The sequence below is a fragment of the Geotrypetes seraphini genome, chromosome 13 (assembly GCF_902459505.1).
Source record: "Geotrypetes seraphini chromosome 13, aGeoSer1.1, whole genome shotgun sequence".
Lineage (NCBI taxonomy): Eukaryota > Metazoa > Chordata > Amphibia > Gymnophiona > Dermophiidae > Geotrypetes > Geotrypetes seraphini.
The window spans coordinates 73538324-73826681 of record NC_047096.1 but is presented as its reverse complement, the minus strand read 5'-3'; the positions used below and the strand labels follow the sequence as shown (position 1 = coordinate 73826681).

The following is a 288358-nucleotide window of genomic DNA, read 5'->3' as shown; positions in this document are numbered from 1 at the left end:
CATGCAATCTAGGAGGGACAGCATGTCCTCTTGGGACCAGCGGCCTAAACAATATGAAAAAGAAAAAGGGTGGGTCAGGACAAGAAGGAGACATCTACGGATGCTTTCACCGTAGTCTCACGCCCATAAACCAAGAACCAGGTTATTGGATGAATGATCGCTGGGCCTCCTGAATTAAACCGAAGGCATTCCAAATTAACGCATTTTATTCATCAAAGTATCTATAATCATAAAGAACAGGATTGTGCATCTTAGGCTACCTCGCTGAAAATCTTTTTCTACTTTAATTCGCTACCCTGGGCAGCCTAGAAATCAAAACAATAAAACATTTCTGACCATCCTCCATCCCACCTGTAGCACCAGCTTGTTGGAAATTCTAACCTGATGTGATTATATATAGCCAGACAAAAAAAAAGGCAAAATCTCTTTTGTTTATGTTTAGAATGGCAATAAATTTCTCTGGGCATTGATAGTTGCTTAATGCCCTGTCAGGGTTTAAGCTACATCTCCACCAAATCAAGTATTAGCTGTCGTTGTCCTATTCAGAGAAAGGCAGACAGTCAGAGAACAGGAATAAGCAAATACAATACAGATATCTCTAGTGGTGTAGCGAGCATGAGTGGCACACCCCTCTCCTGCCCTATGATCCACCCCCCACTCTTTCCCAAAACCCACCCCTGCCGTGTGTGTGCTTCTTTCCCTGAACCCCTTTAATTTTCCTGGTGCAAGCAGCATCACGAACTTGCGGCCCGCGTTGTGTCGGCTCTCTGAAGTGACATCACTTCCTAGGTGCAGGACCCGGAAGTGATGTCAGAGAGAGCCGACACTGACATGAGCAACAAGTTTGAGATGCTGCTCGCACCGGGAGAAAATTAAAGAGGTATGAGGGAAGGGGCACACGTGTGTGGCAGGGGGGGTTGGGAAGGAGTGGGACAGAGAGGACAGGTGCCAGTGCCCACCCCTTACTAGGCTATTGGATATCTCAGAGGTAGTAAAGGAGGTGGGACTTGATGTACCACTTTTTCTGAGTGGTTACAATCACGGTGGTTTACATATTTTAGAAAGGTCCTTATTTTGTACCTGGGGCAATGAAGTGTTAAGTGACGTGCCCAGGGTCACAAGGAGCTGCAGTGGGAATTGAACTCCCAACCTCAGAGTACTGAAGCAGTTGCTCCAACCACTGAGCCATTCCCAGTGACCTATGTTGCTAATTTCCCCCCTTAATGTGAAGAGTTTCAGTCTCTGCTAACCAGAGCTGAGGTTGTGATGTCATAATGCCTCATTCCACCAATAAGAGTCAACCTCATCCATGATGTCACAATAGCTTGATTCTAAAGGGTAAAGGACCTGATATACTGCTTTTTCTGTGTGGTTACAATCAAAGGAGTTTACATAATTTTAGACAGGTCCTTAGTTTGTACCTGGGACAATGAAGTGTTAAGTGACTTGCCCAGGGTCACAAGGAGCTGCAGTGGGAATTGAACTCCCAACCTCAGAGTACTGAAGCAGTTGCTCCAACCACTGAGCCATTCCTCCACTCCCAGTGACCTATGTTGCTAATTTCCCCCCTTAATGTGAAGAGTTTCAGTCTCTGCTAACCAGAGCTGAGGTTGTGATGTCATAATGCCTCATTCCACCAATAAGAGTCAACCTCATCCATGATGTCACAATAGCTTGATTCTAAAGGGTAAAGGACCTGATATACTGCTTTTTCTGTGTGGTTACAATCAAAGGAGTTTACATAATTTTAGACAGGTCCTTAAGTTTGTACCTGGGACAATGAAGTGTTAAGTGACGTGCCCAGGGTCACAAGGAGCTGCAGTGGGAATTGAACTCGCAACCTCAGGGGGTTGAGGCAGCTGCTCTAGCCACTAGGCTACTCCACCACTCCGCTTTCTAAGCAAGGAAGGTCATTGGTAATGTTGGGTAAAGGGATCACTGCCTAGAATGGAACCCAGAAGTCCTTTAAGGGTAGCCGTTTCTGCCCCAAAACTCTACGGGTTAAGATCTCAACATGTCCGCCCCCAGTATGACAAAGTACTGGAGTTTGACTAAGGGAACTGAGCGCGTGCCACTTCAAGAGGACAGCACATGCAGGGTGTGCTGAGGGAAAGGGACCAAATACTATGGGATGGCCCGTTTGTCCTAGTTTTCTGGAGAGGGGAGGGCTGGTTGTTCTTACCTTGATTTTTAGGGGCTGTCATTTCCAAATCTGTCTCTCCGTTCATTCTCTACCTGGTTGCCCCGGCTTGATGAAACTGGCCTCTTGCTGCGAGTCACTTTAACTCTGAAAACGCAAACCAAAAAATATGAGACACTAATCGGGATCTGTGAGATCAGGACCGGTGGAGAGAATCCTTGGGATTCTGGCAGACACGGAGCAGATGAGCCATTGCCTCTTTGACCAGCAAGAGAGACCTTTGTTTGTCCCAACATCAAGTCAACCTTTATTGTACTAATGCATAAGAATTGCCTTACTGGGTCAGAACAAAGGTCCTGTTTCCAACAGTGGTCAATCCAGGTCCCAAGGGTGTCAGGTCAAAAGCGCGCCCAGACAATTGAGCGCAGCGCGGAGGCGCGCGCCGCTCAAAATTACTGTTTTTAGGACTCCGACGGGGGGGGGGCATGGGGGGGAACCCCCTACTTTACTTAATAGACATCGCGCCGCGTTGTGGGGGGTTGTAACCCCCACATTTTAATGAAAACTTCACTTTTTCCCTGTTTTTAGGGAAAAAGTTAAGTTTACAGTAAAATGTGGAGGGTTACAACCCCCCATAACGCCGGCGCGATGTCTATTAAGTAAAGTGGGGGGGGGGGGGTTTTCCCCAACAAACCCCCCCCCCGTCGGAGCCCCTAAAAACTGTAATTTTCTTCGGCGCGCGCCTTTGTCTTTCGCGCCGTTGTCTATGAACCGGTCCCAAGTACCTGGCAGAAACCCAAATAGTAGCAACATTCCAGAGCTGAGATTGTGATGTCATAATGCCTCATTCCACTAGTGCCTAAGAGCCCAACTCATCAGTGATGTCACAATGGCTTGATTGTCCTATGTTTGGCTCACATAAGAGTTGCCAGACTGAAGGTCCGTCAAGCCCAATATCCCATTTCCAACAGTGGCCAATTCAGTCCCAAGTGCCTAGCAAGATTCCAAGTAGTAAAACTGCAGGGACACATATAAAACTTAGTGCTCTGCAAGATACACATGTTCATGGCAGCCGTGCCCTTTTGCATTGCCCCCTCCCCTTGCATGTACACAATAAGCCACTTACGTGTGCTCTTATAGAACAGCATTTTGGCGCCTTGCTAGCTTTTTTTTGTGGGTTAAGGGTACACCACATCTCAAAAAAGATATAGCAAAATTAGAAAAGGTGCAGAGAAAAGGATGAAATGACTTCCGTATGAGGAAAGGTTAAAGTGCTAGGATGTTCAACCTGGAGAAGAGACAGCTCAGGGGAGACATGATAGAGGTCTATAAAATACTAAGTGGAGTGGAACAGGTAGATGTAAATCACTTGTCTACCCTTTCCAAAAATACTAGGACTAGGGAGCATGCAATGAAGGTACTAAGTAGTAAATTGAAAACAAATTGGAGAATATTGCACTGAATGTGCAATTAAAACTCTGGAATTCGTTGCCAGAAAATATGGTGAAAGCAGTTAGCTTAGCAGGGTTTAAAAAAAAAAATAATTTGGGTAACTTACTAAAAGAACGTTCCTAAGCCATTATTAAAATGGACTAGGGGAAATCCATTGCTTATTCTTAGGGTAAGCAACACATAAATCTGTTTTACTTTGAGATCTTGTCAGGTACCTGTGACCTGGGCTGGCCACTGCTGGAAACGGTGGCAAGTCAAATGCGCGCAAGACAAAAGCGCGACTGGGCTTGATGAACCTTTGGTTTGTCCCAATATGGCAACTCTCATGTTCTGTCATTTTGCACACACATGGGGCATGCAAGTGTGGTTGCCCAGACATAAAATTGCCCTTCAGAGTCCAAATATCACTCTTCCAAATAGGTTAGGAGGTCCCAACACACATTACAACATCTTAAACAGGGGTAGGGAACTCCGGTCCTCGAGAGCCATATTCCAGTCGGGTTTTCAGGATTTCCCCAATGAATATGCATTGAAAGCAGTATGGTATATTCATTGGGGAAATCCTGAAAACCCGACTGGAATACGGCTCTCGAGGACTGGAGTTCCCTACCCCTGTTTTAAGAGATGACCAAAGGGTGTGAACAGAGGTGGAACATATAGACCAGGGGTAGGGAACTCCGGTCCTCGAGAGCCGTATTCCAGTCGGGTTTCCAGGATTTCCCCAATGAATATGCATGAGATCTATTTGCATGCACTGCTTTCAATGCATATTCATTGAGGAAATCCTGAAAACCCGACTGGAATACGGCTCTCGAGGACCGGAGTTCCCTACCCCTGATACAGACTGATAAGTGGGTGGGGAGAAAAAGAGACTGGCTAATTAGCTGCTTCTTCCGTTAAAGCAGTGGGAGACAAGAGCTAAGACAGGGGTGTCCAATGTCGGTCCTCAAGGGCCGCAGTCCAGTCGGATTTTCAGGATTTCCCCAATGAATATACATGAGGTCTATTTGCATGCACTGCTTTCATTGTACGCTAATAGATCTCATGCATATTCATTGGGGAAATCCTGAAAACCCGACTGGATTGCGGCCCTCGAGGACCGACATTGGACACCCCTGAGCTAAGACAAGCTTTCACCTACAATCCCTACAGATAAAAAAGCATGAAATTTAGCTGTGAAATTTGGCAATGCAGTCCCAAGGTAATGGCTTTTCTCTCCAAAAATTAAAAAAGACAAATGTGAAACGAAAACAGGATTAGAAATCATGAAAAGTTGAATAGAAATGACTCGAAAATACCACAAGGGGGAGCGCTACTGAGACCTGCGGCCCCTTTAAAAAAGTCCCGGAGAAACGTGGGTTGAGGGAGGGGGGAGGAGGAGGAGGAGGTGGTCCCGCCGTTAACCCCTTCCTATCCCGTTACCATATAAGGCTTTGCAGGGGTGACATGAAAAATATCTGGGGATATCAGAGACGATGACGCCCCCACCCCAGTATAAACCCCAGGGAAGCTTAATTCACCCCCCCCCCCGGTACCCTGCAGGATTTAACCCCCGAGAGAGGAAAGGCAGGTCACCTCCTCCTCCTCCACCCACCACCCCGACTCAGCAAGATTTTTCCCGGGGGGGGGGGAAGGGACGGGTGTCGCCTCCACCTCCCCCCTCGATAGGATGTTACCCCCGGACCAATACCGGAGCAGTAGCGTCAGCCGCCACTGGTCGGGAGCTGGGTAGATGCCCGGGGGCTGCCCCGGGAGAGGCTCCACGTGCACGCTACGGAAAAACCCGCATATCCCTTCCCGATCGGGCTCTCCGTAGTGGCCGCCACCGGACCGTAGAGATCGGGGCAGCGCCCCGTTCGCCAACCTAAAAATATTTGAATCCCTTCCCCCCCCCCCAAATGAAGACTCCACAACCCCAAAAATATACCCCCTCCGAAAAAGGCGTTTTAAAAAAAACAAAAAAACCGGAAGCGGATCGACACCGGGAGCCGACCGACTTTTCCGCGCGACGGCGTCCGGCCAAGAGCGAGGCAGACGCGGCTTGAGACTCCGGATCTGTCCGGCTTAAGGCAGGGTGGGGGTGGGGGGGGTGAAAAAAAATCTATCAAAAGGCACCCCGGGGAGGCACCGATTCGCCCCCTACCGACCCGGAGATCCGGCACCCACCGAGCGACGCCAGCGGCACCGGACGGGGAGCCCAGCCGGAGCGACAGAGCTGTGAGCCGGGGAGGGGCGAGCTCAGCAGCCCGGGCGCGGAAGGGAGGGCGGGGGAGGCGAAAAAAAAACACCCCAACGCAGGGAGGGAGGAAAAAAAAAAAAACCACCATCCGAAACGAAACAATAGGAGAAATCTGAAAATAAACGATTGCAACTAAAATAGATCAAAATGATCCCCCCCCCCCCCCCCGGGATACACAGTAGATAAAATAAATGAGGTTACGGGAAAGTCTGGTCCGGAGGCGACGGCTACCCGCTGGCGGCTCCTTCCCCTTCCTACGCCTGACGGCGGCCGCACGGACCGAGCAGCCCGGGCCCGGACCGTCCGCTTCCCCTCCCCCTCCCCCGCTGGAAATCACCTTCAGAGGCGTCCTCCGAGCCCCGGCGGCGGTAGAAGGGGCCGATCGGAGCCCGAAAAGCCGAGCCCAAGCGTCCGCCGCTCCCCCCCCTCCCTCCCCGGCCTCGCTCCGCCATCCGTGCCCTGCAAACCGGGCTTCCCCCCCCCCTCTTCCCCTCCCCCGTCGGAATGCACGGCACCGCGCGATCGTTTACCGTGCGAAAAGCCCGATCCCGCATCCAGGAGCGCGCTGGCCGGGAAGGAACGCGACAAAAAGCCGCCGCCGAGATGACGATCCAGGGCGGCCGGGTAATGGCGTACGCCACATGCGCCTCTTCCCCTCCTCCTGCCAGCGCCCGGGCCAGCTCCAGGGCTCTCTCCAGCGCGTCCTCCCCCTCCCCCTCCCCCTTCAAAGAAATCACCACGAGCCCCTGCTCGCGGCTCCCTTACCTCGCGCACGCTGCTCGCCGCGAGCCCAGGGCTTCGCTCTAGATCTAAACAGGTTCCTGCGATTGGGCTCCTCTACGCCGGATTCGCCCCCACCCCCCCTCCCCCAGCACGAGCTGCTGCTGCTGCTGCTCCGTCTCGCGCGTGTCCCGCTGCCCCTTTTCCTCTCGCTCGTGGCTCCTCTTCGGAGCGCGAGAGGGCTGGCGCTCTTTTTTTTTTTTTTTTTCTCTTCCCCTCTCGCTCTCGCGCTTCGGCGTTGAACGCTGGCCAGCTCTGCGGCGCTGGCCCCGGGCGTGGACTCGCTCCAGTCCCTGCAGAGAGCTCGCGCTTCCCCCCGCCTCCATCTCGCTGCTTTTGCTCTTCCAATCAGCCGGGCTCTTGGCGCCTCCTGGATCCTCCGCCACCAGCGGCCTCCCCTCGCCCATCTGCTCTCTCTTTGGAGCGGAGCTGTCAGGGATCCCCCCTCGCCTCCTTTAACAACCCTTCTCGCTTTTCGCAGCTTGCAGAGAGTTTTTTTTTTTTTTTGCAGAGGGGCGGATTTTACACGTGTGTTTATGTCTCTATATATTTATATAATTTTTTTTTTTCTTTCTGCATTTCGTTTTGCAACAGTGTGGCCGAAGAAAGAATGGCCAAATACCGCTTGGACAAAAAAAAAAAAAATGGTAGCACATTTCCCAACCTGATTTAAAAAAAAAAAATATTTTTTTGGGTTGTTGATCATTTATTCTGTTGGTCGCCGTCGCAAAATCAGGGCTGATGGTTACTATTGAAGCCGTGTTGCTTCCTCCCCCCCCTCCCCCCCAGCAGTTTTGCAAAAGTTCCTGTTTACTTTTCTTGTCCTGCTCCCCCAGAGTCCTCTTATTTTGCAAATTATCCCCCCCCCAAAAAAAAACAAAAAAATCCCCAACAACAACCCAGCCGCAGCAGCCCCACAGGTTTGCTTTTGGAGAGAGCCATGAAATGAATAAATAAGACTTGTTTTCTTTCTGCCTAGTGCAGCAGAGGAGGCTAATGATACCGCTGAACCAGACGCTCATAGAGATTTCACATAAGGGAGGGGGGGTTGGGGATTTTTTTTCCCTTCCCTGTTTATGTATTTTAAAAATATAATTTTCCAGCTCCACCTTTATTGCTATGGGCGTCATCTTTTGCCGGCCAATCGGCCTGTTGCAATCTGTCTGTCAGATTAATGGAAAGTCGTAATAAAAGCTACTGGGGAGTGGAAAGGAGAAAGGAGGGAGGATGGATGAGGGAGGGAGGGAGAGAGACGGTACTTCTGTAACTCAACAGCCAGCATTAGTTCCACCTGCCTGAGCTAAACTGAGCAGCCCTACTTCTTGCTACTGCATTTCAGCCTTTGGTTGTTGTTTTTTTTTTTTTTTGTAATAGCTACAAGCTCTTCAGTTGGAGAGGCAAGGAGCTAAATCCTGATCTGCATAGCAGCTTCCTCTGTAATGGAAGGAGTGGCTGCGCCCCTGTGGCCTACTGGTGGAGAAGAGAAACACAAGGCCTGATTGCTTCCTTCAGTCTGCTTTTGCCCATAACCGTTTCCGATGGCCATTTTGCTGAAATAGTTTTCTCCTGAGCTGGGGGGGGGGGGGTTGTTTGCCTGCACTGCAGTGGAGCTCTGGGTGGCAGTGCGAGCTTTGGGAGTTGGATGTTTATTTCAGGATAAATTATTGGAATACTGAGATCCTAAGAGGTTGATACCAGGAAGACGGGGGAAGAAAGGTTGTGCGCACAACAGGGGAAGTCTGCTTTCTCAAGAGCAGGGTCTATGAATGGATTTTGTTCATACCATGACAAGAATACATCTCACTTGGCAGCCACAGTATATTGGATATGATTTACAGTATTTTGCTTTTTTTTAGCCCATCCGCCCAAAGGAGCTTAGAAGGGTTTACAATTCAGGTACTCAAGCATTTTCTCTGTCTGTCCTGGCAGGCTCACAGCCTATCTAATGTACCTGGGGCACTGGATGATTAAGTGACTTGCCCATGGGGCAAGCATGGGGTTTGAACCCACAACCTCAGGGTGCTGAGGCTCTAGCTCTAACCACTGCATCATGCTCTCCTCCAATATAATATCAGAAGTGAGCCAAGTATAGAATAATGAAGCCTTTGTGACATCACCAATGAGGTTGGCTCTTAAGCATTGGTGAAATGAGGCATTATGACATCAGGGAAAGGGGTTGGGACTTGTATACCACCTTTTTGTTGTTTTGCAACCACACTCAAAGCAGTTTACATACAGGTGCCTCAAGCATTTTCTCTATCTGTCCTGGTGGGCTCAAAGTCTATCTAATGTACTTGTTCTGCAATATCGTTTATAAAAATGTTAAAAAGAACAGGCCTAAGAACAGAACCTTGAGACACACCACGGGTAACATCCCTTTCCTCAGAGTGATCTCCATTGATCATTACCCTCTGTCGCCTTCCACTCAACCAGTTCTTGACTCAGCCTGTCACTTTGGGACCCATCCCCAGGGCACTCAGTTTATTTATTAGATGTCTGTGTGGAACACTGTCAAACGCTTTGCTAAAATCTAAATACACCACATCTAGTGCACATCCTCTATCCAATTCTCTGGTCAAAGAAATTGATCAGATTTGTCTGACAAGACCTACCTCTAGTGAATCCATATTCCCTCCGATCCTGTAATCCACAGAATTCCAGAAACTTGACCATTCTCTGTTTTAAAAGCGTTTCCATTAATTTGCTTACCACAGAAGTCAGACTTACTGGCCTCTAATTCCCTTCTTCTTCCTTACTTCCACTTTTGTGGAGAGGGACCACATCTGCTCTTCTCCAGTCCTTCGGTACCACTCCCAACTCTAGAGATTGTTGAAAAGGTCAGTCTGCGGAGCTACCAGATCTTCCTAAATTCCTTCAGCATCCTCGCATGTACACCATCCGGCCCCATCGCTTTGTCTACCTTTATTTTAGCTAGCTCATAAACACGACCCTCTGAAAATAGATCAGGGTCTATTACTCTTCCATCCCTTTTCACGTTTGTCTTCAGCCATAAACACAGAACAGAAATATTTGTTAAGCAATTCGGCCTTTTATCAGCTTCTACATATTCCTCCCCTTCACCTTTGAGTCTCACAATGCCACTTTTGTACTTCTTCCTATCACTAATATATCTAAAAAATGTCTTGTCTCCCCCGTTTTATCATGTCAGCTATTTTTTGTTCCATTTGCATCTTTGCTTTCCTGAATACACAACCAGCCTCTCTTAACTTTTCCAGATATTTTTGCCTGTCTTCCTCTTTCTGCGATCTTTTGTAGTTTATGAAAGCCAACTTCTTATTCCTTACTTTTTACATGGGTGATATGGTGTTGGATAACTTTTTTCTTGAAATGAATGATAGTAACATAGATGACAGCAGATAAAGACCCGAATGGTCCATCCAGTCTGCCCAACCTGATTCAATTTAAATTTTTTCTTCTTAGCTATTTCTGGGCAAGAATCCAAAGCTCTACCTAGTTCTGTGCTTAGGTTCCAACTACCAAAGTCTCTGTCAAATCTCACTCCAGTCCATCTACACCCTCCCAGCCATTGAAGCCCTCCCCAGTCCATCCTCAACCAAAACGCCATATACAGACACATACTCAGTACTGGCCTTAGTTCAATATTTACTATTATTTTCTGATTCTAGATCCTCTGTGTTCATCCCACACTTCTTTGAACTCTGTCACCATTTTCCTCTCCACCACCTCTCTCGGGAGCACATTCTAGGTATCTACCACCCTCTCCATAAAATAGAATTTCCTAACATTGCTCTTGAATCTACCACCCCTCAACCTTAAATTATGTCCTCTGGTTTTACCATTTTCCTTTCTCTGGAAAAGATTTTGTTCTACGTTAATACCCTTCAAGTATTTGAATATCTTAATCATAGCTTCCCTGTCCATCCTTTCCTCTAGGGTATACATATTCAGGGCTTACAGTCTCTCCTCATACGTCTTCTTGCGCAAACCTCCTATCATTTTCGTCACCCTCCTCTGGACCGCTTCAAGTCTTCTTACATCCGTTGCCAGATACGGTCTCCAAAACTGAACACAATACTCCAAGTGGGGCCTTACCAATGACTTGTACAGGGGCATCAACACCTTCTTCTACTGACTACGCCTCTCTTTATACAGCCCAGCATCCTTCTGGCAGCAGCCACTGCCTTGTTACACTGTTTTTTTCACCTTTAGATCTTCGGACACTATCACCCCAAGGTCCCTCTCCCCGTCCGTGCATATCAACCTCTCTCCTCCCAGCATTTAAGGTTCCTTCTGATCCCTCTGGCATCTGTCCGACAGCCAGTTTCTAACCCAGTTCACCACTTTGGGTCCTGACTTCAGCCCTTCAAGTTTGTTCAAGAGCCTCCTATGAGGAACTGTATCAAAGTCTTTGCTGAAATCTAAGTAAATTACATCTAGCATATGTCCTCTATCCAGCTTTCTGGTCACCCAGTCAAAAAATTAAATCAGGTTTGTTTGACAAGATTTATCTTTAGTAAAGCCATGTTGCCTCGGATCCTGAAATTGATTAGATTCTAGGAAGTACACTATCCTTTCTTTCAGCAACACTTCCATTATTTTTCCAACATCCAAAGTGAGGCTTACTGGCCTGTAGTTTCCTGCTTCATCCCTGTGACCACTTTTGTGAATAGGGACCACATCCGCTCTCTCCAATCCCCCGGAGCCACTTCCGTCTCCAGAGATTTGTTGAACAAGTTTTTAATAGGACTCGCCAGAACCTCTCTGAGCTCCCTCAGTATCCTGGGATGGATCTTGTCCGGCCCCATCGCTTTGTCCACCTTCAGTTTTTCAAGTTGCTCATAAACACTTTCCTCTGTGAACAGTGCAGAATCTATTCCATTTTCTTGTGTTACTTTGCCAGATAACCTCAGTCCTCCAGGATTTTCTTCCGTGAATACAGAACAGAAGTATTTGTTTAGCACATTTGCTTTTTCCTCATTATGTAATAGTTTATAACTTATTTATACTTTCTTTACTACCTTGTGGGCCAAGGTGGTGTACAGACTAATCAAAGAAAAGATGGAATCCATAAAGAGTCACAATCCATCTCTAAAAAAGAACATATTACAGACATTTCTAAATAATCAAGTCATTCTAGTGCGATGGACACTCCATTCCTTAATGTGTGGGTAGTCAATCCCTTCTCATGAGAATTTTTGTAGGGAGCTTCATTAGCATTCTTTTGCTCCGCCTCCCATCTTTCTGGGCTGGCCTCCAATTCCTCAGTTGTCTCCTACAAATGAGATGGTAGGAGCCAATTTTTTTTCTTGTGTTTATAGTTCAGATTATATTCAGTTTTTTGGACTGTTTGCAAGGCTTTTCAGTGCTGCAAATGATCCCACTCTTGGGACAGCTCAGGCTGCAGGAGAGCACAAGTTTCAAGTTTTTATTAGTATTTGATGGATCGCTTATTTAGTTTACTAAGCGATGGACAACTTATTAAAATAGGGTGTGAAAACAAACAAAGTGACTTCAGACTTGTTGGGTAAAACTTACATGAGTCGTGGAGGAAAGGGAGGAAAAGTTACAATTCTTTGTTAGAGAGAAAGACACAAAATAGGGAATGGACAAGAGGAAGGGTAAAATAATTTCAAGACTTGAAACTTCTGATCTTTAGACAGAAGATGAAAGGTTGAATGCGTCTTTAAAAAGGTAAGTTTTTTAAATTTTTTAAAGGATAAAAAGTCTTTTTCTTCTCTAATATACTGTGGTAATGAGTTCCACAGTTGAGGGGCCATAACCGAGAACATGTCTTCTGGTGCCTATAATTTTTAGGGATTGAACAGTAAGGAGGTTCTGAGTAGTTGAACGGAGAGACCAAGAGGAGTTATAAGGGATAAGCATCCAAGGGGCAGACTGCTTTTCAGTGCACCCACTTGGACAGCCTGAACTACCAGTTCAGGGACTCAGGGACTGTTCCCTTGGTAGCGAGGCTTGCCCCAAGTTTGTCTGCGTTGGCTTGAGTGCAGGGCAGGCTGAGTGACTGTGTGGTGGTTTTTCCAGGATCGGGGCTGACTGCTTTCTTCCCCCTGTTTGCATGCATGTAATCCAGTGGGGATTGAGGTCTCCAGCTGGTTTGTTGGGCCGAGAGGCAGTCAAAAGGCACAAGCTGTCTGGATTTCACGCTTGTTGAGATAGAGGTTCTCCCTGTAAGCTCTTTGCAGCTTCCACATATGCAGCTCCCAGCACACAGCATGGCACAGTGAGTAACAGGCTGATAGCCTGACAAACAAAATTGGGGGGAGGGGGGGAGGCCTTTAAATTCAATGTTTTTGGTTTTGAGGTTAAAGTTAGTTTCCCCCACCTCTAAAATCCTAATTTTTATTCGCTAGTGCAGCTCCCCCAGGCCATTTTTGATGCTGAAATTGCTGCTGTGGCAGCCATCTTGGACTTCACAGTTTGAAAGTAAAAGCCTCTATCTGCCTCAAAACACCTCAATTTTGCTTAAAAACAGGTGTTATGGGCTCCTCAGGCTAGGATACCTTGAATTCATACCAAGTTTGCAGTGGATGGCTATCTGAGGATTGTCCATATTCCACGTACCACACACCATATGAAAGGGGGGGGGGACCTTTGGCTTAGCCTTCTCTGGTCCCTTGGGGGGTGTTAGTGCTCAGTTGGTCGAAGGGCCCGGCAAATAGTCCAGATTTAAACCAGGGAGCAGCGCAAATGCAGCTGTGACACAGCTGCAAAATCCCAGCCAGGAGCTCATGAGCATCCACAGGGACCATCTGAATGTCCTGGTCAGGGGTTTCTCCTTGAATTCATCAATATCTAATCTAATCTAATTTTTGGTTTATATACCTGGTCATCTCCCAGTGGAGCTCGACTCAGTTCACATATAATTAAGACTAGAGTTCATAGCAGAAAATATAGGAAAAGGAAGTACTAATTAAAAACTAAAGTACATAAGAAAAATAACTATAATATTATAATTTCGTTGAGGCTGTAGTTAAACCATTTAAAAATTGCAAAACAAAGTTTCCAGGAATTTACGAAATAATTGTAACTGGCCTAAAAGCCTAAATGGAGTCGGGAAGTTCATTCCAGATCTCTACAAACTTGAAAACAAAAGATAGACTGAGCTTCCCAGCAATTTAATTCCCTTAAAGGAAGGGAAGGCTAACGTATATCTTTGTGTGTTTCTCAAATGGCAAAGTCTAAGGGGATTCCAACATAAGGGGACAAAAGGATCAAATATTCCGTAGAGAAGCTTGAAGATTATGCATGCGCATTTAAACTGGATCCTAAAGCGAACTGGGAGCCAGTGAAGCTTTATCAATAAAGGGGAAACATGATCATACTTTCGTTTCCCAAAAAGGAGCTTAGCTGCAGTATTCTGTATTAACTGAAGTCGTTTTAGACTGCTCTGCTTAATGCCCAGACAAACTGAGTTACAATAATCTAGCTGAGAAAGCACAGTGGATTGTACCAACACTGAGAAATGTTCTTGATGGAACAGTGATCTGACCTTCTTCAACATGCGCAGACTAAAAAAAAAAACACTTTTTTGTCAAGGAATTTATCTGTTCATGAAATGTAAGTGATGAGTCCAAGATGACACCCAGGACTCTAGATGAAAAATCTATATGTAATGCGATACATGTTTTTAATGTAACAGAGGAAAGGAGGTTTTCTAATTTTGGCCCAATCCAAAGCAATTTGGTTTTGGCAGCGTTCAGTTTCATTTGAATAGACAAAGCCCACAGCTGAAGTTTAGAAATACAGCAGTCTATACTAGGAACCTGGTTATTAAGATCAGGATCAACTTCTAATGAAATGAATATATCGTCTGCATAGGTATATATAGTCTGTGCTGATGAAAAGCAAAAAATTTTCAGAGAAGTCATATATACATTAAACAAGATTGTCGACAGTGGAGAGCCCTGTGGCTCCACACAGCTGGATTTCTAATGAGTGTAATTTTACTATTAAAAAAATCTTGCAAACTCCTCTGCAGTTGGAATACAGTTTTGTTTTGAATTTGTGCTCACTAAGGTTAATGAACGCCAGAGCTTAAAAAGGGTTATACTTTGATTATCTGAACTAGCTATCCTAATCCCCTAGTAATTTTTTCTTGCAATTCTAATTTCTAAATTATATTTCTTGATGTTAACTCTCCAAATTTTCTTGTCAGATTCTGAATTAGTTTTTTTCCACTTCCATTCCAATCTTCTACATTCCGGTTTTAACTCTCGATGATAAGATGAAAACCAGGGCGCCTTCCATGCATAACTCACTGATTTGGTTGCTAAAGGGGAGAGAGCTTGAAAGGTCCTTTCTGATAATCCCTTCCAGTCTTTCCATAGATTTTCTGACAGCCTATCAGAAGATATGCAAGGTAGTACTTTTAGTAGATTGGACCTGAAAAACTCTGAGCTGATCTTTTTCCTAATACTTATAGTTCGTTTCTGCTGTACATAAGTATTAATAAGGGGCATAAAAATTGGGAGACAGAATTCCCCAACAAAATGATCCGACCAAGGAACTCTCCGCCAGTGAACCTCATCTAACCTAGTTTGTTGGTGCGTAAAATCTAACATAGGCCTTTTTCATGTGTAGTAGCTTTTGTAGGTAGAGATAGACTAAGTGAATTCAAAAAGGAGATGAAATGTAAAGTGTCTTTGTTTGTGATGTCACCTAAATGTAAGTTAACATCACCAATTATCAACAGCCTTGAGTACTTTAATAGAGCATCAGAAATGATATGATGTTTGAAGCTCAGGTGATTAACAAGGACAGCATGGAACACTCGGGGATTGTGGCCCTGCTGGCACCAGGGGTTCCCCACCCCCCAAGAGCACAATTCCCCCGCAACAGTGCCATGTGCAAGACGGAGAAGATCAGTCTGAGGACGATTGGGACGAAACGGGCTCTATTTCAGTGCCTTTGCTCTCCCAGTCCCAGTCCTCTGTAGCAGGAGATGCTGCTTTATCTTTAGGGGAATGACCTGGATCTGGCGGAGGCCCTTGATCTCGGGGGAAACCTGACTGTGTGCAGGCTATTTAAGCCTTCGGTGTTTTTAGGGTACACCGTCAGCGCGCAGGATTTTGGCGTGCCAACAATTCGGCTCCGTCAAATGCAGCAGCGACAAGTGTGCGCATGAAAGGAGCGGGATTTTCAGGGCTCCATTGTAAGTATATTAGGGGGGATGGGTTGCGGCAATCGAGCGTGTCGGCATCCGCCTGAAGGAAAGCGGAATTGTGGGTGTTCCTCCCCACACACCCCCCTCAGAGCGGAAATGGGAAGATTTTTTGGAGGAGAGCACGAGTTTTAAGTGTGTTGGGGGTTCCCCCCCCCCCTCAACGGGAGCATGAGCGCACACAGGAAGGCATAGGGAAGCTAAAGGGGATGGCACACACTTGTCGGTGCACACAAATGCTGGAGCGGCATTGTCAGCACGCCAATGTCCTGTGCGCTGGTGACGGGTCACCGTTTTTAGAGGTGATCACAGATTAAGAGTGCTCGCTTATGAACAGCACAAAGGCACAGACCTCGTGTTTTCCCTCTCACCAAGACATTACCACGTGACATGGGATCGTCACGTGGGATCTCTTTACAGAGAAAGGTAGGGGAGGGTTATTGGGGTGGGCAGACTTGATGGCCCTTATCTGCCGTCTGTTTCTATTGGGAGATCCCAGAGGGGCTTCTTCAGGTGCCAAAGCCATGGCAAAGCTCTGTCCAATGGATGCGGAATTTAACCAACTCTTTGTTCTTCCGAAAGTGGATTCACTAGTGATGCAGGTTATGAAACGTACCTCCCTTTCCAGTGAAGGTGGAGCGGTATTAATGATGCCCAGGACCGCAGGCTGCAGTTTGTTCATAAGAAGTTCTTTGAGGCCGCAGCCTCAGTTTTGAAAGAAGCTGCAGTGGTGTCTTTTGCTCAAGTAAACAAGTGACTACCATAATACTTTTTGAGTAAAAAAGTACCACGACTACAATGTTTGTTCATCAAGAATTGCTACCAGATTTTTACTGAGGAATTGTCATTTACATCTCCCTCCTACTTTTACTTTTAACTTCAAGCATCATTTGTAACCAGGTAAAGGTAGTAAAAATTGGCAAAATTATTACTTCAGTAAAAGTAACAAATGTTATCCTGTTATTTTTTCCAAGTAAAAGTATCAAAATCTTTAAGTACAGTGATTAGTTACATTTTCTCAGTTACTATACAACACTGCAGTTAAGTGGGGTATTGACCTCTAGCAGCCACCTCACCCTTCAGTTGAGATTCCAGGTGACGGTGTCTTGTCTGCATTCGCAGGGAGCAGATCCTAGAGCAGATACAGGGGCAAATGCTGGCCACGGACCAGGCTGGAGATCAGGAAATCAAAAAAAAACAAGCAGTCCCAGCATAAAATGTTTTTTAACCTGGGCACTGGGAGTGGTAGAGAGTAGGTTTAAGTTGAACGCTGCCACTATCGGTGCCTGCAGGCCATTTGGGAGGCTTCAGTCCTGGAAAATGACACGGGGACTCATTTTCCTGTCCTGTCCCTGCAAGTTCTTTAGCTGTCCCATTCTTGCAAGCTCCGTCCTCATCCTCGTCTGCACAAGCCTCAAATACTTTACTATCATAATTGTTCAAGGCTTGTGCGGTTAAGGTAAAGCTTACAGGAATGGGACAGCGACAGGGACAAATTTGTACCCGTATCATTCTCTATTCAGTACCCTGCGATTGGCTCCTCAGCAAAGAGGCAAAAACACCCAAGCAGCTGACAATCTCTGGGTTCTGGGGCTGTGAGAGATGAGGCCATATGATTTTGAGTAGCAGGCCAGTGGACTCTTCGCTGTCAAGGGCTCCTCTATGGCAGGCTCTTCACTGTACATCTGAATAGCCTTACTGGGTCAGACTAATGGTCCATCAAGCCCCAGTAGCCCGTTCTCACGGTGGCCAATCCAGGTCAATATATATTTGATTGATCGCTTTATCGGTTGCAAAGCGATTTACATATGATTAAAATTACAATATAAAAGAAGTTTTAAGAATAATTAAAAACAGACAAGACATGGACAATTACGAGATAAACTGGAAACATTAGGATAAGTAGGGGGAGAAATTACAATATATTTGAGCAGAGGGGGAAACAAATAAAGGAAAACACATATGGATGGGATAAGAGAAGGGATATTTGAAAAAAAAAATGTTAAAGAAAGGAGAATAGAAATTGGTTCCAAGACTTATAAAAAATATATTACATGAGACCGAATAGTATTAAATAACAAAGGCGTCGTTAAATAAAAAAGTTTTTAGTTTACTTTTAAATTTTTCTAAGTTAAGTCACTAAAACCCAAGAAGTAGCAACATTCCATGCAAGCAGTGGCTTCCCCCATGTCTTTCTCAATAACAGTCTATGGACTTTTCTTCCAGGAACTTGTCCAAACCTTTCTTAAAACCAGCTTCGCTATCCGCTCATACCACATCCTCTGGCAACGTGTTCCAGAGCTTAACTATTCTCTGAGTGAAAAAAAAAATTCCTCCTATTGGTTTTAAAAGTATTTCCCTGTAACTTCGAGTGTCCCCTAGTCTTTGTAATTTTTGACGGAGTGAAAAATCGATCTATTTGTACCCATTCTACTCTACTTAGGATTTTGTAGACTTCAATCATATCTCCCCCTCATCCATCTCTTTTCCAAGCTGAAGAGCCCTAACCTTTTTAGTCTTTCCTCATACGAGAGGAGTTCCATCCCTTTACCATCTTGGTCGCTCTTCTTTGAACCTTTTCATAGCGCCACTATAATCTTTCTTGAGATAAGGAGACCAGGCTTTTCGTGGCAGATGCAGCTCCATAGTCCTGGGAGTCATATGGTAGGAGCCAGTGTACACCATGCACAGGTCACAGGGGCAGCCACCACTGCTGGCCTTGTAGCTAAGTAAAATCTTACAGAAATCCCTTAGAAACATACTGTTGAAAGTTATGTTGCCATTGATGTCTGAACTGGAAACTAGACAGGAAGGAGCAGCCACTTTACACAATGGACGGGGGTAGGGACTCTCTGAAACTAAATGTGAAATGGAACCTGCTGGTTGATTCTGGAATCTCCACTAGTGTTAGGAAAGTTCCAGAACATGACAGAATGATTGTTCCCCAGGGGATTCTCAGTCTTACAAAAGAAAACACACAATAAACTTGGGAAGCACAAAATGTGTTAAAAGCAATTTATTTTGTATATAATTGTTACAAAAAATAATGCATTATCAAACCAACATACTTTTAAGATATTTGCAAACTTCACAGATGCACAGGAATGGATATGAGACATTGGTGATGCCGAAGCCCAGAAGGGGGTAGTGGTTAAGGGCAGCGCTGGACTTCAGCGTCACTATGCGCTGCTGGCTGACCCTAGGTTGCTGAAAATGTCCGACCTGTGAAACCCGGCCAACATTTTCGGCACCTAGGGTTCAGTGAAGCCACGATTCTGGAAGCGGTAACCTGTCAGTGATTGACCCAGGGGCAGCTGCCCTGTTCCGTAAGCGCCCGCCACGGCAAACGCCGCTTCCAAAATCAGCCCCCTTAGTTACAAAGCCAAGATGAACTCCATTGAAACCCCTGTTAGCTTCATCTGCTCTCCAGCTGCGTTACTAAGAGAAGCAGAATTTTTCCCATTATTATAGCAAACAGGATTCAAGAGAAGATTATACATACTAGATTTTACACATGAATACATGACACTACTACTGTGGGTAAGTTCATTCTTTAAAAAACAAATATATTATCCCCTCCCCCTTTTATAAAACCATAGCATGTTTTTTAGCGCTGGCTGAGGCGCTAACAGCTCCGATGTTTATAGAATTCCTATGAGCGTCAGAGTAGAGGTCTGTATGGTAACGGGGATCGTGGGAATCCCCCCTAACCCAAGGGACTCCCACAGGGACCCCCCTCTGGCCCATGGGACTCCCACGGGGATGGAAGGCTTTGGAAGCAGGGTTCGTCCATATAATATAATGGACACGTCAGCCTTAGTAAAAGAGGGGGGTTTATAAGTTAATTACCTGAACAGAAACAAAAAAAGGGTTCCACCAAAGAGATTCCACAAGGAAAACAGCAAAAGAAACTGTGGAATTGATGATCCTGTCAGAAGTAATTGCTGCTTTTTATGGGGACGGGCGGGGATGGAGGTAATTCCTTGCGGGGATGGGTGGGGACGGAGAGGATCCTGGCGGGGATGGGTGGGGAAGGAGAGGATCCTGACAGGGAAGGGTGGGGAAGGAGAGGATCCTGACAGGGAAGGGTGGGGACGTAGAGGATCCTGATGGGAACGGGCGGGGATGGAGGTAATTCCCTTGCGGGGACGGGTGGGGATGGAGAGGAACCTGGGCGGGGATGGGTGGGATTTCTGTCCCCGCGCAGCTCTCTACATTGGAGCTGTTACTGCCGCGGCTGGCGCTAAAAACCGCGCTACAGTTTTGTAAAAGGGGAGGGGTTGGGGCTGCCAAAAATTCAGATCTCGGGGTTCTCATGGGGAAACATTCGGCTTTGTGTCTCACTGAGATTTACTTCTGTGCAGAATTATGTGCGCAAATCTATGAATTTTGCCAAAAGGAAAGGTCATGGGGGGAATGAGGCACTTGGAGATTGATTGATTGATTGACTAAATTTTCTATACCGTTCTCCCAGGGGAGCTTAGAACGGTTTACATGACATTATTCAGGTACTCAAGCATTTTTCCCTGTCTGTGGCAGCTGAAACACCTGAAACTTGAGACTCCAACGAATCCTATCGCACACCCATCCCTGTTACCCTCACTGTGTGATCTTGATTGACCTCAATTAACCACATAGGGGCTAGATTCACTAACCTGCATTAGGGTTTCCGATCCATGGCTGATCCGTGCAGGCCGATGAAATTTACAAAACAAAAAATTTAAATGAGGGTGATCGGAGGAACACCCCCCTCCGACCGCACGGATCGCTAGTGTGCGATCCCGACACATGCGCAGATCATCTACGAGCCATCTAGAGCTGCATACTGTTACATTTTTAAAAATTTTACTAGCCCAGTGAGCCTGTGGTTTTAACCCGCTTTAAATCTAGAAGTTTCAAGATTGTTTGGCGGTATAGAAAAATAAAGTTATTAATTATTATTAAACCCGTGGGTTAAAATCCATGGGCTCGTAGTGCAGCAGGCAGGAGAGATTTGGGCAGAAGCACGAGATCGGGGCAGGCAGGAGGCAGCAGGAGATCAGGGCTGAGACAGGGCAGCAGATCGGGGCAGAGAAGCAGGGCAGTTGGAAAGGACCTCAGCGACCGGTCCCTCGGCAGTCGCTTCTCGTGTTGATCGGCCAGCCCAGTTGGTTTGCAAGATTTCTGTAGCGAATCGCGTCCTTGACTACTTTGCATGCCGTTCTCCTTATTTGCATGCACCGATTAGAATTGATCGGAGGAGAGGTAAGTGAATCGGGCCGGAGTAAAATCGGGTCCCAAAGGGGTCACAAACTGGTTTTGCTTAGTGAATCTAGCCCATAATATGTAGACATGCATGCACAAACCTGTAAAAACTAAAACCCAGGCCATCCTTTCTCCACCTGTTTCCCATGTTTGAAATCCCCTGTTAAACACTCATGACGTGACCTTGACCAACATCCTATAAATGTTGGCAGTGGCAATGAAAGAATATCTGGCTATAATATACTCCAGGGTCTGTCCCACAATTTGACCTACAGATGGGGGGAATGTGTAGTAGCTGTAAATGAGAAGTACGCACATATAATCTATTTCTTCAGGTAAATAAAGCATTTTATTTAAAACAACAACAACAATAAAGCTTTGGGTTTTTTCAAGTATTGTTTCAGCATTTGAGCATTGCAATAGATTCACCTTTATCCTCACATAAATTAAAAGCTTATTCTTGCTTCTCTTAACAAGCTAAAGCCTTGTTCTTGGGTTACCATTGCTGGCCTATGGTGATGATGATTTAATTTTGGTTTGTTATCAACTAATACAATCTGGTACAGATTAGTGTGGAATAAAAAGACAAGGAAAACCTCTTTAAACAAATCAGCTCGCATTAAATTCATATAAAAATACAATATTTTGATAAAACCTCTTAAAAATAAATTAGAAAAGTTTCTTAAAATTATCTTCAGATTTTACACCATCATATTCTATCCAGGTTTTTGGTATAATTCCTAGCTTCTGATAACAAATTCTGCTCTCATCTCACTGGGAATCCTAGCCTTCCTGGTCTAGGATCATACGAAGCGATCAAGGTCAAATGACAGAAGGTACAGGGGTCCATATTTGAAAGCACTGATGCAGGAATAACAACTAAATAAACACTTTTTTTTTGTCTGATAATTTTGGAATTCACACGTTGTTTGATACATGTTCAAAGTTATGCAAACCAAAAAAAGATGTGGGAATTTACTGTAAGATGCTCTAGGGGCCAGTGGCCTCAAAACTCGCGGCCCGGGGGGGCCACATGCGGCCCGCCAGGTACTATTTTGAGGCCCTCGTTATGTTTAATCATAATCACAAAAGTAAAAATAAAACAGTTTCCTTGATCATATATCTCTTTAGCTATAAATTGCAATATTATTATTAAGACTTAGCCAAAAGGGAAAGATTTATATAAACTATAAAGAGTTTTACCTCATCCAAAATTGTCATTTCTTTAATAAGACATTAACTATTTTTTTCTGAGGCCCTCCAAGTACCTACAAATCCCAAATGTGGCCCTGCAAAGGGTTTGAGTTGGAGACCACTGCTCTAGGGCAGTGCTACTAGACCTACTGGAATTTAGCTGCTAAATATATGTTATATATCTAAGTGGCCCACACAAATAGCAGGGATAACCTGCAATATTTAGCATAGTTTCAAATTATTTTGCTATCTAGATGAATGGCATAGCTGAATATACATAGGATTTGACATTTCAAATTATATGCTCACCCTAAAGGTCGTATGTTGACCTATGTTGTAGGGTTACCATATGGCTCCAGAAAAAGGAGGACGGATTGAGACATCCAGGTTTTACTTCTATTGAAAACAATGGAAGGAGGACAGATTGAGACATCTACGTGTTACTTCCAGTGAAAGCAATGGAAGTAAAACCCAGATGTCTCAATCCATCCTCTTTTTTCTGGCGTTCAAGTTCAATTTATTTGATATACTATAAATATAAAGCCAGGGTTAAAAATCTCAGCGGTTTACAATATAAAAAAAGGGGAGGGAACGAGCACAAACGAGTTAACAAAATTCCGACTGAATAAACATATCAAAAAACACGAAGGGAAGAAAATATGGGTTAGTTACAATTAACCTGGGGGATAGGGGAAGGGATAAAGACATGTAAGGTAAAGGGTGAAAGTCTAATATTCTATTGTTGCCCACGCCTATTAAACTATGAGCAAAATGCCAGAGAAAAATCATATGCCTTTAATTGAGTCTTGAATGTCAACAATGAACTTTCTGAGCGGAGACAGACATGTAAAGAATTCTGGAGAGTAAGAGCCATAACGGAAAATGAAGAGTTCCTTTGAACATCGAGAAACAGTTGTCAGAATGAGGGAACGACCAATAACTGTTGTTGAGATGATCGGAGAGTTCTTTGCGAGAATACTGAACCAGGAAACTGAATTAAGAAAGAGGGAAAACCACTTGGTAATATTTGATAGGAAAGAATATTATACTTGAAGGGAATGTGATGAGACAGGAAGAATATGCTCAGCTTTTAAGAGAGGTGTAACGTGATCAACTCTGCCTATACTCACAACTAGGCTGCAAATCTGTGCACATCTCCCTGAATCAGGGGTCTCAAAGTCCCTCCTTGAGGGCCGCAATCCAGTCGGGTTTTCAGGATTTCCCCAATGAATATGCACGAGATCTACGTGCATGCACTGCTTTCAATGCATATTCATTGGGGAAATCCTGAAAACCCGACTGGATTGCGGCCCTCAAGGAGGGACTTTGGAGATCCCTGCAAATGTTACCTCTCTTCTACTGCAAGAGACCCATGAGGATTGCTGAGCACAGGGGGAGGCGAATGGGAGAGGCACCCAAAGGAAGGGACATTTCTGACTCAACGACACCAGCCTCAGGCACAACAGCCTCAGGCCTAAGACACAACAGCTCCTCAGAAGTTATTCTGGATCACAAGTTCCTATAAGAGAATTATCAAAAGATTAAGATCACTCAGAATTCGGCTGTTCGTCTTATTTTTGGCTTGAAAAAAACTGATCATGTTAGCCCTTATTGCAAAAAAATTGCATTGGTTACTGGTGGAAGCCAGAATTATTTTCAAGTTTGCTTTATCTGTTTCAAAACTTTAGCTGGCTTGGTTCCAAATGATCTCTCTTATCATCTTGAGTTGGCTCGTACCATCAGATGCACTCGTAGTAGAGAATGACACAGTGACAAAATTCATCACCGTTCCCGTCCCCGCGGATAACCGCGGGAAACCATCTTCATATCATTCTGTAAGGAGAGAGGAAAGAATCAGAGTATGAATGGCCACAACCACTGACCCACAAGCTTTGCTTTGAAGAATGCTGGTGTAGAAGGACCGAGGTTGAAATAGACACTAGAAAATGACATGGGATTATTTCCCGCGGTTATCCGCGGGGACGGGAACGGTAATTAATTTTGTCACCGTGTGATTCTTCTTAGATCTCACTTGTTTTCCTGTCCTACATTGAAAGGCTATATTTACAAGAGATTTCTGGATAGGGCCCTTTCATTTCAAACTGGTAAAATGAATGATTGGTTAGTTAGGGTTGAAAGATTTTCCTTTTGATAAATCCGGAGCCCTAGCCCCGCCCCTGGCCCGCCTAGTTACGCCACCCCGCTGCTTGCTCTTCTCAGGCAGGAAGAGTAGTTCGCGCATGCGCGGATGCTGCGTGTGGCATCACATGACATCATCGTGTGACGGCCACTCCCTGCCCGACACAGTTTTCAAAACCCAAAGTGCCAAGTTTTGAAAAGTCATCTGGACCCCAGGACATGTCCTCAAAAGGAGGACATGTCAGGGAAATCCAGACGTCTGGTATCCTTAGGTTAAGTGAAACTATTTTGAAAGCTTCTTCTTATGAATCCTTCTGAAAAGTTAGTAAAGACCTATCTTTTTTGATAAATTTGTAACTCATAATTACATTTCTGTATCTACCTTGCCGTTTGTAACTTCACTGCTTGTCAGGTGTCTTTTTTATTGGAACCGCCTACAACTGTTATGGTATTGGGGTATACAAAAATAAAGTTATTATTATTCTTCCCACCCATCCACTGAACACCATCTGAGTTATCGAGAAATGCCGGTAATAAACAACAGTGCCTGCCCTGTCTGAGCAGGTCCCATCTTTAGACATTTCAGGACTATTAGGTCTCCTGGACCATTGGTCTGACCCAGCACAGCATGAAATACATTCTCAAGTTCTTTGCTTAAAAAACAAAACAAAACAAAACATACGACCCCCTAAATGCTCTGAGAAGCAGAGCTATCAAGCGAGCCATTTTAAGATGGGAGACTCTTGCCTCATTCTGGATGTTGAACTTATACCCCAGTACATTGTGGTATTTGCAGTTTCTGTGTCTCCCCAAACTACTGACAATCAGCATAGCAGGTACTGGCGTGCAATGGAGGGAGGACTGGCCTAAAATCTCTCTCCATGAACTGGGTCTTATACTAATTTCAGAAAAAGGAGTTTGAAAGAACTGACCAAAATTGTTCCTCGTATCAATCAAATGTAAGTGCCACATTTCCCATTGCCTGTAGTACCAGCTAGCTTCTGATTTTAGTCCCTCAAATCTCAAGATTTATTCAGAGAGCAACTGGGACCCTTGTTTAGACAAGAAATTTAGTGAAATGGAATGGCATGTCCATAGAGTCAATAAGGTCAAAAGCAAGGCCTAGCCTGTTCTAGAGCTATCAGTGGACCCCTCAGCCCCTGCCAGTCTCCTCCTGTCTCAGAAGCAGCTGATCAGACCAGGTAATTCATGTTGGTTTTAAATTAAACTAAACTCAGAAGCATATGTTTGCTCTGTGCAAGTGGCTGTTGTCAGCCATAGAAAATTAAGGAATCTTTTCCATCTATTTATATATTTACATCTTCCATTGGCAATAAATCTGATTAATATTAGCAAATCCCCAGGCTTCTAGTCTAACCTGCAAATAACTATACGTATGTCTACATAATATATAAATGAAACAAACAAAAACACTATTATAAGGAAGAATGAATCCTTTATCACTAAACCATAAGCAGACAAGTTACTGTGGCTATAGGACCGCCAGTCTCTCCATGACACTCTATAATGACAGATTTTTAAAAATGACTGCAAATCAATTTCACCGTGATTGCTTTTGGCAGTCCATCACGTGTACTGCTGGGGTGTCCTTGTGGTAAAGCCAGCAGCAGTAGCAAGGCTCCAAACAGCTGGAAAAGGTTTTATGCTCCACTGCTAACACAAAATGAGCTGCTCCTTCCCCCAACACAAAATGGCTGCTCCCCCAGCTTGCAGTGGTGAAAACAAGATGATACTATGGCAGGTTTTAATTCTCTTTTAGAGGTAGACAGGTAAAGCATGGCCCCTTTCCCACCCCCTAGAAAGAAATACCCAAATCAGCCTCAGTTCAAAAGAACCCTCATCTCTTTGATACCTTAAGAGCCAGTAGTGTGATGCTTTAAGGTGGGGAAAAGAGATAGTCATAGGAGCTGTCAGATTACTCAATTTCTATGGGTGAGATTTTTAGACTAGTCCTGGATTTCGTAGGTTACCATATGGCTCAGAAAAAAGGAGGATGGATTGAGGCATCCAAATATTGCTCCCATTGCCTTTCTATGGTAGTAAATATCCAGATGTCTCTATTTGTCCTCCTTACTTCCATTGCTTTCAGTAAACACCCGGATGTCTCAGTCCGTCCTCCTTTTTCTGGAGCCATATGGTAGACCCTAATTATGAGAGATATAGCACTGATTTACAGTAGGAAGAAGCAGGGACTATAAATACCATATTGCTTTGGGAAGTAAGCTCAAAACCAGGACTGCCATAAAATCTCCTTCCCAGAAACTGGATACCTTACTGCTAAAGGTTAGTAATCTGGTTTACCTGATAATTTCAATACTGCCTACTGCCAGGTAGCTGTAAATGTAGGCTCATGCCATCATAACTCTTAGTAAAACCTGTTTCTCAATGAACTGGAAGCCTAAGAAAACTACTGTACCTGGTCAAAGAAAGCTGTAGAATGCACTCCTTTGTGTGTACAGATTTACATGGTACATATCTCACATGAACACGTGCGCACACAGATGAGATTGTAATCGTCACATGCATACGTTGTGCGCATGGAACACTACCTTCATGTTCTTGTCTTCCTTACAGTGCTTTTTCTCATTAGGCGGTGCTCTATCTACGGCGCAGAAAGCTTTTCTACCTGCAAAGATCAAGCTATTCTCACCACCTATTGTCAGAAATTGCAACACTTAGGCCACATTCACCACATGGAAAAAGCAAGCTGATTTCTTTCAAACATGACTGGGTCCAGTCAATATAATCTGATTTGGTTTTGGTCCTGATGAACTTCATTACCTGTCTTCCTACAAGGCAGAAGAGAGAATCTCCTGGAATTCACCAACACTTCTGCTCTTGCTTTGTGAAGGCACTTTGGAAAGGATTTGTCAAGATATTTTGCTCCAATTTTATGGGCATGGGAAAAACCATCAATAAATCAGACCCTTGATCTTGAAGGAGAAAAGAAAACTGCTGTGGCGGCTCACACTGGCATCGGGACCTCATCATATACATCTTGACCCTCCGTTTCATCAAAGGTCACCTGTACATCATCTGCATCAAGCTACAAGGAATGAAGTGTAAGGTTACCAGCAGTATCAAACACATCAAACAGATGCAACTCAGCTCTGTATATGGAGAATGTGAAGAAAGCAGTTAGCCTAGTAGGGTTTAAAAAAGGTTTGGATAATGTTCTAAAAGAAAAATGGACTTGGGGAAATCCACTGCTTATTCCTAGGATAAAGGAAGGATTAGGTTCTTACCTCGATAATCCTCTTTCCTGTAGAACAGCATATGATTCCTTATGGATGAGTTGTGTACCCCTACTCGCAAGCTGGATTGTAGAAGGCATCAATCATTTTTCTCAGCTCCGCCTCCTTCTCCTTCTCTCTTCAGTCTGTACCAAAGCAAACGATAACCCCTAAAAGAAGAAATTATAACAAGAAGGGGTTCAGGGGACTCCCCGATAACATAAACTTTGCTGTGCTCTGCAATAGAATAAAAAAAAACAGTACACAAACATTGCAATTGCAAAACTAAAGGTGGAACCAACTCACTACCTGTGCAACCAGCACTAACACTTGTGTAGCTCTGTGAAAGCAGCGTGCAGTGGAACTCTAAGCCACTGCCTTACAATAATTCCTTTTTCTTCTATTTTGGCTGCTACAAGCCAAGCCACTAGAAATTCATCCCAGACTATTATTCAACGCAGGCTGTATACATCTCTGATAGGGCATGGCGTAAAGAATCATATGCTGTTCTACAGGAAAGAAGATGATCAAATTAAGAACCTAATCCTTCATTCCTGTGCAAACAGCACATGATTCCTTATGTATGAGATGTACCTGAGCAGTCCCTTGAGTCAAGGGTGGGACAGATGAGCCTGTAACAAGTACCGAGGACCCAAAGGCCATGTCCTCTTGTGCTGTAAAACTTTGTAAAAATATAATAATAATAATAACTTTATTCTTTTATACTGCCATAACCACTGACAGCTTCTTACAGATAGGAATGGATAGTAAGGTGGGATGACAGCGGTATTGTGTGGTCCCTGACGAAACTTCGGTGAAACATGTCAGGTCCCTACCGCTTGATACACTGTGAGAAGTGAATATATCGCCATTACCAAGATAAGTGATATTAATTACAAATCAATAATTAATGAGCAATAGAGTTAAGTACCAACTAAATTATAATAAAGAAGACCGGTGAGGAGTTCACCACTTGAATCTTCCCGTTGAAACACCTAGGGTGGGACGGAGGAGTGGTGGTTCTGAGGTCTTAAGGAGAACATATATATCAAACATCAGAATGAGAATGGGAAGTTGAAGTATAATATATCTATTACCTTAGAAATTTGGATATAAGTGGATAACCAAAAGTGGACCATGTGGCTGCCCTGCAAATTTCATCAGGCGGCACTGCCCTAGACTCTGCCCAAGAAGAAGTCCCACTTCTAGCTTTCAAGTTGACTGGCGGTTATTTACCACAGCCAATATACGCCAAGGAGATCGACATGTGAATCCATCAGGAGATGGAAGCCTTAGAGGCTGGTTTTCTCTGACGATTAGAGCTGGATAAGACAAACAGATGGTCTGAGAGCCTAAAATCATTAATCACCTCAAGATAGCAGAGAAGCACCCTTCGCACATCTAGCAACTTCAAAACCATGTCCTGTTTCTTTTTGCCAATGGGCCGAAACTCAGGTAACCTTCCTTCCTGATTAACATGGAATGCCAAAACCACCTTTGGCAGAAAGGAAGGCACAGTGTGCAAAAACAATCCTGCTTCCATGAATCTGAGAAAAAGCCCGCTGCATAATAATGTCTGCAGTTTGGACACCCTCCTAGCCAATGTGATTGCAACCAAAAACACCGTCTTCACAGTCAGATCCATGATAGATGCTTCTGATAAAGGTTCATTCGGCGCCTTATTGAGGGCCTGTAATACGATATTAAGATTCCACATTGGGAACGGCTGCCTTACCGGAGGGTAGTGCTTTAGTGCTCCCTTTAGGAACCTGGAAACATCTGGATGAGAGGCTAGAGACACTCGATCTACTCTGGCCCAGAAGCATGAAAGATTAGCTACTTGAACTTTAAGAGATCCAATTGCCAAACCCTTCTCCAATCTTTCCTACAGGAATGAGAGAACCTCAGGAATGGAAGCCCAGAAAGGATCCAACTCTGGGAACCTCTGCTGGTCTGAAATTTGCCTCTTCTCAGGGTCAGGTGCTTCTACACAACAGCGCTTCGCAGGTGACATGTAGTCATGGTTTAGGGTTTCTAACAGTGATTTGAGACCCAGTTCTCACACTTTCTATGACTCATGGCCCGTCAAGGGACCAGAGGGGACTAAACCCACAGCTCCTACCTCCCCACCTCCTCGTGCACCCGTAGTACATGGACTCGCCTCAGGTGCCCATCCAGCACAAATATGGCACGATATAGGGGTAAAACCACCTGAGGAATCCATTATAATCAATTTAACCCAAAATCAGGGTGTTTTGGAGACAGATAGAGACTTTTTAAATAAAATTGGGAAATCCAAGATGGCTACCATGGCAGCATTTTGGTGCTAAAAATGGCCCATAGGAGCAAAACTAAAAGTTCAAAAATGCTGAAAATAGGATTTTAGAGGTGGGAGGCCCTTGGGAGAACACCAGAAAACCTTAGCTTTGTCAATTTCTGACCTACCCTGATTTCCCGCCCTAGACAGTAATGACCTTGTACTCACAGAACTGCCATGTGCTGAGTCTACATCAGCTTCTCACTGCAGCTGGAAATGGAGAAGGAATTTCTGCCTCAGACAAGCAAGGATGGCTTCTGTGGCTAGTCTCTTCGGGCTGCTTTTTTATTCAGGTTCCAAACCCTTGACCCATCATGCTCCCAAGCAATTCTTCGGGGGGCAAGGTTGCAGCTGACATCCACAAAGACTCCTAGTCAGTCATGGGATCTAATCAGCCTGCGTTCAAGCATCTGACTCCACAGGGGCGAGCACCACTCCAAGGGATCTATTCCAGAGCTCCCAAGTGTTAGAGCAGGCCGGCCAGGCAGGTGCTCTTTTAAAAGGTGGTCCTCCTGGCTACAGAGCCCAATGTCTGACCCTTCTTCCAGGCAGAGCTGTCCCAGGACTACCAGGAACCTCTTAGCACAGGGAAGCCTAGACAAAGATCGGATTAATGCCTGAAAATAACAAATCTAGGGCAGAGCAGAGAAAAAGACACCTTCTCATCTCGCTTGTAGAAGTTACAACTGAAGACAGAGGGCATTGCCCAGGAAGACAAGGAGGCGGAGCTGAGAAAGAGGATTGATGCCTTCTACAATCCAACTCGTGAGTTAGGGTATACAACCTATCCATAAAAAATCATATACTGTTTGCACAGGAAATTTGTTTTACACTTTGGGACCTGGGTTGGCCACTGTTGGAAACAAGATACTGGGCTTGACAGATCTTCAGTCTGTCCCAGTACAACAATTCTTATGTGAGCCAAGTATAGGACAATGAAGTCATTATGACATCACTGATGAGTTTGGCTCCTAGGCACTAGTGGAAGGAGGCATTATGACATCACAATCTCAGCTCTGGAATGTTGCTGCTATTTGGGTTTCTGCCAGTTTCTTGTGACCTGGGTTGGCCACTTGAATACTGGGTTTAGAGGACCTTCGGTTTGTCCCAGTATGATAACTCTTATGCTCTTATGACTGCCTACACCCAGTCTGTCTGTTAGGGACTAGATCCATCTGGGGTTACTGTGCATATGTGTTACATTCTTCGAGTTGACATCCATTCCATGTATGCCAAGATGTAAACTGTACAAGAAGGTAGATCTGTGACCTCAGAATATGGCATTATTTATGAATGACTCAGATGAATATTATACCAGAGGACATGTAATGCTAAAATATATTGATTCAGAACCCAGAGCCAACATTTGACCTCCCAAGCACCAGTGATCATAAGGGACTATATATTTAATATATGCTAAGCCCCATCTGTGTATTGCTTTCTTTTAATTTTGTAAATTAGGTATAAGGAAATGTGGGGAAGTACTTCTTTGCTGGATGAGGGGGGGAAGGACTATCAGAGGAGAAGGTACCTATTGTTCTACAGGTATATGGCCGTTTGGTTGAGGATGGGCTGGGGAGGGCTTCGATGGCTGGGATAGTGTAGATGGGTCGGAGTGAGCTTTGACAGAGACTTCAGTAGTTGGAACCTAAGAACAGTACTAGGAAGAGTTTTGGATTCTTGCCTAGAAATAGCTAAGAAAAAAAAAAAATTTTAAATTGAACCAGGTTGGACAGACTGGATGGACCATTCGGGTCTTTATCTGCCGTCATCTACTATGTTACTATGTTTTGGATATTCTGAAGACAAATGTACAGATCAATATTCCAAAAGCATCTGTGATCTGGATAAGCAAAGCTGACCAGTGTCATAGTGAGGGGTGCCCCCCCTGCCCCCCCCCCCTGTTCCTTCCCCGCACCTCCCTGGTGCGTACAGGCCCCCCTCCCCCCTTACCGCTAGTTGTTCACTGCTGCGAGTAACACCTCTGACATCACTTCCTATGCACAGCACCCAGAAGTGACATCAGCGGGAGAGCTGATGCATTCGTGAGGAACAAATTGAAGTTGTTGCTCATGGTGGTGAACTATTACAGGTAAGGGGGAAGGGAAGGGGGGGTGCGTGCATGGCGAGGGGAGGAGTGGGACGAGGAGGAGGGGTACTGCTCTCTCCCAGCTTTACTAGGCCACTGCTTCTGACCAAAGACACTGTCTGGATAGTGCTTCTGAATAGTCTTACCAAGTTTCCAGGTTTATTTAACGTTTGATCTACCGCATTGGCAAAAAAAATCTCTGCGGTTTGCATTTCATTAAAATTGTGTAATAATTTGAGAGAGAAAGATAAAATTAGATTAAAATAGAAAATATAATAGAAATGGAACTACGTAATTGATAGTAAAGACCATTTGGCATTATCCAGATAGTGGCAGGGCAGAGCAGTCCTGGAACATACCCAGAACGTGGACTGAATATTCCCACTATCTGGATGAATTCTGATACTGATCACATTATGCAGATATTTAGTTCCAGTCTTCAAGGCTTAATGTTCCGATAAAAAGGACGAGGAACTGTGGAGACAGGAAAGGCTTGGGTGGGTCAGAAGCAGAAGCGACAGGAGAAGAGTGAATGGATTAGGGATTATAGTCAGTAGGTGTTGTAAGGGTGGGGGGAGGAGGCGAACCGCACTGGGCGCTGTCATGGTGAGGGCGCTGGCACCTCTCCGCCCCTCCCATGCCCTCCCTTTCCCAACCCCCCTTCCTCTTTAAATCTTCACCAATGCAAGCAACTACTCTGGCCTGCTGCTTGCGCTGGCCTGGTTCTCTCTGAAATCATTTCTGGGCCGCGGGGCCAGGAAGTGGCATCAGAGGGAAAGCCAACGCCGGCGTGAGCAGCAGGTCAGAGAAGCTGCTCGTGCTGGTGAAGATTTAAAGAAGTATGGGGGGGTGGGAAGAGAGGGCGCGAGTGTGGCATGGGGGGGTAGTGCGGAAGAAGCAGAGGGGCAGAGAGGAGGGCGCCACTCCTCAAGCGCCTCCTACCCTCGCTACTCCACTGATTATAGTAACTGTTCTCTGCTCTGTTCCAGGCTCGCAACCTACCCTCTTCTTCCCCGCAGGCAACTTGGAAGGGATGGACTAGAGCAGAATGCCCTTGCTTCTCTGGAGTCTGAAAATAAGTGCTAGAACTGTGTTCCGGGTCATTCCCCCAGAAATTAAGCCCTGCTAAGTATTGAATATTCAGATATTATATGCTCACCCACACAAGTGATAGGGAACTAGATGGGAAGACAAGTGGGATGACTGGAGGAGCCAGTTGGTCCTAATCTGCATTTATCTATTATTATACCATGTTCTCATTTACAGTTAAGAAGAGGTCTGCTGCACTCATGGACAGAATTACCAGATGTCCAGGAACACACAAACATGTCTTCTTTTTCGATGACTGTCTGGGTGCCCGGACAGTTTTGAAAAATGGGGGCGTCTGTTCGGGTTTAGCCGGCTCTCCCAACTCCCCCATCTACCTCCTCCCCGGACTCGGACACTGTAATTTAACCTTTGGACATTCGGCAGCACTGCAGCAATGAGCTGCTGGCCTGCCCCGGAAGCTGCCTCTCTGCAAGTCCCAACTATGCGGGAAAAGGAAGTTGCTGCAGAGAAACAGCTTCCGGGGCAGGCTGGTGGTAGCAGGCTCACCCCGTTGCTGCTGTCGCCAACTGCCCAAAGATTAAATTGCAGCGCCCAGCTCGGAGGAAGTAGGACAGGGAGTCAGGTGATAGAGAGTTCATGAGGGGAAACAGCATTGGAGGTCAGAGGACGGAGGAGAAACAGCATGGAGGGAGGAAGGGATGACTGGAGAAGCATTATGGAAAGGAGAGAGTGCAGGAGAAAAAAGCATGGAGTAGGGTAGTGCTGGGTAGGAGGGGAGAGACAAAACCAGCATAAGAGGAGGTTGGAAGGAGAGAGAGGGGCACCCATGGGTGGGGAGAGGTTTGGGAGTTGGAAGGAGAGAGAGAAAAAAGAAAGAAGTACCCACAGGAGAGGGGGGTTGGAAGGAGAGAGCGAGAGAGAGAGAGAGATAGAGAAGTCCCCTGTGGGGGAGGAGGGTTGGAGGAAGGGAGAGAGAGAGAGAGAGAGAACACTTAAAGGGTATAGAGGATAGGAAGGGGGACCATGGAAATGGGTGGAGTGTGAGTGGGGTATAGGTGGAGTTGTGGGTGGAGAGTGAGCGGGGTCATGTGTCTTCTTTTTTTTGTCTTCACAAATATGGTAACTCAACTCACGGAACATGAGGGAGGTAATATATACAGAGGGTAGAGCAACAGACTTACACATTTCAATTCCAGGTTTCGGAAGATCTTGGGAAGCAGGAAGATACGCAGGGGCACAGTCATGATCAGGATGAAGGGCAATGCCAGGGAAGCTGGGGTAGACTTCACCACCCACAAGACCACCAGACACAAGATCTGGATGAGCGTGAAGATGTGCATTCGCCAGGTCTTCACCTAAAGGCAAAAAGAGTGGTCAGAGACAAAAAGTCAACATCCTTTGGCACCACAGGACCCTACTCTTTGCTGCATGTATCTTAGAGAAGGACACGGTGACAAAATTCATCACTGTTCCTATCCCTGAGGATAACCGTGGGAAACAATCCCGTGTCATTCTTTAGTGTCTCTCTCAACCACAGTTCTTCTACACCAGCATTCTTCAGTGCAAGGCTTGAGGGTCAGTGGCTGAGCCGATTCATACTCTGATTCTTATGTGAGCCAAGTATAGGATAATGAACCCATTATGACATCACTGATGTGATTGGCTCTTAGGCATTGGTGGAATGAGGCATTATGACATCACAATATCTGCTCTGGATACCAGAGACTGTCAGTGACTGTGCCCATTCATACTCTGATTCTTCCCTCTCTCCTTGAAGAATGACATAGAGATGGTTTCCCGCATTATTCGCGAGGACATAAACGGCGGTAATTAATTTTGTCACCATGTCATTTTCTAAAGCAGTGTTCTTCAACCTTTTTACACCTATGGACCGGCAGAAATAAAATAATTATTTTGTGGACCGGCAAATTACTAAGACTGAAATTTTAAAAAAACAAAACATTTCCGCCCCATCTCCGCGAGCTCAGTCCCCGCAAACCATCTGATCCCATCCGCATAAGCCTCAGTTATGATTTTATATTGAACATATTTTATTAAAGTATAAAAAGAAGCAATATTCTGTACAATTGTCATTTTATAAATACAAATATACAGAGCAAGGACCAACAAAACCCCTGTTTCCCCTCCCCTCCCCTTCACATATATCCCCTCTACTATCAAGAAAACTGAACTAGCCAAATTATTACAAAATGCTACACAGAAATATCATGCTAACAGAATACTGCAGTCACACATGACAGGAATAGTGTTAGGGGAGTACCCCCTGGTCAGAGAGATCCCTAAGCCAGCTGGAAGCTAAAGAAGCACTGCCTGGGCTTTGCAGTCCCCAGTTATGTCTCTAGCAGGATATATAGTTCAAATCTGATATATTCTAATGACAAAATAGAAATAAAATTATTTTTTCTACCTTTATTGTCTGCCCATTTTGTTCTACTTTCTTCTGTCTTTTCTTAATTTTCTTTCCAAAGTCTTCAATCTATCTGCCACCTCTGTCCCTTCCTGTCTTCTACCTATTACTCTAATATCCAGAACCTCCTTTTTCTTCTTACTGCATCCACCCCGTGTCCAGCATCTCCCACCTACTCAGTCAAGTCTGCTTTTTTCCTTCACCCTACAACCTCCATGCCCAACATCTTCCTGTGTTCTTTTTTACTTCCTGTTGCTGAGCCAGCCAGCCAACCCACCATCTTTCCCCATCCCATTCCAGTACCTCCCCTCTTTGCCCCATCTTAATCCAGCAGATACCTTACATCACCCTACTCCCTCCATTCCTTATTCAGCATCTTCTCCTTGTCTCCCTATTCCCCCTTCACCATGTCCAGCATATCCCCTCTGTCTCCCTACTCCCTTTACCCATGTCCAACATCTGACTTCTGTCTTCATACTCCACCCTCGTGTTCAGCATTTTCCATGTCTCTCTGCCCCCTGCAAGGTCCAGCATCTGTCTTTGTGTCCCTATTCTTCCAACTCCCACCTAGTTCCAATAACTATCCTCCCCCAAGGGGATCCATCATCTCCCTTCTGTCACACGAATCTCCCCCCTCCTGGGTCTACCATCCCCTTCCCACAACACCTATATCACATTTTTCCCTCTCTTCATAATCCAGCATCTCTTATTTCCTCTCTTGGCTGTTGGCCCCGATCCACTCTTCCAGTACTCGATTGCTATCAGCCCTGCCTTCGACCCTGGTCCTGCTAAATTTGGCAGCAATAACAAAGACAAAACCTACCCTACATTCATTTGTGGTCCCGCTTAATCAGATGGCTAGAATGAAGACAGAAGTTGCGGGACCTTTCCTCTTGCCTGTATTGTTATTCGCTACAAGTTCTGCCGGTCTCAATCCTGCCCCTCAAAAACAGGAAGTCACTTCAGAGGGGGGCGGGATCAAGATGGGCAGAGCCTATAGCGATGCAGGCAAGAGGAAAAGTCCCGCGGCTTCTGTCTTTCTTTTCGCCGTCCGTTTGTAGCAGTACCGCAGCCGATCCTAACGCAGGCCCTGGAAGGGAAAGGGGAAGAGATGCCCGACAGGAAATTTAATTCGTAGATCTCGCCGGCCCTGCGCGGACCGGTAGAAATTTTCTGCGGACCGACACCAGTCCGCGGACCGGCGATTGAAGAACAGTGCTCTAAAGTATCTTAAACAGAGGTTGCAGGATACACAGCCCACACTGCCTGAGGCTTCCCTCTGGGAGGAGCAGATGTCTTAAGAGCCGCTTCAGAACTGAACAATTTTGGTGCTGTTTCATGAAGAAACCTTTCTTTGTCTCATACTTATGAGGAGTTCAAAGAGCTACATCAATTTCTGCCAAGCTCCGAATCCTAACCCTTGCGGTCTCTCAAGCCCACTGAAAGACCTGGATGTACTGGTGAAGTGCCCATTTGGTAACTTCTGGAGATTCTAGTCCAGTTCTTATCTCCTATCCTAATATACTTTGGTACCTGTTAGCCCTGCTCTTTGCAATTTGTAGAAGGTGGGGAGTGTTATGAGCTTGTGTTCCACACTTTTACCCAGATTAATAGAGTCAATGAACACATATCATAATCCACAGGCAGTCAATGAGTCAACAGTGAAGAAATAGCCCTTTGCACTAAAGGGAGCAACTCTATAACTGAGTGCCTCCATGTAGGTTCCCCCAAGGATGCAAAGTGTGAGCTGATTCTATAATGGAATGTGGACATGCAGATTCCATTATAGAATATTAATGTAAGCAGGTATCAACAAACTTAACATTTATGTGCCCCCAGTTATACCAGCCATAGATCTTGCATAAGTGCAGATAGAGGCGTAGTAAGGGAGGGGTGGGGAGGCGGAACACCCTGGGTGCCGTCTTTGCAGGAGGCGCCAGTGCTTCTTCTCCCTCCATGGGGGGGGTGTACCTTTTAAAATGTTTTCCGGCACGAGCAGCATCTTCCATTTGCTGCTCGCACTGGCCTTGGCGCCGTTCTGACATGACTTCCTGGGGACCAGGATGTGACATCAGAAGAGAGCCGAGGCTGGTGTGAGCAGCGGGTGGAAGATGCTGCTCACACCAGTGAACATTTCAAGAGGCATGTGGCGGGGGGGGGAGGGCACTTAAGTGGCAGGAAAGAGTAGGGGGTCACCCAATAAGCAAGGAAGAGGAGGGGGGTACTTGGCACGATCCTGGGCGCCAACCTCTCTCACTATGCTACTGAGTGCAGGTACCTATATGAGGCAGGGACATGTGATGTCAAGATGTATACTTTGAAGGAAAGGTGAGTGAGGGGAGATATATATTTATTCATTTAAAAATTTTTATTCTGCCTATAATCTAAGGGGAGCACCACACAATAGCATACATAATAAATTAAAACAAAAAACACAACACAATAACATTTATTTCTCATACCAGTTCCCACAAATTTCTCCATTATTATCATGCAATCAAAAATGCTGGAACAAAAAAATGTGTTAACAACTTCCTAAACTGTCCCACATTATGACACAGTCTCAGGGTTCCTGGTAAGGAGTTCCACAACTGCGGACCAGCCATAGAAATGACTATTACTACTACTTTTTATCGTTTATATAGTGCTGAAAGGCGTACGCAGCGATGTACATTTTGATATTTAGTAGCTGGTCCCTGCTCAGAAGAGCTTACAATCTAACTTGGACAGACAGACATGACATATAGGGTTGGGGATGCAGAACCCGAGGTGAGAGGAGTTAGGAGTTGAAAGCACTCTCGATGAGGTGGGCTTTTAACTTGGACATGAACAATGCCAGCGATGGAGCATGCCATAGGGATTCGGGCAGTTTGTTCCAGGCATACGGTGCATAATAACTGTCACAACTCATCTCACCCCTATCCCTATCTCACTCATTCCTACAGTATGTAGCATAAATGCGCATGAGGCAAGTCTCTTTCAATTGAAAGGAAAGTCTAGAATAAGGGGACAGAGGGTGAAGGTGAAAAGGGATAGACTCGGAACTAACTTCAAAATATACCTTTTCACGGAACATAAGAACATAAGAAGTGCCACTGCTGGATCAGACCAGTGGTCCATCATGCCCAGCAGTCCGCTCACACGGCGGCCCTCCGGTCAAAGACCAGCACCCTAACTGAGACTAGCCCTATCAGCGTACGTCCTTGTTCATCAGGAACTTGTCTAACTTTGTCTTGAATCCCTGGAGGGTGTTTTCCCCTGTGACAGACTCCGGAAAAGTGTTCCAGTTTTCAACCACTCTCTGGGTGAAGAAGAACTTCCTTATGTTTGTATGGAATCTATCCCCTTTCAACTTTAGAGAGTGCTTTCTCGTTCTCCCTACCTTGGAGAGGGTGAACAACCTGTCCTTATCTACTAAGTCTATCCCCTTAGATACCTTGAATGTTTCGATCATGTCCCCTCTCAATCTCCTCTGTTCGAGGGAGAAGAGGCCCAGTTTCTCTAATCTCTCACTGTACAGCAATTCCTCCAGCCCCTTTACCATATTAGTCGCTCTTCTCTGGACCCTTTCAACTAGTACCTTGTCCTTCTTCATGTATGGCGACAAGTGCTGTACGCAGTACTCCAGGTGAGGGCGCACCATGGCCCGGTACAGCAGCATGATAACCTTCTCAGATCTGTTCGTGATCCCCTTCTTTATCATTCTTAGCATTCTGTTCGCCCTTTTTGCCGCTGCCGCACATTGCGTGAACGGATTCATCGATTTGTCGATCAGAACTCCCAAGTCCCTTTCCTGGGAGGCCTCTCCAAGTACGGAAAGAGTGGTGAACGCATGAAACAGCTTCCCGGTGGAGGTGGTGAAGGTAAATGCTGTTTTTTTCCTCTCTTGACTTTGATTGAAATGACCATCTTCCCGTACCTATAGTTAGTAAACTGCTTTGATGCGATTCCACAAGCTTAATAAAATAAATATCTGAAAGCTGGGGATAAGTACATAGGATCCCTAAGAAAGAGGAAGGGCTATTAGATGGTATGGATAGACAGACTATATAGGGCATATGGTCTTTATCTGCACATGAGTTGAGTCTCTTTAATTTGAATGGAAACTCTACAATGAAAGGGTATAGAATGAAGTTAAGAGGTAATAGGTTCCAGAGTAATCTAAAGAAATACATTTTTATAGAAAGGGTGGTAAATGCAAGGAACAGTCTCCCAGAAGAGGTAGTAGAAACAGAGACTGTGTCTGAATTCAAAAGGGCCAGGGATAGGTACCTGGGATCTCTCAGAGAGAGAAAGAGATAATGGTTACTGCAGATGGGCAGATAGATGGGCCATTTGGCCTTTATCTGCAATCATGTTTCTGTGTTGGCCACTGTTGGAAACAGGATACTGGGCTTGAAGGACCTTCAATCTGTCCTAGTAGGGCAATTTTGATGTGAGCCAAACATAGGACAATCAAGCCATTGTGACATCACTGATGAGTTTGGCTCTTAGGCATTGGTGGAATGAGGCCTTATGACATCACAATCTCAGCTCTGGAATGTTGCTACTCTTTGGGTTTCTGCCAGGTACTTGGGATCTGGATTGGCCACTGTTGGAAAAAGGATATTGGGCTTGATGGACCTTTGGTCTGTCCCAGTATAGCAATTCTTATGTTCTTATGTGAGCCAAGAATAGGATAATGAAGCCATTATGACATCACTGATGAGTTTGGCTCTTAGGCGCTGGTGGAATGAGGCCTTATGACATCACAATCTCAGCTCTGTCTGTTCCAGTATGGCAACTCTTTTGTTCTTTCTTACATATTACCATCCCCTGGACTAAAAGGCAAGTTTCCCCCACAATAGTCTGAAGACATACAGTAAGACCGTGATTAAAAAGACAACTTATATTTACAGTATACAAGTATATTTAAATGTCTTGAAAATGTACATTTGTATATGATTATTGGGCCATTTCTGTGCTCATATTGTTTGAAGATGCTTCAGCAGAGATTATAGTGAAATCCACTAAAAAAAAAAAAAGTATTTTCTTACCCTCTTCACATATGGCACATCAGGATGGTACTTGGGTGGCTTAAGCAGGAGTAGCATTCGATCGTACAGCTGGATTCCATTCAGAGAGGTCACACCCATGTAAAGGAAGATTCCAAAGAGCACTGCCAGAGGAATGAGCTTCAGAATAGGTTCCATCAGGATGGAGAGACCTGGGGGGGGGGAGGTTTAGAGATCTGAGTCATTCACTCTAAAAGCTGTTCCTGATCAAGGTGGGCCTTTTCAAAACAGCCCATCCATGCTTACTTTCCCTTTGAAAACGCCTACACCTACACTTTGCTGGGAAATAGCATATGTACATTTGAAAATTTAATCCGCACACATGCTGTTTCTTCATATTGTCCAAACACCTCCCCTTAATCCAACTAAAAGTACCTGTATGGTGGAATTGCATGCCCTGCCAGATTGAGTGGGCAATGTTCAGACAGCCCTCTTCCTTGGGTAAATTAATGTTCTCCCAGGTAACTAGCTTTTCACAAACTGACCTCCATTTAGGACCATATTATCTGCCACAGTGCCAACATTACCTCTGGCTATTTCCACAATCATTTAAGATTGATTAAGTAAATATTTCTTTTTAAAGACTTACCTACAAGGATGCCCACCAGAAGCCCGCTAATCCTCTGCTCTATGACATGTTGAATCTGGACTTTTTCCCCTGGGCTACTGGGTTTACTCATCACAGTCAGGGCGTTGACATGGGTGACTGTCCTTACTGTGGTGGCACTGAGCCAGGGCATCCCAAAGAGGGCGCATATACCCCCCATGCCAACAATCAACAAGAGGTCCAGGTGGAAACCAGAGCCCTTTACAAGCTTTCTTTCTGGCTTGCTCACAATCAGTCTAGAAAAGAGAGAGCGATGAAAAGTTAGCCGAAATCTGGAGCTGGTATAAGTCATCCTTCTCAGTATCTTCAGCTCCTTATCAGCAGAACCCACCAGCTTAGGAAGCAAGTTTTGATTCTTGTGTTGATTCTTTCTCTATTTAAAAGTCTTCTCTACTGCTTCCCTTTGCAAACCATTTAAACTAATGTACAGCTAGCAGAAAAATACAATATTGCAAACCAAGCCAATCCATAAAATATATACGGTAACACATAAAACAAGCTGAGATAATACACTTAGGGCTAGATGCACTAAAGATACCCACTCAATAGCTGTTGGCTGATTCTCCAGCAGCAATCAATGCGCTATCAAATTTGCATGCAAATGATTTGCTCCTCCGTGCAAATCATTTGCATGCACATGCAACCAATCAATCGCTTATGCGCAGAGCCCTAACAGCAGTGACAGGGGAAGCATGCACAATCTGTCCCATAAAAAAAAGAAAAAAGCCCCCCCACCGTCGCCAGGCACCCCCCAACCACTGTCTCCCCCAAACCATCCAAAATGGCAGGAGGGATGCCCAATCCCTCCTGCCATGCAGAACACCCCCGTGCCATGACCCCGCCTGCACCAGGCACCCTGGAGCTACTGCACCCCCAAGCCCCCCACAATAGCAGGAGGGATGTCCACTTCCTCCTGCCACTGGATGGCCCCCCCACACTGAAACTCCCCAGTACCTTAAAACGTTGGAAGTAGGAAGCCTGCTCTCTGGCTTCTGCTTCAGACCCGCCTGTCTAAATGACAGGTCTTCCCCTCCCCAGTGCATCATGTGATGCACAGGGAGGGGCCAAAGGCTCTGATTGGTGCAGATGCCTAAGGCCCCTCCCAAGGGGTTGGACCTTAGGCGTCTGAGTCAATCAGGCCTTAGGTATCTCCCTCTGTATCCAGGATTGAATTGATCAATCAGGGCTTTAGGCTCCTCCCTCAGGATCCTGGATACAGAGGGAGGTGCCTAAGGCTTGACTGACTCAGATGCCTAAGACCCCACCCTTTGGGAGGTGCCTTAGGTGTATGAACCAGTCAGGGCCTTTGGCTTCTCCCCATACATCACATGACAGACCGGGAAGGCAATTAGACAGGTGGGCCCACAGCAGGAGCCTGAGAGCAGGTTTCCCTCTTCCAATGTTTTAAAAAGATATGGGGGAGGTTCGGGGGGGGGGGCATCCCCTCCTGCCATTTTTTTTTTGTTTGGGGGGAGCGGTACGGAGGTGCCTGGCTGGAGGGGGGCTGCGTTTATTAGCAGTCATTGGGGAGGGCCATCATCGGCAGTGGAGGACTTTTTTCCATTTTTTAATGGGACAGATATTTTGCATGTACAATTGATAATTTACCAACGTTGGCACTGGCAAAGAGCCACTAAGATAAGTGTTGCTGTTCTTTTTCAATGACTTTTGGAAATAAGTACAATAAGAGCTGTTAGTTTTTGTCAGTTATAATCAGTCTATGTGTAGTTGTGGCCTGGTTATTTGATTTTAGTTTTTAATACAACAATAAAATTAAATAATTTATTAAAGTACATAAAAAAAATATTATAAAGATTTAACCTTAATTTAGATAAAAACACAAATAAAGTGTAGTTTAAAGGGTGGGAAGGAGGTTTGAAGTAAATGATTACATCGCACTTATCCAGGTTGAGGATTGAAATAACATACATGTTATAAGAGATCCCATGTACTGAGAACTACAGCATCTCTATGATACTTCAACCTCCTAGGTTATTTCTCATGTGGAAGAATTTGGTATTATAGTGGGGCACCATATTAATGGTGTTAATTTAAATAAGAATACAAACAACACAATTAGTTATAAATAAAATTGTGACACGAATGTGCAAGGAATTTTTATAGAAATACTGTTTGAATTATCTGAAATACCCCTTATTTTTTGATTGATGACTATTTGTTGTGGGTTGGATAGCTTATGAGGTGATCAGCGCTTGGTTTTCTGGGTAACCCAGTTATCGACAGGTCTAGACAAATTGGTTTTTGCGATCACTAAAACCCCTTATGAAGTTAGTGCATCAATCGCTTGGCTATTTTGCATGGGGTTTTAGCTTATTTACACGGCTGGATCGGAAAATGGGCGATCGAGGGGAAAAACACACGGTGGGCCGTTTTGTGCTTCGGGTTGGCAACAGTGATCGTCGCTACAGCTGTGAAAACAGATTTAGCAACTTTCGCTGACTTTAGTGCTTCTAACCCTTAGGCAAAAAATACACCAACTATGGAAAATGCCGATCACAAAATGTGGACAAGCCAAGCACCAAGATCCAGCTGTCTATAGCCATTTGTGAGTCTGATAAGCCTATTAAGCATGCCAGACTTGCTCCATTTATTCTTACTGCTTCCTTTCTGCTCCCTAGGGTTTGTTCACAGATCCTGCTAGGCAGGAAGTCATTGCACCATGCAATGGTGACACCTAGTGGTTAGAATTTTGGTTTGTGATTGAAGGTTCCAGAAGCGGTTTGAGCACATAGGCCCAGTCAGACAACTGTTGATTGCAATGAATGGACTCAAGTAACTAAAACTACACCGGGGGGGGGGGGGGGGGATATAACAACTGAGAAAAAAATTCCTGGGTCGCTGTGACTGAAGGCTCATGGCACCAGATTCCTGCTTTGGTTCTAATATACTCAGGACAGTGGATTAACTTAATTGATTAATATGATAAATTGGTGCTGATAATTGAAAATTAGCAACTCATAATTGACTTAATTGGATGGTACATGCCTAGTCTAAGGCACCTACCTCAAAGTCTAAGTTGTCTACATCAAGTTATAGGCGTGGTTGAGGCAGATCATAGGTGTGTTTTCCCTGTTCATGCCTGTTTTGGACTTGGGCACCATTAGATACTTTATGTAGGCACTGGTATTTAGGCTAAGAAAACTCTGGCTTAAATAGGGAGCATCTAACTAATGTTAGGATGCCTAGCAAAGCCTAAGCTCACTTAGGCATCACTGAGCGTGATTCTATAAAGCGTGCCTAACTTTTAATATAATCATGCTTAGCGCAATACTCCTTGACGCCTCCCTGGGTACCTTGGTGGGGGAGTGCTGGCACCTCTCCGCTCCCCCACGCTCATTCCCCCCCTTTCCCCACCACACATAACTCTTTAAAATCTTCGCCAGCGCAAGGAACTATTCTATCTTGCTGCTCGCACCAGCCTGGCTGCCTTTGAAATCACTTCTGTGTCTTGGGGCCCAGCGTGAGCAGCAGGCCAGAGTAGTTGGTATGGTATGGGATGGAAAGGGAGGGTGCGAGTGTGGCATGGGGGTACGGAAGGAGTGGGGAGAGTGGAGAGGAGGACACAGGGGGGATTGGCACGGAAGGAGGGCACCTCCTACCCTCGCTATGCCACTGGCAGCATTTATAGAATCAGGGCCTAAGTCCCATCATTCAGGAGCACCTGATTCTATTTTCTCTCTTCCTCCCTCTCTCGTTCCCCCTTTGGTGAGGGACCCACCAGCAAGACAAAGAGAAGATCCTTTCTTACGTTGTGATCTGTGACTCCATGAAGATGAGGATGAAGACAAGCAATGCAGGGACAACCGTGGCAAACATCATCCAGATGGGAAAATCAGTAGCAACCCCGAAGGGAGGGATAAACCAGCCCCGGAGACTGGAGTTGGACACATCCAAGCCTTTAGGAACGCTCAGTTTCTGGGAAAGAGTGAAGAAGTTAATTGTGCGGCCTTCCACCTCGGTCCGGCTCTTCTACCTCAGCCAGAATTCCCACTAGCTTCCTTTCCCTGCTCTACCGTTAGCCTTCTCCATTCCAGTTTCCTGGTGGCAATTTGCAAAGGCATCCAAACCCACTTGTCATATCAATCAGTTTTGGGAAGGAAGTCAAGCTCTCTATTCTACCACTTGTAGCAGTTTGAAGTTATGATGCACTCAGCAAACCTTTTATATGCTTTTAAGCAGTTCCCACAGAGGAATTGCTCAGTGGCAACACACAATGATAGGATAAAGCAGGGATCGCAAAGTCCCTCCTTGAGGGCCACAATCCAGTCGGGTTTTCAGGATTTCCCCAATGAATATGCATTGAAAGCAGTGCATGCAAATAGATCTCATGCAGATTCATTGGGGAAATCCTGAAAACCCGACTGGATTGCGGCCCTCAAGGAGGGACTTTGAGATCCCTGGGATAAAGGTACTAATCTTCAAGCGGAAAGTGCTTCCTAAGGGACTCACCTGGGTGTAGGTATCGGTGATAAAGAAATCGGATATAACCATAATAAAAATGGCTATTGGAACACCAAAGTCCCCAATCACACGGCGAATCTGCAGGTGAAGAACAGCAATGTCACACAGCAATATGGAAGTCATTGGCAGATCAGGACCCTTTGGCTTACCCAGTCTTCCTCATGCCCCAGCACAATCTTTGGTCCCTTCCTTGCCTCGCCTTTACCATCACCTCTCTGTACCTATCGGAAGTGCGCTTAAATTCTACTGTCCTCATGGTGCTAAATGATTCCAATCATCAATCATCTACCTTCCACTCTGTCATTTAAGGAGAATATTCTAATATTCAGTGCATACGTAACAGTATCATTGCTACAGTTCATTCTAGGGTGTATGTGAAGGATCTAGGGTTACCATACATTTGGGTAACCCGGACACGTTCTTTTTAAAATTGTGGAGTCTGTCTGGGTTTGGAAGGGCCAGCTTACAAAGGATCCAGTGGCTCTCCCCCTTCTTACCTCCTCGGCGCTGCAATTCTATTTTCTTTGGGTTGCCGGCAGCTCAGCGACGTGGGTCTCCTGCCGTTGGCCTGCCCCAGAAGTAGAGAATGGCACGGGAACAAATTTTTCCCCATCCCTGTGGGAACACATTTTCTTGTCCCGTCCCTGCAAGATCTTTTGCTGTCCCTGCCCCATTCCTGCAAGCTCTGTCCTCATCTGCACAAGCCTCAAACAATTTAAAATCACAAGTGTTCAAGGTCTGTGCGGTCAAGGCAGAGTTTACAAGAATAGGGCAGGGGCAGGGACAGCGACAAAACTCATGGGGACGGGATGGGGAAATTGAGTTCCTGTGGGGACGGGGACAAATTTGTCCCCCCCGTCATTCTCTACCCCGAAGCCACCTCTTTGCAGTGACTTCCTGTTCCTACAGAGGTGGGACCTGCAGAGAGGCGACTTCCAGGGCAGGCTATGGCCAGCAGTCTCACGTCGCTGAGCTGCCGGCAGCCCACAGAAAACACAATTGCAGTGCGAGGTGGTATGAGGGGGAGAACCACTGGACTCCTTGTAAGCTGGCTCTGCCAAACTAGCATCTGGGGGCTGGGTCAGGGGCAGGGCAACGGCAGAGCTGGGGTGGGGTAGGGGATGGGGCCATGTGTCTTCTTTTTTTTAGGTTAAAAATATGGTAACCCTGGTAGAATCCCAGTGTGTATACGTGTTATACTCACTGCAGGCCTACCCAATGGATCACATGCATTGCCATGGGGAAGTTGAGGCCTTCCGCTCCCTGGGCTGGACTGATGCTGGAAATGATGTCAGCACAATATTCAAAGTCTCTGGGAGGAGGGAGTCATATTATTGCTTGAAAGTGACACCAAGTAAATAGATTGCAGGGCTCAGGATTCCAGAAGGAGCCCTGGCACCCCAATGACCAGCCTACGTTTGTTGAAGGTAGATATAAAATGGAGAGGTGGGGATCCTGGAGTAGTTGTGAAGGACGCCTCATAGCTAGGGTTACCATATTTGTTTGGCTCCGCCCCCCAGCCCCACCCTGTTCAGCCCCGCCCTCCCACAAACCTCTTCTCCTCTCCTTCCGTGAGCTCGTGGCCGTGTCTGGAGGCATCTCTGAGCCTGCGCGGATGCAACATGATGGCGTCTCAAGTGTGAACGCATGAGTGGATGCCCTCCAGTTGCTCCTAAACCCGAACAAAAACCGCCTGGACACCTGGACAGTCCTCTTAAAAAGAGGATATGCCTGGGGAAATCCAGACATATGGTAACCCTACTATAGCACCCGATCTCAACTCCGGTTCCAACTCAACTGGCACACAAGAGATCAGGAGGAAACGCTGAGGTCCAGCTCCCCACCACCGCCACAACCACCACTCCAGAATCACTGTCAGGACAGCAATGGATATGCATAACTCTCTCAGTAACATGTGCATACCTATAAAAGACTCTGTGCACGTCTCTCCTCTTTGAAACCTCTAGGAGTTCTTATATAGCCATAACATTCTTTGTCAGAACAGAAGGAGATGGAATTTATTTATTTATACCAAAGCGGGAGTCAACAATGGAGGCTATATATGGTTAGCACAACAAACAGACTATATCAGAAGGAAAAAAATCACACTTGGAGGGAGAGGCGGAGAAGGCCTCAGAAAGAAGAAGAGTCAGATCCAAATTTGGTTTCTAGATTGTCTTTTAAGAGAAGGAGGGAGGGAGGGAGAGAGAGAGAGAATGACTTAGGTTGCCACCATACTGACCTTCCCCGGGAAAAAGCTGCTGTTTTTGAACTTGCGCAAGAAGAAAGCAATGAAGAACGTCCCGGCCATCAGGACGAGCGAAAGCAGCGCCGTGTTCGGCTGCGGGGCCTGCGTGGCTGTCACGTTGTATTGTTTCTGAAGTGGATGTTGCTGGAAGATCTGTATCAGGAAATGACAAAAGACTGATGAAAATAGATAGACAAACTCAGGGAGAGAGGAAGAGCAAAAGATCAACGAAGCACGCTGAGGGAACCAATGGGCAGGACCAGCGCAAGAGTGTCAGGCACCCTTAGCCCATTCAAGTAACCTTCAGACTTGAAGTGTCCCTCCTCCCTGATATTTTCATAAATAAACTTAACGATGGTCATCCCAGTCACTCTGCCCAGCATGAACTTGTAAAAATACAGAATTGACATCCTTTAAATATAGGGTTACCATATGGCGCCAGAAAAAGGAGTACAGTACCCCCTCCGAATCCGTGGTTTCAGAACCCACGGATTCAGTTATTCGCAATTTTTTTTTTTTTAGAAAAGCTGCATCCCGGACCTTCCCCAGACCTTACCTGGTGGTCTACCGGCGACGTGGGGCAGAATCGATCGTTCTACACTCCTGCCCCTTACAGGAGACTACAACTCCTGCCCCATCTCAAGACTACAACGGGAACTCGTGGCAGCCATTTTGATGACGGCTCTGCACAGGGCAGGAGTGTAGGACGATCGATCCTGCCGGCGTCGCTGCTAGACCACCAGGTAATGTCTGGGGAAGGTACGGGACGCATGGGCGGGTCAGAGACGGCCCTGAAAGTTATCCGCGATATTTCAATATTCGCGGGCCGGCTCTGCCCCTAATCCCCGCAAATATTGAGGGTCTGCTGTATATTCCACAACACAGAAGAAACAGAACCCCATGGGCAAAAATGTAAAGCAAAAAAGGAGTGGGGAAGGGAGACAGTCAACCAACTTTAGGGACAATCAATTTATTAAAAATATATATAAAAAACTAATACAGATACAACATATACACAAAAATATGCAGGTCTAACAAACGAGTCTTTCAATCACAAAACGGATTATAAGCTCTAATTATATTCATAACCTTTTTCAGTTGTTTATTATCATTCCTTAAGGTTATGTATGTATACAATTTCTTTGGCTTTATCTGTGAAAATGGTATATGTATTTTTTAGATTCACATCTACACCCCTGAAGCAGGCTTCCCTTTTTGAAGCTGAAACACAGACCGTGTTGGGTCTGGAAGGATATGAAAAATGAACTGATTATCTTTTATGCATTTAATAAACTTCCCGACTTTTTCTTTGCTGTATTGTGACACGAACAAGAAGTCATGGACTGAAACTGAGGGGCGGCAGGTCCAGGACAAATGTCAGGAAGTTCTGTTTCGCACATCGAGTGGTGGACGCTTGGAATGCTGTCCCGGAGGAGGTTGTGAGGGAGACCACCATTCTGGGATTCAAGCGCAAGTTGGATGCACACCTTCTTGCAAATCACATTGAGGGATACGGGTAATCAAGGTCTCCATCAGGGAGCACCTAGCTTGGCCTCCGCTTGTGCGGGTCGCAGGACTAGATGGACCTAAGGTCTGATCCGGTGAAGGCGTTTCTTATGTTCTTATATAATTGTCGTGGGGTTATTTGCCTTGTTGTTGTTTTTTTTTTGGACTGTATGTATTTTGTGCATGCACACATACGTAAGGAGGGCACAGTCCAAAAGCCATTTACCAGAGGACGGGAGGTTTTGTTTCTTGGCATTTGTGGAGCTGCCTAGTTTGCCTAATGGTTTAACCAGCCCTGCCTTGAAATTGACAATGCGCTCTGCCTTCATGTTCAAACTGGTCATCTTTATTAGTGGGCTGATGCCAGTAAAATGCTGTTTCTGATGCAGCCGGATAGCGTGTTAATGGCATCCATCAACTATTAAAGTAAATCCCGAATGTAGGTAAGAAATGTATGAGGGTATTAGCACTGGTGTAGTAAGAGGGGGTGAGGGGAGGGGTGGTCCTCCTCTCCACCCTCTCCTTCCCAACCGCTCCCCCCCCCCGTGCACCCCTTTCCTTCCCTTCCCTCGTACCTCTTTCATTTTTCCTGCACGACCAGCATTACGAACTTGCCGCCTGCGACGGTGTCGCCTCTTTCTGACATCACGTCTGGGCCCTGCGCTCAGGGCAAGATTAATTTTTCGAGGACCCCTAGGCACACACTGGGCGCCCTAGCCCTGCCCCCAATCCTGTCCCGTTCATTTACCTGTTTTCTTATTTACTTCTTTATGTCCATTTGTATTTCTTTTTTCTTTCATTATAAAATTCAAAACAAACAACAAAGATTACCATGCCAGTGCCAGTGTAGTTTTAGTTCTATGCGAGCCCCAAACATCTCTGAACAAATCCCCCCATCCTTCCCTTCCCACCTACTTACCCAGGACTTTAACTCTGAGCCCTTTCCATACGTAAAGCAGTAATACTATCCGAAACATAAGTCTATATTAATAACCAAGTTTGCAACTCCTCTCAACTGCCTCACTCTGTCATCCAACTTTAACCCATATGTATGTATAAAGAACCAAATCTGCAACTCCTCTAGTACGTTCCACTCCATGTATGTTCATTTGCAACAAAACAACAAGACAAGTGGTTAAACCCCCTAGAGATCTTGAGCTGCTTTACCACAGGGAAGGGAGGTGCACTGGAGCCGATGAGGTAGAAACAGGAAACAGAAAAAGGCGAAAACTTTGCACTGATCCAAGCAATACACACCTATGATGTGGATTGCAAAACTCCCAGCCCATTGAGGCAGAGCTGAGCCGCGAAGTTTGCAATGTTACTGGCCAGACTTTACGGTAGATATCCTGCAAACAAACGGGATGGTTGGAAAGGCTGGAGTGAGCGTGGGCAGCAACTTCAGCATTTGGAACCTAGGACAATACCAGACTTTATAGTCTACGGCCCAGAAATATCAAAGAAGAGACAAGTTAATCTAATCGTGTATTTATTAATGGGTATAACTTATGGGCAGAGTGGATGGACCGTTCAGGTCTTTATCTGCCATCATTTACTATGTTGCTAAGTTAAACATGACGTCACCGTCCACCACCCCATCTGCAGCCAGCGTTCCCCAAACAGGATCTACCTCCTTTCTTTCCCTTCAACCCAATTCCATCCAGTATTTTTCCCCCAGTATTTCTCTCCCCTTTTCTTGCATACCAATTCCATCAGCATCTGCCCCCTTTCTCTCCCTCCACCACCCTTCCATACCATGCTGCCTCATCAGCTTTCCATACCACCTTGCCCCCTTTCTCTCCCTCCACCACCCTTCCATACCATGCTGCCTCATCAGCTTTCCATACCACCCTGCCCCCTTTCTCTCCCTCCACCACCCTTCCATACCATGCTGCCTCATCAGCTTTCCATACCACCCTGCCCCCTTTCTCTCCCTCCACCACCCTTCCATACCATGCTGCCTCATCAGCTTTCCATACCACCCTGCCCCCTTTCTCTCCCTCCACCACCCTTCCATACCATGCTGCCTCATCAGCTTTCCATACCACCCTGCCCCCTTTCTCTCTCTCCACCACCATTCCATGCTTCTTTCTCTCTCCCTCCAAACAAATGCTATGCAAGGTCCCGCGATGACTGCAGCTGCCAACTCTGCCTCCGGAAGAAGTAAGTAACGTCGGAGGGGATGGACCGGTAATTGCTGCAAGGTCCCGCGATGACTGCGTCTACTGGTCCATCCCCCTCTGACATCACTTACTTCTTCCGGAGGCAGAGTCGGAAGCTGCAATTATCGCAGGACCTTCCTGGAGCAGAGCCGGCTGCGTTGCCATTGATGTTGGGGGGGGGGGGGAGGCGTGTTGCCGTTGATGGGGGGATATTATATCTATGTTATTTGATTGTTCTATCTATAATGGGATCATTTGTATTGTACTGATATTTTTCACATGTCTGTTATGTAATTGTTCTACTGTTCTACCGATACTGTTTTATGTGGCTAGGATTCAATCTACCATTTCTACATCTATCTTATTGATTTTATTTATGTTTATGGTCATTATACTATGGTTATGCTATTAACAAAATTGTCAGTTTTATGTACCTGCTGTACACTGCCTTGGGTGAAACTCTTCATAAAGGCGGTTAATTAATTCAAGTAAACTAGTTGTTTAGCCCGTTACATTAACGGGTGCTAGAAGGTAGCTAGCTCTCCCCTTTCTCCCATCCCCCCACGGTAGCCAACATCTCCTTTTCCATCCCCCCATTCAGCATCTACCCTTTCTTACCCTCAGGTAGTCAGTGTGCCCTCTTCCTCTCTATACCCTATTTTGAAATGCCGTCCGTGTTCGGCCGCCGTGGCCTGCAGCCACCGACAGCCGCGGCGGCCGACATCCACCTCGGGCTGCCGACAGCCACCGCGGCCTACATCTGCCTCGGAGGGGGGGGGAGAGAGTGTTTCGCGCGCATGCGCACTCCTATCTGCGGTGCCCTACACTGCACGGAAAACGGAACACGCGATGGGAGTGCGCATGCGCGGCTTAGGCTTTTATTATATTAAGATAAACAAATGGGATAATTTCTAAGCTCTAACAGATAACCAAGGAATGGATTGGAGTCTCTAATAAACTGTACAATGCCTTTCAGTGAACCATGTACTAGGCCAGGGGTAGGCAATTCCGGTCCTCGAGAGCCGGAGCCAGGTCAGGTTTTCAGGATCTCCACCATGAATATGTATGAGATGGATTTGCATGCACTGCCTCCTTGAGATGCAAATCTATCTCATGCATATTTATTGTGGATATCCTGAAAACCTGACCTGGCTCTGGCTCTCGAGGATCGGAATTGCCTACCCCTCTCCTAGGCCACACCACCACCAACAATAGCTCAGCTTTGCAAACTTGTTTGAAAGTAGAGAATGACAAGGGGACACATTTTTTCCCCCCCCATCCCCGCAGAAACTCTATTTCCTCGTCCCGTTCCCATGAGTTTTGTCCCTGCCCCATCCCTGTAGGCTCTGCCTTAACCACACAAATCTCGAACACTTATGATTTTAAAGTGTTTGAGGCTTGTGCAGATGAGGACGGAACTTGCAGGAATGGGGCAGGGACAGGAATAGAACTCGCTGGGACGGGATGAGAAAATGAGTTCCCGTGGGGAAGGGGCAAAATTTGTCCCCGTGACATTATGTATTTGAAAGCTTAAATGTATGGCGATGATCAAAAAGGCATTGGGGGGAGGGGGGGTGGCAAAAGATGAAGAAGAGTTAAAGAACCACATGGAAATCACAACTTTTGTAATTTTCCCATATTAGGCCCATAGTGAGGGGGGAGGAGGTAGCCTAGTAGTTAGAGCTGCTGCCTCAGCGCCTTGCGGTTGTGAGTTCAATCCCAGCCTGCTCCCTGTGACTCTGGGCAAGTCACTTAACCCTCCATGTTCCAGGTACCACAGTTTTATTGTGAGCCTGAACAGGACAGATAGGGAAAATGTTTAAGAGTACTTAATACTATTCAATGTATTGTAAACTGCCTTGGGTGAATCTCTTCATGAAATGGAGAACCGCTTTTAGGAAGCGATACCCCCTTTTTTCCTCCTGTTTTAACCTCTCTCTCGTCCCTTCCTTTTATCTTTATTTTCTCAATGTAGTTTCAAGTTCATTCAAAATTTGATATACCACCTTATTTATTTCAAGGTGGTTATACATTTTAAAATAGGGTAAAAACAGATAATACATTTTAACATAACTTTAACAAAATAAGCATACACGATTAGACAAAACAATAACATACACGACTGGACAAACGGGTACGAGTGGGAAAAAGAGGAGAACTAAAATGATTAAACAAATAAAGGTATAAACAAAAGGGTGGGGTTAAAAACAAGTAAGTCCAATACAAGTGGACTCATAAAAGATTAAAAAAAACAAAAAAATTAAATCCTTAAAAGGACATTTACACTTGAAAGGCATCTTTAAAAAGGAATGTCTTAAGAAAAGATTTAAATTTCTCAAGATTAGTTCTCTCTCTTAGTGCATTTGGTGCCGAGTTCCAGATGGTTGGGGCAACTACTGAAAAGATAGTGTTTCTTCTAGTGTTAATATGGTTGGGATTGCTAATAAATTTTCCTCGGGGAATGAAGAAAACGCAATGTAATTAAAATCTCCCTCCTCCCCCTTCGCCTCTCATATCCAACTTGTCTTAATTTTGTCCTTGGCCTGGCCTCAATCTCCCCCATTTTTATGCGTATTTTATTTTTTTTTAACCATTTTAAATTCTTAACATTGTAAACCGGCCAGATTCCTTATGTGTAAGTTTTGTTTATGGCTAAATGTGGTATATTTGCCCCCCCAAAAGCTATGTACATTGCTTTGAAGTTTGATTAAGCGATTCATCAAATCTTAGATAAACTTGGAACGTTCCAGAACAATGCTAACCTACCGAAGGCCTCAAAATAGTACCTGGCAGGCTCCATGTGGTCCCCCGAGTTTGAGACCACTGATCTAAAACAATAAAAAAGGCAACACACACACATATCAAGGGCTGGATTCTGTAAACAACATCTAAATCAACAAAAAAGGCGCCAGTCGCAAGGCAATCACACTTAGGTGCCATTTACAGAATCGCAGCTAATGGGGCCTATCACAAAATTTAGGCGTCTGCAATGTAGGCCTGGGTTTTATTGACCTACACTGGAGATGCATAGTTTCTTTAGAGAATCACACCTAACGGCAGCTAAGGTCATCGGTGCCCCTAATCATGCTTACTTTGACCTTAGGTGCCATTGGTTCATAGTTATTCGCACGCGGGACTTCGGCGCGCTGACATTGCAGCACAGACAAATTGGCGCAAGACCCCAGCGTGCCGCCTATAAAGTTACTTTTAAAGAGCTCTGATGCGGGGTGTAAGTGGGGAACCCCCCCAGTTTACTTCATACTCTTCGCATTGCCATTGGGGGGGGGGGGTTGGGGAGTTGGAACCCTCCATTATAGAGGAAACATAACTTTTTCCCGATTTTTTAGGAAAAAGTTAAGTTTTCTCTATAATGGGGGGGGGGTTTGCACCCCCCCCAAGGCAGCGCGAAGAGTATGAAGTAAAGTGGGGGGGTTCCCCTCCAAGCCCCCCGTCAGAGCTGTTTAAAAGTAACTTTTTAGGCAGCGTGCTAGGATCTTGCGCTGAATTGTCTGCCCTGCAATGTCGGCGCGCCGAAGTCCCACGCGATTTTGTCCCATCACCGGTGGCATTAGGTGGCTTCCTGAAGATGCAATCCCAACGCCTACCTTGGTAGGTGCCTTCTGGTACCTACTTTTTCAACAAGTTTTTTTTATTGGTTTTTAATGGCGCAATCAATTACCACACTGATTAAAGCTAATTAAACCAATTAAGTTAGGCGGCATTTAAAGAACACGGCCCTAAATGTACATACACAAAGCACATTTCAACTCCCTCTTACACCAGCTCACCTTGATTAGCTTGGAGAAGGTTTCATAAATGAAGATAAGAGAGATGAGGAAAGCAAAGATTTCCTGGGTGAATCGAGAGATGTATCGCACGAGGAAGCTGCCTTCAACGGCCACGATGATCAAGACGATCAAGAGGAGCCAAAAACCAATCCAAACCCTTCCCACAATGTACTCCATCCCATTGCTTTCACAAAACTGAGCCGGGAAGAAAAGACAGCAGTTAAGAATGAGAATCTCGAATAATCATCAGCCAATGAGGAAAGGCAGTTTCTAATAATCAGTATCCCAATGGGGGATCGAGAATGTCCAAAATTAAGCAGCCAATACAGAAAGACTGTCTCTAAGAATCAGCATTCTTAGGAGCCAACTCTGTTGGTGCTGTGGGTGCTTGAGCACCCCTGATATTGAACAAACTCATTGACTGTGTCGAGGGAGGCGTACTTAAGCTTAAGCACCCCCAATAATTTTGAAAGTTCTCCTCTAGTGGATCAGCATCCACTAGAGAAGGAGAACTTCCCTAAGCAGTCAATAAGCATAAACATTCTATAACAATCATGGAGAAATGACAATTTTTCTTTTTTACATTTTATTTATTCATTTTTGAATTCTTACAACAAGTGAATTAAATTTGAACATTTTGACTCCTGAGAGTCGTAGTCATGTTTTGAATAGACTTCACCTCTGATTCAATGCTTTCATGTGTTCTTGCTGTTCCCTGCCTAAGCATTTGTTGTTTGTATCTGGGGGGGGATGGGGAGGGGAGGGCGGGGGGTTGGGGATTCTTTGCTATGGGGTGGGGTGAGGTGGTCCGGGGAGGGCATAAGAGTCCAGTCCTCCGCGGGTGTTTGATGTAAATGCATATCTTGGTTGTCATTGATTTTGTATTTACTATTGCTTAATAAAATAGATTTAAAAATAAATTCTAAAAAAAAAAACATAATACAAACAATTTTCATATATCACTTGTATTTACAATCAAATATTCTTGTAATATAAAATAAATACCCCCCTTTTTATCAATATTCCTATTCCATATGATATACATTTCCCTACCCATCCCCACCTGTCTACTACCCATGTGCTAAGATATCTGATCATTAGAGTAATTAGTCAATGGTTCCCATATTCCCATACAATTAGCTGCCAGCAAGGAAAGGCAGACCCCAACAATAAACTCCCAGTGTAGAATCAGAGCCAATCCATGAAACCAGTATATAGTGACCCTTCAGTTATCAGCCAACTTCTTTTATTTAATAAATTCTTAGGATGAATCTTTGGGATGATTTTATTCTCTGTTGATCCAATTTGTCTAACTTTAACATTAGATCTGGATTAGTGGTTTAAAATTGCTGTATTATATAGTATAATGTACTTTTCTATTAAAATTTGATTTGCAATCTGCTTTGGGCTTCTTGAAAAGAGTTGGCAGAATATAAATAAAGGAAATGAATGGAATGAGTATCTGCAAGGATGCACTTTTCTAGAGAGGTTGGACTTTTTCTTCAAGTTCCTAGGAGATAAATTGCTCCACAAAGTGTTGCTGGTATGATTCAAAAGAGCAACAATGATGAACATACTAGGACAAACTGAAAGTCCATCAAGCCCAGAATCCTGTTTCCAACAGTGGCCAACCCAGGTCACAAGTACCTGGCAAGATCCCAAGGAGAATGCTCTTGCCTGGCTTTTAAGATTATTCACGGCATCCTTCCTTCCCTAATCCCACTTTCCTTCAACTCCTCGTGCCCTGACTCCACCAGGACTGCCCATAAATTAAAACTATCCTTCCCCCATGGTATTCTCCACGCAGGTAAACTGGGAAAATCACTTCTTTTCAAAATCACAGGTCTCTGGAATGACCTTACTATCCCGCTGCGGAACCTGAGCTCCCTCCATTTATTCCGCAAGCAACTAAAAAACCTGGCTCTTCTCTAACATGTAATTTCTTTTCCCTTACTTTTCCACTCGATTTATAAACTTATGTAAACCTTTTCCTACCCTTTCTCATTTTTAAGTTCTTGTAAGCCGTGCCGAGCTCTACTTCCGTGGAGATGATGCGGTATAGAAACTTAAGGTTTAGTTTAGTTTAGTTCAGATTTTATGCTGCTTATCCTAGGAATAAGCAGTGGATTTCCCCAAGCCACATTAACAATGGCTTATGGACTAATGGGCAAGTCCTATTTGTATACTGTAGAGCAGAAAAATGTTTCATTTCCTCTTGCAGAGATGCAAGCTTACATGTGGAACATCATTTTACAACATTTTAAGGAGTGTAAGATGTGGCGTGCTTTGAGAGCAGAAACATACCGCGTAAAAGGATTCTTCAAAGACCAACAAAGGACCCGAGAACCCAACGACGAGCAGAGGCTGAGCACCTAGGAGGCAAAAGACCACACTCTGGACAGCTGTAGAGACAAGTAGCTCCGAAACTCCCATCCAATTATGTGTCTTCTCACCTGGAAGCCAAACAAAGCGGAACCCCGTTAGGAAAAAAATGATACAGCACTATTCTAAGAACATTCTGAGAGATACGAAAGACCTCTCATCTAATGGTCTGAACATATACATTAGTAACATAGCAGATAGGGCAGATAAAGACCTGTGTGGTCCATCCAAAATAACCAACAACAAAAATTTCTAGCAACTGATATGATCAGTGGTATAGTAAAGGTTGGGGGGGACATTTGTCCCAGGAGCCATATTGGTGGGGGCGCTGGCACTCCTCCTCCTCTCTGCCCCCACTTCTTCCCTCTCGTGTGCACTCCCTTCCCTTCCCCTCCCCGTCCCTCTAGTTGTTCACCGCCATGAGCAACAACTTTAATGTGCTCATTGCGACTGTGTCGTCTCTCCCACTAACATCACTTCTGGGTGCTGTGCACAGGAAGTGACATCAGCAGGAGAGACAACGGGGTCACGAGGAGCAGGCTGAAGTTCTTGTTGCTTGTGTTTGTGAACAACTAGAGGTGCGGGGGAAGGGAAAGGGGGGGCATGCAAGTGGGAAAGGAGCAGGGGGGGGCAGAGAGAAGGGCGGGAAGGAGCAACCCCGCCCCAGGCGCCTCTCACCCTCGTTACACCACTAGATATCATATCAGGCAGCATTATGGGGCAAAGATCGAGAACAATTGCTTCTGCTTACTGATACTTATGGGGAATTTAGGAGACATTTAAAAACATATCTGTTCTTGAAGGACTTAGGTAGCTGATCTGTATAAATTTTATTATGTAATAATCAGATCTTTCTAGGGTTTTTAGTTATTGGCTTTTAACTTTTTTATTTTTATTCAATATGTTGTATTTTTAATTACACTTTCCCCTCCCCATTCGTGGTTTCGACACTCGCGATTTCACATATTTGCAATTTTTTTGGGGGGAGGGGGGTAACCCCCACTCATAGTATAGCACGTCCCCGCCTCTCTCCAGCCTTCCCCCTCCCCCCCCCCCCCCGGCATCCTGGCCTTACCTGGTGGTCTAGCGGGCATTCAGGGCAGGAGCGATCTTCCTACGCTCCTGCCCCGTGTAGATCGCCAATAGGAAATGGCTGCCGTGAGCTCCCGTCGTAGTCTCGAGAGACTACGGGAACTCATGACAGTCATTTCCTATTGGCGATCTGCACGGGGCAGGAGCATAGGAAGATTGCTCCTGCCCCGAAAGCCTGCTAGACCACCAGGTAAGGCCAGGATGCCGGAGGGGGGAAGGCGGAAGAGAGGCAGGGGTGGGTCAGAGCTGGACGGGAAGATATTCACGATTTTTCCCTATTCGCGGTCCGGCTCTGCCCCTATCCCCCGTGAATACCAAGGGAGAAGTGTATTGTAAACCGCATAGAACTTTATGGCCTTGCGGTATATAAACTGTTATTATTATTATATGTGTACTTGATCTTGAGCTGTCCTTGCTATTTTCTGGGCACAGACCATAAAGGTGGCTTAATTTTCAACTACTGGAGTTTCTATTGAAGCCCACTTCTGCCCAATCAGATCTTTATAGGCATAATCGGGACACAGACTAAAAAAGTCTGCCAGCACTAGCCTTTGTTTCCAACTAGTGGATCTGACGCATGGCTAAGATATTTTGATAAACAGACGAGCACACTGGAGATGTTCAAAGACACAAGTGTACTTGTTTGTTTCAAAAACTTTGTATCATTTTGTGCGATGCCTCAGGAGCCTAGAAATTATTGACACACAAAAACATAAAAAATAAAAAACTTAAAAAAAAAAAAAATTAAAAATGGTAATTTATATACATATCTATAAAAACATGCCAATTAAAACACATCAATACATAACCATACAAATATTCTATTTGTTAAAAAATGAAATTTAAATTTAAAAAGAAAATCAAACCCTGGACCAACAAAAGATAGAAAACGATGTATGTGTACATCAGGGGTCTCAAAGTCCCTCCTTGAGGGCCGCAATCCAGTCGGGTTTTCAGGATTTCCCCAGTGAATATGCATGAGATCTATGTGCATGCACTGCTTTCAATGCATATTCATTGGGGAAATCCTGAAAACCTGACTGGATTGCGGCCCTCAAGGAGGGACTTTGAGATCCCTGGTGTACATTGATTGGAACATCAATCATATTAACAAAAGGCTTAAACAACATAGAATGTAAATAGGCAAGTAATCAACTGAGTATGAACATGTTGAGTATGCATTAATATTAATAAGAAATATATATATATATGTGTGTGTGTGTGTGTAATACACATAGATGTTACCATATTTTGATTGCATTTTCTTTCCATATAGAATCCTTTGGGTTTATCCCACACATTCTTGAATTCCATGACCATTTTTCTCTCTATCATTCCCCATGGGGAGGGTGTTACAAGTAACCACCACCCTCTCTGTGAACTAGTACTTCCTGACATTATTCCTATGTTGCCTCTCAAGTTGTCTTCTAGTTGTACTGCGTACCCTTTTCTGGAAAAGGTTTGTTTTCATATTAATATTTTTCAGATATTTGTATGAGCGGAGGCTTGATCCATTAAGGTCTTTTCAAAAGGCACAGAATGGGCTAATAGCTTTAATAAATCATAGATATTGTTAAAATGCCCCTTATTGCATCCTCTGAGTGACAGCAGTTCTCTACCAGCTACAACAGTTCTTGAATAATTTGTGAAAATGGACTCCTCCTGAGCTCCATGTTCTCTGAAATAAGTTGAGATTTATTTGTCTACTGATTCTCTCTTATTAACGCCTAGGACTTTGGTAGATGCTAAAACTGATTGTGCAGTCTCACAGTCCTATGGTTTCTTCTAAATTGCCCTCTTTCATTTTTGTCCTCCCACATTTTCAATGCACCTGTCCTGCTAGTGAGTTTCTTTATATATCCCCTCCAAGCTTGCACCCATACACACACCCAGGTAGAAAGTCAAACTATTTTCATTTATGTACATATAAGGAGAATAATGAGCCCTGTTTCCTCCAAAAGTCTCACAAACACAGTCCTAATTCCAGAAGCCTGCCCCTAGCTTGGCTATACTCTTCAAAGTGTAAGAACTGTCTTTATCATAACCGTAGTTCCAATAACCAAGAGATAATTAGCCTACCATGGCAGTCATCAGTTACCTCACTTGTGATGACATAACCGTCGAAACCCTGGATGCACAGATTTCTTACCACAAGGGTCTGAGCTAGGGCTGCTCCTCTTCCCTGGAACTCCCCTCAAGCCGGAACTCCTTGAAAGGTTCCTTGCTCAGGTTCCCCCTGGAGACTTCTCTCAGGGCCTCCTCAGGGCATTTAACCATCTCCCTGCCTCAGTCCCACCTCTCTGGCTCATTTAGGCTAGTGCCACCTACCGTTAAGTGGCTTAATTGCACCATCAGTGAGGGAGTATTGTTAGGGACACCTGCCGCATGCCACTTACTCCCTCACAGAGGGAAAAGTTGGAGATCGTGCATATGGTATGCAATACTGCATTAAATAAGAAATAGCAGGCTCTTGCCATCTTTATCTGTCACCCCAAAGCTATACAATGACAGTTATCCTATCAAACAAGAAGAATCAGCAGCTTACCCAATAGCCCCCCAAAGGTGATGGCGGGGGACAGAGCGGCAAAGTAAATGAAGATGACGGCAGCCAGGCATTGAGCATTTAAGGCATCCTTGATATCACTCAGGTATTTCGGATAGCGGCGTCTGATATCCCGAATCAATCCACCAAATGGTCGTCTGGTTCTGCTCAAGGGGTCATCATCCTCTTTTGGCTTCTGCTCTATTGGGGCCAAAAAAACACAGGTGGCAAATAGCTGAGGGGAGGAAGAGGAAGCTACAAGCAGCTTAGGTGCTTTGTACAACATAGTAACATAACATTGTAGATGACGGCAGATAAAGACCCGAATGGTCCATCTAGTCTGCCCAACCTGATTCAATCTAAAAATTTGTTGGGGTTTTTTTTTTTTTTTCTTCTTCTCCTTAGCTATTTCTGGGCTAGTTACACTGAGACATTTGGATATAGAAAGGCTCAAATGTATATCCCGAAATCATTCACCTAACGAACTGGTGAAGCCAAGACCACAGATATTTAGCCGTTTCACCTACTGAAGAACTAACACGTGTCAGAGACTTAAGTTTATTTTCCTAGTATAATAATCATCTGGCTGGATCCAGCTTTCATAATGGAATAGGATTGGCTGCCCCAAATAAATAATGTCAAACTTACCCCTATATTATGCTAGTTGGATCACCGCCTCCAAAGGTGGATGGGGAACTTATTTTCTGTGTTCATCTAATTTGCATTCTCTTGTGTTTTGGCAGTGGGAATAGGAAACCAGAGATCAGTGAACCAATGGACTACTTTGGAGAAACCAACCTTTCCTGAGGTTCAAGATAATACTTTAGGGTGCTTATGTTTGAAGATCAATTCTTGTTTTGGATGTCCAAAAACTGGCGTTTAGACATCCATATTGCATGGTTGTCCAAATCCCAATTTTAGAAAGGCAAGATAAAGGCATCTAAAACTTCAGCTCGTCTATATAGCAAGGGAGTGTGGTCTGGGCATGTTTTAAGAGGGGTTACAGAGGGTCCAAAATAAGGATGTCCAACCACGATGTCCATGTCTAAAAGGAAGGACTTAGACCTGGTACAAGCACATCTACAGTAGGTTACAGAAAGCTGTTCTGATGAAGCAGCTGTAGGCTACCCCATGAACATCTGTGTGGCCATTTTTTAGGATGGATGTTCCCCTGCTGTCACACAGACATCCATGTTCCTTGTTTTGCCCCAATCACAGTTTGGCCACTTTGGCTTGTAAAGCTAATTTCTAGCACATGGACATCTACCTCACATAGGGGTCCTTTTACTAAAGCGTGGTAGCCAATTTAGCGTGTGGTAAATCAGCTAGCACACCTTAGTAAAAGATGGGGATTCTCTTTACTTTCGGTTGTTTGTTTTTCGTTCATGGTGTTGTGTTTTGTTGACTTTGGGGGTTTTTTTTTGGGGGGGGACGGGGGGGGGGTGCTGTGGGGGGGAGACCTTGCCTTTTATTTCTCAGGGCTCATCAGAGTACAGGGCTCTGTTTGCAAGGTATTTTAGACTATGCTGTCTGGGCCTCCCCAGTGGCGCAGGGTTGAACTTTTGCCTGTTGCTGATCTTTATATTGTTGTTCCTTACTTTTGATTGCTGGCTTTGGTGGGGGAGGGGAATGGGAAGGGGGTTGGGAGTGGGGAGGGGAGTTGGAGGAATTGTTGTGTATTCTTTGCAAGACATGTACCTTCTTTGATATGTTTTCATTTCTCTGTTCAATAAAAATTGATTTCACTAGAAGATGGGGATATTTTCAAACATCCTGTTTGAAAATACATGTGAGTTGGACATCTAATTGTGATGTTCTGAAGTGGACGTCTCTAGTTTGAGTTGGATGTCCTTTCGAAAATGCTGTTCTATATAAACATTTGGTCTAGTAGGACCAGAGACATCCTGTTGTGAAAGGGTCAATGCTTTTGTTTTTACGAGCTTCCCTCACCCCTGATTTATTCATTTAAGTATTTCCATATTGGCCTTTCCAGTTATCAGATGCCTGTGGGCTTTTCCTTTCAGATCCCTTCTACTGTCAGAAGAGCACCGTTTACAGAACTGAAACATAGAATCAGGAAGGGGTTTACAGATGACATAGACCTATGAGACAAGCAACATTACTGTGCCCTCCCCATACCTGTCATCTTGCTCCCTGGGACCACTTTGATCTCCTCAGGTGCATGGTACCTTTTCCGAAGGAGGGCCTGCTGTACTGGCACTAATTCCTTCAGAAGCTGTTCATTTTGGATCTCAAAAGGGGGGATAACGATGCTGCAGTCTAGAAACTCCTCCACTCCCTTGATCAAGTCCTGGCGTTCTTCTGCCAGGTAAGCTTCCATGCGGAACACCTGCAAGTCCAGAAGAAAGAGGAAATTAAGGAGAATGCCACAAAGAGTAATGGACGTTCAAGGCCTAGTTTGAATCGGGATGGAAATAAAAAAAACCAGAAGGACACTCAAATCTCAATAACACATGGAATTAAGCCAGTATACGGTAACTACCTCAAAGATTCTGAAAAACTGAATCCAGTTGTCTGACTCTTCAGAAAGCCCCCTTCTCCTGGAGGTTTTATCCAGTTCTGTATCAACGTACCCTTTCTGACATCATGGTGGAGACAGCTCGACCAATCTCATGGTAACTTGTATTTGGGGAATCGGGCCCCAAGAGCACAAAGAGGAACTTTACGGGGCAGGGCACCTCCAACACTGATTCCAGCTCCGCAGCTTCCTTCAGACGCACAAAAGCCAAGGTAGGTTGTTCCAGGAAAGCTGCACATCCTGGGGAGGGAGGCACCAGAAAGAAGTTATTAACCGTGGAAGGTTTGTGATAACTATGCATGGTATATTAGAAGTAATGAATAAAAGAGAAAAGAGAGGGGGAAAAGAGAGAAAGGCAGAGAAGTTAAGAAAGAGAAAAAGAGACTGTGAGGGATTAGAAAAGGAGGCTGAGAACCAAGGAAGCCAATGTTTCTTGTGATCTTGAGCAAATCATTTAACCTTTCATTGCCATAAATTTACGTAGACTGTAAACCCTCTGAGAACAGGAAAATACTTATTGTACCTGAATGTAACCCACCTTGAGCTACTATTAAAATCCAAATAATTATGTAATTAAATTACACTATGAATAGGCTAGAAGGAGTAGAAGTCACTCAGAGGGATACTGCATCTATCAATAGGTGGCCCAGCGAATCATTCAATATAGTCTGGAAATTCTAGTAAAAATGTGAAGAATTAAAAGGTAAAAGCCGGGGGGTCACCAAACAGTTCCAGGTCATCCAGGTTTGGTTCAGTTGGGCCTTTCTGTTTTTGATGCATATTGTGAACTAGATCTTGAGATAAACAGGACCAGGAGTCCATAAATACCATAACTTGGCCTGTTCTTGATGCCACAGGGCCTTGGCTGAAGGACAGGAAGGTGGTGATTGTTAAAGAGTAGAGTTCTGACAGAAAAAGTCTACACTCACCTACTAGAACCAACGTCGCTTCAGTGTTTTCTGGCATTCTCTCTGATAACTGCTTCTTCTCACCAGGTTTGCTGGGTGCCCCAAGCTCTCCCTGAAGAGAAGAGAAAAGAAAGGAAAGAAATGGGTCTGCTCACTATCTGATATCCTTTTCTTTTTGTCTCCCAAGAGTCTGATCTTCTCTTAAACCAAACTTGTCCTGCTTTCATTCCTTTGCTCATTCTCATCCTCATCTTCTTTATTGAATTCTGTCCAACAGTTTTCCCCATTTCCTCACTTAACCTTCTTTATTTTCTCTTCGTCTTCTTTTAACCCACAGCCCACAGTCTAACCTTGCTCAGAGCTCTTTTCGTTCTTCAACTAAGCCCTTCCCGTCTGGAAATGCATTGGAATCTGTAGTGTTGCATTCTGTGGTGTGTCGAGTAGGAATATAACTCTGTGAAGGGTCAGTGATAAGAATTAAATGTCCCACAATGCTCCAAGAAAAAGTGTAAAGATAAAAGGGCCTTTTTAACCAAATGTGGAATTGCCCCTTTGAATGCAGGACATATGCTCATACTAGATGCCAAGGCTTACCTGTTCCATGACAGCATAGGTCTTCATCTCAATCTGATGCTTTTCCTGCATTAATGTCCGTGAGGCACTTGGATCCTCTGTTCCCTTCTGTTGCTCATCAGGGTGGCTGTTGGGCATTAGACAACACAAAACGTTAAACTTACGGATTGTTCAACACTTTCAGAAATGGCATATTCTACACTCTGGTGTCAGTCGGCACTCTGGCTGCATGTAGGTTCTCATGACCATTACCTGTGCTGGAGAAGGAGGGCTCTTAAAAGTTCCTCTCGGTCTTGTGGCCTCAAGTGGCCTTCATAGATCATTTGGTCAATCAGCTGGCAGAAAATTCCAGCCAAGTTCTTCTCTTGCAAGTCAAGGAGGACCGTACCTGGGTACATGAAAAGTCCCTTAATTTTACATAAGAACATAAACATTGCCATAATGGATCAGACCAAGGTCCATCAAACCCAATATCTTTCCAACAGTGGCCAATCCAGATCAAGTACTTGGCAAGATCCCAAAAGAGTACAACAGATTTTATGCTGCTTATTCCAGAAATGAGTGGATTATCCTAAGTCCATCTTAATAATGGTTTGTGGACTTTTCTTTTAGGAATGTGTTGAAACCTTTTTTAAACCCTGCCACGCTAACCGATTTTTCCACATTCTCTGGCAGCAAATTTCAGAATTTAATTATATGTCGAATAAAATTTTTTTCCCCAATTTTTTAAAAATTTACTGCAACATAGTAGCTTCATTGCATTTCCCACAGTCCTTGTATATTTTGGAAAGAGTAAATAAGCGATTCACATCTATACATACCATTCTACTCAGTATTATATTGACATTTATCATATCTCCTTTCAACCTTCTTTTCTCCAATTGAAAAGCCCTATCCTCTTTAGCTTTTCCTCATAGGGCAGTTGTCCCACTCCCTGTATCATTTTTATCACCCTACTCTGTATCTATTCTAGTTTCGCTACACCATTTTTGAGATGCGATAATTAGAATTGTACATAATATTTGAGGTGTAGTTGCACCATGGAGTGATACAAAAGCATTATTATATTCTCAGTTTTGTTTATTTATTTATTTAGATGTAGAGCATACTCTGCTTTTCTGAAAAAGTTCAGAGCTACTGGTGAACAGTTAGTACTGTCCCTTCCCTCTAATGATCACCAGAACTTTCCTGATCTTTGTTCCAATGGATGTCAGCTGGAAGCTCTGAACCCATTGGATCATTACTTATACTTCCAGTGACTCTCCAGTTGTCTCCACTGTCCCTTTCTAAAAGACCCATCATTGGTATCATTACAAAGCACTCGTTTGTTCTCTTGTTTCCTCTTTCCTCACCTTTTGTGAAGGCTCTGCGCAACTGAAGAAGGCTCCGGAAGGTCAGGTAGGAGATATGTGGCTTCCCCCACTGCTTGGTATCCTCTTCATAACCCTCTTCCATCTTGACCCAACGAGAGGCCTCCATCCAGCGCAGTTCGTTGTTATGATCCACGGTTAGTTCTTGCAGCTCTACGTAGCCCTGCAAGCAACCAAACCCCACCCCCAGTTTAAAAAAAAAATACAAAAATGAAAACCAAGACACTTCTAACTTGGCAGAGCCACATAATATGGAGGCAAGGATGCTCTGTGTACCATGGATTATGCAACATTTCCACTCACTTCAGAATGAAAAAGTTTGATTGCAAATTGATATCAGTCAAGTTCTTTGATTGACAAACAGATGTTTTGAGGTCATAAAGGCAACTTTATTAATAGGATTTAAAATGTTAATAATCATTGTCTTTCCCTCGATTATCATTACGGAGCATCAGAGAGGTGACAAAAAAGGTTAAAAATGATTGGTGTTGAGTCTTGATTCACACCCTTCACCTCCTGTGTGCTTATTATACAGTATTTACTATTAAATTTGCACTTTTTTTCTTGGTAAACTTTAATGGATTTTTGTCACATTGTTTTGATTCTGTGAAATTCATACTCTCTCTTTTTTTTTAAGGGGGGATGGGAGGGAAAATCCATTTTGACATGGTCTGGAGGGGATCAAGGAGTGGGTTGCCTTCTCACCCAGGTGAATCCGCACAGGTTCTCCCACCCATCAGTGCCCAGCAAGGGCAATTCTGAGGAGTAGCCTAACAGTTAGAGTACTGGGCTGGTAACCAGGAAGCCCACGTCAAATCCCACTGCCGTTCCTTGTGATCGTGGGCAAATCACTTAGGCTGCATTCTGAGGGGGCCGCTGAAAAGGTCTCAGCCCAACCAACAAAGTTGGGGCAGTCTCCATCAATTTTCCACTTTTTTTCTTTCTGCATTTTTTCCGACAGAATGAAAAAAGTGAAAACTGTAGCACGCTTTTTAGCGCCAACCACGGTGGTAACAGCTCTGACACTCATAGGAATTCTATGTTACTGCCGCAGCCAGCGCTAATAACCACGCTATGGTTCTTTAAAAGGAAGGGGGGTTAAGTGTATAGCCCTCAATGGGTTGTAGGAGTAAGAAATTTCTTAATCATTCTTTGGCATCTCAGGCAGCTTTTCATGACAAAGAATTTCGAACATTACTGCTCACAACCCGTTCATATAGACATTTTAGAAGACAATTGAAGACCTATCTGTTTTTCTAAGCACTTAACTGACTAACTAATGTCTTATTTTATGTAATATGCTTACTTTTATAATCTTTTGTAAACCACGTTGAACTTCTGGTTACGTGGTTATGTTATGGAGATTACCTCAACTGTGTTGGTTGGATTGAGAACTTTTCAGCGCTCCCCTCGTAGATGCTAATATGCACCTAAAATACTTTTCTTTTTTTGAAAAGATATGCTAGGGGAAGAGAGTACACTCCTCCCTCCTTATAAGCGGTTTTGGTACCCACAGTTTCAACTATTCAGGTTTTTTTTTAGTGTGCTGGCTCCGCCCCCCTAATTACATCATCCATGCCACCAACACCTATTCCAAATCAAGTAAAGGGGTGCATACCTGCCATTGCAAAGGGGTTGGCTAAAGCCTCATTTCCACCTGGCCAAGTGCAACCGGGCTCATTTCCGCCGGGACTCTTGCACGCCAGGCGGCGGCCGCCACCGCCCCCCCCCCCCCCTCGAGCTCCTGTTCCCATGGCCTGGACTGGAGCGCCACCCAGCCATTGGCCGAGACTGTCACATGAGCGGCACTGGAATTTGGGTCCGTGGCTCTGAGGAGAGGAGATGGGCTGGGCGCGACGGGGACCCGGAGGTAAAAGTGGCGGCTTGGTGGGGTGGGAGGGGTTGGAGCAACGCGACAGGAGTTGGTAGTGGGCTTCTCTCTCTCCCCTGCTCTGTAGATGGGGCCAGGATTAAGGAGAGACCCGGGCAGGCAGGGGGAGGAAGCAAATAACTTTCTCATATGTTATGTGCGGTTTTATCATATTCTTGAGGGTTTTTAACAGAAAACCGCACATAACATATGAGAAAGTTATTCACAATTTTTCCTTATTTGCGGCTATGTTCCACCCGTAACCACCACGAATATGGAGGGAGGAGTGTAGGCACATCTATATTACTATGTGGCAGCTGCTTAAAACAAAGATCCCCCCCTCACACACACACACTTTTTTACAAAACTGCAGAAGCGGTTTTTAGTGCAGGCCGGCGCACTGAATGCTCTGAGCTGCTCCCGAATGTCAGGAGCAGCGCAGAGAATTCAGCATGTCGGCCTGCGCTAAAAACCGCTTCCGCAGTTTTGTAAAAAGGGGGGGGGGGATAATGTAGGAACCCTTACTACCTACAAAATTATTAGTGCTAAGTGTTTACTTGGTAAAATTTTTTAAATGGCCACTTGCTAATGGCAACATGAATGCATAGAACCAGAGTGTCTGATTGGAGATCTGATATCTATATTATGTTGGATTATTGCGCATAGTCTTTTCTCCACTCTGTGACGTTTTCTACTGTCCTGTTTTTTCCCCTACACAGTTAAAACGAGCCTATGATATTACTGTAAGCCTCCGGCTGCCAGATAATAGAAAGGAGACTTGTATTAGCAATATGAGGTTCTGGATTATTGAAAAGTAGTTAAAGCAAACGGTCTATTAGTAATTTAGTAACATGAATGCATAGCCATTAATACAAAAAATTGAAAATCCAGGTTTGTATAGCTGTGGTAAAAATGGCCTTAGCACATGGGAAAGACTCGAGTAGAAGGCATGCTAAGGCCTGTTTTTACTGCATCTTAGTAAAAGGAGCCTTTAATCTCCTGTGGGCTCAAGTATAAATTTAGGCTGAAAGCCTTCTGGGGACAGGGAAAATATCTCCTGAATGTAACTCACCTTGACTTAGTAATGAAAAGCAAGAGGATAAAAACCAAGACTGGGTTTGGGTGATGTAGAATTTCACCCACATGGGAAGAATGCTCCTTTGAAATGCAGGAAAAGGCCATCATACGTCATGATGGGTAGGTCAGAAATCCAGCACTCTCCCAAAATCTCTAGCCTGGAACTGGGGGTAATGGCATCTCTGGTACCAACAGATAGGAGAAAGTTACCCAGTTCCAGGAGGAAAACTTTTGCCATTTGCACCCCAAAGCAATGTGGAATTTGTACTCCCTGGTTCTACCCATTGAAATCAGTGCTACAGCTCCCATAATGCATTCCGATAAGATTGTCATAAATCCAAGACTGGCCCAAAAGCTTCGCCTTGGAACTGAATATAAGAACATAAGAAGTTGCCACCACTGGGTCAGACCAGAGGTCCATCATGCCCAGCGGTCCGCTCCCGCGGCGGCCCATCAGGTCTGTGACTTGTGAAGTGGTTCCTGACCATTTCTGTAACCTACCTCTACATCTATCTGTAACCCTCAATCCCCTCATCCTTTAGGAACCTATCTAAACCTTCCTTGAAACCCTGTAGTGTGCTCTGGCCTATCACAACCTCCGGAAGCGCGTTCCATGTGTCCACCACCCTCTGGGTAAAAAAGAACTTCCTCTCATTTGTTCTAAACATGTCCCCTCTCAATATCTTGGAAGCTCTCAGAGTCTATGGCTTGCATCGGTTTTGTATCTTTCTCTTTCCTCACACACAGTCCACCTTTACCTGCCATTTGCTCAGAGTGAGCAAAGCAGATCAGACCAGTTCTTAATCGCTGGGATATCCAGTAAATGGATGAGTACACACACTTGAAGCTCTTTGCTCAGGTCATAGAAACACTTCTCCCTGTCTCCCCCTCCCAACGCTTACTGTGTTTATACATCAAACATGCACTCCTTCTCACTCAGCCTCTTCCCTACCTCCTAGATCATGTGACCTGTTATCTTTAGACTTAAATGAACTGTGTAAAGGGTCATGGATTTGATATACCACCTTTATGCGGCACAACTAAAGTGGTTTACGCTTATTGTTATTATGTACAGAGTTCTTAGGTCCCTTCATGCTCTAGGACCTCCAAGTTTAGTCAGAGTAATGTGTTATTGGACTCTCTTCCTCCTTGTCATGGCTCGTGGATTCAGGGTTCTTCTTCCCTAAAATTTTCTCCCATTCCTACATCTTTCCGCACTGAAATCATTATTTAATATGGTCAAGTGGCCTCTTCTTCTCACCTGGTGATTCCCCTGCTGGAATCTGGAAGAACTGGGGACCTGTAGAGCTGGCTTGGTCACCAAAGATCCAAAGCCTGCAAAGGGAAAGAAACAGAGTTCAAAGAGAGAGTTCACTGTGAAACACATGGCGTCTTCCTTTTGTTGATAAGGCTGGCCTGGCTCTACAGTATCAGTAGCGTCCACGTTTCTCTTGCAGTAACTACAGTACCTGAGTACCCCCATCAACAGAAGCGGTGTCAACCTTCAACAAGGTCTATAGCAGTCAGGAACTCCCTCAGGCATAGACCCAGTGCCGCAATTTCATTAACCTAATGGGCAGCACCCAGGTGCCCTCTGCAATTAAGAAATGGTGCTTGGCTATTGGCATAGTACCTGAGCACAATGCCTAGTTGGTTGATTGCCTCAGTAAGATGCCTAGAGGTTGGTGCCCCCAGCAGTGGCTTCTACCTTCCGCATCATACTTAGTTCTCACCATTCAGAACAGGCCTTCTGTACCTCAGCTTAGCAGGTATATCCAAACCTACCCTTCTTAGGGAAATTAGGCCAAACCATGCTGACAGCCTAGAGCTGGGCCCTCTCCTTTGCTGAAAAGCTGGGGTGTGAATTTAGGAAAGGGAGAGAGATAGAAACATAGAAAAAAGCAGCAGAAAAGGGCTATAGCCCACCAAGTCTGCCCATTCCAAGTATCCCCTCCCCTGAATTTACTCCCTTAAAGATCCCACGTGAGTATCCCATTTTCTCTTAAAATCCATCACACTGCTGGCCTTTATCACCTGGAGTGGGAGTCTGTTCCAATGATCCACTACTCTTTCGGTGAAGAAGTACTTCCTGGAGTCGCCATGAAACTTCCCTATGCGTTGGGAAAAGGTGATGCGTTGGGAAAAGGTGATGTGGGCTGCAACCATGCAAGTGACTAGGTACGGGACATGTTTTGTTAACAGAGCACCAGTCAGATTGGCTGTGTCATTCCAGTGCTTTAACAGTGTTTCCTAAACAAAGTCACCGAGGCTGGAATGGGGACTCTGAGATCTGAATGTGATACCCTAAGCTAACCATCTCACAGCCAAACACAGTAACAGAGCAGTAACAAAGAAACAAAGAGCACGACAACAGACAAAGACCATAGGCCTATCCAGTCTACCTGTCCACATCAACTACTAAACTCTATAATCCCTTCCTACTACTACTCATTCCTATAGCACTACTGGATACGTAGGAGACAACTTTTCAAAATGATTGGGGGTGCTAGACCCAACAGAAATGGACATAGTGAAGGGATTTGTTTAATATTAAGAATATAAGAATAGCCTTTACTGGATCAGACCAATGGTCCATCTAGCCCAGTATCCCGTCTTTACGGAGGTCAATCCAAATCACAAGTACCTGGCAAAAACCCAAACAGTAGCAGCATTCCGGAACCCCAAAGAGTATCAAGATTCCATGCAGAATCTCAAAGAGTAGCAAGATTCCGGAACCCCAGATAGTAGCAACATTCCATGCCACCCATCCAGGGCAAGCAGTGGCTTCTCCCACGTCTGTCTCAACAGCACTTTATGGACTTTTCCTCCAGGAACCTGTCCAAACCTTTTTTAAAACCAGCTACATCAACCGCTCTTACCACATCCTCTGGCAACGCATTCCAGAGCTTAACTATTCTCTGAGTGAAAAAATATTTCCTCCTATTGGTTTTAAAAGTATCACCCTTTAACTTCATCGAGCTGGCTGGCTTCTATGACTGGCTCTACACTTTACATACAAGTATTTTTTCTGTTCCCAGTGGGCTCATAATCTGAGCTTTTGTACCTCGGGCAATGGAGGGATAAGTGACTTGCCTTGGGAACTGAACCCACTTCCCCAGGATTATAGGCCACTGCAATAACCATTAGGCTACTCCTCCACTCAGGCTTTTCCCTCTCCTTCAGAGATCCTCTATGCTTGTCCCATGACACGGGGACAGAATTTGTCTCCATCCCCGGGAGTTAACCACGGGAAACCATCCCCATGTAGAAGAATCAGAGTATGAATCAGAGAAGAATCAGAGTATGAATGGGCACAGCCACTGACCTTCAAGCCTTAATTTGAAGAAGGACTGAGGTTGAAAGAGACACTAAAGAATGACACTGGATGATTTCCCATGGTTATCTGTAGGGACAGGGACAAATTTTGTCCCTGTGTCATTCTCTAACAATTCTCATCTTCACCGTACCGTGCATCCACTATCCTTTCCATAAAGAAATATTTCCTTAGCTTTCTCTGAAATCTACCCTCTCCTCCTCCTCATCATCTCAGGGTCCTTCATTCCATTCAAAGAGGCACAATTACAGGCAGTCCCCGGGTTAAGAACGAGTTACATTTTTAAAGCTGCTCTTAAGTTGGATTTGTATGTAACTCAGAACTTGTAGATTTTAAGATTCTTGCTGCTCACCTCTGCTCCCAGCTGACAAAAGGGCCAACTATCCCTACCAGTGTTCCCTATAAGGTACAGCATGCACAACCACACAAGGTTCTTAATGTGGCCATGCATCATTCCTAAATCTGCTATAGGAGACGTGTAGGGGTCTAAATTACTGGAAATACTGCTCAGTGAAATCAAATAAAGCCACAACCGCGTTCTTAAGAACATAAGACTATAAGAAAAGTCATACTGGGTCAGACCAATGGTTCATCAAGCCCAGAAGCACATTCTCTTGGTGGCTAATCCAGGTCACTAGTATCTGGCCAAAACCCAAAGAGTAGTAACATTTTATGCTACCATTCCAGGACAAGCAGTGGCTTTCCCCATGTCTTTCTCAATAACGGACTATGGACCAGGAAATTGTCCAAACCGCTCTTACCACAACCTCTGGCAACTCATTCTTAAGTCGGGCGTCTGTAATTCGGGGACTGCCTGTATACCTTGCAGGTATTTTAAATGTCTCTGTTACAACTCTATTGGGTCTTTTTTCCAGGGTTTATATGTTGTCATCTTTAGGTCTGTCTCCATAATAGTCAGAACCAAAGGATCCCTTGGCCCACTCACCTTGCCAACTGCTCACTGCCTGTTCAAGCACCACAGATCTTAACTCCTTCCCGGTTGTCGCCTTTCCTTCCTTTTACTGCTCCCATTTGAAGGCTTACTAACACCACTATTGGTTGCGATCCCAAGCGTCCATCTCTCTCGTTAACATAACACTATTCAAGACAAAGAAGGAAGGCAGACAGAGAGAGGCTTGACCGCATGTGGTCAGTTTTAGTGATATTTAGTAACAGAAGACTTAGCTACAAGAAAGTCTGTAGTCAAAATAGAAACTCAAAGTTTCTCCGCACTAGAAGAGCATCTGAATTCAAGCTATCGCTATAGGAAAGGACAGTTTAAACTGTAAAGGAACACAGACTGACCTTCCCTATACTTTAACCCCCACACAAGGTCACCCTGGGTATAAGGACATCAATGGAACTATTTACACAGCACTTAGAAGAAGCGTTGGTTCTTGGAACATGGAAGATGATAGTAATATATAGTCCTCCAAGAATCCTGGAGGAAGCACCGATAATGCCCAAGAACTAGAGCTCTCATCTCAGGCCTTTGCACAATTCTCATATTTTTGGCTCAAGATGAGGCCCTTGTGAGAGCAGCTTCTTGGTCCCCTGTACACATCCTTTCTCCCAGCAAAGTATTCAAGAACATAAGAATCGCCTTACTAGGTCCATCAAGCCCAGTAGCCCATTCTCACAGTGGCCAATCCAGGTCCCTAGTACCTGGCCAAAACCCAAGAAGTAGCAATATTCTATGTTACCGATCCAGGGCAAGCAGAGGCTTCCCCCATGTCTTAATAACAGACTATGGACTTTTCCTCCAGGAATTTGTCCAAACCTTTCTTAAAACCAGCTACACTATCCGCTTTTACCACAACCTCTGGCAATGCTTTCCAGAGCTTAAGTGTTCTGTGAGTGAAAAAATGGCTGGTCCGGTTCTGTAGAACGGTATTCCTGGAACTTTACGTTTTTGTGAGAATGCGTTGAGGTTTGGGGAGCTGCGAAAAACTCTTTTTTTTTTTTGTTCTGGCATTTCACTGAAATGAAGACTTTCTGTATTATATTGATCTTAAAGATGTTTTGTCATTTTTACTGATGTAATTGATGAGTTTTTTTATTTAAATGTTTGTTTAATGATTTGGGGTGTTTTTATTGTAAGCCGTCTAGGTTTTAGGCAGATAATAAATATTTTAAATAAATAAATAAATGGATTATGCTCTTTTTTTTTTTTCAAGCCACCCTGCCTTCCCACCCTACACTACAAGGCTGGTGACCTGCTATTCCAAAACACTCCATAAGGCACTGTTCACAGTGTAGTGAATAGCCTGCTAGAACTAAGCTTATATACAGAATCTCCGATCTATAGTCTTAAAACAGTCCTTATAAATATCATGTTCTTCCCCTCTTCATTACCAGTCTTTACAGAAACGGAAAAAATGGTGGCCGATAAAGACCATATGTCCCATTCAATTTGCTCTACAGTCCCTCCCTCTCCCTCTGTGCTTGTCCTATACTTTCTGGAATTCAGATACAGTCTCCCGCTCTACCACCTCAACTGGGAGGTTGCTCTACACATCCATCACCCTTTCTATAAAGAAGAATTCCCTTAGATCACTCTTGAGTCTATCCCCTTTCACTCTCATCCTATGCCCTATGGTACATTTAATCAATGTCCTATGTGAATCTGTATGTTCCTGTTGTTATTGTAACCACTATGAATTGACTACTTATAGTCATTTAAACGGTATAGAAATGTGTTTTTTTTTTTAATCTTTATTCATTTTTAAACTTATAATAAGTGTGATAACATATCCATACAAATAACCATAAATATATCACTTAATAATCAACAATGATACATATAATATTCTCTTATCTCCCCCCCTCCCCACCCTTATCTATCATATAATCAATACTTCTACAACATGTAACAATAAAAATACCCTCCCTCCCACCCCATAATTGAACTTGTAAATTTAAGGGAAACAAGATTTTTCTACTCATTACAATACTTTGTTAATGGCTCCCAAATAACTTGAAACAACCCTGTTGTATTGCAATAAGTCTCTCCATTTTATAAATATGACATAAGGAGTTCCACCAAAAATTATAATTTAATCTATTCCAATTTTTCCAATTCTATGTAATTTGTTGAATGGCAACCCCAGTCATTATAAGTAATAATTTGTTATTATTTGTAGATATCTGACTTTTTGCTCTCATTGCCATACCAAACAGCACAGTATCATATGATAATGCCACAGGGTTATCTAATAAACAGTTAATTTGGTCCCAAATTGATTTCCAAAAATTCATAATGAATGGACAATAGAATAATAAATGATCTAAAGTCCCTGCTTCGAGATGACAGTGCCAACATTCATTAGACTTAGAGCTATCCAATTTTTGTAAACGAACAGGGGTCCATAAATGCTAATAAAGATAAAGACATCCCTTGTTCCAGAGCTTACTTTCAGTTGAAACAGGCACATCTCCTGGTCATTTATTCCATGAAGATATTTAAAGGTCCCTATGAGATCTCCCCTCTCCTACCTTTCTTCCAAAACACATTACACCTAGCGATCTGAGACTCCAGACCTGACTCAATATTTTCAAGAAAGATTTGAAGACTTTTCTATTCTCTTAGGCAATTGAACCTTTCAAACACAATATGAAATACTTATGGAGAGCAACTAGACTGCTCCCCACCCCATATGTGTCTCCCTCCCTTTTCTATCATAAATTGAAGTTCTTCCCTTGTCCCTCTTCTATTGTATGTTATTATTATTTTTATTAAATGATGTTCATTTTATTACATGCTGATACCAATTGTATTCTAAGCCGCTTAGTTACTCTGTGATTTGCGGGATATCGACAAATTAATGAAGTCTGACCGCCTAGATGCTTTGAAACCTATGAAATATGAGTCATCACCACCTACCACCACCACCATTATCACCACCATGGGTGTGTATGCCACCCACTTACCTTAGCACATGCAGTCCCACCCACCACAATCCAATGACTACAGATGGAACACGTCTGCAGTGATACTTAGAAATATTGCCTTATATAGACCCAGTTGTCTCTGCCTGCGGACCCAGGGACTGCGGGGACCAATCCCATCCTGAGATTCGGAGAGCCACCTCCAATCCTGTATTGATGATCCCTGGCACTCGGCCCAGGGCACAGCTCCTGCCTTGAGCGGTTTGTGTGCACAGTAAATTGAGTGGCACTTGTCATCCGTTGACAGTAAACATGGGAGCTGGCAGTCCACACGGTGTGGCCTCACTCTCCACATCAGCAAGGGGTAATTATACAATTGTAAGGATTGCTTTGAAGATTACACAGATAGACACCCGGTCTAATCTACATTTCCCGTTGTGCTTCTTGACCTTACATAGTTGACCTCTGCTGCCATTGCTTAGACAGGCCTGGGGGAAATGGGAGAAGCCTCTAACAGGGAGTGGGAAGCTGTTTCGTTATCTTGTAGTATAGTTAGAAATCCAAGAGCAGGAGGATTTTCTAGGGGGCATTGAAAGGTACAGGCACCCTAGAAAACTGTCCCCGCTCTCCCCCATCCTTCAGATCCACCTATGTCAGCCTAACACTGTTATTTTTCACCCTTTTGCTGTTTCCCACCAGTTCAAGAAAGGGTCCCCGAATCTCTGATAGTCAGAGAGCATATGGCTTCTATATTGTGCTCCATGAGGAAAATGTCCAGCAATTCTTGTACCACCTCTGTTCTGGTAAGAGCCGCTGATGGTGACAAAATTGTTATTATAAATATTATGCATGTGGGATCTTGTGCCATGGCTGACAATGTTATGGCAGATGGATCTCCTCATGTTGCCTGATGGGTTGAGGAAGAGGGTCACCAAAGTCCCTCCTCGAGGGCCGAATCCAGTCAGGTTTTCCCCAATGAATATGCATTGAAAGCAGTACATGCACATAGATCTCATGCATATTCACTGGGGAAATCCTGAAAACCTGACTGGATTCGGCCCTCGAGGAGGGACTTTGGAGACCTCTGGATTGAGGTGTCTCTGTAGCTTTAGGGCAGGGGTAGGCAATTCCGGTCCTCGAGAGTCGGAGCCAGATCAGGTTTTCAGGATATCCACAATAAATAAGGAGACAGTGCATGCAAATCCATCTCATACATATTCATTGTGGATATCCTGAAAACCTGACCTGGCTCCGGCTCTCAAGGACCGGAATTTCCTACCCCTGCTCTAGGGGAAGGAGGAAGGGGGGAGGGAATTATATGCAGTGTTAGGATGGAGATTAAGCCAATGTCTAAAAAACTGTGCATTATTCATATTTTATCTATCAGCTGAATGTGATTTGATGGTTGTGTTCAAAAATTTAAAAAATAATAACAAGTTGGGATTTTTAAAGTGCTTTGTATCCAAGAAAAGGCCCTATCAGCTGTATGGCTGTAGTGCTATCCTTTAGAGCAGTGTATCTCAAACTGTGGGCCTCCTGAGACTCCAAGAGTTTCTGCGACACACTGAGGAGGAAGAGAGGCGCCTGCCAGCTGACTTCCCTACACGGTACAGCGCCAGCGCTGCCCGATTTGCCAAAGGCCTGCATGTTTCCCCCTTCTCTCTAGCGTCCTCCGGCTTCCCCCCCTGGCCTCCCAGTCTTACCTTTAAAGCTAATTACAGCAGCCTGCAGAGGATCGCTGGTAGGTAAAATGATTTTATTTTCAATATAGTGATTGAAATGTGTCAGTTCTGAGAATTTATATCTGCTGTGTATATTGTGTGTTTATGAAAAACGAATGGAAAAAATTGCATTACAATTAGTAAAGGGGGATGGGATCTGGGGCAGAGCTTGGGTGGGCCTAGGGAGGTCTGTGGTTGGGGTACTCAGTTGATATTTGTTAGACTTAGGGGGTACTTAGCTTGAAGTAGTTGAGAAAACCTGCTGTAAGCAATCAGCTAGCGCCAGTGCCTCTCCTTCTCTTCGGCCCTCTTCCCTGCTGGCACCCCCTACTGGCGTCTCAGGGCCCATCTGGAGAGCCTCTGTACATGTGTGGATGTCGAGTGATGATGTCACACCAATGCGTGATGTCATCACGGCAACGTCTGCGCACTTCTGGGTGCCTCAAGCCGAGGCCACTTCCTTTGTTCTAAACCATAGTGCTTCTTAACCCACTCATCCCGGCAAACCTAAGTAGAGAATGACACGGGGACAAATTTTCCCCCATCCCCGTGGAAACTCATTTTTCCATCCCATCCCCATGAGATCTCTTCCTGTCCCTGCCCCATTCCTGTAAGCTCTGTATCAGCTTGCAGGAATGGGACAGGGTCAGGGACAGAACTCGCGGGGACAGGACAGAAAATTGATTTCCTGCGGGGACAGGGACATATTAGTCCCAGTGTCATTCTCTACACCTAACCAGTCAGGTTTCTAGAATAGCTAGATCGTGAGCCTTCGGGATAGCTAGGGAAATCCAAAGTACCATTTTTATTTATTTTATTTTAATGTATCTTTAATCTATCTTCATTGGAAACCGCTTTGAACCTCACGGTATAGCGGTATATAAGAAATCAAATCAAAAATCAAATCTACAATGAATATGTATGATATAGATTTGCATACAATGGAGGTAGTGTAAGCAAATGATCTCATGCACTTCCTCCTCCTGCTGCTGTGTAATCAGGATCCAGCAACGCCTAGCCAAGCTTGAGTGGAAGGCTTCATGGAGTGTTGCTGTGTCTGCTGGGGATGGTCTTTTGCTCCCAGGTGGGGGAAGGGGGTGTTTGGAGAGGGGTGGACTTATCTTACAGTTGAGTATCTTCAAAGACTGTTACTTTTGATCAGATCAATGTAAGAATTATCCAAATGTGATATTATATATGAACCTTCAAGGTTCTATAGGCTCTTCTTTCAGGATGTGAGTTAGGTATGAGATCCATCCCTTCAAGTCAGAGATCCAACTGGCTTCATGTCATAAGGAACAAGGTAATCCAGCCCTGAATTTACTCTATTGCATGCATTTAACTAGGAAAACCAGAATAACAAATCCCTGCGTAGTCCAAGACTGGATTAATCTCTTCCACATGTTGACAACCTTACTCTAGTACTCCATATTAGTTGAATTCCAGGATACTCTCTCCCTTCCTCCCCATGCCCTTCTTCATTTACAACCATTGCAGCCTCATTTACAACCATAGGAGCCCCTGTTGGCTTAACTGAATGAACACATACTTCTTGCCTTTTCCTGATATCTTCCCGCCTTGCCCATGGTGTTACCCTCGATCTGCCTTCTCTTGGTCAAGTCAAATGTTCCGCAGGATCTCCGCCACGAAGTGTGGCTGAAAAACACATATCAGGAGGAGGAGGAGGAGGTTGTTAATGCTATTTGAGATTGGCTAGCCATGATTTTATCCCTTGGCTACCTCTTCTAGTCTTAACTCACCGAATTAGGTTCTGCAGTCCAAATCTAGACTTCTTCTGCTCATAGGGGAAAGTTCTGCTGTTCCATAACACAGACTGAGTTCCAGGCCCTACACAAAACAGGCTATTAGGGAGGCAAGGCCATTGGGAAGTGCCATTGTGAAACCACCATAGTGAAACCACCATAGTGACAGCTGAACCCTAGAGCTGCTGTAGTTTCCATGCCAACATTTCCGGCACTTACCATGTCACTAAGACCTTCTTGCCTTCTAAAGGACCATCATATCCATGTCAGTGCCCTCCAGAACTTATACAATTTCACTAATTCATATCAGGGCTATTTCATTCTAATTTCTTACTTTGTGTATTAGCTCTACCTCGTAACATGACAACCCTATTGCTTAGTCCCAATGGTCAGCCTCATAGCTCAGTCCTATCGGTAGAAATGCTCAAAGCAATCAGTCTCTGGATCCTTTTATGACTTGAAGGTATATAGTATATCCCACAGCATTAGATTTAAGCAAGACATGGATGAGTAATAATGACTGCAGGTCAATATGAATGCTCAGGTTCTACCAATGTGAGTAAGTCTTCATTCTGCAGAATATCTGACTGAATTTGGCACAACCCTCCCCACAAAACTCAGGTCTAATTACTGTATAAACCATATATGAGTAAAGTTGAACTCCACTTGCAAATCCTTAAGAAATAATATTCAGTATCAAACAACCCACACATTTTGAATTCAGGATGAACCTCTAAAAACTTGCAATATTGATGATTACAGAGCTCAAGTCAATAACGTTAAATGGTGTTTATGTCATGTTATGTTTAAATTATTGTTTTGTCTTTCCCAATGCTGGTGAAGATCACTGTGTGTAGTCTTAACTCAGCTCAAGAATTTTCTTGTGTCTGTACTGAGATGCTCCTGTTATCAACTGAATATTTAGGATGGGTTTGAATTGGAGGGCAGTTTCGTTACCTGACCTTCTCTATTCTTAATGGAGAAGGGTTGATAGTGGGGTGCCCCAGGGGGTCCTTAGTAAGAACACTGTTTTTTTAGTATATTTACAAATGATCTAGAGATGGGAATAACTCTGCTGATGACACAAAGTTATTCAAAAGAGTTAAATCGCAAGAGGATTGTGAAAAATTGCAAGAGCACCATGTGAGACTGGAAGACCGGGCGTCAAAATGGCAGATAACGTTTAATGTGAGCAAGTGCAAAGTGATGCATGTGGGAAAGAGGAACCCGAACTATAGCTACGTGATGCTGGGTTCTGTGTTAGGAGTTAGGATCTAGGTGTCATTGTTGATGAAACGTTGAAACCCTCAGCTCAGGTGTAGCAGTGGCTAAGAAAGCAAATTGATTTCTAGTAATTGTTAGGAAAGGAATGGAAAACAAAAATGAAAGTGTTATAATGCCTTTGTATCACTTCATGGTGCAATCTAGAGAATGACACAGGGACAAATTTGTCACCGTCCCCGCAGGAACTCAATTTCCCCCATCCCATCCCTGCGACTTTTGTCACTGTCCCTTGTCTCTGCCCCATTCCTGTAAGCCCTGCCTTAACCGCACAGACACTTATGATTTTAAAGCGTTTGAGGCTTGTGCAGATGAAGACGGAGCTTGCAGGAATGGGGCGGGGACAGGAAAAGAACTTGTGGGGATGGGATGGGAAAATGGGTTCCTGCAGGGAAGGGGGAAAATGTGTCCCCAGGTCATTCTCTAGTGCAATCGCACCTTAAATACTAGTTTCTAGTCGCTACATCTCAGTTAGAAAAGGTACAGAGAAGGGTGACAAAAGTGTTTAAGGGGATGGGTCAAATTTCCTGTGAGGAAAGGCAAAAGCAGTTAGGACTCTTCAACTTAGAGCAGTGGTCTCAAACTCGCGGCCCGCCAGGTACTATTTTGCGGCCCGCAGTCTGTACTAGTGCTGCCCGCTCTTTCCAGCGTCCTCTGGCCTCCAGCTCTTACCTTCAGATAATTACTGCAGCATGCAGAGAGGATTGCCAGTGCTGTAGCGATCCTTGCAGGCTGCCATCATCCTCAGCATCACGTTCCCTCTGCCGCGATCCTGCCCCTGACGTCAGAGGAGGGGCAGGACCGCGGCAGAGGGAATGTGCTTCGGAGGCCGATGGCAGCCTGCAAGGAATGTGACAGCACCGGCGATCCTCTCTGCAGGCATGGTAATGAGCTGAAACTAAGACCGGGAGGCCAGGGGAGAAGCTGGAGGACGCTGCAAAGAAGGGAGGAACATGCAGGCCTTTGGGGAGGGAAGATTTATAAATTATAAAGAGTTTTACCTCATGCAAAATTTCAAGACATTAACTTTTTTTTCTGCGGCCCTCCATGTACCTACAAATCCAAATGTGGCCCTGCAAAGGGTTTGAGTTTGAGACCACTGACTTAGAGGAAAGACAGCTTAAGGGAGATATGATACAGGTGTATGAAATATTGAGTGGAGTGGAATGGATATATATGAATTGCTTATTTACCCTTTCCTAAAATACTAGAACAAGGGGGCATGCAATGAAGATACTAAGGGCTCCTTTTACTAAGCTGCGTTAGGGCATTAATGCGCGGAATAGCGTGCGCTACAATGCTGTGCGTGCTAGACGCTAATGCCAGCATTGAGCTGGCGTTAGTTCCAGCCGCGTAGCGCGGAGTTAGCGTGCGCTAATCTAATGCGTGCACTAAAAAATGCTAGCGCACCTTAGTAAAAGGAGCCCTAAGTAGTACGTTGAAAACAAGCCAAAGAAAATATTTCTTCATTCAATGAAAATGAAACTCTGCAATTCATGGTCAGAGAAGGTGGTAAACACAGTTAGCTTAGCAGGGTTTAAAAAAGGTTTGGCTAATTTCCTATAAGAAAAGTCCGTAAGCCGCTATTAAAACTGATTTGGGAAAATCCATTCTTTATTTCTAGGATAAGCAGCATAAAATCTGTTTTATTGTTTTAGGATCTTGCCAGGTACTTGTGACATGGATTGGCCATTGTGGAAAATAGGCTACTGGGCTTGACGGTGTCAGGTCAAAAGCGCGCCGGGACAAAGGCGCGAGCAGACAACTGAGTGCAGTGCGGAGGCGCGCGCCGAAGAAAAAGACTGTTTTTAGGGGCTACAACGGGGGGTGTGGGGGGGGAACCCCCCCACTTTACTTAATACAGATCGCGCCGCGTTGTGGGGACGTTGTGGGGGGTTTGGGGGGTTGTAACCCCCCACATTTTACTGAAAACTTAACTTTTTCCCTGTTTTAAGGGAAAAAGTTACGTTTTCACTAAAATGTGGGGGGTTACAACCCCCCAAACCCCCCACAACGCCGCCACGATATGTATTAAGTAAAGTGGGGGGGGGCTCCCCAACAAAACCCCCCGTCGCAGCCCCTTAAAACAGTCTTTTTCTTCGGCGCGCGCCTCCGTCTTGCGCTCAGCTGTCGGCGCACGCCTTTGTCTTCCGCGTTACTGTCTATGAACCGGGCTTGACGGGTCTTTGATGTGTCTCAGTAAAGCAACACTTTTTTTCGGCTGCATTCGACACTTTGGACAATGACGTTCTGTTGCACTGTTTGAGGGGGTTTGGATCATCAGGATTAGTATGAGATTTGTTTTATTTAATTGTGGGGAGAGAGGAATCAGGAGGTTAGGATGGGTGATAAACTCTTGGTCTTTAAACAGCTGGCTCAGGGGTTCACAGGGTTTGTGCTTGTCAATCGCATTGTTTAGCATCTGTTTGGTTTTGCTTTGTAATCATTTGCAGTCTCTGTCAGGTTTTAATTTTCACATATTTGCTGATGCTAGGAATGATTAAGAAGGGGATCACGAACAGATCGGAGAAGGTTATCATGCCGCTGTACTGGGCCTTGGTGCGCCCTCACCTGGAATACCGCGTCCAGTACTGGTTGCCGTACATGAAGAAGGACACGGTACTACTCGAAAGGGTCCAGAGAAGAGCAACTAAAATGGTTAAGGGGCTGGAGGAGTTGCCGTACAGTGAGAGATTAGAGAAACTGGGCCTCTCCTCCCTTGAAAAGAGGAGATTGAGAGGGGACATGATCGAAACATTCAAGATAATGAAGGGAATAGACTTAGTAGATAAAGAGAGATTGTTCACCCTCGCCAAGGTAGAGAGAACGAGAGGGCACTATCCAAAGTTAAAAGGGGATAGATTCCGTACAAACGTAAGGAAATTCTTCTTCACCCAGAGAGTGGTAGAAAACTGGAACGCTCTTCCGGAGACTCTTATAGGGGAAAACACCTTCCAGGGATTCAAGACAAAGTTAGATAATTCCTGCTGAACCAGGTTTTCCCCTCTTTTTGAATGGCTGATTTGGCAGTAGAAACAACCCCTCCCCCCCTCCCAAGAAGGTGATCTGTGGTGCCCAATATCTTTATTGCAGTCGAGATTCGACACGTATGTGTTTCAGCCCTATGGTCTGCCTCAGGAGTCTGAACTTTAAATGTAATGTTTTGTGTAGCTCTAGTTCTCACTTATTGAAATGGTGCCACTCTGTGGGACTCCGGAATCTTGCTACTCTTTGAGATTCTGCATGGAATCATGATACTACTCTTTGGGATTCCAGAATGTTGCTACTATTTGAGTTTCTGCCAGGTACTGGTGACCTGGATTGGTCACTGTGGAAACAGGACACTGGGATAGATGGACCAGTGGTCTGACCCAGTATGGCTGTTCTTATGTTCTTAAATCTACCATTGACACCTACAGAATTAGAACCCAGATGGAGAAGGCCGCAGTGAGGGTGATCAACCCAGTTCCTGCCTCACAAGCCCTCATCTCTTGGAGTTACTCACTCTCTTCTTCATCAGTGGACAACTTTGATGTTTTCCGCTTGCGGTCCTTGTAACCCTCCACATCCAGAGCGCCCTCTAGATCAGCTTCAAAGTCAGTCTGCGGAAAGCCAGAGAAATAGTTAGCTATGAGTCAGTGGTTGGCTGGCTAACCCAGAAAGTAGCGAGAACTTGTTGAAGAAAGTATATGTTTCAAGCTATGTGACTCTCAAAAACGAGCCCTTTGATATTCAGCACTATTTAATCAGTCAGAAACAGCCAGTTAAATAGTGTTTTGGTGGCTGACCACAAATATTCGGCAGGAGATAACTAGTTAGCGCCTACCGCTAAACTGACTATATCATGCGACGTACCTGGTTTGGTGCAGATATTCTGTGTCTAACTGGATAAGTTTAGCACTTACATCTGACCACATAAATAGCAGTCCAATCTTTAACCACTAACAAGTTAACCGGTTAGCACTGAATATTGGCCTAACCAGTTAACTTTTTGGTGGCCAAAAAAAGCTCGCTATTCAATGCTGGCAGTCAGATATGGCTCGGCACTGGATATCTATTTTTTAAATCTTCTGCTAGATGTACGAGGTGCTGTACATACTTACTAAACTTATCAACCTCTTCATAAAACATATCCAAAGCAACTTATATCACATCCAGTATGGAAGCTGACAATTATAAACCAGGTCTAAACAAGGGGACATTCGTTGGCAGACATATTAATAACCATAATGGGAATCCTCAAATAAAAAGAGGTTTTGGTGTAGCCATATGACTAGACTATGTTAGATAGAGTGTGAACCCACCGGAACGGATAGGGAAAATTTTTTTGAGTACCTGAATGTAAACCACTTAGTGATTTTGCCACAAGGTCATATACAGATACCCAAATCAGAACAATCTGATTCTGAAAGCCGTCTCATACAGTAAAAATCATATTCTCACCTCCTGAAGTTGGCCTGAAGTATCCATGTTGAACGAAGGTGCAATTTCTCTCCCGAGGTCACCTCAGCCAGGATGAATCATTACCCAAGAATCAAAATCCTGTAAACAAAAAACGAAATCCCAAAATTTTAGCAGTTAGCTTACTCTGCATTGTAAAGTGGACAGGGAGTGTGAAGGTTTGGTTGTGTGCATACTGAAGCTGTTCGTAGACCAGTTCAACCATGCAGAGGGATCCCTGGTCCTGCAAGAGACTCACCTCAACGAAGTACCATTTCATGAGAAGGGTAGACATTGAGCTGATCAGAGGCCTACTTTTCCAAAAGACACAGGACCTACGTCCATAGAAGCAATGGGGCAAATCCTTCCTCTTGTAACCTGAGTCCATCTCATAGTCTTAGATTTATCTTCCGAGAAGTGAAATAGAGGCGGCACAGTTTGAGTCAAGCAATCAAGTTGTGATAACTACAGTGGGGTATCCAGAGGAGGTAACAGCTTATTTATGGGATCTATAACATATTTAATGTTTGCACTGATGCACCTAGGGGGAGATAGAGCATAGGTTATTGCTGAGCTGATGCCTTGAGGATGGGACGGAGCACACTTCAGTATCTGCTTTGGTGTCTCTAGCTTGCATGGTGAAGAAATGTGTTTTTCATTTCTGACTCTGTCCTAATCGGGGAATCCTTGACTATGGAGAAAGCCATCAGGCCAGCCTCAGATAAGCCTGAGAGAGCTTTCCCTCCCTCTTTTCTGGCCAGCTGTCAACAACAAAAAAATGAATTCTCTGTAGGGAAGCCCTCAAGCGAATGATTCCTTACACACCAACAAAGCTCATAGTAGGAGTATTTGAGGGGTGAGGCCCTGTAAATAATGAGCAGAGCAGAGCTGCGCACCATGGATTTTGAGCCTTTATCCCAACTCCACGGTGTCTCTTCCTGGAGTTCATTCCTGGAGCAAGTGGTAAAAGCAGTTAATGTAGCTGGGTTTAAAAACAAGGATGGGCAAATCCCTGGAGGAAAAGACCATAAACCCTTATTGAGGCAGACCTGGGGAAAGCCACTGAGATTACATAATGAGCCCAACTCGGACCTGGAGTACCCCCTTGTCAGTCAGGTTTTCACGATGTCCTCACTGAATTTGCATAAACTTGATTTGTATACACTGCTTCCTCTAGATGCAAATTTATTTCATGCATATTCATTGTGGATATCTTGAAAACCTGACCGGCAAGGACCGAGTTGAGAAACACTGGCCTAGACTATTGGTACTTTTGGGGATCAGGCCAAGTTTTTGCAACCTGGACAGGCCACTGGAAACAGGATACTAGGGGGGTCCTTTTATTAAGGTGCGATAACTGATTTAGCACACGCTAAATCTAAGGCATCTATTATATTCTATGGGCACCTTAGCATTTAGGACGCACTAATCTTTCGTGTGCGCTAAATCAGTTATTTCGCCTTACTAAAAGGACCCTTAGGTTAGGTGGACCCTTGGTCTGACTCAGTAGGGCAACTTTTATGTTGTTATGTGAGTTTCCAGCTCTGGCTTGGTCTCCCATTGCCATGTTTTCCTTCTTAAAACTGCCTTCTCACCAAAGTAATTTAAGGCTATGTCTTTCATTCTCACTTTGGTCTCCTTGATATTTAGAAGCCAACGTCCAATTTTGTCAAGCCATTAGCCTCTCTTTCTTTTTTTTTTTTTTTTTTTGTTCTAACACAGGCCAGAAAATTCCAAGAGCAATGGAAGTGAGCCACTGAGAAGGGAGACGAGAGAAGCTTATAAAACCATGAGTGGCGATCTTGATCTGATTCAATATGGCCTATCACATGAGCAACTTCTCTAGCTCTAAATGCCTTAACAATGTCTAATCATAAACAATTATTATAACACTTTTTTTTTTTATATAAAATCTTTATTCGTTTTAAAACTTACAATAAGTGTGACAGTGAGTTAAAACATTTTAACATTAAATAAAACACTTATAATCAACAATAGTCCAAATCATATAACAGGGGTGTCCAACCTTTTGGCTTCCCTGGGTCGCACTGGCTGAAAAAAATGTTTCTGGGGCTGCGCAAACGCTGCAGCAAGACAGAGGAGGGAGCCGGCAAGACGGTAAACACCCGGGGGCAGCAGAGGAAAACACTGCATCACCCTCGACTGGGGCCGCACAAAATACTTCACGGGGCCACATGTAGCCCTTGGGCCGCAGGTTGGACACCCCTATCATATAACTTATCTCCCTCCCCTTGGCAAGTGACTACCTGGATGCTCTTCTATTTTAGGATCACAACACAGACATGTCACAGAAATATCAAAGCCTCCCTTGTTAGAGTTGAGACTCCCCCATTCCCATTCCTACTGTTGCATATACCTATTTTAACTGGTACCCTCTCCCCAGAGTCATTTTATAAAAGAATTCACAACGCGTTCCACACACACATTTATTGTTAACATTTATGGAGTGAACAAGCAACCTAATGGTTAGTGCAGTGGGCTGAAAACCTTCCCCCCCCCCAATAAAAAATGGTAATAAACCAAAAATACAGATTGACTCTGGTTTTTGTAGCTGAACGGTCATGTATTCTTTCTCATTATTTTTGCTTACTGTATGATTTTTCATTCATTTATTTTTGCATATTTTCTTGATTTTCAGTAATGCGCTGTCTGTACCTGGCTATCCTGTTCGATGATAATCTGTTATTGCATTACTATTGTTCTGCTTGAACTAACCTTGTTGGTTGCATTCCTTGTTTATTGTACATGCCAATAAACAGTTTGAACTAAAAAAAAATACCGATTGACAACACCTGCTTGTTCATCCTTTGAAAGCACGTGCCACTACGCGTAAATGTTTAACCCCTTCTTCTATGAAACTGCGCTAGCGGTTTTAGCGCAGAGAGCCTCGCTGAGTGTCCCATGCTGCGCTCGAAGCTCATAGAGTTCCTATGAGCGTCGGGAGCAGCGCAGGCCATTCAGCGTGGCTCTCTGCGCTAAAACCGCTAGCGCGGTTTCGTAGAAGAGCAGGTGAACGAAGGAAAAAGGATCTGTGCCTTTAAAATTATTAGCGGATACCTTCCATCATTTTAAGTGCCTTTTAAAATTAAAATGGAATAGAATCTATCTAAAAATTAATAGTCAAAACTGAAGTGAAAATATAAAGTATAATTTAAAAAAAAGCTGAATGTAAAGAGAAGAGCAACGAAACTGATAAGGGGTATGGAAAACCTCTCATATACTGACAGACTGAAAAAGCTGGGGCTGTTCTCCCTGGAAAAGCGGAGATTTAGAGGGGACATGATAGAAACCTTCAAGATCCTGAAGGGTATAGAAAGGGTAGACAGGGACAGATTTTTCAGATTATGGGGAACCACAAGTACAAGGGGTCACTCGGAGAAATTAAAAGGGGACAGGTTTAGAACAAATGCCAGGAAGTTCTTTTTCACCCAGAGGGTGGTGGATACATGGAACGCGCTTCCGGAGGCTGTGACCTTTATGTGAAGAAAATCAATAAAAACAAGAGAAAATTTGTCCCCATCCCCACAGGAATTCAATTTCCCTGTCCCATCCCTGTGAGTTTTTGCCGCTGTCCCTGTCCCTGTCACATTCCTGTAAGCTCTGCCTTAACCACACAAGCCTCAAATACTTATGATTTTAAAATGTTTGAGGCTTGTGCAGATGAGGCAGGGACAGGAAAAGCACTCGCCAAGAAGGAAAAATGAGTTCCGTCAAGGATGGGGAAAAAATTGTCCCCGTGTCATTCTCTACTTTTCACCAATTAACCCTTTAGCAAACTGATGCTACCTATGAAGAAGGACAAGGTACTACTTGAAAGATAAGAGCGACTAAGATAGTTAAGGGGCTGGAGGAGTTTCCGTACAGTGAAAGATTAGAGAAACTGGGCCTCTTCTCCCTTGAACAGAGGAGACTGAGAGAGGACATGACCGAAACATTCAAGGTACTGAAGGGGATAGACTTAGTCAATAAGGACAGGTTTTTCACCCTCTCCAGGTAGGGAGAACGAGAGGACACTCTCTAAAGTTGAAAGGGGATAGATTCCATACAAACGTAAGGAAGTTCTTCTTCACCCAGAGAGTGGTAGAAAACTGGAACAACCTTCCGGAGTCTGTCATAGGGGAAAACACCCTCCAGAAATTCAAGACAAAGTTAGACAAGTTCCTGCTGAACAAGGACATACGCTGATAGGGCTAGTCTCGGTTAGGGTGCTGGTCTTAGACCAGAGGGCCGCCGCGTGAGAGGACTGCTGGGCACGATGGACCACGGGCGGCAATTCTTATGTTGTTATGTAAGAAGGAAGTGAGGAATCCACAGAAGAACCAAACAATGTTGTCCTTCATAGAAAAATGGGTCAAAGGATGATTGAGCCTATGAAGGATCAGCCATCACATGATTAGCAAAAGGACGTGTTAGCTGTACTATGTCCCTATTAGATAAGGTTTGTTGTTTCATATTCTAACTGCATTTCTGGGCTAGTTTAAGACAATCCAGGAGCACAAAACCTTTGAGATCAAAATGATAAAACATTTTGACACCCACCAGACAGGACTTAACAAAAACATTGGTTCTTTCGCATTAAAACACCATAATTTTTACAGCTTTGCTACCCTTCCTTATCTCCCTGCCTCCCACCCTACCCTCCCTCCTCCTGTGAGATTTGAATACTTTGATGTTGTCCTCTTATATACTGATAGCTGTCAGCATTTGCTTATCTCTGATCTGAAGAAGAAGGGGATACCTTCAAAAGCTAATCTAACAATGCTCTAGTTGGTCTCAGAGGAGACATGATAGTGACTTTCAAGATCATGATAGGTATCGAGAAGGTAGACAGAGATAGATTCTTCAGACTAATGGGGACCACAAGCACAAGGGGGCACTGGGAGAAGCTGAAAGGGGACAGGTTTAGAACCAATGCTAGGAAATTCTTTTTCACTCAGAGGGTGGTGGACACCTGGCACGCGCTGCTGGAGGTTGTGATAGGACAGAGTACACTACGGGGTTTTAAAGAAAGATTGGATAAATTCCTGAAAGATAGGGGGATTGAGGGATACAGATAGAGGTAGAGATGGGATATAGAGAGAGTATAGATAGAGACCAAGGGGGATTTAAGGGTTCAGACAAAGATCACCGTACAGGTCATGGGCCTGATGGGCCGCCGCGGGTGCGGACTGCTGGGCGCGATGGACCTCTGGCCTGACCCAGCAGAGGCAGCTTCTTATGTTCTTAATAAAAAAGATATCACCTTAATTCTTTTTGTTTTGTTTTATTTCTATATATTATCTGGGATAGTTAGAAATTTAGGGGGAAAGAAAACAGCATGTTGTTTAAATTTGGAAATTTTAACAGGAGCTGTGCAGCATCATTTGATATGAGATATGCCCAATCTCAAAAAACCATTCTAGTTTCAAGTTCATTTAAATTTTGTTATCCCGCCTTTTCAAAGTTTCAAAGCGGCTAAATATTCATAATACATTTGAGTAGGGTAAAAACAATTAAGACAAAATAACAAAATGACATCCAATATTAAAGAAAACATCAAAGTTTTTTAAAAAATAACAACAGCAAGAACAACAACAACAAAAAATAAACTTTAAAACAGTCGTGAGTTTGAGACCGCTGCATTAGATAGATTGTGGCAGACAGGGAAACACGCTTGAGTACCTGAATAAATTCATGTAAACAGTTTTTAGCTCCCCTGGGAGAACGGTATTGTAAAATAGATAAATAAAATTAATGTGAGAGGCAAAAGAGATCAACTGGCTATATTAAATGGACCTTACAGTCCTTATTTACGTTTCTAGGTTTAAACGCTTTATTTTTCTATTTTTATTTTGTTCCTTTCTTCTTGTCTGTCTTGGTTCATACCTTCACTCTCTTTATTTTGTACACTTCTTAGACATTTCTTTATGATCTGAGGTATATCAAATCAATTTGAACTTTGAACTTTAATGACCTAAGACACGGAAGGGCCAAAGCACAGAGACTGCAGTATCCTTTGCTGGGGGTTATTACGCAGGTCAATTACCTCCAGCCACTTGCTAAAAAAACATATAGAAACCCATGGTAATGATAGAGCAGGTTATTACAATTTGCTGGATCAACATCAAAGCAGAGTAGATTTTACTCAGAATCCCTCTACTCCATATTTTATTGTCTCCCACTTTCTGTAGACACTGAATTGATTTTTACCCAGCATCACAATTACTGTTTATGAGAAAGGTAAGGGGACGCTGAATGCAGAATGAAGACACTATCCAGTCCCTTATCTTATTTAATATCTGCAAGGTGTATTTTTTGGAAGGAATAGTAGAGGCATTAGGAACTTTCTCCCCCGCCCGTCCCCCCCCCCCCCCAAAAAAAGCTGCACTGTTTCTGACCACCAGTAGATGGAGCTCATCCTGACTGCACTAATGTTCTCAAGTAACATGCAGAGAATACAGAAGCTAAATGTAACCTCCAACACAATACAGAATGCAAAGGCTGAACAGACCAGAGGCCCCCAACAAAATGAAGAATATGGGTGGAGGGTTGGATGTACCAGAGACCTCCAACAAACTGAAGAACTAGAGGTGCCAACATTCTGCAGGATACAGGGGGCCAATGTGCCAGAGACCTCAAAAAAACTGCAGAATTTTGTGGGAGATGAATGTAACAGAGACCTTGACAAACTAAGATACAGGAACTGCCATTGCTACAGACCTGAAGACTCTATATTAACCTTCTTCCCCACTGTTGTCCTCAACTGACTGTACCTCCCACTTCACCCATACTCACTTTTTTCCCATTGATAGCATAATAGAAAATCCTAGGCAGAGGATAAAAGAACTCATTTTAAAAATGCGCCAACTTACCTGAAGATGTTAGTCTAACGTGGGGGATAGAAACCCCAGCTATGAGATCCCGGGCTCTCCTACAGCCCCAGCTGTTCTCTTTGAGCCTCCAGACTGGAGATGGCATGGAAGAGACTCTGCAACTCATTCTGTGAAGTCTGAAACTCCTGAGTCACCCCTGGCTTCCTAATCTCTCATACCCACCAGTGCATCAAGTGTACTCTGCCCTGGCCAGATCCCCCCTCCTATGTAGCACTGAATAAACATATTATCTGATATGCACAGTCATTGGCAATGGGGCCTTTCCATACTCTGCAACCAGTCTCTCCAGCCTCCTTTTGCACCCCCTTTCCCTGAAGCCCACCCCATCCGAACCTGACTTTCAGCAAACAGCCTGGGAGCTGTATGTTTCAGTGAAAACATGTATTTATTTTCCACCCTCCCCCATATGGTAATTTCATTCTAATTGCAAACACCTCCTGTGACATCGTATTTACAAGTATGAGGATTCCCTTTGACGCAAAGCAATGGATGGTAAGCTGGATCTCTTAAGGAGGAGAATAGATTCTGATATACTGTGTATATATATTTAAAATGTTTCCCTTTGGACTCCACAGGATATTCTCAGAATGTCACAATGGGGCCACTGCTGGAATTTTCTACCTGTGGGAACTGCAAATGGTGTATAGTCATCTCACACCAACATCACATTTTCATAGGACATGATGGCTATACACAGGTTTTGTTCACAGTAGAGTAAATCCTGGGTGCTATAAGAAATGAGAAGATAGCCACTGCCTTATTTGCTTTGGCTCTCCAGTCTCCATATGCCATCATATTCTAAGTACTTGAGAATAATTTGTCTTGTTTTACATATGAGGGTGGTTTGACAAGTTTGGGAAAAAAAAAAAACCCCAAACACAAACAACCCAAGTTAAACAAATATATATATATATTTAAAACCCATTTATATTTATCAATATAGTCTCCATCCAGTCAGAAAATCGGTTTTGTCAAATTTTTTTTAAATATTTGTTTGTTTTTTATTGAACTTTTCAAACTGTCCTCGAATGTTTGTAGAAATTCATAAATGCTTTCATAAGGCTTTTTGGATAATTACAAAAAAATAGGTAATAATACAGTAATAAAGGAACAAGGATGAACAAGGTCGGCCATATTGTTTCCCAGAGTCCTATGCTATGCTAACAGGGAAACAAAGAAGAGGGAGACAGGAAGGGAAGCAAGATATTACTATAATTTGGAATCCCTCTAAACACAATGTATTAGCTACACATCAACACCATAACAAACATGCTATCTAAAAATATCTGGCTTAATACATTCTAATGTTATAGAACGTAGCATGCAACTGTACATAAAGAGTTCAAGGCCCATCCAGTCTGCCCATTCTTTTCTCCAGCACTACTTCAAACACTGATTGATGTCTAGCTTTATCCTTGGTTACCTCACTGCTGAGGATCCTCCATGCTTAGAGTACACTTTCTTGAATTCTGTCAACTGTTTTTGCCTCCATTGGGAAGCTATTCCATGCATCTACCATCCTTTGTGTAAAGAAATATGTATTTAATTTTTATTCTATTTTCTACTTTTACACTTGTTTTTATAAAAGATCCAAATGGATTTTATTTCTGGCAACTTCCCATCATTACCCCTTTTTCCAGAACTTGTTTTGAAGGAATGCTTTTATCTAAAGAGACAAGAGCCTTTTGTGAAGAAATGTATTTCAAGTTAGCTGGAACTATGGACACTCTTCACCTGCTATTTAGCCAGTGGTAGGCAGTGCTTTGACTGCCTTCCACTGGCATTAAAGTTGGATATTCAATGCAGGCCATTTCTAGTGGCCAGGTTTACAGGTTTTATTAAAATTTGATAAAAACACTTTTATAATGAATTCAAAGCGATGTACAGAAAATAAAAATAAAATTTTATACATATTAAGACATACAATGGACTAGACCAGTGGTTCCCAAACCTGTCCTGGGGGACCACCAGCCAGTCAGGTTTTCAAGATATCCCTAATGAATATGCATGAGAGAGATTTGCATACCTGTCACTTCCATTATATGCAAATCTCTCTCATGCATATTCATTAGGGATATCTTGAAAACCTGACTGGCTGGGGGTCCCTCAGGACAGGTTTGGGAACCATTGGACTAGACTATGGACAGCATACATGGAAACGGAAGGGAAAAGGGTAGAACTACAGTTTTTGTAAAAGGAAAAAGAACAATTAAGGAAAAAACAGGAAGAACGGGGGATCCTGTTGGCTTGAAGTGCCTATTTTTCAAAGAAATTGCAGCTTAATGTCGGGCAAATATCCAAGTTTTTCATTGCCGGCTAGCACATGGTTGGTTAAGATGATATCCAGACTTATCTGGCCATGGCTTAGCAAGCAAAAATAGGCCTGCCTTTTAGTTTGCCTTATTTTCCCGTTAAGCCTTATCGGGACTTAAGTAGTTACACCCCCTAGAATGCCCCCAACATTGTTGGCATATGTTTTTGTCACTAACTGGGCATTGTCAGCAGTGATGATTGGTTAAACACTGCTGAAAATGCCCGGTTAGCTGCTCAGATGCAAGTTAACCAGTTAATGGCCATCCCTCGCCTGTTAACTCACACTGAATATTGGTCAGTTTGTGGTCAAGATGTGAGGATGTCCTTTCTATGCCCAAAGTTTTTCACTCTTTCCACTAGAGGGAGCTTCATAGACCTCATAAAAACGTAAATGAAAAATGTGGGAGACCCCCAGCAAAATGCAGAATACCGGGGAGATGCTAAGAATGCTGGACAAGCCAAGGATATAGTCCCTAGTCAGAAGCTCATCTCTTGTATCTGCTTCTTGACTGTCAGCTCTCTACAACATAGATAGAACTTGTTCCTTTCATATCAGTTGCTCACAGAGGCGTTCCAAGGGCTGATATATTAACAGTAAACTTCAACTCAGCAAGGGTGAGGGCACAGTGAAGTTTGAATACTGTAGTGAAAACTTACAAAGCTGGTTATAGTCATCCCCACCCTAATTTTTCCCATCCCATCACAGTTTGCATCTTGTATTGAACGCATTCAAATTTATTTCAAAAAAAGCAAATGGCCAGGAACCAATTATAGATTTTGAAAGGTCATACCTGATGTTAAGAAAGCAAAATTGTCTGTGTGCATGCCAGGATTTGGGGAATAATTCATATAATGGCATCAGAGTTGGGCAGTATGAGAAGCTGCTGAAAAGTTCTCAGCCCAATCAAAATGAGATTGATGTGGAGCCATGAAACTTACAAGTTATTCCACACTTTTCTTGACACTTTTTGTTTCATTTCATATAATTGAAACAAAAAATGTCAAGAAAAGTGTGGAATAACTTGTAAGTTTCATGGCTCCACATCAATCTCTTTTTGGTTGGGCTGAGAACCTTTTAGCAGCCCCTTGTATTGTGATGTCATAATACCTCATTCCACCAATGCCTAAGAGCCAACTTCATTGGTGATGTCACATTGGTCTGGTTTCTCTATACTTGTGCCTATTTACTAGATGCATTTGCCTCATTGAAATGAAAAGTGTCAAGAAAAGTGTGGAATAACTTGTAAGTTTCATGGCTTCACATCAGTCTCTTCTTGGTTGGGCTGAGAACTTTTCAGTGGCCCCTCGTAATAAATTTCTGGTAATACATTACTTTTACAAGTAATACATTGTTTTTCACAGTAATTCATTTAGACTAGTAACTGTAACATAATCCTGTTTCCTAATGAAACTGATATTACTTTTGTAAAGTAACTTACCCAACAGTAGTTATTCATACTTTTAAAAGTAATATATTACTAATAATATTACTGCTACTATTACTTTTCTTACCCTTTCCTTCAATTTATCTCCTTTCTATTGACAATGGCATTCTTTCTTCTCAGATTTAGATCTATTGTCTATTGTTCACTGCTTTGTTATCTCCTCAAGAAAGACGGTATATTAAATTATAATGAACAGTGAACCATTTGATGTAACTCAGTAATATATTACTTGCAGAACTCTGAATGCCACAGGAAAGATATTTTCACTTAATTCTTATATTTCCAAGATAGGAAAATAGGAGTTTGCTTCAATTTGATGTTGGAATGATGGATCTCAGCTGCCCGCAGCATAAAGAGGATGCAGGATTAACACCTCAGCTCAAATTCTCTACTAGGCTATGAGCGTGATGAGTTTTGTGGCCTTGAGATAGTGGCTTCAACATGACATCCATGCTGAAGATCTCCACCAAATTTGACTCAATTTTCAGTTTCTGAACTGGAGAGGTTCAAAGCAGAGGATGCTGTAGATAAGGACTGAGGCGCGTTGACATGTCTTTGTGTATGGGTCTCAGTACTGGACTAGTAGGAGGTGCTGCAAAGAAGCACATGACAAGCATTTGCAGGTTGTCCATGTAATATTCATGTGTGTGTATGCGCATGCATGCATGTGGGTGTGTCACTTTCCTTAATTATTTGAGATCAAACAGGCTATATTACTCGAAGCCCAAATGATGAAGTTAAGACTGTCCTAATTTGGTCACACCATCAGAAGAGATCACTGTAGAAGGACATCATGTTTGGGAAGATCAAAGGAACCAGGCAAAGAGGGCAACCTGTAATCAGATGGCGGACACATTGAAAACAACCATGGGGACGACACTGGAGGACCTTTCCGGACTAGCACAAAACTGATTTCCTTTTAGATCCACAATTCATCAATAGGACTTGAGCATGAGTCAATGGCACCTAACAACAACCAGGGACCAGAGGATACAAGAAATAGGAGAGCTGACTGTGAGGAGGAACAGGAAGTGCCAAAACGAACAACCATGGGGATGACACTGGAGGAAGCTTTCCGGACTAGCACAAAACTGATTTCTTTTTAGATCCACAATTCATCAAGTCACTAGGACTTGAGCATGAGTCGATGGCACATAACAACAACAATAAAGGACCAGAGAATGCAGGAAATAGGAGAGCTGACTGTGAAGAGGAGCAGGAAGTACAGCCATTGCTCAATAAGACACCACTGGCACAACCCCTATAGAAGATTCCAGCAAGGATTTAACTCATCAGAATGAATGTAGTGTCCTGAGTTTGGACAACGAAAGTCTTTTTTCAACATTTGACAAACACTTTCATTAGTCAAGGGTCTGCAAGAACAGAAATCAGGTTGATCATCTGGATGCAGGAAGAGTAATATGATTAAGGTTATCCCCTGCTCAAAGTCTCTTTTGACAAAAAGGAGGAACAAAAATGTCACCTGACATTATTTGTACACAAAATGGCCATACAGATATCATTCATATCCATTTCTGGGATCCCTACCTTCTGCTGCTAGAAAGCAACTGATATGGGAGCTCAGATCTGAGAACTGCTGATCCCTGGAGCTCATGAAGACCCCAGACTGCAGCAGTAACCAAAAACAGAAAGAACTTCAGCAGGCCATGGAGAAAGATGATGAGGGACCCAGTCCTGTGGCCATGGATGCAGAAGAATGGAGTTTATTGATCAAGGTACCAACTAAGAGGGTGGTGCAATAATTAAAGTTACAGCCTTAGCACCTGGAGTTGTGGGTTCAAACTCATGCTGCTCCTTGTGACCCTGGGCAAGTCACTTAATCCCCCCTTTGCCCCAGGTACATTAGAAAGATTGTGAGCTCCCCAGGACAGAGAGGGAAAAATGATTGAGTACCTGAAGAAATTCATGTAAACCGTTCTGAGCTCTTGAATACCGTATATACTCTAATATAAACCCATCCAAAAATAAACTGAGATAACCTTTTTCCCCCCATAAGGATGAAAAAAAAGTTGACTTGAATATAAACTGAACTAGTGGCAGTCTCATGAGAATACTGTGGAAATGTGCATCAGCCATTTTGAGGAGTGAGTCTTCATGGGGCAAGAGCATAGGAGGATCGCTCCACCACTGGACCAGCAGGGCTTAAAGTAGGCCTAGGGAGAGACCTGCGATGGGCCAATATCTGTTTTATCATTCCCTCTTTTTTTATTTTTTAAATTTCTTTATTCTTTTTCAAACTTACATCAAGTGCACAAAAAGAACAACATGAAATACTATCATATAACACTTGAACATCATACATTATATTCTTAATATGTAAATTAATTAAAAACCCTCCCCCCTCCCATCTTTATACAATCATTAAAACTATCATATTCCTTCAAAATTTCAATTTCGCTACATCTTATCTTCCAATCCCCCCACCCCCCTATATATATTATCAAAGAAAAATGATGCCTATTCACTACAAAAATCAACCATCATTTATCATTCCCTCTTTGAGAAATTCCCTAACCCTTATTTGTCCTGTTTGTCTGTTTTAATTAGATTGTAAGCTCTATTGAGCAGGGATTGTCTCTTATATGTTTATGTACAGCATTGCATAGGTCTAACAGCACTGTAGAAATGATAAGTAATACTCAAATATAAACCGAGACCCCCATTTCTGGGCCATATTTTTGGCCCAAAAATCTAGGTTTATATTTGAGTATATATAGTAAATAAATGAGGCCCTCAGCTTGTTTCAGAGCTGTCTTATGGTTTCTGAACTCCCATTTCAAAGCATTTTGGAGAGGTTTTCATTTTCTCCACACATATGACAGAATATAAAAAGACAAAGCATACCTGTTCCTTCTAACTCACATTGCACTACATGGAAAAGTAAAAGATGGCTAAAAACCACGTGATCAGTATCAGACCCATGCATAAAACAACCCAAATATGCAAAATTTTAGCAAAAAGTAAAAAAATGACTTTCTCAACACCATTTATTATTTATTTATTTTAGTATTTTCAAGGGAAGAGACTGTACACAGACAGCGACATTACAGCGAACTTTCGAATTTACATTGGCATGCTAAGTTTAGTCAGGTTTATCTGGAAGTGTATTGGAAGTACATCAGGTTGAGGTGAGGTCAGAGAAATTTGTCAAAGAGATAGGTTTTAATTGACTTTCTAAAGGTTTGGTACGAAATTGCATTTGAGATGAAGTTGGTTAAACATTTGCTCCATTTGCCTGCTTGGAATGATAGTGTTCTATCAAGGTATCTCTTGTAGGTGCAACCCTTTAGGGATGGAAAAGCGAACAAGTAGGTACTGCGTGTATTGGTTGTGCCTGGGAATTCGAATTGGCGAGACAGATAGTTTGGGGATGAACCTGTCATGGTTTTGAAGCAAAGGCAAGACTTAGCGGTCTGGGCGATCAAATGGCTGGATGTACAGTTAGACAATAATAAAAAAAAAAAATTGGACGTATTTTTCGGGAATGGACATTTTTCTTAGTCAACTTTGGGCGACTAGCGACTTAGGCCAAAAATGGACTTAGATGTTTCTTTTGATTATGCCCCTCCACGTGGGTTACATTCAGGTACTCAAGCATTTTTCCTTATCTGTCCCGGTGGTTTCTATCTAATGTACCTGGGGCAATGAGGGATTCTAAAATTATTGAATTGTAGATCTTCCCTTTTTTTTACCTTGTGTATCCATTAGTCTGTAAGTCTGTTGGTCTAACCCATTATTTTAATATGCAAATATTATGTTTAACTGTATATTTATATTTTTTACCAAAGTTGTATCTCGCTTAGTAAATTTAAATAAGCGATTTATCAAATCAAAAATAAACTTGAAACTTAAACTTGAAAACTTGATTAAGTGACTTGCCCAGGGTCACAAGGAGCAGCATGGGATTTGAACCCACCACCTCAGGGTGCTGAGGCTATAGTTCTTACAGCACATATGCCAGCAGCACATTTTTTTTGTTGAAAATGCAAATGTTTATGTTTTATGTTGTTTAGTTTATCAGTATTTTAAAGATCGCTATTCGATACATCATCATGGTGGTTTACATAGTACTAAACATAAAAGAAAAGAACTCCATAATCAATAGGAAAGTAAAAAATACAGTGATATTGCAACTTGGGGGAAAAAAATCCTCTGTTGCAGTGCTTGTACCGGGCACAATATTCTCCCTCCCCCTGCCTGTAGCTTTGTTATTGTTTTCCATAAATGCTTTTCCACATGGCTGCATCTTCTTCCCAAATGTGAAGCAAGGATGCTCAGCGTTGATCATCCTGATGCCTGCGGAAGCCCCCAAATTCCTCTGCTCTCTGGGGGCTTTCATCTCTGTCATATTGGGTTGTGGATTGCCAAAGAGTGAGAAGACACTAGGCAAGTTGCTCCGGGAAGTTGGTTGAGGCCCTGTCTGTCTGTCTTCTCAACGAATGTGCACAAAGTGAAGGGAAGGCTGGAGTCATTGACAATGTATCTATGGAAACACAATCAAAAATGCCTGTATATTAGACCAAGATCAAGAAGGAACCAATACACCTTAGCACATTTTTCTATTTGCACTGCATAGCTCAGATCTAAAGTGCACAAAAAAATATTCAGTAGGGAATAGTAGAAAACCATCAAATAACTAAGGGCTTTTTTTTACAAAGCCATAGTAGAAGTTTCTACCATGGGCAACTGATGTAGATACTCCGACACTCGTAGAAATTCTTTGAGCGGAGGAACATTTAACCTCACCGGCCCATGATAGAAACCTCTACTACAGCTTTGTAAAAAAAAAAAAACAAAAAAAAAACAGTGTAACCAAATAACAATTCCAAATTAGAAAAAAATGTTTTTATGATGTCAGATCAGTTAGAAATACAGAGAAACTCAGCCCAAATGCAAGCTCAAAGCATTAGGATAGTCTCAGAACTTAGCACTGATCCACGTATTTTTATATTTTCACATGTGCAAATGATTTATAAAGAGGTTTTTCAATCTCATAGCAACAGTTGGGGGGCATTTTAGAAAGAACATCCAGGTCAAAATAGAGATGTCCTACTCATAAACATCTCCCCCCCAAAAAATCCATCTCACAGCCATTTTTGAACAGGAAAAAGGTTGGGATTTCTTGTTCAAAAAAACGTGAAAAGGATGTTCTTGTGCTGTCCAAAATGAACAGTCATTTTCCAAAATATGAATGCCAAAAAAGAAGGCACAAAAATGTCTACCTGGCATCATTTGTACAAAAATGGCCACACAAATATCCCTAATATACCACCAGACCAGAAATGGTTCTAGGCAGTTCACAAGTAAAGCTGAGCATGCAGCGAAAAAAAAATACAATTCATAATAGAAATACATCAAGTTATAAAATATAAGAAAAACATAAATATTTTAAGACAAGAGTGAGTTAAGATACAAATGTATCAAATAGTTGTGTCTTTAATAATTTTCGAAAATCGAAATAAGAAGACGCTCCTAGCATGATTTTTCCAAACCAAACATTCAATTTAGGAGCCTGAAAAGAGAAGGTTCTCTCAAGAAATCTCTTATAGCGACATAATTTAATAGAAGGGTATGTAAACAAATATGTTCAAAGAAAAGTGAGAGACAAGGTAGCCTGGCGACATGCCAAAGAATGATTTATAACAAATGCATGCAAATTTAAACCAGATTCTGGCCTCAATCGGCAACCAGTGAAGTTTCTGATAGTAGGGAGTAATGGGCTCCCATTTTTTCAGGCCAAAAATCAGTCGAACCGTAAATGCAGTGAACTTTAAATGATGGAATCCAGTTAGAAATCCCTCAATTCCTTTATATGTTATTGTGAACCCTGCAGGAACAGATACAAACCTACTATACCTAAAGTCTAATCTAAGTTAACCTAACATGAGCATTTTTATTCTGCTTTAGCAAAAAAAAAAACAAAACAAAACCCCACCCAAAAACAACAGGATGCTGGGCTTGATGAACCTTTAGTCTGTCCCAGTATGGCAATCCTTATGTTCTTATCTTGCCCTCTTGCTTTTTGAATGAACTGCAGTGCAAAACATCCAAATTATAAGAACATAAGAATAGCCTTAATGGGTCAGACGAATGGTCCATCAAGCCCAGTAGCCCGTTCTCACAGTGGCCAATCCAGGTCACTAGTACCTGGCCAAAACCCAAGGTGTAGCAATATTCCATACAATTTAGATGTTTTTGACCATTTTGAGACGTTCATCTGCTTTGAAAATGAGCACCATGTCCAAAAATGCATAGCAAATTTTAACGTTAGCTAAGTCATGGGAGAGGAACAATTGGTTTGTCGCTTAAGACAGGTCTTTGACATAAATTCATGTTTCCTGTTCCTATGGTTGTATATTTCTATGGAAGATATGTTAAAATTTGCTATGCATTTTTGGACACTAAGGGCCTCATTCTCATTTGGACGACGACATCGTGTCTACAGTCCCGGCCAGATGCCCAAAATGTAGGCCAGCATTTTGCAGTCTACATTTAAGGCATCTGTCTTGTGTCCACGCAGATATGTAGTGAGGCTTAAGCCTGCCAAAGGCCACTTCTGGGTAAAGCCACACCCATGCCCTGCCTTGGATGTGCTGAAGACTCACTACGCATCTACGGAGACACTGTAGGGTTAGGGTTGGATAGGACCAGTAGAAAAGTGTGTGGATAAACAATAGGGGAGGGGGGATGTTAGGATCATGTCACAGTGGAAGACCTGTGTGCAGGGCTCTTTTAGGAGCCATCACAATGGCTGGACCGACCTTCAGCTGAGGTAGTGGGCTTCAAGCCGTGAAATGTGTGAAAATCTTCAGTGGTTTTCCAGCTCTGCCTGACATTATAAAAAAAAGTTAACAATATCGTGAACATGTAATAGTAGAAGTTTCATGGTTGATTTTCAATTTACATTAATGCTCCCCCAACTTACAGGTTCCAATTTCTAGGCCAAATATTCATTCACTGTGAATCTGTCATTTCTTCCTTTCTTTGAGTAGAGTCCTAGTAGACCTAAGTATCCTGGAGAAAACTGGATTCTTTATAGATTTTCAAATGTCCAGTACAGTAATTGTGGTAGTCGTAAGCAGCAAAACCAATATACAGCATAGGCGTCGGAATGGGGGAGGCCACAGGGGCTGCAGCCTTCCCAAAAATTGGTGGTCAATGGTTGGTGTCTGCCCTCCCATCCACTTGCTGATGTTGTACTTTATATCTTTGGGGCAGCTGCCGCTCAGCGTCAATGAGCAGGCCTGCCCCGGAACCCTTCATTCTACTTCCGGGGGCAGGCCTACTCACTGACGCTGAGCGGCGGCTGCCCCAAAGATATAAAGTACAATGCCGGGAGGACGTAAGGGGTGGAGTCGGGAGCTGGTGATGGGCCATGCCGCAGGATTCCGCTGGGGCTAGGGTGGAGCTCCTGGGCCTCCCCAAACCAAATGGCATTCCACTGCCTATGTACAGGCTGGTGACAACATATAGACTAACTGAGTTATTGGGGGTGTGAGCTTTCAAGGGCAAGAGTCCACTTTGTGAGAGGCATCTAAACAAGTGGATTTTGTTTCCTCAAAATCATATACCACCAATAAATACAATACAATAAATCAATTTCTAGACTGCATAACCAAATATTTCAATGCGGTTTACAAAAGATTAATAATAAGTACAAGGATGGATAAGTTGACTATGAATTTATTGAAAAGATGAGTTTTCAACTGCTTTCTAAATTGAAGATAAGAGTGGGACGTTGAGAACAAGTTCTTAAAGTCACAATCATGCAGTGCAATTTGAAAAGAGAGTTGTCGCTCATGAAAGGGAAAGCAAATAAGGCACAAAATTTTCTCAGATTCTTCTGTTAGAAGAAGAATCTTCTGCCTTGGGTGCATGGAATCAGGCAGCATTCAGGCTGTTATGGCACTGGGACTCTCCTCAAAGAAGGTATCATCAGTGGCATAGCGAGAGTAAGTGGCATCTGAGGTGGTGGTGCCCCTCCCCTGCCCTCTTCTCTGCCCCCCACTATGTCCTGCCCCCCGCCATGTGTGCCCCCTCCCCTTCTACCGTACCTTTTTTAATTTTCCAGGTGAAAGCAACAGCATGAACATGCTTCCCATATCATGTCAGCTATCCCTCTGATGTCACTTCCTAGATTCGGGGCCTAGAAGTGATGTCAGAGAGAGGTGACACCAGCAAGTTCTAATGCTGCTCACTCAGGAAAAATTAAAGAGCTACGAGGGAAGTGAAGGACGCACGCACGTGGCAGGAGGGGGGTCAGGAATGAGGGGGTGGAGAGGAGGATAGGTACCTGCACCCCCTGCACCCCCTCCTTATTACGCCAATGGGTATCATCTAGAAATATTGGCATGGAGAGAAAGGACCTTCTCACTGTGTGTAGGTCAGGACTCAGGATCATCCCTTCCCTGGGTATCCTCCACTTTAAGATGTAAGGGTTACATGACATGAAGACAGGGGATGGAGCCAGAGAAGGAACGGATGGGTGGGGTTGGCACTGTTCCCTCTGAGCTGGAGTCCTCCACCTACATTTCTGCCAATGGGTGGCACTGTTTCACAACTACATTTCCAATACCGAGGGACAGGCAAGCTCTGCAGGGCTCCAGGGAATCTGCCTGCCAAGCAATGGAAAACATAATAATGACATACCACCCATTACTGGCAGCTTAGAGGGGACAGTGGGGTGGGTATATTATAGCTTCAATACACTAACTTTTTGCTGTGTTGTATTATAAAGGGAAAGATCTCCTCCAGTTTTGTTGATCGTCTTCAAAGAAAAATCCTGAAGAAAATTAGAAAGAATTAAATGGAGAAGCCCAGGAAGGACAGGTTGCATGCTAGACACATAAACAGTTTTTCCCTCCTAAATTCTTCCTGTATATTTATTGCCTGGAAACTACTGTTAAGTATTCAGCCTTAGTCTTGGTTTGGTAGACATCTCAAAATCTACAAAACCAAACACACAACCGCCACCAATATGTTGGACCTTGTTCAAGAAAAGATTTCTCCCTATATGCAGGCCCTCTTTATCCTTTGACTATAATTAATTGAGGGCGGAGGAGATGTGATTCTGTATTCCCTGTTGTCAAAAGACTGAACGGGTCTATTGACCATCCTTTCGTATTTATAGAGTGCATGAATCGACCTAATTCCCTTTTCATCCCAAGCCTGCAATTTTATAGTCTCGGTTATTAATAAACACCTGACGCACCATTCCTTGTAGGAATGTAAAAGGGTTGGGAGAGGGGGGGGGGGAAGAGCTGACACAGTCCAGCATTAGCACAGCCGGCAGCACCAAGCCAGTATCGAGCTCTCCGACTTGAAACCCCATCCGCCCCTTGATCCACCCTGCTGGGAACATTATTATTATTATTTTGCCAAAGCCCAGCCGATGGGGAATCCAGAGAACAACGGAGGAGCGACAGGCTCAAGTGGGACGGAAGACGGGGACGAGGCACCGTAGGACACCCCAGCGATCCCTTATTCTTACATCAGGCGCCCCTCACCCACCTCGGCCGGGCTCGGCGTTACGTCACCGCCGGCGGCGCTCAGCTTCAGCTTCAGCACCACGGCCAGCTCTTCTCAGCGCCGCCCTTGGCTGAGGCGGGCGGCCCGAACGTTGGCTGCGGGGTGGAGGAAGCCTCCGGCGTCGGGCGACGAGCGAGAGGCCGAGAGGAGCCTTCTCCGGAGCGCTCTGGGAGGGGGCGGGTGGCTTTCGTGCCGGAGCTTTGGGCTGGGCTGGGGCGAGAGAAGAGGGATCCGCTGCCTCGGCTTGTCCCTGCTCTGGATGGAATCGAGCTGCATTCAGTCCGCCATGGCTCTGGGACTCTCCTCCAAGAAGGCATCGTCTAGGAACATTGGCGTGGAGAGAAAGAACCTCCTCACCGTGTGCAGGTCAGGATCACCTTCCTCCCTCCCCACCCCTTCCCTGGGGATCAGTCCCCGGGTGTCCCCTGTTTTAGGATGGAGGGGGGGGGATGGGTGGGCATAGTGTGACTCTCATGAATGCTTTTGCTAAACCTTCAATGCATTAATGTTTTGCTGTTAAAGGGGGTGCAAAATGCCGAATCAAAATAGAAAGGATTCAATGGAGAAGCCCAGGAAGGACAGGCTGCATGCTAGAAAGGAAAGGGCGACAGAAGCATAAACAGTGTTTCCCTCCTGAATTCTTCCTGGGGCATAGCGCAATCTAGTGCATTTATTGCCTGGGAACTGTAACACGATTTGAATCGAGCAAGGGATTTCTGGAGAAATGCACAGTGCAAACGATTCGGCAGACGAGAAGAGCAGTTGCTGCAGGGGTGTAACTGGAACTGCTGGCTCCATCTCTCTTCTCGGGCTCCCCTGCAGCCACAGAGCCCATGACGATGGGGAACCAGGAAGTGTCGTCACAGCCAATCTCGGGCAAGAATGCCAGGACGGTTGACATAGCAACAACCTTTTCTTGAGCAAGGACACGTGATGAGTTCCTAAGGGTTGGGGGAAAAATGACCTCCCTTACTGCACCCACCTGTAGCCCCATGTTTTTTTTTTCCATCTTGATGGATGAATTCCCCTACCCCCATCTGTTTAATTGTCTTAGTGCCAGATACTCAGGGACAGCCAGGAAATGCTTAAATACCTAATGCCCTCTAATTCAGCAGTCAAATTATAAGGGTGGATAAGCACCACATCTTGTCTGGCAATTTTCTTCTTGGTTCTATATGCTTTCTAGAACAGTTACCATGGAAACTGTCTGAAGTGGTTGTATGTGTGTTTGCGTGTATGAGTGAGATGGAGAGGACATGGGAATGATCGACACAGGAACAACTCCACCATTCAGAGCCCAAGAGAGGCAAGGGATATGGTCAGGAGAGATCTGCCGAGGATGTGCTGTTAAGGTATGATGCCAGATGTGCGAAACAGAGAAGGAGGATGGAGTCGGCCCAGAGGAAGGCTACTAAAATGGTATGTGGTCTTCGTCATAAGGCGTATGGGGACAGGCTTAAAGATCTCAATCTGTATACTTTGGAGGAAAGGCGGGAGAGGGGAGATATGATAGAGATGTTTAAATACCTACGTGATGTAAACGCGCATGAGTCGAGTCGCTTTCATTTGAAAGGAAACTCTGCAATGAGAGGACATAGAATGAAGTTAAGAGGCGATAGGCTCCGGAGTAATCTGAGGAAATACTATTTTACAGAAAGGGTGGTAGATGCATGGAACAGTCTCCCAGAAGAGGTGGTGGAGACAGAGACTGTGTCTGAATGCAAAAGGGCCTGGGATAGGCACGTGGGATCTCTCAGAGACAGAACGAGATAATGGTTACTGTGGATGGGTAGAATGGATGGGCCATTTGGCCTTTATCTGCCATCATGTTTCTATGTTACTAAAGTTTTATGACATCACAATGCAGGTGTAAGGAGCCTTAGCCAATAGGGAGAGGATGAGGTAGTGGATACTGTGGATGGGCCATTTGGCCTTTATCTGCCATCATGTTTCTATGTTACTAAAGTTTTATGACATCACAATGCAGGTGTAAGGAGCCTTAGCCAATAGGGAGAGGATGAGGTAGTGGATACTGTGGATGGGCCATTTGGCCTTTATCTGCCATCATGTTTCTATGTTACTAAAGTTTAATGACATCACAATGCAGGTGTAAAGAGCTTTAGCCAATAGGGAGAGGAGGAGGTAGTGGATACTGTGGATGGGCCATATGGCCTTTATCTGCCATCATGTTACAATGTTTCTATAGCCAAAAGTTCTATGACATCACAATGCAGGTGTAAAGAGCCTTAGCCTATAGGAAGAGGAGATGCAAATGTTAAGAGCCTTAGCCAATAGGGAGAGGAGGCGATAATGGATGCTGCAGATGGGCAGACTGGATGGGCCATTAGGCCTGTATCTGCCATCATGTTTCTATGTTTCTATGCTAGATATAGGAAAATGTTAAAAATATGTACTACAAAGAAACATTTTTAATGTAGGTCAACCCTTCATATTTTTGTTCTTAGGCATACTTCTAAAAAGAAAATATGTTCTTGTGATTGCAACTAAACTGTGTATGGTTTTTACCGCAGTGTTTTGTTTTTCAAAATTTCCCTCAGAAAAATTTACTTTACATCCATTCTTAAATTCCACAATACCTTGTGGTTTTATGTGGATTACAAAGCTTTCCAGAACATTCCCAGAGAATTCCAGTCAAATTTGTATCTAAAGGAATACAACCTGCAAATAATCATCAACAGTAGTATAAAAAGTGGTAAAATATAATAAATGCAGACTCTGGCCCTGATTCAATAAAGTCCGCCTAAAGTTAAGTACTGACAACTTATAAAATGGTTAAAAAAATCACAATGCTATCACCATTATATAATCAAGTATTTCTTCAGCTCTTCCAGATCAATGGAGCTTGATAAATAAAGCTAGCAGAAAAGCTGATTTTTGATTTAAGATCCTTGGGAAAGAGAGCATTAATGGATCTCAATAAAAATATTTATTGAAAGACAATTACTAATACTATACTATTAATTATTTCTATGGTGCTACCAAACGTACACAGTGCTGTACAGATTCTCAAATAAGACAGTCCCTGCTCGAAAGAGCTTAGTCTGTGCCTGAACTGGAATCCTTCATTGATTCTGTGGGTTTCGCGTCTCTCATGAATCTCCTAAAACACGAAGCCATTGATGGTTGATTTGCACAGTGCCAAGGAACAGCCATTAGTCAACGGAAGAGAACTGGATAATGTCACGATGTCGTCACTTCATTGTTTCCAGTAAAAGGCCATGAGGTTGTCCATTATCAATGAATGAAGTAAATGACAATAATTCCTGCTCAACCCTTCTCAGCCAGGTGCTCTCTGATTTCAACATCGTGGGTCGGATTCTATGCTTAAATCAGCAGCCATCTACAAAAATGGTTCCAGCTATGTGTCGGCACTGCTCAAAGAACGATGGCTAATGGTGCGTTCCAGAAAATTAAGCATCTGCAACGTAAGCCATGGCTTTCTTTTGAGAATCGTACCTGACAGACCCTGAGGTCATCTCCGTCCCTAATTATGCCTGCTTTGACCTTAGGCGGGTCAGATGCCTCCTTAGATGTGACTATGATGCTTACCTTCATAGACATCTACCATCACCTAGGTTTGTTTGTTTTTTTAACGAGTTTCTAATCAAGTTTCAAGTTTATTAGATGACTTGATAAATCGCTTAATCAAATATTCTAAGCGATGTACACTTTAAATTTAATAATTAGTAAATATAAAAAACAAAAACAAACAATACAATACATACAATTATTAAATAATGGGTAAGAACTCATGATTATTAACATTGATAAACGGGAAAGAAGGGATGAACTACAATTCATAAAGTAAAGAAGAAACATTGATGGGAAACACAAAAGGAAATAATTAACACAGGTTTCATATAGAAAACATAATACTAAAACTAAAATTATAATGTAAAAGCATCTTTAAAAAGGAAGGTTTTAAGTTCAGTTTTAAATTTTCCAAGTTCTTTTTCCTCTCGTAAGAAAATAGGAAGAGCGTTCCATGTCTGTGGTGCAGTACAAGAAAAAATAAATTGTCTCCTTGTATTGATAATTTTTAACGAAGGAACAGATAGCAGATTTTGTTCGCTAGAACGTAATATTCTTTTTGTAGAATAAGGAACAAGAAATCGATATAAAAATGCTGGGGTCTTGTTGATCAGAGTCTTAAAGATAATTAAACATAATTTATAAGTAATTCTGTAATTGACAGGGAGCCAATGAGCCTCTTTGAGGAGTGGTGTTACATGATCATATTTTTTTGCATTGGTTATTAATTTTATGGCTGTATTTTGTATGATTTGTAATCTTTTAATTTCATATAGTGCAATTCCTTTAAATAAGGAATTGCAATAATCAATTTTAGACATCACCAAGGAGTGAATAAGTATTGTAATTGATTTAGGACAAAGAAATTTTGAAATGGACCGAATTTTGCGTAACCTATAAAAGGTGATTTTTACAATGTTACTAATGTGTTCATGGTAAGAAAGTTTAGTGTCAAAAATTACTCCCAAAATTTTTGTATTTTTTACTAACTGTAGGGGTACATTAAGAATAGAAATAGGAGCAACAAGAGGAAAACTCTCTTTCCACGGAAATAGCATAACATTGGTTTTATTGATATTGAGTGCCAATCTGTTTTTATCTAGCCAATGATGTACTTGATCTAGTTTTTCATTAATGACCAAAATTTCACTTTGATTATTATTATTTAATGGGTGCAATAATTGGATATCATCGGCATAGGCAAAAACATGAAATCCTATGGATTGGCATAAAGTCAACAAAGGTGCCAGAAAAATATTGAAAAGCAAAGGTGAAAGAATAGATCCTTGTGGAACCCCATGTGAAATTTGAGATGAGAGGGATATTGAATTATTAAAAATGACTGTAGACGTGCGGTCAGTAAAGTAAGATGTGAACCAAGCTAGAACTTCATCTGTAACCCCAATAGATTGAAGTCTAGCAAGGAGCAACTGATGATCAATTGTATCAAACGCTGCTGAAAGATCAAGAGAAACTAACAGCACTGATTGATGATGATCCAAAAAATATTGAATTGAAGTTGTCATGCCAATAAGGGAGTGTTCTGTGTTATGGTGTTGTCTAAAACCGGTTTGATTGGGGTGTAATGATGTTTTTTTAATGATGCTGTCAAATGCCATAGCAATTAATTTAGACGGCGGTACGGTGCCTGCCATCGTCTAACTTACTGCGCCGTTTATGGAATCTGGCCCCCTTTGATCAATCTCTTGGATAGCAGTTGCAGTTTCTTGGTACTGGTTTCTGGCCAGTGACATAAGTTTCAAGTTTATTTAAAATATTTGATTTGATCGCATAATCCAAATCCAATGCAATTTACGTTTTGTTAAAAATTAGGTTAAAAAAAAAAAAAGGACAGTTAGTACTAATTTTAATAAAATAATAACGTCTGAAAAAGGGAGGCAAAAAAAGAGGATTAAATACAATTCAAAAACAAATAAAAAGGGATAGGTAATGAAACAAGAAGTTGGGGAAGATTACCCACTTAATTTTCACTTGGCGGTATTCCTAGTCCACTGTAAAATCATAAAATTTAAATGAATCAGTTAAAAGCATCCTTAAAAAGACAACTTTTTAGGAGACTTTTAAACTTGCTAAGTAATTTTTCTTCTCTTATGTTGATCGGGAGCGAATTCCACATTTGAGGGGCTGTAACAGAAAAAAATCACATCCCTCCTTGAATAAATCCAAGTTTCCAAGTTTATCCAAGTTTATTAAATATTTTGATTTATCGCCTATTCAAAATTCAAGGCGATGTACAAGTAAATAAAAGTTTTTGGTAATGTACATACAATAATTAAATTAAAAAAAAAATAATAAACTTATGTATACAGATTACAATACATTTTAGAGGGAATTTCTACAAACTATAATGAAACAAAAGGAAAATTATTTAATGGTTACAATCGCTATTAAAAACATTAAATTCAAGGGAAAAACATTAGGAAGGGGAAACGAAGACATTTGGCCTAATAATTAAATTAAGAATATGAAGGATTTAATCGTTAAAAGCATCTATAAATAGAAAACTTTTTAGTTCAGACTTAAATAAATGAATTTTAGCAAGGGGACTACTAGTAAAGATTTTTCTTCGGATCGTAAAGATTTTTTGGGAATATATGGTATTAGAAATCTTTCTAAGAATGCAGGAGCTTTGTTTATTAATATGTTATGTGTGAGTAATGCTATTTTATATGTGATTCTGTGATTTATGGGTAACCAATGCTTTTCCTTTAAAAGGGGAGTTACATGATTGAATTTGGCAACCAGGGCAGTGGCACCCCTCCCCTGCCCTTTTCTCCACCTCCCTCCTTCCTGAATCCCCCCCCCTCACGTGTGTACCCGTTCCCTTCCCCTGTACCTCTTTAATGTTCCCTGTGCGAGCAGCCCGCATCGGCTCTCCCTCTGATGTCACTTCCTAGGTGCAGGTCCCAAAAACGATGTCAGAGAGAGAGCCAACACTGACGCGGGCAGCAAGTTCGTGGTGCTGCTTGCACCGGGAACATTAAAGAGATTCAGGGGAAGGGAAGGGGCGCACGTGCAAGGCAGGAGGTGGAGAGGAGCAAGGAGCAAGGGTGGAGAGGAGGATGAGTGCCAGCGCTCCCTAATCAAGACAGTGCCCAGAGCGGGCCTTAATACACCACTGTTTCTGGCTATGCTGGTATCCTCTGTCCTCCATTTCCTCTTTTCCCTTCTCCTCACATCTACAGAATGATTGCCCTAGTGGTCAAGACTGCTTCTTGCCCACTGAAGGCAGGAAAACACATTTTCTACAAGTGTGTACTTTTTAGTACCTCTTTGTGTTGGTGAAGTATGCCCAGAAACATTCCTTCTCCCCAATATTCAGCACTATTTACCTAGCTAGAACCAACATTGACTGGTTAAACAGCGCTTAATCAGTTAAGTGCAAATATTCAGCATGAGATAACTGATTTATCTCCACTGAATATTCACAGCGGCTAAAGGTTAGTGCTGAGTGGTTAAGTTTACTGGCCAAATCAGACCGCCCCAGACAGCAGTCCTATCTTTGTCTACTCTAAACTCAACGTAGTGGAGTGCCTCAGGGGATCTGTGCTGCTGACCCTATTTGACACATTTGTAAGCGATGTTGCTGAAGGATTGGAAGGAAAAGTTTGTTTCTTTGCAGGTGACACCAAGGTTTGCAGCAGAGTAGATGCCCCGTATGGACAATATGAGAAGAGATCTACACAAATTAAAAGAATGGTCTAAGTTTCAAGTTTCAGTTTATTTGATATACCGCAAATACAACCACCGTTAGTCTAAGCGGTTTACAATAATAATATATTATTAAAAGAAAATTAAAACAAAAATTAAAAAGACATAACAAGGGAGGCAATAAACAAAAACAAAAAAATTCAACCAACATACAAACAAAAATGGGTAAAAGGAGAATAAAGAAAGGGGAGGTTACAATAAAAACAAAAAGGTTGGGGAAGGGAAGGAGTAAAACAAAAAGGAAGTCATATTGAAATTCTGCCCAAACAATTAAAAATATAAGCTAAGAAGTCGAGAAGAAAGGGTGATCTATAGCATGAGTAAAGTAAAGAAAAAGATCAAGAGCAGAAAGCCAAAGAAAAATAGTACGACTTCAATTGTGCCTTAAAATTCGCAAAAGATTTTTTGATGCGGAGGTAGTAAGGTAAGGAATTCCAAAGAGTTGGAACCATAACAGAGAAAGAGGAATCCCTATGAAAATCGAGATTTAATTGCCAAAATGAAGGGACAATAAGTAACTGTTCCTGAGATGAGCATAATATTCTTTGTGGTGAATATGGGACCAGAAGACTGTATAAGAAAGAAGGAAGACCACTAGATAGTATACGGTGAGTGAGAAAATTGTATTTGAAAGGAATACAATAAGATACTGGAAGAATATGTTCTGATTTTAAAAGTGGCGTAACGTGATCAAACTTAGAACAGTGATACAATAATCCGACTGCAGTGTTCTGAACTAAATGAAGCCGGTCTAATGTTTGACAATTAAGATTTAATGTGAAGAAGTGCAAAGTGATGCACTTGGGGTGCAGAAATCCAAAAGAGCTGTATGTACTAGGGGGCGAGAGACCTTGGGGTGATGGTATCTGAAGGTCTCAAGGCAGCGAAACAATGTGGCTGTTGCCCAAAGAATGCAAGGCTGCGAAGAGAGAGATGTAACCAGCAGAAGAAAGGAGATATTAATCCTCTTGTACAGGTTGTTGGTGAGGCCCTACTTGGAGTACTGTGTCCAGTTTTGGAGACCGTATCTCTACAAGGATGTAAAAAGACTTGAGGTGGTTCAAAGGAAGGTGACGGAAATGGTTCAGGGTTTGTGCCATAAGAAGACTGGATGACTTGAATATGGAGGAGACTGGAGGAATTGAGAAGAGACTGGATGACTTGAATATGGAGGAGACTGGAGGAATTGAGAAGAGACTGGATGACTTGAATATGGAGGAGACTGGAGGAATTGAGAAGAGACTGGATGACTTGAATATGGAGGAGACTGGAGGAATTGAGAAGAGACTGGATGACTTGAATATGGAGGAGACTGGAGGAATTGAGAAGAGACTGGATGACTTGAATATGGAGGAGACTGGAGGAATTGAGAAGAGACTGGATGACTTGAATATGGAGGAGACTGGAAGAATTGAGAAGAGACTGGATGACTTGAATATGGAGGAGACTGGAGGAATTGAGAAGAGACTGGATGACTTGAATATGGAGGAGACTGGAAGAATTGAGAAGAGACTGGATGACTTGAATATGGAGGAGACTGGAGGAATTGAGAAGAGACTGGATGACTTGAATATGGAGGAGACTGGAGGAATTGAGAAGAGACTGGATGACTTGAATATGGAGGAGACTGGAGGAATTGAGAAGAGACTGGATGACTTGAATATGGAGGAGACTGGAGGAATTGAGAAGAGACTGGATGACTTGAATATGGAGGAGACTGGAGGAATTGAGAAGAGACTGGATGACTTGAATATGGAGGAGACTGGAGGAATTGAGAAGAGACTGGATGACTTGAATATGGAGGAGACTGGAGGAATTGAGAAGAGACTGGATGACTTGAATATGGAGGAGACTGGAGGAATTGAGAAGAGACTGGATGACTTGAATATGGAGGAGACTGGAGGAATTGAGAAGAGACTGGATGACTTGAATATGGAGGAGACTGGAAGAATTGAGAAGAGACTGGATGACTTGAATATGGAGGAGACTGGAGGAATTGAGAAGAGACTGGATGACTTGAATATGTACACTGGAAAAAAGAAGAGAGAGCGGTGATATGATACAGACCTTTAAGTACTTGAAAGATATTAATATTCAAACAAACCTCTTTCAGAGACATAGGGGTGGTAGAACTAGAGGACATGAATGGAGGTTGCAGGGAGGTAGACTCAAGAATAATGTCAGGAAATACTTTATTACACTTATTGTGGGCTTGATGGAATTGCTTATAAGAAAGACTTGATGCACAAATTCTTTTTTTCTTGATTTGTTCCATATTCTTTACTTTGTGTAAAAACATTGTTTAAAATTTTTAAATAAAAATTTTAAGAAAAGAAAATACTTTATTACAGAGAGGGTGGTGGATGCATGGAACGCCCTTCCGAGAGAGGTGGTAGAGAGTCTAAAACTGTGACCTAATTTGCGCTGAGTTGTCTGCGCGTTTTTGTCCGTGTGCGATTGTCTTGCGCACTTTTGACCTGTCACCGGGATAGATACTTGAATAGTCTGTCCCATGAATAGTGAGAGACAAAGAAAAGTGGCCAAATCCAGCACGGGGGAAACAGAGGCCAATGTCAATCAGACTTGTATGGTTTGTGTCCCACATGTGGCGAGAGACAGGTATGCCAACTCCAGTCTGTTGATCATTTTATTATCACATACTGGGGGGGGGGGGGAGACTGAGCAGCCTAGGAGGAGGGAGGGAGCCATCTTGACTGATATGTGATATACTGCTGACAGCATTCAGCTTATCATCCCCATCATGTTTGGTTGCCTATATGGTCGACATGGTGGTGACTTCACAATCAGCATTTTAAAATGGGTGATCTGGGCAGGGCTACGGTTGCCTTGTTGGGAAGACTGGATAGACCATGAGGGTATTTTTCTTCTGTCATCTACTGTGTTACCGTATGTGTTAATGCTGAATATTGACTTAGCTGGTTTACCTTTTAGCCTCAAACCTCATCCCCCCCCCCCCAGATATCCAATGCCAGTCAATGGAAATGACCCCATATTGAATATCTGCCATCAGCGCTGAGCACAGGAGTTATCTGGCCTGCCTCCTGGCAGTTGAATATCGGCCAAGTTGTCTTCCAAACATACCTCTGTTTGGAAGGAGGCTCAGTCCCAGATTTTCTGTACAAACTGCAGCTGTATCTAACTAACTAAACCTTAATTTTATAGAACGGGTCTTCAACCAAAAGGAGCTCGACTCGGTTTACAATAATGTAAGCAAAATACATAAAGATAGAGAACAAATGTAAACTAGAATGGCTTAGTTTCCAAAGTGTTTGGTAAACAAGAAAGTTTTCAAAGCTTTTCGGAATAGAGCGAAGGGGCCTAAACTTCTAAGTGAAAGCGGTAACTCATTCCAGAGCTCAGTTAATTTGAAAATGAAAGAGTGGCTGAATCTCTTGAAGGCTCTATTTTTACCCTTAAGGGAAGGAAATGTAAGTTTTCATTTTTGTGAACTCCTAGCGAGATGAGATCTATGTACATTCCAATCTAATGGAACCAGAGTGGTAAAGATGCCGAATAAAATTTAAAATGCAATACCAACGCACTTAAATTGAATTCTGAGATCCACTGGAAGCCAATGTAATTCCTTGAGCAATGGGGTTACGTGATTGAATTTACTCCTACCGAAAATGAGCTTGCCAGTGGTATTCTGTATCAAGTGAAGCCTCTGCAGACTGGCCTTTGAAAGACCAAGGTACATTGAGTTACAATAATCCAACCTTGACAAAATAACGGGCTGAACCAATACATTAACCACCTTTCAAATTGTTTATTTTATTTGGTATTTATATACTGCCTATAAAGGTTATCTAAGCAGTTTACAATCAGGGTGTTCAAGCATTTTCCCTATCTGTCCTGGTGGGTTCACAATCTTTCTAATGTACCTGGGACAATGGAGGATTGAGTGACTTGCCCAGGGTCACAAGGAGCAGTATGGGATTTGAACCCACAACCTCAGGGTGCTGAGGCTACAGCGCTAACCACTAGGCCATGGTATGTTGCAATAATTAACTTGCATATAAATGCAAAGAAATGAATTAAGTACCTAAAAAAAGCAAGAGAAAATAAAAATCCTCACCATCACCCCAGGTATATCTTTGATATAGAGGTTGGCAACTCTGGTGCATCACCATGTTTTCAGCGCTTGATCATTTCCACTGTCTCTTTTGCTTCTATTATTCCTTCTAGTACCAATTTCAGGGATTAGATTTTAGGTCAGTCCAGGATTTCCGACAACACTATCATGGTGCACTAGGGCAGTGGTTCCCAACCCTGTCCTGGAGGACCACCAGGCCAATCGGGTGTTCAGGCTAGCCCTAATGAATATGCATGAAGCAAATTTGCATGCCTCTCACTTCCATCCTATGCAAATCTCTCTCATGCATATTCATTAGGGCAGTGGTTCCCAACCCTGTCCTGGAGGAACACCAGGCCAATCGGGTTTTCAGGCTAGCCCTAATGAATATGCATGAAGCAAATTTGCATGTCTATCACTTCCATCCTATGCAAATCTCTCTCATGCATATTCATTAGGGCAGTGGTTCCCAACCCTGTCCTGGAGGACCACCAGGCCAATTGGGTTTTCAGGCTAGCCCTAATGAATATGCATGAAGCAAATTTGCATGCCTATCACTTCCTATGAAAACCCGATTGGCCTGGTGTCCCTCCAGGACAGGGTTGGGAATCACTGCACCAGGGGACCTGCTGTGAGGTCAGCGGCAGTGCGCACTGCTTTGGATTGTAAATTGAAGTCCAAGTCCTCAGCCTGGAACTGGGCAACTCGGAAGCTTTGCCTTCTCTCTTTGTTCATACATGTATTTTGTGTCCCTGCTGAATATTTTCTTTCTTTCCCACCTGTTGACGGTTTTGTCTCGCCTGCAGGTTTTCAGTGAAGACTTTACTAGAGAAGTACACGGCGGAGCCCATCGATGACTCGTCTGAGGAGTTCATAAATTTTGCCGCCATTTTGGAGCAGATTCTGAGCCATCGCTTTAAAGGTGAATAGCAAAGCGGTGTTCAAGGAACAAGAGCTAAGAATGTGTAGTTATGGAAACAGGGCAAATTCAAGGGTATTAAGCAAGGCAAACCTTCAGGTTTGTGCCCTCCCCCCAACCTTATGTTTCATACCCTCATTTTTCAAGGTAATATTATTAAGCTCAGCAATCATAAGAACATAATAGTCTCACTGGGTCAGATTAATGGTCCATCTAGCCCAGTAGTAGCCCATCCTCACAGTGGCCAATCCAGGTCACTAGTACCTGGCAAAACCCCAAATAGTAGCAACATTCCCCAGACTATGGACTTTTCCTCCAGGAACTTGTCCAAACATTTCTTAAAATGAACTGGGGTCCCTTGGCTTAAAGTCAACTGCACGATCCAAGATGGCCGCACGAGGAGTTGTTTGAGCTTCACTCTCCCTGAAGCTCCTTAAAATATCTTTGTCTACTGCAACTATTTACCTGTTATAATGCCGAAGAGGAGGGGACGCAGCGCTGCTGGAGCCTCGCAGCGCTCCAGAACGGCCGTCTTCGGAAACATCGAGGAACTGATGAGGAGAATGCAGGGCACGCCGACAGCTTCGGGGAGTTCCCCGCGGGAGACGCATGGTGGAGGCGCATCTGTGTCGCTCTCCATGGGGCCGGAGACATCGTTGAGCCCCGAAGTAAGGGCACCTCCCCCACGCCCTCAGTCAACCAGTTCCCCGCGAGAGGAGGTACTTCCTGAGGTCGGAGTTCACCTCCTCCCGGAGGCTAAGGAGAACAACGGGGGAACTGTGTGGCAGGACTCCCTGCCGGTGCAGAGGAGTCTGAGCGAGGAGACTGAGGAGGAAGCAGTGGGGGATGAGAGAATTCGACAGACTGCCGTAGGAGACACGCTGCCAGAGGGTGAGCTAACCAAATTAAAATTACAACCTTTACAACCTTTTCAAATTGAGAAGCCCCGAGAGGTTACATTAGATTCTCTGTGGGATCTTGTGGCCAATTTGGCAAGATCTATAAACCCACAACTACAACAATTAGAAAAGAAACTTAATAATCATGAAATTGAGATAAAAAATTTAAAGACTGGACTTGAGGACTCAAAAACTTCAGTACAGAATGTCTGTCAAGAATTAAAAGTCTCCCAACAAATTACTGAGACATTAATTAAAGACAATACTAACCTAAGAAGGAAGATGGAGGCAATGGAAAATTTCTCTTGTAATAATAATCTCAGACTGATAAATTTCCCTAGGGCTTCTATGATAGCCCCAAGGGAAATGTTGAAACGTTATATGACGGAAGTATTGGAACTTTCTGAAGAGTCGTTACCACCATTTACGCAGGTCTATTACCTTCCAAATAAAACTCAAGACCAACAACAACAGAAAATGGGACCTGACTTAATGAACATATCTAATATTTTGGAAATGTCTGATAGAGAATTGGTGACCCCTGCCACTTTACTTTTGACAGTAGCTCTCGCACCAGATAAAAACTGGTTGCTGAGACTCTTCTTTAAAAATAAACACAAAGAATTTTTAGGTTGTAAAATTCAGATGTTCCCAGATTTGGCTAGGGATACACAGAGAAGGAGACGAGAATTTTTGTTAAGGAAACCTGGTGTTATATCTCTGGGGGCGACCTTTTACTTGCGACATCCATGTAAATGTGTTATTAATTATCATTCTCATAAATATGTTTTCTTTGAGCCATCTCAACTGACAACCTTTCTCTCAACTGCATCTCTGGAGAAAGAAAGTGCTTAGTTTAAGAAAGGGTGCTTTAATCTCATTCAACTAGTTATTGCTTGGTTTAAATATAATTACTTTGATTCGCCTATTACCCCTCTTGGATCTGATTGAGGACTTGAGTAGAAATTTATGCTTATATTTGATATTCTTTTATATATCTTTTCAATTGTATTAATTTCATGCTGAATTTCCTTTCTGTACAAGTTTTATGCTTGATTATATTGAAAAATTCAATAAATATTAAATAATAAAGTCAACTGCACTATCAACTACGCCATTGGCGTCGGAACGGAGAGGCCACAGGGGCCACGGCCTCCCCAAAAACTGACGGTCAGAAGAGTCGGTTATGGCTCTACTCCCCCAACCACCTGCTCCCGGCTGCTGTAGTTTTAAATCTGCAGAGAGCTGCCGCACAGCGTCGCTGTAGAATGAAGACTTCCAGGGCAGGCCTGCTCACTGATGCTGTGCAGTGGCTGCTCAAAGATTTAAAATTACAGTGACTGGAGAAGGTAGACGGGGGAGTTTTATTTATTTATTTTTAATTCATATTCTGCATATCTCAAATTATTCAGGTACTCAAGCATTTTTCCTCTCTCTGTCCTGGTGGGCTCACACTCTATTTGAGACACTGGGGGATTAAGTGACTTGCCCAGGACCACAAGGAGCAGTGTGGGATTTAAACCTACAACCCCAGAGCGCTGGGGCTGTAGCTCTAACCACTGCACCACACACACTCCTGTGGGATCCTGCTGGGGATAGGGTGGAACTTTTGGGTCCCCCCCCCAAACAAAAAAGCATTTGACTGCCTATGAACTAAGCTATCCTCTACTCTGCCTGGATGTCTGTGCAGCTTTTTTTGAACTTTACACCCATCTCATTCTCACGACTCCTTTGTGGAAGCCATTTTTCTTAAAAGGATGCCAGAGAGACATCCCTGGCCCTGGTTTTTTGCCTTTCATAAGTTGGATGGTTCATTTTGGAAAATGGCTATTCATTTTGGACACAAACACATCCGTCTCGCAGCCATTTTCAAATAGTAAATCTGGACATTTTTCTTGTTTGAAATTGGTTGCGAGGTAGACATTTTCTTTGGGTGTTTTGAGCAGGTCGTCCCATTTCTGACTTAGATGTCTTTTCAAAAATGTCCCTATAAAATAACCTCACAAAACCTGCAGAAATTGTGGATAAAATGCATCCAGGAACAAGTGTAAATATACAATAAGTGGAGTAAGTGTAAAGTACACATGTGCAGTGTGCATGTATGTATATACTTTGTAAACCATACACTGCCCAAACGCCTCTCCTGAGCATGACAGTCATGTTAAAGCATTCCACAGACTTTTGCTTGCATGTATGCAGTGGCGTAGCAAAGGTAGGAGGCGACTGGGGCGGTGGCACCCTCCTCTCCACCCTCCGTTCCTTCCGTGCCCCACTCACACCCTCCCTTCCCATCCCCGTACCTCTAAATCTTTACCAGCGCAAGCAGCTTCTCCGGCCTGCTGCTCACGCCGGCATTGGCTTTTCCTCTGACATCACTTCCTGGCTCTGCAACACGAAGTGATTTCAGAGGGATCCAGGCCTTAGTAGTTGCTCGCGCTGGGAATATTTAAAGAGGTACGGGGTGGGAGGGTACAAGCATGGGGTGAGGTGGGGGTGGAGAGTTGCTGGCGCCCCACAAAGATGGTGCCTCTGGTGGGTCCGCCTCCCCCACCCCCTTTGCATAATTTTATATGAGGCATTGTACATGCCTAAAACAGGGTTTTTATAACATTGTCTTGGAAAGGACAAAATATGTCTGTGTTTGATGATCCAATCAGGACAGTTTGGGAGAACAAAATCTTGTTTCTCTATTGCCGGTCCTGTCCTTTGGAATGCTTTGATAGTTTTTTTTGAGATTCTGTGGACACTTGATACATTTTAGAAAATTACTGATGATTTAACCTTTTTGCACAAGCATTTTTTTTGCTAGAAATACTTTTCCCTGGTTATGATGATGTAACTTTCCTTTCTGATAGATATGACAAGATGCACCTCTATTTTAGTTCGTTTCATTTATTTACTTTTGTTATTTAGGTATTTGTCGACATGTATGTCTTTGATGCGGTGGATGTTGATTGTGAGCCGCTTTGGTTAAAAGCGGATTATAAATGTTTTGAATAAATAAATAAAATTCAGAGTCCAAGGGGGGACCCAGATTTGAAATTTGCTGTGGATGTGCTGTCAAGATATGATTCATGGCCCTTCTATGCTGACAATCCCAAGATTAACTCCTGATTTGTGAACAGTCTCCCTTCCCCTCTCCGCAATTTGAGCCCCCTTCTACCATTCCGTAAGCATCTGAAGACCTGGCTCTTCTCCAGAACGTAACCTCGTCCCGCTCCTGGCACTCTCACACCAACCTCTCTTCTCTCATACTTATATAATTCCACTGGAGTTCCGTTCCTTCCCTAACCATGTAAACCGTGTCGAGCTCCATCTGCGGAGATGATGCGGTATATAAACCCAAGATTTAGATTAGATTAGATTAGATAAGAAAGACCATACTATATCAGACCGAAGGCCCATCAAACCTAACAGGGTCCAGTCCAGGTCTTAGGTCCCTGATGTTAGTAGGATTAGTTAAAGCAAATGAAATGATGGTATGTTATAATTTCAACCCATCCAATAACTAAGATTTTAATTTTTTCTTCCTGTCAGGTCCTGTGAGCTGGTTTAGCTCTGATGGACAGCGAGGATTCTGGGATTATATCAGAATGGCTTGCAGCAAAGTTCCCAACAATTGCATCAGCAGCATTGAAAATATGGAGAACATAAGTACTTCCAGGGCAAAGGTCAGAAAGGTGCCCCTTCATAGGGCCTAATTTTTTCTAATCTGTTAGCACTGAAAGGATGTTCAGAAAGGCAACACAGGCCTCAGACTTCTAAGGCAAAGGTAGACACTGTTTGGAAATTATTTTATAATTGTATTCCTTATCCGTGGGGAAAGTAGGTTCCAAGGGGGAGAGGTACAGTTCCAATGATTTCAAGTTCAGTACTCTTCACTCTACTTTTATATCGAACACAGAATTCCTAACATACTTAAGAGTAAGACATAGCAGGAAGCTGAAAAAGAGTTTTATTAGTATGTAAGGCTTTTTATCTTGCTACAACCCGAGACACAGGATGAGTAGAATATACTCAGGAGATCAATTAGAGCTGATCTAAACAGAAAACAACTAACACACAATACAAAAGACAGACCTCAAGTGAACATATGTATTTGTCTCCTCTTATTTAAACCCCCCAAATACCAAGTTCCACTCGGTGACCTTACAATAGCTTACAATCTCTTCAGTATAACAACTAGTTATGGCAGTTGCATATGTCAATAAATTCAACTCCATTTTCTGTCTATTTCTTGTCATACTACCAACAAGAGGTTGCCCGTGTACTTTGGTTGGTAGTTGGTGGCCAAACCAATGTCTCTCGATCTCTGTTTTATCATAGCTGTGTAATGAAGAGATGAGGACGTTGGGCATGATTATGTCACTTACATAGAAACATAGAAGATGACGGCAGAAAAGGGCTACAGCCCATCAAGTCTGCCCACTCTGCTTACCCACCCCCTGTCTATGCCCTAATGACCCAATTTCCTTATCTTGACCCTCGTAGGGATCCCACATGGGTATCCCATTTATTCTTAAAGTCTGGCACGCTGTCTGCCTCGATCACCTCCACTGGAAGCTTGTTCCAATGATCAACCACTCTCTCTGTGAAGAAATACTTTCTGGTGTCGCCATGAAATTTTCTGCCCCTGAGTTTGAGCGGGTGCCCTCTTGTGGCAGAGGGTCCCTTGAGAAAGAAAATATCATCTTCCACTTCGACACGTCCCGTGAGGTACTTAAATGTTTCGATCATGTCTCCCCTCTCCCTACGTTCCTCGAGAGTGTAGAGCTGCAATTTGTTCAGTCTCTCTTCGTACACCTTCTGACCTCTGTTTTGGTCAGCCTGGCAGAGTCACACAATATTGTCGGAGTCTCGGCAGTAGCCTTATGATGTTCAAGTGTTTCTTAGTTTATTTTTCATTAGAGATAGTGGAACTTTGGGTGAAATTCCACATCTTCACTGAATACCTTGCTCAGTGACTTACAGTATAGTGCATTATTGGCTGGTCTGCACCACATGAAAGGTGCTTACAGGACTACGTATGTGTCTCGTGTAAGAGGCTTGGTGAGGGTAAGCCCCCCCAGCTACAACTGCAAATTTCTTTGCTCACTCATCTGTCCATCCTTTATTGCCTCCTCGTCTCCACCCACTCAGATATCAACTTCCTTTCTCAGAAGGGGTGGGGCTGCCAGAGGAAGTAGTGGCATATAGGTCCACAGTTCCTTGCATCTTTACGATAACTTTAATAAAGAAGCCTGGTAGAGGAAGCACCAGGAGAAAGGAAAGATGTTGCATGATGGCAGATGAGTAGGGATGAGGGAGATAAACAGGAAAATATTGGATAAGAAAGGGGACAGAGAGGATGCTGGATTAGAGATAAAGAGAGAGAGGGGCAATACATGATTGGGGGTGGGGGAGAGAACTGGGACAACACTGGATGTGATGGGAGAAAAAACACAGGGATGAGGAAGGAAATGTTAGACTGGAGAGATAGGTGTAATTGAGGTGAGAAAAAGAGAGAGATTGGGACAGAAGTGGACTGAGGCAAGAGATGGAATGCGAGAGAAAGACGCAGGCAGTACCGGTTGAGGGAGGGGAGACAGACAGGAAATGCTGGATTGGGCGAGGGAGACTAAGAAACATAAAATGCTGGAAGAGAAAGATACAGGAACAATACTGCATAGAAGAGGAGGGGGAGAGAGAGATGGAGCAATGTTAGATAGAGGGAGAGAGAAAGAGATGGGGCAATATTGGAGGGGAGGGGAGAGAGAGAGAAAGGCAATGCTGGGTGGGACAGAGAGAGAGAGAGAAATAGAGAGATGGGGCCATAATGCATACGAGAGGAAGAGAATTAGACAGCGGTAATACTGATGTAGAGGGAGAGACAGGGCAATGCTGCATGCCAGGGGCAGAGACAGATAGACAGACAGGGGCAATGCTGGATGGCAAAGAGAGAGAGGCAGAGGAGATGCTGGATGGCAGGGGTGAAGAAGAAGGTTTGGATAGGTTCTTAGAGGACAAAGGGATTGAGGGGTACAGATAGAAGTAGAGGTAGGTTATAGGGATAGGAGTAGAGGTAGGTTAAAGAAATAGTCAGGGACCACTGCTCAGGCAATAGGCCTGATGGGCCGCCGCGGGAGCGGACCACTGGGCGAGATGGACCTCTGGTCTGACTCAGCGGAGGCAACTTCTTATGTTCTTATGTTCTTAAGAAGAGGGGAGAGCCTAGATGTCAGGGGTAGGAGATGAAGTGCTAGTTGGCTGGGGGAATAGGAAAGAGTTAGTGAAAAACTGGGGAATAACAGTAAGGGGAATGGAGTGCCAGAGTGAAGACTAAAGATGGAAAACTGTAGGTAGACACAGTGAAAAGAGGGAGAGGGAAGACTGGTTAATAAGAATGAATTAAATCTAAGTGTACAGAGAGAGAAAAAGTGGAAGAAAACTGAAAGGAACAAATTCATGTTGGAGCTAGATGTAGTCGAGGAGGCAGAGAGTGAAAAATGACAGATGGACATAAGATCTTTGGAGTTAAGAAAAGATAGAAGGAAGCAGAAACCAATTAGAAAATTAAATAGCCAGAAAACAAAGGTAGAAAAAGAATGAGGAGGTCCATATTCAGCCAGCGGCAGGATGCGTTAAGCTGACCACCACCGGAGTTACTTCCAGACATTCAATGCCAGGCCACATCTGCGTTTGCCAGGCCACATCTGGGTTTAACTAGCACTTAACCAGCCAACTGTTGACTCCATCCCCAGAATTCCCCAAAATGGACGGTTTTCACATAGGCGCTAAGGCCCAGATTCTATCAACGGCGCAGGTGTCAGCAGCCACCTAAAAACAGCCACTGATCGTGATGAAGACAGCAATTAAGATAAGTTATTGGGGGTTTTTTTTGTCAATTCCATATGACGCTGCTGAAAAATTATACTACAGATTTTTCAATTACTACCACTGAGATTGAAATACATCACTTGCTATTATTTAAGAAGTTAGTTGCTTGTGGACTTTCACTAAGAAACATGGACTGTATCTACGTATGAGTGATTTTTCTTTTTGATGTTCGTGGAGTTTTTTTCCAGACCCATAATGATTTGAGCTCTAATTATTATTATTTCGTGAATTATTTTCAAGCTTTTCTAAGATTCACATTGTCCTTAATTAGGGCCTCTTGCAATTGTTTAGACATTAATAAGTCTTGGTCAAGCTTTCAACCACTTTATTTTTAATTTAGGATTAAGTAATGTGGTAGCTTTGCTAGTCCATTTTAAAGGTTGCTAAATAAAAATTACCAAACAGAAATAAGATGATACCTTTCTGTTGGACTAACAATCCGGTTTTTTCCCACTAGCTTTCATGGGCCAAAATATCCTTCCATAGGTCAGGACAGTGTTGCCACCCTGATCTGAAGTAAGAGGTGTTGGCATCCGTAAGGTAGTCAAAAGAAAAATATATATTGTTAGTCCATTAAAAAGATATAACCTTATTTTCCATTTTTTATTTTGTTTTTCAACAATAACCATATAATTGGCTTTAATGTTAAAGTTTAATCTGTAAATCACAAATGTACTAATGTTTCAAGCTTTGTAATTCTTTTCACTTACTAATTTTTACGATTGAAGGGCCTCGTTCATGAAGGTTTTCCCAATAAACACAGCATGAGAGAAGAGCCTTTATGAATCAGGCCGAAATTCACCCAACATTTTGTATTTTTAATGTAATAATTGAAATATCATTTTTTAACATTTTCTTCTGCCAGCTTTATATTTTGCACAGTGCATGGGGTCTTGCATCACTGTTGCAGAACGGGACTTGGGGGTAATCATCAGTGAAGACATGAAGGCTGCCAATCAAGTGGAGCGGGCTTCATCTAAGGCTAGGCAGATCATGGGATGTATACGTAGGAGTTTCGTCAGCCGCAAGCCTGAAGTCATTATGCCATTGTATAGATCCATGGTGAGGCCTCATCTGGAATACTGTGTACAATTCTGGAGGCCTCATTACCGCAAGGATGCACTGAGGCTTGAGTCGGTCCAGCGAATGGCCACCCGGATGGTCTCGGGACTCAAGGATCTCCCGTACGAGGAACGGCTGGATAAATTACGGCTATACTCACTCGAGGAACGCAGAGAGAGGGGAGACATGATCGAGACGTTCAAATACCTCACGGGCCGTATCGAGGTAGAAGAAGATATCTTCTTTTTCAAAGGTCCAACGGCGACAAGAGGACATACATGGAAAATCAGGGGCGGGAAATTGCACGGTGACACCAGGAAATACTTTTTCACCGAAAGAGTGGTTGATCGCTGGAATAGACTTCCACTTCAGGTGATCGAGGCGAGCAGCGTGCCTGATTTTAAGAAGAAATGGGATCGTCACGTGGGATCTCTGCACAGAGATAAATAGGGGAGGGTCAGTGGGGTGGGCAGACTAGATGGGCCGCGGCCCTTATCTGCCGTCTTTTTCTATGTTTCTATGTTTCTATTTCTTTGGTGTTGTACTGCATGCAGAGTCTGGCTTCTTGGGGTTTTAGTTTAATTGTTGTGGTTATTTTTCAGTTTTTTTAGTTTGGGGTTACTTGGTGAGGGTGAAAATGACCAGTTATTCTGTTAGCATCGACTGGATTGATCTATACTAATCCAACTTGTTTAGTTTTTCAGTAGGTGTATTCATAGGCATCGGAAGGAAGGGGAGAGCCACGGGTGCCATGGCACCCCCAAAAATCCACTGTCTCAACACTGCCCCCGCTGCTGCTAGACACAGAAAACCAAACAAATCACGGGACCGCACTGTTCCTCTTCCAGTCCTACCCCCTCTGATGTCGCTTCTAGTTCTGGGGAGACTTTCTCTTTTTTTGCTTCTAGTTCTGGGGCAAAGGAGGAACAGTGCAGTCCCGTAGTTTCTTTGGTGTTTTTTTTTTTCTGTGTTCGGATTGCAGATCGGTAAGCCTGACTTCAGTGCCGAGCAAAATGGTGGAAACAATTATAAAAAATAAAATTATGGAACATGTAGACCAGGGGTGTCAAAGTCCCTCCTCGAGGGCCGGAATCCAGTCGGGTTTTCAGGATTTCCCCAATGAATATGCATTGAAAGCAGTGCATGCACATAGATCTCATGCAGATTCATTGGGGAAATCCTGAAAACCCGACTGGAATACGGCTCTCGAGGACCGGAGTTCCCTACCCCTGCTGTAGATGACATTTTGCTGATGAGCTAGCGCAGGGGTAGGGAACTCCGGTCCTCGAGAGCCGTATTCCAGTTGGGTTTTCGGGATTTCCCCAATGAATATGCATTGAAAGCAGTGCATGCAAATAGATATCATGCATATTCATTGGGGAAATCCTGAAAACCCGACTGGATTCTGGCCCTCGAGGACCGACTTTGACACCTGTGATGTAGACAAACATGATTTAATGAGATAGTGTCAATATGGGTTCAGCCGAGGGAGATCTTGCCTCACCAATTTGCTTGACTTCTTTGAAGGTGTGAATTAGAAAATGACACGGGGACAAATTTTGCCCCGTCTCCGCCCAATCCCTGCAGCTCGGTCCTCATCCCGTCCCCATGAACTCGGTCCCCATCTCTGTCCCGTCCCCACAAGCTCGGTTAGGATGAATGCTTTGTCTATGTTTTAGGGCCGTGCTTGGATACGACTGGCATTGATGGAAAAACGGCTGTCAGAATATATAGCTACTGCCTTGAGAGACACTAGAACGACCAGGTGAGTCTATAAGACTCTAATTACATCATGCTGCATGTCTTAGTATTTTACCTAACCTCATGGAGATGATGTTCAAGTGAAGAGCAGTGGTGAGAACCAGTCTTGTAGGCGTGTTGTGTAATGCTCTGTATGCTTAAAAATACATCACCCCAGGCCTGCATTTAGACCAGCGGTTCTCAACCCTGTCCTGGAGGACCCCCCAGGCCAATCAGATTTTCAGGATAGCCCTGATGAATATGCATGAGAGAGATTTGCATACTTTGGAAGTGACAGGCATGCAAATCTGCTCCATGCATATTCATTAGAGCTATCCTGAAAACCTGATTGGCCTGGGAACCACCGATTTAAACATAGACAACTGCCCAGAGCACCAGATGTTGAAGATGACAAGTACCCAACTCAAAAAGGAGCCTTCTCCGTCTTACTTTAGGGCCATTCAACTGGGACTGACCCCACTAGGGTACTCTGGCCTAAGACCCACATACCTGTTACTTGTTTTCCAATCTCCAGATGCCCTCTTGGCCATCTGACCTCCAGTTCTACCTAAATCTTAAATCTGATCCTGTGTTGCTATTAGACACAGAGTTCACGACTTCCCAGTGGGAAGTAAGGATTTGGGAAGAAAATACAGTAAAACCTTGGTTTGTGAGCATAATTCGTTCCAGATGCATGCTTGTAATCCAAAGCACTTGTATATCAAAGCGAATTTCTCCATAGGAAATAATGGAACCTCAGATGATTCATTCCACAACCTAAAAACTTTCATATAAAATACTATATGTACTTGTATTGCAAGACATCGCTCATTTAGAACAGTCACTACATTCCTGCAGCGTCAGAGAGAGAAGAACCATCGGCTCAGTTGTGACGTGTGTATACTGTATGTACAGTGGAACCTTGGTTTGCGAGCATAATTCGTTCCAGAAGTATGCTCGTAAATCAAAGTGCTCGTATATCAAAGCGAGTTTCCCCATAGGAATGAATGGAAACTCGCTTGATTCATTCCCCCCCCTCCCCTGAGGCCACCGGCGCTACTCCATCCCCCCCCACCGAGAACTGGCATCTCACCCCCCCCAGCAAATGCCCCCCCACAATCCGGCATCCCCCCTATGATCCAGCATCCCTCCCCCACTCGTGTTGCCCCCCCCCCCGTGATCCGGCATCCCCTGCCGAGCACCCAAACAGAATCCCTTACCCCGATTTGGCACCGGCACCAGTACCAATGCACAGGACATGCTGGTGCTGGTGCCCGAAGATCCTCCCTCTTGACTGGGCTGGGCCTTGAGCATCTGTGCATGCTCAAGGCTTTCTGGTCTCGCTCTCTCCACGGGGGGGGGGGGGGGGGGGGAAATGCTCGTAAATCGAGTCAAGCCGATTTTGCAAATGTTTTGCTCGTCTTGCAAAGCACTCGCAAACCGGTGCACTCGTAAACCGAGGTTTGACTGTACTTGTATTGCAAGACCTTGCTTGTATATCAAGTTAAAATTTAATAAACTGTTTTGCTTGTCTTGCAAACCAAGTTACTTGCAATCCAAGGTTTTACTGTATAAAGTAATTCATAGTCACAAAGAGATACATGTCAAGAAGCTGTAGACATACACTCTGCTTATGAAATGGCCATATGTTATCCCCTCTGGACGCCTCTGATATTTTGTTTATTAAACTTGATATTTTGCTCTCCATAAACTATGCAATTAGTGCTAAACTCATTAATTTATCCCCCTCCTTTACTAATGCGTAGCGCGGGTTTTAGCGCCGGCAGCGGCGGTAACTGCTCTGACGGAATTCTACACGGCAGTAAAGGAGGAGGTAAGTTAGTTGCCAGTTTCAAGACTTCCTCAGAAGTGCTAACATGCTGATATAACAGGAAATAAGTCATCAGAGAGAATAATAAGCAACCTCTTCCCCTCCACAGACGGTTTTATGATGATGGCGCCATCATGCTGCGTGAGGAATCCACGGTGCTCACTGGAATGCTGATCGGTCTGAGCGCCATTGACTTCAGGTATGACGCAGGAAGCCGGAATTAGGTGCCCAGATTTTTCCTTCTGGATCCAACTCTGGCATTAATCTGGATAGAGTGGGAGTAGGCGTTGCTTTTCCATGCTCTACAGTGCCTCCTTTTGGGGGAGACTGAGAATAGATTACTTTTATAGTCGCCCTGTCTCTTGCTGCTGCTCATCAGGCCACATCCTTGTATTTCCTTTCTCAGTTTCTGCCTGAAGGGAGAGGTTATGGACGGGAAAACAGCGGCTGTCATAGACTACACACCATACTTGAAGTTCACCCAGAGGTAACTGTTGACAAATGTCACCTAAATAGTGTCAGAACTGTTATGGGCATAAGTTAGGGTTTACTACCAATAGGGAACAGTATGATTCTATAATTGTGATAATATACTAAATAACTACACTTCCCCCCTCCCCATTCGCGGTTTCTGCACTCGCGATTTCACATAATCGCGATTTTTTTATGGGGAGGGGGAAAATTTTTAAAAAACATATTTTTTTACCTCCCTGCCGCCTTCCCGGCCTTACCTGGTGGTCTAGAGGGCTTTCGGGGCAGGAGCAATCTTCCTACGCTCCTGCCCCGTGCAGATCGCCATGGTTGAGCCCTGCTGAATCTACATACCAGAGGCCTTTGTGAACCAGAAATTTCCTTCTGCTTTTAACTTCCAGCTCAAGCACTGGGGATCCTGGCAGCTTGAGCCTTCATTTACAGCTCTTTGGTGATTTTTTTTTTTTCTCCTATGTTATATTCCCTCCCAGTGTACTTTAGTTCAGTTATGCATCAGGCACCTTCCAAAATTCTACTAACATGGGTCCTAAATCTGACCACTAAGTACCGCTGTTATACAGTAATTGAACCCACCTCCCCCATGAATGCTGTCTGCTCAGCATCCACAGCCCTACCCTGGTTCAAGCAGACGTTGAGACTCGAGCAGAGAATTAAACCCTCAACATGGCAGCACTGTCACTGAACCACCAGACAGATCCTGTTTTCCGTTTCTTTAGGAACTTATGACCAGCCTATCCCTACAGTTTGAGGTAGGGTTACCAGATTTTTGTCCGGAGAAACTCAGATGCATGACCCCACCCTATTCTGGGTTCATAGACAACGGTGCGAAAGACAAAAACGCGCGCCGACAATTGAGCGCAGCGTGCGCCGCCACACTGCTCTAAATTACAGTTTTTAGGGGCTCCGACGGGGGGTTTTGTTGGGGAACCCCCTCAGTTTACTTAATAGACATCGCGCCGGCGTTATGGGGGGTTTGGGGGGGTTGTAACCCTCCACATTTTACTGTAAACTGAACTTTTTCCCTAAAAACGGAAAAAGTGAAGTTTTCAGTAAAATGTGGGGGGTTACAACCCCCAACACCCCCAACAATGCCCCACAACGCGGTGCGATGTCTATTAAGTAAAGTGGGGGTGTTCCCCCCACGCCCCCCCCCGTCGGAGCCCTAAAAACAGTAATTTAGAGCGGTGCGGCGGCGCGCGCTGCGCTCAATTGTCTGGGCGCGCCTTTGTCCCGGCTTTTGACCTGACACCCTATTCTGCCCCTAGTTATGCCACACTCCACCTCCAGCCCCGCCCTGTTTTTGCCTCTAGCCCTGCCCCGCACTAAGCCTCATTTCTGTTTTGTGTGTGTGACATCATCCGTGCATGCTCAAAGGCCCTCTAGACGCGGCCAGAAGGCCAGGGCTTTCGAAAACCAGGACAAACTACTGGGCTTTTGGAAAGTCGATCCGGACACCCAGACAGCCCTCTAAAAAAGAGGGCATGTCCAGATCTTCCCAGCTGTCTGGTCACCCTAGTTTGAGGTCCTGGCCACCCTAGTTTGAGGTCCCTCTGTACCTAGACTCCAGGGACACCTCCCAGCACTGAAGGAAGATGTGACTAATGCGGGTTCCTGACGTGTGCTGACTCAGAGGAAGAGACTGATAGATTACGCTTCTCAGCCCCTGACTTTTTGCTCTGTAGTTTGGTGCCCCTGAATCTCTTCCATTTCCTGCCACCTACATGATCCCTCTCCTTGCCCGCTGGACAAAAGACGGTAGCGGGTGTTCGTCCTCTCTCACCCATCTGTTCTTTCCGCAGCTATGATTATCTCAGTGATGAGGATGAGAGGAGAAGCGTGGACAGCAGCACTAGTGATGAAAGCTCTCCTGAGCACCCCTACCTACCACTGGTTACAGACGAGGACAGCTGGTACAACAAGTGGCGGAAGATGGAGCAAAAATTCCGCATCGTTTATGCCCAAAAGGTACAAAAAAATAATGTATCTCTAACCCCCAATCCTCGTCTCTAACCCTATCCCTGCATCTCCGAACCCACCATCACCCTACCTGAATCCCTTAGCCCTAATCTTATCCCATTCCTGAATCTCACTCAATCCTAATTTTAATCCCACCCCCTTCTTTAACCCTTTACCCACATCCTTTAGTCAGCCCTAATTCTTATCCCATCCTATAACTGAATTTTTCTCTGTCCTAAATCTAACTCTTAATTCTGATTCCACTCCCTAATTTATCCTCCCCTCCTTTTATGAAGCCACGTTAGCATGTTTTTAATCACTGGCCATAGCGGTAAAAGTTATGACGCTCATAGGAATTCTATGAGCGTTGGAACTTTTACTGCCACGGCCAGTGATAAAGGAAATTGTTGAGAGGGTATTAAGAATGTAATCTAGATGGATGCAGAAAATAAATTGAAAAGGAAAATGAGGGAAGAAAGGGATTGCAGAAGAGAGGTGTGGGAGAGGGAAGGAGAGGAGAGAGATGCCAGACCAATGGGGGTGAAAGGAGAGATGGAAGGGGGAGGCATACAGTTTCTGGAAGGGGCATTGAAGGAGAGAAGATGCCATATAGGGGCAGAGAGATGGCAGACAGTGGATGGAAGGAAGAGAGTAACAAGAAGATGAGGAAAGCAGAAACCATACTAGGCAAAGGTGTTTTCTGTGTTCTGTGTGTTCGAAAGACATGGTTTTCTGTTAGGATTGACGGTGTAGGATTGATCTGTGCTGGTCTGGCTTGTTTAGTTTTACAATGGGTGTATTGATGTTGTACTGCTCACTGCAGTATGTAAGATGCTGCCTTTTCCTAGGTACTCATGTGTGATGTGTGGCTTGTTACTAAAAATCATGTTTTTCGTACAGATGGGGAGGGGGTGCCAAAAAATGATGGACCCCGGATGTCACATATGCTAGGTACGCCACTGGCCACTTTGTCATGGCAGACCTAAAGGCAATGGTGCAACTGAGTCACCCAACTGTTCATAAAATATTTTAAAAAGTAGACAGGCACATTTGAACTTGACTCTTGACTGAAAAGGAAGAGGGGTGTGATACGTTCAAATGTATTTTTCTTAAAAATCAGCCAAGCTGCAGTATTTTTGCATCAGTTGTAGGTTAAATTACTTTTACTAATACCGTAATGAGCTGAATTGCAATAGTCCAATTGAGCTAATACAGTCGACTGAACAATTGTGGCAAAATGATGTTGATGAAGTAGGGCTCGTAACCACTTCAAAGTGACATAAACTTAGTAAAAGGACCCCCTAGTTAGAAAATGTTTTCTAAGGCTTGCTAGCCGTTTTAGCATATGCTAAAAATTAGCCCACGCTAAACGCTAACGCGTCCATTATATTCTATAGACGCATTAGCGTTTAGCACATGCTAATTTTTAGTGCTTGCTGCTAAAACGGCTAGTGCACCTTACTAAAAGGATCCCTAGATTATTTATCTATTGTCAAAATCTAGTGTAATCTAATATAATAAAATGGTAAGCCACGCATGCGCACTTTCTAAGTGTGTGCCGGTTTTCCGTGAGCTGTAGCGACACATAGGAAGTGCGCATGCGCGGCTTACGATTCTTTGAAAGACGCGGCGGTGGCTACTCTCACGATCCCCGGGCGGATGTCGGCCCGATGGCTGGAGTTCACCGCTGAGTCCGGTGAGGAGTGCTTCCCTCAACAGGAACCGTCGGGTCTAATTCAAATACTCCCGGCAGGTCGGGAGGGGGCGGAGCAGGCTCGCACGCCTGGCAGGGACCGGACAGGAACTAGACTCCCTGCAGGAGCCAGCCTGATGGCTGGAGATCACCGGACTGGACAGAGGGAGCAGGTAAGGGGGTACTGCAGTACAGGAGGAGCAGGGAAGAGGTGATTCTGGACAGGGGGGGAGGTAACAGGAAGGGAGGCCTACTGCTGGATAGGGGAAGCAGGGAAGAGGTGCTGCTAGACGAGGGGGGGAGGTAAAAGGAAGGGAGAAGACCTACTGCTGGACATTGGGTGCTGCTGGACAGGGGGAGACTTAAAAAGAAGGGAGAAGGGCTACTGCTGCACAGGGGGAACAGGGAAGGCGTGCTGCTGGACAGGGGTGAGGTAAAAGGAAGGGAGAAGGGCTCCTGCAAAGGAGAAGAGCTACTGCTGGATATGGGGAGCTGGAAATGGGGTGATGCTGAACAGGGGGAGATAAAAGGAGAAGGGCTACTGCTATATAGGGGGGAGCAGGGAATGGGTGGGGGTGCTGCTGGACAGGGAGGAGGTAAAAGTAAGGGAGAAGGGCTGCTAGCACCCGTTAATGTAACGGGCTAAACAACTAGTATCCAATATTCTTGATGATTTTTCAATAGACAAGGCTTCAGCAGAGTCTAAGATATATTATTAGGAAGTTTTGGACAATCAGGCTCTAACTGAAACAACTTTGGGCCTTTTCTGTCAAACTGCGCTAGCAGTTCTTAGCGCAGAGATCCGCGCTGAATGGCCTGCGCTGCTCCCGACGCTCGTAGGAACTTTATGAGCGTGGGGAGAAGCCATTCAGCGCGGCTCTTTGCGCTAACAATAACTAGCGCAGTTTGACAGAAAAGGCCCTTAGTCTTCACAGGGTTTAACTTCATCATGGTCACAGTTGACCAATGTAACAATCTGGTAATACAAGAACAAATAGTAGAGGCAGTTATTTAAGCCTGGACTAACTTCTTGTAATATAAAAATATCATCTGCATATGTAGAAAGAAATTCACCTGGACCTAACGAGAGAACACATAACGATGTCATGTAAACACTGAAAAGGACGGGGGACAGTAGAGATCCCTGGGGCACACCACAGTCAGGAAACCAGGCTGTGGCTGTTCTTCCACCAGTTTGTACCACATGGGATCTTAATTCCTTCCCAGACCTGAATCCTTCTCAATCCTAAATCTAACTCTTAATTCTAATACTACCACTACTTTAATCCTTTACACGCCTGACTCTAACCTTAATCCCATTCTTTTAAATCTAATTTCATGGCTTAGCATTTCTGCCAGGCCTGGTCCCAAAGGATCAGAACAGTGAGACTGGGAACAGTGTCACTGCTTGAGCCAAAGGATTCTGAGGTGGAGTGCTCTGCATTATTCTCTGCCTATTCTAGCTAAAACTCACTGGTGTAGTAAGGGGGGCATTAGCACCTATCCTCTTCCCCCCATCCCTCTTCAAATCTTCACCAACCATGAGCAGTATCTCTTATTCACTGCTCACTCCGGCCTCACCCCTCCCTCTGATGTCACTTCCTGTTCGCGAGGTCCAGGAAGTGACATCAGAGGGAAAGATGAGGCTGGTGTAAGCAGTGGGTAAGAGAGGTTATTCATGGCTAGTGAAGATTTGAAGAGGTAGATGGAAGGGTGCGGGGAGGGGGCACAGGAAAGGGTGTATCTGAGGGATGCATGGCATTGAAAGGTTGCATGGGGGCGTCCAGCATGGTGATGCTGGGAGGAGTGCGGGGGTGGGGGTGGGGGGTGGCACATGATGCGGCAATGCCAGTCACTTCCACCCCAGGCACAAACTTTCCTTGCTATGCCACTTCTAAAACCATGTTAACTTTTCTAGCCTGGCAATTTGATCAGGCACTAGGGAGAAGTATTACCTCTGTGGGGATTCACATAGAATAGATACATCCAGCCTTTTCATGACCAAGTTCTTTTACGTGACTCTGTGTGTATGTTTGCCTCAGGGGTACTTGGAAGAGCTGGTGCGACTACGAGAATCACAACTGAAGGACCTGGAGGCAGAGAACAAGCGACTACAACTGAAACTGGAGGAGGTGAAAGTACAAAACCAGCTGGAAAAGCGAGAATTGGAGGGTATCATCCTGGAACTGCAGGAACAGCTGTGAGTTTGCCTGCAAATATGCAAGTTATTACCCTGTCCCAGGAGTAGGATTCCTTCAGCTCATGCTCAGCCCTTCTATCTAGGTAAAATATGAGAGGCTATGATCTGCAAGCACAGAGTGCAAAGCAAAAGAGAAGCAGATCACACAACAAAAGAAAATAGGCAATTTATTAAACAAATAGTGTTCGATGAGACAACGTTTTGCCCTGAAAGCTTTGTCAAGGGCAGAAAACGAGAGTGAAAAAGAAAAAAAGCTGTCCCACTAGAGGTAACAAATACAGGTAAATTGCCACCAAACAATGAAACGGCTCCTCTTGACATCAAATCTTACTGAAACAGTCACAGTCAAGGCATGTTACTGGGGGGGGGGGGGGGGGGGGGGGAAGAGGTTTAACAGGAAATGTGCCCCAACAGGTGCTCAATCTGGGTGCCATCAATTTTTTTAATTGCAGCATTGGGATATTTCAGGACATCAGTTTCTCTGATTTGACAAATAAATAAGATGTATAACTATAGCATCTTCAAGATGTAGAGCCTTGCAGGTTATCCAAAATGCAGCCGCATGGTTAATATGTGGAGGGAGCAGATTTGAACCCATAACACCACTATTGAAATGGCTCCACTGGCTACTAGTAAAACATCATGTCATTTATAAAGTCCTGGGGTTGATTTTTAAGGAGGAGGCATTTTGAGATCCCATGGTACTTGACACAGGTGTTAAAAGTGTACCAGCCCTCAGTGGCATAGTAAGGGAGGGGGTGAGGGGGGCAGTCCGCCCTGGGCACCATGTTGGTGGGGGCACCGACACACCTCCTCCTCTCCCCCTGCCTCTTCCCATTCCTCCCCTCCACACGCACGCCCTGTTCGCGGTGGCCAACAACATGCTCTTCGCGACCCTGTCAGCTCTCCTGTTGACATCATTTCTGGGTGCTGTGCATAGGAAGTGATGTCAGAGGGAAAGCCGATGGGGTAGTGAGGAGCACGATGTTGACTTCCACAACAAATTCAACTAAAGGTACGGGGAAGGGAAGGGAGGGCGCGCGTGACAGGTGGGATAAGGGAAGGAGCAGGGGGGTGTACGAGGATGGGGGAAGGGCGCCATCGCTCCAGGCGCCTCTCACCCTCACTACGCCACTGCCAGCCATCAAGAGCTTTGAGATCAGAAGAGATGTTACGGTTAGTGAGGAGCTGACAACTGTACATTATGAGAAAATTAGGACTTCCATTATCTCAGTGGCAGGAGTATTGTTATGGAACAATTTGACAGAACCTGTTCGGTTGTTACCTGATTGACAGAAATTGAAGAAGGTCCTGAAGACGATTCTTATAACGATTATTATTTGTAGAGGCTTTTTTAAAAAAATGATTGTTTGAAGAACTTTTATAAATCTGAACTATGTTTTATGTCTCTTTTTGTTATTTGATAATTATGGATGCATTTTTGTAAACCGCTTAGGTGTAAGCGGGCTAAAATAATTTTTAAATAAAATAAATAACACTGCCCCTCCTCCTTTTACAAAACCATAGCATGGTTTATAGCGCCGGCTGCAGTGGTAACAGCTCCGACGCTCATATGAGCATCGGGGCTGTTATCGCCACGGCCGACACTAAAAACCACGCTGTTTTATAAAAGGCAGAGGTGGGGGGGATGGGGATAAATAAATACAGTATATATCAAATACTAAAAATTATATATATATGTACTATAGATATTTGATTTATAATTATATATACAAGATTTTTATATATAAAAACAAACATGTAAGAACTCTATACATTTATATATATAAACCATTATATAGAAATAGATATTTAATGTCATTCTAGATTAATTTGGGGGGCCTCCTGTCTCCCTTTTGAGTGGTCTTTTAATGGGGCCTGCTCAATCAGGCAACTGTGACAAGGCCTTTTAAACTTAAAACCCATGATTGTAGGATTTTCTGATGCGCATGTACAGGACCTTAACCTCGTCTCTTGTAATGGCTTCCGCTGCACCACAGCCCTTGCAAGCTTTGTGTTTTGAAGCTGAAGAAAACCAAGAAAAATGCATATTACACATAGTAATGAGCTGGAATGCATAGTGATGGAATGCACGCTATATAGGAACCTTACTCTAAGGGCAGGGCAGAGATCAATCTCATGCTGTCTAGGAGAGATACAGGCTCTCAATAGGCCTACTTTGTATCTAACAAAGAGTGACCAGACAGATATCCGATTTGGAATCTGGGATTCTTTCTTTGACACTCTGCAGCCCTTACAAGAAAGGCAGGTTTTAGCCATTTTAAAAACAAGAAAGGAAAAGACCCCAGAAAGGTCAAGTATGGTAGCAACTATGCACAGATCAGTTAGTTATTTTGAACGACCTCAAAACCCAACCTTTGCTTCTCAAATAACTCTCTCTTTCTCTCTCATTGGTTTAATAAAAATATCACCACCAAAGTAATATTTTTTTTTTTCATAGGGCTAATATATCTATACAACTTTTAATCTATTTTTCTTTGGTCAAGAAAACACTTTGGTTCTTTCCTCCTTTCTTTGCTCTCTCTCTTCCCTTCTTCCTGATTGTTCTGTTTGCTTTCCTCTCTTTTCTTTCTTCCTCTCTGGTTCCAGAACTGGCTTGATCTCTGGTGAGAACTCCAACTTGGCCAACATATCGAAGGACATGGTGACCCCTTTGGTGAACCAGTGGCCATCCCTGGGGACACTCAGTGATAATGAGGTTGCACTGGATCCCAAGCTGTACAGAAGGTAGCCCTCTTCAGTTGTACTTAGGACCATATAGTTAACATAAGAATTGCCACTTTCTCCCGTTGGTTCTCCCCCAGAGTGCCAAGTATGCACATTGATCATAGCAGATCTTGATTCCTTCCTGGCTGTACCTATCAGGTGGTTGATATTGAATAGAAAAGGTAGATAGGATACAGTTTGACAGCTGTTTTTCTCCTTGAAACAATTTTCATCAAATTGTATTTATGATGGATGAGTGCCCTACTAATTGTTAACATTGCATGATATCCAGTCCTGTATACAAGGGTGAAAAGAGAACATAAGAGTTGCCAAGTATTCTGTTTTCAACAGTGGCCAACCCAGGTCCCAAGTACCTGGCAAAACCCCAAATAGTAGCAACATTCCAGAGCTGAGATTGTGATGTCATAATGCCTCATTCCACTAGTGCCTAAGAGCCAAACCCATCAGTGATGTCACAGTAGCTTGATTGTCCTATACTTGGCTCACATAAGAATTGCTGTACTAGGATAGGCTGAAGGTCCATCAAGCCCAGTATTCTGTTAACAACATTGGCCAACCCAGGTCACAAGTACCTTGCCAGATCCCAAAGAGTAAAACAGATTTTATGCTGCTTATCCCCAAGTCCATCTTAATAATGGCTTACGGACTTTGCTTTTAGGAAATTTTTCAAACCTTTTAAAAATCCTGCTAACTACTTTTGCCACATTTTCTGGCAACAAATTGCAGAAGCATTTTCTCCGGGTTTGTTTTTAATCTACTACTTAGTAGCAGTTTCCCTTTCTGACCCTCCTGCCATGTTTTAGCCACTTCCCCAATGATGATTTCTCTTTCCTCCATTCAGGCACAGTTTTGGGAGTACAGAGCAGCTTTCGGCAGAAGTCAGCCTCAACTCTGACTCACAGAAGCTAGAAGATGAGAAAGATGAAGCAGGCCCCTGGGGTCCCATAGGTAAGGGCTCCTTGGTTAAACTATTTCTCTGCTATCCTTTAGTTAAAAAAAAAAATATTAGTATGCATCATTTAGTCCTCTCTCAGCATGTTCAGAGACATTCCTTGATCTCAATCTTTTGTTCCACAATTTTAAGATGGTCTATAGCAGGGATCTCAAAGTCCCTCCTTGAGGTCCGCAATCCAGTCGGGTTTTCAGGATTTCCCCAATGAATATGCATTAAAAGCAGTGCATGCACATAGATCTCATGCATATTCATTGGGGAAATCCTGAAAACCCGACTGGATTGCGGCCCTCAAGGAGGGACTTTGAGACCCCTGGTATAGACTGATGAGGGTAAGGCGTAAGTTCCACTAGCTGTCAGACGTATTTCCTTGTTCAGCCGGGCAGGAAGCTGAGGCTGAATAGTGATACGAGATTTGGCATTTGAAGATGTTGTTTTAAACCAGGGGTCTCAAAGTCCCTCCTTGAGGGCCGCAATTCAGTCGGGTTTTCAGGATTTCCCCAATGAATATGCATGACATCTATGTGCATGCACTGCTTTCAATGCATATTAATTGGGGAAATCCTGAAAACCCGACTGGATTGCGGCCTTCAAGGAGGGACTTTGAGACTCCTGGTCTATAGCTTCTTACTAGAGAGATCTGAGGAGTGACCTAGTTGTAGAACTGCTGCCTCTGCACCCTGAGGTTGTGGAATTGAATCCCAGGGCTGCTCCTTGTGACCTTGGGCAACTCATTTAATCCTTCATTGCCACAGGTATAAAATAAGTACTTGTATATGTGTAAACTGCTTTGAAAGGTGGTATACAAGTCCCAATCCCCTTTCTGGTTTCTCTGTGGGAAGAGTTAGAGCAGTGTATCGCAAACTGTGTGCCACCCAAGATTTCCAGTGTGCCATGAGACGCTGGGGAGGGGGAGATGCACCATCGCTGGCTAACTGCCTACAGGACATGCCTCTCGTGGCAAGAGGCACATCCTGCAGGCAGTCAGCCGGCATCAGTGCCAACCCTTCTCTCCACATGTCTTCCCTTCCAGCACCCACCACTGGCGGCTCAGGTTACATATGTGCAGACGTCAACATGAAGACATCACGCATGTGCATGATGTCATCACGTCAATAGCCACGCACTTCCAGATGCCTTGAGCCCTGGCCACCACTTTTAGTGTGCTGTGGCTTGACAAAGGTTATGAGACACTGAATCAGAGAATGGATTTCTGTGCAAAGTAATCAGAATAATAATAATAACTTTATTCTTGTATACCGCAAATACCATGGAAGTTCAATGCGGTTAACAATAGAAGAGACTGTACATTTACAGCGAAGTTACATATATGGCAGTGAAAGGCATGAACTAAAGAAGAGACTGTACATTTACAGCGACGATACATATTATAACGGTGTTACATTTACAGCGAAGTTGAATATATGGCCAAGAAAAGGCATATACTATGGAGGCCTGAAGGGCCATTAGATCAAAACAGAGATTGGGTAAGAGTGGCCATAAGTGGCTTGATAAGGAGGGCAAAGTCAGAGGGAATGGAGGCGTATCGAGGTCGGGAGGGTGCAGGGAAGGAGGGCAGGCAGAGTTAGCGGAATTTGTCGAAGAGGTAGGTTTGTAGTGACTTCCTGAACAGGTGATAGGGCGGAGAGTTGGAGATGAGGTCGGTTAGGCAATCGTTCCATTTGCCCGCTTGGAATGCTAGGGTTCTGTCAATGAATCTCTTGTAGAGGCAGCCTTTTAGGGAGGGAAAGGTGAATAAGTGGGCGTTTCGTGTGCGAGAGGGGCCTGCTATTTCAAGGTGCTCAGACAGGTAAATTGGGGAAGAGCCAGTTAGAGTTTTGAAACATAGGCAGGCAAACTTAAAGAATAGAGTCTCTGTAATAGGGGATGGGAAGGTGTTATGTTTTTAATTTCTCTGAGAAAGGACAGGGAAGAATCAATATCTTATCAGGAAGGTTTGGACAAATGTATATTCATTTCCTTTTGGAAAAAATAGATATGCCTGTTTTCTGTGACAAATGAAAGCATATTCCTCAGTAGGAGAAATGTTCAGACAGGTAATTTTCTAGAAATGACTATTAAAATCAATTTGTTATTGATTTGCTTTCTTCCAGGAAAGGACCCAACACCTTCCATGCTGGGTCTCTGTGGCTCCCTTGCCTCCATCCCTAGTTGCAAGTCTCTTACCAGCTTGAAGTCCAATGAGTGTCTGATGAATGATAGCAATGAAGCCAGCCCTGCCCTAAGCCCGAGTTGAGAAGGTGCAACTTTGTCTCAGGATGGAGGATAAACATTTGTGTTCATGGGTGCTGCTGCAGATCAGGCTTAATGAGAACCACTTCTCTATGAAAATGACCTGTCCTCATGAATTCAGTCCCGTCCATTCCCCTTTCCCCCACAAGGGAAATTAACAGACTTACCTATACAGGCAGGCATGCCTTATCTAAAAGAACAGGAGGCTCAGGTAGAGAGAGAGAGACCACTTTAAAAGAAATGTGATTCCCTCCAAGTACAATTAAAATAGACAAGGACCATGCCAGAAAAAGAACCTCTGCACATTTGTTCTTCCCTTAGCAAAGCTATGCAGCGATCGAAGGAGAGCTTGCATTGAAGAACCTTGTCCAAGAAGCACCCTCCACGCTACTGCAGTCTGCTGGATTTTCCCAGGAATTCGACCTTTAGATAGAGTCCTTAGAATTTTTCAACAATGACGAACTGAGCTGGTGCTCTTGACTGTCCGTTAAACTCTACTTCTCTGGTAGAGCTCTGACAGGCACCCAGCAGACACTTCTATGGTTGCTGGCCACATCCTTCACCGTTGCCCATCTCTCAATCTTTTTAGTTCACTTTCTTGTGCTGACCTCTTCTTGTCTCAGCATGCAGTGCCAGGTCAAAGAAGCAAAAACTCTCGCAAAGGGGATTTTTGCCACAGCTGAAAAGGAGCATGGCACGAGCACAGCTCTCACTCCCAGTGACTGAACCTTCCCCAAGGAACTGCCACCACCTCCTTTCTATTGGCTGCTACTGTCTTGAAGGCAACTGTGATCTTCGTGCTGTCTGCAAAGGCTGAAAATGTAGCATTTGGCTGTTGGCATCGTCCATGCCGAGATGTTAAGAACTGAATAAAAGATGAGATTATAAAAAGTGAGTCACAACATGGTAAGAATGAGGAAATGAGCTTCGTAGCTGACCCGAATAAAGTTTCTGTTCCACTCCGGTTTACTATTTGCATTATAGGTTACCTCTTGGTGGGGGGGGGGGGGGGGTCTCACCATGCAGTATCAATCCAAGGTGCCTAGTTTGACGGTTCATAGAGCAATTCCAGGCAGAGGGGCTTCACCAGCTCAGATACAAGAAGGAACTGTATTTTGAGCAGAGACGAGTATGATTGCTAAGTGGAATAAATGCTCAAGCCCCCGGACCTCTGTCTTCTATGGTGTCAGGTCAAAAGCGCGCCGGGACAAAGGCGCGCCCAGACAATTGAGCGCAGTGTGGAGGCGTGCGCCGCTCAAAATTACTGTTTTTAGGGCTCCGACGGGGTGGGGGGAACCCCCCCACTTTACTTAATAGACATTGCGCCGCGTTGTGGGGGGTTGTAACCCCCCACATTTTACTGAAAACTTCACTTTTTTCCCTGTTTTTAGGGAAAAAGTTAAGTTTACAGTAAAATGTGGAGGGTTACAACCCCCCAAAACGCCGGCGCCATATCTATTAAGTAAAGTGGGGGGGTTCCCCAACAAAACCCCCCATCGGAGCCCCTAAAAACAGTAATTTTGAGCGGCGCGCGCCTCCGCGCTGCGCTCAATTGTCCGGGCGCGCCTCTGTCTTTCGCGCCGTTGTCTATGAACCGTCTTCTATATTTCTACCAAACCCACTTGCTAATCCTGGACTTTTGTCATGAAAACGTATTTATCGAGACAAGCCCGTTTCACATCTAATTTTTCTGCAATAGCTTTGTTTCAAAGGTAGAAATGCCCCACCTTTGGTGTGTAGGTTGAACTCTCTCCCAGCTGCTTACTCAGCTTCTACCGATGCCTGGACGCTGATGAAATTCAAAAGCAATTGTAGAAAAATATGCATCATGCTATCATGGCTCTTGAAAGGTTTTATTTGCTATTTCAGTTGCGGTTCAGTGACCCAGTTTCGAGATAGTCACAGATACTTGGGAGCAGCCTTACAAGAACACTTTAACCAGTTCATAGACAACGGCGCGAAAGACAAAGGCGCGCCCGGACAATTGAGCGCAGCGCGGAGGTGTGCGCCGCTCTAAATTATTGTTTTTAGGGCTCCGACGGGGGGGGGGGGGGCTGGGGGGAACCCCCCCCACTTTACTTAATAGACATCGTGCCGGCGTTATGGGGGGTTTGTAACCCTCCACATTTTACTGTAAACTAAACTTTTTCCCTAAAAACATGGAAAAAGTGAAGTTTTCAGTAAAATGTGGGGGGTTACATCCCCCCAAACCCCCCATTACGCCCCCACAACGCAGCACGATGTCTATTAAGTAAAGTGTGGGGGGGTTCCCCCCCATGCCCCCCCCCGTCAGAGCCCTAAAAACAGTAATTTAGAGCGACGCGCGCCTCCGCGCTGCGCTCAATTGTCTGGGCGCGCCTTTGTCCCGGCACGCTTTTGACCTGACACCCTTTAACCTGTACAGACGTCTACCCCTCATAGTAACATATGTAGTTTTCTACCTCTATACGTAAATTACATATGTCAGTACCTTCTTGCCTTTCACCTGACCATTCAATCCTGTTTTCATCACTGCATTCTAGCTAGTTATATTGATGGCTCTTCTGTGCAAGTTACCTTCTTAAAAACTTAGGGCTCCTTTTACAAAGGCACACTAGCAGTTTTCGGCTATCGCACGCTAATCTTGTGCGTGCGCTAAAAACACTAGAGCACCTTAGGAAAAGGAGCCCATAATGCCTGATGCCAGGGTTATAATTATTGCCCATCTGTGCCAATTCTGGTATCCCCCATTTCATAATGGCCTACCAAAAAACAGGGAGAAAACCTCGATGATGCTAAAATCAATAATAATAAAAAAAAAAAGTAGAGATTGAAGAGATGTTTCCATTGGGATCTTTTATCTAATATAATAAAATGCTAGCCGCGCATGCACACTCCCATCTGCGTGTTCTGTTTTCCGTGCGCTGTAGGGCACCGCAGGTAGGCGTGCGCATGCGCGTGAAAGCTCTCTCTCCCCCCCCCCCCCCGAGGCGGATGTCGGTTTTTAAAGTCCTGAAAAGCCTTCAGCCCTGAAGTATGCAGGCGGCATACTTCACGGCCGATGGCTTTTCAAAGTCCCCCCTGCATCACCGCCGCTGTACGTTTTAAAACCCCCCCCCCCCCCCCCCCCAGCTTTGTGGTTAAGGCCTGGCTTCTTCGGGCAGCAGCAGCGTTTAAAATTTCGCTGCTGTTGCCTATTTTGAAACCTGCTTTGTTGATCACCATCCCCTTTATTATTTTTTTTGCCCCTGCTTACTATGCCTAAGTTCCACGGTACCATTTTTGAGATGAGGGTGACCAGAACTGCACACAGTACTCGACACAGCAGGAACCTATACAGAAAAATAATTCTATTCTGTTTTCATTCTCCTCCCTTAAAAAAAAAAGGTAATCCTTAACAAGTGTATTTGTTTTATGAGCAGCCACTGCATACTGTACTGAGCTGAAAATCTCAATGAATTATCCATAATGACTCCAAGATCCTGTTCTTGGGGGGAGGGATAACTTCTAATGCCTGTAGTTAAGATTACTCCCCCCCCCCCCCCCCCGTGCATTACTTTGCTCTTGTCCACATTAAGGGCTGGATTCAGTAAACGGCACTCAAAATTTGGTGCATTAAAAAAAAAAAAAAAATCATCACCAACCAGTATATTGGGCATTCCAGGACTGACACATATTGCTGGAATCCATACTCAACTTTGGGTGCAAGGACTTACACCAACTGAAACTAGGTATACGTCCCAGCATGGAAGCTGGGCACAGATCTAAATTATTCTATTTAAGGGAACACCCCTCCCCACACCCCCCTCTGCAGGTCCACACTAGAAAATGACAAGGACACTATGATTTTAAAGTGTTCGAGGCTTGTGCAGATAAGGACAGAGCTTGCAGGGATGGAGCAGTGACAGAACTTGTGAGGACGGAACAGGGGCAAATTTGTCTGTCATTATCTAATCCACTTTTCTATGATGCGGTGTGCATTTTAAGGAAGCACTCCTGACCCACTCATGTCCACACGTCTACATTTTAAGGGATGCCCCTGATCCACCCTAGGTCACGCCCTCTCTACAGATCCACACTGTACAGGAAACACCCCTGACCTCCCTCTGCAGGTCCACACTATACAATGCTGTGCACATTTTAAAGGAATGCCCCTGACCCATCCATGGCCACACCCCCTCTACATGTGTACACTTTTAGAATGCTGTGTGCATTTTAAGAGATACCCCTGACCGTCCCATGGCCACACCCCCTCTGCAGGTCCGCATTATTCTAGAATGCTGTGTGCATTTTAAGAGATGCCCCGTACCCATCCATGGTCACTAATGGCCACGGAGGGAACACAACAGCCCCTCCATTGGCCATAGTTGAACCAGAGCATCCAGGCCCTGCGACGACTGAAGAAGCGGGGCGTTTTGGCGTTGACACTTGTGGCCATCAGATCCATGAGGGGCTGCACTATCAACTGAAAGGCTATGGGGTTTTAGACACCACTCTCTCTGGGATTTAGCACGTGGCAACTTAGGAAGTCCGCCTGAACATTTTCCACTCCAACTATGTGGATGCTGAGATCTCTTGAAGGTGCGACTCTGCCCAAACCATGAGTAGAGTTACCTCCTGCGCCACCAAAGTGCTCCTGGTGCCCCCCTGATGACTGACATAGGCCACCACCGTGGCATTGTCCGACAGAACCCTGACTGACTTGCCCATTAGAAAGGACTGGAATCCTAGCAACGCCAGACGGATGGCTCTGGTCTCCAAAACACTGATCGACCAAGAAACCTCCTCTGTGGACCAGATGCCCTGATCTGAGCCCCCAACCGAGAAGACTGGCATCCATAACCAGCACCTTCCACTGTGGCTGATCCAGACTCGCCCTTTGTACAAGATGGAGGGTCTGAAGTAGAGCTGCACGGGAACGGGGACGACGGGAAACCCGCAGGTTCCCCCTTCGGGTCGCGGGGATCTCGTGGGATGCCTCCGAGGGTCGTGGGGTTCTTGCGGGGCTGGATGTATTGAGCCGCGAGGCTCGTCTCCCTACCTGCCCTCAGCCCTGCCGCACACAGCCGAATGGAAGTCTTCCTGATGTCAGTGCTGACGTCGGAGGGAGGGCTTAAGCAAAGCCCTCCCTCCTTCCGACGTCAGCGCTGACATCGTGAAGACTTCCGTTCGTGTGCTGCGGCAGGGCAGGCAGGGAAAAGGGGGCGGTCCGTCCCGGGTGCAGCACAGCCGGCCAGGTCTCCCGACCGACCGACAATAGGCCCGGTCCGTCAAACCTCCCTGCCCTGTAGCCGCGAATCTAAATTACTTTCTTACAACAGCTTCAATACTCCAGCTGCTGTAAAAAGGTAATTTAGATTTGCGGCTACAAGGCAGGGAGGTTTGTTGGACCGGGCCTGTTCTGTTGTCAGTCGGGCGGGTAAGCGCCACAAAGGTAAGGGGCAGGGAGGAAAGGTGGAGTGGATAGGAAATGGCACTTAAGGTAAAACAGGGGGGAGAAGGAGCTGAAAGCACTGGGGAAGACAAAGGGGTGGAAAAGGACACTGAAAGCACATGGGGAAGACAAAGGGGTGAAGGACGCTGAAAGGACATGGGGAAGACAGAGGGGGGAGAAGGACGCTGAAAGGACATGGGGAAGACAGGGGGGAGAAGGACACTGAAAGCACATGTAGAAGACAGAGGGGGGAGAAGGATGCTGACAGAACATGGGGAAGATGGTGGGAGAAGGACGCTGAAAGGAAATGGGGAAGAGAGAGTGGGGAGAAGACGCTGGCAGGGAAGAAGACAGAGATGCCAGACTATGGGGGGAGCGGAGGGAAGAAGATGGGCGCCGGATCAATTTGGAAGGGGGGGAGAAAGGGAGAGGCACAGTAACAGAGAAAATGGAAGACGCAGAGAGAAGAGAGACAGTGGATGGAAGGAATTGAATGAGAACATGAGGAAAGCAGAAACCAGGCAATAAAGGTAGGAAAAAAATTCTTTTTTTTTTTTTGCTTCAGGATAAAGTAGTATATTAGTTGTGTTGATAAAAATTTATAAACATTAGAGGCTCTGGTAGAAACCTGTTTACAAAGTATGTATTCTTCCCAATTAATATTTCCAAATTAATAACGTCTTTTTGCTTATTTGTAAATGGGTTTCTACCAGAGCCTTTAATTCAGTAGCATAATTAAATGAAATAACTATTTCTGTAGTTTATAGGGACAGGTAGGGACAGAGGGGATTCCTCACGGGGACGGGTTGGGACGGGGGGATTCCTCACAGGGACGGGTGGGATTCCTCACGGGGACGGGTGGAATTTCTGTCCCCGCGCAACTCTCTAGTCTGAAACCACCAGTGAAGATTCCCCGAGCTAAACCCGGAAGCGGAACAGGGTGATCCATACTGTGCCTCTGAGGTGACCACCTCCGAAAAGCATACTGAATAGGACGCATGTGGGCCTGCGACCACCTCGCTACATCAAGGGAGGCCGCCATCGACCCCAAGACTTGGAGGAAATCCTGCACCCGAGGACACTGGGATGCCATAAGCAGGCGAATTTGAGATTGCAATTTACTCACCCAGGCCTCCAGAAGGAAGACTTTCCCCAAGGAGGTGTCTAACAGGACCCCAAGATATTCCAGGGGCTGAGATGGTTGACTACCCATCCCAGTGACTGCAGAAACTCCACCACCTGAGCCGTGACCCGAGTGATCTCCTGGAACAACTTGGCTCGAATCAACCAGTCGTCCATGTTGAGATGAACTAGAATGCCATCTTTGTGCAATGCCGCTGCAATGACCACCATCACCTTGGTGAACATCCGCGGAGCTGTGGCCAGACCAAAGGGAAGTGCACAGAACTGATAGTGTTGCCCCAAGATCGCAAAGCACAGGAAGCAATGATGGGAGGCCCGAATAGGAATGTGTAAGTAGGCCTTGGTCGGATCGAGAAAGGTCAGAAACTCCCCCGGCTGAACGCCAGGATCACAGACCGCAGTTTTCAAGCGGAAGAGAAGCACATGAAGAGTCCTGTTGACCCCTTCAAATCCAGGATGGGTCAAAAGGTCCCTTCTTTCTTTGGCGCTACAAAGTAAATCGAGTACCAACCTGTGCCCCACTCCAGCAGGGGAACTGGAACCACTGCGTGAAGATCCAACAATCTTTGAAGGGTCTGGTGAAAGTCCTGCTGCTTCCATGCCACCTGCGAGGGATACGCGAGAAAACGGTCTGGCAAGGACCGGGCGAACTCCAGAGCATAGCTGTCCCGGATCACTTCCAGAACCCACTGATTGGACGTGATGTCTACCCACTGTGGATTAAGGTCTCTCAACCAGGTGCCCAGTGGAACCAAGACGGGCGTTGGCAAGGAGTCATTGTGCAGGATGGGCAGCAGAGGACCCGCGGAGGTGGTACCCGCACCCCGGCAGGCCCCACAAAAGGACTGCATGCGCTGGAAGAACCTGCATCTTGAGAACCGAGACTGAAAAGCGGACCCTTGACCGGAGCGAAAATGGCAAAAATCACGCTCACGTGCAGCGCCACCTCAAGCCAGCGGCCTAGGCCTATCCTCAGGCAAACGAGGCACTTTAGAATCAGTGAGAGTCTGAACCAACTTGTCCAGGTCCGCAACAAACAAGAAAGATCCTTTACAAGGAAACTTTGTCAACTTAGCTTTGACCGTCGAATCCGCTGAACAAGTGCGAAGTCACAAGGTACACCGTGCTGCTACTCCTAAGGCCAGCGACTTTGCAGAAGCTCGCAAGAGGTCATACATGGCATCCGAGAGATAAGAAGCACCCAATTCAATTTTGGCAACTTCTTGCCTTAAGCAAGTCTCAATTCTCAGATTTAAGAACATAAGAATTGCCGCTGCTGGATCAGACCAGTGGTCCATCGTGCCCAGCATCCACTCACACGGCGGCCCTTAGGTCAAATACCAGTGCTCTAAATGAGTCCAGCCTCACCTGTATATGCTCCAGTTTAGCAGGAACTTGTCCAACTTTGTCTTGAATCCCTGGAGGGTGTTTTCCCCTATAACAGCTTCCGGAAGAGCGTTCCCAGTTTTCCACCACTCTCTGGGTAAAGAACTTCCTTAAGTTTGTACTGAATCTATCCCCTTTCAACTTTAGATTGCCCTCTTGTTCTCCCTACCTTGGAAAGGGTGAACAATCTGTCTTTATCTACTAAGTCTATTTCCTTCATTATCTTGAACGTTTCAATCATGTCCCTTCAGTCTCCTCTGTTTGAGGGAGAAGAGGCCCAGTTTCTCTAATCTCTCACTGTGCGGCAACTCCTCCAGCTCCTTAGCCATTTTAGTCGCTCTTCTCTGGACCCTTTCGAGTAGTACCGTGACCTTCTTCATGTATGGCGACCAGTGCTGGACGCAGTACTCCAGGAAAGGGCGCACCATGGCCTGGTACAGCGGCATGATAACCTTCTCCGATCTGTTCTTGATTCCCTTCTTAATCATTCCCTAGCATACTGTTCGCCCTTTTTGCCACCCCCGCACATTGCGCAGAGGGCTTCGACTTGTCTATCAGAACTCCCAAGTTCCTTTCCTGGGAGGTCTCTACAAATACCGCCCTGGACATCCTGTATTCGTACACAAGATTTTTGTTACTGACATGCTTCACTTTACACATCCACGTTGAACATCATTTGCCATGTCGCGGCCCATTTCTTGAGCTTGATTATGTCACATTGCAGATCTTCGCAATCCCCCTGTGTTTTCACTACTCTGAATAACTTCGTATCGTCCGCAAATTTTAATCACCTCACTCGTACCAATGTCCAGATCATTTATAAAGATGTTGAAGAGCACGAGTCCAAGCAACGAGCCCTGCGGCACCCCACTGGTGATGCTCTTCCAGTCCGAGTATTGTCCATTTACTCCCACTCTCTGTTTCCTATGCTCCAGCCAGTTTTTAATCCACATGAGTATTTCATCAATTCCATAACTCACAATTTTCCGAAGTAGTCGTTTATGTGGAACCTTGTTTAACGCCTTCTGAAAATCCAGATATACGATGTTGACCGGGTCGCCCTTGTCTATCTGCCTGTTTACTCCCTCGAAGAAGTGCAGCAAATTCGTCAAGCAAGATCTGCTTTTGCTGAAACCGTGCTGGCTGGTCCTCATCAGACCGTGTCCGTCAAGGTGATCAATGATGCAGTCCTTTATCAGCGCCTCTACCATCTTTCCTGGTACTGAGGTCTGACTCACCTATCTGTAGTTTCCCAGATCTCCCCTCGAACTTTTTTTGAAGATTGGCATACCATTCGCCACCTTCCAGTCTTCCAGAATCTTTCCCGATTTGATCGACAGATTGGCTATTAGTTGAAGCAGTTCAGCTATAGTCCCTTTCAGTTCCTTGATGACTCTCGGATGGATGCCATCCGGTCCCGGGGATTTATCGCACTTAAGCCTATTGATCTTCCTGCATATTTCTTCTAGACTGACTGTCAACCCTGTCAGTTTCCTGTCTTCGTTTCCAGCATATAGCCTGATGGGTTCAGGTATGCTGTGTATATCCTCTTTGGTAAATACAGATGCAAAAAATTTGTTCAGTTTGTCGGCGATTGCTTTGTCCTCCTTTAGCACTCTTTATTCCATGGTCATCCAATGTTCCCACCGCTTCCTTCGGATCGTTTCCCCTTAATATATCGAAAGAATGGCTTGAAGTTTTTTGCCTCCTTAGCTACTTTTTCCTCGTAGTCTCTTTTGGCCCCTTTTACCGCCTTATGCCACCTATGTTGATATTGTTTGTGCTTATTCCAGTTTTCATCCGTTCTTGATCTTTTCCATTCCTTAAACGAAGTCTTCTTGTCTCTGATCGCTTCTGTCACCTCTACAGTGAGCCATGCTGGTTCCTTGTTCTTTTTCCTCTTGGATCCCTTGTTGATATGCGGTATATATAAATTTTGTGCCTCGGTGACTGTGTCCTTAAAAAGGGATCAAGCTTGCTCTAGCGTTTTTACAGTGCTTATCCTCTTCTTAATCTTCTTCCCCACCATCAGTCTCATCCCTTTGTAATTCCCTTTTCAGAAGTTCAGTGCCGTGGCCGTCGTTCTGGACCGATGTTTCGCCTCTGCGTCCAGGTCAAAGTGGATCATATTGTGATCGCTGTTTCCCAGCGTCCCTTCTACACCTTATGCTGGTCCTCGCAGTCCATTTAGAATTAAGTCCAGAACTGCATTTCCTCTTGTATTTTCCTTGACAAGTTGTTCCAGAAAGTAATCACCAGGAACTTGGTCTCCATAGCACAGCCAGAGGTGCCTAGGTTCCAGTCTATCCCTGAATAGTTGAAGTCAACCCTGATAACTGCGTTGCCTCCCTTGCAGTTGCATTTATCATCAAGTATATGGCTGAGCCCAACGAAAACACACCCGAGCCACCAGCCAGCCACACATTGCTGCCTGTACCGACAGAGCTGTCATATCAAAACTCTTTTTAAGGAGGGACTCCAACTTACGCTCCTCCGGGTCCTTCAAAGTCGCACCGCCTTCAACAGGCACGGTATGCCGCTTAGAGATGGCTGAGACGACCGCATCCACAACAGGTGACTCCAGAGTATCCCTATCCCCTTTCGGAATGGGATACAGGCGGGCCATGGAGTGTACAATGTGAAAAGGGGCTTCCAGCACCTGCCACTGTGCGAGCATTATCATCCCGAATATCCTGATGCATAGGAAAAGAGCAGAAAGCAGAGTGAATCCCTTTAAGCAAGGGGTCCACCGTACGCTGGGGCTCCGACATGGGGTCCTCAAAGTGCAAAACCCTAGGAGACCTGAAGGATTAACTCATGGAGCTCTTCCCGCTGAAAAATGTGCACCACAGACACATCTTTGCCGGCTGGGGGGTGATCAAACCCCTCGCCGGCGGAATCCAGCTCCCCCAAGAGGATCCTGGAATTCTCTCCAAGGGTCCAGGTCCTCATCAAACACCTCGTGCTCCTCTGGGAAAAAATCCTCATCCCAAGAGACCCTCGGGCATTTGGATGAGAGAGGAGTAAAGGGAGGCAAACCCGCCGATGTGTGGGGCCTTACCGGGGAAGATGTCGAGGGTAAAACCCCCTCCCCCCGGACTGGACATGGAACCTTCTGCAGCCAGCACATAAGCTTTACAAAGTGCTAACATAAATTCAGAGGGACCCCCCCCCCCCCCCCGCGGCCCCAAGGGACTCCCTGCCCCAGCAGGGGACCCTGACATACCTTGCCCCTGTATTTCCAGAACAGGGGAAGGTCACCTGAGATAACTGAAATGAATGAGGAGGTTCCCGCCGAAATTGGACCTGAAACCGCCAAAATCAGAGCTCCTGTGGCCTGTCGTGTCTGAAAAGCCTGGGACTTTACTGACGCTGAGGCCGAGGAAACGACCAACGCGAAAAGGGAATCCCTGGCCAAACTAGCGGTAAGGGAATCTTGTGCTCCCTGACCGTCGGCGGCTGGGGAAGCCTGGGCTTCCCCATGATCCGAAGCTGAACCGCGAGGCACATGCGGCAGAGTGCCCTGGCTGCCAGCATCCGCTGCCAATGAGGCTTCTCCACTGCTCCAGCCTGCATGCTTGCACAGGCCGGCCACGAGTACCTCGCGCCTGGAGCACTTTTTCCCTTTAAAAGAGCTCATTGTGCTGAAAACTGCCCTAGCTGTAAAGAAAGTGACTGTTAGTTGAGAAAAAACACAGAAAAAAGGCAGTTATAAAGGGAAATGAGCCCTTTAGACCGGCACACCTCAGGATTTTTTTGTTATTTCATTTTACTTAGTCAGTCCACGGCTCTCAAAGCTGGAGGGCTAACCAACCAGGGGGCCAAGCCGCTTGCCGAGGCTCACTACAAAAATATGGGGAGGTGGAGGGAGGGACTCAGCACAAGACCTGCCGGGTTTAAGACCCCCCAAGGTCGGACGGATCCCCAAACAGAACCTGCCCAAGCTCTATCTGGCTTAAAAAGGGGAACTAGGAGTTCACAAACAAAATTCCAACAGTGCTAAGAGGGGAGCTGAAAAGCCTTTCCACCTGCTACCAGAGACTGAGGAAAACTGGAGTAGCAAGAGGGGCATGCTATACTAATATACAAGGTTGATCTCAGTCTCTACCTGCTGGTAGCAGCGAGGCATATTACCCATTTGTAAAGCCTACACCAGTCTACCAAGAGATACAGAATGGATGTTTATACAATCAAAAACTACATGTTGTCTACTCCCCTAATTGCAATGCCTCAAATCAATGCAGGTGAAGGAAAGCAGGAATCCAGAGCAGTGAAGGTGTGGCAAGAAAATGAAGGGGGGGGGGAAGAGAGAAAAAAAGAATCTGGTTAAAAAAAATGGGCAAAGAGTGTAGCAAATAGTCCCCAAAAGAACAAACTGCTAAAATCAGTCTATCTCATTCCCTATCACAGCAGAAAGAAAGCAAACAGCCCTCACAAAAAAAAAGATCGATAGAAGATTAAAGAAAAAGATAAAAATAGCCAGACTGGGTTAAATTGATGGTCCATCCAGCCTAGTATCTCGTTTCCAAAAGTGGCAGAATCCAAAATAGAAGAGGTGGCAAATGTTTATTAGTGAGTAAAGGAAAACAAAAGTGAATAAATTGAGGGGGGGGGGAAGCCAGATTAACCTTAGCTTCTGCATAGTAAATGATGGCAGAAAAAGCCCTTAACAGTCCATCCAGACTGCCCAACAGATATTTCATATGCATAGTCATTAGGGCTAGCCTGAAAACCTTCAGTCTTTACTCCCAGTCTTCAGGGACTGGGAGTAAAGACCAAGGCCTCAAGGGCTTGATATAAACTCTTGAATCAAATACAAATGGCCAAAGATGAGGAAAGCTAAAGATTTTCTAAATAATTTCCACCCCTGCTACTGCATCTACCACTTGGAGCTTCCTATCATGAAAAACAGCATGCATGCTTCTTAAAATGGAAACCTAAAACAGGGAGAGAGATTCACACAAAGCAAATACTCATCTTCAATAGGCAAGAGCATCACCAGACTCCTTTCACCTCCAGACTAGCTTTACTTAGTGGTGCAGGCTTTCCTTATCTTTGGACAGTTGCACTTGAGGCCTTGCTGGTCTTCAGGGACAGGGAGTAAAGACCAATGGGTCAAGTTTTGAGGACATCCCTAATGAATATGCATATGAAATATCTGCCTGCCTACTACCTACATTGTAAGCAATCTCTGGATATGGATATCCTAAAACCTGACCTATTGGTGGTGCTTAAGGCCTAGGGGTGAAGGCCAAGGCCTTCTTTGCCCAGTATAAGGAGGAAGACACCAGGCCCATATCCCCAGGCTTCTCAAGAGTATGCTAAGCACACAACCAGTACAAGAATGCAGACAGTTGTGGGCTTTTTAAAATGAAAGAACACACCTGAAGGACATTTAATGGGGATATATAGTTTAAATATGTGTCACGTGTACAATTTATTACAGCTCTGGCTCAAAGGGACTCTGGCTCAAAGGGACTCTGGCTCAGGCCAGACCACTAAACCATGCATTTAAGATTGTTTCTGTGCCATGCAGAACATTAGAAGTGAATCCTCCTATCCCCCTTTCCCTTCCACTTCCTGACTGAATCCAGTCTGAGTTGTTAAGTTACAAGGAATTAAATTTATTGTCGACAGGAAATCCAGAGTGAAAATGCACCTCACGGCAATAGAACCAGCCAGAGGTAGCAATGTTGCCTGCTTAAATTCAGACATTATGATACTGGATTTAAAAAAATAAAAATTTAACAAAGCAAACTGTACTATTACAAGCCCAGTGTTATGTATATTCTCTGGATTTACCAGGCAAGCTCTTGTCAGCTCTCAGATTGGATTGCTGCTGCAGTCAGTGCTCCCCCCCCCCCAAATTCAGAAAGGACATTCACCAGAAAAGCATCACCTCCCTCCCTTTCTCTCCCTCGGCAGATCTCCATATGTGGACAAGGAGAGAGCACAGAAATTATTCACAGTAATAGCAACAGTTAATTTATGGAGGAAAATCTAACAGTGAACATGTCTTCTCCTGCACTCTTTTGCTCAGGCTTGGGGATGCTGTCACAGTCTGAGACAGGACCCAATGTTTCTGGGAAGGAAGATCAGGGTTATGGTGCCCTAAGCCAACTTCAATGGTGGTGCCCTACCCCCAAACCTTAAGCTCACTCCACCCTCCTTTGGTCTAATATTTCTCCCCTTCCTACTCGCCAGCCCCAAGTCCAGCATCACTCTCTTTAAATATTATCTTGCTTGCCGGTAGCAGCCAAGCAGCCTGCTATATATGCTGTTGCTACCGTCAAGCAAGATAATGTTTAGAGTGTGTGGGGGGGGGGGGGGGAAAGGAGGAGAGAATGCAGAGGAAGAAATGCCAGACCAGGGATATCAGAGAAGGGGAGAAAGCTTTGGACATGGTGAATTGTTGGTGGTGAGCGCAGAGGCTGGGGATTTCAGTGCCCTGTATCTCCAGTGCTCTGGGCCAGAGCCTCACCTGGTCAAGTGGTTGAGCCAGCCCTAAGGAAGGCAGTGCACCATTTCTGCTGGATAGGAGGGGGACAGGGGGAGGGAGAGCATCCAGACCCCAGTTATCTGGGCCAAGTAAGGCCAGATCTCCACCCTGCCACCAAGGGTCTATCTGACCTTCAGCAGGTCACCTTGTCGCTCTAACCCTGAGTTGATATATCTATAAAACTGTTCCTACTTATTTATGGCTAGGCACCAAAAGGAGAAGCTGAATCATCGTCCCCAGAGGTGGCGGAATTGACTCAAGGTGTAAATCCAGAACCATTCCCAAGTAATTGCATTTGGAGATGAAATCAAAAAGTGATGGAAAATGGAGAGGAAAGTGTGAGTGGAGCAGTTAAGTGCCATGTAGGGCCTCCGAACACCAGTTCCTGCCTCCAGTATGACCACACCCTTCCTGAAGCTATCAGCTAGCGTAAGATAAATTTTGTTTCTCTGCCATTGACCTCCTGTGCCTCATAGATTGTCCAGGGCAAGCAGTCCACACAATCTGGTTGTCTCCTGTTGCTTTATGTCCCATGAGGGCCTGATATTTGACAGTCATCTTAAGATGGGATTAAATGAACTAACAGCCCCTTATTTCTGCCGATGTGGGCAAATGCCCAGTAACAGTGGTCTGAGGCGATCTGAATGTATTCAAAAATAGTTCCAAATATACAAGCAGTACGGTGAATATTGTTCCAGGGCTGGGCAGGTTTTGTGCTAGCACCCAGAGAAAACCCATTTATCCCATCTCATCTTGAGAGGCCATAGCAGTTTGTCTGGGAAAGGCACTTAGTAGCTGTAGCCTGCTTCAACACCACCAGCAGCTTTGCGTGACTGCATCTGATTCCACTGGGTTGTATAGTGAGGTTAAGGACCGGACCTCTACCCTTGGGTGTAAAACAGCTTAAAAGAACTTAATTCAATGTACAAAAGCCTCCATGCTCATCAGATACAGTCCTTGCCACAATACCATCCCTCTCTCCCATGAAACCTAACAGAGTAACACCACAGGTCAACCCCAGACACTGCCATGGTCACCATCATAAGATTCTTGGTAGTACACACAGGCCTGATGGTAGCCATGAATTCCTAGTTTAAACCGGCACTGCTGAAGCTCTCTGGATGTTCTGATGAATGGTTTGGGTGTGTTTTATGGGTCAGGTGTGGGAGAAAGATTGTGTGTGGGTTTTCTTCCTTTCTTCAGGCTGCTCTGGCCCTCCCTGCTCCTCGGTCATATGCTCTGGGGATTTAACTTCTTCTCCTCCCGATTCATGCTCTGGAAGAAAGTCTTGCCAAACTCATAGGTGCTGATCATTATGGCGCAGGCAGGGGCCACCTTGAAGACACGAGGCAGAAACCCTAGTAGGATAGAGGAGAAGAGAGGAAACAGATTAATGGTGTACTGTGAAGCCCAGGAGGGGTTCAAGAATAACCTTCTTTGCTCCCCCCAGTTCTCAAAATGAATTTTGAGCAGACTCTAACCCAAAAATTTCACCATTCACACTAAAGAATGACACGATGACAAAATTAATCTCCATTCCTGTCTCCATGGATAACCGCAGGAAACCATCTCCATGTCATTCTTTATGGAGAGAGGGAAGAATCAGAGCATGAAGACACAACCACTGACCCTCAAGCCTTGCATTGTAGAATGCTGGTGCAGAGAGACACTAAAGAATGACACGGGATTATTTCCTGTGGTTATCCACGGGGATGGGAACGGTGATGAATTTTGACACCTTGTCATTTTCTAATTCACATTCAGAGCCAGTGGCTTCTGGTGCCCTCTGCTGACTTTGATGTGGAACTGACACTAAGCCTGGAAGGATGCTCACACTCCCAATAAATGCATCACCTAGCTCACCCATAAGAACATAAAAATAGCCTTACTGGGTTAGACCAATGGTCCATCAAGCCCATTAGCCCGTTTACACGGTGGCCAATCCAGGTCACGAGTACCTGGACAAAACCCAAGGAGTAGCAATATTCCTTGCTACTGATCCAGGGCAAGCAGTGGCTTCCCCCATGTCTCTCTCAATAACAGATTATGGACTTTTCCTCCAGGAAATTGTCCAAACCCTTCTTAAAACCAGCTACGCTATCCACTTTTACCACAACCTCTACCTCAGCCACAGAGCAACAAATTGCCTTAGACCTGACCCTTCAATGCGGCCAGAGTCCCAATAACTCTAGCAAAAAGAAGACCCTCAGAAATTCTCAACATAAGAACATAAGAAGTTGCCTCCACTGGGTCAGACCGAGGTCCATCTCGCCCAGCGGTCCGCTCCCGCGGCGGCCCATCAGGTCTGCGACCTGTGAAGTGGTTTCTGACCACTTTTATAACCTACCTCAAGTTCTATCTGTACCCCTCTATCCCTTTATCCTCCAGGAACCTATCCAAACCCTTCTTGAACCCCTGTACAGAGTTCTGGCCTATCACTTCCTCCGGAAGCGCGTTCCATGTGTCCACCAAAGTTTATATAACTTGTTTCAATTACAGATCTGAATTCAATCCTTTACCCCTTTATTTCTCAGTCTAAGAAAGAAATCATCTTCCTAATGCCTTGGCTGGTCTTCTTAAAATGCATGTCGTTACATACACAGTTCTGCCTCTGAATTTCTCCTCGTTTGACAGCGTGCCTGCACTTTCCTCTCTTACTCCATCCCTCTACCCCTTCTTTACCGCACAGTCTGTCCTATTCAGGGAAGGATGGGCCAAGCTTCAAGGATCAGAGAGGGAGCCACAGAGAAATATAGAAGACAATGGCAGATGGAGAAGGACCGGATAAGCCATACAGTTTCTCAGTTGCACCAACCTGCGAAAAGCCCACGGGTGCCAGACTCTGCCTGGATACGGTACATCAGTTGCCAAGTGGAGGAGCGTTTCTTACGACTGCGACCTGTAAGACCAAAAGCCAGGAGTTTATGGAGGCATGAGCGGGAGATGCTAGAAGGGTTGGCTTGTTTCACACAGCAAGGGGAAGGATGTAGAAAAAAAAAAAAAAAAAGACTCTTAGCACAGCACCAGGCTGGAGAACACCTGAAAGAAGATCTGAAAAATTCAAATGGAGAGAAACTTGTGGAGAGGGAGATGTTCAAGTTGCAGGCTTTATTAAAATCACAGTTAAATAATCAACATAAAAATATCTAGGACTCAAACCGTTGGGAGTTATGGACCCAACACGGTCCGTGTTTCAACGATGCTTTCTTCATCAGGGATCCTGATACACACTAGCTTCTGTATCAGGACCTTTAGGGACCCCTGATGAAGACAGCATCGTTGAAACAAACTCCCAACAGTTTGAGTCCTAGATATTTTTATGTGGATTATTTAAATGTGATTTTAATAAAGCCTGCAACTGGAACATCTCCCTTTCCACCTATTTTTTGCTCTTGCCAGATTTCCATTCTTGTTTGCGCTTTTGAAATTCAAATGGAGAGCCACCCTGTCAGCAGACATTAAGTCAGCTTCTTTGTCATGAGCAGTACCAGTAATTCCTTACAAACTACAACTCAGCTACCCTGGGAACTTCCATGACATTTCATGTCCAGGTAGTTTCATCCAAGAAATTCTGAACTCTAAAGATCAACCAGCAAGCAGATACTCAAAGTAGTCAAAGTATAAGGGGAATGGACAGTGAGCAGTCTGAGATGTGAAAGAGGGTCGACTCAGAGGAGAGAGAGGGGCACAGGCAGATTACCTCACCTCTCACTGTCTGCATCTCTCCGAGTTCTATCTGCCTGTGGGTCTTTACCACGTCGAAGGGCAGCGTCAGGACAGCAGCAACCTGAGACAAACAAAAATCCTCAGTGTGTGAACAAAGCATGCCCCTGGAGCAGTACAAGAACACCCTCCCCCCCTTCTCACATGGTACATCTGTAACATACCACTAAACACACTCATAACATTGAAAATATAGTGGGCAAAAAACAAACAAACCATGAGGATGGCACTTACAGTTCCTGAAATGGCTCCTGAGATGAAACTGATTGTGAACGTGGCTTCTTCGGTGGAGGCAGTTGTGGAGAGACGCTTCTTCACCAGCTCATAGTTAAACCAGTAAAGAGCTAAATGGAGAGAGAAGGAAATCCAATGAGACTGTCAGACAGGCAGCTAGGGAAACCCAAATCATACTCAAAGAGATAAAGAATCCTTATGAGGCCAACACAAGATGGGAGAGGGGGGGAGACATTCAGTGAGAGTTGTTAGGCATGGGTGTCAATGAAAAGGAAAGATGGTGCTCAAAGGGAAAAGAAGAAAGAGGAGAATTGCTGGGCATAGCAAAGGAAAGAGAATTATTGGACATGGAGGTGGGAAAGGAGTGAGGTAGAGATACATAGAGAAATGCTGGAAGTAGTGGTGGAGAGGCAACAGTGGGACAGATGGAAAGGGATGCACGAAGGAGGAATGTTGGACATGGTGGTGGAGGGAATGGAGGGAGAGACGTGGCATGGTGCTGGAGAAATGTTGGGCTGAGAGAGAAGGAGGTGGGAGAGATGTTGCAAAGGGAGTATGCTGGGGAGAGAGAGGGATCCAGGGTGAGAGGAAAAGAGATGGTTGACAGTGAGAGAGGGAGACATGTTGCACATGGGGGTGGAGGAGAGAGAAAAAAATACCGTGCAGAGGTGGGGAGGGAAAAAAGAATTACCCATCAGTCTGCGGCCATGCACTACCTATCAGATCTTTCAAAAAAAGATTAAAAGGCTTTCTTGTTTACTGCTCTTTTGGATTAGTTTTATTTTTTATATATAATTTTTTATATAATTTCATACAAATTTTTAAATTAATATACTGTGCAAAGTCTTAATGTAAAATGAAGGTTTAGATTAGACTGATCCAAGACAAGGGAGTGAGGATGCTGTACAATGGGAAGGGGGGGGAGAGAGGGAGAAATGCTGGACCATGGTAGGAGGAACCAAAGCTACCAAAGAAGAATTTGCAGAAGACAGGAAAGCAAAAAGAGAGAAACAGGAACCAACTTATGGAAAAATACATCTGTAGACAACAAAGGTAAAAAAAAAATAAAAAATTATTGACTGAAATACATTAATACGTTAACTTTGGGAAATGTATATAAATTTCAAGTTTATTAGGTTTTTATATACCGCCTTTCAAGATTATCTAAGTGGTTTTACAATCAGGTACCGGTACTTAAGTATTTTAACCCTATCTGTCCCAGTGGGCTCACAATCTATCTAACGTACGTATAACAGATGTCTTTGTATTGTGTTCTTTTTCTATTATATAACTTTAATACAACAGGCTATTCATAGACTGGTTTTTAATTATAACTTCAATACACACATACTCCAGTCTCTTTTTATGATCCTCAGAGGGCTAGAGATACCCTTATGGTTTGTGTGAAACAAATCACAAAGACCCGATCGTCATAGGATCGATATTTTCTACTCTTTTATGTTTTTTAGTGACTTTTATAATTTTTTAAGCTGTAGTATACAAATATGAAAAAGTTACTACAGCTTAAAAAATTATAAAAGTCACTAAAAAACATAAGTGTAGAAAATATCGATCCTATGACGATCGGGTTTTTGTGATTTCGCGGGTTTTTGTGATTTCGCGCGGTGTCGACGAAGTGGGTGCCGACTGTGATGGGGCCGATGCCGGTGTCGATGCCGCAGGATCGGACATATCGGCACCGAAGAGTAATCGCTGTTGTATCTGGCGATTTTTTAATGTACGTTTTTTTAACGTGGCACAGCGGGTGCAGGTGGAAGCCTGATGCTCAGGACCCAGGCACTGTAAGCACCAGTTGTGCGGGTCCGTGAGGGATATAGGCCGTGCACACCGCTGGCACTTTTTAAACCTTGGCTGGGGGGGCATGAAAGTGAAAACGGCTTCTGCCAAATCGAAGGCCGAGGCCTCGATGGTGGCAGTAGGCCCCGCCGGGGCAAAACCGAAATGAAGAAAAAAATAAAGAAATAAACTCTCGTTTTTTTTTTTTTTTTTAGAAAAAGAAAAGAAAGAAGGGAAAAAACTCCCAAAAAGGTTTCGCGAGCGGGAAGGCGTATAAGAAAAAATTTCAACAGCTGTTGAAAAATGCGACTTCTTAGCTCCGCGGAAACTAAGAAACTGGGGACCGCGCGCCTCTGTCGGGCGGGAAGGCACTCGCGCATGCGCGGTGCGGGCTACTGGAACTTTCCAAGTTCTTAGAGTGCAATCACTCTAAAATTGTCCATACCGGGGCTCCGTCGGTGCCGTCACCCATCAGTCAAGAATATGCTGCCTGCTTGTACTGGGATAATAAAGTTTACCACACAAAGCCCAGAGGAGAAAAAGTAAATTAAAACAAACAAACAAAAAAAAAAGAGTGTGAATAACACCGCAGTATCAAGATGACAACTGTTATTTATTCGCCTCTCAAATGTGCCTTTCTCAGGAGTCCTGTTTTTAACCAATGGCACATTTGAGACAATGTTTACCAAAGTGTACAATGGCATTAGCTTCTAAAAAGCAACACTGTACCAATGGTTAACCAACATCTTCTTAAAACCACATTGCTATGCCGAATCTGAGATTTTGAAAAAATACATAAGAATTGCTGCTGCTGGGCCAGACCAGTGGTCCCTCGTGCCCAGCAGTCCGTTCACGTGATGGCCCCCGGGTCAAAGACTCTATAAAGTGCTCTATAATGAGTCCAGCCTCACCTGTGTATGTCCCAGGAACTCGTCCAGCTTCGTCTTGAAACCCTGGAAGGGTTTCATCCTGATACTGTGGCATTGTTCCCACTTTTTTTCCTCCTCCACTAACTTCACACCAATCCCCAGGCCCAAGCACCACCTATGCAACCCCCAGCCAACACTGCCTTAAACGTGAGGCCTACGCACCTCATGTACCCCTCTCTCTGCAAACACCTTATCAGGTATGAAACCCTCTCTTGCCAAGTATCAACTACCCACTTCTTCCTCCCACACAACACCCACCATACCTGAAAAAGGCACATCACGAAGCACTGTGGGGCCCAAGCCCCTCCACAGGGACAGCCAACCATCCTGGGCCACAGAGGACTGAATGCAGACACGCAGTTCACCATATGTAAGCTGGCGGGACTGCATCTTGGTACGGATGAGCTCCAAGGGGCTGATCACCGTCACAGCGCCCACTGCAAATAGAAACACAGGATACAACCATGATCCTCCCATTCAATCTGCACCCCTGCTGGATATTTCAATAGTTTAAACAGTATTCTGCAGGGATGTTTTGTGTGTGTGTATATAAATCTCTGAGCACAGACACAATAATACAGAATGACAAGACGTCTTTTATTCAAACGTGGATACAATATTCCACCTATAAGGTCTGCAGAAATAAAAATGAAGACCATCCCTCCCTCGGCACGCTTCTAGTGGCCCAACTGCAGGAGGCAGACAGATAATGAACAAAAAGATCACTGCGCATTTACTGGGCTACAGACTAAAAGGAATAAGATAAGACTCTTACTGTGTCAATGCCTGGGCTGGGATTAGAACTCAGGCATTAAAGGGGAAGGGAGGGTGAAAAAAAATGTCAGTAGCAAGGGGGCATGGGGTGAGACCTCACATCCCAAGTGCTCTCTCACCTTAACCTGTATCACTACCTGGCCCGAGTCAAAGAACATTTAACACCTGAAACTCTCTAAAATACTTAACTAGCACTCGGATATCTCTGCCAGATTTTATTACTTGTAGGTGCAAACAAGGAGAGAGAACTACGGAGCTGATGTTTGTGAGGCCGGATTTATTATAACAAATGTAGTTCTCTAAGAACATAAGAAGTTGCCTCCGCTGAGGCAGACCAGAGGTCCATCTCACCCAGCGATCCGCTCCCGCGGCGGCCCATCAGGCCCATTTGCCTGATCAGTGGTCCCGACTATTCCTATAAATTGCCTCTCACTCCTATCCCTATAACCTTCCTCTACTCTTATCTGTACCCCTCAATCCCTTTGTCCTCTAGGAACCTATCCAAACCTTCTTTGAAGCCCTGCAACGTGCTTCGGCCTATCACAGCCTCCGGAAGCGCGTTCCATGTATCCACCACCCTCTGGGTGAAAAAGAACTTCCTGGCGTTTGTTCTAAACCTGTCCCCTTTCAACTCCTCCGAGTGCCCCCTTGTACTTGTGGTCCCCCATAATTTGAAAAATCTGTCCCTGTCTACTTTTTCTATGCAGCCAACTGTATCCACCTACTTTGAAAAGTGCGGACCTAACACGGGCCGTGTTTCAACTTAACAGTCTTCCTCAGGGGTCCTAAGTGTGTGGTCTGGAGAGAGGGGACCAGCAAGAGTTTTCAGAGCGGTGGATGATGTTTATCTTCAAGCTTGCCAACATTCACATTTTATCTTAGCTTATCAATCATCCTTAGGACCCCTGAGGAAGCCAGTTAAGTTGAAACACGGCCTGTACTGGGTCCGCACTTTTCAAACTAGGTGGATACAGTTGGCTGCATAGAGAACTACATTTGTTGTAGGTTTATAATAAATCCAGCATCACGGACATCAATTCCACAGTTCTTTCTTCTTGTCTGCATCATTTCACTGCGGATCAGTTGGATTCTTGTTTCGATTAATTGTAGGTGACCACCACAGTCAGATACATCCAAGAATAAAATTAACTTATCTAAAGCTGGCGAGGATTATTTATACTAAAATACTGATACGATGTCTTATGGGCAAACTTGAGATCAAAGGTACTCCTTATCATTTCTATCGTGCTATGAAATCTACTGCAACACTAAACAGATACAAATTAACAGGAAACTGATGGGAGATAAGAGGGACAGTCCTGTCCCCCTCTCTCTGTGGGATAGAGAATGACAGGGACAAATTTGTGCCTGTCCCATCCCCGCAAGTTCTGCCTTAACCACAAAAGCCTTGAACACTTACGATTTTAAAGTGTTGTGAGGCTTGTGCAGATGAGGACAGAGCTTGCAGGAATGGGGCAGGGACGAGGACAGAGCTTGCAGGGATGGAGCAGGGACAAGGACAGAGCTTGCAGGAATGGGGCAGGGACAAGGACAGAGCTTGCAGGGATGGGGCAAGGACAATGACAGAGCTTGCAGGGATGGGGCAGGGACAAGGACAGAGCTTGCAGGGATGGGGCAGGGACAAGGACAGAGCTTGCAGGGATGGGGCAGGGACAAGGACAGAGCTTGCAGGAATGGGGCAGGAACAAGGACAGAGCTTGCAGGAATGGGGCAGGAACAAGGACAGAGCTTGCAGGAATGGGGCAGGAACAAGGACAGAGCTTGCAGGAATGGGGCAGGGACAAGGACAGAACTTGCAGGGATGGGTTTAGAGAGATCCTGCGGGGATGGGGAAAATTTGTCCCCTGTCATTCTCTAATGGGAGCGCCAGATTGCAGCAATCAAAGAGCTTGAGCAGTGCCTCACAACACAGCCAGTGCTAGTCTATGTGTAATAATTCACAATGATAGGTGACACTGATCACAGGCGCACTCACATCTAGACACAGCCCCGGCGATCAGGGGGATGTGCGCGCCCTGGTACCCCATCCCGAAGCGCAGGAAATCCCGCAGCTGGTCGTAGCACGTGAAGTAGATCACAGTGGCTGGCACTGCCATCACTCTGTGGGTGAGAGAAATGTCAGGACCCTGACCTTGAGGCACTCCCCTCTCACACACCCCCTTCCTGTTTCCTCCTGGGGGAGGAGACTTCAGTTTCTTCTGAAGTGTGGGATGCCGAGACAGAGCAATCAGGAGAAAAGAAGAGAGAATACACTTGATAGGGAAGGGAGAGAGAGAGAAAGAAGTAAAGGAGTTGAGAGAAAAGAGGGCGGGGAAACAGATTTGAGGAAAGGAGTTCCTGGCACTGTAAATTCAAGCAATGAACTTTGAACCAATAAACTAGCAACGTTTAACTGCATTTATACACATTAATCAAGGAATACACCCGCTAAACTTTGTCTTCTGAGGGAAAACTCTCCAAATGGGCTAGTCTTGCACATACCATGACGGGAATGAATCTCACTCCTAAGCCAGGGCATGTGATCCTGTCAGTCTAACACTTACTGTACTACTTGCATTAGGCTAAAGAAAGCTTCTTTCTAGAGTTCATAAGATGGTAAGTGTACAGTATAGGCAAATTATCCAGGTGCACTTAAAAGTTCTTTTTGATCAAGCAGAGACTAGGTGCCAGAGGCTATGTGGACCCTGTTTGTGACCAGAGAGAGAATGGCAAGAGGATAAATTTGTCCCCGTCCCTGCAGGAACTCGATTTCCCTGTCCTGTTCCCACCCCGTGCCTGTAAACTCTGCCTTAACTGCACAAGCCTCGAACACTTACGATTTCAAAGTGTTTGAGGCTTGTGCAGATGAGGACGGAGCTTAGGCATTGGTGGAATGAGGCATTATGACATCACAATCGGAGCTCTAGAATGTTGCTACTTAGGATTTGAAAGGTTTGAGGCTTGTGCAGATGAGGACGGAGCTTAGGCATTGGTGGAATGAGGCATTATGACATCACAATCTGAGCTCTAGAATGTTGCTACTTAGGATTTTAAAGGGTTTGAGGAATGTGCAGATGAGGACGGAGCTTGCAGGAATGGGGCAGGAAAAGAACTCACCGGGACAGGACAGGGAAACTGAGTTCCTACGGGGAAAAATTTCTAACCAGCTCCTCGCACTAACAGCCAGGGTGTGTGATTTCACTGCCTTTTTCTAAGACCTTTTGCACCCCCGTTAGAAAGATTTTGCTACTCACAGGGTTGGCGGGAGCCCACTCCACAGAGATTTAATGCCTTCATGACGGATAATTTTCACAAAAGCGTCCTGAAAGAAAGAGAGGCTGGCTGGGTCCAGATCCCAGGGTGCATTGCATTGTGTCTACTTCCTCCCTTTGACAGTGTCCCTGGAAAATGTTAAACTTCTTTTCCCCCTCCCTCCCCCCCACCCCGACAACTCTCTTAGATCTCCCACCTTCCCTTTTCTCTTTTGACCTTCTTTCTAATTCCTTTACCTTACCACATAGCTTCTTATACCTCACAAATGTCAACAAGGATTCATTGCGGTTAACTATAAAATCTGAAATCAATCATGACAAATTAGAATAAGATTCTAGAAAGCATTGGAGGATAGAGGTCAGACAGTTACGAGGAAAAGAGAGAGGTTTTTAACACTTTTCTGAAGTTGTGGTTACAAAAGGACCTGACATAGATATAGGGCTCCTTTTATCAAACCGCGCTAGCGGTCTAACGCGTGTATTAGCGCGTGTTAAACCATCGGCCGCGCTGGCCGCTACCACCTCTTCTTGAGCAGCGCAGTGATGAAAAGTCGCGCGCGTTAACCCCGTTAGCGCAGCTTGATAAAAGGAGCCCACAGTGCAGGGGTAGGGAACTCCAGTCCTCGAGAGCCGTAGTCCAGTTGGGTTTTCAGGATTTCCCCAATGAATACGCATTGAAAGCAGTGCACGCAAATAGATCTCATGCATATTCATTGGGGAAATCCTGAAAACCCGACTGGAATACGGCTCTCGAGGACCGGAGATCCCTACCCCTGCCATAGTGATAAGCTCTTCCAGACTTTGAGATACTGGAATTCAAAGGTAGATTTGAATCGGTTTTTTTTCTGCTGAACTTGGGTGGGGGAAGGGGGAGGGCACTTTCTGCTCATCTGGGCTGAACTAGTAGTGCTAGGGCAGGGGTGTCCAATGTCGGTCCTCGAGGGCCGCAGTCCAGTCGGATTTTCAGGATTTCCCCAATGAATATACATGAGGTCTATTTGCATGCACTGCTTTCATTGTATGCTAATAGATCTCATGCATATTCATTGGGGAAATCCTGAAAACCCGACTGGATTGCGGCCCTCGAGGACCGACATTGGACACCCCTGTGCTAGGGGAATCTCTCTCATCACTGGCTCCATAAATTTCTATAAACAGCGTGACCCACCTTGAAGAGGCAGCAGGATATCAGTGTTAAGGATAAATGCGGTCTGGAAACTCCAGGGTTTTAAAGAGACACCTGGCAAAGTTTCTGCAACTCCCGACAACTGAAAAACTGTCACCCAGCACCTGCCACTTCAGGTCTCCTACGCGGGAAGCACAGCCACAAAGCACTTGCTGAACGAAGGCTGTGGCTTTAAGGGTGCAACCAGCTCTCTGAGACCATGTCCAAAGCTCAGTTGGCCCTGGGGACTGGGAGGGGGCAGCAGACTCTTTACTGGAAAATCTGCTCTCTTTGCACCAACCTCCCCTTCACACACAGCAAAAGTCAATGTTTCTTCTCACTGTTAAAATGAAGAGGATCTTGTACATCGTTATAGCATTCACTGTGTAGACCAGTGGTGTCAAAGTCCCTCCTCGAGGGCCTCAATCCAGTCGGGTTTTCAGGATTTCCCCAATGACTATGCATGAGATCTATTTGCGTGCACTGCTTTCATTGTATGCTAATAGATCTCATGCACATTCGTTGGGGGAAAATCCTGAAAACCCGACTGGATTGCGGCCCTCGAGGAGGGACTTTGACACCCCTGGTGTAGACAGTGACGGGTCAAAAGCGCACCGACAATACTGCCCAGACAATTGCACGCAGGATGTCTGTGTGCTGGATTTAAACACTATTTTAAGTTCTCAAGTTTCAAGTTTATTTATAGCTTGATATACCGACCATCACGTGTATCTGGACGGTTTACAATAATAAAAGTTAGAAAAATGTAAAATAGCTTAAAATTTAAATAAAATAAAATGAGGGGGAGGGTAAAGACAAGGACCAGGACAAAATTGAGACTGATTAGAGACGGAAAGAGCTGGGAGAGGAAGGAAATTTTAATTGCATTGTGTAAATAAAAATAAAAGGGAGGTAAGAGGGAAGGGATAAAACAAGGAGACGGGGATGTCGCTTCTTAAAAGCGTTTCTCTGTTTATTAAGTTTTTATTTCCCATTGTCAGGTTCTTAATTGCATTTTTGATAGGCGTCTTTGAAAAGGAATGTTTTAAGGTTTGTTTTAAATTTATTTAGAGAATTTTCACGGTGGAGGTAGGGTGGCATTGCATTCCAGAGTGAAGGCGCGACTACTGAAAAGATGGAGTTTCTAGTATAGTATAGGTCCTTGATTGAGGGGAACACCCCCTTTACTTACAACTGTTGGCACTCCCATTGTGTGTGGGATGGGGGGAAGGCCCCCCATTAGAGGATACTGTTATTGTTTCCCTAAAAAAAAGAGGGAACAAGGCTCTTTCTTCTATAATAGGGTGTACCCCCAACGGGAGCGCCAACAGTTCTAAGTAAAGTGTGTGTGTGTGGGGTTCCCCTTCACACCCCCCTCGGAGCGCTTTAAAATACTGTTTAAATCCAGTGCGCAGACGTCCTGCATGCAATTTAATTTTTTAATCTCACTTATTGTTTTACCACTTATTTTGTTTTATTTTATCATTCAAATTTCATTTAAATTTCTCCAGAATTCTATTGCTTCAATGGTTCTCCCTCTGCATCTATTATTATCTCCCCTCTTTTTTCAACCTTTCAAAGTCCTTTAGATCATTGTAGTCTTATTAGAATGTTTATTTTCTTATTTTTTCTCATCTATCTCTATTTTATTTTTTTCATTACTCTACTGTCATTTTTCTAGGTACTTTAGTTAGATTGTGAGCCTTCGGGACAGTAAGGGAATTTCTAAGTACCTATTTTACTTATAATTTTAATGCACCCTATTGTCTATTTTTCTGTAAACCGCTTAGAATCCTAACGGAGTTTAGCGGTATATAAGAAATAAATTACATTACAAATTACATTACATTACAATTATCTGGGCGTCTTTTGTTTTGTGCGCTTTCGTCTATGTACCGTGTAGACAGCACTTGGAGATGTCCCGTCCGGGGAGGGCGGCACATTCTCAGTTCCATCCCCAAATATTTCTATCTCCCTTTTTTGAGCTAAGAGCTCTTTGGAGCAGATACCATCGATGAACACTCACAAAGTTCCCGGAAGGGTGAGGGGTTTGAACTTACCATGGTGCCACTGAAGTGGGTGGGCGTTCTGGTTTGGTACCAGGGCGTGCAGCTGGTCCCGTTCTGACACACATACACGTGATCCATAAGCCCATTGCAGTATAAGAAACATCGCCCTGGGAACACAGCCAAAAGGTCAGGCAAAAACTAAACAAAATTTCACCCCCCCCCCCCTCCACACTAATTCACACCTCCAGGCAGAGATTTCTCTTCAACCATTAGTTAAGTCATCACAAAGCTCTTGGGGTGGGAACAGGAGCAGTTCATGCACACTATATCCAAAGGGGAGAACTTTAAATTCACTGAAAGCAATCATGCTACCATCAGAAGCACCGATTTGAGCAGCAGGCCGGGCACCAGGAAAACCAGGGTTTAAATTAGAGAGCTGCGCGGGGACAGAAATCCCACCCATCCCCGCCCGTCCCCGTCAGGATCCTCTCCGTCCCACAAGGAATTACCTCCATCCCCGCCCATCCCCATAAAAAGCAGCAATTATTTCTGACAGGATCATCAATTCCACAGTTTCTTTTGCTGTTTTCCTTGTGGAATCTCTTTGGTGGAACCCTTTTTTTGTTTTGTTCAGGTAATTAACTTATAAACCCCCTCTTTTACTAAGGCTGACGTGTCCATTATATTATATGGACATACCCTGCTTCCAAAGCCTTCCATCCCCGTGGGAGTCCTGCTGGCTATAGGGGGGTCCTCGTGGGAGTCCTGTGGGGATTCCTGTGGGACCTGTGGGATTCCCGCGATCCCTTTTCCCGTGCAGACCTCTAGTTTAAATCCCACTCCTGCAACTGAGTGCAGGTGAAAGCATGTTAGGTGCACTGGGTAACCTCTCAGCCTCCATCTCCCATTATCCTTTAGGCCTATATGCCTCAGCTCTCAGATTTTGTTAACAGTCATGATCATCCCACCCAGAACAATCCTACATTTAATATACACAGAAGGACAATTTCCAAAAGCCATTCATTTGGGTAGATAGGATAGCTGAAAACCTGCCCACCCTCCCCGAGTTTGTTCAGCTCTCAGGATCTACTGCTATGCTCCGAGTATCAATGCCAAGAAGTTCTTCTTCACCCAGAGAGTGGTGGTCACATGGAACACACTCCCGGAAGCTGTGATTGAACAGAACACAATACAGGGATTCAAAGTGGGTTTGGATAAATTCCTGAAGGAGAAGGGGATTAAGGGGTACAGATAGAAGTAGTGATAGGTTATAGGATGAGTTCAGGGACCACTGACAGGTCATGGACCTGATGGGCCGCCGCGGGTGCGGACTGCTGGGCGCGATGGACCTCTGGTCTTACCCAGCGGAGGCAACTTCATATGTTCTTATGTATGTATGAGTACAGCTGCTCTTTGAGATCCTCAACAATCACCTTACCTTCTGATTAAGCCAGCACTGCTCTTACTGATCTTCTGTATGCCCTCCATCACTTTCAGTCGTCAGCTCTCTGGGGACGGGACCTACCTACTCTACCTCCTTGTAACTTGTCTTGGGCTCAGCTTTGGAAAGACATTAATGAAATTCAAATCCTACATCTTTTCACCCCAGAGTAAAAATTGGGGTTTAAATTTGCTATTTTCCTTCTTAAAGGTCAGCCCCCTTCCATCGCTCTTCTCTTTATGCTCCAGTTCCAGATTGATCGTACTTTTTCTCCCCTTAATTATCCGAGATTGAATGATCCAGTTGCCATTGTGCTGAAACGTTTCAGTCTCTTTTTCCGCCCTAATTTGTTGCTGACAGTTTTGGCCTTGGGGTAGGAGGCCCCACGCCATCGAGATGAAGCTCTAAAGACATGGCAACCAGCCAACATAAAATTATTCCACTCTTAATGAGCTGCTGCAGTCAAGCGAGTTAGAGTCATATCTAGGAAAATGTTTCACAAACTTTTCTCAGAAACAAACCCCTCCCTGCCCTCTTCTTGTGCCCAACACCCACCATGGATAAATGTCAGGCTGACAACCGCTGGAAATCCTTTCCTTAGCAACAGGGAGGTGGGGGGGGGGAGAGAGCGCAAGCATAGGTGTTCAGCATATGAGAATTGATTATGAGGAAGCGATAAGGAAAAGAGAAAAAGCAGATTATTGTTTAGGTTTGTATGGTGTTTAATCTGGGGTATATTTTACATTTTTAAAAAAAACTTGTTTATTAACTTTATATGTATTTTAGTACCCTGCTGAGGAGTTTAGATTGTGCAGGTTATGCAAATAAATAAAAGAGGCAGAAAAAGAAACATCTGTGGAGAGAGGTAAGGAAGAAAGAGAAGCAGAAAAGTCAGGTGGGTGGTATTTGGTTATTAGGCAGGTTAGTGAGGGTTTCAAGCAGTACTGACTCCCATCATGGATCTGTAAAGACCAAACCAAAATTCTAGGATTCTGCACTGAGCTGACTTTTCAATCCAAGGCTGATTTAACAGAAGAGGGGTCCTGAGATGCTTCCAGAAGAGGGATCTCAAAGTCCCTCCTTGAGGGCCGCAATCCAGTCAGGTTTTCCCCAATGAATATGCATTGAAAGCAGTGTATGCACATAGATCTCATGCATATTCTTTGGGGAAATCCTGAAAACCCGACTGGATTGCGGCCCTCAAGGAGGGACTTTGAGACCCAGAACATACCTCCCTCCCCCACTTGCTCCTTGCAAACTCCTTAGCACACATGGCTGGCCAGTGTGATAGGGCTAGATTCACTAAGCTTTGCGAGCCTTCTCTGACCCCGACCCGATTCACTAACCTTCAGGCCGATCCAATCCGCACATGCAAAGTAGGAAGGCAACGATTCACTAAACCAGTGGTTCCCAACCCTGTCTTGGAGGACCACCAGGCCAGTCGGGTTTTCAGGATATCCCTAATGAATATGCATGGAGCAGATTTGCATGCCTGGCACCTGCATTATATGCAGATCTCACTCATGGCTATCCTGAACAGCCGACTGGCCTGGTGGTCCTCCAGGACAGGGTTGGGAACCACTGCACTAAACCATGGGTAGGCAATTCCGGTCCTCGAGAGCTGGAGCCAAGTCAGGTTTTCAGGATATCCACAAGGAATATGTATGAGATGGATTTGCATGCACTGCCTCCTTGAGATGCAAATCTATCTCATGCATATTTATTGTGGATATCCTGAAAACCTGACCTGGCTCCGGCTCTCGAGGACCGGAATTGCTTACCCCTGCACTAAACCAACGAAGGAACACCGATTGGGCTGGCCGATCCAAAAAGAAGCGACTGCCGAGGACCAGTTGCACACGTCCTTGCCGACTTGTCCTACTCTCTGGCTGCCCTGAAATCCCAGCCCTGCAACCATCAAAATAAAACACATCTCCCTTGTGCAAAAAGCGCCCTGCTCTCTGTAAGCCCGTGTTTTTAACCCGCGGGTTTAAAGCGGGGCTGCACTACAACGTGCTCTGCTAGTTGTGCCAGTCTGGCTGCAAAGCGTGTTCTGTTATGATTCTCGTGGGAGTAGCAAAGACTTGCACTAAGATAGATTTGAAGTGTTAGTTTGTCCCCTCAGATACCTGTACTGTTCAATCAACCAGTGATTTACTAACAGCTTATTACAGGTTTAAGGATATCGTTCATCGGGTACAAACTTTTTAATATGTTCATGCTATGTGCACTATAAATCAAATTACAATATAAAGTGCTATAGTGAGAATTATAATTGAAGGACAGCACTTATCTTTAACCCTTTCAGGACCATAAGGATCGTAGGCCAATTTTTGTGGTTTTGACGACATTTTTATGGTAAAAAGGGCTTGCAGATGCCAAAAAATTGATTTTTTTTTGTGAAATATCATTATTTTTAAAAAAATCACACTTCTGGCTTATGGACAGTGTGGCAAGTGAATCTTCTCGTCCATCTGGCAACGACGCTAATGAATGAATGTCGGAACCAGTTTGTTTACATAAAGGCAGTATCCTATGGAATCCGTACATATCAAATTTTAGAACTGTAGACTATCCCAATCAAAATGTATAGGATTTTAAAGTTAGGGGACAAATATGTCCCTTGGTCCTGAAAGGGTTAAGAAGCTGTCTTAGCCCAACGGGACCCGTTTCGCCGAGAATTCGGCTTCTTCAGGGGTCATATATAAATGGGCAGCTCTGCTCTAACTTCTTCGGCAGAAAATGGCGCTGGCGAAGAAGTTAGAGCAGAGCTGCCCATTTATATATGACCCCTGAAGAAGCCGAATTCTCGGCGAAACGGGTCCCGTTGGGCTAAGACAGCTTCTTAAAGATAAGTGCTGTCCTTCAATAATAATTCTCACTATAGCACTTTATATTGTAATTTGATTTATAGTGCACATAGCATGAACATATTAAAAAGTTTGTACCCGATGAACGATATCCTTAAACCTGTAATAAGCTGTTAGTAAATCACTGGTTGATTGAACAGTACAGGTATCTGAGGGGACAAACTAACACTTCAAATCTATCTTAGTGCAAGTCTTTGCTACTGTTGCCATTCTGTCGAGTGACTTGCTTACATTGCTTATTTATTGAATGATTCTCGTGGGGCCAGCGAGTGCAGCCACCTCCCCTTCTGTTTTGACCTCAAGCTTGTGTGGACAGCAAGCGCATGCGTGGATCGCATCTCCAGGCAGAGGATGGTCTGCGCATGCTTGTGGGTGGGTGTCCAATCAGATCATTTGCATGGGGACTCTTTAGTGAATCGGTCGACCGGCAAGACGCGGCCACGGATCAGATCGGAAAGGTGAGTTTAGTGAATCTAGGCCATAGTACCCTGGTAATGAAAATATAGTCCCGAGGTCAGCGAGTCACCTGGTGCTTCAGACAGTGGGTGGTAAAGAAAGGGAAAATATCTAGATTATCCCCTTCCTTCTCACTGTGGTCTCTGCAGTAAGGATCCCGGTGCTACAGGCTAATCTTTTTACATACAGTAAAGAGAATGAGGGAAAGGGAAGGAACACCAGTGAGGGAAGAGGATTGGCAAATTCAGTCCTTCCAAAAGGGACAGAGAAGGTACAAACATTAACAGGAAGGGGAAGCCGAAACTCTCAACATACTCACATTTGGGCTGTGGAATAGGTTTGGTCCAAGGTGTAGATTTTACAGACAACACTGCAACATACAAGAGGAGGCATTGATCTCCAAGCGTGAAAAAGGGGAAATAGTTTGCACTGCCCTGTGCCCCACTCCTCAAACTCCCTCCCCTTACTTACCAATTCACATCTTGGGGCCGAGACTATGCCGGCACCTTCTAGCAAGGTAGGACAAGATGCAAGACACTGATGGTTTGCTGTATTGTCACCGGCCCCCCCTCCCCAATTATATACACCAGAATTATTTCTTTGAATATTTCCAATCCAATACTCTCTGCTGCAAACTTCCCAACAGCAGCCAGATCGGCCAATGATAGGGTGAAAAGGGTCTAAACTCCGGTATCACAAAGCTCTGCCTGGGTTGAGACTTGCCGTGCGTGACAAGCAAAAGCAGGTTAGCTCATCAAAGAAAAACAACAAAATAGAGTCAGCGAGTCGGAGCTTGTGCAAGTCCTAGCTAGGCAGAACAGTATGGCAGGGAGTGAAAAAAAAAGCGCCAAGGCAAGGGTTAATGAAATGTATTAAGTGGTGTGTTTTTCCAAGATTGGGCCATAAATCTTAATAAATAAATAAGTGTGTGTGTGTTTTAAGTGTATGCCAAGTACCAGCAACAGCTCCAGAACCCTCCTCCCCCAGGCACTCAGCCCTTTCCAAACTAGCCTCTAGCCTTTGAAGGATACAGTGCTCCAAAGAAACTACATCCCTTAAAGAACTGCCTGTGTCTCCAAGCGCCTCATACCAGAGCTGCCTCTGTGTTATGTAATTTTCCGAAACCAAATATATAGAGATCATTTAAATCTCTAGCAGGGTCGGCAGGCTCCGGCCCAGTTTTCCACACCTCTGTGTACATTCTTTTTTCTAATTTCAGGTCTACAAATTCTCATGGCTGATACTCCAACAGGAGACGCTGCAGAATGTGAGAACATCATTTTGTGATTTCTTGGAACACTGAATGCCCTCAAACTTTTTGTCTATAAATTACCCCCCCCCTCCCAAAACACATGCATCTATTTTTTCTACAGCACAATTCCCCTTCTGGTACTTGGGGTTAATTTTGATCAGTTGTTTTGGTCTTTTTGTTTATTTTTAAGATTTCCTTTTTGGCTCTTCCAGTTCTTCTATCTCCTGCCTGCCTCTCCTGGGAGGATTTCTCTTTCCAGATTATTCAGGAAGTTAACCCCAGTGGGCAGTGCTGGTCTCCCAGAGAAGCAAGCAGGCCAAGGTCCTGCCCGCCCAGGGGCCCAAGACCCTTCAAACCTTGGCTGGGACTATACATAATCAATGGTGATTTCAACAGATGAGTCAGACTGTGAACAATGAATCAAGTCAGAAATGCCAGCACATCTCTTTTGGTCACTACCAGCTTGGGCTGTACTTGAAATTGTGGCCTGTCGGGGGCTGGGGGCGTTCACAGATAAAAGAACTATGTTAAAATCTAACATATCAACAGCAGTTGTTACCTTTGGAGAATGGGGTCATCTGAGCCTGCAGTCTGATCTTCACCACATCCAGTGGCGTCACTGACATAAAAAAACCCAAACACCATAGTGAACCAAGGGCTTGATCAAGCTTTCTTCCTCATATCACTCAGAGACTCTTACTCTCCAACCCCCAAGTACATGTTCTCACTACTTATTGCCATTCTTGTTTTTACTCCTTGCCCACCTTGGCAGCTGCTCCCTTTTGCTGCTGCGTCTTAATCAGAAAGCAGAATACATTAAAAGGAACCAGCAAATCTAGCGCCACTCTTAGCTTGCAGCATTTCACGACACCCATCTAAATCTTCTCTCTTCTCTTCCACCTTTCCGTCTCATCCACTCCCCGGTGTTCTGCAAGCACTTAAGAGAGCCAGCACCTGCTCAGACTGGAGATAACAGCACCTCAGCACATGCTGCCTCCCTTAAGTGACGGGACGTGTCGAAGTGGAGGATGATATTTTCTTTCTCAAGGGACCCTCGGCCACAAGAGGGCACCCGCTCAAACTCAGGGGCGGAAAATTTCATGGCGACACCAGAAAGTATTTCTTCACAGAGAGAGTGGTTGATCATTGGAACAAGCTTCCAGTGCAGGTGATCGAGGCAGACAGCGTGCCAGACTTTAAGAATAAATGGGATACCCATGTGGGATCCCTACGAGGGTCAAGATAAGGAAATTGGGTCATTAGGGCATAGACAGGGGGTGGGTAAGCAGAGTGGGCAGACTTGATGGGTTGTAGCCCTTTTCTGCCGTCATCTTCTATGTTTCTATGTTATGGAGATTGCTGAGCACAAGTAAACGGGAATTTTATCAAGTCCCAGAAGTTACATAAGCAAGTAATTTCTGGTTGCCTATCATGACCTCAATGAACCTGGCATAGTAACATAAGAATAATAATAATAACTTTATTTTTGTATCCCGCCATACCCGGAAGAGTTCTAGGCGGTTCACATCAATTAAACAAGGTTACAAGTGGTTTACAGCAGTTGAGCGGGGTTATAAGCGGTTCAATAACAAATTGATCAAAGTTGCCAGGGGGGGGGTGAGGGGAGGATGTAGAGGGGAGAGTGGATGTTAGATAGAAGGGGCGTTGGGATCCTGGTCTTGGAAGAGGCGGGTTTTGAGTAGTTTTCTAAAGTCGAGGTAGTTGGGGGCCTTGAGGGCCATTTGGGATAACCATGGGTTTAGTTTAGTGGCTTGGAAGGCGAGGGTTTTGTCGAGGAATCTTTTAGAGTGGCAGAGTTTAAGGGAGGGGTAGGCGAATAGTTGGATTCTGCGGGAGTTCGTGATGCTGTGATTTAGGGCGAAGTGAGGGATGATGTAGCTTGGGGATAAACCAAATACTGTTTTATAGCAGAAGCAGGCGAATTTGAATAGGACTCTGGATTCTAATGGCAGCCAATGGAGTTTGTGGTAGAAAGGGGTGATGTGTTCCCATTTTTTCAGGCCAAATATGAGGCGGACAGCAGTGTTCTGGATCATTTTGAGTCTCCTGATGGTTTTTTTTGTGGAGCTTAAGTAAATGATATTGCAGTAGTCCAATATGCTGAGGATGGAGGATTGTACTAGCAGGCGGAATGAGGTTTCGTCAAAGTATTTTTTTATGGTGCGGAGTTTCCAAAGCACCGAGATACTTTTTCTGACGGTATTGTCCGTGTGTTTGTCGAGGGATAGATGTTTGTCTAGTGTGACGCCGAGTATTTTTAGGTTGTGTTCAAGGGGGAAAACGGATCCTTTTACTTGAATTGTGGTGTCTTTGATTTTATCTTTGGGGGTTGCTAGGAAGAATTTTGTTTTATCCGGGTTTAGTTTTAGTCTGTATGATAACATCCAGTGTTCTATCTGATTGAGTATGCTTGAAAGGAAGGTAAGGAGCTCTGATGTAAAACTGGTTAGCGGGATGATTATAGTGATGTCATCTGCGTAGATAAAAAATTTGAGCTTGAGGTTTTGCAGAAGGTTTCCTAGGGAGGCGAGGTAGACGTTGAACAGGGTGGGAGATAGGGGGGAGCCCTGTGGTACGCCACAGGAGTTCTCCCAGCTATATGAGAAGGCGTCATTTTTGAATACCCTGTATGATCTGTTCCGTAAGAATCCGTGGAACCAGTTAAGGACCTGGCCCGAGATGCCTATGTAGGAGAGGCAATCAAGGAGAATGTTGTGGTCGACCAGATCGAATGCGCTGCTCAGGTCGAGTTGTACAATCAAGGCGCTGGAGCCTTGGCTGAAGAGTTTGTGAAGGTGGTCTAGGAGAGAGGCTATAATGGTTTCGGTGCTGTGGTTGGAGCGAAAGCCTGATTGATTGTCATTTAGGATATTGAATTTATCAAGGTATGTGGTAAGTTCGGCATTAACCAGCCCTTCTGCTATTTTGGTGAATAGTGGGATGCTTGCGATCGGTCTGTAGTTGGACGGGATATTGGGTGGTTCTTTTGTGTTTTTTATGATTGGGGTGATCGAGATGTGGCCTTGTTCTGCTGGGAAGCTTCCGGTAGACAGTAGGAGGTTGACCCATGCCAGCATATTTGCTTTGAAGTGGATTGGAGCCGTTTTCATAACGTTAGGGGGGCAGGTGTCTAGTCTACAGAAGGAGTTGGTATATTTGTTATAGAATTTGTTGAAGGATTGCCAATCGATAGTAGTGAATTGATCCCAGTTTAGGTCTGCTCTGAACCCCGGGTCTGGTTTGGAACTGTTGTTGTCTTGGAGGGTTGGAAAGTCCCCGTGGGGATTGGCAGGGGCAGTTATCGAAGATCTTAGTTTCAGTATTTTGGAGTTGAAGAAGTCGGCTAGGGAGTTGGCGGTTAGTGTGGGTTCCTCGTCCCGGTTGTCGGTAATTGTCTCGAGATTGTAAAGATCGTTGACCAGTTTGAAGAGGTTACTACTGTTAATTGTGACATTTCCAATTTTTTGGGCATAGAAGTTTTTTCGTTTATCCTTGGTTAGGGTTTTGTAGTATTTTAGTTTAAGTCTCCATTCTATTCTGTGCTCTTGGGTTCCAGATTTGGTCCATTGTCTCTCCGATTTTCTGAGGTCCTTTTTTGCCTGTAGTAGCTCTAGGTCAAACCAGCCCTCCTGGTTTGAGGATCTAATTCTGCTGGTTTTTAGGGGGGCTATTTCGTTTAGTATGTTTGTGCTGTCTTTGATCCAGGTGGTCATGATTTGGTTCGTTTCGTCGTTTTGTTTTGTGATAGTTTCGTAGTGGGACCAGAATTCGTTCGGGTCGATCTTGCCTCTAGTGGTGTGGGTTTTGGTGTTTCTTGCTTTTCTGTTTATGGTGGTTTTTTGTTGGTAGTGAATGGAGAAGCTACAAAGTTTGTGGTCCGACCATAGGGAGTCTGTCCAGTTGTCTTGTTTCCAAACAAATTTGGGAGTGATTGGTTCTTTGGCGGAGAAGGTCACCAGGTCTAACTGGTGACCTCTTTGGTGGGTTACGATGGGTGGGGGTTTGAAGTAACCTAACTGTGAGATTAGTGACCAGAGGTCGGATATATCTGGCTGATCTGTTTGCTCAAGGTGAATGTTGATGTCACCGCATAGAAGGTTGTATGGGCTTGCTAAAGAGTTGGTTAATAAAAATTCGGCGAAGTCCTCCCTGGCGACCGTCCATTTTTTGGGGGGGATATAAAAGAGAGTGATTGTTAGGGAGGAAGCAAAGGCCTTTGAAGTTAGTGAGGCGGCTAGTATTTCTAGGTTGGGGGAGGATTTGGTGTTGAGTGTGGTGCAGTTTAGATGGTCTTTGAAGATTATTGCTAGGCCTCCTCCCCTTCCCCTGGTTCTGGCTAGGGACAAAATCTTGAAGCCTGGAGGGAGACAGTCTTTGATGATGATGTCTGTGTCTGATAGTAACCAGGTTTCAGTAAGCAAGACAAAGTCGGGATTGGTTTCGGTCAGCCAGTCTTTAATCAGGATGGATTTATTCTTCATCGATCTTATGTTTAGGTAGTAACCTTGAAGGTTTTGGAAGTTGGTGGGGTCCGTTGGGGGATTGTGGGAGTAGGCTAGTTTTTTCAGTGTTCTTTGTTTTTTCATGAAGTGCTTGGTTGGTTTGTGGGTGGTGGGAGGATTGAGGGATGGGAAAGGACCTGTGTTTAGGTGGTTGTGTGGTGTGAGTGAGTGAGATCTGGGTTTTGCCAGACGGTATGAGGAATAGTGGACTGGGATGGGGGAGGAGTGTATTGGGTCGGCTGTGCAGATCTTGGTGGTGAGTAGGTAGAGTAGGAGTAGTGTAGCGCATTGGTGAGAGTTAGACCAGGCCATAGTGGCGCACTTGGAGGGGAAAGTGGCGCACTTGGGGGGGAAGAACTGCCATACTGGGACAGACCGAAGGTCCATCAAGCCCAGAACCTACTTGTTATCTCATTTCGTGCTATATAACCCCGTGAGGGTAACCAGGAATTGTAATTTATTTGCATACCCAAAGATTTTAGGCTGTAAAGTTAGGTCTTTTTTAGACAGAATGCTTGCATTTCAAGCAAGTAAACAACAGTCCTGGTTGGGCAACTATATTAGCAGAGCCAAATTGTCTTACGGCACCTTCCAAAAAGAAATTAAGACAGTATTATTTGATAAATTCATCTCTTAATTTGATGTTTTATTCCCAACATAATAATTTTACTGCATTAACTTAATTTTTTATTGTCTTTTTAGTTAATATGCTGCATTCTTACGATTAATATTTTGTATTTCGCCGACTGTCCAGTTTTTCTCTTTTGTGTAAACCGCCTAGAATTCTTTTGATTGAGGCAGTATAGAAAAATAAAGTTATGTTATGTATCCTGTTTCCAACAGTGGCCAACCCCAAGACTCGGGTACTTAGCTAGATCCCAAGTAGTAAAACAGATTTTTATGCTGTTTATCCTAGGAATAAGCAGTGGATTTCCACAAGTCATCTCAATACCCTATTTCCCTGCATATAGGCCGCCCCAGTGTATAGGCCGCAAAAAATGCCTATACATGTTTTAAAACTGGTAGATAAGCCACCCCATTGTATTAGCCGTAGCTTATTTACCAGTAACTGGAGTAGCCTAAAACTGGGGCAGCCTATACAATTTTTAAAAATCATCTCCGCCCCCCCCCCCCCATTACCTGCTGGACTCACTGCTCCTCAAATTGCGGCAGTGCAGGGCAGAAGAGATCTTTTCGAGTCCTGCAAGAACTGATGGCAAAAGCACACAGGAAGCAGCGCGGGGCTGGAGATCGAAAAGATCTCTCCTCTCCTGTACCGCTGGCCGCAATTTGAGGAGCTTATATATGGGGAAATATGGTAATGGCTTAAGGACTTCTCTTTTAGGAAATTTTATCCAAACCTTTTTTACCCCCTGCTAAGCTAACTGATTTTACCACATTCTCTGGCAACAAATTCTAGAGTTTAATTACACGTTGTGTGAAGAAATATTTTCTCTGGTTTGTTTTAAATCTACTACTCGGTAGCTTCATCGAATGTCCCCCTAGTCCTAATTTCTCATAGGGAAGTAGGACACAGTAACCTTCTCACTTCCTGGTGTATATCTTGTCCCCTTGGACTGCTACCTCAACTTTCTACAGAACTGTACAACTGCCTGGACATCGATCTCAGTGTGAATGTGCATGAGGCTGCAACAGTAGGAAAGATAAACAGAAGAGTCTTATAAAAAAAGGCCCACACAATGTTGATCCTTGACGGCCACCTACAACATGGTTTTATAAGTAGCCAAGTTTAACCATGTCCCACACCAAGCAGATGCAGGCATGTTCCTGAATCCTGAAATCCAGGAGTGTTGGCAGATTCTAAATCACAACTTTGCCTCAACTCTGGAGGGGCATTTCGTCCTACTCCCCCCCCCTCCACATTATATAAGAATGTGAGCAATGCCATGCTGAGTCAGACTAAGTTTCACCAAGCCCAGTATCTTTTCTCTGAAAGTGCCCAACTAGGTCAGATGTACACAACAAGTCCCAAAAAGCAGAATCAATCTGGCTCCTACCAAACAGGGAGGTAAAAAGGGCTCCAGTCCCTGATGCCAGCATTTGTTGGAGGGGGGTGATACCCCCCAATGGACCCAGTGGCTCCTTCTCCGCCATCACATTAGTTATCTGTGGAATGAAAACAGAAGACGACATGTGAGAAAGAGGAGGCAGAGGAGTGATGCAATCTGCACCCCCTCCCCCCCCATGCCAAGAGGACTCCAAATCTCAGCTCTGATCTTGCAAAGATATCTTTCCTCCCTCCTGTGGTTACAACTGAATCAGAGATTGCTTCAAGGGAAACTCAGCTACAGCAGTTTAGAGCAGTGTTCTTCAACCGAAATTTCCTGACGGTCCACAGGGCCGATTGGTGCATTGGACCAGAGACAGTGTTCTTCAGCCGCTGGTCCGAGGTGCGATCAATACGGCGTTATCTTTGGGCCGGCTTCCTCTTCCTCAGTGCTGCAGTGCACAAAGACACGGGCAGGCGCATCCTGCACCTGAACCGGAAGCCTTCTCTCTGACGTCGCAACGTCAGAGGGAAGGCTTCCAGATGAGGCGTGGGACATGCGAGGAGCCGCTGCCCGCATCTTTGTGCACTGCAGCACTGAGGAAGAGGGAGACAGCCCAAAGATAACACCGGGGGCAGCATAAAATGGCCAGGCGGGAGCAGGCCAGAAGGTAAGGCACAGCATGGAGGGAGACAACAAAGGTAGGGGGAATGATTTTACTTTGAAATTTAGTGACTGAATTGTGTCAATTTTGAGAATCTACACCTGCTGTCTGTATTTTGCACTGTTTAGGAAGAAACGTATTTGTTTTATTTCCTCTGGGGTTGTACTGTATGCAGAGTCTTGCATCTTAGGGTTTGTTTGTATATATTAGTACTTTTAGTTTTTGGTCCTGTATATGCATGAGGTTATCTATTTTCTTGTAGGAATGAATGTGAGAAGCATACAGTGTGCTTTGTGTAGTTTTAATTTTGTGATTAACCATTATGTGTTGTTAATAAGATTATATTATGTGCGTGTGTATGTATATATATATATATATATATATATACTAGTCTGTAAGCCCGTTACATTAACGGGTGCTAGAATATATGTCTGTCTGTCTTTCTTTCTTTCTGTCTCTCTCTCCTGCTGTCTCTCTCTCTCTCTCTCCTTGGCTCCCTTTTTCTGTCTGTCTTTCTGTCCTTCTCCCTAATAAACTGAACAACTTCAATGGTAAGAACAACAAAGTTAAATTGGCAGGAGAGGTAAACAACATTGCCAATGCAAAATTAAACTACCCAAATATGGTATCACATACTATTGTTATTTTGTTTACTCCCTGGAGAATTCTACAAATTCTGCATTATTTGTAGTATTTTTGCACAAAAGTTTTCTATAAGGCCTGAAATTCTCTCCTTCCTTTTTCCTCCTCAGGCTCCAGCCTCCCAGTTCTCTCTACAAACCCAGCAAGAACTCTAATTCTGTCTGTCCCAAAATCTTCTCCAGCATGCAGTACTGAAACCGCTCATTCTTTCTTTCCTTGTAGACATACCCTGACCTCTAATTATTCCTTCCCCCCCCCAGACATACACTCCCACTTCTTATTCTTTCTCCTCCTGTTCCCAGGTATCCCATGGCACACAGTCACGCTCGATCTCCTCCCCCTCTCAAAACACACTAGTAGAATACTTTCACCTTTTTCTGCCACCTCTCCCATCCATATGATGAATATTATGCTTTCTCTGCTCACCTCTCATTCTTCTGGTGCACACTCCAAAATCCCCAATGAAACACATTCAGCGTAGTTGCAGCATTTCCCCCCACCCCTTCCCTTCTCTTACCGTGAACTTGCCTGCTCCGTTCGGCCCCTCCCCCGCGTTCTCTGCCTGCTGCGATCTGGCTGCTCCGTTCGGCAGGAGTCCTCTTATTTGTCGGCCCCCTTCCCTTCCCTTCCCTTCCCTTGGTCTTGAGCTTCGGTCTGGTCACTCGCCTTGCTGGGGGTTTTTTTTGTAATTGAAAGACGCAGCGGTGGCTCCTCTCATGATCCGCACCTGTGTCGGAAGTCCGACGCAGGCGGGGATCGTGAGAGGAGCCACCGCTGCGTCTTTCAACTAAAAAATGCAATACGGCAGGGGGAGGAGAGAGGACTTCAGGCAAGGAGCAGGGCAGAGCAAAAACCAGCACGGGCCGACATCCGCCGCGTCCGACATCCGCCTGGGGGGAGGAGAGGAATTCAGGCACGGGCCGACAGCCGCACGGAAAACAGACCCACGCGATGGAAGTGCACATGCGCGGCCTAGCGTTTTATTATATTAGATATGAAAAATGAATGGGAAAAATGGTGTTACAATTAGTACTATTATGGGGGCGGAGTCTGGAGCGGAGATTGGGTTGAAATGGGCGGGGTCTGGCCCACGACTTAGCCCAGTGTTCTTCAACTGCCGGTCCGCGGACCGGTGCTGGTCTGTGGACCGGTGCCAATCCACAAAATAATTATTTTATATCCGCCGGTCCATAGGTGGTAAAAGGTTGAAGAAGACTGGTTTAGGGGATACACATATTTATATGGACACATAAGCACAGATAAGACATTTGCATCCATATAAACGTATAGGAATATACATACTGTATATGCAAACACAGCAACTCAACAATCTTAATGTTCTTAAGGCTATATGGCTGAAATTCCAATTGGCAAGGTTATAAGAAGAGTATATTTAATGCCAATTGGTTTACTAAGCTGAGCCCTGTCTCTCCTTTTAATGTCTTTCTGGTCCTGCAGGCATCCAGCTTTTTGCACCAGCAAGGGGAGCTGATAAGGCTTATCATAGGCAGGCTGCAGAGAGCTGATCCCCACCCTCCCCTTGGTAAGAGAGAGGCAGGCAATGCTGGACCACCTCCCAGGCCCAGCGCTCACCATGCAGGTCTGTACCACAATGATAACATTTAAGAGGATATGAGTACAGCTGTGGCCCAGGGCCGTAGGAGAGGACAGAGCTGGGAGGAAAGGGAGAAACTTGAACCCCGGCTAAAAATGAGCCTGCATTATCATATACACCCGATTCCAGCCATCACGCTTGTAGCATGTGCACCTGAAATTTCTTCTGCTCTTGGATACTGCAGAATCAATATGGCAGACAAAGTACATTCTGTCTACTTTCTCCAGTCAGCTGCAGTGAATACACACATATTTGCTTTCCTTCACTTGGCATTTTTCTGCAGTTCCTGCCAGTGTCTACCGCAGTACTTATCAGTTTTTTTGTGGCCGTGACCCCACGACAGTGGGCAAATAAAATTGTGTGACCTCAGTGGAGGAGAGTGTGGCATACTGGTTAGAGCTACAGCCTCAGCACCCCGAGGTTGTGGGTTCAAACCCCGCGCTGCTTCTTGTGACCCTGGGCAAGTCACTTAATCTTCCACTGCCCCAGGTACATTAAACTGTGAACCCATCAGGACACTAAGGGAAAATGCTTGAAGTACCTATAGGTAAACCACTCGGAGTGTGGTTGGATAACTACTAAAAAACAGTATACAAGTCCCAAGCCCTTTCCTTCCCCCTCCTCCTGCAGGTGCACAATAATGATTCACCCAGGACATGATTCTAAATCACAATCTGAGAATATTTTCCAAGGCCAGCAGTTGCATGATGCCAACTGCTATTACATCATAAGAAACGGCATCATATATGAGGGAGGGGGAGCTCTGCTTCTGATGCCTCAATGATCAATTTGAATCTCTCTTCCCCCCCCCAGAAGCAAAAAATAAAAAGCAAATTTGAACAGTAATTTAACTTCCCTGAAAGTACTGCATTGGGTCTTGCTCCTCTCACCCGTTCTCGGATGCAACCCTCTATATCCCACTTCTGGAATTACAGCTTTTGATGAGATAATATTCTATCATTAGTGTTTTAGACCGTTACATTTGTTACAGTAAAGGGTGCTAGAATAGCCCCTCTACCATGTCCAGACCCTGCCTCCCACTGATCCTACCACCTCACCTTTCACCATTTCCTTTGTTCTCTGTACCCTTTTGGCCCTCATAGATCCTCCATTGTATTTATCACCTGACAGGGCCTTTTCTCTGCGTGTGGGTCTGGCCTCCTGGACCCCCATTACTTACCCAAGATGGCAGCAGTGGTCCTGATGTACAAACCCCTCCTCACTCCGTACCCCAAAGCAGCAGCAGTCCTACCATTTCCATCTCTCCCTTTCCCCCTTTCACACCCTCTACCATCTCTCTCTGACCCTGTTTCAACCTTTTTGCCATCTTTTCCTTTCCTGTCCCCTCCGTTCTTCCCCAAGGCCATCTCTCTCTCTCCTGCCCCCTCCATCCTCCCTGAAGTCTATCTCTCCCTGTCCCCATAGTAGTCCCTCTGTCCTTCTCATCCATCTGTCTCTCTCCCTCCTTTCCTCACTTGAGTCCAACATCTCTCCCTTCTCCCACTCCCTCCCCCGAATCTAGCACCTCCTGCCTCTGCGGAGCTCTCGCAGCTCCTCCTCCAGCCAGGCTTCAGCCATCTACACTGGCTCCGGGCTAGCAGTGTCACGGAGGGAGGGCGATGGGGATAATCAAACCCGTAGCGCGCATGCGCACTTGAAACTCCGTGCAGGTTCCTACTGCGCATGTGGAGGCACAAAGCACGGATGCAGAGTTTCAAGTGCGCATGCGCGCTAAGAGTTTTATTATAGAGGATGTTTTCAAACATTGGTAATGCTCATATTAAACTCCAAAGCGCACTTAAAAAAATCTAAAAGAAAGAAACTTGTACCTGTATCTTAAGGTGCAGATTTTAATTAATTATCCTCTGCAAATTCTTAGCAATGTGCCAGGTCCTAACATGCAAATTACAAACAGTTACAGCCCAGAAATGCAGCAGTGCACACTTCCTCTACACACCACTGCGCCTCAAACCTGGTTCAGAGGAATTATCTGTCCTACAGATTCCAGGCTCTCATAGCCGCGTTCATCCATAGGCCAATAAATTCCTATGAAAGGGCACTTTTAGAGCTCTACTGTGGCACAGATAAGGGGCTTTCTAAGTCCTCAAATGTGCATCAGACCTAAGCACATCTGAAACTACACTGTACAGTAAACATCCTCATCACTTCCCCCTCCCATCACCTCCTCTGGGGCTCAGACTCAGAGATTATTGCATATTGGATAGCTTGTGCATGAAGTTGAAATCTGAATTTCTTTTTCTTGCTGATTTATGCAGAGAAACATAGCGGAGAGAGAAAAAAGTAAAGTCAGGACTTCCAGAAATCCTGCGAGGGGTCCTGACCTCTTGTACCATCAAGCTTTCTCACACATCCCCTTCCTTCCTTCTTTGTCTGTTGATCTTTTTTCTTAGTGCGACTCCAGCTTAGCATCGCTTGCTGGCGCACTGTCTGGACACCTGGACAAAGGGAAAAGCAAAATTATTCTAGAAATGGGGATGAATCTGAACACAGCACATCATCTTTCCCTCAACACCCCAAGCCCACACACTCAAAAAATCAATATGAAACTTATTAAAATACCATTACTGAAAGCCGTTAAAAATTTTTAAAAATAAAGAAGCTTTCAAGGGAAAAACTTACAAGTTGGTTTTTTTTTTTAATTAAAAAAAATAAAATTAAAAAGCAAGCTCCTTTTTATTTATTTATAAGATTATTCATTTATCACAACAAATAAAAACTATAAGCAAATACAAATCAGTTCCAAGAAACAATAAAATCATACAGTAACTTTCTAGTCCACATGCAAGCTCCTTTTTCAATGTTTCATCCTCCTAAGCCATGATGTCACATATATACCATATGGGACCTGACCAACGTCTTGTACATTTGTGTTCAATGAGCACCCACCCAAAACCATATCCACGGGAGGAAGGGACGGATGACTTGGGAGACGGTGGCTAAGATTTCACTATAAATACCGTCATACTCGACTATTGCTAGTTCCACCCTTCATATTTTTCAGAGCTCTGCATAAAGTAAGCACCATAACACTGACCTAGTCTGCCGCATGTGGTTATGAAATCACCTCACCGATGCACTTCTGCATGCCAAGCAAGGGATTAGAAGCTAAACTACTATTATGCATGGCTTTTTCCTCATACCCAAGGCGCTCTAGGAGAGTTACAGTGTGATTTCATCTTCTGATCCCTCAAAGAATCTTATTCGGAAATGACTCTGCTTTCCTGGCTCTGAATGTAACATAAACAAGAACTTGACTGGAAAAAAAAAAAAAAAAATCTCTGGCATTATGCTGTGGTCTTTGGCACATCCGGCATAAGAATCTTCCTATGAACACAGGGATGGTCCAAGAGCCACTGCTGCTCTAAGGATCTTCTAATCCAGGGGTGTCCAACCTGCGGCCCGAGAGCCACATGCGGCCCCGTGAAGTATTTTGTGCGGTCCTGGTCGAGGGCGAAGCAGTGTTTTCCTCTGCTGCCCCTGGCAGTGTTTTCCTCTGCTGCCCCTGCCATCTTGCCAGCTCCCTCCTGTGTTTGTGCAGCCCCAGAAACTTTTTTTCAGCCAATGCGGCCCAGGGAAGCCAAAAGGTTGGACACCCCTGTTCTAATCTATCCCAACTCACAATTTTTAAAAAAAAAAACATATTCACCATTCAGAAAAAAAAAATATTTATATCATAGTGTTTTAGAAAAACCATACAATACCACAGAAAAAAAAAACCTCCCCAAATAAGAGATCAACAGGACAAAACAAAGACAAAAGGAGAAATTCAAAACACATCAGTGGTGTGTGCCAATGTCACACAGAAAGGGTAAGAAAAGGAAAGCCTGGCCACCATTAAGAAACAAACTTTACCACAATGGCTAGATCTTTACCACAACCAACTTTCTGTGGACAACCCGCAGCTAACAGAAAACAAAGAGTCAGATGAGAAGCCTCTGGTCTTAGATTAGCTGGAAAATGATGCTGCCTCGATATAATCGAGGATCCTGCAGATCTGAAGCGCATGGCCTCAAAAAGACAGCGGCAAGACCCTCGTTTCACCCCCCACGGACCCCCCCCCCCCGGCACAGCTACCGATCTACTGGATCCGTAGGGGGGGGGAGGGGAGGAGAAAGATCAGGATTCATGGGGTGAGCAGGATCCGTAGGGGGGTAAAGCGAGGATCCCTCTTAAAGAGCCACAACGCCGCCTTTCGATCTCGTTCAGAGCCAAACCAGCAAAGACACTTCCTGCTGTCCACGGAGAACCTACGTTACAGGTAAGTAACTACACTTTTCCACCCATCAAACCCGTACGCGATCCGTCCCTCCCCCCCACCTCACCTGCACCCCCTGGACCCGGTGGTGGCCCCTGTGCTGGGGTGCTCGGGACTCCATGGCCCCGGCACTCGGCCACCCGGTCGCCCCCGCCGCCGTTCCAGCCTGAACTGGTCTGATCTTAGGAAGCACAAAAACATGTCAATCAGGCCCGGGCCAACCAACCGCTAGCCCTGCGCAGGGAGGCGTGGAAAACCAGGAGCGGATCCTTCGCTTCGAACTCCCCAAAGGCAGAGCCTGAGGGTGACGTCGTGCTTTTCGCGCGATTTGCAGCCTCGGTTCAGCACAAACGGCCTGTTCCGGATTTTGCCTCATGGCTTTGCCTGGGTTGAGGAAGAGGAGGATTTTTTTTTTTTAAATTTCACACTGCCATATTATTTATGTATAACAATGTTTTATTGAAAGAATCAAATAATCAGTACAAATAGGATAATGCAAAAATACATTCAATACAATAATATTTCATACAAATTTAAATCATTCTTTCAAATTTAATTTCCATATGAATATGCCATATTATTTATTGTAATTCTTATTGTATTGAATGTATTTTTGTATTATCCTATTGTACTGATTATTTGATTCTTTCAATAAAAATTGTTATACATAAAAAAAAAAAAAAAATTTCATACTGCACCCTAACAAAATGCTAAAATTTGCCTACGTTCTACTTATTGTTAAAACAGCAACATAGGCATTTATGTGCCTTTATAAAAAGCAGGCACCCATGATCAGGGGCAATAAACAATTTTTTTTAGTTGGAAAGGCCAAAGCAATCAATCTCAGGCACTGCTCCTAAAGCCTCTGGTGGGTACTGTTTTTTTTTTTTATTTATTCAAATTTTCTATACCGTTCTCCCAGGAGAGTTCAGAACGGTTTACATGAACTTATTCAGGTACTCAAAGCATTTTCTCCTGTCTGTCCCAGGGGACATACAATCTACCTAATGTACCTGGGGCAATGGGGAGGGATTAAGTGACTTGCCCAGGGTCACAGGAGCAGTGTGGGTTTGAACCCACAACCCCAGGGTGCTAAGCTTTAACCACTGCGCCACACACTCCTATGAAGGAGAGTGTGGGTTCCAAACCCCATACTGCTCCTTGTGACTATGAGCAAGTCACAAATCCTCCCCAGGTACATAAGATAGACCGTGAGCCCCCCCCCCCCCCCCCCCGACAGATAGGGAAAATGCTTAGGTACCTGAGTTGTAACCCGTTCTGAGCTCCTTTATATTTTATATAGTTCTCAGTTGTGTTTTGCCTCTTGTAAAAAAAATGTCTGAACTAAAAAAATATTAGCAGCTTCCACTGGCTATACCCAGAATGTTCACAATTGCAGACAGACAAATTCACACCTGCTCCAAGCATAAATGTGCTCACCTGCTTTATATCTAGACATAAATGTACATCATAAACCCACTTCTTTATGCTTGCCCATCTGAGGCAATGGAGAGTTAAGCGACCTGCCCAAGGTCACAAGGAACCACCATAGCCATGTGAAGCGGCCTTCCCTAGTTCTCAGCTACTGGTATTTACTACACACACACGTTATGCGACGTTAAAAAGGTCTCATTTTTTCCTGCATGTAAGATATACATAAGTTAAGAGAAACCTATGAAATTACCTCTCTAAAAAATACAAAAGGCACTACATGCACGCAGACAAAACCTGGATTGGATCAACTGCTTTTGACCCGAGGGGTCAGGAATTCCATCAGAAACAAGGCCCAAACAATATTTTTTAATTATTTATGCAATAAAGTAAAACCAAGGTGGGATCAACAGTGTCCAGAAGAAAAAAAAAAAAAAGAACTAAGACGCACCCTTTGTATTCATTCATTCGGTGCACTAAGGAGCTGGGTGATCAAGCTGTTTCAGTGGATGGCAGTGAATTACTGAGCGCACTCCATCAAACAGGAAGTGTAACGTGCACATGGGAGTGGGAGAAAGGGGCTCGGACACGTTCTGGTCAGTCGAGCGGGGGTGGAGCGAGCGTTCCCCTGGGAGAGGGGAGGAGCGTCGGCTGGGCCAAGCAACCTCTTTCCCCGGGAAACTGGAGATTTCTCCGCTGTTCTTCCCAGCGCCGGCAGAGGGCAAACTGGAGTTTCCTGCGCCTGATCCGGACTTTACAGCTCCACGGCTTGATCGTGGACTAGTCGCTACTCCTCTTTCCTTAGCCGGTCAAGTCTCCCTGCCTGCATAAGACCTTTCTGATTCAAGTACAGTATTAGAACTGTAACATGGACTTCCCAAATGTTTTAAATAGAATTATACGTGTTTATGAAAGAGTTGCTACAACCCAGTGGCTACTCACAGCTTTCGAGCGTGTTGCAAATTTATTTATTCTGTTTTCTAAACCGTTCTCCCAGGAGAGCTGAGAACGGTTACATGAATTTATTGAAGTACTCAAGCATTTTCCCCTGTCTGTCTCAGCGGGGTCAAAGTCTATCTAATGTACTTGGGGCAATGGGGGGGAGGGAAGGGTTAAGTGACATGCCCAAGGTCACAAGGAGCAGCATAGGTTTGAACCCACAACCTCTGGGCTGTATCTTAACCACCATGGGATGAGTCTGTTGTCCTTACCAAGTTAGGCCAATATTTACACCACACGCCCAAGGCAACAGGAAATTGGCATCACATAGGCACCAACAAGTCTGCCCTTTCTGTGATGACTCCCAAACAGTCTGATGGGTTTATTTATTTTTTACTTACTAGAAAACTTAATTACTACCCTGTTTGTGTACTTATGAATTGAGTAAGCACATTTCATTTGTAGCTGCTTTCTGCAAAATTGTTTGAAATTTATTATACAGCAACTCGAGTCTTTAGTAAAAGATGGAGATGACCTCTTATAGGAGGAAAAGAAGACAGAGTCAGAACGGTGGAGGTTATGCTCTGTTTTAAACAGTCAAAAAGGCTGAGTAGTCTTAGGTGCAGCAGAAGGTTGAGGTTTTTATTGCTTCGGAGGCTGCTGCTTTTTAAGAGGGCGAGTGTAAGGAGCCATCCTCAGAGCAAAACGCGTTGATAGATAGGAGCAGGGCGTGCAGGTTTGGCAGGAGCTGGCTTTGGCTTAAGTCTGACAATAGAAGCAAAGGATTTTTCATGGTCAGACAATTTCTTGGTGGCTGCCTCGATAGATTCATCAAAGAGGTCATTGCCCTCACAAGGAATATTAACTAAGCGGTCCTGAAGATTAGGGTCCATGTCAATGGTACGAAGCCAAGCAAGGTGACGCATAGCTACAGAGCAAGCAGCTGCCCGGGCAGACAACTCGAAAGCATCATAAGATGACTGGAGGAGATGCAATCGGAGTTGAGATAAAGAAGCAAGGACTTCTTGAAATTCAAAGTGCTTTTGAGTATCCAAATAAGTCAAGAACTTTGGTAACAGAGAAATGAGGAACTCAAAATAAGTAATAAAATGAAAATTATAATTGAGGACTTTAGAGGACATCATGGCATTTTGATAGATGCGACGTCCGAATTTGTCCATAATTTTCCCTTATCTTCCAGGAGGAACGGTGGCATAAACTTTGGAAGGTTGGGACCTCTTCAAGGAGGACTCGACAAGCAGAGATTGATGAGATAACTGCAAGTTGTCGAACCCTTTGCAATGCACAGTTTTATACCTAGAGTCCAATTTTCCTGGAACAGCTGGTATGGTATAAGGTGTCTCCAGGCATCGACCCAAAGTCTGATTCAAAAGCTTGTGAAGAGGAAGCTTAAGAGAGTCTGCCAGAGGTTGAGGAAGATGCATGACTTCGAGGTACTACTTAGAGTATTTGGAGCCAGTATCTAATTGAAGATCCAAATCCACAGCCATTTGATGAAGAAAAGATGAGAAAGATAGCTGATCCGCCAATGCTTTGCCTCGAGAAGGACTCGAGGACGTCGAGGCAGCCTGGGTCGAAGATGAAGCTTCGGCAGGAAAAAAGGCATCAAAAGAATATGGAGACTTGGACGAGGCAATTGAAACCGCTGCATCCTTGAGGTTCGGCATTGGAGACCTCGAACGAGTAGTCGGTGGTCTATTCGAAGTAGGGGTAGATCAAGGCTTAGTTGAAGAGGGTTGTTCTTTGAAGAAGAACCATGCCTGGAAGTATGCCTCGATGAAGGCCTTGATCGTCGGTGAGAACTGTGCCTGGAAGCAGATCTCGAAGATCGAGGGGACTTCACCTCGGAGATAGAAGCAGCCGATGGTACCATAGAATGGATAGGACTGGAGGCTGTAGAGCGAAGCTCCAGAGGTTTGGTGGAGGAACCTCGAAGCACTCCCAAAGACTCTGCTCCTTGTATAGAATGTGAGAATTCCTGCCGAGGCACTTGCAATGAATCTGCTCCTTGCTTTACGTGCTTGGATGCCAGATCAGACACTCGCAGAGACTCTGCTCCCTGCATAAAGTGTGTAAGCTCAGAATGAGGCAAAGGAAGCGGCTCGACCTCGCGGGAGTCTGCTGAATGCCCAGGCTGGATAAGAGGAAGCAGTTTCGGTCACATATTAGTAAGGAAGTCCCATATTAGTAGGGGAGTGTGTGGCGCAGTGGTTAAAGCTGCAGCCTCAGCACCCTGGGGTTGTGGGTTCAAACCCACGCTGCTCCTTGTGACCCTGGGCAAGTCACTTAATCTCCTCATTGCCCCAGGTACATTAGGTAGATTGTGAGCCCGCCGGGACAGACAGGGAAAAATGCTTGAGTATCTGAATAAATTAATGTAAACCGTTCTGAACTCCCCTGGGAGAACGGTATAGGAAATTGAATAAATAGAAAAAAATAAAATAAAAATAAATAAATAAATAAACTGCTTCTCTAACATGGTCTGGAAGGAAGCCGGCAAGGATGGATCCGCGTCTGAAACCGGACCACCTGCTACGGCTGGAGGTTCCACTGAAGCTGTGTAAATGTGCTTCGACTTAGAAGTCTTAGGCACTTTAAGCACCACCGCTGGAACTTTCTGCTGAGTTATCTGACCTGAAGAAACAGGGGAAGATACAGCAGATGTCGGCGAAGAAAGAGCCGCTGCAAATGACGAAGGTCTGATGAGGCTCTAGGTGTAGGAAGCAGTAGAAGCAGGAGGCTCAGTCGAAGGTGAGGCCAAAGGCACCTTCGATGTCGAGGGATCAGAGGAAGAATCCATGCCGAACAGCTTCTCCACCAAAAGATGACGACGTTTTATGGCTCGAGGTTGAAGAGTAGCACAGCGCTTGCACGACTTCGGTTGATGCTTAGGCCCAAGGCACTTGAGGACCGACGGTGTGGGTCCTTAAGGGAAATCGCATGCTGGCCACTGGCTACACTTTTTGAAGCCCGTGGCAGGTCGGGACATAGGAAGAAAAGTAGCCGCTGCAAGATCGAAGTCTTTGGGCTGCGGCCGAGCGGCCTGCCCCGGTAAACGGACGGAAGGACGAATTTTTTTTTTTTTAAACTAGAAATAAAGGAAGAACAGCGATTCGTGAAGAAAAAAGTACAAACCGCGGTTCAGAGAAGGCACAAAGTTACAAAGAGAGTCAAAGACGGACTTCTCGGCTCCGCGGAAAACTGAGAACTGAGGAGACGCGCCCTACGCATGCGCGGTGCGGTCGACTCGAAACTTCTGGTTTCTTCAAGCAAGTCTGCTTGTGAGGCGTCCGCATCCGGCCTCTGTTGATGACGTCACCCCCATGTGAGACTAGGCTGCCTGCTTGTCCTGGGATAAAAGCCGAGCTGACAAGGATTCCCAGACCATTAGCAGATGGAATTTATTGCGCCAATCCCAAATGGTGGGTGGGGCGTCCTGGAGCCAATGATTTAAAAGACATTTCTTACCCACTATGTAGCCCTGGCGAATAAGTAAAGAATCGTTTGTTTGTTTTTCTTTTACTTTATTTTGCGTTATGCGCTTCAGGACCTGGCTTTCTGAACATCAGCCCCTTTCCTCGTGACCAGAGAGGCAACCTCGCGCGTGACATGTCCCTCCCTCCAAGTCAGTAAGGTTACCGGGCGGGGCCTAAGATTAAAAAAAAAAAAATGCAGCGCTGTGCTGCTGGCCAATTAACGCAGGGCGGCTGGTGTTTTTTTTTTTTTCTTTGCTTTGGAACCAATGAGTGATGAGTGGGAGGGGCGAGAGAATCTACGCATGCGCACTGTGGCGCGTTGGTCGGCTTCAGGAGGGGAAGTGAGGACTTGGTTGGGTGCGGAGAGCTGGATAACCGGGCAGAGAGAGAGAGAGAGGGGCGAGGTAAGCGAGCGCGCGATTATGGAGGGTGACGGGGGAGGGGAACGAGGTAAATAGATTAGGGTGATGGGGGTGGGGGCATTGCTTGTGTCTTTGTGCTGGACTAGCAGGAGAAGACGAAAAGGAAAACGACGAAGATAATAACAAGTTTAAGAAAACTTAGTCGGGAGAAGTGAGGCGTGATCCCGTTTGGAAGCTAATAGGAAGAGAATCCCTTCAGTGCATGAGGAAATCTTCCCCCCCCTTCCTGAATCTGTCCCTTTCGTTCTCCACTTGTTGTCTTGCAGGATTGGTTTATTGCACTAAAATCGATTTCGGTTGGTGATCAAACAACAAAAAGGTGTGTATTAGAACGAATATTGCACAACGTAGTTGTGTGACTTTGAAGAATTCACTTCCGTTTTTGGTGGCTTGCCGTTGCTCCTTTTTGCATTATTTGCACAATTTTGCACTCTGGTGAGCAGAGCAGCCCTACTTCTGACAGTGATGACGCTTCTGTCCTTTGGGGGGAAGAGGAGGAGGATGGGGAGAATGACAGGGGGGGGGGACAATTTTTTCCCCCCGTCCCCGCGGGAACTCGATTTCCCCGTTCCGCCCCCGCGAGTTTTGTCGCTGTCCTTGCCCTAGTCCTGTAAACTTTGCCTTAACCCACAGGTGTCAAAGTCGGTCCTCGAGGGCCAGAATCCAGTCGGGTTTTCAGGATTTCCCCAATGAATCTTCATGAGATCTATTTGCATGCACTGCTTTCAATGCATATTCATTGGGGAAATCCAGAAAACCCGACTGGATTCCGGCCCTCGAGGAGGGACTTTGACACCCCTGCCTTAACCGCACAGGCCTCCAACGCTTAGGATTATAAAGTGTTCCAGGTTTGTGCAAATGGGGCAGGGACAGGAAAAAAATTTGCAGGGAGGGGGATGGGAAACATTTGTCCCTATGTCATTCTCTAGGGGCCCACAGGTGTCAAAGTCGGTCCTCGAGGGCCAGAATCCAGTCGGGTTTTCAGGATTTCCCCAATGAATCTGCATGAGATCTATTTGCATGCACTGCTTTCAATGCATATTCATTAGGGAAATCCAGAAAACCCGACTGGATTCCGGCCCTCGAGGAGGGACTTTGACACTTCTAGTCAGATGTTCTAATCTAATCTTCTGTTTCTGTGTCGCAGGTACCTAAGTAGGCTTAAGGCCACTTGCAAAGAAAAAAGAGTAGAGAAGGAGAAAAGGGGAACATGGGGCAAGGGAAGATCTGAGAAGTTTAAGTGTCAAAGAGGCTGGTTTTCATTTTTTCCGGAATGTGTTGTGGTTGAGTTCTGTTCTGGACGTTTCAGCGAGGACATTCCAGGTTTTCACTCCAAGGAAGGTGAGCATGGAGTGAAAGATTCGCTTGTATTGGAGATTATCCCAGGACAAGCTGGCAGCATATTCTCAACATGTGGGTGACATGTGGGTCATCCACAGAGCCCCGAAGCGGACAGCCTCGCAGACTTGCTTGAAGAACTTTCAAAGAGTTCGCGAGTACTGCACCGCACATGCGCAAGTGCCTTCCCGCCGAACGTAGGTCGTGCGTCTCCTGTGAGGTACCTCGGTTCTTGTTTTTCCACGGAGCCAAGAAGCACCTGTTTCTCAGCTCTGCAGTCTTCGAGTTCTGCCTTTTCGTACCGCGGCTTTCTTTTTCTTTATTTGTTTAATTTTAGTAGTCGCTGTGCAGCGTGTCTCTTTTTAAAAAAAAATAGTTTCCTTTTTTTTTTTTTGTCGGTTCTTATCCGGCGGGGCTTGGGCTCAGGCCCTGCCGCCGACCCTCGTTTGGCTGCGGCTGTATTTTTTTTCTATATCCCGGCCTCTTACAGTGTAACCGGGCAATTTCTCTCACTGACCCACACTGTTGGTGTATTAAGTGCTTGGGACCCGAACATTGTCCTGAGTCCTTCCCGCGCTGTGCTACCCTTCAAAAAAGAGCCCTCCGAAGATGTCGTGTTCAAATCCAGCAACTCTTTGGTTCCATGGAGGCATCTGCAGAAAAGGCCTTGACCCCAGTGGCGGCCTCGTCGGCCAAGTCCTCGACCTCGAGCAAGTCGCCCTTGTCCATGAAGGCCTCGTCTACTGTGCCTCTTAAGGTCTCGGCCTCGGGCAAGTCTGCTCTTCCGTCCGCAGGTATGCTAACTAAGAAGCCTCCAGCTGAGTCTCAGGCAGTCCAGGCAACAAGTGCAGTCGTGCCAGCCTCTAGGTAACAGAATCCAGCTTTTAGGCGAAGGACTGGCTCCTCCTTCGCCTAAAAGCCCTTGTTTTGGGCGTTTGGGACTTAGGCTTTTTGTAGGTTGATTATATGGTGTAAGTTTAGACGTAGTGGTGGTCTGGGCGTTTAAACAGCTGAATGTAGAGGCATGCCATTATCAAAAATAAACCTCCTTTTGGATGTTTTTTTTGATAATGGACATTTTCCCTGCTACTTTCAACGTTTAAGACCTTAGGCCAAAAGGGGACTTAGACGTTATTTTTGAGAATGCCCCTCCACGTAATGTTTATTGAAAAACTGTAACTGTTAAACTGTAACCTGTTTTGAGCTCTCTGGGGAGGACGGGATATAAATCCAAATAAATATACTTCCCCCTCCGTAGTCGCGGTGGTTAGGGGCAGAGCCGTCCCGTGAATATGAAAAACCGCAAATAATATTCAGGCCGGTTCTGCCCCTAACCCCGCTTCCCCCGGCTATTTTAAGTCCTGAAAGCCCCCCCCCTTAAGCCTTACTTGGTGGTCTAGCGGGTTTTCGGGTTAGGAGCGATCTTCCCACGCTCCTGCCCCGTGCAGATCGCTCACGGGAAATGGCTGCCTTGAGCTCCTGTAGTCTCTCGAGCCATTTCCTGTGAGCGATCTGCACGGGGCAGGAGCGTGGGAAGATCGCTCCTAACCCGAAAACCCGCTAGACCACCAGGTAAGGCTTAAGGGGGGGGGGGCTTACAGGGCTTAAAAATATCCCCCAAAAAGAAAAAGGAATTTTACGGAAACCGCAAATACAGAGGGGAAAGTGTAATAGGGAAGGAAAGGATAGTAGGGTAGCATTTCCCATCTGTGCAGACCAGCCAGCCGACCCTGCTAAGGTGAGTGTTTAACGGATGAAAGAGGGTGTTTGGTCATATGCGTCTTCAAACAGAATTTTTAATTCCTCTCTAAATTTGTCTAATGTGGACCCTATTACAAAAAAGATTCTATTATGGGTTGTATCATAGGTGATCTGTCGAAGTGTTGGCACAACTAGAAGGTTTTACTATGAGGAATGTAATGTCCAAACGGGATCATAAGGGGTTAGAAAACAGTCCAGGAAAGCGGAGGTCCGAGTTTGTTTTGAAGACAAGAAGTAGTATCTTATAAATTAATTTATGTGAGATAGACAGCCAATGGAAGGAATTAAAAAGGAGGATTACATGGTTGTATTTGTGAGAATTAGCGATCAGTTTCACATCTGTTTTGTATCAACTGAAGTCAATGAATGTCTTTTTGTCTTAGTCCTCCATACACCATGTTATTTACCATCATTTACTATGTAAGGTAAGAATGGGAACAAATCAGAAAAAGGGATGAAGAGGAATAACGGGAAAACAAAATCTTTAGGAGAAGGGAGAAGTAAAAATATATAAATATATATATATTTATAAAAACAGAGAATAAAAAGGGCACATAAAAAACTAAATAGTTTTGAGAAACTAAACAAGTAAATCCACACAAATAAGACAAAATACAAATACAGAGACATATCAAGAAAAGAAATAATGAAGCAGAATCAGAGCTGGAAGACATAAAGGGCATATAAAGTGTTCATTTGTTTAGGGTTCTTCTTCACTTTAGATTCACTTCCTAGTTAGTTTTCAGTCATCTCAGTTTTGCTATCTCTAGAGGAAGAAAGATCAGTTCCCCTATGTAATAAATCACTAATGCAGCGACCATATCTGCATACCAATACTACACACAGATGAAGATAAAATGACCCTTTCCTACCACAATCAAGACAAAAAGAAATTCAGACCACCACAACAACGCTGAAAAATCTTACAATGAAAATGTCCTACGCAGATGACATTCTGTTCCTCATCCCCACAAACAACAACCAGTCAGATGTCACCAATAAAGTATCAACCAATATTGAAAGAATCCAAAATTGGGCAACAGTCAACAAGCTAAAACTAAATAAAATCAAAATCTTATTCTTTCATACAGCCCAACAGACAGCAGCACCGACAAACATCACTCTCCGATTGGGCCACACCCTCGTACTTGATAAAACCTCCAAAATCCTAGGCTACATTCTTGACTCCACACTAACAATGAAACCCCAAATCTCTAATACAGTGCTCCCCCCGACCATTCGCGGTCAGCGATTCACAGTCCCAGTCATTCGCAGTATTTTCCAACCGCGAATGACCGGGCAGGAGAGGGCAGCCGGAGTGCTGGCAAGTGAAGGAAATCACTTGTGGTATGCTCCAACCACCTCTTCCTTCACTAAAGTCGGGCCTCACCAATCAGGAGCTGCATGTCAGATAGCTAGCTAAGAAGCCAATCAGGGGAGGTGGGTGGAGGCCTGGAGAAAGCTGGAGTAGATTTCTGTGGATAACGAAGTGGAGGTGGCCTATAAGCTGGAGGCTTAGCTTTAGGTCAAATCAAAGAGGCAAAGGACCTCTCATGCTCTGACAGACACTTGGTGGCAACCTCAATGGAGTCATCACACAGCTCATTACCTTGGCAAGTTAGGATCCATGCCCACAATATGTAGCCAAGCCAGACATCGCATTGCCAGAGAAAAAGCATTGACAAGATAACATTTCAAACACATCATAAGTCGCTTGAAGCATGAAAAGACGTATTTGTGAGAGAGTATGGTGGAGTTGTTGAAACCTAAGTGTAGGTTGGCCCACCTCCCGCCCTTTCCCCTCCTCTAAAAACGCCTCTTTTTGCTCTATTCGTTTAGAGGCAGGGGAAAGGCCTAAGCTGGTTTTAGATACGTCTAAAATCAGCTTTGATTATGGGTACTTGGATGATCAGGCTTTTTGATCGTCCAAGTACCCATTTAGGCCACTTTTTAGATGGTTTTTTTTTTTTTTTATTATGAGCCCCATTGGGTTACAATAAGCATTAGGGTTATTGTTTGGCAGTGCATGTGTTACGGCTTTGCGATCAAGGTGTGCTCTCAGGGTTTCCACAGCTGGCATTGTGCTTGTTGCGGGTTTCCGGGACTCGCTGCATCTTTGTCAGGTTTCTACCTGAAGGGGGACGCAGCGAGACCCGGAAACCTGCAACAAGCATTATTTGAAAAGTTGCCATTTTGGAAAATGTCCCCATGTAGGCCAGAAATGAGAAAGTGATTCATATTTTATTTGGATTTCTTACTCTTCTTTCCATATATGAAATGTGGTAGAAAACAAAGTAAAATTTAATGTTGAAAGGTAACATGCAGTACTCGGGAACGGTAACCGAAAAATACCAGTACAATTCAAAAACCCATCTGTTCTCAAAATTCTTGTAATTCCTCCACAGCCGAACCGAAAAGCTTTTGTGGTATATAAATAAAAATGATATTATGTTATGAGAATTCAATCTAATAGTATGATCTAATACATATATTCCATAGAAATAGAATTAGCTTAGCACTGAAATTGTGGATGTGACATAGTTTGGTTTATCATGATGTCCCAAGTGTGGGCATTGTTTAGCCACTTGTTGTTCAGAAGCAACATGTGTCTCCTATGGCTCTTATGGAAGATCTGCATCTCCCAATGCCTGTTCTTTGGCACTGTTGCTCTCGTTCAACATCAGGTTATGTAAAGAAGCCGTTTCACCATCTGCCAGTAAAGGGGAGGAAGATTATTTCAAAGGTTGGGTAGGAAATGGGAATAAGACCTTTTTCGGATAGTTCTCTATTAACTGTGGTTCTCTGTCCTTTCACCTTCATTAGTCCCTGTGCACGTCCCCATCAGGCCCATTGCCTGAGTAGTGGTCTATACCTATCTATACCCTTCAATCCTTTGATAATGATTGTTGGGCAGGTCCAAGTTTAATCATACACCTCCCATAAACAAACATCTAAATGGTTTTAAAAATAAATAAATAAATAAATAAATTTATTTTGAAAACCATTTAGATGTTTATGGGCGGTGTATGATTAAACTTGGACCTGCCCAACAATCATTATCAAAGGATTGAAGGGTATAGATAGGTATAGACCACTACTCAGGCAATGGGCCTGATGGGCTGCCGCGGGAGCGGACCGCTAGGCAGGATGGACCTATGGCCTGCCTCAGCGGAGGCAACTTCTTATGTTCTTAAAGGCAATTTTGAACCAACAATTCAGCATATTACCATGTGCTGTTCCTTTCCCACTCAAACACATCATCCATAGGGTGATTAGGCTAATGATCATGTGAAAATGACTAATACTTATGGGTTTTTAAAAATCTCTTTTCTGCTTAAAAAAGTGAGGCATCTCTTCTCGGGCGTATAGAATTTGGGTTTCTCTGGGCTGTAATGCTCTTGTTGGATCTAGTTTGATTATTTGCTTTTCTAAGCTTGAGCTCAAGGTGTTAGATTTCATGTTCTGTAGCTGGATCCCTGCCCAAGAGGACTTGCAATCTCCATTGACACTCCCTCCCTCCTCCGAGGCAGCAGTGAAGAATGATGTTACTTGTGCTAGCAGAGCTGCCTTAAGGGTTGTGGCACCCTGTTTCAACTTTTATTCTGGAGCCTGTATCGGTTCCTTATCTGTCGTTTAAACAGTGGCATGAGTGTGTTCTTGTATTTAAAGTGGGACAGTACAGGGAGGAGAAAGCAGTGAGAAAAGCAAAGCCACGCAATTGTCACTGTGAAAGGTGGGAGGCGGCTTTTGGTGTCCCCTCACCTGGCTCATGCTTTAAGCCGTCTCTCTGTCAAAGCTCACAAGGAGTATCTGTGGAAAGAGGCAGGATTTGAAACTGGAGTTGCTGTTAATTTCCAGTCTCACGCTGACAATGGCTTCTGATTGACACCATATACAGATATACAGATGCCAAATTCCGTCCAAACATTCCGTCCTTCTTCAACCAGAGAGTTGTCAAAAACTGAAATGCTCTTCCGGAGGCTGTTATAGGTGAAAACACCCTCCAGGGATTCAAGACAAAGTTAGACAAGTTCCTGCTGAACCAGAACGTACGCAGGTAGGGCTAGTCTCAGTTATAGCGCTGGTCTTTGACCTAGGGGCTGCCGCGGGAGCGGACTGCTGCGCACGATGGACCACTGGTCTGACCCAGCAGTGGTAATTCTTATGTTCTTAACTTTTCTTCTTCTATTCACAGCCTGCTCCTCTTCAGCTGGGGAAGCTTTGAATCAGGGATGGTCTCTAGCAGCAGTGAAGCTGGACCCCTATATCTTCTGTCTTCAGTTTGCTTTAAGCTTGATGTGATTAGGGTAGTCACGAATTTGCACAAGCTGAGAGAATCCTCAGCATGGAAGGAGTTAACTATTTCTTAGGAAAGTTAACCTTTCCAGGATAATGGTTGCTATTTGAAGTATTCCACACTATTACCTGGTGTGGGCTAATGTGCGTTAATAGTCTTAGCAAGCTTTAAGTCAGTAGAAAGGCTGCCAGCGTATGCATGGTTCTTGTTGGTGATGATGATTTCAGCCACACCTGCCAGTCTGGGACTATGGGCTAGATTCACTAAGCCCACCGATCCAGTTCCGACCACCTCCGACCCGATTCACTAACTCTGTCCCCGATCATCCTCCGATCCGCGCATTCAAATGAGGGGTGAACGGCGTTCAAATGTAGGCAGGAAGCGATTCATGAAAAAAAAAGAGGGGCACCGACTGGGCTGACCAATCCAAAAATAAGTGACCGCTGAGGACCAGTCGCTCAGATCCTTTCCGACGGCTGCTTTCTGCCACCCTGACTCTCTGCCCCATCTGCTCTCGGCCCGATCCCCTGCTCTCTGCCCCATCTGCTCTCTTCCCCGCAATGCAAGCCCATGGGTTTAACCCGTGGTTTTAAAGCGGATTAAAACCACGGGCTCACACAAAAAAAAAATAAAAGTAAAAAAACTCTGCCGGGCATGGAGGGCCAGAGCATGCGCACACTACAGATGGTCTGCGCATGTGTCAGGAAGGATCGCTATTCAGCGATCCCTGCAGTCGGTTGGGGGCATGATTCCGATCACCCTCATTTGCATGAGGGAGATTCATGAATCAGCCCCCCCTGGACACGGATCGGATGCGATCCGTGCCCTTAGTGAATCTAGCCCTATGTGTAAATGTAGGATATTTTGGGCAAAAGCAGTGCTCAGGTACCCTCCATTTACACCTAAAAGCTACTACACCTGCCGGTCTTAATTATCAGCTACCCGGGAAGAATTTTGTTCTGCATCCTGTGCCCAGAAAACTGTGCAGATGTTGCTCTACATTAGTCCCTCAGTTAAAACCTGAATGTACACATTATCCTTTCTGGGCTTGAGAGGGTCTTGGGGTTTTTGGTGTGACATTTGGCCTTTATCTACCATCATGTTTTTATGTTTCACAATAGGGCAGTGAGTTTCTAGACTAGGAGGCTTCTCTGGCTTTCAGAAAGAAATCTGTAAGGTGACTTATGCTTTTATTTGTAAGAGGGGTGCAGTACAAAGTGGTCCTTGTCATTTAAAAACAAATATAGAATTAGACATGGGAGGGAGTTCTTGTTTAAATGAAATGTGTTGCCTTTCCTCCTGAGGGAAAGATGCAGAAAACTTGCGTTAAAGCCAGGCACTGATGGCTTAGCTGAACAAATAATTTTTTTTTTTGCTCCTTGACGCAGTAAACTAATGGCATGCCTTATTAAAATTATGAACTATCCAAAAATAACAACGCACTTTTCATGCAGTCATTTGTTGTTGAATAGGAAAAAAAAAATCTCCCTGTCGGTGCGAGTAGTGATTGGCTCATGCATTGACGGGCAAGAAGGCATTAAAAAAAAAAAACCTATCCTGCCTTTACCTATTCCCCCTTTCCCTCCCAAAACCCCCCCACCCCAACAAAAAAGACATTTTTAGCCTAGTAGACTTCCACCTCTCCTCACATATATTTTGAGCAAGCGGCAGGGGGAAAGCCCGTTGCCACCAGGGGGGGGATCACTCCCTCTCCTCTAAGCGGTGGGGGAATGCATGGAGTGGTTGCAGAGCTGCAGTCTGCATGTGCTGGTCCCCTGCTCTCGGAACAGGAAGTTGATATTAAAGAGGGCGGGGTTGGCAGAGCTGATAGCTCTGTGCGCTTGGACTGTAGTCCCAAGGATTCTTTGTGAACCCCCTTTTTCCTGCATCTATCACTTGTCTGTGATAAGTCGTCGTTGATGTTTGCATGTTATCGATTTCTTTGAAACATGTTTTGTATGTCATTTGTTTTGTATTTTATTAATAATAATAATAACTTTTATTCTTTTATACTGGCATAACCAAAAGTTCTAGGCGGTTTACACTAAAAAGAGCTGGACAATTAGCGAAATACAATAATACAATAAAAAATACAAATATTTGTAAAGTAGAATTTCAATAATAAAACTCTCATAACTAATAAACTTATGTAATGTTGTGATCTGCCTTGTATAAAAGCAGAATATAAATGATAAGCTATAAACCACCCCGCCCTTAGTACACTACTGCCTCTGTGTCAAGATGGTAGTGCACTAGCCCATGTAGTGTATCTTGGCACACCTCATGGTGTTAGAGGCTGATAGAAATGGTGCTTAATAATCCAGCAGTATCAATAATAAGCGAGCCTGGTTATTCAATACATATTTTTCATATTTTCGAAATATGGATTTTAAGACTTAAATAATCTATAACTGGCAATGGATGGTAATTGTACTGGCAGTCCCTTTCAAGGTTTTGTAGCTTGATAGCAAAAGATGCATTGAATAGTCTTGATCTCTTTCCTCCGGGATTCGGATAATTAAAGGAATAAGCGTTATGCAACAAATAAGTTCCATTAGTAGTGAGGAATTCAAATAGATTGAACATGTAGGAAGGAGATCTTAAAAAGAAAACAATAAAACCTAACCATGACCCTAGCATTTACCAGTAGCCAGCTGAGAACTTGAGGAACTGGATTTGATGCCCACTGCAGCTCCTTGGGACCCTGGAGAAGTCTCTTAACCCTCCTTTGCCCCAGGTACAAAAACTTAGATTGAGAATCCACTAGGGACAGAGAAAATACCTGCATATAATAAATATAAACTGCTTTGGTTGTAATGCCTCAGTCCCTACTTGTCCTGTTGTCCGTTAATTTAGATTGTAAAGTCTACTGAGCAGGGACTGTCTCTTAAATGTGTTGATTGTGAAGGAGTAAGGGATTCTCTTTCACTAATGCTACTATTCAGCCTCCATAGAGCAGGGGTCGCTAGCCCAAGAGTGAGCGGACTACATGTCCCAGCACACATGGGGTTCTACAGCTCAGTGCTGAGCCACCTTAAGGCTGAATCAGGGGGTGGGACTCAGCAGAATAATTCAGTGAGGTCCCTGAGGAAGAGTCTTCCATGAGCAGAGAAAGCTCAGAGATAAAACACTTCCCTAGCTTTTGGTTGCTACAGAATGCTTGGGAGATGTGGCATTGTCCAGGTGAGACAACTGAAAGCTGGGTTAAGGTGAGCCAATATTTTATAATGCATAAACTTTTGGGGGTGGCAGAGATTGACCACAGCCATAGACTGGAGTTAATAAGTACAGGCAGTCCCTGGATTACGAACATGCAACTTATGCCAGACTTCTACTTATGAACAGGGGTCCTGTTCTCCTTTTGGTGTGCCAGCGCGCCCCTCTCACTCCCTCCTGTGTCCCGATGCGTCTCCCTCACTCCTGTGTCCCGAGTTCATGCCTCCTCACGAGTGTTTGTTTTCTTCTGGCCGGCTTCCTTCTCCTTTTCTAGCCACCAGCTCCCTCCTCCTCCTTCCAGCCACACTCGTTTCTCTTCACAAAGCCGTGGCCCATGGATGACCTGGAAGCCTTCCCTCTGACATCGGAGGGAAGGCTTCCGGAACAACTTCGGGCTGCGTTTAGGAGCCATTGCTCGTGGCTTTGTGAAGAGAAATGAGTGTGGCTGGAAGGAGGAGGAGGGAGCCGGCCAGAAAAAAGTAAACACCCGTGGGAGGAAAGCATGAACTTGGGAATACAGAATGGAGAGAGGGAGAGGAACACTTTGGGACATGAGTGAGAGGAGGCATGTTAGGAAACAAAAGGAAGGGAGGGAGCACAAACTTCAGACAAAGAAAGGAAGGATGGAGGGGACATGAACTTGGGACACAGAATGGAGGGAGGGAGGGGAGCATGAACTTGGGACATAGATGGAAGAATGAGGGAAAGATGCTGAGGTGGGGGAGAGAATAGAAAGGGAGAATTGTTGGGCATGGGTTAGGGTTTTAGCACCCAGGTGTTTCTTTGAGGCTCGGGATCTGGAAGCCTGCTCGCCTTCTGTTAGAGGCTTGAGCGCAGGCTGTGGGGCCCCTATATGTATCCCTTTGGGTTTCAGGGAGCCGGCTTCATTTTATTCCTCTCTTGCCACACCACAAGGATTTGTGGGGGTTGAGCATTGTTAACTCCAGTGACCCTCCCCCCCTTCGTACACAAAATAGTAACATAGTAGATGACAGCAGATAAAGACCCAAATGGCCCATCTAGTCTGCCCAACTTGATACAATCTAAAAATTTGTTGGGGATTTTTTTTTTTCCTACTTCTCCTTAGCTATTTCTGGGCAAGAATCTAAAGCTATGCCCAGTATTGTTCTTAGGTTCCAACTACTGAAATCTCCATCAAAGCTCACTCCAGTCCATCTACACCCTCCCAGCCACTGAAGCCCTCCCTCCCCCAAATGGCCATATACAGACACAGACCGTGCAAGTCTGCCCAGTACTGGCCTTAGTTCTTCAATATTTACTATTATTTTCTGATTCTAGATCCTGTGTTCATCCCACGCTTTTTTTAACTCCGTCACCGTTTTCCTCTCCACCATACATCCATAATAATCCAGGAACCGTGTCAAAAGGCTTTGCTGAAATCTAAGTAAATGACATCTAGCATATGTCCTCGATCCAGTTCTCTAGTCACCCAATCAAAAAATTAAATCAGGTTCTTTGGCACGATTTACCTTTAGTACCAAACGAACCTGATTGAATAGAAGGTGATAAGTTGATAGGGAGCAAAGCTAGCCTTTAAGAGGCTGCTGGAGCTCAAAAGCCAGCCGGTTCTGAATATGGATTTATATTTCTCTCCCTTCCCCCACTCTTTCACCCAGTTTATTGAGGCTAGCAGACTTGCAATACCAGTTTGTGATGCCATAAGGGCTTCTCAGCTGCAGGGAGTTTTTGAAAACCACATATGACTAGTCATGTGATACGGTTTGTGTTCTAAGTGCAGTGTTGCAAATCCTCTGCTTTTGGGAAATGAAACTTGGCTCTCTCTTCGTCTTGTCATCTTTCACCTCTTCAGTTTGTGGGGAATATGCAAGAGTGATTTCTTGTAACCAGATGTGTCTGCGAGAGAGGCAAGTTTTGGTCCGATTTGATTCTCGAACAATATGGAATTGGTGGTTCTTAATTCAGGTCTTATTTGTGTGGGCGCTTCACACTTTGAAAATGGTTGGCAGAGTCTTGTTGGGCACCTGGCACTGGCATGGCAGCAGGTGCTGAAGGGCAGGAGTGAGGTGCATTGGACAAGTTGTAGGAATGGGGACGTAGAGGTTCTGTATTAAATGCTGACTGGGTGTTAGTCTGAATTAACATAAACTACTTTTTTGAAGAACTGATTGCATTAAAATCTTGTTTGTTTCCAGAAAAAGTTCTGTCAAAGTATAAATGTTATAGTCATTTTCCAGTTTGAAAATTAGCTTCCTATTACATAGGTAGAAAATTACTTGCAAAATCTTGCATTTACTGTTTGTGGAGCAAATGGGAAAGACGGATGTAGATTTTCCCTTAGGACTACAGGTCAGATGGGTACACTTTCCACCCCAGGGGGATCTAGCCTGCTTATTCCTTAATCCCCAGAGTGGGCCTCAAGCGTGTCTCAAGCTGATGACAGTATAGTCAAACCTCGGTTTGCGAGCGAGTGTTTCCAGAACACTCCTGCAAACTTTGACTCGCAAACTGAGCATTGACTCGATATGCGAGCACCCACCCCCGAGAACCGGCTTTGCCCGCTGCCCAAACCCTTGCCTCGAGCGGACAGGACACCGGCATGCAGCACCAACCCACAGGTCGTGCCAGTGCCGAAAGAGCTTCATGAGAATCTCTGAGAGAGTGGCAGCCAGAAGGCCTTGAGCATGCACAGATGCTGTAGGCCCCGCAGCAGCCCAGCAGAGATCAGCGGCAGGCTCTGTTGGCACCGGCACATCCTGTGGGTTAGTGATGCATGCTTGTGTCCTGTCCGCTCGAGGTAAGGGTTTGGGCCACGGGGGGGGGGGGGGGGGCCAAGCCGATTCCCAGGGGTGGGGTGGGATGAAAGCGTATCTAAATACCTCGCAGAAAGAGGATCAAGAGAAAATCTACCCAATCCTAACACTCGTGTAAGTCAAAGATAGGTAATTGAAGCAGAGGAAAAAGAGTCTCAGTAACCCCACGAACTATCCACTAGGGATGATCTGGATCTGTATGTCTATGGGGTTCCGGTGTCTATCATTGACTCAAAAAAACTTCTGAGTAATTCTCTATTTTTAACATATAGTTTTATTTTTGTTTTTATATTTGTTTTTTTAACTTTGTTTAATCAATAAATAATAATAATAATAATTTTATTTTTATATACCGCCAAAGCCAAAATAGTTCGAGGCGGTTTACAATAAGAAGAGCTGGACATTCAGCGAAAAAATAAACAATGAATTCTTTGAATACATGAATATTTGTAGGAATGAAGGGGGGACATAGTAAGTCACATTGTAGGGGCATCTAGTACATGTAAGTAGAGTACAGGGATAAGGCATTATGAGTTCTTGGTTACAAATCGGTTGGTTTTAACTAGTTTTCTGAAGTTGAGGTAGGATGAGGAGTGCTTGATGATGTTACCTAGCCAGTCGTTCTGTTGACTTACTTGGAAAGCAAGAGTTCTGTCAAGGAATCTTTTGTATCGGCAGGTTTTTATAATAGGGTGACTAAACATATGTATTCTGCGTGTAGGTCTGGTGGAACAATCCAATTTAAAATGGGAGACCAGGTATAGGGGGGCCAAACCAAGAATGGATTTGAAACAAAGACAGGCAAATTTGAACAACACTCTTGCTTCTAGGGGCAGCCAATGGAGTTTTTGATAGTAGGGGGTTATGTGATCCCATTTTTGATAGTAGGGGGGTTATGTGATCCCATTTTTTTAATACCGAAAATCAATCGCACTGCTGCATTTTGTATGATTCGGAGTCTTTGGATGGTTTTCTTGAGAGACCCCAGATAAATGATGTTACAATAGTCGAGCAGGTTTAAAATAGAGGATTGCACCAGTAAGTGGAATGATGCTGCGTCAAAGTACTTTCTGATGGTTCTTATTTTCCATAGAGTCGAGAAGCTTTTTTTGATCAGTAGCTCTGTGTAAATATCTAGAGTGAGGTAACGGTCCAGCGTCACTCCCAGAATTTTTATGGTATTGACAATAGGGAAGTTCTGTCCGTTCAGGGTAATTGAAGTATTTTTGATTTTGTCATTTGGGTTTGCCAGGAAGAATTTGTTTTTTTCTGCGTTGAGTTTCAGTTTCAACTCTGTCATCAAGGTTTCAATTTGCTTTAAAGTTAATGCTAGATGATTCCTCGTCTCAAAAACCCATTTATATATCTTTGACTTACACGAGAGTGTTAGGAGTGGGATGGAAGCGTGCCAGTGGCCTCGAGGGGGTGGGGGGGGGGGAGTTTCTTTTTGGGATGTGGAATGAATCATCTGAGTTTCCCTTACTTTGTAGATAAGGACAGGTTGTTCACCCTCTCCAAGGTAGGGAAAACGAGAGGGCACTCTCTAAAGTTAAAAGGGGATAGATTCCGTACAAACGTAAGGAAGTTCTTCTTCACCCAGAGAGTGGTGGAAAACTGGAACGCTCTTCCGGAGGCTGCTATAGGGGAAAACACCCTCCAGGGATTCAAGGCAAGAATGTGTGCAGGTAGGGCTTGTCTCAGTTAGGGCGCTGGTCTTTGACTGGAGGGCCGCTGCGTGAATGGACTGATGGGCATGATGGACCACAGGTCTGACCCAGCAATGGCAATTCTTATGTTCTTATAAACTCACTTTGATATACGAGCACTTTGGTTTATGAGCATGCTTCTGGAACGAATTAAGCTCTCAAACCAAGGTTCCACTGTATATCCCAAAAGGGGCTTTTGGGGGTCCCATATCAAGTTTCTGCTCTGGGCCTGTGCACATCTGATACTGGCCCTATACCATGGCCTTCAATATCAAATGCCAGTGGCTTTTTAAGAAAGGGAGCTAGTGAAATACATAGTAACAGTAACATAGTAAATTGCGTGTTGCTTGCCTATTTTCATTTTAGATAATGTGGGTGTCGTCTGTGCTATGGTTTACCCTGGCTGGTCTAGTGGCATCTTTGCAGTGTCCTGGTGGCCAGGTCTGTGATGATGACGCCAGATGCTGTGAACTTCCTGGACAAGAATCTGCCTGTTGTCCACAGGTAAGTGAGAATTTTTGTTTGTACAGTAGAATCTTGGCTAATTGGTATTCAATTAGCCAGCACTCTCAAGCAACCAGCAAAAAAATTGCCCGCCCCCCCAAAAAAGTCTCCTGCGCTCCTCAGACAACCTCCAAACAATCCCCTCCCTCCAGCCCTCGGAGCAGCAGCGGCAGCCGTCCTGACAAACCCCCCCCCCCTCCCTTCCTGCCAGGCCCAAGGCAGCAGCGGCAGCCATTCCTGACAACCCCCTTGGTCCAGAGGCAGCAATGGCAGCTGGTCCTGATAACCCCCCTCCCTCCCTCTCTTACCGAAGGAGTAGCGGTGGCAGGTGAAGAAGCGCCACAAACAGGCTGATTCTGGCCAGCCCCGGCAGGGCCTTTCCTCTGCCACGTTACTTCCGAGCTGGCTTGAAGAAGCCTGTTTATGGCGCTGCTTCTGTTCACCGGTTGCTGCTGCTCCTTTGGTAGGGGATGGGAGGGGGTTGTCTGGATTGGCTGACGCTGCTGCTTCGGGCCTGAAGGAGGGAGGGCTGGATTGGCTGCTGCTGTTGTCTCAGATTGTGAGGGAGGGAGGAGGGATTGTGAGGACCAACTTTGCTGCTTCAGGGGCTGAAGAGAGGGAAGGAAGGGTGTTGTCAGAAATGGCTGCCTGCCGCTACAATATGGGTTTGTTGTTTTGTTTTGTTTTTTTGTTTGTTTTTTTACACTAGCCTTCAATCAACTAGAAACTACAGTTAGCTGGCATCCACCAATCCCCATGGGTGCTGGATAGCTGAGAGTTTGCGGTATGGAGGGATTTAGGTGAGAGATGCAAAAGACATACACACCTGGGTCTGTGATAATAATCATTTTCTATAGGGCAGGAGAAATTGCTGGTGGGTGTAACCGATGACTTGTTACCTGAAGTCATTATTGCAGTGCATGAGCCATCATCTACAGCACAGTGAAAGCCAAACTCCCTACTCAGATTTATTCCTAGAAGCTACCAACATTGTAATGACTTTAATGACTCTCATATTTTCTGAATCTGGTCTCCTGTGTGGCAGATAGCTTGTACTGATCTACAAGTCTGGAGGACCACATCTTGCTGTTGTGAAAAAAAAGTAGTGGTTTGTTTTTCAATCCCCCAAAAAGCACAATTGAAAGAATCTAAAATGTATTGCTGTATAAATGTAAAAAGGTTAAAGGAACACTTTTATGTTGTCCATTGAATTTCATAAAACCGGAAAAAAAGAAATAAAAATGTGAAAATACAGTGGTAGAGACTTTATACACCAGCAGAAACATAGGTCAAAGTCTGAGACTTTATCCCATCTGTCCAAAGACACTGTTAGGGTGACCATCTGTTGCATTTTTCTATCGTTCCCTCTCCAGATGAAACAAGTTGAGGGTTCCGGGCAGACAAAAAGTCAGCAAAGCTGAACAATTATTTGAGAAAGCAGTACTAGACATGAGTGGCACTGAGTAGCTTAAAAAATACAGCAAAAGAGTTTACTCTGGTTTTGGACTGGGAGCTGTTGTTTCAGTTCTAAGATCCCCAAACAGGCCTGATTTTTTTTTTATACCTTTTCTACTCCTTGCATTCGGTGTATATATTTTGGCTGTCCTGACTGGGGAGCCTACTAGAGCTTGGGAAAAGGGGTGGGGGGCATAGGCATATGACAGATTCACCATTTATCAATGGATTCTTCACAGTGTGATTAATATAGTATGAACATCCCTCCCCCTCAAAAAAAGAAAAATCTCGTTACCCTTGATTGATATGATAACATTACATGGATTTAACTTTTTATACTATAATATATTTAGAACCCTGAGGAGAGGATTGTATTGCGCTATCTTTTCTTAAATACATTTGACTGTAGGTCATGAGCTGTGACTGGGTTGGGGGGGTGTCCAACTTCTTCCTCCCAAAACACAACAACCAAATTTCCCATTCCCCCTTAATCTAGAAGCCACGTTTTAGTCTTGACCAGGTTTATCAGCCAGTCTGGTTTTCAGGATATCCACTATGACTATTTTATTTATGAGATTTCAAACTTGCATTATATTAAAAAATCTAAGCAGTACATGAATAAAATACACATAATAATAATAGCGATCAGACATTACTGTTCTCTATCATTAAAAGTAAAACACACCCAAATAATATTGTCAGGGCCGGCATAAGAGATTACAGTGTCCTGGCTAGTGCTGCCTGATTCAGGAAAAAAAAATTTGATTCGATTCAGCCTACTGAATTGGTTATTCAATTCGATTTTCCTGCCCAATTGGGTGTTTTGTTTTGGGGTTTTTTCCCAAACATTCGAATCGATTTACCGAAATGAATTGGTGAATCGATTCAGATCGTGAATTGGGCAGCACTAGCCCTGGCCCATCCCCCCCAATAAAACACCCAAATAATATTGTCAGGGCTGGCACAAGAGATTACAGCGCCCTGGCCCATCCCCCCAATAAAAAATACCCAAATAATATTGTCAGGGCTGGCACAAGAGATTACAGCGCCCTGGCCCATCCCCCCAATAAAAAATATCCAAATAATATTGTCAGGGCTGGCACAAGAGATTACAGCATCCTGGCTCATCCCCCCCAATAAAACATTCTCAAATAATATTGTTGGGGCTGGCACAAGAGATTACAGCATCCTGGCCCATCCCCCCAATAAAACATACCCAAATAATGTCGGGGCATGCACAAGAGATTACAGAGCCCTGCCCCCCCCATACAAATCAGTTCCCTCCTCTTGACAATGATTCCTGGTCCCTGCAGGATGTAACTTCATAGGCCAGCTGCTGCGAGGAGGAAGGGCCAGTAGGATCAGAAGAGGGAGGAGCAAAGTACTGCACGTCCCTCCTGTGGCACTGGCGTTGGCTTTACCCCCCCCCCCTTTACGGCAGCTAGCCTATGAAACTGCAGCCTGACAACTGGGCGGCAGCGTCGGAAGAGGGATGCGGAAGGCAGTATTCAGGCTATATGGTAGCTTAACTTGTGGGCTGGGGACATCGTGGTCCCAGCCCTTGGTGCCCTGGGCCAGAGCCTCATCTGGTCAATAAGCTAAGCTGACCCTGAATATTATGCATGAGAAACCTGAATGCACTGCCTCCATTGTATGCACCTTTATCTTACATAGAAACATAGAAAGATGACGGCAGATAAGGGCCATAGCCCATCAAGTCTGCCCACACCATTTACCCACCCTCTTAAGTCTACTGACCCCTAAAGTACAATAATTGTACTGTCATTCTACTGACCCGCCAATTCAAGTCCTAGTGACCCTATCCCTTGGCATGACCTCGTAGGGATCCCACATAGGTATCCCATTTGTTCTTGAAGTCTGGGATGCTGCGTGCCTCGACCACCTGTACTGGAAGCTTGTTCCAATGCTCAATCACTCTCTCCGTGAAGAAGTACTTCCTGGCGTCTCCACGAAACTTCCCTCCCTTGAGTTTGAGCGGATGTCCTCTTGTGGTCGAGGGTCCCTTGAGAAGAAAGATATCCTCTTCCACCTCGACCCGTCCCGTGATGTACTTAAAAGTCTCAATCATGTCTCCCCTCTCCCTACGCTCTTCGAGAGTGTAGAGCTGCAATTTGCTCAATCTTTCTTCGTACGGGAGACCCTTTAGCCCCGAGACCAACCTGGTGGCCATCCGCTGAACCGATTCAATTCTGAGCACATCCTTACGGTAATGTGGCCTCCAGAATTGCACACAGTATTCCAGATGAGGTCTCACCATGGCTCTGTACAATGGCATCATGACTTCAGGTTTCCTGTTGACGAAGCTTCTCTTGATACAACCTATCATCTGCCGTGCTTTAGATGAAGCCTTCTCCACCTGAGTGGCTGCCTTCATGTCAGCACTGATGATCACTCCCAAGTCTCGTTCTTCCGTAGTCCTTGTTAAAGTTTCTCCATTCAGGGTGTAGGTTCTGCAAGGATTTCCGTTACCGAGATGCATGACCTTACATTTCTTGGCGTTCAAGCCCAGCTGCCAGATCAAGGACCATTTTTCTAAAGTACGCAGGTCTTGCTCCATAGCATCCTGTAGATTATAGCCGTTTACTATATTGCATAGTTTGGCGTCATCAGCGAATAAGGTTACCTTGCCTTGAAGCCCTTGAGTTAGATCCCCAATGAATATGTTGAAGAGGAGTGGGCCCAGGACTGAACCCTGTGGCACTCCGCTAGTCACCTCTGACATTTTAGAGAAGGTACCGTTAACCACCACCCTCTGAAGTCTGCCACTAAGCCAATCTTTAACCCATGCCACTAAGCCAATCTTTAACCCATTAAGCCAATCTTTAACCCACTAAGCCAATCTTTAACCCAACTAAGCCAATCTTTAACCCATTAAGCCAATCTTTAACCCAACTAAGCCAATCTTTAACCCAACTAAGCCAATCTTTAACCCAAACTAAGCCAATCTTGTGCTTATTCATTCTGGATACTCGTATTGAAAACCTGACTGGCTTGGTATATCCTGACAACTGGGCTGAGAGCTGGCCTAGACAAATTTAAAACTATGCATATGAAGACTGGATGGTGAAAATTCCAAAAATTACTTCTCTGCTTGTCAATGGCTGTATCTCAGCCTTGTATTAGGAAGTAAGAGAGTAACATGATGGTGGCAGCAAAATCTTAAAGTGAGCTGTGGGCAGCAGGAAGGGCTCTGCAGGCCTTTTTTTTTTTTCAGGGGGAAGGAGGCCATTTTATTTCATTTTTCAAATTATTAGCTTTCAGGCCTGCAGGTGGTATCAAAACAGCGTACAATTGGGTACAGTAGGTTTATTTCTGTTCCTGGAGGGTTTACAATCTGGTTTAGATTCTTAATTTATACCGCCTTTGTGATGCAAGCAAAGCGTTTTACGTATTACATTCAGATACTTTCTCTGTCTCTAGAGGCCTTACACTTGAGTCAATGGAGGCATAAGTGACTTACCCTAGATCACAAGTTGTTGCAGTGGGATTTGAATCGGATTCCCCTGGTTCTCAGCCTTCTGCTCTAACCATTAGGCTGCTCCTCCACTCCTTGTCAATGGGCCACTCCTAGCTCACAGACTATAGTTTGCCACCTCTGCCTCAGATACTTAAGTGCTTAAGAACTGTCTATTTCAGTGGTCTCAAACTCGTGGCCTGGGGGCCACATGTGGCCTGACAGGTACTATTTTGAGGCCCTCAGTATGTTTATCATAATCACAAAAGTAAGTTTCTTGATCATATGTCTCTAACTATAAATGACAATATTATTATTGAGACTTAGCCAAAAGGAAAGATTTATAAACTATAAAGAGTTTTACCTCATGCAAAATTATCATTTCTTTAATAAGCCATTAACTTTTTCTGAGGCCCTCCAAGGACTGACAAATCCGAAATGTGGCCCTGCAAAGGGTTTGAGTTTGAGACCACTAGTCTATCTGATCTCAGTAACTGCCCCCTCACATTGTCTTTTTAGGGTATTACGCATGCCTTACCTATGATTAAAGCAGGGAGCATGAACGAAATTTCTGAAAACCTGTGCTCGACTAATGTCTCGTGTCCATCAGAGTACTCGTGCGTCCCTACCCCAGCAGGGTTCTACAGCTGCTGCCCCATATCAGAGGTAAGCACAAATTCTCTTGGCATAGCTGTCTATTTCTGTTGGCCTGCTTTTGTTTCCTGGCTTCATTTTCTTATTTAATTTTGCATCTTGCATAGGAAAGGGATTTCCCTCTTCTCCCCACCTTTTCTCTCCCCTGTTTTTAAATAACTATGCATCTTATGGGCAGCAGAATTTAAATTCATATGTAAGGGGAGGGGACTTAAGAACATAAGAACATAACCAGTGCCTCTGCTGGATCAGGCCAGGGGTCCATCATGCCCAGCAGTCCGCTCACACGGCGGCCCATCAGGTCCAGGACCTGTATAGTAACCCTCTATCTATACCTTTCTATCCCCTTTTCCTTCAGGAAATTGTTCAATCCCTTCTTGAACTCCAATACCGTACTCTGTCCTATCACGCCATCTGGAAGCGCATTCCAGGCGTCCACCACCCGTTGGGTGAGGAAGAACTTCCTAGCATTGGTTCTGAATCTGTCCCCTTTTAATTTTTCCAAATGCCCTCTCGTTCTTGTTTTCGAAAGCTTGAAGAATCTGTCCCTCTCTACTTTCTCTATGCCCTTCATGATTTTGTAAGTTTCTATCATGTCCCCTCTAAGTCTCCGCTTCTCCAGGGAAAAGAGCCCCAGTTTCTCCAATCTTCCAGTGTATGAAAAGGTTTTCCATACCTTTTATCAAACGTGTCGCTCTCTTCTGAACCCTCTCAGTGTATTGAAATTAAACCATTTTCCCCTCTCTTTATCATGTCCTGGAGCACTAATGAAGGCTAGTTTAAAACATTTGTTTCCTTACTGAAAGCCCAGTCCCAATGGTGTGTTTTCTTCATAATAGGACGCTCCCATTCTATCTCCTCACAGTGTTCCTTCTGAGTGGGTAATGCAAGGTCCTGTTGGAATATAAAATACAGTGTTAATAGGGTTGTGTTTTTTTTTTGGGTTTTTTTCAGGTGGTCTCCTCTTGTGCTGACAGCAGGCACTGCTGTCCTCCGGACTCCCTGTGCAGCTTGGATGGGACGTTTTGTCTTCAGGTTTCTGGTACGTATGGAAAATATTTTGTGTAACTTGCTTTGCCTAACAGGTCTGTAATTTGATGGACATAATCAACAGCCCAGTATGAGTTGCCAAAATTGTTGCAGCCTTTATATTTTCCATAAAATATTTTTCTTACTAATTAACCCCCCCCACACACTTTTATGAAGCCACATTAGGCTTTTTTTTGAGGGGGGGGGATTTCTTGTGCTCAGAGTGATTATTCAGCTCTGTCTGCGTGGAGAACACACAGACTTCGGTCTGCAACTGACAGGCCAGTCCCAGTGGGTACCTGTCAGCCAGCCTGCATCTGCTTCTGAGGAGTTTGGCCCTCTTTTTCCTGTACCCGGACAAAGTTAGGCACCGGCTGTTGGCCATACCTATGAGACTGGGCAGTGTCTCGCAGGGTGCCGGCTGCATTCCGGGCCTCCGCCCGTTCCTGAGCGCGTCACTTGGTCCGCAGGGGTGGAGGTGCAGTCTGACTGGCAGCCTGAAGATCAGCACCACGCAGACATTCCCAGCATGAGACGGTGGTTCTCTGATTCCAGCTACTGTAAGAGAGCGGTGGCAGGCGGCAGCACACTTCCAGCATTTCAGCATGGGAGCACCAGCTGAGTTATCTTTACAGCCATTCTTCATAGCCGGGAGCAGCTAGTACCATTATAACGGCTGGACAAAAAAAGCTAAGTACTATAGTCTTTACAAAGCCAGTAAGCCTTAGCATGGATTAATATCAGCTTTATTGTAATACTATGGTTAGTACTGGTTACATCAGGGGTGTCCAATGTCGGTCCTCGAGGGCCGCAGTCCAGTTGGGTTTTCAGGATTTCCCCAATGAATATACATGAGGTCTATTTGCATGCACTGCTTTCATTGTATGCTAATAGATCTCATGCATATTCATTGGGGAAATCCTGAAAACCCGACTGGATTGCGGCCCTCGAGGACCGACATTGGACACCCCTGGGTTACATCATTACTATCACAAGAAATAACAAACAATAGCAGCAAAAGAAGATAAGAAAATACCCCCCCCCCAAAAAAAAAAAAAAAAAATGATAATAGACAAAGATAAAGAATAATGTAAAAAGAAAGGCAATTGGGACTAATGATAGTTCACAAGGGGCTGTTCTGACAGGACTAGTTCCAAAGACAGACAGCTGTGAACACTTGAGGACTTTCAGCCTTTACAAATAAAATATTTAGTGTTTAGAGGGTTTTGAAAAAAGATATACGTCACAACGTAATTGGTCACCTTAAGATCATCACATACTATCACACCCAAGTCCCATTCCTCTTTCGTACACAAAAGTTCATCCCCGAGGGCACTCAGTTTATTTATTAGACGCCTGTTTGGAACAATGTCACCATGGATTCACTAGAGGTAGGACTTGTCAGACAAATCTGATCAATTTCTTTGACTGGGTGACCAGAGAGTTGGATAGAGGATGTGCGCTAGATGTGGTGTATTTAGATTTTAGCAAAGCCTTTGACAGCGTTCCATAAACTGAGTGTCCTGGGGATGGGTCCCAAAGTGATGAGCTGGGTCAAGAACTGGTTGAGTGGAAGGTGACAGAGGGTAGTAATCAATGGAGATCACTCTGAAGAAAGGGATGTTACCAGTGGTGTGCCTCAAGGTTCTGTTCTTGGGCCCGTTTCAAATTTCAATTTTTTATTAAAATTTGATTTGAGTCGCTTATCTAATTTCTAAGCGAGATACAAATTAATATATAATAAAGAAAACAAAACCATAAATGTAACTAAAATAAAAACAACGCCAATAACAAGATAATTAAAAGAGTTCAAAAAACATCAAATAAATGCTGTACTAATAGTTGACAATTTAACAGACAAACATGAGACAAGAAGAAGCTGGGTTGAAACTACAAATTATATAGGAAAGAAAGACGAATAAGGAACAAACAAAAGGAAGGGGAACACTGCTACTTGTTTTTTTTAGAGGAAATTGAAGAATGAAAAGATTGAAAAAAATCAAATGTACGCTTCTTTAAATAGGTGACTTTGAAACGAACAAGGTTATTCTCCTCCCTTACGGGGGCTGGAAGGATATTCCAAAAGTTGTGGAGCCACCACTGAAAAAAATTTCATGCCTTTTTGTTCCTATTATTCGGAGGGAGGGGACTGATGATCTGAGAATCTTGGATGGCTCGTATGGAACAAGATATTTATCGATGTATTGAGATGATTTGGAATGTATCGTTTTAAACGTTATTAATGAAATTTTATAAGAAATTCTTTGATTGGCAACATTTTTATAAATGATATTGTAAACGTTATTAATGAAATTTTATAAGAAATTCTTTGATTGGTAACATTTTTATAAATGATATTGCTGAAGGGTTGTCGGGTAAGGTTTGCCTCTTTGCGGATAATACCAAAATGTGCAATAGAGTAGACATGCCGGATGGTGTGAATAACAGGAAGAAAGACCTGGCGGCTAAAATTGAATGCTAAGAAATGCAAGGTCATGCATTTGGGCTGCAAAAACCAGAGGGAACGGTACCGTTTAGGGGGTGAAGAACTTATGTGCACGACCGTAGAGTAGGACTTGGGTGTGATTGTATGTGATGATATTAAGGTGGCCAAACAGGTTGAAAAGGTGACGGCGAAAGCTAGAAGGATGCTAGGTTGCATAGGGAGAGGTATGGCCAGTAGGAAAAAGGAGGTATTGATACCTCTGTATAAGACTGGTGAGACCTCATTCAGAATATTATGTAGAATTCTGGAGGCCGCACCTTCAAAAAGATATAAAAAGGATGGAGTCGGTCCAGAGGAAGGCTACTAAAATCTTATGTGGTCTTCGTGATAAGGCGTATGGGGACAGACTTAAAGATCTCAATCTGTATACTTTGGAGGAAAGGCGGGAGAGGGAAGATATGATGGAGACATTTAAATACCTACATAATATAAATGTGCATGAGTCGAGTCTCTTTCATGTGAAAGGAAACTCTGTAATGAGAGGGCATAGGATGAAGTTAAGAGGTGATAGGCTCCAGAGTAATCTGAGGAAATACTTTATTCCAGAAAGGGTGATAGATGCGTGGAACAGTCTCCCGGAAGAGGTGGTGGAAACGGAGACTGTCTGAATTCAAGAGGGCTTGTGATAGGCACGTGGGATCTCTCAGAGAGAGAAAGAGATAAAGTGGATGGACAGACTAGATGGGCCATTTGACCTTTATCTGCCGTCATGTTTCTATGTTTTGATGAAATCTAAATACACCATGTTTCTTTCTTTTTCCATTAGAGTCCTTGCACATCCAGGGAGGGGGGGGGAGGGAAACGTATATTGAGGAGTTAAATTATTTCGTTATAATATTGAAATCATATCATATGTATTATTGTTTTAATAATTAAGATAAGAAGGGAAGAAAATGATTGTTTAATGTAATAATTGTATAGTTAATAGTGTGTTTTTATGCAGTTTGTATGCTTTACCATGTGTATTGCACTATCAAAGTTTAAAAATCAATAAAGATTTACAAAAAAAAAAAATAATAATAAATACACCATATCTATCCATCTCTCCAATTCTCTGCTTACCCAGATCATTTATAAATAAGTTAAATAGCACTGGTCCCAGAATAGATCTCTGTAGCACTCCTCTATTTACCTCCTCATTGAGAAAAATGTCCATTTAACCCTACTCTCTGTTTGCTGTCTGATAACCAATTCCTAATCCACAACTGAGCATTGCCTCCTATCCCACGACTCTAATTTTCTCAGGAACTTCTCATGAGGAACTTTGTCAAAAGCTTCCTCTGTTTCTTTTCAACCTGTCCAATCCCAGAAAAGCTGAGTGCAGCTCTATGAATTCTCATCCAAACTCTTTGCAGACATTGTATGATGCGAGTGGACCCTTGGAGGTGGGGAGAGGGGGAGAAGGAGACTCAAAACATATGGGTCATGGCCACTGCTTTATTCTAGATAATTCACAAGTCTTTTTGTTCATGTACATGCCAACGAGTTTACAGTGTATGCATGTGTGGTTTTCTTTTTTCTAATTTGTAGGGCATAGTGAGATTGGAGCTGTCATCTGTCCTGGTGGTGAATTGGAGTGTCCAGAGCAGACCACATGTTGCCTGACTATAGATGGTTCATGGGGGTGCTGCCCTTTGCCACAGGTACATCAAGGCTAGAGAAGCTGTTCCCAAGATCTACTATAGGATACAAGAGTTCTGTATACATTGAGCATCACATTATGTGCCTAGGCTGCCTTCCTGGTTGCTAATGATGCATATAGTAACTATTCCTTCATGAAACATACAGACATGGGAGTAAAATGTATAGAATCTTAAATCCAGTTGGAAAAGTACAAACAAACTTGACTGATACCAAGGAGAAAAAAATTCAAATGGCTAGTAAAGCCAATCTGAAAGCTAATTTGAATAGCAGAGCCAAAAGAAACCTTATCACAAAAAAAAACCCAAAACTAGATTGTCCTTAAACAAGTACAATCAAACCTTGGTTTGCAAGCATAATTCATTCCAGAAGCATGCTTGTAATCCAAAGCACTCTTATATCAAAGTGAATTTCCCCATAGGAAATAATGGAAACTCAGACGATTCGTTCTACAACCCAAAAACTTTAATACAAAATACTATACGTACTTGTATTGCAAGACCTCGCTCGTTTAGAACAGTCACTACACTCCCGCAGCGTTGGAGAGAGAAGAACCATCGGCTCACTTGTGATCATGTGACGCATGTATACTGTATGTACTCGTATTGCAAGATTTTGGGCTCCTTTTACTAAGGTGTGCTAGACCTTAATGCCAGCATTGAGCTGGCGTTAGTTCTAGAAGTGTAGCGCGCGGTAATTTCCTGCTTGTGCTAAAAACGCTAGCTCACCTTAGTAAAAGGAGCCCTTTGTTTGTTTAGATAGAAGTCACTACACTCTTGCAGCATCAGAGAGAAGAACCATCGGCTCAGTTGTGATGATTGTGACGCGTGTATCCTGTATGTACTTGTATTGCAAGACATTGCTTGTATATCAAGTTAAAATTTACTCAAATGTTTTGCTTGTCTTGCAAAACACTTGCAAACCAAGTTACTTGCAATCCAAGGTTTTAATATAAAGCAAATCAGGTCTGTGGAAGCTGTGACAACCTCACACTTTCTGCAGCTAAAGGAAGGAGATGTTGTCACTTTCCTGTGTGTCTCTTTTTCAGGCTGTCTGCTGTGAGGACAAGGAACACTGCTGCCCCCATAGCACTACCTGCGACCTGGCGCATGCCAAATGTCTGTCCGCTGATGGGAACAAACCCATGTGGAGTAAGCTCCCTGCCAGGAAACATACTGCCTGGAAAAACACAACAGGTATGGCTTTAGAGTGTTTAGCCGAGAAAATACTTATAACTTCCTTTTGAGGGATTATTTTACCCCCAACAGACACTTGCGTTTAAAACCATTCAGATTGCTGTGATTCCTGATGCAGGTGGTTGCACGGAAGCATGACACCATCTGAATTTCTTCTATTTCGGGGCATTTGTTTTACATAGACCTCTGGTGGTTTCTTTTTATTATAATAAACTGTTTTGACTCCAAGGTTTCCTTTTTCTACTTTTGTTGGTACTCTTTATTTGCGCTAAGAGCGGATAGTGTAGCTGGTTTTAAGAAAGGTTTGGACAATTTCCTGGAGGGAAGCCAGTGCTTGCCTTGGATCGGTAGCATAGAATCTTTCTACTCTTTGGGGATTCTGCATAGAATCTTTCTACTCTTTGGGGATTCTGCATAGAATCTTTCTACTCTTTGGGGATTCTGCATAGAATCTTTCTACTCTTTGGGGATTCTGCATAGAATCTTTCTACTCTTTGGGGATTCTGCATAGAATCTTTCTACTCTTTGGGGATTCTGCATAGAATCTTTCTACTCTTTGGGGATTCTGCATAGAATCTTTCTACTCTTTGGGGATTCTGCATAGAATCTTTCTACTCTTTGGGGATTCTGCATAGAATCTTTCTACTCTTTGGGGATTCTGCATAGAATCTTTCTACTCTTTGGGGATTCTGCATGGAATCTTTCTACTCTTTGGGGATTCTGCATAGAATCTTTCTACTCTTTGGGGATTCTGCATGGAATCTTTCTACTCTTTGGGGATTCTGCATGGAATCTTTCTACTCTTTGGGGATTCTGCATGGAATCTTTCTACTCTTTGGGGATTCTGCATGGAATCTTTCTACTCTTTGGGGATTCTGCATGGAATCTTTCTACTCTTTGGGGATTCTGCATGGAATCTTTCTACTCTTTGGGGATTCTGCATGGAATCTTTCTACTCTTTGGGGATTCTGCATGGAATCTTTCTACTCTTTGGGGATTCTGCATGGAATCTTTCTACTCTTTGGGGATTCTGCATGGAATCTTTCTACTCTTTGGGGATTCTGCATGGAATCTTTCTACTCTTTGGGGATTCTGCATGGAATCTTTCTACTCTTTGGGGATTCTGCATGGAATCTTTCTACTCTTTGGGGATTCTGCATGGAATCTTTCTACTCTTTGGGGATTCTGCATGGAATCTTTCTACTCTTTGGGGATTCTGCATGGAATCTTTCTACTCTTTGGGGATTCTGCATGGAATCTTTCTACTCTTTGGGGATTCTGCATGGAATCTTTCTACTCTTTGGGGATTCTGCATAGAATCTTTCTACTCTTTGGGGATTCTGCATAGAATCTTTCTACTCTTTGGGGATTCTGCATAGAATCTTTCTACTCTTTGGGGATTCTGCATAGAATCTTTCTACTCTTTGGGGATTCTGCATAGAATCTTTCTACTCTTTGGGGATTCTGCATAGAATCTTTCTACTCTTTGGGGATTCTGCATAGAATCTTTCTACTCTTTGGGGATTCTGCATAGAATCTTTCTACTCTTTGGGGATTCTGCATAGAATCTTTCTACTCTTTGGGGATTCTGCATAGAATCTTTCTACTCTTTGGGGATTCTGCATAGAATCTTTCTACTCTTTGGGGATTCTGCATAGAATCTTTCTACTCTTTGGGGATTCTGCATAGAATCTTTCTACTCTTTGGGGATTCTGCATAGAATCTTTCTACTCTTTGGGGATTCTGCATAGAATCTTTCTACTCTTTGGGGATTCTGCATAGAATCTTTCTACTCTTTGGGGATTCTGCATAGAATCTTTCTACTCTTTGGGGATTCTGCATAGAATCTTTCTACTCTTTGGGGATTCTGCATAGAATCTTTCTACTCTTTGGGGATTCTGCATAGAATCTTTCTACTCTTTGGGGATTCTGCATAGAATCTTTCTACTCTTTGGGGATTCTGCATAGAATCTTTCTACTCTTTGGGGATTCTGCATAGAATCTTTCTACTCTTTGGGGATTCTGCATAGAATCTTTCTACTCTTTGGGGATTCTGCATAGAATCTTTCTACTCTTTGGGGATTCTGCATAGAATCTTTCTACTCTTTGGGGATTCTGCATAGAATCTTTCTACTCTTTGGGGATTCTGCATAGAATCTTTCTACTCTTTGGGGATTCTGCATAGAATCTTTCTACTCTTTGGGGATTCTGCATAGAATCTTTCTACTCTTTGGGGATTCTGCATAGAATCTTTCTACTCTTTGGGGATTCTGCATAGAATCTTTCTACTCTTTGGGGATTCTGCATAGAATCTTTCTACTCTTTGGGGATTCTGCATAGAATCTTTCTACTCTTTGGGGATTCTGCATAGAATCTTTCTACTCTTTGGGGATTCTGCATAGGAATCTTTCTACTCTTTGGGGATTCTGCATGGAATCTTTCTACTCTTTGGGGATTCTGCATAGAATCTTTCTACTCTTTGGGGATTCTGCATGGAATCTTTCTACTCTTTGGGGATTCTGCATGGAATCTTTCTACTCTTTGGGGATTCTGCATGGAATCTTTCTACTCTTTGGGGATTCTGCATGGAATCTTTCTACTCTTTGGGGATTCTGCATGGAATCTTTCTACTCTTTGGGGATTCTGCATGGAATCTTTCTACTCTTTGGGGATTCTGCATGGAATCTTTCTACTCTTTGGGGATTCTGCATGGAATCTTTCTACTCTTTGGGGATTCTGCATGGAATCTTTCTACTCTTTGGGGATTCTGCATGGAATCTTTCTACTCTTTGGGGATTCTGCATGGAATCTTTCTACTCTTTGGGGATTCTGCATGGAATCTTTCTACTCTTTGGGGATTCTGCATGGAATCTTTCTACTCTTTGGGGATTCTGCATGGAATCTTTCTACTCTTTGGGGATTCTGCATGGAATCTTTCTACTCTTTGGGGATTCTGCATGGAATCTTTCTACTCTTTGGGGATTCTGCATGGAATCTTTCTACTCTTTGGGGATTCTGCATGGAATCTTTCTACTCTTTGGGGATTCTGCATAGAATCTTTCTACTCTTTGGGGATTCTGCATAGAATCTTTCTACTCTTTGGGGATTCTGCATAGAATCTTTCTACTCTTTGGGGATTCTGCATAGAATCTTTCTACTCTTTGGGGATTCTGCATAGAATCTTTCTACTCTTTGGGGATTCTGCATAGAATCTTTCTACTCTTTGGGGATTCTGCATAGAATCTTTCTACTCTTTGGGGATTCTGCATAGAATCTTTCTACTCTTTGGGGATTCTGCATAGAATCTTTCTACTCTTTGGGGATTCTGCATAGAATCTTTCTACTCTTTGGGGATTCTGCATAGAATCTTTCTACTCTTTGGGGATTCTGCATAGAATCTTTCTACTCTTTGGGGATTCTGCATAGAATCTTTCTACTCTTTGGGGATTCTGCATAGAATCTTTCTACTCTTTGGGGATTCTGCATAGAATCTTTCTACTCTTTGGGGATTCTGCATAGAATCTTTCTACTCTTTGGGGATTCTGCATAGAATCTTTCTACTCTTTGGGGATTCTGCATAGAATCTTTCTACTCTTTGGGGATTCTGCATAGAATCTTTCTACTCTTTGGGGATTCTGCATAGAATCTTTCTACTCTTTGGGGATTCTGCATAGAATCTTTCTACTCTTTGGGGATTCTGCATAGAATCTTTCTACTCTTTGGGGATTCTGCATAGAATCTTTCTACTCTTTGGGGATTCTGCATAGAATCTTTCTACTCTTTGGGGATTCTGCATAGAATCTTTCTACTCTTTGGGGATTCTGCATAGAATCTTTCTACTCTTTGGGGATTCTGCATAGAATCTTTCTACTCTTTGGGGATTCTGCATAGAATCTTTCTACTCTTTGGGGATTCTGCATAGAATCTTTCTACTCTTTGGGGATTCTGCATAGAATCTTTCTACTCTTTGGGGATTCTGCATAGAATCTTTCTACTCTTTGGGGATTCTGCATAGAATCTTTCTACTCTTTGGGGATTCTGCATAGAATCTTTCTACTCTTTGGGGATTCTGCATGGAATCTTTCTACTCTTTGGGGATTCTGCATGGAATCTTTCTACTCTTTGGGGATTCTGCATGGAATCTTTCTACTCTTTGGGGATTCTGCATGGAATCTTTCTACTCTTTGGGGATTCTGCATGGAATCTTTCTACTCTTTGGGGATTCTGCATGGAATCTTTCTACTCTTTGGGGATTCTGCATGGAATCTTTCTACTCTTTGGGGATTCTGCATGGAATCTTTCTACTCTTTGGGGATTCTGCATGGAATCTTTCTACTCTTTGGGGATTCTGCATGGAATCTTTCTACTCTTTGGGGATTCTGCATGGAATCTTTCTACTCTTTGGGGATTCTGCATGGAATCTTTCTACTCTTTGGGGATTCTGCATGGAATCTTTCTACTCTTTGGGGATTCTGCATGGAATCTTTCTACTCTTTGGGGATTCTGCATGGAATCTTTCTACTCTTTGGGGATTCTGCATGGAATCTTTCTACTCTTTGGGGATTCTGCATGGAATCTTTCTACTCTTTGGGGATTCTGCATGGAATCTTTCTACTCTTTGGGGATTCTGCATGGAATCTTTCTACTCTTTGGGGATTCTGCATGGAATCTTTCTACTCTTTGGGGATTCTGCATGGAATCTTTCTACTCTTTGGGGATTCTGCATGGAATCTTTCTACTCTTTGGGGATTCTGCATGGAATCTTTCTACTCTTTGGGGATTCTGCATGGAATCTTTCTACTCTTTGGGGATTCTGCATGGAATCTTTCTACTCTTTGGGGATTCTGCATGGAATCTTTCTACTCTTTGGGGATTCTGCATGGAATCTTTCTACTCTTTGGGGATTCTGCATGGAATCTTTCTACTCTTTGGGGATTCTGCATGGAATCTTTCTACTCTTTGGGGATTCTGCATGGAATCTTTCTACTCTTTGGGGATTCTGCATGGAATCTTTCTACTCTTTGGGGATTCTGCATGGAATCTTTCTACTCTTTGGGGATTCTGCATGGAATCTTTCTACTCTTTGGGGATTCTGCATGGAATCTTTCTACTCTTTGGGGATTCTGCATGGAATCTTTCTACTCTTTGGGGATTCTGCATGGAATCTTTCTACTCTTTGGGGATTCTGCATGGAATCTTTCTACTCTTTGGGGATTCTGCATGGAATCTTTCTACTCTTTGGGGATTCTGCATGGAATCTTTCTACTCTTTGGGGATTCTGCATGGAATCTTTCTACTCTTTGGGGATTCTGCATGGAATCTTTCTACTCTTTGGGGATTCTGCATGGAATCTTTCTACTCTTTGGGGATTCTGCATGGAATCTTTCTACTCTTTGGGGATTCTGCATGGAATCTTTCTACTCTTTGGGGATTCTGCATGGAATCTTTCTACTCTTTGGGGATTCTGCATGGAATCTTTCTACTCTTTGGGGATTCTGCATGGAATCTTTCTACTCTTTGGGGATTCTGCATGGAATCTTTCTACTCTTTGGGGATTCTGCATGGAATCTTTCTACTCTTTGGGGATTCTGCATGGAATCTTTCTACTCTTTGGGGATTCTGCATGGAATCTTTCTACTCTTTGGGGATTCTGCATGGAATCTTTCTACTCTTTGGGGATTCTGCATGGAATCTTTCTACTCTTTGGGGATTCTGCATGGAATCTTTCTACTCTTTGGGGATTCTGCATGGAATCTTTCTACTCTTTGGGGATTCTGCATGGAATCTTTCTACTCTTTGGGGATTCTGCATGGAATCTTTCTACTCTTTGGGGATTCTGCATGGAATCTTTCTACTCTTTGGGGATTCTGCATGGAATCTTTCTACTCTTTGGGGATTCTGCATGGAATCTTTCTACTCTTTGGGGATTCTGCATGGAATCTTTCTACTCTTTGGGGATTCTGCATGGAATCTTTCTACTCTTTGGGGATTCTGCATGGAATCTTTCTACTCTTTGGGGATTCTGCATGGAATCTTTCTACTCTTTGGGGATTCTGCATGGAATCTTTCTACTCTTTGGGGATTCTGCATGGAATCTTTCTACTCTTTGGGGATTCTGCATGGAATCTTTCTACTCTTTGGGGATTCTGCATGGAATCTTTCTACTCTTTGGGGATTCTGCATGGAATCTTTCTACTCTTTGGGGATTCTGCATGGAATCTTTCTACTCTTTGGGGATTCTGCATGGAATCTTTCTACTCTTTGGGGATTCTGCATGGAATCTTTCTACTCTTTGGGGATTCTGCATGGAATCTTTCTACTCTTTGGGGATTCTGCATGGAATCTTTCTACTCTTTGGGGATTCTGCATGGAATCTTTCTACTCTTTGGGGATTCTGCATGGAATCTTTCTACTCTTTGGGGATTCTGCATGGAATCTTTCTACTCTTTGGGGATTCTGCATGGAATCTTTCTACTCTTTGGGGATTCTGCATGGAATCTTTCTACTCTTTGGGGATTCTGCATGGAATCTTTCTACTCTTTGGGGATTCTGCATGGAATCTTTCTACTCTTTGGGGATTCTGCATGGAATCTTTCTACTCTTTGGGGATTCTGCATGGAATCTTTCTACTCTTTGGGGATTCTGCATGGAATCTTTCTACTCTTTGGGGATTCTGCATGGAATCTTTCTACTCTTTGGGGATTCTGCATGGAATCTTTCTACTCTTTGGGGATTCTGCATGGAATCTTTCTACTCTTTGGGGATTCTGCATGGAATCTTTCTACTCTTTGGGGATTCTGCATGGAATCTTTCTACTCTTTGGGGATTCTGCATGGAATCTTTCTACTCTTTGGGGATTCTGCATGGAATCTTTCTACTCTTTGGGGATTCTGCATGGAATCTTTCTACTCTTTGGGGATTCTGCATGGAATCTTTCTACTCTTTGGGGATTCTGCATGGAATCTTTCTACTCTTTGGGGATTCTGCATGGAATCTTTCTACTCTTTGGGGATTCTGCATGGAATCTTTCTACTCTTTGGGGATTCTGCATGGAATCTTTCTACTCTTTGGGGATTCTGCATGGAATCTTTCTACTCTTTGGGGATTCTGCATGGAATCTTTCTACTCTTTGGGGATTCTGCATGGAATCTTTCTACTCTTTGGGGATTCTGCATGGAATCTTTCTACTCTTTGGGGATTCTGCATGGAATCTTTCTACTCTTTGGGGATTCTGCATGGAATCTTTCTACTCTTTGGGGATTCTGCATGGAATCTTTCTACTCTTTGGGGATTCTGCATGGAATCTTTCTACTCTTTGGGGATTCTGCATGGAATCTTTCTACTCTTTGGGGATTCTGCATGGAATCTTTCTACTCTTTGGGGATTCTGCATGGAATCTTTCTACTCTTTGGGGATTCTGCATGGAATCTTTCTACTCTTTGGGGATTCTGCATGGAATCTTTCTACTCTTTGGGGATTCTGCATGGAATCTTTCTACTCTTTGGGGATTCTGCATGGAATCTTTCTACTCTTTGGGGATTCTGCATGGAATCTTTCTACTCTTTGGGGATTCTGCATGGAATCTTTCTACTCTTTGGGGATTCTGCATGGAATCTTTCTACTCTTTGGGGATTCTGCATGGAATCTTTCTACTCTTTGGGGATTCTGCATGGAATCTTTCTACTCTTTGGGGATTCTGCATGGAATCTTTCTACTCTTTGGGGATTCTGCATGGAATCTTTCTACTCTTTGGGGATTCTGCATGGAATCTTTCTACTCTTTGGGGATTCTGCATGGAATCTTTCTACTCTTTGGGGATTCTGCATGGAATCTTTCTACTCTTTGGGGATTCTGCATGGAATCTTTCTACTCTTTGGGGATTCTGCATGGAATCTTTCTACTCTTTGGGGATTCTGCATGGAATCTTTCTACTCTTTGGGGATTCTGCATGGAATCTTTCTACTCTTTGGGGATTCTGCATGGAATCTTTCTACTCTTTGGGGATTCTGCATGGAATCTTTCTACTCTTTGGGGATTCTGCATGGAATCTTTCTACTCTTTGGGGATTCTGCATGGAATCTTTCTACTCTTTGGGGATTCTGCATGGAATCTTTCTACTCTTTGGGGATTCTGCATGGAATCTTTCTACTCTTTGGGGATTCTGCATGGAATCTTTCTACTCTTTGGGGATTCTGCATGGAATCTTTCTACTCTTTGGGGATTCTGCATGGAATCTTTCTACTCTTTGGGGATTCTGCATGGAATCTTTCTACTCTTTGGGGATTCTGCATGGAATCTTTCTACTCTTTGGGGATTCTGCATGGAATCTTTCTACTCTTTGGGGATTCTGCATGGAATCTTTCTACTCTTTGGGGATTCTGCATGGAATCTTTCTACTCTTTGGGGATTCTGCATGGAATCTTTCTACTCTTTGGGGATTCTGCATGGAATCTTTCTACTCTTTGGGGATTCTGCATGGAATCTTTCTACTCTTTGGGGATTCTGCATGGAATCTTTCTACTCTTTGGGGATTCTGCATGGAATCTTTCTACTCTTTGGGGATTCTGCATGGAATCTTTCTACTCTTTGGGGATTCTGCATGGAATCTTTCTACTCTTTGGGGATTCTGCATGGAATCTTTCTACTCTTTGGGGATTCTGCATGGAATCTTTCTACTCTTTGGGGATTCTGCATGGAATCTTTCTACTCTTTGGGGATTCTGCATGGAATCTTTCTACTCTTTGGGGATTCTGCATGGAATCTTTCTACTCTTTGGGGATTCTGCATGGAATCTTTCTACTCTTTGGGGATTCTGCATGGAATCTTTCTACTCTTTGGGGATTCTGCATGGAATCTTTCTACTCTTTGGGGATTCTGCATGGAATCTTTCTACTCTTTGGGGATTCTGCATGGAATCTTTCTACTCTTTGGGGATTCTGCATGGAATCTTTCTACTCTTTGGGGATTCTGCATGGAATCTTTCTACTCTTTGGGGATTCTGCATGGAATCTTTCTACTCTTTGGGGATTCTGCATGGAATCTTTCTACTCTTTGGGGATTCTGCATGGAATCTTTCTACTCTTTGGGGATTCTGCATGGAATCTTTCTACTCTTTGGGGATTCTGCATGGAATCTTTCTACTCTTTGGGGATTCTGCATGGAATCTTTCTACTCTTTGGGGATTCTGCATGGAATCTTTCTACTCTTTGGGGATTCTGCATGGAATCTTTCTACTCTTTGGGGATTCTGCATGGAATCTTTCTACTCTTTGGGGATTCTGCATGGAATCTTTCTACTCTTTGGGGATTCTGCATGGAATCTTTCTACTCTTTGGGGATTCTGCATGGAATCTTTCTACTCTTTGGGGATTCTGCATGGAATCTTTCTACTCTTTGGGGATTCTGCATGGAATCTTTCTACTCTTTGGGGATTCTGCATGGAATCTTTCTACTCTTTGGGGATTCTGCATGGAATCTTTCTACTCTTTGGGGATTCTGCATGGAATCTTTCTACTCTTTGGGGATTCTGCATGGAATCTTTCTACTCTTTGGGGATTCTGCATGGAATCTTTCTACTCTTTGGGGATTCTGCATGGAATCTTTCTACTCTTTGGGGATTCTGCATGGAATCTTTCTACTCTTTGGGGATTCTGCATGGAATCTTTCTACTCTTTGGGGATTCTGCATGGAATCTTTCTACTCTTTGGGGATTCTGCATGGAATCTTTCTACTCTTTGGGGATTCTGCATGGAATCTTTCTACTCTTTGGGGATTCTGCATGGAATCTTTCTACTCTTTGGGGATTCTGCATGGAATCTTTCTACTCTTTGGGGATTCTGCATGGAATCTTTCTACTCTTTGGGGATTCTGCATGGAATCTTTCTACTCTTTGGGGATTCTGCATGGAATCTTTCTACTCTTTGGGGATTCTGCATGGAATCTTTCTACTCTTTGGGGATTCTGCATGGAATCTTTCTACTCTTTGGGGATTCTGCATGGAATCTTTCTACTCTTTGGGGATTCTGCATGGAATCTTTCTACTCTTTGGGGATTCTGCATGGAATCTTTCTACTCTTTGGGGATTCTGCATGGAATCTTTCTACTCTTTGGGGATTCTGCATGGAATCTTTCTACTCTTTGGGGATTCTGCATGGAATCTTTCTACTCTTTGGGGATTCTGCATGGAATCTTTCTACTCTTTGGGGATTCTGCATGGAATCTTTCTACTCTTTGGGGATTCTGCATGGAATCTTTCTACTCTTTGGGGATTCTGCATGGAATCTTTCTACTCTTTGGGGATTCTGCATGGAATCTTGCTACTCTTTGGGGATTCTGCATGGAATCTTTCTACTCTTTGGGGATTCTGCATGGAATCTTTCTACTCTTTGGGGATTCTGCATGGAATCTTTCTACTCTTTGGGGATTCTGCATGGAATCTTTCTACTCTTTGGGGATTCTGCATGGAATCTTGCTACTCTTTGGGGATTCTGCATGGAATCTTGCTACTCTTTGGGGATTCTGCATGGAATCTTGCTACTCTTTGGGGATTCTGCATGGAATCTTGCTACTCCTTGGGTTTTGGCCAGGTACTAGTTTTGGTTTTGGTCACAGTGAGAACGGACTACTGGGCTTGATGGATCATTGGTCTGACCTTGTAAGGCTATTCTTATGTTCTGTGAGAGAACATTCTCCTCTGTCTGAAATATTTGTGTACTTGCTGAAGGCATATACCCAAGTGGAAAGTGGAATCTTATTGGAAAAATGATTTACTCCCAAATAACTGGGAATTTATCGTTCACCCAGGTATTGAGAATGTGGCTTTTTGGAGATGGGCAGAGCTGGGATTGTGTTATCCAAGTCAATTATTTGTAGCCAGTGGGGACATTTTACCCTTTGAGCTTGCTGACTCCTTCCCCCCAATTACGTCAGCTTGCATAGAGAAATCGCTGATTCCAAGCATTTGCAGAGAAAATTGCTGATTTCCAGCACTTTCTTCTCTGCGTGTTGCCTCTCCTTCCGGAACAGGCCAGGTCTCCCACCATGTTATTCGCGGTTTCACCGTATTCACAATAGTTTTTAAAAGAAAACAGCGATTAACATATGAAAAAGTTATTTGCGGTTTTTCTGTGTTTGCGGTTCTCTTAATCCCCTATCACAGCGAATACGGAGGGAGAAGTGTAGTTATACAACCACACTCAAAGCGGTTTATGTACAAGTACGTCGAGCATTTTCCCTACCTCTCCCAGTGGGCTCACAATCCATCTAATGTTCCAGGGGCAGTGGAGGATTAAGTGACTTACCCAGGGTCACAAGGAGCAGAACCTAAAAGCTCAAGTTGCTGAGGTTGTAGCTCTAACCTCTATGCCACACTCTTGAGATTTAGTATACTTAAAAAAAAAAAAAAAAGTGTTTGGGTTGATTTGGGAAACATCTCTATAGAACTTACCTGCCAAAGTGAAGAACTTGGTGATTAACACATTAAATCTTGAACAGTCTTGACAGTGTTTTTCTCTCTCATGATTAATTTGGGGGAATAGGTGGGAGGGGGTAGATTTTGATTTCTCTATTTGTTTTTTTTCTAAGGGGGAGAAATTGATTCTTGTTGGATGTCATATCTTCTTTGGTAGTGGGGAGAGATGTTCTTTGAGAAAGGGGATGGAGATATAAGAGAGGCTGTTGTAACACAGAAGAGAGGCTGTTGGACACAGAATATTGGATTATAATTCGTACATTTTTATTATGATCAATAAAAAACAAATTGTTTTGTATTAACATGATTTCTAAGGGTTGTCTCATTAGAGTGGGAGCAGGAGTCACATATTTTGAATGGTTTCTAGCAATGCATTTCATGAATTCTGTTGTCAAGGGTGGGAGGTTGTGGGACTACTACCACTGTTCTATACATATCAGATGTATGTGGTGCTGTACACATATGCAGGTACTTTCTGTCCCTAGTGGGCTCACAATCTAAGTTTTGTAGGCCAGGATTTCTCAATGCGTGGGACGCTTACCCCAGGGGATAGGCGGGCCGCTCGGGGGTCTGCGGGCTGATCGCCACCTGCCCGCCCGCTACCACTTGCTTCCTGCCTACCGCTGCTCCTGGCCGCCCATATCCAGAAAGATAAGGGATGGGCCAGCATGCAGTGAATGCCACTAGCCCACATGCCTTCCCCTGGTGTCAGTTCTGCCGTCGGAGACAAGGTCTGGGCCAGCCCATTGGCTGGCCCAGTTGATAATAGTTAATCTTTATATCTTGTTGGCAACATGCTGTCTAGTAATTTTTTTGTACGTTTGGCATATTAAATTAAGACTACTGGGCAGACTTGGGAGAGCCATTGTTCATCTTGGAAATGAGCTATAAGAAATGCCCTAGATCTAGTTTTTGAGATCTGCCAGATACTTGTGATCCAGAGTCAAGAGAGGATGCTGGGCTCGATGGACATTGATTTGGTTCAACATGGCTTTTCTTGTGTATTTAATATCCTGTTAGTACAGTGGTTCCCAACCCTGTCCTGAAGGACCACCAGCCAGTCAAATTTTCAGGATAGCTCTAATGAATACATTGGCCCTTCCCTTCCCTTCCTGGAGTTGTGGCGGCGAGGGAGCAGCGGTGGTGGCGGGCAGGAAGCAAGCGGTAGGGAGGGAGGAAGGCAGGCAGGCAGGCTTCGGCAGACAGGGAGGGAGGACAAAGGACAAAGGCTGGAAGGCAGTGAGGGGAAGGGGGCAATAACTGGGGACATGGGAGGGAGGGAGGGAGGGAGGAAGGGGGCATTAATTTGGGACATGGGAGGGAGGTAGGAAGGAGGCACTAACTTGGGACATGGAAGGGAGGGAGGGAATAGAAAGGGACAATTGGGCCTGAGTGTGTGTGAAAGAGGGAAAGAGATGGTGCACATGGGGAAAAAGGAAGAGGAAAATTGGACATAGAGAGGAATGAGGTAGAGATGCATGGGGAATAGAAGGATGAGAGGGAGAAATGTTGGATATGGTGGTGGAGAGGGAACAGGGATAAATTGAAAGGGATGCAAGGGGGAGGAATGTTGGGCATAGTGATGGAGGGAGAAATGTGGCATGGTGTTGGAGAGGGGTGATAGAAGAAGAAATAGGCATGAGGCTGGTGGGCAGTGGTGAAAACTGATCTGGGGGATGAGAGAGGAAGAAAAGTTGGATTCCTGGAGGGACAGAGAGAGATGTTGGTTGGGGAATGGAATGAGGTCTAGAGAAGAGGAAGCATGCAGGAGGCAGAAAGAAAGAAAGATTGGATGCACAGTCAGAAGGAAGTGCAACCAGAGACTCATGAAATCACCAGACAACAAAAGTAGGAGAAATGATTTTATTTTCAATTTAGTGATCTAAATGTGTCGGTTTTGAGAATTTATATCTGCTGTCCTATATTTATCTATTTTTCTGTAGTTGTTACTGAGGTGACATTGCATATTTTAAACTCATCTGCCTTGACATCTTTGAAAACCCCCGAATATAAATGATAATTAACATTTTCTCTGTGTACAGTGTGCTTTGTGTTTTTTACATTTTGTGGTTACCATTATGTATTAATAAGATTTTATTGTGTGTATATGAAAAATGGATGGAAGAAATTGCACTGCAATTAGTATTATTATTATGGGGGTGTAGTTTGGGGCGGAGTTTGGCCGGGGGTACTCGGTTGGTATTTGTTAGGCTTGAAAAGGTTGAGAAACACTGTTGTAGGCCATAAGAGCCCAGGCCGAGATGACAATGAAATAATTGATATATATAAAGTACTTTTGAGAAGTGGGAGGTCTGGTGAAGGAAGTAACTGGAAGATTAAACACTGAGGCTTGCCTTGCCGAGTATCCTCTACTTAGCACAGGCTCCATTCATGCCCCTGAATCCATTTTGGTCTTCCCACAGCAAACTTCTCTGGAAATAACAAATGTCGGGATGGTTCAACCTGTCCAGATTGGACTACCTGTTGTCAGCAGACGAGTTCGGGGTTTGGCTGCTGCCCAATGCAAAATGTGAGTACCTGGCACAAGAGGAGTTGGCATCTGTGGCATGATGCATTTCTGTTTTAAGTGACCACTGTTCTATAAGTGGACAGCACAATATTGAAACACTTTCTTTTTAATTCTAATTGTGGTGGCAAAAAATAAATTGGCTATTCAGCACCAATATCCATATAGTGGATGCTGTTGATAGGAACTCCACTGTGTGATATGAAAGGCTACGTTTTTTAGTACTTTATTTGATTTTATGGTGGGGTATCAGGTTTGTTTGTTTTTTGAACATCATTTTTATTAAAGAGACCACAAGAGAAAACAAGCATGGGTCCAAAATAACACAGTAAAAGTGCAAACACTGGCAAGCAGTACAAAGGTGCAACAGTCAGCAACAAAAGTGCAAGATATTCCAACAAAACCCAAGACTGGCGAAGAGCAGAAACAGCCTGCCTCTCCTGATAACCTCCGGCGAGGGGAGGGGGGGACTGTATGAATGGGGAGCATGAGAGGGGTTTGCCTGATTGTTTGACTGCTTTGTGTTGGTTGGTATGTGTGTTGTTTCATGTGTGGGATATTCTAGGGGTGGGATGAAACATCGTCAAAACTTTATGGGGTATCAGGTTTTAATGAAACCATAAATCTTTTTGCTGTTAAATTGTCCGATAATTTATATAGAAAGTAGATTGAATACTACTGCTTTCTGGATAACTGACACAATGCAGATCTGCTCTTAATAGAAGACAACAAAGTAAAATATAGAGAATGACACGGGGGAAAATTTATCACCGTCCCTGTGAGCTCGTCCCCCATCCCTGCCCCATCTTCGCAAACTCTGTCCCCGTCCCCGCCCCGTCCCCGCGAGCTTGGTCCCCGTCTAGCAAACTGTCAGATCCCATCCACACAAGCCTCGAATAGTTATGATTTTATACTGAACTTATTTTATTAAAGTATAAAAAGAGACAATATTCTGTATAATTGTCATTTTATAAACACAAATAATACAGAGCACGGATCAGCAAAACCCCTGTCTCCCCTCCCTTTCACAAATATCCCCTCCACTATTGTGAAAACTGAACAAACCAAATTACTACAGAATATTACATAGAAAAATCAAGCTAACAGAATACTTCAGTCACACATGGTAGGAAAAGTGTTAGGGGAGAGCAACTAGGGAAACTTCCCCCTGGTCAGAGAGAGAGCCCTAAGCCAGCTGGAAGCTAAAGAAGCACAGCCTGAGCTTTGCGGCCCCCAGTTATGTCTAATACCAGCTCTAGCAGGATACATATTTCAAAACTGAAATATTCTAATCACAAAATATAAAATACATTTATTTTTTTCTACCTTTTTGTTGTCTGGTAATTTTATTCCTCAAATCACATTGGTCTCAGGTTTTGGTTTTAGGTTCCTTCTGTCTTCATCGTGGCATGGCTGGCTCCTGAAGGTAAAATAGATGCAAGAGTTGCTGGGGAGGAGATGCCGGGTCTGACATGGGCGCAATTTTTTTACCACAGGAGCAAGATTTTTCATCGCTCCCACGGGGCGGTAAAAGGTTTTGTCCCCATTCCTGCGGTAAACCAGTTGCAAATGTCTCCATTCCTGCGGATTTACTGTGGTGACCATGGTTTACCACGTTAAACGTTCCCCCTGTCATTCTGTAGTAAAATATTGTAGTTTTTCCTTCGAAGCATCGCATTTTTACCTTTAACTTTTCGGAATTAAGAATATCATGAACCATAAGACAGTTTGAGGGCAGGGGAAGGTTTTGTATTAAAACACTGTTTATTATGTGGTGGGGGTTGCTTATGCTCCTTTTCAATTTGCACCATGTTGTTTAATACAGGCATCCTTCTATTTTCTTCCTCTCCAGTTGATAATAGTTAATAGTTAATCTTTATATTATGTTGGCAACATGCTGTCTGGTAATTTTTTTGTTCGTTTGGCATATTAAATTAAGAGCGCTGGGTAGACTTGGGAGAGCCATTGTTCATCCTGGAAATGAGCTATAAGAAATGCCGTAGATCCAGTTTTTGGGATCTGCCGGATACTTGTGATCCAAAGTCAAGGGCTCAACGGACATTGATTTGGTTCAACATGGCTTTTCTTGTGTATTTAATATCCTGTTAGTACAGTGGTTCCCAACCCTGTCCTGAAGGACAACTAGCAAGTCAGGTTTTCGGGATAGCTCTAATGAATATGCATGGGGCAGATTTTCTTGCCTGTCACCTCCCATTATATGCAATTCTCATGCATATTCATTAGGATTATCTTGAAAACCTGACTGGCTGGTGGTCCTCCTGGATAAGGGAACCACTGTGTTAGTAGAAATTACTTTGTTTAAAAAATTCTTAAGAGGAAAGTTTTTACCCATTATTGAGAGAGCCCTGCCCTGATAATAGAGGCTGATAAAGCAGGAATGTGTAATGTCCAAAGAGATGCTTGCCTGTCAAAGGGAGATAATTGTGTTAGGCATCTTTAGTGGCCTGTTGGCCATGTTGGCTCCCATGGCCTGGCATTACCTTCAAATGCTTGGGTCCATGGCTGCGACCATAGAGGTGGTCCTTTGGCCCCAGATTGGCCGTGCCAGCCTCTGTATGTGGATTTAGTCTGCCTCCAGAGACCGGATGCATATTGCTGAGGAATATGCTGCATGCATGTGGTTTTAACCTGATCCTGTGGAAATGAGAGTAGAAGTCTAATGAAAACTATCCTGTCTTTTCAGGCAGTGTGTTGCTCTGATCACGTCCACTGCTGCCCAGAAGGAACAAAATGTGACCTGATCCACTCTAAATGTGTTGGCACAGATGAGAAGAGCCAGAGTCAGTTGCTCATGAGGGTCCTGTCTCTGGCAGAGAGAGGTATTTTGGGTGGTGTTGGGCTGGTTGCTGTTTTTCAGTAATGGTGATCTCCCTTTGTTCGTCTTTACTGTATGCTTTTAAACAGACCTCTACCCTCACTATTCTTTTGATTTGGACAAATGGTCAAGTTCTAATAATTAGAAGTAGCACTGCTTTTCTTCCTTAGAGTGAAGGAGGAAAGTGTCCAGCAGTAATTGGTGTAAGCGTGATATTGCTTTCATATAGACTACTGCTACTACTTATGATTTCTTTAGCACTGCCAGATGCACGCAGCACTGTACATTAACACACAAGAGACTGTCCCTGCTTGAGAGAGCTTACAATCTAATTATGATAGGCAAACAGGACAAAAAGGGTGTAGAGTGTAGCTCTGTTATAGCTTCCTTTGAATTGTACACCTGTCCATTTGGTCCAAATGATTAGTGTAGCTACTCCCATCCTTTATCGAAGATGTGTGCTGGAATATGAAAAAAGCATTTTTGGTGGATTCAAGCGGAGTGCTTCTTTGTCCATCTGTTATATATTTTTGTCAGAAGGAATCCATCCCAGGTTTTCAATACCTCCTCCTTCTCCAGAGGACTCTGCTGCATCTTTCAGTTTTTCCTTCTGCATTCGAGCCGGAAGGTGTCTTTCTGATCTGCTCTGTATATTTCTTTATTATTTTCGGTATTTTTCGCAATTTTGTGCTATCGGTGCACCGGAGTTCCCAAGTGAAGGGACACTTCTGCCTGATTGGAGAAGTAGACTTGGGTCTGCAGCTGGCAGGTTAATCCCTTGGGGACCTGTTTGGCCAGCCTGCAGAAACTTTCATGGAGCTGGGTCCATGTCCCTAGTAATTTAGCTTGCCTGCCGAAATGCAGAAGCTTGAGCGCAGGCTGTTAGGCATCTGCAGGGGACTCAGTGAGGTTCTTCAGGGTACCAGCTGTGATTTTGCCTCCTCTCTCTTTGTGTGCATGGTTCCAACTTAAGTCTGACTGGTAGCCCAAAGATCTCAGAGTTTGGAAGTTAGTTTCTTCTCCTAGATCCAGCTGCTACTTAGAGCTGAGACAACCTCCCAGAGAAAATGCCGTGGCCTGGCAAAGCTAAAGTAAATAATCTCTACGAAGGCTTAGCCTCAGTCAAAGTAATCAAATACCACTCCTGCAATCTCTCCTCCCCCTGGTTTACTGACAACCTAAGAACCAAGAAAAGCTGAAAGAAACTACATGAAGAATACAAACAAACTATTCTCAACGTCAAAAAAGCCAACTACTCCCAACATCTGCTAAAGACCTCCAAAAGATCAAAAAACCTTTTTATACTAACTAAAAAAAAAAAAAGATATTCATAGTATCATAAGATAACCAAATACTAAACACCAACCTTAAATGGTTTTCAAGGGTGATGATGCGGAGGAACTGAAAGAAATCTTGGTGAATCTGGAAGATGTACTGAGCCAAATCGACAAGTTAAAAAGTGATAAATCGCCAGGACCGGATGGTATACATCCCAGGGTACTAAAAGTTAGTGATCTGTAACCTGTTGCTAAAATCATCTGTAGTACCTGAAAATTGGAGGGTGCCCAGTGTTACGCCGATTTTTTTTTTTTTTTTTTAAATCTTTATTCATTTTTAAACTTATAATAAGTGTTATGCCGATTTTTAAAAAGGGCCCCAGGGGAGATATGGGAAATTACAGACCGTTAAGCTTCACTTTGGTGCCGGGCAAAATGGTAGAAATGATTATAAAAAATAAAATTGTGGAACACGTAGACTAACATGATTTAATGAGACAGAGTCAGCATGGGTTCAGCCGAGGGAGATCTTGCCTCACAAATTTGCCTGACTTCTTTGAAGGTGTGAATAAACATGTGGATAAAGGTTAGCTGGTTGATATCTAGATTTTCAGAAGGCTTTTGATAAAGTTCCTCACAAGAGGCTCCTGAGAAAATTAAAGTGTCATGGGATAGATGGCAAAGTTCAGTTGTGGATTAGGAATTGGTTATCGGATAGAAAACAGAGGGTAGGGTTAAATTTTTTCTCAATGGAGGAGAGTAAACAGTGGAGTGCCGCAGGGGTCTGTACTGGGACCTGTGCTATTTAACTTATTTATAAATGATGTAGAAATTGGAACGATGAGTGAGGTAATTAAATTTGCAGATGACACTAAACTATTCAAAGTTGTTGAAACGCATGTGGATTGTGAAAAATTGCAGGCGGACCTTAGGAAATGTAGTGGAGAGAAAGGAAATAGGAAGAATTGGAGTGAAGGAGAGGAAGGGAGAGATGATCATGTACATAAGACCTAGCGTGTGTTTTGGGCCTAAAATTTAATATAAGACACTGTCTTATTTTTAGGGAAACACGGTATATGTTGCTGCACTTGTCTAGTAGTAGTAACCTCGGCAAAATAAAATGATCTAATCTGACTTTTACCATCACCTTTTTCTACCTATTAAGACTTCAAATGCAGTTACCTCCAGGTCTTGCTCTTCTTTGATAAACAAAAACACTTCACCCTTTTTATATATGATGCCTTTTCCTCAACTTTGTGCAGCCCAAATGCATGACCCTGTAGGAAATATAATGTATTTAATAATAATAGTAATAATAACAGCTTACATACCTCAATACCGTGAAGTTCTATGCGGTTTACAGAAGATTAAGCAAAGGTAACAAATTGAATTGACTTTAACCCTTTCAGGACCAAAGGACATATTTGTCCCATAACTTTAAAATCCTATAAATTTTGATTGGGATAGTCTACAGTTCTAAATTTGATATGTACGGATTCCATATGATACTGCCTTTATGTAAACAAACTGGTTCCGACATTCATTCATTAGCGTCGTTGCTAGATTGACGAGAAGATTCACTTGCCACACTGTCCATAAGCCAGAAGTGTGATTTTTTAAAATAAAAATAATGATATTTCACAAAAAAAATCAATTTTCTGGCATCTGCAAGCCCTTTTTACCATAAAAATGTCGTCAAAACCACAAAAATTGGCCTACGATCCTTATGGTCCTGAAAGGGTTAAGAGGAGAGGAAGAAAGAGAATTAAAAGGACAGGAAATTCATTGTTGAGGAGAGAGTGATCAAAAGGACAAGTTAATCGCTATAGAGGGGAGAGAGAAGAGAGGATCAGTTGTCTAGATGCTAATGCTAATGGCTCGAAGGACTGATTATATTATGCCAGAAGAGGTCATTCCCTCTTTCCATATATTGATGGGATTTGTATTTTTCTTTTCTGCCTTCCCTATGTACCGCTCTCTCCACAGATGAAGATGTGAAATGTGATGATACAGTAAGCTGCCCAAATGGAAACACCTGTTGTCGTATGTTGTCTGGAGAATGGGGCTGCTGCCCATATGTGGAGGTACAATAGATGCTGTTTACCTTTTTGAATGTTTCAAGAGGCTGAACGAGTTGGTATGCTGGGGTTGGATTTTAACAAGCATTTGCATTCTCTTTTGTGGAGTATCAGTTGGCAAGAATTATGAAGCTCTTTTGCTGCTTCAAATAACTGTATTTACTATATTAAATCTTTCATCCTATGTTGTAAATCACTAGTTTTTTTTTGGGGGGGGGAATCACTGGAGAGCAAAGGTAGGCCGGGTGGACCTAGGTGGGCTTCTACATGTACGGTCTTGGGGGGCAGGGAAAGAGGGGGGCTTATTGGGGGGAACTGGGAATAGGATCATGGGCACTTAAATACTAATAATAAAAAAAGTAGTAAGTTATGCATGCCCCAGCTTATTATTAGCTAGGACTTGCTTAAGGTTAGATGGGCAGTGAGGGACAATTTAGCCTCAAAAATTCTGTGCTAGTGCCTGCACATCACCCAGAACTGAATATTTCAGGGCTAAATTAGCCAGTGATGGTCGGTGTTTAAAAATTTGCCGAATATCAGCTAGTGCGTATCTAAGGCTGCACGGTGCTCTTATTGGGTGATGCATTGGACTTGTTTGGTGTGACTAAAGCAGGGGTAGGGAACTCCGGTCCTCGAGAGCCGTATTCCAGTTGGGTTTTCAGGATTTCCCCAATGAATATGCATTGAAAGCAGTGCATGCAAATAGATCTCCTGCATATTCATTGGGGAAATCCTGAAAACCCGACTGGAATACGGCTCTCGAGGACCGGAGTTCCCTACCCCTGCACTAAAGGAAAGAAACTTAACAGTAAGGTCTAATTTCTCATTAAGAGATGTTTATTTACAATTATTCATAATTGTTTGTCTTCAGCCAATATCCCATCAGACTGGAAACATTCCATCATATCTCCAATCATTAAGGATTCAAAAAATAATATTGACAATTGCTCCAACTATCGTCCAATTGCAAATTTACCATTTTTATCTAAATTAACTGAAAAAATTGTGTTTCAACAATTGGTAGATTTTGTTGAAAAAACGCACATACTTCACCCGAACCAAACAGGTTTCCGTACAAATCATTCCACAGAGTATTCACTACTCGGTCTCACAACAACTATAAATTACTATTTGGACCATCGTAAATTCGTTTTACTAATTTCCTTAGATCTTGCTGCAGCGTTTGATACCATTGATCATCATCTCTTATTGCAACGTCTTTTTTCTATAGGAGTAGCAGATCAAGCTCTTGAGTGGTTTCGTTCTTACTTTTCTGACAGAACTTCATCAGTATATTTTAAGAATTCAGAATCTAAATCCTATCATTCAAAATTCGGCATACCACAAGGCTCTATTTTATCTCCCTTATTATTTAATATCTATTTAGCCCCGCTTTTGACCCTCTGTCAATCAATAGGATTTACGGTTTACGCTTATGCTGACGATCTACAATTACTGCACCCCCTTGACCCGAATAACCAAACTGAGATTCAGGCAATTAACCAAAAATTAAGTAAAGTCCACGATTGGTTAAACTCAAACAAGCTTTCTTTAAACATCTTAAAAACAAATACTCTTCTCTTTTCTGGAAAAGAGGGAGAACAATTAATATCTCCAGTCATTATCGAAAATATTCCACTTCCATTAATTACAACCACAAAAATTTTAGGTGTTTTAATTGACAATAAGCTAACATTTCGCCCTCAAATAAGTGCAATAGTAAAAAGTTGTTATTATAAATTAAGAATGATTAGATCACTGGCCCCTCTTTTAGATATTAGTTCCCTTAACATTCTGATTCATTCACTAGTAATTTCAAAAATGGATTACTGTAACTCTTTACTAAATGGTATCTATCACAAAGACTTAAAACGCTTGCAGCTTATTCAAAATACGGCCATTAAAATAATCTCGGGAGCAAAAAAATATGATCATGTTGCCCCTTTGCTTCAAAAGGCCCACTGGTTGCCAGTCTCACACAGGGTAACTTTTAAAATCGCTCTTCTGGCATTTAAAACAATGCAGACCAACACACCAGCATTCATAGATAGACTTCTGATTCCATACGACCCCCCAAGAACTTTAAGATCTATCTCTCAATATAACCTTAATATTCCCTCTTTAAAAATCATTGGCACGCGTCGCATCTCCACGTTTTCTGTTACAGCCCCTACAATCTGGAACGCTCTCCCTTTGTATCTAAAAATGGAAAAAAACCTAAAAAATTTTAAAAGCAATTTAAAGTGCTTTCTTTTTAAAGATGCTTTTAACTGAACTACTGTCTCTTAACTATTAATTTTATACTGTTCCCCAGTTCCTAAGTGTTTTTCCCTTATACGTTTCTCACTTTTCTATTACAATTGTATTTCTCCCCCCTTTCCACATGTATCTATGGCCTACGGGTCAATATTTACCCAGTTTGTACGGTCTGTAGTCCTGTAGTTTTTATAGGAAAGTATGTTTAATTGTTATTTTTGTTAAATTGTTAATATTTTTACTTTGTACAACGCTTTGTAGATTCGAAAAGGCGTTTAATCAAAAATTGAATAAACTATAAACTATAAACTATTTATCAGCATAATTTTTGCAGATTTTGTTTGATTGCTTTAAAAGTCTATTTTGTTGGGTATGAAGGGAGGGGGTGGTATTTCTAGCCATACTAATAGTAAAGGACAGTGTATCACAAACTGTGCTGTGACAGATTCCAGGTGTGCCGCGAAATACCGGGAAGGAGGAGAGGCACTGGCGCCTTCTGACCACTTACAGGACGTGCCTCTTGCGGCAAGAGGCACTGACGACTCTCCTCCTCGCCGGCATCTATCCTCCTCGCTGGAGTCTCTTTTCCTTTCCCCACACCTCCCCTCCTTCAGGATCCCCCCACCAGTGAAGCGACAGGTTCAAGGTCGCAGCCGGGAGGATCTCCGTGTATGTGCGGATGTTGATGTAAAGTTTGCGTGACACTGGTGTACGAGGTCATAAAAGAGAAAAAAAAAAAAAAATGGAGAGGGGGCCACCTGATTCCAACACAAGGGTAACATTTATTATGCTTCCACTAAAAATGACTCGGCACGGAACTGTGTTTCAGCCCAAGACACCTGCCTCGGGAGTCAAAGTTGATATCTTGACTAAGAAGTGGCAGAAACAACTGGAACATACTGCCACACACACACAAACTTTTTAAAATGTTCTCCTTTATTGAAAACTTTTGAATCAATTGATGATGATTTATAAACCATTTCTGTTTGTGTCCTGCAGGCTGTTTGCTGCAGTGACAAAGTTCACTGCTGTCCCAAGGGCTATACCTGTAATGCCAAGGGAACTTGTCAACAGAGTGTCCTATCCATCCCTTGGACTGCGAAGACTCCAGCACAAGTGAGAGAGACCATGAGTAGCAAGGATGTGTCATGTGATGATGAATCCAGCTGTGCAGACGGACAGACCTGTTGCAGGTCGGCGTCAGGAGAATGGGAATGCTGCCCACTGCCAGAGGTGAGATAGAGATTGTAACCGCACCAGTATTAGCCTTGTACTGCTGGGAGGGCCAAGCACTGGATCTTACTTGCTGATGTTAGTGGTGTTTACTGATTGCTTTGGATTAAAGGACTGCCTGAAACAGAACAGTTGTTTTGGTATAAGAAACTATAGAATTTGAGAACAGTATTTAAATAAGAACATAAGAATAGCCTTACTGGGGTGCTTGTTACTCGCTCTTTGACAGTGTGGATCCAGGATCCGATACAGCTTGTACCCCAGGTGTGCCTGCTTGGGTTGCATAATGTTAAGAGATGCTCCTTGGCAGACAAAATTGGTCCGAATGGGGTTGGCAGCAGCCAAATGTTTGATAGCACAGTATTGGAAGAAGTTAGTTGCTCCACCAGAGGACGAATGGTTGATAAAATTGCGAAAACTTGCCCAGATGGAATGCTTAGCTGCTAAGCATTATGGTTATTATGAACATCAGAAGCGGACTTGGGACCGCATTTTTCATTGTATTTGATCCTATCTTTCTGTTGAGTGGGAGGGGGGGTTAGGGGGGTAGAGGTAGGGTGGTTGTTTGGGAGTCTCTTTGAAGAAACAACAATGGGACTTCCACATAGTGAGTATCTTGTTGATGCTTTTTTTGTTTTTCCTTTTATTTTATTTTATTTTATCATAAGATGGGTTGTGGGAATGGAGTGTAATGGTGAACTGTTTACTTTTTATGCTATATTGAGTGGCTGTAGGATTCTACAATGCTGTATTTGTGGTGATTATATTATTTTGTCTTTATTATAAAACTTTAATAAAACTTGAAAATATAAAAAAAGAATAGCCTTACTGGGTCAGCCCAATGGTCCATCAAGCCCAGAAGCCCGTTCTTACGGTGGCCAGTCCAGGTCACTAGTACCTGGCCAAAACCCGAGGAGTAGCAACATTCCAGCATCTCAAAGAATAACAAGATTCCAGAACCCAATGAGAGCAACATTCCAGAGCTTGGCTCTCGGAACTTTGTGACCAATGTGTAAGATAAGTTACCCCCCACCCCCCCAAAAAAAAATTCCCTTTTGAACTCCACCCTCAAATTGGTCAGGAAACTGCACAGGCCATTAAGTGCTCCATAATGCCAGTTGATTTAAGGATGGAGCTACGAATCCTAGGAGATAAATTTTGAACATGGCTTTCCCAAGTTGTCCAAAAAAAAGTTGCTTGATTTTTATCTTTAATTTCTAGTCGTATCAGAGCATGTTGCCAGCAGATACTACTGCTGTGTTTCCCTGAAAATAAGACAGTGTCTTATATTAATTTTAGGCCCAAAAAACGCACTAGGTCTTATTTTCAGAGTATGTACATGATCATCTCTCCCTTCCTCTCCTTCACCCCAATTCTTCCTCTTTCCTTTCTCTCCATCACATGTACAACTTCTATCCTCCCCTCCCTCCCATCCCTTGTGATGCAGAACCCTTGAGCGAGCACTGCCGCCACAAACACCTGCCGCGCAGCCGAATCCCCATCCACCCTCCAGTTGGAAACCCGCCGCAAGCCTTACTTACCTCCCTAAGCAGCGTCAGGCTGGCAGCACATTAAACAGCCTGCTTCGGCCTTGTCCGCTGACGAATTCAGTCTGCCGCTTTACTGATGATGTCATCAGTAATGCGGTAGTAATTCACGAGCGGACAAGGCCGAAGCAGCCTGTTTAGGGTGCTGTCAGCCTGATGCTTCTTAGGGAGGTAAGTAAGGCTCGCGGCGGTGTTCCGATGGGAGGGAGGGAAGGAAGGATGGGGATTCGGCTGCATGGCAGGTGCTGGGGGAGGGGCGGTGCTCGCTCAAAGGTTCTGCTGCACAAGGGATGGGAGGGAAGGGAAATTGCCGGCAAATTTTAGGGGTAGGGGCTTATATTAAGATCTACCCTGAAAATCCTGCTAGGGCTTATTTTTGGAATAGGTCTTATTTTCAGGGGAACACGGTACTACTATTTATCATTTCTGCAGCACTGTACATTAACATGCAATAGATGCTCCCTGTTAAGACGAGCTTAAAATCTAATTTGTCTGTATTGTCTGTGTCTTTATTGAAAACCATCACAAAAAACACTAACTATATCCCTATGGATTGTGGGAAGGATTATTTTCGTTTTTCTTACACTGCCTTATATACGTCAGCTATCTATGGGTTCTCTATTTGACTGTTTCCATTGTACTTTTTCCACTGAAAGATATTTGTACTAGATTTTGTTCTTTTTTCAAAATTTAATTAAAAAATCAAGAACAAAAAACGCTAACTCTGTATTTGTAACACCTTTACAGAAGCTCATATGTTGTAACACCTTTACAAAAGCTCATGTAAACTGCTCTGAATTGACTCCCCAGTCATTAGTAGCAGTATGGAAGCTTTCAATTAAAATAAACATAATTTAGACAGGTATACAGGACATATACAGTAACATAAGAATTGACGCTGCTGAGTCAGACCAGTGGTCCATTGTGCCCAGCATTCTGCTCACGTGGCGGCCCTCTGGTCAAAGCCAAGCATCCTGAGACCAGCCCTACCTGCGTACATTCTGGTTCAGCAGGAACTTGTCTAACTTTGTCTTGAATTCCTTTAACTTTGTCTTGAATCCCTGGAGGGTGTTTTCCCCTATGACAGACTCCAGAAGACATTTCCAGTTTTCTACCACTCTCTGGGTAAAGAAGAACTTCCTTACATTCATACGGAATCTATCCCCTTTCAATTTTAGAGAGTGTCCTCTCATTCTCCCTACCTTGGAGAGGGTGAACAACCTGTCCTTATCTACTAAGTCTATTCCCTTCAGTACCTTGAATGTTTCAATCATGTCCCCTCTCAATCTCCTCATGTCCACTGTACGGCAACTCCTCCAGCCCCTTAACCATTTTTGTTGCTCTTCTCTGGACCCTTTCGAGTAGTACCGTGTCCTTCTTCATGTACGGCGACCAGTGCTGGACGCAGTATTCCAGGTGAGGGCGCATCATGGCCCGGTACAGCGGCATGATAACCTTCTCCGATCTGTTCATGATCCCCTTCTTTATCATTCCTAGCATTCTGTTTGCCCTTTTCGCCGCTGCCACACATTGCTCGGATGGCTTCATTGACTTGTCGATCAGAACTCCCAAGTCTCTTTCCTGGGAGGTCTCTCCAAGTACCGCCCTGGACATCCTGTATTCGTGCATGAGATTTTTGTTACCGACATGCATCACTTTACACTTATCCACGTTGAACCTCATTTGCCATGTCGATGCCCATTTCTCCAGCTTGATTATGTCATGTTGCAGATCTTCGCAATCCCCCTGTGTCTTCACTACTCTGAATAACTTTGTATCGTCCACAAATTTAATCACCTCACTCGTCATACCAATGTCAAGATCGTTTATAAAGATATTGAAGAGCACAGGTCCAAGTACCGAGCCCTGTGGCACTCCACTGGTGACGCTCTTCCAGCCCATAGAGGTTGGGGAGTTTCTTGCAGAGAAAAGCAAGCCTAGATTAAAGTGACGACGGCAAGGGTTCCAAGCACACACCCTGCCAAGTTTCGGAGAGTGTGAGCACATGAGCACTCTAAAGCCGTGTGGCATACAAACAAGGACAAGTTTGAGGATAGGCAGAGCGGCGGCAGCAAAACTACACTTCTATTGCTCTGCAAATGGTTTTATACATCAGGGAATATGGGAGAAGGAAATTGAAGCTGAGGACTATAAAAAGGGGAATGTGTGAGAGAAGGCAGCTGGTAAGAGTCAATGTCGTTGCTCTTTGATGCAGGGTTGGCACAACAGGTAGAAATTTTGAAAGGGATCAATCTTCTTCTTGAATGGAACATTCCTTAGTTCCTCCTCATGAAATTTACAAAGTGGCTTGGAAATCTGCATTCTTTTCTCCATCAGTAGAAATTGGATATTCAAGCTCAAAGTGATGTGGTCTTTGGGGCCAACGGGTTTAGCAGCAGGGATTTCAGTGTCCCACCCCCAGTAAGTACTTTGATATACCCTAAGCCTCTGGACGGGTCTAATTAGGATAATAAGATAGGGTAAATTAGCTTCTTAACTGCTCATTTTCTTTCCTTGAATCCCTCCAGACCAGTCCAAACCCACTGATAGTTCTTAGCATCAGTTTCTTTTATATCTCCTGAAGCATAAAGATTTTAATTTTGGCTAGTTTATTATTCCCACTGGATCTTGAGTTTGGAGGATTTTATCCTAGTTCCTAGAATAACTTTTTGTCCTTAATTGTCTTTGCCCTTCTGCTTTGTTATGATAAATTCAACTAGCTAAGGGGTTGCACAGGGTTCTTAAGTAATAACGTCAAGTTCAAGTTCAAGTTTATTAGGATTTTATCTACCGCCTATCAAGGTTATCTAAGCGGTTTTTACAATCAGGTACTCAAGCATTTTCCCTATCTGTCCCGGTGGGCTCACAATCTATCTAACGTACCTGGGGCTATGGAGGATTAAGTGACTTGCCCAGGGTCACATGGAGCAGCGTGGGGTTTGATCCCACAACCCCAGGGTACTGAGGCTGTAGACCCAACCACTGCGCCACACGCTCCTCACAGCTCAGTAGTTCTCAGTTTCCATCTGCTGATAGGACAACACAAACCCAAGCATCTGTACTATTCTGGAGGGACTCAAGGAAAGAAAATTAGCAGGTAAAAAACTAAAAATACCCTTACCTACCTTTCCATTACCCATTCCTCTTTCTTCCCATTTTCCATAGCCGTTGCACTGAATCACTAAGCATATTATTCCTTATCCATACCTCCACAGACCTTAATGTGATATTCTCTAAGGACTATTTCCAACCCTGGACCTGCTCCTCCATGGTGTCATTGTGAACTGCATAAGATTGTGTAAAAGAGCTTCCCAAATCCAAATTAGTTCATGAAGCAATGCCAAATGTTCTTACAAAACTGAGCTTTACGCTGGCTTTGACCAGAGCTAAAAATGCCAACACTTTATTTATAGGTGGAGAGATTATGGTGAAGCTTTACTTTTATTGTTGTCATTTTACAACTTGGAATTTTACAGCTGTTTGCTTTTTTTTTAATACTGATTTACCCACAGGCTGTATGCTGCAGTGATCACATCCACTGTTGTCCTGCCAGCTATACCTGTAACGCTGAAACAGGAACATGTGAGCAGAATCCACTGTCTATCCCCTGGACAATCAAGACTCTAGCACAAGTAAGGAAGACCATGAACAGCAAGGATGTGAAGTGTGATGGTAAAACCAGCTGTGCTTATGGACAGACCTGCTGCAGGACACCATCAGGGGATTGGGGTTGCTGCCCCCTGCCAGAGGTGAGGAAAATGTCCCTCGTGTCTTTGCTTTTGAGAGAATTTGGCACATGATTTATAACTGCTGATGTTAGAACAGTTTCCTTTGTTGTTAGGGGTTTTTTTTTAAGATTTTACATAGTAATGCTAGCTGAAATACTTGAAAAAGAAAAGCACATCTAGTAATAAAGCAAGGAAGGACAAGAAGCTATATTGTACTGATGGGCTGCATAGTACTACAGCAGGAAAAAGAATCCTTGTGGAGAAATTTAGACAAAATGTTTCTAGGCATTTAAACTAGAAGGTGGGGGTGGCTTATGTATGAAGGATAATTAGAGACCACCCTCGGCAAAAGACAAGATCAAGTTTCAAGTTTATTTTTAACTTATTGAATCGCTTAATTTAATTTGCTAAGCAATTTACAAATAAAAAGAGAAAAAGGTGTACACATTAGGTTAATTATAATAGATTAGATAAGTTTGACATACTAACATACAAACTAACAGATACATAAGGGAAGAAAGGGCAGAACTACAATTGTATATATAAAAGGAAACATAAATGGTAAAAACAGCAGGTAAGGTGATTAAGATAAAAATATATATATATATATATGATTATAAGTTAAAAGCGTCTTCAAAAAGGAAGCTCTTCAGAATGCCTTTAAAAAGTTTTAGGTCATTTTCCTCTCTTATATACTGAGGTAAAGTGTTCCATAATTGTGGGGCCATTACAGAAAAAATATCAAGACAACGAGTTCCAATAACTTTTAGCGATGGAACTGTTAAAAGTTTTTGATTAGTGGACCTTAAAGAACGTGATGTACTATGTGGAATAAGTAACTTATTAATGAATTGAGGTTCGTTTGAGGACAATGTTTTAAAAACTAAAAGTAAAATTTTAAAAGTAATGCGATGAGCGACGGGAAGCCAATGTGATTCAATCAGGAGTGGTGTGACGGTCAAATTTTTTACGGTTGTGTATTAATTTGATGGCGGTATTTTGAACTATCTGTAGTCTCCTCTTTTCTTTTTGGGTAACATTTATTAGTAAAGAGTTACAATAATCAAGTTTCGAAATAATTAACGAGTGGATCAATATGTTAGTAAAGATTGCAACACAAACAATATTAACAACTCACTTCTTAGCATTGCAACGGGATGTGAAACGAAACGAAAAACTATACAAAAAAGATCACCGCTGGAAAGCGATGACCACAAATGCTCGCAGTCTAAGCAATAAAGTTCATGATCTGCAAGCCCTGATGTTAGAGGGAGACCTGGATATTGTTGCTATCACAGAGACGTGGTTCAGTGAATCCCATGGATGGGATGCAAACATACCGGGATATAATCTTTTTAGAAAGGACAGAGATGGTCAAAAAGGTGGAGGAGTAGCTCTCTTTGTAAGGATTGATATCCAAACGACTGAAATGCAAGGGACCTGGGGAAAGAAAGAAGCGATATGGATCGCTCTGAAAAGAGAAGATGGAACTTCTATCTACCTGGGTGTAGTCTCCAGACCTTAAACTCAATCGCAGCAAATTGATAAGGATCTGATTGTAGATATCTAAAAGTTTGGAAGGAAAGAGGAGGTGGTGCTGCTGTTGGGAGATTTCAACCTGCTGGATGCGGACTAGAAAGTTCCATCTGTGGAATCGGAAAGAAGTAGGGAGATTGTGGATACCTTTCAAGAGGCTCTGCTCAGACAAATGGTAACGGAGCCCATGAGGGAAAAAGCGATATTGGATCTGGTCCTCACAAATGGAGAGAGTATATCTAATATACGAGTAGGTGCTCACCTGGGAAGTAGCGATCATCAAACGGTTTGGAGGGCGGCCGCACAATACTAAAAGTCCTAGATTTCAAACGTATGGACTTTAATAAAATGGGAGAATACCTGAAGAAAGAGCTGCTAGGATGGGAGGACAAAAGAAAAGTGGAATAATAGTGGTTCAAGCTGAAAGGAGCTATAAAAATGGCTACAGAACTTTAGGTGAAGAAAATAAATAAAAACCAGAGAAAAAGGAAACCGACATGGTTTTCTAAACTAGTGACGGAGAAAATAAAGGCAAAAGAGTTGGCGTTCCTGAAATATAAAAAAACCCAAGAAGAAGAGTATAGAAAGGACTGAAAGAAGCCAAGAGGGAGATACACCTGGTGAAAGTGCAGGCGAAAGAGCAAATTGGCTAAAAAATGTAAAAAAGGGAGACAAAAATTTTTTTCAGATATATCAGTGAAAGGAGGAAGATGAAAAATGGAATTACTAAACTAAAAGATGCTGGGAACCGATATGATGAAGAAAAAGCAAACGTGTTAAACAAATACATCTGCTCTGTGTTCACGGAAGAAAAACCTGGAGAAGAACCAAGATTGTCTGGCAAAGTTACACTAGAAAATAGAGTAGATTCTGCGCCATTCACAGAGGAAAGTGTTTATGAACAACTTGAAAAATTGAAGGTGGACAAAGCGATGGGACCGGACGGGATCCATCCCAGGATACTGAGGGAGCTCAGAGAGGTTCTAGCGGGTCTTATTAAAGACTTGTTCAAGAAATCTCTGGAGACGGGAGTGGTTCCAGGGATTGGAGGAGAGTGGATGTGGTCCCTATTCATAAAAGTGGTCACAGGGATGAAGCGGGAAACTACAGGCCGGTGAGCCTCACTTTGGTTGTTGGAAAAATAATGGGAGTGTTGCTGAAAGAAAGAATAGTGAACTTCCTAGAATCCAATGGGTTACAGCAGTGGTCTCAAACTCCAGGTACTATTTTGAGGCCCTCGGTATGTTTATCATAATCACAAAAGTAAAATAAAACAGTTTCTTGATCATATATCTCTTTAGCTATAAATGACAATATTATTAAGGCTTAGCTAAAAGGAAAGATTTATAAACTATAAACAGTTTTATCTCATGCAAAATTGGCATTTCTTTAATAAGACATTAACTATTTTTTTCTGAGGCCCTCCAAGTACCTACAAATCCAAAATGTGGCCCTGCAAAGGGTTTGAGTTTGAGACCACTGGGTTACAAGATCCGAGGCAACTTGACTTTACTAAAGGTAAATCTTGTCAAACAAACCTGATTGAATTTTTTGATTGGGTGACCGGAGAACTGGATTGAGGACATATGCTAGATGTAATTTACTTAGATTTCAGCAAAGCCTTTGACACGGTTCCTCATAGGAGGCTCTTGAACAAACTTGAAGGGCTGAAGTTGGGACCCAAAGTGGAGAACTGGAGTAGAAACTGGTTGACGGACAGACACCAGAGGGTGGTAGTTAATGGAAGTCGCTTGGAGGAAGGAAAGGTGAGTAGTGGAGTCCCTCAGGGTTCGGTGCTGGGGCCGATCCTGTTCAATATGTTTGTGAGTGACATTGCTGAAGGGTTAGAAAGAAAAGTTTGCCTTTTTGCGGTTGATAACAAGATTTGTAATAGAGTAGACACCGAGAAGGGAGTGGAAAACATGAAAATGGATCTACAAAAGTTAGAGAAATGGTCTAAAATCTGGCAACTAAAATTCAATGCAAAGAAATGCAGAGTAATGAATTTGGGGATTAATAATCGGAAGGAGCCGTATATGCTGGGAGGGGAGAGGCTGATATGCACAGATGGGGAGAGGGACCTTGAGGTGATAGTGTCCGAAGATCTAAAGGTGAAAAAAACAGTGCGACAAGGCGATGACTGCTGCCAGAATGATGCTGGGCTGTATAAAGAGAGGCGTAACCAGTAGAAAAATGAAGGTGTTGATGCCCCTGTACAGGTCGTTGGTGAGGCCCCACTTGGAGGCTTAAAGCAGTCCAGAGGAGGGCGACAAAAATAATAGGAGGTTTGCGCCAAAAGACGTATGAGGAGAAACTGGAAGCCCTAAATATGTATACCTTAGAGCAGGGTAGGCAATTCCAGTCCACAAGAGCCAGAGCCAGGTCAGGTTTTCAGAATATCCACAATGAATATATATGAGATGGATTTGCATGCACTGCCTCCTTGAGATGCAAATCTATCTCATGCATATTTATTGTGGATATCCTGAAAACCTGACCTGGCTCTGGCTCTCGAGGACCGGAATTGCTTTAGAGGAAAGGAGAGACAGGGGAGATATGATTCAGACATTCAAATACTTGAAAGGTATTAACGTAGAACAAAATCTTTTCCAGAGAAAGGAAAATGGTAAAACCAGAGGACATAATTTGAGGTGGAGGGGGTGGTAGACTGAAGAGCAATATGAGGAAATTCTTCTTTACAGAGAGGGTGGTGAATGCATGGAACGCGCTCCCGAGAGAGGCGGTGGAGAGGAAAATGGTGACAGAGTTCAAAAAAGCGTGGGATGAACACAGAGGATCTAGAATCGGAAAATAATAGTAAATACTTTCTTTTGATGAACCCAGGGGTTACATCTCTTGGTGGGACTTTTTTCCTTCGATACCCTTGTAAATGTGTAATACAATACCATATGAAGAAATATGTATTCTTTGAACCATTCCAGTTGACAGCCTTTTTGGCAGGAACTCGGCTGGATGAAGGAAAATTAAAATCAAAGTGAAGTGCATTTGAATAATGATATCCTTTCTCAGCCAGGGGATCTTGTTTTCCTAATATTTGAATTGATAGTTGTTAGCAGTTGTCAGCATTTGTTAATATGTCCGCCTTATCCTTCTTGGATCTAATGTTGAGGACTTGAGCTGAATTTAAGCTAAATATTTATTTTATTTTATTTGATTATTATGTATTTTACCTTTGAGTATTGTTTTCTTGCTTTTCTTCAACTTTCTGTACAAGTGGATACTTGATTTATAACATGTAAAAATTTGATAAATAAATAATAAATAAAAAAAAGAAAATAATAGTAAATATTGAAGAACTAAGGCCAGTACTGGGCAGACTTGCACGGTCTGTGTCTGTATATGGCCATTTGGGGGAGGGAGGGCTTCAGTGGCTGGGAGGGTGTAGATGGACTGGAGTGAGCTTTGATGGAGATTTCAGTAGTTGGAACCTAAGAACAATACTGGGCATAGCTTTAGATTCTTGCCCAGAAATAGCTAAGGAGAAGTAAGAAAAAAAAAAATCCCCAACAAATTTTTAGATTGTATCAAGTTGGGCAGACTAGATGGACCATTCTGGTCTTTATCTGCCGTCATCTACTATGTTACTAAAGTAATCTAAATTCAAGCAAGGAAAAATATGCAGCAGTCCACAAGAAAAGGAAAAACAATTCCTGAAGCTGGGGTTAATTAAAGCAAATATAATTAAATAGATAAGAGAAGCAAAACATTGCAAGCAAACTACTTTGTTATACCACTAGGCATAGGTGATTTGATCTTTTTTGCGTTCAAAAACATCTTGAACTGATCTTGGTCAAAAAATATATATATGTAAAATAAGTCACAAGCTAGTCTCTTGTATTCAATAACAGCTGGGCATGTCTGGTTGTATTGTTTCTGCCTTTTCATTAGATATACAGGAAGGAGGTCCTCCTTCATTTGATATTTGCTCGCTGTGTATTTGCTATATTCTAATGATTATTGTTGTATGGCATGTTTGGTCAATAAAATTATTTGAACATATGTAAAATAAGTCAGAAAACATTTACAATGAAATCTTAACATAAATTTAACTCCCAAGTGCCTCATTTTGAAGCAACCTCTTTCTACATTCTTGTAGTTGGTTAGATCAGGAAATAGTCATACTTTTTTGACCCTTGAATAGTTTTTATCTGTGACGGAACTTCCTGTAGGCAGTCAGCCAGTACCTCTCCTTCTCCCCAGTGTGCCACGGCACACCTGAAATCTCAGGAGGCACACTGTTTGCGATACACTGCTCTTTGAGTTTTTGCCAGGGACTAGGGACCTGGATTGGCCACCGGAAGAACGGGCTACTGGGCTTGGGCTATTCTTATGTTCTTAGATTATATCAACAGCATGGTGGTTCAGAGGTACAGTTACTGGTGATATAGGTGGGATTTACAGCGTGGTGGTGGGGTTCTCCAGTTGGGTTTTCTTTCATCTGTATGAATTATTTGGACATAATGAGCAGGATGGGGAAGAATGTGATTTTTTTTTTTTTTGGGGGGGGGCTATCTCCTGACCATCATTTGTTTGAGTTTCTTTAAGAGAATATCTTTCAGACTTTGCTTACTGATTTGGATGTTCCTTATACCACTAATTCATTGTATCATGCCATATGTTAAAGGGTTGTGAGGGGAGGGGATAGAATGGGGATAGCTGAGGAGCGGATACGCTGTAAGGCTAGTCTCAGTTAGGACCCTGGTCTTTGACCAAAAGGGCCGCCGTGTGAGCGGACTGCTGGGCGCGATGGACCACTGGTCTGACCCAGCAGCGGCATCTCTTATGTTCTTATAAGGGAGAATGTTTAGAATGGAAATGTTAGAGAATTCATGCATATTTGAGACCATTTGTTTGATTATGTGTTTATTGAAGTTTCACTAAAATAGATTTAACATAAAACTGTGCTTTATATATACAGGCTGTGTGCTGCAGTGACCACGTCCACTGCTGTCCCAAGAGCTACACCTGTAACACTGCAACAGGAACTTGCGAGCAGAGCACTGTGTCCATCTCCTGGGCAACCAAGATCCCACCACAAAGAAAAGACATCGTGAATGATAGGGATGTGAAGTGCGATGATGAAGCTAGCTGCGAAGATGGGCAGACCTGCTGCAGGGCAACATCGGGGGAGTGGGCTTGCTGTCCCTTGCCACAGGTGAGTGTCTGCCATACCCAGGGAGGATACGTTTTTACGATACCAAATCTACATATAGAGTGTTAACTTGTCTGCTCTAGCGTACCAAGGGCAGAGTGGTGTGCCCCGGGTGCATGGAATGGTTGCAGGCCCCCACCCCCTCCGATGTCTATTTCCTGTTTCGGGTCAGCGGACCAGCAGAGCCATGCGCATGTGGACCTTGGCCACACGACCGCTCCATGCACCTCCTTCCCCCTTCCCTGTGGTCTGGAGGAGGGGGTGTTCCACCTCAAGTAGCCGCCAATCCAGGTACACCACTGCTTGTCTTTATGAGATTGTTGGAGGAAAATCTTGGCTCATCGGCTTTTTTATAATTTTGGTCGTTCACACTGCGTTTCTGAGACTACTGGGGGATATAACTAATTTCTACATTTTTTTTTAATTTTTAAAACATTCTTAGCCTATATTGGAGAATATTGGTCATATGTGTAGTAATGCCATAATAACATATGTGGTAAGTTATCTTTGTACTTGAGACCTGTTTGTGAATGAGAATACTTGTTGTTACCTCCTGTATTCATTTATCCAACTCTCTTCTTCTTTTTTTAATAGGCTGTGTGCTGCAGTGACCATGTCCACTGCTGTCCTACAGGTTACACCTGTAATATATCGAGCGGATCTTGTGACAAGAGTTCACTGTCAATCCTCTGGGTCAGTAGGATCGAAGTAGAAGAGACCGAACAGAGCACAGATGTGAAATGCGATGATACAGCCAGCTGTGAAGATGGGCAGACCTGTTGCAGGGCCCAGTCAGGGGACTGGTCCTGCTGTCAGCTACCCAACGTAAGTATACATAACATAAGAATAGCCTTACTGGGCCAGACCAATGGTCCATCAAGCCCAGTGGCCAATCCAGTCATTAGTACCTGGCCAAAACCCAAGGAGTAGCAAAATTCCAGAAGATTCCGAAACCCCCAATAGTAGTAACATTCCATGCCACCAATCCAGGGCAAGCATAGGCTTCCCCCATGTCTTTCTCAATTACAGACTATGGACTTTTCCTCCAGGAATTTGTCCAAACCTTTCTTAAAACCAGCTAAGCTATCCACTCTTACCACAACCTTGGCAATGCATTCCAGAGTTTAACTAGTCTCTGAGTGAAAAAATATTTCCTCCTATTGGATTTAAATGTATTTCCCTGCAATTTCATAGAGGTTCCCCATGTCTTTGTAATTGTTGTATACTAAGTCTGGACTTCCCCTTGACCTTTGAGTGTTGAAGCAACTCCACTTTTTATCACTGATCAAAGTGTTTGTATAAAGCTGAAAAATATGGTAATACTAAGTAGCGTGGATTATTGCAATTCTCTTTATTTGGGAGTTACTAAAGTGAAGATGAGAATACTGCAGATGTTAATTAACTCTGCAGCAAGATTGATTCTAGGGTTTCAAGAATGACTCATACAACCCCAGTGTTGAAACAATTGCATTGGTTACCTATGCAACAGAGAGTACAGTTTAAGATTTTCTCAGTCATACAACAAACCTTATATCAAGCTTCCCCAAGGGCACTAAAGGCGTTTTTTGAAATCTATCGACCCAGAAAATGTTTGAGATCTGGAAATGTCCAACAGGACAGAGAACCCACGGGCATAAAACAGTAGAAAAGGAAGTGGGAATGGACAATGAACACTCCACTGAAAATCACTGATGTAAAACCAACTTGTTTATTTCATAAAAGGACACAAGCAGAAGCTGTGGACCCGACACAGCATTGTGTTTCGGCGTCCGAGGAACATCTGCATCAGGGGTCACTGTGGCGTATATGTTCACAGATGACAGGTCTGGGATAAAACAAAGCTCAGTCCAACTAACATGCCAGAGTAACCAAAATCACTGAAAAGCATGTTAGTTGGACCGAGTGACCCCTGACGCAGGCGTTCCTCAGACACCAAAACACAGCGTTGTGTCGGGTCCACAGCTTCTGCTTGTATCCTTTTATGAAATAAACAAGTTGGTTTTACATCAGTGATCTTCAGTGGAGTGCTCATTGTCCGTTCCCACTTCCTTTTCTACTGAGATCTGAAAATAGCATGACGTTGAATTTGGAGGGTAAGATGTTAGTCTCTCATGTTAAGATTGGGGCAAAAATGCTGTCGTTAGCAGGGGCCAAGCTTTGGAATGCGCTGCCTGGCATTCTGCACTTTTGTGACGGGAGACTGAACTTTAAGAAAATGTTGAAAACACAGTTATTTGCTAACGCCTTCCTGTGCTAATGCTATTTGCTGCTGAAGCCTTACTGTACTGTAAATATTTTTATGGGATTTGTCTTTCTATCTTGGATGAATTTGAAAAAAAGGTTTTAATAATGCGACTGTTAATGTTTTATTGTGTTTGTTCTGTTGAAACGTGTTGTGTAATTTTCTAAACCGCATAGTATTTATGCGGTATATAACTTTTTAAATAAATAAGGAAGGTGGAGGAGGGAAGTGGACGTATAGAATCTCTCCTCATTACTACTTCATTCATTCGCCTGCTAAAGAGGCGCTGTAATGATAATGGGCATACCGTCAGAATTGGATTCTGTCTTTTCATTTGAGGCAGGTATGTAAAGGGTTGTGTATTATAATGCGGCGCTGAGTTGTCTTGCGCTCAGTTGTCCCGCTCGTGCACATTTCGGAAAAGAATTAGCGCTCGATTGTCTTGCGCTCAAATGTCTCGCGCTCGGTTGTCTTTGCGCTCACTTGTCTTCCGCTCAGTTGTCTTGCGCTCAGTTGTCCCGCTCGTGCACATTTCGGAAAAGAATTAGCGCTCGATTGTCTTGCGCTCAAATGTCTCGCGCTCGGTTGTCTTTGCGCTCACTTGTCTTCCGCTCATTTGTCTTGCGCTGAGTTGTCTTGCGCTCAGTTGTCCCGCTCGTGCACATTTCGGAAAAGAATTAGCGCTCGATTGTCTTGCGCTCAAATGTCTCGCGCTCGGTTGTCTGTGCGCTCACTTGTTTTAACGCTCACTTGTCTTCCGCTCATTTGTCTTGCGCTCAGTTGTCTCGCGCTCGGTTGTCTGCGTGATTATGTCCGTGCACGATTGTCTTGCGCGCAATTGTCTATGAACCTTTTTTAATGCTCTTAGCTTTTCCTTTCCCCTTTTTTGGGGAACTTTTGAGAGCGGCTAGAACGTAAGACTTTAAGTGGAGAGAATCGTTTCAAGTTTCAAGTTTTATTTCACATTTGATGAATCGCCTATTTCGTAATTCTAGGCGATGTACATAATAATATCATATAGAAACTTTAACCTAAATACAATAAAATCAATTATGACTCACATGAAAGATAGGGAAGGAGGGTAAAGTTACAATAGGGTCGAAGAAAAAAAACAAAAAACCAGGGAAGAACGAAAGGTAGGGTAAAAATTTTCAAAGCTTTTCTTGCATATTTGTTTGAGTCAAATAAAAATTTGTTAGAGGCGTCTCTTAGTTAAGTTATAGATCGAAGGCGACCTTAAATAAATGAGATTTTAAAAGCTTTTTGCTATTGTACTACTGATTCTTTCCTTAGGTTCTTTACCAGATCAGTCCACAACCAGCAGGTGGAAACTGACTAAAACTCGTGGGCTCTGCCCTATGAGGGCACCGTGTAGGCTTAGGTCTTCAGTAGAGAATGGCACGGGGACAAAATTTGACCCCCATCTCCACAATCTCTGTTCCCTTCCCTATGATCTCGCCTGCACAAGCCTCGAACAGTTATGATTTTATATTTAAATCATTTTATTAAAGTTTAAAAAGAAACAATATTCTGTACAACTGTCATTTTTATAAATCACAAATGATACAAATCGAGGATCAACAAAAACCCTTCCCCCTCACAAATATCCCATCCATTAACAAGAAAACCGAACAAGCCAAATTATTACAGAATACTACATAGAAAATTCATGCTAACAGAACACAAATGCCAAATACCTAATAGTTGAACAAAAATGATAAACGTAAATTAAACCAAAATCCCAAGATGCCACTCCTTGCACATAGTATGACACCAAAGAAACAAAGATGCATTTTCTCCTGTACTGTGCAAAATATAAAGATCACACATGGCAGGAATGGTGTTAGGGGATGGAGTTCAACTAGGGTAACCGCTTGCCCTAAGCATGGGCTTTGGGGTCCCCTCCCAGATTTCTGCCCCGGCTATGTCTGCCACCACCTCTCACAGGATATACATGCCAAATTGACATATTCCAATCACAAAATAGAAAATAGAATTACTTTTCTACTTTTTGTTGTTTGTTCATTTTATTTTTTTTTCAAATCATGTTGGTCCCAGGCTTTGGGGGGTTTTCCCCTCTGTCTTAACTCACTCGCCAAGGTCTCCCGCCCATTTGACATTTCTTCTTTCTTTATGCTCACCATCCATTTTCCATCTCTGCATACCTATCTTTCCCTATGTTCAGCATCTCCTCACATTCTTCATCACCACTCTTCTGTCCCTATTCCCTTCTTCCAGCATCTCCCTTCTTTGCTTCTGTTCTCCTCCATGTCTAACTTCTTCCCTCTATGTTCATATACCCTACTACTACTGTTATTATTTCTATAGTGCTACCAGAAGTACGCAGCGCTATATAGAGTCACAAAGAAGACAGTCCTTGCTCAAAAGTGCTTACAATGTAAACAGACAAGACAGACAAACAGGATGCCATTAAGGGGTTGGTGGGCAGTAGGAATATAGATTGAAGGCTATATCAAAAATGTGGGTCTTCAATCTGCTTTTAAATAAGGGAAAGGACTTGTCGGACAAACTCGGGTAATTTATTCCAGGCATAGGGGGCAGCTAGATAATAGGAACGGAGTGTGGCGTCAACTGTGGAGAAGGGTACAGCTAAGAACAGCTTATCTGAGGAACAGAATTCTCTGGGAGGTGTATAAGGAGAGAGAAGAGATATTGAATACCCCTTTTGGGTCTGGCATTCCACTCTGTCCATATACCATCTCCATGTAGCATCGCCCTTTGTGTCTCTGTTCCTATGCTCCCATCCATGCCCATTATCTCCCCTCTGTTTTTGTATACCTCCCCGTGTTCAGCTTCGCCCCTCTCTTCCCCACACCTGTGTCTCTTCCCTCCCTCTGTTGTATGTTCAGTATTTCATTCTCTTTTTCTTCATCTTTTTGGTTCACTATCTCTTTCCCTCCTCTCCCCTTCCCTCCCATTGCAGTTCCAACACCTTTATCCTTTCTTTCCGGTCCTCCCATGGGTCCATCACCTCTCTTCCCTCCAGCTCATGTTCCCTCCTTTACCCATGGGTTCAGTGCCTCTCTCCCTTCCCTTCTGCCAGCTCCAGTACCCCCATGAGACCAGAAGCTCTCTCCCTGGTTCTGGCTCCAGCACTCCCTCCCCCCCATACCTCTAGCATCTTCTCTCACCTCCCTCCAGCTTCAGACCTTTGCTCAAGAGTACACCCATGGCACACAGCTCAAGTTGCAACCAAAGGGAGAGAAAAGCGCAGCAGTGATCCATTTAAGCCCCTGGGGCTGGGTGCCCCCCAATGGCTTGCTACTTCTACCTTCTTTTTAGGTTCACAGCAGCTAGATAGAGAGCATAAGCTGAGCCTGGCTTGTATTTTCACCAAGCAGCACCACTACTAACACTTTAACCTCCCCCATCCTGCAGGTCCAGCACCTTGTTTTCCTCTCCCGCATTCCACCACAGTATCTGTATCTTATTCAGCTTCAAGGATCCCCATGTAGACCTGCTTCAGGGCCTTCCCTGTGCCAAGGCCAGCCTTCTGATGAAACTTCCTGTTTGACAAAAACAGGAAGTTGCATCAGAAGACAGAACCTAGCAGAAGGAAGGCCCCAGAGCAGGAATGCATGTGAATCCTTGAAGCTGAATAAGGTGCAGATATCACAGGCGAAGGGGAGAGAGGAACATATAGAGATGCACATGCTGTACCCATAGGTGTCGTAACCGTATCTGGGTTGTTGTTTATTTACCGTGGTAGCAAAATCTTTAACCGTTCCCACAGAGTAGTAAAACATTTTGCTCCCATACCCATAGTAAAAAGTGGTAATTTTTTTTTCCCTTTTACTGCAGGTCCCCACCCCATGTCATTATTTTATTTAGTATTTCAAATGAAAAACAATGGAGATTGAGCATTTCATTTTCAAGTGTATTTTGAAATTGATAATGTATAGTTAGCCTAATAAGCTTTAACGTTCAAAAAATTGGTTATCGAAAACAACTTTTTAAAAGTTTAAGGTTTCTTGACATGCTTTCAGTGCAAAGCAAATAGAAAATGCCTAATTAGAGCCCCAATACTAATAAAATCTTTGGGCAGGTGTCTGGACTGGTTCATACTAGAACAGTCCAGGAAATGTGGAATCTAGCAAAGCAATCCTTAAGAAGGGTTGGGTTTTGATACTCCTACTTTGAACAACTTCAGCTTCCAAAGTACTTTTCTCTTCCATCCCAATATTGAACCTATAGTGCTTTGCAAATATATGAAATGATGATTACACAGATTTGCAGATATCAGCATGGATCTCATCCCAAGAGGCTGCCACCCCTATGGTGGAATGCGTGTTTAATCCTTGATGGCTGCTCTTTCTTTCTTAAGAATACAGGCCAATAAAATTATTTTTAATAGGTCTGCACATTTAATGCATTTTTAACATGATTAGCATGTTAAAATTTTAATGTGTGTTAATAATGTGCTGCCTGCTCTTTGCTCCATTACCTTTCTTTCTCCTTCCTCACTTTTCTCTTTTCCCAGACTCTTCCTACTTCCGGCATATTTTTTTCTCCTACCACTGTCATTTTTTGCAGGCTCTCCTGCTGCCCCCCACATTCTCTGCTATCTTGTCCTCCCTCCCCTTCCTTTCCTTTTCCCCTTGTGACCCTTCAAACTTCACTGTGCAGATGGTAGTGCTAAAACCATGCTGCTTCTGTGTAGCTGGAGCTGTCCCTCTGTAGTATCCTGCCTACAGGAAACAGAAAGTTTCATCAAAGGAGACAAAACTTTCTGTTTCCTTTGGGCAGAACATTACAGAGGGATGGGCTACAGCGAAGCAGCATGTGTTTAGCGCTGCTGTCTGTACAGATAAGATCAAAGGGTTGCCAAGGGGAGGGGAAGGAGATGCTGGAAACCACAGAGGCAGCATAAGAACATAAGAAGTTGCCTCCGCAGGAGAGAAAATGCTGCTGGAGCATTGTGGGGAAGGGTATAAGAGCGAAAATGCTGGAGTGTTCGGGGAGGAAGACACAGCAAGGTAAAAAATGCTGAGAGAACGGGAGAAGGCTTCAACGGAAGCATCCTGTCTCCATTGGGGTTGTATGTGGAAGTGAGATGGTGCCCAAAGAAGGGAACGGAAGAAAGATGGAAGAGTTGGCACCAATGGAGAGGAAGGGAAAGGGGTGCAGCAGAGAGAAAAATATGGAGTGGAGTTGTATATGGAAGTGAGATGATGCCAATGGAGGGGAGGGAAAGAGAAGAGATGAGATGGTGTCTGTGGAGGGGAGGGAAAGAGAAAAGGAAGGAGATGGTTGCCATGGATGGAAGGGGAAGGGAAAAGATGAAAACAAGACAGGAGAACGGTAAATGGAAAAAGTTTAATGTGAAAGATGTTTATAGGGCAAGAAATGAAGAAGAGAGGAGAGAAAAAAATTGTGAGTAGACAGGAGGCCCTGAAAACAGAGTTCAAAGCACAGACAGAGGGAAAGCAGAACCAGTCAGAGAACAAGATTAGAAAAAAATCAACATACAACTATGGTAAGAAAAATGATTTTATTTTACATCTGCTGTTTATTTTGTGAGGGGGCACTTTATGCTATTAATTGTTCAGTTAAAATGCAGTCCTACTTTATAAACTGCCAGACAATAGTAGCCTTAGAAGCTGATGTGTCCTGTTTGCTGATACAAGGAAGGACAATCTACCCACAATCTTTAATCTCTGTCTCTTATCTGCTGGTTAATGACCAAAGCCCACATGTTCTGGAATGATCTAGTAAGAAAATGTTAATAGATAATACCTATTTTTCTTCAGACTTTGTTCCTCCAATGTGAATGGATATCATCCCCTCATACACGAGGCTTGCTGACTGCATGAACTCTGTTGGAAACTTTCCCTGAGCGTGTCCTTAAATGTTCTCTCGCATGTTTCAGGCTCTGTGCTGTGAAGATCACTTGCACTGCTGTCCCAGCGGCTACACCTGCAATCTGGCAGCACAGACATGTGACAAGCAGACCCTGAGGCTCCCTTGGAAGCTGGATCATTCTGTCCTGTTGCTGCCGCCTGCAGAAGCCACCGAGTGTGATGTGAAATGTGACAACTTGCACTACTGCCAGGACGGTCAGACCTGCTGCAAGGCCACTACTGCTGGGGGCTGGGCCTGCTGTCCCTATGACCAGGTGAGTCTAATAGTTTGCCTGCTATAGTCCATCTTTTTACATTTCATTAGGGATTTCGATTCCGCCATTACCTTGCGGTTCAAGGCGGATTACAAATGGATTGCCAGGACATTAGAAGTATTTAGGGAGTAGTTAGTACATTTCTTTGAGTTGCTAAGGATTACATTTGAATTGTCCTGGAATAGTTGCAGGTGATGCTTGGGATATTTCCGATTGAGTTAGTTCAGTTTTATGTGTTTTTTTGAACAGAAGGGTTTTTATTTCTTTTTTGAAGGTTTTGTAGTCTGTGGTCGAGGTCCCTTCCTACCCTTTACACTTCCATTAATGCTATTAAGTGGAAAATGATATAGCAGCATAAACATTGCAGAGAAAGGCGCCCCTCCCTGTGGTCTGGAGAAGAGGGTGTTTGGGCAGAAGTTTTATATGAGCAGCAAAAGTGTGATGGCACACGAGAGCTGCTAGAGGGGCATCCACTTGATACCTTGGCTTGCTGCCTGATAACTGACTGGCAAGCTGGGAAAATAACTGGAAAGTCTGCCTGACTTTAGGCCTTTCGTTAGCTGGAAATATTTCCCCAGTTATCTGTTTTACGAAATGGAGGACGCCATGTTCAGTAATCCGTTGATACTGGAAAAAGGTCCTGAAAAATGGATGCCACTCGGCAGGAAGGGAAGAGACTTAAATTCTACATTTTTTTGACTCTTATATGCACAGGGTTGGCGTTATAGGGGTGCAGCCAGATGTTCTGGACTCCAGTGCCAAAGAGAGTCCAAGCCTGTCCACAGCTGAAGGTGGGCTCTGGGAGCCCCATCTGAATTTCTACCCTGACCTCTATTATATTTAACTCTGGCCCTGTCTATACATCTGTCAAAAGTAAGAGATCCGAGAGTGTGGCATAGTGGTTAAAGCTACAGCCTCGGCACCCTGAGGTTGGGAGTTCAAACCCCCCTAGCACCGCAAAGACAACTCTTACCCGATTGGGCACCAGCACCAATGCACAGGATGTGCCAGTGCCAGTGCCCGAAGATCCTCCCTCGTTGGGTTGGGCTGGGCCCAGCTCGGAGAGAGCGAGACCAGAAGGCTTTGAGCATGCGCAAATGCTCAAAGCCTAGTCCAGCCCAGCACAGGAAGAAGGAGGATCTCTCGCACCGCCCAGCCCAGCCCAACGAGGGAGGATCTTCTGGCACTGGCACATCCTGTGCATTGGTGCTGGTGCCCAATCGGGTAAGAGTTGTCTTTGCGGTGCTGGGGGGGATGTAGGATCGCGGGGGAGGGGGGTGATGCGAGCGGGGGGGGGAGGATGCCGGTTCGGAGTAGGCGGGAGGAGGTTTTAGCATGCGCGGTATACGCGTGTGCGCGCTATATTAAAATTTTATTACATAAATTTCTGTTCCCCGCACACTATACCCGTGTGCGCGTTTTACACGGGTGCGCGGTATATGAGTGAAAATACGGTAATCCCCCCATTGCCCCAGGTATATTAGATAGATTGTGAACCCGCTGGGACAGACAGGGAAAAATGCTTGAGTACCTGAATAAATTAATGTAAACCGTTCTGAACTCCTCTGAGAGAACAGTATAGAAAATGGAATAAATAATGTGAAAAGTTTCAGCCTCTGATCACCAGAGCTGGCATTGTGACCTCATAATGCCTCATTCCACCAATAAGAGCCAACCTCATCAGTGATGTCATAATGGCTTGATTGTCCTATACTTGGCTCACTTTTGCTACATTTTGATTTCTAGAGTGGCGCAGTGGTTAAAGCTACAGACTTAGCACCCTGACGTTGTGGGTTCAAACCCCCACTGCTCCTTGTGATCCTAGGCCAATCACTTAATCCCCCTGTTGCCCCAGGTACATTAGACAGAGTGTGATCCCACTGGGACAGACAGGGAAAAATACTTGAGTACCTGAATAAATTCATGGAAACCGTTCTGAGCTCCCCTGGGAGAACAGTATAGAAAATTGAATAAATAAATTGAACTAGTCATGCTACAGAGTCCCATCTGAATCGAGCCTGGGACCCAAATTCTTAGCAGCAGCAGGAGAATGTGATCGGCCCCTGTGTGTATATTCCTTGTAACAATGTTCCTGCTTCCTTCCCAGGGTGTTTGTTGTGAAGACATGCGTCACTGCTGTCCTGCTGGTCACAAGTGCAGCTTTACTGGACAACGATGTGTTAGAAGCAAAGATTTACGCTGGGATGAAAACTTTGCTTTAAAGCAGCAGAGAGACTTGTTGTGAAGTACGGGGTGTCCAGGGTCCACCCCGATCGGCCTACCCTGGAGATGCTTGGTGTTAAGCCCCGAGAAGGACAATGGCACACTTTATATGAAGTCCCAGGTTTAATGAGAGGTGACTTTTCCCCCCCCCCCCTCCCTGCTTCATTCTGCTGACCACTCTTCCCTCCTGACTCTTGGTCTTTTATGATTCCATAAGTTACACAGTAATCAGCAAAACAGAGGACACTGATCTGTATTTTTGAATTCATATGTTTGCATAGAGGGCTCCTGTCATGCGGGCAGGGGCATATCATTTCTTTGGGATTCCGTGTCCTTTTGTAAACACATCACTCCATCCCCCTTCAACTTTTAATACTACAGCATTTTGTGTCCAGTAATGGTGTCAAATCACATGCTAACTGTGCAAAGCATGCTTCTTCCTCTACTAGCCCTCCTGCCTTCAAACTTTCAGTTCTCTTTAAGAAAAATAAATAAATAAATATTCAGGGTTTAGCTGATGCCATTATGTGCCTCAACAGCTGAGTGCCAATTATGAATCTTGTGTTATCGCTACTTCCCCATCTGAGCCGTTGTCCTCCCTAGCTCGCCCGCCCCCCTTTCAAGCTGGGATCTGCAGCTCTGATATGTGCCGGGGCAGGGGGGGTCCATTCCCTGCACTCCCATGGCTGACCTGGAGTGCAGGAAAGGAACCTTTCCCCAACCAGCCGGTTCTAGTGCCCTTGTTCTGCGACTTTCCTTTGTAACGCCCTGCTCTGGAGGTTGCCTGCTTTTTGAAATATAACTAAGATATTTGCGTTGGATCTGTCACCTTCCTGCAGAGAAGCAGTTACTAGAAGCTGTCCTTGTAAAGCAGCATACTCTCGGCCACAGTTGATTTTATATACCAGATACTGAATTTGTATTCCATTTTGTCTTTGGTTAATTGGATATTTACCAGGAAAAGTATTGTTTTGTGAAGGTTTGATTTTATGATATGATCTATCACCATTTTAATTTGGTATTGCTGCTGCCTTTGGATTAAAAAAAAAAAAAAAAAAAGCTACTCTTTTGTCTTAAGCCAATTTCTTATAAGAAAAGGCAATATTAAAAAATTGGAATAGGTTTAAAAATTCTGGCTTAGTTTACAGTTGGAATGACTGTGACAGGGTGGGGGTATATAGACAAGGACAAGGCCATTCACTGCCCCGTGGAGCGGTGAATGGTCTTGTCTCCGCAGTGAAGGGATCGTGTGGTCCAAGATCCCCCTCCCACCCAATCGCCGCATTCCTCCCTCCCTTCTCCCTCAACTTATGTGCGGAATTTAATTGTTCTCCCAGTGGCACGCTTTCAACAAGTTGTGCGCGGCTGCTTCTGTTGAATCTTCTCCTCAGACACAACCGGAAACAGGAAGTTGCGTCAGAAGATTCAACTGAAGCAGCCACGCGCGTGACTTGTTGAAAGTGTGCCACTGGGAGAACAATTAAATTCTGCATATAAGGCGAGGGAGATGGTGGAACGCGGTGATTGGACAGAGGGGGCTGCTGGACCGCACGATCCATGAAAGGGAAAGAGATGCTGGTCTAAGTAGATGAAGACACAGCAAGAAAGAGAAAGGGAGGACAGGCAGGTGAGCCAGATGCTGGAAGCGGAGGGAGAAAGAGGGAAAGAAGCTAGATGGGGGTTGGAGAGGAGAGAGACACATTGGTGTGGAAGAGGAAGAGAGGGGAAATCTGGATTAGGAAGGTAACAGAAATGGAGGGGAAATTATGTGCATGGGGGCCTAAGGACAGAGACATAAAGGGGAGATACATGGGGATGGTATATGTACATGGGGGCAATGCCGGATACAGGAGGGAGTATACAGATACAGAGGGGAGATATTAGAAATGGGGAAAATAGGAACACAGAAGGGAGATGGTTTGTGCAGATGGGATCAGATGGTTGGCGGGGACGGGGACTGAGTTCGCAGGGATGAACTCGCGGGGACAGGACAGGGACAAATTTTTTCCCCCGTGTCATTCTCTAGTCTGACATACAGCGGTGTAGTGCGGAGGGGAGCGGTCCGCCCCAGGTGCCATGTTGGTGGGGGCATGGCACCCTTCCTCTTCCGCCCCTGCCTCTTCCCATGCCTACCCTCGTCACGCGCACGCCCCCCCCTTCTCTTCCCCTGTACCTCTAGTTCACTGCCGCAACAACTTTAACGTGATCCTCGCGACCGCATCATCTTTCCCGCTGACGTCACTTCCGGGTGCCGCGCTTATGAAGTGACGTCAGCGGGAGAGATGACGGGGTCGTGAGGAGCACGCTGAATTTCTTGTTGCTCACGGCAGAGAAAGGGAAGGGGTGTGTGTTTTGGGGGAGGGGGCACTTCTTACCCTTGTTACGCCACTGCTGACATGATTTACATCCTCGAACTAGTTCCTGGCTTTGTTTTGTTTTCAGGGCAGGGTAATTCAGTGCTGGTTTTACTATCTCTCACCTGCAAATCCAGTTTTTCTTTGATAACTTCAAGTCCTTGCAAGCAGCTGGGCATAAAACTAGGACTTGATTTGGTGCAAATGCAGTAAGCAGAGCTTGGGCCCCTTCTCTGTGCTATTGCATTGCTATACTGCATCTGGGTTCTGTTTCTTTTTAGGGGCCGTTTGTAGTATGGTTCTGATTTCTGATTTCCTGTTAAATTTTGCAGTCTGCTTTTTTTGAGTTGAACTTAAGTTGATCAAATAAATTAATAAAGAGACTTTCTATAAATATTGTACACCAAATTGCTGTAGTGGATTGTAAAGGGAAATAACGGTGACGGGACTAAATCGCGCGAGACAACGGCGCGCCGACAACTGAGCGCAAGGTTGACGGCGCGCCGAAGAAAAGCACTATTTTAAAGGGTTCGGACGGGGGGTGTTGGTGGGGAACCCCCCTATTTTACTTAACAGACATCGCGCTGGCGTTGTGGGGGGCTTGGAACCCCCCACATTATACTTAAAACTGAACTTTTTCCCTAAAAAACAGGCAAAAAGTTCGGTTTAAAGTATAATGAGGGGGGTTACAAACCCCCAAACCCGAAATAACTCCCCCAATCTCTGATACTAAAGGGGGGTTGATATGGTGACATCTGCTGGTTGTATGAAGGTAGAGGCAGAGAATTTTTGACTATAGATTTTATGTTACTTTGAGAAATGCTCTGATGCCTACCTTGGAAGTTGTTTGGGTTTCTTCTCAGCTAGTAACATAATTAATAAAAATGTTTTGAGAGAAGTTTAAAAAAACTTACTTTTCTTCGTAGAACATCTTTGTGGGTCTTTTATGCTGATATGCATATTTTATCTGTTTGGTTTTCTCATTTGTAAGCAACAAAGTACCACAGGAAACCAGGGGAAATCCAAGAACAAAAAATCTATGGATACCATGCACTTGATGTCAAGGTTTATTGTAATGTTGCCACATTAATACTCCAAATGGTGCAGGTGGTAATAATCCAGCACACATCAGTGAATATTGGTGCAGTCTAGAGAATGACACAGTGGAAAAAATTTGTCCCTGTGCCCGTAAACCATCTGATCCCATCCGCACAAGCCTTGAATAGTAATGATTTTATTCTGAACTTATTTTATTAAAGTACAAAAAGAAACAATATTCTGTACAATTGTTATTTTATAAATCACTAATAATACAGAGCAAGGATCAACAAAACCCTTGTCTCCCCTCTCCTCCCCCTCACAAATATCCCCTCCACTATTGAGAAAACTGAAGTCAAATTATTACAGATTGCTACATAGAAAAATCAAGCTAACAATACTTCAGTCAGGGGAGTCCAACTAGGGCAACTTCTCTCTTGTCAGAGGGAGCCCTAAGCCAGCTGGAAGCTAAAGAAGCATAGCCTGGGCTTTGCAGTCCCCAGTTATGCCTAACACCAGCTCTAGCAGGATACATATTTCAAATCTGATATATTCTAATCACAAAATAGAAAATAAAATAATTTTTTTCTATCTTTGTCTCTTCATTTTATTCTTCAAATAATGTTGGTCTCAGGCGCTGGTCTCTTTTTTTTTCTTTTGTCTTCTCTTAACTCGCTTGCCAGGGTCTCCTGATCATTTGGCATTTCTTCTTTCTCCATGCTCACCTCCATCTTCTATCTCTGTGTATGTATTGTTCCCCATGTCCAGCGTCTCCCTTCTCTGTCTCATATACATCCCTTTAACCCAGGACAAGCAGGCAGCATATTCTCAATATGTGGGTGACGTCATCCACGGAGCCCCGTAGCGGACAGCCTCGCAAGCAGATTTGCTTGAAGATCTTCAAAGTTTGCATGCATGAGTGCCTTCCCACCCAAGTTAGGTCGTGCGTCTCAGTTCTGTTTTCCGCGGAGCCAAGAAGCCCTGTTTCTTTAGCTCTGCCGTTACTGCCTTCTTGCACCGTGGCTTTGTTCTTTTTCTTATTTTTTTCTTCTTATCGTTTAGTCGCTATGCAGGCTCCGGGATTAGGCCCTGCCGTCAGCCCTCGTTCGGCTGCAGCTGTCATTTTGTCATTTGTCGGGTTTAAAAAGTGTAGCCAGTGTGGCCGGGCCATTTCTTTGACCGACCCCCATCATTGGTGCATTCAGTGCTTGGGACCCGAACACCATCCTGAGTCCTGCCCACGCTGTGCTACCCTTCAAAAACGGGCCCTTCGCAAACATCGTGTCAAAATTCTTGAGCTCTTTGGCACTATGGAGCAGTCTGCAGACAAGGCCTCGACCTCGACCCCCAGTGGCGACCTCGAAGACCTTGACCTTGGTCAGGTCGCCCTCGAAGGCCTCGTCTGTTGTGCATCTTAAGGTTCCATCCTCGGGTAAGTCTCCTCTTCCTTCTCCAGCTGAGTCTCAGGCAGTCCAGGCAACGGGTGCAGTCGTGCCAGCCTCTACGAGACCTCCATCCAAGTGTGCCTCCAAACATATTGACCACGCAAATTACCTCGGTGTTTGCTTAGCTTGCTCCTGCCTCGACCCTGCTAGCCAGCCTGAGTATTCCATTGAGGCATCTTGAGACGAGCCTCGTAAGTCTCGAGAATTGTCCTCCAGTGACTCTTTGCCTCGTCCTTACAGGCCCAAGTCTCCAAGCACCCAGCTTGTTCATGACGAGGGGGCCAAACCTCGATCGAGGCATCATTCAAAACATGCCTCGTCCTCGAGGCACCTGCCATCTAAGAAGAGCAAAGAGTCTCCTCTACGGGGTGGACAATCTCCTGTACCTTGATTCTCGAGGCCCATCGAGACCCCTTCGAAGCCCAGATCTCGACCTCTACAGCCTCCTGCTTCTTCACATCAAGGCAAGTCGAGGACTCCTTCCTCGAGACCGCTCATAAGAGATCCTCCTTCACCTGTCTCTCCGAGGCATGACTCGAGGACATCAATTCCTCAGACTCCTGGGTCTTCTCCTTCGAGGCTTCTAAAGCGTAAGCACTCTCTGACTCCACCAATATCACAAAGTAGAGCCTCTTCAGTGATTCTTACATTGGATACAGATATGCCTTCTCAATATTCTAGAGCAGTGTTCTTCAACCACCGGTCCACGGACCTGTGCCGGTCCACAGAAATTTCCTGCCGGTCCTCAGGGCTGGCACGTGCATCAGGCCCAAAACAGTGTTCTTCAATTGCCAGTCCACGGTGCGATCAATGCGGCGTTATCTTTGAGCCAGCTCCCTCTTCCTCACTGATTCAGTGCACAAAGCCACGGATAGTGGCTCCTATGCGCGTTTTGCACCTGAACCGTCGCAACATCAGAGGGAAGGCTTCCAGATGCGGGACGCGCAAGGAGCCGCTGCCCGCAGCTTTGTGCACTTCATCAGTGAGGAAGAGGGAGCTGGCCTGAAGATAACACTGGAGGCAGCATAAAATGGCCAGGCGGGAGCAGGCCAGAAGGTAAGGAGGGAGGGAGACAACAAAGGTAGGGGGGGAAGAATGATTTTATTTTTGAATTTAGTGATTGAATTATGTCAAGTTTGAGAATTTACATCTGCTGTCAGTGTGCTTTGTGTAGTTTAATTTTGTGGTTAACCATTATGTGTTGTTAATAAGATTATATTGTATCTGAAAAATGAATGGAAAAATAGTGTTTCAATTAGTACTATTATAGGGGCGGAGTCTGGGGTGGAGATTGGGTAGAGATGGGTGGGGTCTGGCCCACAACTTAGCCCAGTGTTCTTCAACTGCCGGTCTGCAGACCGATGCCGGGCCACAAAATAATGTTGGAGAACACTGAGTTAGACGGTCTTGCAAGTTGGGATCCATATCCACAATGCGTAGCCAAGCCAAGCGTCGCATTGCAACCGCAAAAGCAATTACCCTAGAGCAGTGTTCTTCTCCGGTCCCCCCTTTGACGCTGCAGTGTTAGTGACATGATACTGCTGCTGTCAGCCTGCCCCAGAAGTCTTCACTCTGCAGTGTCCCGCCTACGTGGGAACAGGAAGTTGCTGTAGAGCAAAGACTTCCGGGGCAGGCCAACAGCAGCAGGATCATGTTGCTTACCCTATTGGCTGCCTGAAGTTTGAAATTGCAGCACCAATTTGTTACATAGGGACAGGGAAGAGCCATAAGAACATAAGCATCGCCTCTGCCGAGTCAGACCATAGGTCCATCGCACCCAGCAGTCCGCTCCTGCGGCGGCCCCCCCCCAGGTCAGTGACCTGTAAGTGATCCTTTACTAAAGACATTTTGTCCTGTATAGTACCCCTCTAATTATACCCTTCAATCCCCTTTTCCTTCAGGAACTTATCCAACCCCTTTTTAAAACCCAAAATCGTACTCTGCTCTATCACATCCTCTGGAAGTGCATTCCAGGCATCCACCACCCTCTGAGTGAAGAAGAACTTCCTAGCATTTGTTCTGAATCTGTCTCCCTTCAATTTTCTTGAGTGCCCTCTCTGAAGAATCTGTCCCTCTCTACCTGGTGGGGGAAACAAGAACAAGAGGGCACTCAAGAAAATTGAAGGGAGATAGATTCAGAACAAATGCTAGGAAGTTCTTCTTCACCCAGAGGGTGGTGGATACCTGGAATGTGCTTCCAGAGGCAGTGGTAGATTCGGGGTGAGGGCTTGACTGGAGAGCGAATCCAAAACCCGGACAAACTCCCTCCAGTCCAGGAAACTGTCCAGACATCTGTCCTCTAAAAAGAGGACATGTCTGGGTAAATTCAGACATCTGGTAACCCTACCCTAGTAGAGCTCTTTGCAGCCCCAAAATAGCAGAGACCAAGAAAATATGATTTAGGTCAGGCTCCTGTAGGCCTGAAATAGAGGCAGGTGGTGCTGGTCTGTCAGAGATGGCAGTTGCAAGGCCAAAGTAGAGCCCAGTACTTCAGGGCTGAAAGAAAGCAAGCTTCATCAGGTTAGTACCTGAAGATTGGAAGGTGGCCAGTGTTATGCTGATATTTAAAAAGTGGTTTCAGGGCTGACCCGGGAAATTACAGGCCGGTAAGCCTGACTTCAGTGCAGAGCAAAATAGAGGAAACAATTATAAAATATAAAACTGTGAAACACATAGACAAACATGATTTAATGGGATAGAGTCGGCATGGGTTCAGTCAAGGGAGGTCTTGCCTCACTAATTTGCTTGACTTCTTTGAAGGTGTGAATAAACATGCGGATAAAGGTGAGCCGATTGATGTAGTGTATCTAGATTTTCAGAAAGCTACTGACAAATTTCCTCACGAGAGGCTCCTGAGAAAATTAAAGAGTCATGGGATAAGTGGCAAAGTTCAGTTGTGAATTAGGAATTGGTTATCGGACAAAAAACAGGAGAGTAGGGTTAAATGGCCATTTTTTTTCTCAAAGGAGGAGGGTAAATAGTGGAGTGCAGCAGGGATCTGTTCTAGAACCGGTGCTATTTAACTTATTTGTAAATGATCTGGAACTTGGAACGACGAGTGAGGTGATTAAATTTGCAGATGACACTAAGGGCTCCTTTTACTAAGCTGTGATAGCGGTTTTAGCGCGTGCTGATTTTCCGCAGGCGCTAGACCTTAACGCCAGCATTGAGCTGGCATTAGTTCTAGCCGCATAGCGCAGGTTTACCGTGTCCCTGGTGTATGACCATCTCTCCAGCCATAGGTCCGTGTCCTCTGAGCACTTTCATCTTCCCTCATCCTGGCGTTGGCTTGCATCGGATTCGTCTTCCTTGTGGTTGTCCAGGAGGTCCTCACTCACTGCAGGTGTATTTTGGCAGCTCCACTGATTTTCCACGGCCTCCCTGTATGCCTGTTCGATGAACTTCTCTAACTTCCTGCCTTCTTCCTCAATGGTTTCCTCTGTCATGAAGTTTTCTGCCTCTGTCCTCCTCTTCCACTGCTCGAAGTGCTTCTAGTTCCAGTATTCTGCCCTCCAGGAGTCTGACTTGCTTCTTCAGGCCCTCCACTTCCTCGCATCGAATGCATTCATAAGATCGCCTCCCAGAGGGGAGGTAGTCATACATATGGCAAACGATGCAGAAAACTGGGTAGCTCAACATCCTGCTTCTGTCTGTTGTATCCATTGCTGTCCGCTTGCCGGTCTGTCGTCTGAAGTGGCTTCTCCTTGTGTAGGAATCTGTGAAGCATCCTCAGTGTTAACTGTGAAGTCATTTTCTTGATTTTAAACTTGCTACCCCTGTGTCTTCTGTGATTGCCCTCAGCTACTACTGTTTGTTTATCTACTGCTTGTCTGTCCTGTTGCCCTTGTGGTACTTGCCTGTGCAGGTGTCGTTCCTTAGTGTTTCTTCTTTGCTCGTCCCTTAAGGCCCTTCGCAAAGCCTTTAACGCTCGCCTTCAACGTGCGCCAAATGGCTAAGCGCTGTTGGCCTCTCTCCTTTAAAGGAGGAGCTCTGGTGGATGATGGGGGGACAGAGCTACCTCTCGCCGATGCCCCTTGCTCTCTCCTGCCTTCTCTTGCTCCTTCTTCCCTTTTCCTGTTCTCTTCTGTGCTTTTCTCTCCTCCTTTCTTGCCTGCCCAAGCCTGTTTAACTGAGCTCCGTTAGCCCCTCCCTTTTTAAGGAGGAGCTCCAGTGGATGATGGGGGTAGGCGGAGCTACCTCTCGCCGATGCCCCTTGCTCTCTCATATCTTCTCTTGTTCCTTCTTCCCCTCTCCTGTTCTCTTCTCTGCTTTTCACTTCTCCTTTCCTCCAGTATAATTCTTTTAGTAGGGGTGCGATATGATTAAATTTTGTCTTAAGAAATATTAGTCTTGCCACTGTATTTAGTATCAGTTGAAGTTTTTTTTTATTAGTGTTCCTGGTAGTAGGGCATTGCAGTAGTCTTAACAGGGATAATATTATTGATTGGACTATTACTCTGTAAAGGTGTTGTAAAAAATAGGGTGATTCTTCTTAACTGTTGTAGTTTAAGGAATGATTACTGGTTAAATTGTTGATGTGAGGTTCCATTCTTAGTGAGCTATCCAGGGTAATATCCAGGACTCTGGAGGATTTTTCGATGTTGAAGCTGTTTCCATTTGCTAGTGTAATATTTGGGGGGATCAGGTGTGTCTGTGGTCCAAATCAGAGTAGTTTGGTTTTTTTGGTATTTGAGGTAGTATTTTGTTGACCATTCTTGTAGTTTGGTTAGTGCACTTGTCAGTTTTTTGTGGACAAGCATGTTAAATTCAGGTCTACTGGGATTAAGAGGAGGATGTCTTCTGCTTAAGAGAACATCAATTCCCCCTGATCTAGGTTTATTGAGTCTAGTGTTGTCATGATTATGTTATATAGTAGCGGTGAGATTGGTGATCTTTGTTGTACACTACATGGTGGTGGTTCAGAGGGTAATCTGTCTTTTAGTACTTAAGTTCCAACCTCCCCCCCCCTTGAAAAAACCCAAATTACTGAGGGCCAGATTCTCAAAACTCACTGGTAAAATCTGACGAGTCGATGTAGTGGCCGTAGTGGGAACGATTTTTTTTTTTTTTCTTTTTGACGGGCGATTCTCAGCATAATAGCATGCAAAGTTTCCAAGTTTTATTTAAAATTTGATGAAACGCTAATCATAAATTTTAAGCGTTTGACAATTAAAAAATTTAAATGGGGAATAATGAAATCACGAATAAGGGTCGCATTCGCGATTTTGGCAGCGTGGATAGAACAGATGGAGGCACAAACGGGCATTCATGGTGAACGGCTGGGTGAGTGATAGGGTGGTGGTTATGTGGTTTTAAACAAAGTCTGGGGAGCAGAAACTAGGCTTAGAAATCAAACACAGATCTCAGCATGACAGAGTGCAGCATTGCCACTGCGGCAGCAGCTTGATCCTGTGCAACAGCCTTGCATGAATTCCTTGAAAAAGGCGGTAAATAAATACCATAAACATTCAGGTACCTTCCGCAACAACAGTGGTGATGGAGAGTTAAACAGCTGATATGAAATCAATGGGTAGACTCGGGTCACATACCAAAACTCAGGATCTCACTGCCAAGGACGGCAAGATATGGGCTGGGATATCCATAAGGAGAGCATAAAAATTACTGCTGCTGGGTCAGACCAGTGGTCCATCGTGCCCAGCAGTCCGCTCACGGGGTGGCCTCCAGGTCAAAGACCTCACCTGCGTACATTCCAGTTTAGCAAGAACCTGTCCAACTTTGTCTTGAAATTCTAACTGTAAACTACCCTTGATCCCTTTATATTCCCCATCCGTTCTGCACTCTCCTGTACTTAAGTTGTTGTATAGTCTTTGAACTGTCCAAAATGTATTTAAGAGGGGATGAGAGTAACATTGCAGCTCCTTAATCGGTGTGCTTCATCATAGTTCTGTGTTCCTTTCCGTGGGTCGCAGGCTTGTCTTCAAAAATTGACCTGCACCAAAACTTTTATCGGCACTCTGGGATGTCATTTGGGGGGGGAGGAGCCAGCAAGATAAAAAACCATGAATAATCGAATTTGCGAGTAATAAAACCGCAAATACCGAGGGAGGAGTGTAGATGAGAGCATCACAAGAGAAGATGATGGAAAACTAAGGGCTAGTAGGGTGTAAGAGTGAGGTGAGGAACGATGCAAAATAAATCTATGAGCTGATGGGCTGGGAAGCCAGGCTGGCTTGTTCCTCTCGTCGCAAGAGTAGAGACTTCATTCACACTTGGTCTCCTTACTTGGACAGCTTGCCGCCGAGGAGTCGTTGTCGAATTTTGAACAGACTGCAACTGTATTCTGTCTGACCTGGGATTCTTTTTCTGTTGGGGGAAGGGGAGGAGGGGGTTTGGGGGTACAGGTCTGTTGGGGGGTGTTTGGGTCTCTTTGTTCCCTGAGAGGACATCAGAGTCCAGTCCTCTTTGGGGGGGAGGTGTCCCTCTTTTGCCTGTTGTTGGAAAAGTTACAATCCTTATCTTTTTCTGTGGTTGTGAGTTGTTATTCTCTTTACCAATAAAAAAAGATTTAATAATAATAAATCTAAACTTACTTATCTGTAACACTTATAGAAATGCTTTCTCAATGTACCATGCAGCTTGCTTTGGGAATATTTGGATTGGTTGCCTTTTAGAAAAATATTCCATATAACTTCAGAAGAAGTCACACTAGCTTTGCATTCCTGGTAGTAGGCTGCTGGCAACAAGTATTAGGGGTGTGCTTTGTCAGTAGAAAGGCATGAGTGAGTTGATATTACATTGCTCTGATTGACCCATGTGGAAAAAGACTTCAGTCTGAGCCCTAAACAAGTCATTTCCAGGCCAATCAGCCATTTTTGCCTAAGTTTTCTGTGAACTTGCTTGGCACCTTCCTGAAGCAAAACCAGTGATTAGTTTTCTCTTCAGTTCAATAGCTGGAATTAATGTTACTATTTAAATGGACAATACTAGGGAGAAGAACATCAGCTGCTTTGCTAATAAACGTTAAAATGGTAGCATAGGAAAGGTAGGTCTGCTACTTACATCGCTAATACAGTGGGAATCAAAGCTCCTTGATTAGGTGACACCATGCCACAAACCATCAAATAAACACAGAATAGCAGTTTTGGATTATAGATGTAATACACCAGTCCAATAAAAAACAAGCAGACCAGGGACAGCACCAAAACAAGATGGAGATTCACTTCTGCAGAAGTTTAAAAACCATGAGATGTTGACTTCAGGTCCTTGTTGTTTTCAAGAGATGGCTGGAGGAAGGCAACAGTGGAAATGGGACCAGAGAAATCGTCATTGGATTCCTCTCTTTGAAAAGTAAGCATAGAGGAAAAGAGAACAGGAAGGCCTTTGTGATCTAGTCATTTGTAAGTCTTTGTTGGTTGCTAGGTCTTAGATTATGGTGTATCCTTGGTGAATGTCTGGAAACATTTGGCATATCATAACCAGCTATAAAAAAAAAATTTTAAACTCCAAAAACATTACCTGCGAAGTGGGTTTTGACATATAAATAAGGCCATAATACTTGTGTTGACCTTCTCCACCAATTTTTTTTCACCTGCATTTAAATTAAATAATTCTATAAACTGGGACCTCACTTTAGGCACGCTAATGCTGGATACCAAGATACCATTATAACATACATGTGTCAGTTGGCTTGGGTGCAGCCATTTATACTTCGTCCATAGCAGGAGTAAATGGGTGTATCTACATGCGTCAAGTGATGTGTGTAACTAATAGTATTTCATAAGTTTTATGCAAGTCACTTGAAGACTCGTTTTGCATTTACGCGGTGCTACTTTAAAGAGCGCCTAGAGCACATTTAGGTGCGACTACCAATTATTGGAGCCTATGAGGCATGTAAGTGGTGCATATATATAGCACCAATTTTTAGAATAACCTCTAACAAGGGGCGTCAAGATACCTATAAACTTAACCAATATTAAATAAACTGGCCCCTTTTTCATCCAAGGTTCACTGTCATGATTTTTGGATTATGCAACAACAGTTTCCTTTTATGTACTGCTTCAAAACATATTTGAATGAGCCACTTTCATTAGGAAATGTACACTAGAAGACAATCAGTTTTAACAGTTTAACATGAAGTAAAAAGTCCCTTTTCAGCAAGTCTGATATCTTTGTTCCTTAATGTCCCTCCAGACTGGTTCAAAGAAGACTGATGGATTATGCACTCCTGTAAACAAAAGCACCAAGGACCTTCCAAGTTAGGGACATGAGCCCTGTTTTGGTGAAAACGCCTGCCTCAGGTCAAGACTAGAAAAGGTTCAAAGAAGAGCAACCAAGATGATAAAGGGGATGGAACTCATCCTATGAGGAAAGACTAAAGAGGTTGGGCTCTTCAGTTTGTAAAAAGAAGGCTGAGGGAGATTATGATTGAGGTCTAGAAAATCCTGAGTGGTGTAGAATGGGTACAAGTGGATCAATTATTATTATTTTTATTTTTTTTACTGTATCAAGATTTACAAAGACTAGGAGACACTCGATGAAGTTAGAGTAATACTTTTAAAACCAATTGGAGTAAATATTTTTTTCACTTGGAGAATAGTTAAGCTCTGGAACGTGTTGCCAGAGAATGTGTGGTAAGAATAGTTAATGTAGCTGGTTTTTAGAAAGGTTTGGACATAATCCTCTGTCGAGACAGACATGGGGGAAGCCACTTCTTGCCCTGGACCGGTGGGCCAGGTATTTGTGACTTGGATTGGCCTCCGTGAAGACAGGATACTGGGCTAGATGGACCATTAGTCTTACCCAGTAAGGCTACTTTTAAGTTCTTATGTAAGTGATAAGCAGAAACAGTCACTTCACTGTTAAAAACCAATAGCTTTCTTGTTTGCTGGCAGAGGCCAAGATCAAAGGAGATGTTATAGTCTAGTGGCTGAATCCCCCTGTCCCGTCTTTAGGGGAGATAGCCTTAAGTGCCCAGGCCACAGTTGACAGAAAAAAAAAGAAATTGGAAAAGGTACTTATGTATTGTGTGTTTGTTGCAGACTGTCTCCTCACAGAGCTGGTTGCTTCAGTGCTTAGCTGTTGTGTTTGGGAGAAATCGACAACAGGCTCCGCAAGTGCAGCGAATGTCAGTGGTGGGATCTGAGCACTTCAGGTAGGTGCAATTTTTTGTTGCTCAAGGGGCTCCCAGGATGTCAGATGATGCATGACCAGCAGTTTCTTAAATGTAGAGCTCTGGCAGAGGTGGAGTCGGCAGTTTTGATCATGATTGTGGATTCATAGAAACACGATGGCAGATAAAGGCCAAATGGCCCATCTAGTCTGCCTATCCACAGTAACCATTCTTCCTCAGCTGTAGCTGAGCAGCCCTCATGGCGGGAATTTGCAATTTTATTTCCTCTGCAGCCGTACTTGGAAACATAGAGGGGACTCTTTCCAGGATGGATTTTCCCCCAGAATTTATTTTGTCTATATACAAAGCCTTTTAGCCTTAAATCTAAGGTTCAGCTAGAATTAGAACTAGGCCCTACCAGAGGAGGGTTCTTCCCTCCTCATGAGGCAGAGGGTGTCCTCCTGGAAGGAAGAGGAAGCTGAAGCAGATTTTTTTGGACACAGACTCTCTTCTTGGGGAAGATGACCAGGTGGCAGAGGTCAAGGGTATGGAGCAAGAGGAACACTTAGAGGATACCCATGGATGGAGAATCTTCTCCTGGGAGGGGATTACTGTGTGGTTTGAGTTTTCTATAGGGAGGAATTGCATTTTTTTTTCATTTCTGAATTTTGATTAGGTCCCTAGCAGTCCTGAAACCCGGAAGATGGACCCTGTAGTGTAGGGGATCAGAAAGGCCAGTAAATCCTACTCAGTGCATCAGGATATTTGGGACATTGTTTAGGTTCCCAGATTCTCCTTGTAGATTGGCACAGTCCGTGATTAGGTTATATCTGATTCCTGAGCAGGACAGAGATGGATTAAAAGCTATGGTGAATGCTGTGGTCTCTGCAGTCACTAAGACGACAACAGTCAGTACTTCCCTAAAAGATGCACAGGATTACAGGAAGGACACTCCCCTGAAACATAGTTTTGACATTTTGGCCCTAGCAGCACAAGCAGCCTTCTGTAGTGGCTTGATGGTTACGGTATGTTTTTGATGGGCTGAGAAAGTTTTGGATAATGGTGTAGGTTTTTTCAGCAGTCTGTCCTTTCATGGAGGTTGACATAGAGGCTGGTTCTAGTGCTTCACAGCAGGGTCAGGGTCTGTCCTCTGGTCTATTGGAGGGGGCACAGAACCTCAGACTAATGGGTTTTCAAAGTCATTCAAGATTGCTATTCCTTAGGATTTGTGTACCCACTGTTCTGGAGTTTCCCTGTAGGTTCCAAGAAAGGGCATGAGCCATTTAACCCTTTCAGGACCATAAGGATCGTAGGCCAATTTTTGTGGTTTTGACGACATTTTTATGGTAAAAAGGGCTTGCAGATGCCAAAAAATTGATTTTTTTTTGTGAAATATCATTATTTTTTTAAAAAAAAATCACACTTCTGGCTTATGGACAGTGTGGCAAGTGAATCTTCTCGTCAATCTGGCAACGACGCTAATGAATGAATGTCGGAACCAGTTTGTTTACATAAAGGCAGTATCATATGGAATCCGTACATATCAAATTTAGAACTGTAGACTATCCCAATCAAAATTTATAGGATTTTAAAGTTATGGGACAAATATGCCCCTTGGTCCTGAAAGGGTTAAGGAGACAGTGGTGCAGCTGCAGGCTCTTTATCCAGTTCTATGTGGAGAGCTAGGAAAGGGTCTTTACTCAATTTTTTTCATGGTTCCAAAACAAGAGTACTTTTCAACCCATTTTGGATCTGAAGAGAGTCAATTTTGCTCTAAAGGTGCCCAGTGTACAGATGGAAACTCTTCATTCTCCTCTCTGGGCGTAATAGAGGCTTACTTTCATTTTTCATGTTCCTTTGTTGTGCTTTTTGGTGGAAGCATTATCACTTTTGTTTGCTACCTTTTAGCCTAGCGATTGCTCATTGAACATGTTCCAAGGTGATGGTGCTTGTGGGGGCAGTCCTTCACAAGGAGGGCATTTTGGTACATCTGCATTTGCTGCTTTGGATAAAAATCTTGCCAGAAGAGCAGTCAGTCACTGTGGAGGTAGGTCAGTTCCTGGAGTCCCCAGGTTGGGTAGTCCATCCAAAGAAGAGGCATCTGGTTCTCAGCTCTTGGAATACCCAGGGATGCATTTTGACATGTTGCAAAGTTGAACTTTCCTACCATCTAGATTTTGAAGCTGTAGGCCTAGATTCCGTCTTCTCTCATTGAGCTATCCATAAGCCCAAGACTATCTTCAGGTGCTGGGTTTGAGGGATGGCTACTGTGGAAGTAGTTCAGAGGATCAAGGCTCATATGAAGCCTCTGGAATAGTCTCTGCTTTCCAAGCAGTATCTTCAGAAACAGTTCTCAGAAGTGTGGTTGCCAATGAGGAGGTGGGAGCAGGGCATCTGAGGTCATGGCAGCATACTCCCAGTCAAACCAAGGGTCTAGGTCCTGACTACAGCTGCCAGTTTCAAGAGCTGGGATGCCCATTCCTTAGGCTGGTCTGATGCAAGGATTCTGATCCAGGAAGTAAGCTTGTTGGTCAAGCAACAGGCTGGAGACTGGGACAATTTGGCTGGCACTTCAGACATTCCAGCCTAATTGAGGACATAAGGGTCCTCTCTGACAACACAAAGACTGTGGTATATGTCAGTCAGGTGCTAGCAGACTGCTCATGGCCTAGGCAGAGCATCATCTATTGGATCTATTGGCCTCTCATATAACTGGCATGAAAACGTCAGGTGGATTTTCTCAGCAGATATGACCTGGATCCAAGGGAATGGCGTGTGGGCCAGGAAGTATACAACTTCATTGTGCACCAGTGGGGCTGTTTAGTGATGGATCTTATGTGAAAGTCCTCAGTTCTTCAGCCATAGGAAGATATGGATCTGAGGGCATAGATGCTCTGCTTCAACTGTATCCCTCTGGCTTGCTCT

At 44.2% G+C, this 288358-nt stretch overlaps 5 protein-coding genes across 16 annotated transcripts in view; 2 read left to right on the top strand and 3 right to left on the bottom strand.

Moving 5' to 3' along the window:
• UBTF (upstream binding transcription factor) overlaps nt 1–7081 on the bottom strand; it is a 46803-nt gene extending 39722 nt beyond the window's left edge. The window contains exons 1-3 of one of the 4 annotated variants that reach the window (XM_033918201.1): nt 6597–7081; nt 2183–2287; nt 1–44 (exon numbers count right to left, since the gene is read on the bottom strand). The exon at nt 1–44 is cut by the window's left edge and continues 132 nt beyond it. In XM_033918201.1, the coding sequence (XP_033774092.1) occupies nt 1–44; nt 2183–2228 (90 nt within the window). In that variant the 5' untranslated portion in view covers nt 2229–2287; nt 6597–7081. Of the gene's footprint in view, nt 45–2182; nt 2288–5282; nt 5302–6361; nt 6511–6596 lie in introns of those variants that run through there. The other 3 variants (XM_033918204.1, XM_033918202.1, XM_033918203.1) reach the window with 3 other exon arrangements.
• Nucleotides 7082–24732: 17651 nt separating this feature from the next.
• Nucleotides 24733–93179, bottom strand: SLC4A1 (solute carrier family 4 member 1 (Diego blood group)). Of its 3 annotated transcripts, XM_033917684.1 has the most exons (22): nt 92989–93179; nt 86120–86218; nt 85182–85278; nt 80393–80480; nt 80182–80288; nt 70951–71024; nt 66725–66905; nt 65625–65760; nt 65394–65499; nt 64821–64911; nt 63947–64131; nt 63492–63702; nt 61356–61553; nt 57641–57789; nt 55337–55531; nt 47875–48033; nt 45621–45710; nt 44920–45086; nt 41133–41386; nt 40526–40695; nt 34243–34416; nt 24733–27418 (listed from the first exon to the last, which is right to left on the bottom strand). In XM_033917684.1, exons 2-22 carry the CDS (start codon nt 86144–86146, stop codon nt 27338–27340), a joined length of 2940 nt encoding a protein of 979 aa, XP_033773575.1. In that variant the 5' UTR covers nt 86147–86218; nt 92989–93179; the 3' UTR covers nt 24733–27337. The 3 variants fall into 3 exon arrangements, with proteins under 3 accessions (XP_033773575.1, XP_033773576.1, XP_033773577.1); XM_033917685.1 differs by lacking the exons at nt 80182–80288; nt 80393–80480 and having other exon boundaries at nt 92989–93177; XM_033917686.1 differs by lacking the exons at nt 80182–80288; nt 80393–80480; nt 85182–85278; nt 86120–86218; nt 92989–93179 and adding an exon at nt 76954–76992.
• A 13242-nt stretch (nt 93180–106421) lies between these two features.
• RUNDC3A (RUN domain containing 3A) lies at nt 106422–144531 on the top strand. Of its 2 annotated transcripts, XM_033919369.1 has the most exons (11): nt 106422–106682; nt 118500–118615; nt 123049–123182; nt 129129–129214; nt 131130–131219; nt 131427–131507; nt 133312–133477; nt 137204–137361; nt 139972–140109; nt 140951–141057; nt 143176–144531. In XM_033919369.1, exons 1-11 carry the CDS (start codon nt 106576–106578, stop codon nt 143316–143318), a joined length of 1326 nt encoding a protein of 441 aa, XP_033775260.1. In that variant the 5' UTR covers nt 106422–106575; the 3' UTR covers nt 143319–144531. The 2 variants fall into 2 exon arrangements, with proteins under 2 accessions (XP_033775260.1, XP_033775261.1); XM_033919370.1 differs by lacking the exon at nt 139972–140109 and having other exon boundaries at nt 106427–106682.
• An 11272-nt stretch (nt 144532–155803) lies between these two features.
• On the bottom strand, nt 155804–197397 carry SLC25A39 (solute carrier family 25 member 39). Of its 4 annotated transcripts, none has more exons than XM_033918683.1 (13): nt 197266–197397; nt 189473–189586; nt 184219–184327; nt 178237–178296; nt 176745–176795; nt 171710–171825; nt 168467–168534; nt 167209–167333; nt 164702–164875; nt 161713–161822; nt 161461–161542; nt 160571–160654; nt 155804–159113 (listed from the first exon to the last, which is right to left on the bottom strand). In XM_033918683.1, exons 2-13 carry the CDS (start codon nt 189482–189484, stop codon nt 158986–158988), a joined length of 1119 nt encoding a protein of 372 aa, XP_033774574.1. In that variant the 5' UTR covers nt 189485–189586; nt 197266–197397; the 3' UTR covers nt 155804–158985. The 4 variants fall into 4 exon arrangements, with proteins under 4 accessions (XP_033774574.1, XP_033774575.1, XP_033774573.1 ...); XM_033918684.1 differs by lacking the exon at nt 197266–197397 and adding an exon at nt 193289–193310; XM_033918682.1 differs by lacking the exon at nt 197266–197397 and adding an exon at nt 191474–191627.
• Nucleotides 197398–197517: 120 nt separating this feature from the next.
• GRN (granulin precursor) lies at nt 197518–274281 on the top strand. 3 transcript variants are annotated; one of them, XM_033918678.1, is made up of 15 exons: nt 197518–197677; nt 213172–213309; nt 218759–218905; nt 219848–219935; nt 223959–224071; nt 225118–225265; nt 239158–239264; nt 241966–242101; nt 245361–245458; nt 248708–248941; nt 254001–254237; nt 260692–260928; nt 261520–261750; nt 269058–269303; nt 271411–274281. In XM_033918678.1, exons 1-15 carry the CDS (start codon nt 197540–197542, stop codon nt 271546–271548), a joined length of 2436 nt encoding a protein of 811 aa, XP_033774569.1. In that variant the 5' UTR covers nt 197518–197539; the 3' UTR covers nt 271549–274281. The 3 variants fall into 3 exon arrangements, with proteins under 3 accessions (XP_033774569.1, XP_033774570.1, XP_033774572.1); XM_033918679.1 differs by lacking the exon at nt 197518–197677 and adding an exon at nt 197822–198014; XM_033918681.1 differs by lacking the exon at nt 197518–197677 and adding an exon at nt 210173–210193.
• The last annotated feature ends 14077 nt before the right edge of the window (nt 274282–288358 follow it).

What these genes read in the sequence shown, in the direction of transcription:
- SLC4A1 (XM_033917684.1), bottom strand. Translation starts at nt 86,146, where the DNA reads ATGGATACTTCAGGCCAACTTCAGGAG. An exon ending in ATGGAGTCACAGATCACAAC is followed by an intron (nt 41,387 to 44,919) that starts GTAAGAAAGGAT and finishes TCTCTTTTCTAG; the next exon opens with ACTGATTGTGAGCAAGCCAG. An exon ending in TCTGGTGGGCATCCTTGTAG is followed by an intron (nt 40,696 to 41,132) that starts GTAAGTCTTTAA and finishes CCCCCCCCCCAG; the next exon opens with GTCTCTCCATCCTGATGGAA.
- RUNDC3A (XM_033919369.1), top strand. Translation starts at nt 106,576, where the DNA reads ATGGAATCGAGCTGCATTCAGTCCGCCATGGCTCTGGGACTCTCCTCC. An exon ending in TAAGTACTTCCAGGGCAAAG is followed by an intron (nt 123,183 to 129,128) that starts GTCAGAAAGGTG and finishes TCTATGTTTTAG; the next exon opens with GGCCGTGCTTGGATACGACT. An exon ending in CTGGAACTGCAGGAACAGCT is followed by an intron (nt 137,362 to 139,971) that starts GTGAGTTTGCCT and finishes CTCTGGTTCCAG; the next exon opens with AACTGGCTTGATCTCTGGTG.
- SLC25A39 (XM_033918683.1), bottom strand. An exon ending in CCTTTTTACCTCCCTGTTTG is followed by an intron (nt 178,297 to 184,218) that starts GTAGGAGCCAGA and finishes TTTTTATGTCAG; the next exon opens with TGACGCCACTGGATGTGGTG. An exon ending in ACCTATTCCACAGCCCAAAT is followed by an intron (nt 171,826 to 176,744) that starts GTGAGTATGTTG and finishes CTGTGTTCCCAG; the next exon opens with GGCGATGTTTCTTATACTGC.
- GRN (XM_033918678.1), top strand. Translation starts at nt 197,540, where the DNA reads ATGAGTGATGAGTGGGAGGGGCGAGAGAATCTACGCATGCGCACTGTG. An exon ending in GCTGCTGCCCCATATCAGAG is followed by an intron (nt 218,906 to 219,847) that starts GTAAGCACAAAT and finishes GGTTTTTTTCAG; the next exon opens with GTGGTCTCCTCTTGTGCTGA. An exon ending in CCTGCTGTCAGCTACCCAAC is followed by an intron (nt 261,751 to 269,057) that starts GTAAGTATACAT and finishes CGCATGTTTCAG; the next exon opens with GCTCTGTGCTGTGAAGATCA.